This window comes from Pinus tabuliformis, chromosome 2_1 (genome assembly GCF_031772625.1).
Source record: "Pinus tabuliformis cultivar Carrire ecotype Pingquan chromosome 2_1, CPIR1, whole genome shotgun sequence".
NCBI classification, from domain to species: domain Eukaryota; kingdom Viridiplantae; phylum Streptophyta; class Pinopsida; order Pinales; family Pinaceae; genus Pinus; species Pinus tabuliformis.
Window position 1 is genome coordinate 572,934,989 of NC_142299.1, and position 277,140 is coordinate 573,212,128.

At 37.5% G+C, this 277,140-nt stretch overlaps 1 protein-coding gene across 4 annotated transcripts; it reads left to right on the plus strand.

The window, feature by feature from the left end:
* Nucleotides 1–89,293: 89,293 nt before the first annotated feature.
* Nucleotides 89,294–241,929, plus strand: LOC149201749 (E3 ubiquitin-protein ligase IPI1-like). Of its 4 annotated transcripts, none has more exons than XM_089403003.1 (7): nt 89,294–89,614; nt 183,578–183,747; nt 205,366–205,427; nt 240,156–240,181; nt 240,525–240,611; nt 240,696–240,915; nt 241,097–241,929. In XM_089403003.1, exons 1-7 carry the CDS (start codon nt 89,461–89,463, stop codon nt 241,575–241,577), a joined length of 1,200 nt encoding a protein of 399 aa, XP_089259129.1. In that variant the 5' UTR covers nt 89,294–89,460; the 3' UTR covers nt 241,578–241,929. The 4 variants fall into 4 exon arrangements, with proteins under 4 accessions (XP_089259129.1, XP_089259130.1, XP_089259128.1 ...); XM_089403004.1 differs by having other exon boundaries at nt 240,750–240,915; XM_089403005.1 differs by adding an exon at nt 93,383–93,469 and having other exon boundaries at nt 89,478–89,614; nt 240,525–240,915.
* Nucleotides 241,930–277,140: the final 35,211 nt, after the last annotated feature.

Here is a 277,140-nt window from a genome sequence, read left to right on the forward strand (position 1 = left end):
TGAGGCGTCCTTAGAAGACCCAGCATGTTCATTTCTTCACAGAATAGCGGCAAGACCCAAAATCCTACCATATACGGATATGATCAAGTGGATACTGGATGATGCAGATATGAACCACAGAAAATTCAAAGTTCAAGGACACGGGCTCATCGGATCGTTCGCTGCCCAAGACTTGAAGCTTATGTATCATTTTCCTGAACCACAAATGACCTATAATGCTCAATTAGTTAAGAAGTTTGCGGCGGAGAACCCAGACCTATCAGACACCACCAAAGATTGGTCTAGGAAAGAGGAGCCACTCAAGAAGGACAAAAACGGTATGTACAGCACTGGTTCCCTCACCTCTCCATATTGTTTTGCTGCGGCCATGCTCTGTAGGTTATTTGGCATGCCGGATATCAACAAGTTTTCGTCTGAATGGCTACCATTAATTGATGCTGCCACAAGCGCCGATATTGTAGACTGGGCCAAAATTCTTTCTGATAATCTTTATACGGCTGTTATCAATTACCGGTCTAAAAGATCCTTGTCTCAAAGGGTCTATCCTCCTTTTTATCTGTCTGCATATGTTATGGATTCTGCTTGCCTTGTGTCTAAATTCCCTATTATGGGTTGGAAATGGACTACCCAAGACCCATTGCCTATCCATGTCTATCATAAGGTGTTATGGGATTCTCAGTTTGCCCCTCACTTCTATCAGATTTGCCACGGGCTCATTTTGCCCTTGTATAGAATAATGTATGATAAAGACCCCCCTAGGTGCTCTCCTGAGGCACAAATCGACATCATCCCCATCGCGAGATGGTTCGGGGAAGAATGGTTTACTTATGTTAGAGTTTTTGGAAGCACTGTACCTCCACATGTCCTACCTTTATATATCCCTGATAAACTTTTGGCTCGGGAAATTGCTTATCAAACTTGTTCAGAAGGCGGTCTGACCAAAGACCTAAAAGACAAAAAGAAGGCCATATGGCCTCAATTTCCTGTAGCTTGTGGGGCCTTCTCATTGTTCGATGTAGGACACGCTTTCGGCGAAGTAGAGAATGTGACGTGTCTTCAATTATTTAAATTCCCAGCAAGGCCATTTGACCCAAATGATATCACCCAAGAGTTCACCACGAACTTCAAAATAAGAGTGTTCTCCGGGAAGAAAGATTTGTTTGATGATCTATTTCAGAATAGAAGTTCGCTCCAAGAAATTTTGCGAGAAGCTCAGTCGAGGTTGTCTCCAGATGACCTCCAAAGATTCATGTTATACAGGGAAAGAAGGTTGGCCAGTATTCCGCTAGAGAAGCTGCGACTGCCCGCTAGAGAACCAACTCCGAGCGTTAGCCTCAGCGAAAACTCTAGCACTTCCAAATCTAAATCCAACACTGCACAAGGAGCGCCTAAGCATCCTAAAGAGTCTGGATACGACCAAGGAAAAAGCGAAGAAACAACTAAGGATACAGCTCAGTCAAGTGCAATGTCTCAGCAACAAGTTATCGCCTCCCCGCCAAGAGATGTCCCCCCTCCTGTCATCGAAGCACCGCTCGTCACAACAGAATTGGACAAAGAATGGGAAACCTTCAATGAATTGATCAATCTTGAAGGGCAAGCCCCGAAAACACCTGTAAACAATATACAGGTAGTGCAAGAAGTGGTCCCGACCATAATTAGCAGTGTCACAGAAACAGAGCATTCTCCCATCGCTCCACCTTCTGAGCTTCTACTTAATGTAGAAGAAATTCCCCCACTGGATGTATTCTATAGTCCCCAACACAAAGCAGTTGTAAGAAGGCAGAGGAAGAAAAGAAAACTAGAAAATACACTGCCACAAGATGCCGAACAGTTGGATGTCTTATGGAAAGACCCCAATAATAACCCAACTGAAAACCTCACTAAGTTGTCTCAGATCGCAGGAGCATATGCTTCTGCAACTATTGATAAAGCATCAGAAGTTCAACAGTTATTGAAAGAACAAGAAGACCAGATACAGCTGCTACAACAACAGTTGCAACAAGCCAATGCTAACACTGAAGCTTCCAAACAGCTCGAGAAGCTGCAGGAAGATTTTCAACAGATGCAGATAGGCTATCAAAGAAGTCTCGATGAAAAAGGAAAACAATTGCAGACTTTACAAGAAATACATAAAGATGAGCCTAAGTTGGCAGAATTTGTTTCAGAAACTATTGGCTTAAATGAGCAACTACTGCAGCAACAGGAAGAGTTGGGACGTAAAATAGTACAGTGGAGTCACTATTGCGAGCTGAGCGATAAAATCACCAATCAGGTGGTAGATTTGCGGAGTGACTATGATCAAAGTGACAGAAGGGTGACGGAATATTTAACATGGCAGGATGATGATGAAGGAAGAAGAGCAAGCGCACCTAGGATAAACGAAAACCATAAAGAACTGCTCTTTAAAAGATGGGACGATCAAATCAGGTAGGCGGAGCAGGCAGCAGAGACAGCGGCTACACAGGCAAGCATTCTCATCGACTGTGTAAATGAAAATTTACACAGGGCCAATTTAATCGCAAAGACCACCCCGGGGTATCTACCAAAGAGGTTACAACTGGAAGTAGAATGGAAGCAGAAAGCGCAGGCAAAGGAGAAAGCAATCCACGCATTAGCCAGGTTGAATTGGGAATGTTACTGGACGTACTTAGTCAAGCCGCACAGCCAATGGATGACGGTGAAATGCATCACAAACGCGGCCGAAAAAATAGCGCCAGCTCTCATAGATGTTGTCTTCGCAGCACAGCTCAGCACCGAAATCAGTCAACCGACTCTTCTTAAGCATATGCTGGATACTTGCAACTTTAAGGACCAAGTTCAGAAGTAGCCTTACTTAGAATGTTGTTTTTTCTTTTTAACTAGATTACAAAAAGGACGGTCATTTGAAACCCGCATCCTAAATTTTGTAATAATACTATTATTAGAATTAGGAAGTAGTATTTTAACCCTTCTCATGCATTTAGAGAAGAGTCCAGAAATTTGTCAAAAACTTGTCCTCAGAACATGCACTTCTGCACCCTCAAAGGAGGTTTTGATGAATGGATGGATCGAGATTTATTAATGTTTGCATTTAATGTCTGCTACTGATGTTGCACTTTTGTACTCTTAGTAGATGTTAGAACAAGTAGAGGTAAATCGTCATTGCTTGAAGCTTATGAGTGGAACCAGTCATAAATGGTACTTTTATCTCTTGGCATGTTTCTGTTCATATTCTTAAAGTGATATGCAGTTTTCAGTTGTTTATATGTTAATGCATGAATGTGTGGGTTACCATTTGGCACTTTTGTACGGTGGAGTCATTTATTTGTGCTTGATATATGAATAACTTATTATGCGATATGATGTTCACAACTGTTTTGCCTAACTTTTTATGCAGAATGGTTTATCTTAATTGGTTTCTATTCTTATGATAGCTGAATGATCTTTATTACCAGTTATTGTTCGAAATCTTTTTAGATCGCATAATAGAAGAAATACACCCGGGTTAGTGTAGATTAGATGTGTTGTTTTTCCTTTATTAGATTACAATAGCATAGAGTTAGCTTAGAAGTTTGAATTAAATTAGCTTAAAACACTCCTAGATCAGCATCACTCAACTCTACACACACACACACATCCCTTAGATTGGGAAACTGGTCCCATTATCCCCAGTCGGACCCGCTATACCAAACGGATAAGGAGCTGCCAACCAAGGTCCGGACCGGGTGGCTATCCCCCTTGTTTTCGACCCGATTTTCGGGGCTTCAACATATTTGGCGCTAGAAGGAGGGCTTGAACATAGTGTCTGTTGGAATGATTTTCAATTATAAGATGTGAATCAGGATGGCTGCTCGTAAAATTCCTATTTGGAGTTGCATCTGCGTTCCTACCTCTTCCAACACACCACCAGAAGTGGTAAGACTCTTGTCTCAGGTAAAATTCAATGGTAAGAATGATTCTTCTGCTTTTAATCATGCTCTTCAATTTATTCAAAGAGTTTCAAGTTCTGATATTCAGAGGATTGATGAAGGCGTTTTATGCAGAATTTTCACTCTTACATTCACAGCGGAAGCTAGAAAATGGTGCAGAAACCTCCCAGTTGCATCAATTCACAGCTGGGACCAATTTGTCAAGGCTTTCATTTTTGAATTTGACTGTTATGACTATGACCAGGTATATGATAAAATTGATTATTTACGGAAACAAGATGAATCTGTTAGGGATTTTAATATGTGATTTCATCTTAATTGTCTAAAGTATGATCTTGAAAGTGAATTCACCGATGAAGAATCTTCAGATTATGCTGAATATTCCCTACCTCCTGTGACTAATCAAGAAGAAATTAGTTCAACCTTTGTCTCATTTTCTTCTAACATGAATGATGATCCCAAGTTGACTATACAAACCAGCCATGATGAAGAAAGTCCCCAGAGCCTGGGAGTCATGCATGCTCTAATGCAAGAAGACAAAAGCGAGAATGCTGGAGGAAAGTCTACCTCAGAACCAGAAGACGACTTTGATACAAGGTCAGATAATATCATTGCAAATCAACAAATGTAGGTGCCAAGGTTAGAACAACAAACTACTTCTCTTTCAAAAAGTATCAGTACACAAAGGTATGATCTAAAGCCCGATGTCTATGATGAATCTGATGAACAAAGGTTTTTCCATGATGTTTTCAAATGCATTGTTCCAGAATCGCATTTTTCTCTTTATCCTGATGTTTTTAGTGATGATAATTTCTCCCCTCTCAATATTAAAGATATCTCAAGAAACACAGAGGATTATTCAAACAAGCCATCATTAGGTTTTCAGGATAATGAGACAGTTATAGAACATCCTTTGGCCATTTTCAAACAAGAACCACTTCACCTTCCTTGTCTGAAAAGATATAAAGAAAAAGAGAAATCTAGGGAAACCTGTAAAATCATTTACGATAGCTACTTTGACAACAATGAGGCTGTTGAGTTACCCCAGGTAACTCAACTAAGCTCAGATAATGAGAGATATCCTAATTCAAAAATTATATCAGTCAACCCTCATTTCAAAGTAAAAGACCATTTGCATGATTTTACTATCCAAGACAATGTCCCGATCTATGATTCATACTATGATGAAACCTCTAGGCCGGCTCATAATCATAACTTATCTTTTGATTCACAAGACGGAATTTGAAGTTACTCGGATCCCATAATTCTGACCAGTGCTTGTAAAATAAATCCCAGTTGTGCTGTAACACCATTTGTACAGATAATCATCCCTTTCTTTCTCATTTGCACCCATTTTGTACAAAATCGGATTTTGTTTTAAATTTTCAGACTTTTGATAGCTTATTGCAGCATGTTGAGCACCTTGTCAAAGAACATTCGAAAGACATGCCACCGTTTTGGAAAGATAAGCTGTGTCAAGGAAGTCTAAAACTTTCTCAATTTCAACATCAATCAATGTCAGACTTTCTTAAGAAACTTCTTTGGCATCCAGAACACCATCAACCAAGGAAAGTACCTTTCGAAACTTATTGGCCATTCCCGCCAATCGATAAAGATCTTTCCGGGAATTTCCATCTATTTTGCATCGAACCATTTAGTGATTTATATATGGAAAATTTCCTTTTAAACCAGATCGCTAAAAGCTCAGCTTTAACAAACAGTGTGTTACAAGCCATTGAAATTAAAAAATCATATTCACAACCTGGCTTATCATCCTTCCTATTACGAGGTCATCAATCCATAACAGAAGTACATCCTAATTTTGATGATCCTATAGGTATCCAGTTGGAAAGAAGTTTTCGTAAGAAAGAAATATCAGACAGAATTCCAACTGAGGTCATGCATTCTTATCCCACATCCAACATTAATAGTCCAAGGAAAATTAGGATCCTAATACTGATGTTTGGAGGTTACAAACGGCTGGGAATAAAAATGAAGAGATGGTTCCATTGGAAATATCATTTCACCTAGCTAATTTTCTGTATATAGCTAGAATAGGAGTAGGAGTAATTTAGCTAGGTTGTTAGTTTTGATTTTGATAATTGATAGGCAAAATAAGAGAAGGGATTATCCTATTCTGTACATAACCCAAGAAAATGTCTATCTCTCATAATAGCTAAATATTTGTCTCCATAATAAGGTTTGCTATGGTAAATAGCATTTGACATTTACTAAGGATACCTTTTCTCTGTCAAAAACATCAAACTTCTGCTTCTATGAACAGCAAATCTTTTGAAAGCTTAATCTTTATTATCATTAGAACTTTAACCCGGATATGATGCTAGTTTCAACTCCAAGAAATCTGAAGAAAGCTACCTCGGTAAAGAAATTGTTTTATGTCAGTACAATGAAAGGTATCAATAATGAAATAAAGATTCTCTGTAGAAACAGCCATTCCCAAACAACTCCATCATTGTCGTCCAGAACTTTCTTAAGGAAAGGAAATTTGACTTCCTCCCTGCTAAAGGAGATCGCAGCATTCAAAGGAACAACCCAAAAAGAAACACTATATCTCAAAGAATAAGAGGTCTCATCACGAGCCGGCTTATCATGATCACAGATATTATAACTTGCTGACTTTGCCAATACTGTCTACCAAAACAGGGCAACGACTCGAGATTGTTGCAATCAAAAGGCAAGGGGTCTCATCACGAGCCAGCTTGTTCAGCAAAAGTGTAAATCAAGTGAATGACTGTGTCATAATTTGGCCACCAAACCAAGACATTGTTCTTTAGAGAATAAAAAGGAAAGAGTGTCAAAATGGGTTTTTCTCTAAAAAGTTGTACATAACCTTAAGCAGGATAAAGGATCATTACTAGGTAATAGGTAACCCTGTCGAGGCTATGGATGCCTGCTGGCAGCAGAGGCTCTACCTGCGACAAAGGAGCATATTTAAAAAAGGCTGCTACACAGGGGAAACTTTATTTTATGTTTTACAAGACCAAGTAATGGCTGATGTAAATGCAAGGACAAAGCTGAGGATGCAAGTAATCAAAATAGAAAAAGGTTGAAACAAAACATCATTAACAGGTTGAGGTATGATATGCTTTATCTTTTTATAATAAAGTTTAAGTTCTCTGAGAAATTTTTTTCAGGAGTTTGGAAGCGTCAATAAAAGACCAGAGATAGCTGGTTCTCCCAAGTGAATCGCCAATTGTTGTGGCCAACAACAACCCTCCCCTAGTTCGTTTAAGTGTGACCAAGATACTTAAATGAATGGGGACCCTTAGTTAATTTTTAGAAAAAACAAGAGTTTCCTTCCCTCAAGATAAGGTTACCATCATGGGCTTAGGTAAGTCTTTTGAACATTTTAAAACCTAAGTCTATGATAAAGAGAAAATCTTTAAAGTTGCGTTGCAAAAGATAGGAAATACCTCCATTTCTCTTCAAATATCAATATGCGCAAAATCCTCGTGTTAAGAATGTCATCGCGTCGCAACAAAGTAATCCTCATAAAGAAAAACTTAAAGATTCGCCGATCTGCGATAACGCCGATCGCAAGATCGCATATCGCAGAAATGAACCGACAGGATTTGGCAAACATCAAAGTTCTGCGATCTGCGATGTTGCGATCGCTGCGATTTGCAACCGTGCGATTTGCGATGGTGCGATTTGCGATCGCGCGCTATGCGAGCTTACGTAAGCAAATCATAAATCACTTCAGTACGAATCCTTCGGGCGTGCCATTCAAAGAAAAAGCCACTTACCATAATCTGACTTGAAATCATGCGCTTTTAATGATAGTAAATGAATTAGTTGTCAGTTATTAAGTGAATTAAAGACGCGTGCCTTTGTAGAGATTTACTTCACGTAAGGTGGCATATTTGATATATCTGTTGCATTTAAAACTCTCCCATCACCCTTCCGAATCAGTCATTTCCATTTCACTCGTAATCTGCAGGAATGAAGAGCTAAGACGATTCAAACACAGACGCAGGAAGAAATGGGAAAGAAACACAAAGCTCAAAGCTCCGAAGCAAAGGAAAAGACAAAGGAGATGGCGCCTTTGTATACAGACACGGCCTGTAACAAAGACGCAGGAATATCAACATGGGAAAGCATGTACAGGCTGCTGGAAGAGGAAAATCCCAGAATAATGAAAGTTGTTGCTTCCGCGGGCTCGCACCGCTCTTCTGAGGCGTCCTTAGAAGACCCAGCATGTTCATTTCTTCACAGAATAGCGGCAAGACCCAAAATCATACCATATACGGATATGATCAAGTGGATACTGGATGATGCAGATATGAACCACAGACAATTCAAAGTTCAAGGACACGGGCTTATCGGATCGTTCGCTGCCCAAGACTTGAAGCTTATGTATCATCTTCCTGAACCACAAATGACCTATAATGCTCAATTAGTTAAGAAGTTCGCAGCGGAGAACCCAGACCTATCAGACACCACCAAAGATTGGTCTAGGAAAGAGGAGCCACTCAAGAAGGACAAAAACGGTATGTACAGCACTGGTTCCCTCACCTCTCCATATTGTTTTGCTGCGGCCATGCTCTGTAGGTTATTTGGCATGCCGGATATCAACAAGTTTTCGTCTGAATGGCTACCATTAATTGATGCTGCCACAAGCGCCGATATTGTAGACTGGGCCAAAATTCTTTTTGATAATCTTTACACGGCTGTTATCAATTACCGGTCTAAAACATCCTTGTCTCAAAGGGTCTATCCTCCTTTTTATCTGTCTGCATATGTTATGGATTCTATTTGCCTTGTGTCTAAATTCCATATTATGGGTTGGAAATGGACTACCCAAGACCCATTGCCTATCCATGTCTATCATAAGGTGTTATGGGATTCTCAGTTTGCCCCTCACTTCTATCAGATTTGCCACGGGCTCATTTTGCCCTTGTATAGAATAATGTATGATAAAGACCCCCCTAGGTGCTCTCCTGAGGCACAAATCGACATCATCCCCATCGCGAGATGGTTCGGGGAAGAATGGTTTACTTATGTTAGAGTTTTTGGAAGCACTGTACCTCCACATGTCCTACCTCTATATATCCCTGATAAACTTTTGGCTCGGGAAATTGCTTATCAAACTTGTTCAGAAGGCGGTCCGACCAAAGACCTAAAAGACAAAAAGAAGGCCATATGGCCTCAATTTCCTGTAGCTTGTGGGGCCTTCTCATTGTTCAATGTAGGACACGCTTTCGACGAAGTAGAGAATGTGACGTGTCTTCAATTATTTAAATTCCTAGCAAGGCCATTTGACCCAAATGATATCGCCCAAGAGTTCACCACGAACGTCAAAATAAGAGTGTTCTCCGGGAAGAAAGATTTGTTTGATGATCTATTTCAGAATAGAAGTTCGCTCCAAGAAATTTTGCGAGAAGCTCAGTCGAGGTTGTCTCCAGATGACCTCCAAAGATTCATGTTATACAGGGAAAGAAGGCTGGCCAGTATTCCGCTAGAGAAGCTGCGACTGCCCGCTAGAGAACCAACTCCGAGCGTTAGCCTTAGCGAAAACTCTAGCACTTCCAAATCTAAATCCAACACTGCACAAGGAGCGCCTAAGCATCCTAAAGAGTCTGGATACGACCAAGGAAAAAGCGAAGAAACAACTAAGGATACAGCTCAGTCAAGTGCAATGTCTCAGCAACAAGTTATCGCCTCCCCGCCAAGAGATGTCCCCCCTCCTGTCATCGAAGCACCACTCATCACAACAGAATTGGACAAAGAATGGGAAACCTTCAATGAATTGATCAATCTTGAAGGGCAAGCCCCGAAAACACCTGTAAACAATATACAGGTAGTGCAAGAAGTGGTCCCGACCATAATCAGCAGTGTCACAGAAATAGAGCATTCTCCCATCGCTCCACCTTCTGAGCTTCTACTTAATGTAGAAGAAATTCCCCCATTGGATGTATTCTATAGTCCCCAACACAAAGCAGTTGTAAGAAGGCAGAGGAAGAAAAGAAAACTAGAAAATACACTGCCACAAGATGTCGAACAGTTGGATATCTTATGGAAAGACCCCAATAATAACCCAACTGAAAACCTCACTAAGCTGTCTCAGATCGCAGGAGCATATGCTTCTGCAACTATTGATAAAGCATCAGAAGTTCAACAGCTATTGAAAGAACAAGAAGACCAGATACAGCTGCTACAACAACAGTTGCAACAAGCCAATGCTAACACTGAAGCTTCCAAACAGCTCGAGAAGCTGCAGGAAGATTTTCAACAGATGCAGATAGGCTATCAAAGAAGTCTCGACGAAAAAGGAAAACAATTGCAGACTTTACAAGAAATGCATAAAGATGAGCCTAAGCTGGCAGAATTTGTTTCAGAAACTATTGGCTTAAATGAGCAACTACTGCAGCAACAAGAAGAGTTGGGACGTAAAATAGTACAGTGGAGTCACTATTGCGAGCTGAGCGATAAAATCACCAATCAGGTGGTAGATTTGCGGAGTGACTATGATCAAAGTGACAGAAGGGTGACGGAATATTTAACATGGCAGGATGATGATGAAGGAAGAAGAGCAGGCGCACCCAGGATAAACGAAAACCATAAAGAACTGCTCTTTAAAATATGGGACGATCAAATCAGGTAGGCGGAGCAGGCAGCAGAGACAGCGGCTACACAGGCAAGCATTCTCATCGACTGTGTAAATGAAAATTTACACAGGGCCAATTTAATCGCAGAGACCACCCCGGGGTATCTACCAAAGAGGTTACAACTGGAAGCAGAATGGAAGCAGAAAGCGCAGGCAAAGGAGAAAGCAATCCACGCATTAGCCAGTTTGAATTGGGAATGTTACTGGATGTACTTAGTCAAGCCGCACAGCCAATGGATGACGGTGAAATGCATCACAAACGCGGCCGAAAAAATAGCGCCAGCTCTCATAGATGTTGTTTTCGCAGCACAGCTCAGCGCCGAAATCAGTCAACCGACTCTTCTTAAGCCTATGCTGGATACTTGCAACTTTAAGGACCAAGTTCAGAAGTAGCCTTACTTAGAATGTTGTTTTTTCTTTTTAACTAGATTAGAAAAAGGACGGTCATTTGAAAACCGCATCCTAAATTTTGTAATAATACTATTATTAGAATTAGGAAGTAGTATTTTAACCCTTCTCATGCATTTAGAGAAGGGTCCAGAAATTTGTCAAAAACTTGTCCTCAGAACATGCACTTCTGCACCCTCAGAGGAGGTTTTGATGAATGGATGGATCGAGATTTATTAATGTTTGCATTTAATGTATGCTACTGATGTTGCACTTTTGTACTCTTAGTAGATGTTAGAACAAGTAGAGGTAAATCGTTATTGCTTGAAGCTTATGAGTGGAACCAGTCATAAATGGTACTTTTATCTCTTGGCATGTTTCTGTTCATATTCTTAAAGTGATATGCAGTTTTCAGTTGTTTATACGTTAATGCATGAATGTGTGGGTTACCATTTGGCACTTCTGTACGGTGGAGTCATTTATTTGTGCTTGATATATGAATAACTTATTATGCGATATGTTGTTCACAACTGTTTTGCCTAACTTTTTATGCATAATGGTTTATCTTAATTGGTTTCTATTCTTATGATAGATGAATGATTTTTATTACCAGTTATTGTTCGAAATCTTTTTAGATCGCATAATAGAAGAAATACACCCGGGTTAGTGTAGATTAGATGTGTTGTTTTTCCTTTATTAGATTACAATAGCATAGAGTTAGCTTAGAAGTTTGAATTAAATTATCTTAAAACACTCCTAGATCAGCATCACTCAACTCTACACACACACACACCCCTTAGATTGGGAAACTGGTCCCATTATCCCCAGTCGGACCCGCTATACCAAACGGATAAGGAGTTGTCAACCAAGGTCCGGACCGGGTGGGTATCCCCCTTGTTGTCGACCCGATTTTCGGGGCTTCAACAAAATGGAACTTGAAATGCAGGTTATAAAGAAGAATCTAAATCCAACACAAGACTGGCAGAAGATTTGTGCATACCAGCATAGGGCATTTAAGGTGTTTCGGGTTGGGGAGCATGTGTATTTCCACATCAAGCCTAAGAAGAGCACCTTGAGGATTGGATCACGTGCCAAGTTGGCACCACAGTATTGCAGGCCTTTCGCGATCCTTGAGAGGATTGGAACAGTGCCCTACAAACTTGCACTGTCTCTGATAGTGAAAGTCCATGATGTTTTCCATGTTTCATTACTTAAAAGATATGTAAAGGATGTTGATCGTGTTATTGATTAGCTTGTATTACAGGTGGAACCAGAAGGAGAATTCTAGCCGGAACCTTAGTGCATATTGCAGCGAAAACAACTCATGCTCTGAAACAGAGCAATCAAGCAGTTTAAAGTGCAATGGAAGCACTTTAGTCCCGACGAAGCTGCATGGGAGATCGTTGATCATATGCGAGTTATGTATCCTTCATTATTTGGTGGTGGAGGCAAATGATATTTTGGTATTTGTAAATATTTATGTATGGTTTCTATTGTAAATACCGCAATGAGTTGTGTTATAAAGCACCAATAGGCAGTATGGTTGTCATGTTTTCATGTTTGTCATGATGGTTTTTCTTTTGAGTGGGTTGTTCATTGTAAATACTGCAACGAGTTGGGTTACAAAGCTCCATAGGTAGTATTCTTTCGGTTTTCAGCGGTTTTGTTGGTTGTATGTGTCATAGAACACCGAGGATGGTGTTCCCCTAAGGGGGGGGGGTCTGTAATATACTTGGGTTAAATTTTCATTTAATAAAGTTAATAAAGACAAAATAAGACGAATGTCATGGGACACTTATTCCAAGCTGAACGTTGGGTAAAATATCCTAGTGGGCATCACTTACTGTGTATTATGGCTAAGGCATTAGCAAATGGCTTGGAAAAGGCAAAAAGGCATTATTAGTATATTATTTATGAAAATAATGAAAATTTGGAGAAAAGGAAGGTGAAAGGTCAAAGGTTACATGTGAGAAGGAAATTGAAGGGAAAATACAGGAAATTGAAGAAAATAGAGGCCTCAATGATAAAAAGGATTCTGAGGATCAATTCACAGCCTTTTGCCAGTTCAGTTTCCGAATTGGTTTTAGAGAGGAGAAGAGAACCAAGAGGAGAAAGCAAGCAAGCAAGCAAAGGAAGGACAAGGAACGAAATGGTCAAGCAAGGAAAGGTTGGATCAAGTGACTTCAATGACTATACTTGTAGGCAACAGGTTGCATGTATGATTTCCTAGCTGGTTTTGGCATGCATGGCTTATGCATGTGTGTATTTGGTTTCTTTGTTGTCATTTGCATGGGTTTTATCGGGTTTAAACAGTGGTTTTATCCTTGCCTTTCCATTTTTGGATAGTCATGGTGTGATGGGATTCTTTCTTGGTTGAGCTTTGGATTGCCAAAAGGTTTTGGATCTGGGTGAGGTGGTCTCAGGAAAAATCCCAAGGGTTGGGGGTTGAGATAGTTTTCTCTGGGAAACCCTCAATAGGTGGGTGGAGACAGGAAAATTCCTCAAGGGATGGTGAAGGAATTCTGAGGAAACCAAGCTCGATTTGGTTTTGTGATCTCGAGACTAGTTTAGGTGAGATCACGACATGGTGAGGGGTGAGGCAGTTTAACCTCTGGATTCCCTTGGTTGTTTATGGATTGGTTTATCCTATGACATCCCACATTTATGCTTGGAATATGGAACGGGGGTGATTGGCTGAAAGAAATATTTGGTTCAGCCAATATATGGTCGTGTGATACATGGAAGTCCTTGACTTGGTTTCCTTTTGCAAATGGTTAATAAGAGCTAAGTTTTTCTTATCTTTGATGAGTAATTATACTTGTTATTATGTGGATTTAATGGTTGTTCTATCATTGTTATCTATCTGATTATATGTTAGTTATAAGCATGGTTATATGACATATCTAACTATGGCTCTTATCACATTTTACTTAATGAATGTCTGGTTAATGAATGCATGACCTAATTGGTGTTATGATAGCTATTGTGAGAATGTATTGGTTCTTTTTGTTAAACCTCATATAAGTTTCAGATCCCTATGTTCATATATGCATTCATGACTGGTAGATTGCATGTTTACCATGTGTTTGACAGAATGCATGTCTTGGTTGGGAGGGTTCAGGTAAAGTTCTTGTTCAAGTTCTTGGTTTAGAAGCTTTGTTTCTATGTTATATATCATTTATGGAAGTTTCACTGAGTTCTGGGCGGAGCCCTGAGTCCTAGCCCTGGAAAATTGGCCCAAAATTCAAGGTCATTGGCACAAAACTGACTGGAAAAGTCCATAGTCGTTGGGAAGTAGGCCTATGGGAGTGACTAGAAGCTTACAGTCACTTGGAGGCCTTTTCAAGGGAGTGACTGAGGCTCTAGGTCAGTAAAAAAGATAGTTATATCAGGGGTTGGACACCTAGAGGGGTTGGGTACCTGGAGGTCCTATAACACCTAAGGGAAGTAGGTAAGGTTTTAAGTTGTCGACTCCATATCCTTAAGGTCATATAGGAGGTTGAGTCTTATCATAGTGACCCTCAGCTTATTTTTACCCCCGGAAAACCGGTGAAAGTGGGTAAATGTGGGAGGAGGCAGTTACACTATCCAACTTATGATAAAGAGTTGTATGCTTTGGTACAAAGCGTGAAGAAATGGAAGCATTATTTGATAGGTAAAGAAACGATTATTCATATTGACCATCAACCTTTGAAATATTTCAGATATACATTTCAAGTGGATGAGATTCCTACAACAATTTCATTTGGTAATCAGGTATAAGAAAGGTATATACAACAAAGTTGCAAATATGTTGTCAAGGCCTATTATTAATGCATCTATTATTCTTAATCATAACTCAATCATGCATGAAAGTTATATTGAACAATATTCTTAAGATGAATATTTTAAATATGTTTATGCAACGTTGAGTCAAGGCAATCATTTTGAAGAGTTGGATTATCATGTTCATAACAAGTTGTTGTATCGTCTTGTCAAGTTATGTGTTCCACGGGGTGAAAGAGTCAATGTCATAAGGGAAGCTCACACTTCTCTTACTACTGGCCACTTTGGTGTAGGAAAAATAGTTTCTCAAATTCATAAGTATTGTTATTGGCCTTGCGTGAATGAAATTGTATCAAGATATGTGAAAGGATGTTCCATGTGTGCTACTAGCAAGCCAAGTAATAGGAAATTGGCTTTGTACACTACACTTCTTATACCTTCTCGTCCTTGGGAAAGTATTTAAATGTATTTTGTTGGGGGGATACCAATGTTTAGGAAAGGTCATGATTATCTATACATTGTTGTGGGTCGTTTCAAGAAAATGTGTGTGTTGATGCCATTTAAGAAACATGTTACAACTAAAAAAATTGCAAAGATGTTCTTCCAAATTGTATGGGTTCACCTTGGGTTACCCGCTTTCATTATTCCTGATCAAGATTCTCGATTTGTCGAGAAGTTGTGGTCAAGTTTATGGGAACTCATGGACATAAAGTTGAAGAACACCACCTTTCATCCACTAATAGACGACCATATAGAAATAGTGAATAAAACAGTAGTGCATCTCCTCCGAGGATATTGTGGTAAGCATCCTAAACTTTGGGACGAGCATTTGCAATACATCTTACATGCTTACAATAATACAAAGCATTCATCTACATAAGTATCTCCATTTAAATCTTGTTTGGGTTATTTGCCAAAGTCTCCTTTGGATTTAATCTTTGGTAAAGACATTGCAGTAGATGGACATAGTGATGTGGACAAATCCAAGCATTTCATTGATCAAATTCAGCTAGTACATCAAAGGGTACAAGAACAACTAAAGAAAAGAAAATCCAAGTACAAAGTAAGACATGATAAGCATTGAGTCGATCATGATTTCCAAGCAGGAGATCAAGTTTGGTTGTATATAAACAAGGAAAGACTACAAGGTGAAGGTAAAAATCTCAAGTCAATCAGACATGGTCCTTTCAAAATATTAGAGAAAATTGGTAACAATGCTTTCCGATTGTATTTTCCACCTTACATGCAAATTTATTCTATTATGAATGTGGAAAACTTGAGATTGTATGAGCCTCCAATGATTGATTATCAAGAAGAGAATGTTCAGATTCCATCTATAGAAGATTTTGCTCTTGAATATTTAAATGAATTGTGAGAAGACTCGATTCTTGATGGGAGGATAAGAACTTCACATAGAGGCAAAGTGGAGTATCTTCAACTGGGCTCAAAGGTACTAATCCAAGTAAAGCAAGGTGGATTGAGATCGGGAAAGTGAGGGAGTTGTACCCTCACTTACTTGCTAAGTAAAAACAGAATTTTGGTGGTCCAAAAGATTCGAGTGGGGAGGAATGATCTAGGGGGTCAAAAATATTCTCAAAATGAAAGTGCTCAAATTCTTTCGAAGCTAGTTCCAAATTATAGATCTCTTCGTTATTATTCCAACGATGCTTGAATCGCCTCAATCTGTCATCGTATGAGGAAGTTATCGCATTCTGAAGTTTTTGACAACAAAAAAGTTAACTTCCAGGGTTGACCAGGCAATGTATGACTACCACGTGGCAGTCTGTATGATGACATCATGTTGACATCATCAGCTGACTAGGATGTACGACTAATAGGTTGGACCAATGACAGAAGCGCACGTGGCACACAGTGGTTGGTTGAAAGGTTGTTGCAATGGACTAATCATAAGTCGCCATATGGGCCAACCAGAGGGCTCCATGTGGCCCTATGAGAGGTTTCCACGTGTCTTGGTTTTTCGTGCCAAAACTTTGGTTATGGGCCCGATGGACATGCCCAAGATTTGAACTGCCAACCGCATACAAACAAACAAATTGTTCTACTAGCACACCACTTGTGTTCCTTGGTAAACAGAGGTGGCAGGCTTATATTTAAGTCTTAATGTATTGGAGGTTGGGGGGGAGTTTGGGCAGCCCAGCCCTAGAAAATATGGCGGTTATGTGACAATAGGTAGTGAACAAGAGGGGCAGGGTGTGTGGCACTTTGCCCATGGCCCAGCCCCTGGTTTCATTATATAACACGACCTACTACGGGAGTTCAAGACAGGCGGGGCACATGGAACCTTGCCCACACCCCTTCCCACGATTACATTAATTGTCGGATGACCAGGAGCAGGGCTCAGAGGCGTGTGGTCTATGGCCCATGCCCTAAGGTCATATATGTGCCATGTGACCGACTAAAAAAATCGCACCTGACGCTGCAGGAATCATGGGTTGAACTTGCGATGGCTAAAATTTCGCCTTACTTGTCCGCCAAAGAGCAGATTGGTTGACAATTTTGCAAGGAGGATGAATTTGCAGAACAGTTAACAGGAAAATGGAGAAAGAGGCCTAACTTGGCCATTTTTCAACTTTTTGAGCCCAAGAAGAGCCTACGCGAGGGTTTTTGGGTGTTCTGGACAAAACGACAGTGTTATTTTTGCAATTTGAGCATTGTATATTGATGTAATTTAAAATTTGAGAATATATTATAAAGGGCCACCATTAAAAGTTGGACCCAAAGACATGGCCCAAGAGGGGTGAACTTCGTCGTCAAATTGTTTTTTTGCGATGTTGCTTATTGTACATTTTTAACTGTTAAAATATGCAAAATTTAACTAGTTTGTGTGTTTTTGCAATATCGATCCATTGTCCATAACGCATAAACTAGCTTGTAAAACTTTACAAAAAACCTTCAATTTTAATTTCAGATCAACTAAGGATATATAACAATGATATATAGTGACAGGATTCAAAAAGCCTTCTAGTTTTGATGATTCTCATGGTGGATTCCTAGGAAAGTCGATTCTCTTTAATGGTCATCTATAGAAAACTGGCTATATTGAAGAGACTTGTTCATTTCTGGTACATGGTGCTTCCATAAGTTGCTTCTTACCTTTGAAGGTATTGATATTTTGAATTGATTTCCCATTGTTTTTAACATCATGAAATCAAAACGTAGCTCCAAGATAATTCAAACTCTAATTTCTTGTTCTCTTGATTCATGAGAATGGCAGACATACACCAAAAGTATATTTGCAATAAGCATTAAGACCTTAGCAGTGTAGTAGCTAAATTGTTTTATTTGTTTGTAAAAATTAAGTGATAATGAATTTCAAAATCAGTTAAGGAGGTCATTTTGTAAGTCTAACTCTAGATATATTCCATATCTAGACGACTTTTCTATACATTCAGCGAGTATAATGGTTGACACCTATGTATTTCGATAGATGGGAGCTCATCCATAGAATGAATAGTAGTTCAGTTATTTAACTGTTGTTGACCATTTTTTCATAAAACTATGTTATCATGTACCAATAGATTATTAGCAATTTGATTCGCCCTCCACCAAGGTTGTGGCGTTTAAACCATGCACTTAATATAACTAAGTTATATGTTCACATTCACACAAGAAGGTTTCTCTATTTTTTGCATAAGAGGCAGCTACTAAGTAACAACGCTACATATTACACACTTGTTTTTTTAATTGAAATATTATACTTCATTATGATTGTTTATAAATATATAAATTTATATAATTTTAGTGTGTAGAGAATAAATAAAAAAACTAACACATATATTTAAAAATAATAAAAATAAATAACAAAAAATTTAAAACATTTTTTGTAATATATATTATTGAAATATTGTACTTATAAATATATAAATTTATATAATTTAATTATGTATGGTATAAATAAAAAAATTATCATATATCTATTCAAAATATTAAAAGGTAACAAAATTTTAAAATATATATATTTTTAAAATTTACATAAGTTTCTTTTATATTTAACTTTTATATTTTATTTTTTTCCCAAGGAAAACCCGTAATTTTCGTTGAAAAGTTTGAAAATTACATTTTGTAGATGCATTGGAGTGCATTCAAAAAATGCTTTTTTTGCCCCATCCATCCATCAAAGTTAAATACAGAAAACATGCCTAAGAAGCCCTTTTCATATTAGCATCAATGTTTTTAATCAACATAAAAACATATAAATGTAGCCTATTGTCATCTAGGAGAGAAGATCTAACAAAAAGTGCCATAAAGAACTGCGAGTAGAGAGATGTGGTCCTCAATCCTATGCATATTCCACCTGCAGACCTTCTATGAAAGGCCTGTGATAGAACTCATAAAATGTGTCGCTGACCTATTACGAGATCTTCCATATGCCTAGTGTTTGTTGTGCATCTGCTTCGGAAATGTCATCAACAATCGAATTCCTCTTCCTGTAAATATGATAATAAGAAATTTGATCAAAACTTCTCTTCAACTACAAGACCTCCTCAAGGATGGAAATGAGTGTGTGCATGTGACACCTAGAAACTTCATTAAACTAATTAATACTTATTAAATAATCACAAAAGATATGAATAGCAAATAATAATATAAGCTTTAGACTGAACAATTTTGCATAATTATTTGAGCCACGACCCAAGCCACTTTGAAGCTTGAAAAATGATTTTCATTTAAGTAAATAATTTCTCCTCCCTCGCACTCGCCCCAGCCTGAAGCACCATCAAAATAAGCCCAGGGATGAGATTAATCCATTCTTCAGAAGAGATGTTTTGAGGCCTGTGACCAATGTCTTCATCCTAGATCAAATCATATATGGCCATGGAATGAGTTGTCACTCTTTCGGGTTTTGTTACGTTTTCCTGGAAAATGACATTATTTTGAGCTATCCATATCCCCCAATAGAAAATGGGTGGGAGATTTTGTTGGAAATAATACTGAGAAGGGGGGTGAATCAGTATTAGCAAGTCAATAATTTTTCATTTCCATAATCAGATTCATATACGCTACTTCAGTTAATGGAACTTGCGTGTATACGCAACTATGTTTAAGGCAACTAGCATATATCCAACAAACTTATGATTCAGTTAATTCATCATATGTTGATCTTTAATCAGTGCATCATAACCATATAAACAGTAACCAGGTGCAGTAAAAACAGAACATACAATCACACACATGAACACAAGATATAAGGTGGAAACCCAATGTGGGTGAAAACCACCTGCTGCAATCGTCTCTATCTTCTTTTTAATAATAAGAAACTTCTTTTTACAATTTTTGTACTGGTGCAGTCTTATACCAGTACGCAGGCTTCTACTTGCAGAAGGCTACAACCTTCTCTCGTTCTCCAGCTTCTCCTGGAAGGGAGCTACAACCCCCTAACTGTTGTACTAGCTTATATGTTTACTAGTACGTAGGTGCCGGCCTACAGAAGGCTACAACCTTCTCTTTTCTTCCAGGGACCACGTTTCATAAATTTTCAGACTGGATCCATCAACAACATCATTCAATCATCAAATATATTTGCATCAACCAATCTCCCTTTTGAACCAACCACAACCGAATCAATCAATCACTCTGATCATACAGAATGTTGTAACCAGAACCCAAGCCAAAACCTAGAACACTACAACAGCAAATAGAAGCAGCTAAAACATATTTTATAAGGTATACGCTACTTCCATGTGTCGAACTTGCGTGCATACGCTCTTTTCTCAAGGCGAACCTGCATACAGATCTGCAAATCAAATTTAAGGTGTATATGTTGTTTTGATATGCAGAATCAGCGTGTATACGCGCCTTTTCTAAAGTGAACCTGCGTACAGATCTGTAAATGATGATTTAAACATTACAACAATTCCAGACTTTAGTTATACCCAAATCATCATATTTACAGACTACAACATGCGCCAGTTATTCAGATAAATGATCAAACCACATAAAGATAATTCACTTTAAGCCTTAAGATCTTGACCCAACATTAGATCTTATCCTTCATCAAGCGCTAAGGTTCATCCTCGGTTCAGATCCAGCTATGCACCATAACCCAATAACCTATATACTAGATCTTGCTCTTCATCAGATATTCAATTCTTGAGTGCCTTTGCCTAATGATCTTCTCATCCTTTTATAGTCTTAGGCCTTACTCAATACCATGGACCAAAACCACTTAGGACCAATACCTTGGACCAAATACTTAGGGTCAATACCTCGAACCATATATCTTGGACCAATACCATGGATCAAAATACCATGGACCAAATACCTTGGACCAAAACTTAGTTTTCCAAGATATACGCGCCTTTCATTCTGTGAAAGTGCGTGTGTACGTATATGCTCCTTTTGGTTTGTTAACTCGCGTGTATACGCTACTTTTTCAAGGTGAACCTGTGTATACCTCTCTTTCCTCATTCTGTGAAGTCTGATCTGTAACTTTGTGCTGTTAACCTGCTGAACTGTGATTTTTCATCTAAGTGAGTTGCCATCAAGGACAACACCTGTGTCATAGTGCCAAATCTGAGTCATAATGCCAACATTCTTCCCCTTTGGACTTTATGGCAACCCCAAGTCACTCTCCCCCTTTTCATCAAGGGCAAAGGGTCATGCTCCCCCTGAGTACATGCTGAATTGAGTTGATTGAGATTCATGAATGAGTTGTTGGAAATAATACTGAGAGGAGGGGGGTGAATCAGTATTATCAGATCATTAAAACTTTTTCAATGCTCAAAAACATATACGCTACTTCAGTTAAGTGAACCCGCGTGTACACGCTGCTGTGTCTAAAGAAACTAGCGTATATCCAGAAATCTTATGATTCAGTTAGCTTATCTTCAGTAAATGCATCAGAACATTATTAACCATATTAATAGTAAACAGGTGCAGTATAACAGAACAGATCATCACACAAAAGCCACACACATGAACACAAAGATATAAGGTGGAAACCCAATGTGGGTGAAAACCACCTGCTGCAAGTCATCTCAATCTTCTTCTTAATAAGAAAATCCTTTTACAATATTTGTACTGGTGCAATCTTATACCAGTACGGGAGCTACAACCCCCTTTGCTCTTGTACTAGCCGATCCATTTACTAGTACACAGGCTACTACCTGCTACAATGCTCCAAAGATCTCCCTTAGCTTTTGTACTAGCTTAGATACTAGTACGTAGGTGCTTGCCTACAATCTTCTCTCCTCCAGGTACCACGTTTCATCAATTTTCAGACTGGATACACTGAAGCACAACATATAATCTGAAAGGCCACTTTTCATCCAATTTTCATACTGGACCCATAACTATCATTAAAGCTCAAAACAATCATCAAACTCTGAATCACTGAAACCCTGTTAACAACACCGTCACCAGAACACAGAGCAGACACAGAACTCTGTAATAACCATCAGACCCATCTGCAACTTCAAATATCAAGCTTTACAATGTATACGCTACTTCGATGAATCAAACCCGCGTGTATACGCGCTTTTGCCAAAGACAACCCGCGTACAGATCTAAAAATAAATTTTCATAACTTGCAGCTGTACCAGACATCAGTCATACTCATAACACTTATAGAACCATACATGCGTCAGTATGTAGATCTAGAATAAGCATCATAAAGGTAGTTCATTTCAAACCATTTGATCCCGATCTCTCCTTAGATCTTGTTCTCAATCAGCCGGTGAGATCCCTCCTTAGCTCAAATCAAGCAATGCATCATCAACCCATAACCTGCATACTGGATCTCATACTTCTTCAGATATTCAAGACATTTCAGATACACTTGCCTAATGATTTCCTTCTCCTTATATAGCCTTAGGCCTTGTTCAATACCAAGAGCCAAAACCATAGAAATCCAATACCATCAACTTCAAAACTAGGGATCAACACGTCCGTCGAGACACCAAGGTCCAAAACCATAGGCACAACTTCCAAGGAATAACCGCCGTGGACCAAAGATAAGTTTTCCACATACACGCGCTTTTACTGAAGCCAACCTGCGTGTACACGCGACTTGGTATATAGCGAACCTGCGTATACGCGACTTGGTATATAGTGAACCTGCTTGTATACGCGACTTGGGCTTAATGAACCTGCGTGTATGAACTTTCTCTTCTTCTTATAGTCTGATCATCAATTCCTTGCTGCTGACCTTCTGTACTATGATTTGTCATCAGTGTGGTTTGCCATCAAGGACAACACTTATCTCATAATGCCAACAATCTCCCCCTTTGGACTTGATGGCAAAGCTAACTTGTCACACTTAGAACTATCATCTAATTCCTTTGAGTTGTCCTCCATCAGTCACATCTGATATCTCTTCTGAAGATTCATCCAGTTATACATAAGTGAGATATTCTTCTATGAGAGGGTTGCCATCAAGTACAACACATGCATCATAATGCCAACAATCTCCCCCTTTGGACTTGATGGCAACAACACCAAATCACTCTCCCCCTTTGACATCAAGGGCAAAGGGTGGACCAAGATATTCTCTTCCTTTGCTGAATCATTCCACTGTCCATACTCCCCCTGAGTACCTGCTGAAATCTCTGAATAATCTCCCCCTTTGTATATGCCAAGGTGTACCAATCTGTCCATGCTCCCTCTGAGTACATGCTGAATCTCTGTACCGCTGAAGTGTGCTGTTCATGCTCTTCCTGACTGTAGGCAAGATCTGCAAAAGATGTTCTTCAAGAAGAACATGACTCTATACATCATAAAAGACCTTCCTATCACCAAAGACTCATACATACATCCATCTCTCAACTAAGTGAGGATATACAAAAATTTACATATGACAACCAATCATATTGCATCAATCATCCCAGGCATAGTGGGGAAACCAAAATAGGCCATTACATGACCTTGACACCATGAAAGAGATACCACAAAAGAGATATATGACATAGAGACATAAGAACTAGACCAAGACTTATGAAAGTCACCAGCAGCATCTGATAATCACCATTCAGATCAGCAACCAAGAGATCCTTCTGTTCTCCTTTCGCCTTTGTTCCACCTGAAACCAACAACAAATGTGAACCAGAACCAAAAGCTTTAAGATAATGCCAACAATGCATCATTGGAAGATTATCTGCTCCCCCTGAACCTGTGCCAGATGATCTCTGTCAGACCCATATCAGACTTTCTGCAACCAACATCTGTCCCTGCTGATTTCCTTCAAAAATCAATATACGCGTCTGCATCCATATAAACAAGCGTATATACGCGGATAGGCCTTATGAAACTCGCGTACAACCATTTTCATATCAGCAACCTGTAAATGTCCTGCAGCAAGGTATGTCTGAACATAGATGTCAACTCCTCCTTTTAAACATCATCATGAAATCATTCACATTACATGTGAAACCACCATAGCCATTTCATCAACGTCAAGATCTACATGATCCAAGTATCATTACTTGGGAACATCTACATCAATCATATGTAAGTATAAACCTATCATCATATAGACACGAACTCATCATCATGTCTCCAACAAAGTGACTTTGAGGAGTCATCCATGTATCAGCACTATGTATCTTGAGTTCAAACTCTTTTGACAAAGCTTCTTGATATCATCATCAGCAACAATCCTTATCCACATGAGTGCCTGCATCATAACTGTATGATCTTTATGCATATGACAACAGCAGTATATAAGTGACTCATCATCAAGTGAGGAAGATGTGTATTCAAGCTTTGTACTTCTCCTTGTCCTTATGAAGATCACCATGTAAGCACCATATATGCATCATCAAAGAATCAACCATAAATCTGATCTGAACATCTTCTATGTAACTTCAAGAATTATATGAGAGTTTATCATAGACAACTCACAACCACATCATAGCAAGATATATCATTTAGCCATATAAGAATCATCACCAAGGATTATTAACCATAATGCCAACAATGGATTACTAAAGGAATATGCTCCCCCTCAACCAGTGCCATATGTTAGATCTGATCATGCATATATCAGCAATAAGCATCAAAACATCATCATCCTCAAGTTAGGATCAAAACACTTCTAGACATCATACAAGTAACAAAACATTTCCACACATCCTCAGCAGACTATAACTAATAGAGCAAATAATAGACTGAATCATATCAGATCCTTTTTCTGATCCTGTCCCCACTGCTTTTCCTAAGACTGACATATACGCAACTTTGCAGTGTCTAACTCGCGTATGTACGCGACTTCCCTTTAAGGAACTTGCGTATGAGATTCAGAACGCTGGAGTTTTACACTTTCAGCTCCCCCTGAGTCTGATATGTCTGTGCTGTGCTGTGTCTCAGTACATTGTGCTGACTGTACTTCCTTCTTCCTCCATATCTTCAAGTGTGATGAGGTTTTCTCCTTTTGGTGTGATGTCCATCCTTTGTTCCTGCATTCCTTTGCTATATGTCCAAGCTTGTTACATGCATAACATCTTACATGTTTCATATTCCTCCTGTAGCAATCAGCAGCTTTGTGACCAAACATATTGCAAGCAAAGCAATATCCATTAAAGTACCTTGAGTGTGATGATCTTTCTGCATGATGGTCTTGAACCCTTCTTCTTCTACATCTAGCTGCAACATGTCCAAGATTATGACATACATAACATTCAACATTATTCATAGGAGGAGTAAAAGATTTTCTTTGAGGAGTCTCTTTCCTTGATCGTTGATGGGGTTGACCTTTCATCTCCTTGTTGATCATTTTAGATTTCTCTTTAGAGTTCCTTGCCTCACCTTGTGAACTAGATTCACCTTCAACAGATTCATGAAAACCAAGACCAGTCTTGATAGCAGGAGACCTTTGACTACTAAGAATATCATCCAAGACTTTAGAACTATCTTGAAATCGTAAAAGCTTATCCTTTTCTTCTAGTTTACCTTTCAAGATATTTACCTCAACCTGAAGCTGTTCTTCCTTTTCAAGAGATTGCTTTTTCAAATCTTCTTCATCTTTCCTTCCTTCTTCCATTTGTTCCCTTAGTTTGAGAATCTCCTTTTCTTGTTCTTCATTCAGATCCTGCTGCATTTGACGAACTCGGAAGGCACATTCTAGTTGAGATTTTAAGCTGGTGGCTTCGTTTTCTTGTATTGCAATAGCTTGGAGTAGATCTGTATTCTGCTTCTTTGATTCTTCAAGATCTCCTTTTAGTGCGAGGATTGTAGCTTCAAGATTTTCATAGTAGTTGGATCTATCTTTGAGTTTCTTAATGGTTGTGCTTCTTTCGTTGACTTCTTTTCTTAATGATGTCACTTCATGCTGCAATTTTTGACATTGGTCTTCCTTGTCCTTGAGAAGCTTTCTTACCTTGTTTCCTTCTTCTAGTTGGGCCTTTAGTTTGGTAACTTCTTCTTTGAAAGCACATTCCCTTTTGTTCAATAGATCTTGTTGATCTTTAACTTTGTCTGCAAGCCTTCTAAATACTGCCTCTATTTGATACTTTTCTTGCTCACCCATAAAACCATGTTCAGTAGTTTCACTATCACTTCCATCACTTTCACAAGGAAATATAGCAGGAACATCAGAGGATAATACATTCATACCTGATAATGATTCTGAATCTGAAGAGCTTCTTATACCTAATCCCCAATCGATTCTCCCACTGTCATAGTCCTTCTGAGATGTCTTCTTCTTCTTATGAGCTTTCTTCTTAAGCTTCTTTCCCATTGTTCCACGGATCTCCTTCAAGCGATCAAGCTTCTACCAAAGGACCTGCTCTGATACCAATTGTTGGAAATAATACTGAGAGGGGGGGGGGGGGGGGGGGTGAATTAGTATTATCAGATCATTAAAACTTTTTCAATGCTCAAAAACATATACGCTACTTCAGTTAAGTGAACCCGCGTGTACACGCTGCTGTGTCTAAAGAAACTAGCGTATATCCAGAAATCTTATGATTCAGTTAGCTTATCTTCAGTAAATGCATCAGAACATTATTAACCATATTAATAGTAAACAGGTGCAGTATAACAGAACAGATCATCACACAAAAGCCACACACATGAACACAAAGATATAAGGTGGAAACCCAATGTGGGTGAAAACCACCTGCTGCAAGTCATCTCAATCTTCTTCTTAATAAGAAAATCCTTTTACAATATTTGTACTGGTGCAGTCTTATACCAGTACGGGAGCTACAACCCCCTTTGCTCTTGTACTAGCCGATCCATTTACTAGTACACAGGCTACTACCTGCTACAATGCTCCAAAGATCTCCCTTAGCTTTTGTACTAGCTTAGATACTAGTACGTAGGTGCTTGCCTACAATCTTCTCTTCTCCAGGTACCACGTTTCATCAATTTTCAGACTGGATACACTGAAGCACAACATATAATATGAAAGGCCACTTTTCATCCAATTTTCGTACTGGACCCATAACTATCATTAAAGCTCAAAACAATCATCAAACTCTGAATCACTGAAACCCTGTTAACAACACTGTCACCAGAACACAGAGCAGACACAGAACTCTGTAATAACCATCAGACCCATCTGCAACTTCAAATATCAAGCTTTACAATGTATACGCTACTTCGATGAATCAAACCCGCGTGTATACACGCTTTTGCCAAAGACAACCCGCGTACAGATCTAAAAATAATTTTTCATAACTTGCAGCTGTACCAGACATCAGTCATACTCATAACACTTATAGAACCATACATGCGTTAGTATGTAGATCTAGAATAAGCATCATAAAGGTAGTTCATTTCAAACCATTTGATCCCGATCTCTCCTTAGATCTTGTTCTCAATCAACCGGTGAGATCCCTTCTTAGCTCAAATCAAGAAATGCATCATCAACCCATAACCTGCATACTGGATCTCATACTTCTTCATATATTCAAGACATTTCAGATACACTTGCCTAATGATTTCCTTCTCCTTATATAGCCTTAGGCCTTGTTCAATACCAAGAGCCAAAACCATAGAAATCCAATACCATCAACTTCAAAACTAGGGATCAACACGTCCGTCGAGACACCAAGGTCCAAAACCATAGGCACAACTTCCAAGGAATAACCGCCGTGGACCAAAGATAAGTTTTCCACATACACGCGCTTTTACTGAAGCCAACCTGCGTGTACACGCGACTTGGTATATAGCGAACCTGCGTATACGCGACTTGGTATATAGTGAACCTGCTTGTATACGCGACTTGGGCTTAATGAACCTGCGTGTATGAACTTTCTCTTCTTCTTATAGTCTGATCATCAATTCCTTGCTGCTGACCTTCTATACTATGATTTGTCATCAGTGTGGTTTGCCATCAAGGACAACACTTATCTCATAATGCCAACAATCTCCCCCTTTGGACTTGATGGCAAAGCTAACTTGTCACACTTAGAACTATCATCTGATTCCTTTGAGCTGTCCTCCATCAGTCACATCTGATATCTCTTCTGAAGATTCATCCAGTTATACATAAGTGAGATATTCTTCTATGAGAGGGTTGCCATCAAGTACAACACATGCATCATAATGCCAACATGAGTCCATGCTCTCCCTGAATATAAGCAAGGTCTGCAAAAAGATGTTCTAAAAGAAGAACATGACTCTATACATACATCATAAATGACCTTCCTATCACCAATGACTCATACATACATCCATCTCCCAACCAAGTGAGGATATACCAATTGTTTATACATGTCAAAACAAAAACATTACATCATCCATCCCATGCATAGTAGGGTAACAAAATGGGTCGTTTCATGACCTTTACATTAAAAGATATGACATATATAACAGATACCAAATATCTTAAACAAGACCATGACAGTCATCAGCAACTATCATCAGCAGCATTTGTCAATCAGCATCCAGTCCAACAACCATGTTCTCCCCCTGAACCTGTGCCAAATGATCACTGTCAGATCTGATCATTTCATATAATAGAAGAGTTATCAAGGCATCATCATCAATCAGATATACATCAAGTTATCAACAACTTATGAGAGCCAACATATTTCCACATGTCATCCACAGACTGTAACCATCATCAAGCAGAGTAGATAATTCACTAAACCATATCAGACCCCTTTCTTCCTGAGTCTGGCCCACTACTTTTCCTTAAACCAACATATACGTAACTGTATCCACAGAAACTAGCGTATGTATGCGACTACGCTTCATGAAACTCGCGTATAACCACCTTTCTCTAAAACAGGTAGGTTTTAACAGCAGGATGATGCATCAACTACTCCCAGCTTCTGTCTGAGATATTCAAATGTCTCTCTGGGTAGTGGTTTGGTGAATATATCAGCAACCTGTTCTTTGGAGGGAACATACTCCAATTTGACCTTTTGTTCAAGCACTTGTTCACGTAGAAAATGATATTTGATGGGTATGTGCTTGGTCTTGGAATGCATGACTGGATTCTTTGAAATACTGATGGCACTTGTATTATCACATAGAATGGAGATGGGTGGAGTACATGTGATCTGAATGTCTTGTAATGTTTGCATCATCCAAAGGAGTTGTGTGTAGCAAGATGCAACAGCCACATATTCTTCTTCAGCTATAGATAATGCAATTGAACTTTGTTTCTTGTTGAACCAAGACACTAATCTGGAACCCATATAGAATGCACCACCACTAGTGCTTTTTCTGTCATCAACGCTTCCTGCCCAATCTACATTTGTATATGCATGAAGTGTAAGATTTGTATCTCTAGGATACCATAAACAAAAATTTTGTGTTCCTTGAAGATATTTGAAAATCCTTTTGATTGCCTGAAGGTGTGATTCCTTTGGATTTGCTTGGAATCTTCCAACTATTCCTACTGCATGCATGATGTCTGGTTGGGTACCTGTTAGATAAAGCAGACTGCCAATCATGGATCTATAAGTTGGTTGATGTACTGTTGTTGATTCATCATTTGAGCTGAGACTGCATCCTGTTACCATTGGGGTACATACTGGTTTAGAATCTTCCATGCCGTATTTTTTCAAGATCTGTTTGAGATATTTGGTTTGTGACAGAAAAATACCATCTTTATTTTGTTGAACTTGTAGACCAAGAAAATATGTAAGCTCACCAAGCAGGGACATTTCAAATTCTTGCTGCATTACCGAAGCAAAATTCTGACTCATGGCTTCTTCATTGCTTCCAAAAATCATATCATCAACATACACAACAAGTATTAGCAATTTATTATTCTTAATATTTGTATATAGATTGTTGTCAGCAGATCCCTTTGAAAAACCTTGTTGATGGAGACATTTGTCAAGACGGTAATACCAGGCCCTTAGAGCTTGTTTTAGACCATAAAGAGCCTTTCTGAGTCTGCATACAAGTTTTGCATCATTTCCAAGAATGAATCCGTTTGGTTGCTCAATATAAACTTCTTCTTCCAAGTCTCCATTAAGAAAGGCATATTTTACATCCATTTGGTATACTTTGGATTTTTGAAAACTAGAAAGAGCAAGGAACATTCTTATGGCTTCAAGTCTAGCAACAGGTGCAAAAGTTTCTTCAAAATCTATATCTTCTTGTTGAGCATATCATTTACAAACAAGTCTAGCCTTGTTTCTAATAATTTCTCCATTTTCATTCAGTTTGTTTTTGAATATCCATTTAGTTCTTATGATATTCTTATCATGAGGTCTAGGAACTAATTCCCAAGTATTATTCTTTTCAATTTGCTCAAGTTCTTCATTCATGACCTTGACCCAACATTCATCTTTGCATGCTTCATTTACATTTTGAGGTTCAATGGAGGATAGCAATGCTAGATAGCTTGAAGCTTCTGTAATAGTTCTTATTATTTGCACACCTGCCTCTTTCTATTCCAAAATTTGAGTCTCTGGATGATTTTTATGAACATACCTGTACGGAGTCTTTTCTTCTACCGTTATCTCTTCTTCTGGTGCTTCATTGGTTTCTTCTTCAGAATTAGTGTGATTTGATGTGGAAGGATAATCCTAATCTTCTTCATAATCTTCGGTTTTTATTTATTTTGGATTTTTGCATGCTTCATCAACCACAACATTAATACTTTCAATAATTTTCCCAAGTCTTTTATTATAGCATTTATATCCTTTACTTCAGGAAGAGTAACCAAGGAGAATACCTTCATCTACTCTGGGTTCAAACTTACCAAGTTTTTCATCAGTCCTTTTGATGTAACATTTGCTTCCAAAAACATTGAAGTATTTTACAGTAGGAGTCTTACCATACCAAAGTTCATGTGGAGTTTGAGTGTTGTTTACCCGAACATTTGCTTGGTTGAGAATAGTGACGACAACGAATGTAGCTTCACCCCAGAAGGTTGCAGGAGTTCCAGACTCATCTAGCATAGCACGAGCCATTTGTTGAACAGTTATGTTCATCCTTTCTACCACTCAATTTTGTTGAGGAGTCCTTGCGGTGGATAATTGCCTTTTTATTCCATGTTATTCACAAAAGTCAAAGAATTCATCCGAAGTAAATTCCCCTCCTCGATTAGATCTGAGGCATTTGATTTTGCGATCTAATTCATTTTTAACCAAAGCTTTGAAGGCTTTGAACTTTTCAAATGCTTCATCTTTATGCTTTAGAAGTCCTATCCAACACATTCTGGAAAAATCATCAATGAACAATATAAAGTATTCTTCTCCACGAGGTGACCTTTTCCTTGATGGTCCACATAAATCAGTATGAACAAGTTCAAGAGGCTTACTAGCTGATCCTTCCTTTTCAGGGAAGTGTGATCTAGTTTGCTTACCAAATTGACATGATTTGCATATTGTATTTTCTGGAATGTTGATATCAAGAAGATCATGAACAACGTGGAATCTGCATGCATTTCTTATTTGAGAAAAACTTAGATTCCCCAATCTTCTATACCATAGCCAGTGTTTATCATTTTTGCTTAGATAGCACTATTGTTGTCCTCCCTTGAGTATGTATAAGTTGTTTGGAGTTCTTATACCTTTGATCACGGTTTCTCCTGTATCAAGCTCACGAACAACACATCCATTTGATCGAAATACTACTTCATTTCCTTGATCACACATTTGATTGACACTCAACAGGTTATGCTTTAGACCATCAACATACATAACATTCCCAACTTTAACTTTTTCTTTTAAGAGAACAGAGCTTTTACCTTTTATGACAGCAGGAGTGTGATTTCCAAATGAGACCTTCTTTTCCTTTTCTAACGAATTATATGAGTGAAGTTTTTCTTTGTCACCTGTCATGTGTTTTAAGCATCCACTGTTGATGTACCATTCATTTTCTTGTCCTTCTGAATACAAGGCTATGCCACATTTTTTTGTTTGTGGTTCTTTCTTTCTCCACATTTTGGGTATTAATGGAGTTTTCTCCTTCTGAGATGTTTGCCAAAATTTACTCCTACATTCAGATTCTTCATGACCGAAGTTGTTGCAGATAGAGCATTCTATTTCATTTTCAAGAAAAGAAAAGTTACTGTAGGACCTTTTCATGATCCCTATCACATTCCTTTGATTTCGTGCTTCTCTAGCCATGATGGTCTTGTAAGCAACACATTGAGCAGCTTTGTGTCCAAAGTTGTGACATGGAAAACATTGGCCATTAAAGAAGTTCCTGCGATTATCGAATCTACTGACCTGGTGATTGTAGTTTCTATTAATATTCATTCTTGAAGCAGATTGAGTATGATTTATCTGAGGTTGGTTGTAGCTTCTGTTCATCCTTGAAGTAAATTGAGCCTGATTTACCTAGTGATCTGCTTTATGCCTTTGCTGATGATTGTCAAGTTGTTCACTGCTCTTTGTTGCATCAAGATAGCTTTTAGTGGAGGTTGACGGCTTTTGTGCTTGAGATGCTTCTTCATTATATCCAAGACCTGTCTTTATCAGAGGATAACGCTGCACTTTGATAATTTCATTTAAGGTTTCTAATCCTTTAGCAAATCTAAGATTGAGAGCTCTTGTTTTCTCAATATCCTTTCTTAGACCCACAATTTCACATTCTAGTTTTTCATTATGTTTTTCTCAATCAGCAAGTTGGAATGTCAAAGTATCTATAATCATATTCTTTTCTTCTAAATAGATTTTGAGTTTAGATATTTCTTCATAAAGGCCATCTTCATCTAAAGTATCCAAGAAACCATCATCTTCAAAATCCATCAGAAGTCTATAGTCATTACTATTTTCATCTTCATCACTAATTGATAAAACATCGCTATCTTCATGCATATAGTAGCTCTTCTTACCTACATTGTGTTTTCTATTCCATTTTGCAGATTCCTTACCTTTATCAAACTTATCTTTATGAGGACATTTGGCAGCATAATGACCGACTCTTCCACAAGCAAAACATTTGAAAGGTAGTTTACCTTTGAATCTTCTGGAACCCCGTTGAAGGTTCTTGACAAAGTTTGCTTCTTCTTCTCCTTCTGAAATATGTCCTAATTCATTGAGTTCTTCTTTTCCTGAAGCTTTAAATGTGGCTTCTCTCATATCTGATGGACCTCCTTTTCTCATCTCGAAAGCAGTTAAGATTCCATGCAGTTGTGTCATAGTAATAGTCTGAAGATCCTGCTTTTCTTCTATGGCAGATACTTTTGATTCAAACTTAGCAGACAAGGATCTTAAAACCTTTTCAACTAAAGTAACTTCTTTTATCTCTTCACCCAAATTCTTCATGCAATTAACAATCTCATCTATACGTAAGAATTAACTAGCTATACTTTCATCATTGTACATTTTGAGAGTTTCATATTGAATTCTGAGAGTTTGCAGTTTTGCACGTTTTACCTAAGAGTCTCCTTTATAGCTTAGAACGATTGTGTCCCATATTTCTTTGGCAGATTTGAGCTACATAACTTTGACAAACTCTGATTGTGACAGACTTCCCAATAATGTATTGACCGCCTTGGCATTGGTTTCATATTGCCTTTTACCTGCCGCATCTGTAGGAATTGTTGATGGAAATGTATATCCTCCTTCCACAATTTCCCAGACATCTGTTCGAAGAGATTGAAGATAGGTTTTGGTTCTTACCTTCCAATAACCAAAGTTTCTTCCATCAAAGATTGGAGGTCTGATGGATCTCTATCTTTCTTGATTACTCATGATGATAGATCTTCCTTCAAGCGATCAAGCTTCTTCTCAAGGACCTGCTCTGATATCAATTGTTGGAAATAATACTGAGAGGGGGGGTGAATTAGTATTAGCAAGTCAATAATTTTTCATTTCCATAATCAGATTCATATACGCTACTTCAGTTAATGGAACTTGCGTGTATACGCAACTATGTTTAAGGAAACTAGCGTATATCCAACAAACTTATGATTCAGTTAATTCATCATATGTTGATCTTTAATCAGTGCATCAGAACCATATAAACAGTAACCAGGTGCAGTAAAAACAGAACAGACAATCACACACACGAACACAAGATAGAAGGTGGAAACCCAATGTAGGTGAAAACCACCTGCTACAATCATCTCTATCTTCTTTTTAAATATAAGAAACTTCTTTTTACAATTTTTGTACGGGTGCAATCTTATACCAGTACGTAGGCTTCTACCTGCAGAAGGCTACAACCTTCACTCGTTCTCCAGCTTCTCCTGGAAGGGAGCTACAACCCCCTAGCTCTTGTACTAGATAGTATGTTTACTAGTACGTAGGTGCCGGCCTACAGAAGGCTACAACCATCTCTTTTCTTCCAGGGACCACGTTTCATAAATTTTCAGACTGGATCCATCAAAAACATCATTCAATCATCAAATATATCTGCATCAACCAATCTCCCTTTTGAACCAACCACAACTGAATCAATCAATCACTCTGATCATATAGAATGTTGTAACCAGAACCCAAGCCAGAACCTAGAACACTACAACAGCAAACAGAAGTAGCTAAAACATATTTTTTAAGGTATACGCTACTTCCATGTGTCGAACCTGTGTGCATACGCTCTTTTCTCAAGGCGAACCTGCGTACAGATCTGCAAATCAAATTTAACGTATATACGTTGTTTTGATATGCAAAACCAGCGTGTATATGCACCTTTTCTAAAGTGAACCTGCATACAGATCTATAAATGATGATTTAAACATTACAACAATTCCAGACTTCAGTTATACCCAGATCATCATATTTACAGACTACAACATGTGCCAGTTATTCAGATAAATGATCAAACCACATAAAGATAATTCACTTCAAGCCTTAAGATCTTGACCCAACATTAGATCTTATCCTTCATCAAGCGCTAAGGTTCATCCTCGGTTCAGATCTAGCTATGCACCATAACCCAATAACCTGTATACTAGATCTTGCTCTTCATCAGATATTCAATTCTTGAGTGCCTTTGCCTAATGATCTTCTCATCCTTTTATAGTCTTAGGCCTTACTCAATACCATGGACCAAAACCACTTAGGACCAATACCTTGGACCAAATACTTAGGGTCAATACCTTGGACCATATATCTTGGACCAATACCATGGATCAAAATACCATGGACCAAATACCTTGGACCAAAACTTATTTTTCCAAGATATACACGCCTTTCATTCTGTGAAAGTGTGTGTGTACGTATACGCTCCTTTTGGTCTGTTAACCCGCGTGTATACGCTACTTTGTCAAGGTGAACCTACGTATACCTCTCTTTCCTCATTCTGTGAAGTCTGATCTGTAACTCTGTGTTGTTAACCTTCTGAACTGTGATCTGTCATCTGAGTGAGTTGCCATCAAGGACAACACCTGTGTCATAGTGCCAAATCTAAGTCATAATGCGAACATATTTTTAAGCTTCTTTAAATGTGCATATTCCCACCAAGATTGCTAGGCTTCTATGTAAGATATTCCCTGCCATAAGAAATCCACTGATATAGAAATGCGAACAATATTCCAAATAACACTAGTAAAATGGCATACAAAAAATAGATGTTCAATTGTTTCCTCGACGACTTTACAAAGAGGGCACCAACTCAACCTTGAGAAACTTTTTTTTTTAAATACTCACCCGTATGAAGCTTATTTTCCAGGACACATCATTGAAAAAGTTTGGATTTCACTGGAAATTTTAGCCTCCGCAACTTCTTGCACACCAATGTAATACTCCTAGCTCTTTGTCTATCATGATAAATAAACAACTTGTCTTAACAATGTATTCCCATTGAGAAGTGTGAACCCATCACAAAATGTTAGCCTTCTCCCTCAACCTGACATGAGAAATGTTGAGCGAAGTGGTATAATTTTGAACTCTTATATTTTATTGAAATATTACACTTCTATTATTAACTATTTATAAATATATAAATTTATATAATTGAAGTGTGTATAGTACAAATAAAAAATTAACACACACACAAAGATATATATATATATATATAAGAGTTCAAAATAATACTATTTCACTTAACATTTGCAAAATTTAAAGATTATTATTATCTTTATTATTCACACAGCAAAAAGTCATAGTTTCTATTAATGATATAAAAATTCAATTTTGTAGACACACAAAGTGTGTATGCATGTTAGAGAAAAAAGCAAAGGAAGTAACATAAGAAGTTTCACAAAAATATTGTGAACCCTAGAGCATAAGCCATGAAATAAAAACCAAAAAGGAAAGAAAGCTATGACTGAGAACAAGCATTTGTCTTTTCTTTTTTTCCTTTCATTTTTTGTACTCTATGCCACCCATCAGAATTTGGTTCAACAAGAACCAAATCCAAATATTGTTCCATTTGAGGGGCATATTTGCCTGAATCTGAACTCTTTGATACATTACCTCTTTTTGTGCCTCCTTTCCTATCCGATGTTTGTGAGGCCTCTGGATCCATTCCCTACTGAAGAGGGGTGACTGTACTTGGCCAAACCTCAACAACCCAATCTGTTTATCTTCCTATTGGGTCGTAACATTCACCTCTTCTTTTTTATGTTGACTTTCCATGCTATCCTCTTCTACATCCTCAAAAGGATGATGTTTTAGAAGCTGCCATCCTTTTGGTCTAATAGATTGCCTCTTCTTCTTCTTTAGCTTTTACTTTGCTTGTGGACATGAATTATGTAAATGTCAAGTTTGAAAACATACGCGGCATCAGAATTTGTGTTCTTGTAATCGATGACTTGATACCAATGGAAGTTGCAGTATTTGAAATTTATATGCTCTGGGAGCCCTTTGCTAAGATCAATCTCCGCACATATTTTAGAAAATGTAAAGAGTCTCTTATTTGTTCTTCCCATATCTATTTTTTTGAATTTGCTCGAAGTGTTTTCTATTTATTCAAGGACTTTATGATGCCAAAAAGGGAGGGGGAGGTTTGGGAGCCTCACCCAAATCGACGTAATTGAGACCACCATGGTGGTGGCATTAAACTCAGGGAACCATGGAGTGATGAAAAACCTAACTCTACCCTAGAACCAAGGTCTTTCATTTAGAACAAAATCTGGATCCTTTTGTGTTTCAAATTCAACTATAAAAAAGTCCTTTAAGCAAATGTGTATGTCATAGTTCAAATTCCATGTGGAGAAGACCCACATAAATAAAGCTTCAGGTTTAGGCCATAAGCTATTAAGTCTGCAAATGATTTCTTTAGATTGTAGAGCAGAGAAAAGAGAAGATACCATAGGGAGATTTATTTCCATGGAAGGTGCTTTCTCCATTTTTTCAACAATGTAGGGGCATGGAATGCTTTGGTTCTGATCTACAGGTGGGAGATATTCCCTTGAACTACTTCTTTGAAGGATACAGAGGGTCCATTTGAAGCCCTGGCTCCATTAGCACCCCCTCTCAAGCTTGTGTTCAAAATGATGGTTGAGTTTTTAGAAATACAATAATCTTTTAGTTGTAGAGTGTCATGTAGAACCTTGCCTTCAAATTGCAAACATTGAAAGTATGAGGGAATTCCCTCTTTGCCATGAATAATTTGTTTGAGGGAAGAGACAAAAAATGAATCTCTTGCCTAAACCACTGAGGACTTCCCATTGGGAATTTTAATAAAAATATGGAACATTGCCTTCATATTATTCTCAATCTGAAAAAATGGAGTCTCAAATTGTGGCTGAAAAAAAGGAGCCTCGTATTTGGAGACAACCAAGGAGTGCCAAGAAGGCAACGCCTACCCAATCGCAATAGTTTTGAAGTCGAAAGAAACAAACAGAAATAAAAATAAGGGAACGAGGGTCAGAAGGAGGCCCACTATTAGAAGCTCCTAGACCTTTGAACACGACCACCTTGCATTTATATTGAAAGCAGAAGATATAGACACTGCAGATGAAAGGATTGTTTCAGATACCAACACATGAAGTCAATACCAATAGCTAATCCTCCCATTAACGCCTTCAACGGTCCATCGAACAACATAGTCTGTGAAGGAAAACCACCCTTTTATCAGTGAAAACGAGAAAAGCCAATCTTTGGGATTTGGAGAGCCTTGTATCCTTTCACCTTTCCATGGCAATAACATTGGGATTGATTCAATGACCTAAAACTTGCCAACGACACAAGGAAATCCAAAAACTTGAAAAACCCTAACCATCGCCATCTTTGTCATCCACCTTGTGGTTATTATTGTTCGATGAATTACAACATTCTATTTATTATTATTATTATTATTATTTTACACATGTTTCTTTTATGTATTAAATTATTACACTTCTATTGTAAATGTTTATAAATTTATATAATTAAAGTGTGTCTTATATAAATAAATAAAAAAATTAGCATATAAAAACTGTGAATATAACTAGCCTGGATCCATTTTAACTCTGAATCTACCAAGTGATGAGAGGGATCAAATCTCTTTTCACTCTAAAATAGGTTTACATCTCAGGGGATTTGATCCCTCTCAATGCTTGGTAGATCCAAAGTTAAGATGGATCTAGGTTGTTTTAATCCCCCCCTTTAAATAGGTTATATTCCACATGAATATTGTTATTGCTCAAACTAGCAAGGGTCCTAAGAGGGGATCCTAAATAGCAACTACTAGGTCAAGGGGCAACAATGGAGCACTAACCCACTGTCACCTCAGCTAAGACTCCTTGCTCTTTACGAACTTTCATCGATGGGAGGAGTCCCATATGAGAGGAATCACAATAAATGATGGGTCAATGACAAGATATGGTGATTCTAAAGCCTATTCACAAGAAAGACTCAATTAAATTTCTTTCTTTGCTTAAAAATCAAGGTGATGTGCTCTCTAGGAAGGGCTAAGAGGATACTTGAGCCTAGGTTTGGAGGATATACCTCGATAAGGGGCTTCCTAGACCTAATAATCCTTGTCAAGAAATGGATTCTATGTAATCCTTGAGAAATTTGAGTTCTAGAGTTGTGGGAACACAAAGAACCCAAGTGGACCCTGACTAGGTCAAGGGTATGGAATTTATCAACCAAAGAGGGGCTTGACCTAATTAGGGAAGAGAATAGGATCAAAGGACGAATTTGATTTTGAGATTTGAACACAATGATCCAAGTGAGGACACTAACCCAAACCAACTTAGGGGAAGAATCAGTCTTATGGCTAAGGCTTGCTCTATCTTGAGATTCCAATGTCGGATTTGCCTCAAACTTAGACGACCTCTAAAGAAGACCCTAGCGTAGTAGTGGACCAAAAATTGAGGGTTTTGGATGACTACAATGAAATTTTCTTGATGCCTTAGGTGACCTACTAGGGTTAGGCCTTGAAGGAGAAGAAAAAGGTTGTAGCACCCTCCTCTCACATCTACCCAAGCAATCAGCTAACTAGGGTGAACATGCGACGAGAGGCCACTATGATATGATTCAGCCTCATAAGTTACGTTAAGGAAGTGGAACCGACAAAACACACCATACATACATTCAACATCATCATTAGGACCCCCAGGAACCAACTCAATCTTTCTTCCAAGCAGCCCTTCGGTCCCACTGACATTTTGGACCACTTGACCCCCAGACGCTCCCATGCTATAAGATTGCCAGAGTCCAAGAGGCTCTGGACACTCCCATGCTATATGCATAATAGCAAAAGAAATACCAAGGAAATAACAACCATATAATCCACATATAGACTAGTATAATACTCATAGAAATACAAGGAGAAATAACCTCATATTGATGATGCAAAATCCAAACCCGGAATGGGACTTCCACATTCCACCTGACCATAGAATGGCTGAGCCAACTCTCTCTTCAATCATTCACCATCATGCCATATTCCAATCATGAATGTGGGATTTCATAGAACACATCAATCCAAAACCATCTAGGGCTTCCATAGGCCATCCACCTCAACCCATCAAAACAGTGATTCCACCTCATGGTTGGACATCAAAAACCATCATCAAATTGGTTTTTATCCAAGACTTCCAAGGCTCCAGATAATTTGTTCCAACTGAAGCTCCAGGACTAATAACTAAACCCATAGTTGTCATTGGGCTCCAAAGCGTTTGTCCAACCAAGGCTCCAAGACTAATAACTCAACCCACCAAGGGCTCCAAAGTGTTTGTCCAACCAAGGCTACGGGACTAGTAACTCAACCTAAGTTGTTACAGGGCTCTAGAGAAATTTTCCAACCAACACTCCAGGAACTAGTAACTCAACCCATGCTAAGGAAACATGAGAACCAACCAAAACAAAACAAGGAAATAAACCCACAATCTCCATGACTATCCAGGAAATGGCAAGGATAGGCAATCCACTATAAATCCAAGCAATCCTCCATGCGAGTGACATATCATGACCAATAAACCACATGCATATTCCATGTATGCCAAAACTAGTGAGGAAAACAAACATGCAACTCATGACCTGCAAGCCAAATCTGTTGTAGCTACTGATCCCAACGTCCTCTTACGCTTTCCTGCTCTTCCTTTGCCTTCTTACTCCAAATATCCAAGTATGCCATAGCCTCCAAGAGTTCTCCAAGAAAACTCTAACTATCTAAGGGTATGAGAGAGAGAGAATAATGAGAGAGCTCCAAAACTAAAATGACAAAAGGTTACCAATTGATCCTCAGAAGCCTTTTTAAGAATGAGGCCTCTATTTTCTTCATTTTCCATTATTTTCCTTCAATTTCCTCCTCACATGCAACATGTGACCTTTCACCTCCCTTTTCTCCTAATTTCCATTATTTTCATAAATAAATGTGTCAAAAATTCCATTTTGCCTTTCCAAAGCCTTATCCATTGCCTTTGCTAATTTACTTAGCCATATTAACTGAAATGAACACCCACACTAGGATGTCTTGCCCAACATTCAGCTTGGAATAAGTGTCCAATCAACCGTGGTTATTATTTTTCCTTTATTAATTTTATTACATGGAAATTTCACCAGGGTTATTACAAAACCCTCCCCCTTGGGGGAACACCGTCCTCCTTGTTCAACAACACCTATAACCACAAGATTGTTTTCAACAAAACATATTGCCGATGGAGCTTTATAACTTAGCTCGTTGCAGTGTTTACAATGCTCACCCTGCTGAGAAGCAAACCAACCTGAAAACATAACAAGTATAACATCATAATGACATGACGCCCATGCCGCTTATTAGAGCTTTATAACATAGCTCATGGCAGTATTTACATCCATATACATATGTACATATACCAAACATGTACCAAAAAATATACCAAGACATATACCAAAACTACTTTGCCTCAACCAGCAAACAAGGAAGGATACATAGCCTGCATTTGATCCGCCATCTCCCACATAGCTTCATCCAATCCAAAGTGCTTTCATTGTACTTTAACTTGCTCGATTGCTCGGTTCAGAAGCATAAGCGCCTTTTTCTTCAATATACATTAAGGCTCTAGCTGGAATTCTCCATATGGTTCCACCTGCAATACAGACCAATCAATCACATGATCAACATATTTAACTTATTTCTTAAGCAATGACACAAGGAAAACATCATGGACTTTCATTGTGGGAGGCAGTGCAAGTTGATAGGCTATTGGCCCAAATCCTCTCAACAATATTGAAGAGTCCACAAAACCGGGGTGCCATCTTGGCACATTATCTAATCCGTAAGGAGATCTTCTTTGGTTTGATGCATAGGCACACTTGTTCCCCAATCTGGAACTCCTTGAACAACCTGTTCTGATCTACATAACTCTTTTGCCTATCTTGTGTTGCCTTTAGATTCTTCTTGATTACTTACATTTCGTGTTCCATGTCTGCCAACATGTCCGGTCCAATCAATGCCCTGTTAACTAGATCACTCCAACTGATGGGAGTATTGCAACTCCGCCCATACAATGCCTCAAATAGACTCATCTTCAAATATTCTTGATACCCATTGTTATAAGCGAACTCTACCAATGGAAAGTACTCTTCCCACTTTCCCTATTGATGCATCACATACATCCTTAACATGTCCTTCAATATCCTATTGACCCTCTTTGTCTGTCCATCTGTTTATGGATGATAAGTTGTACTAAAGACCAAATATGTGCCCAAACCTACAAATAACTCCTTCCAAAACTTGGAAGTGAACTTAGCATCCCTATCTGACACAATCTTATTTGGAACACCATGCAGTCTGACCGCATCTATAATGAATACTTGTGTTATATCGCTAGTTGAGAATGTAGACTTCAATAGAATGAAGTGCACAACCTTTGTCAACTTGTCCACAATAACCATGATGGAATCATGTTATCTCACTGTCCTCAGCAAACTTGTGATAAATTCCATGGAAATGACCTCCCATTTCCATTCTAGAATTGCAATTGGTTGTAGCAGTCCACCTGGGTGCTTACACTTTGCGTTCACACACTGACAATCAAAACACCTAACCACAAACTTTGTTATATCCCTCTTCAAGTTCGACCAATAATAAAATGTCTTCACTGCGGTCAATGTCTTCTGGTAGCCTGGGTGTCCTGAATATGGTTTCGCATGAAACTCTCTCAAGGTCACCTTCTTGAGCTCACTACTATCTAGCACATATATCTTGTCTCTATATCTAACCGATCCATCCACTATAAGGCAATAGTCCACATCCTATGCACCTGTACCTGTACATGTACTACCACATGTACCTATACCATTACCACGTACATGTACATCTACCTGTACATGTAACTGTACCTTGTACCTGTACTACCACATGTACATGTACCAGTACTCTATTGCAACCTGTGCATAATCTCCATATACCTGACATCTTGCTGACCTACCTGCAAGATCCTATCTTATAAGTTTGTCCCATAGGAGGTCATGGATGCTAAGTGATTTACCTATACCCGCTTGCTAAGAGAATCTGCCACCTTGTTCTCTTTACCTTTGATATATATGATCCAAAATAGAACTCACTAAACGTAGCCAACAACCGAACATGCCTACCATTCAGATTCGGTTGGTCAAATAGATATCACTAACGACTCTGATCACTCATCAACACAAACCTCCTGCTTAGAAGACAGTGTCTCCACATCTTCAATGCATGTATGATCACTGTCAACTCAAGATCATGTGTGGGGTAGTTATGCTCGTGCTCTTTTAGTTTTTGTGACTCATAGCATACCACTTGTCCATCTTACATAATGACTCCACCAAGTCCTTCCTTGTAAGCATCTATTCATACTACAAACTCTTTATCCAAATCTGTAATATTTAACACTAATGCATGTGTCAACAACTACTTAAGCTACTCAAAACTAGCCTCACACTCCTCTGTCCATGTGATAGGATAAGCAAATTGTGAGAAGTTCCTGATGAACCTCCTGTAATAACACGCCAAACGCATGAAAGATCTCACCTCATCTACATTTCTAGGAATTTCCCACTCCATGATGGCCCTTATCTTTTTTGGATCTACTGCAATTCCCTCCTTGGAGACAACATGTCCCAAGTAGTGTACCTCAGTCTGAAAGAAACTACACTTGATGAGCTTAGCATACAATTGATGCTCTCTCAATAACCTCAACACTGTTGCTAAATTCTCAGCATGTTCTTCCTTATTTTTAGAATATACCAATATGTCATCAATGAAAATAATAACAAAATTATTCAAATATGGATGTAACATACTATTCATCAAGCACATAAATGTATTCGGAGCATTAGTTAAACTGAATGTAACTACAACAAACTTATAATTCCCATACCTGGTCCAAAAAGTTGTCTTGTAAATATCCTCCTCATTGATGCGTACCTGGTGATATCTGGATCTCAAATCAATCTTTGAGAACACTACTACTCCCTTCAATTGATTGAACAAGTCATCAATCCTCAACAACGAATACCTATTCTTGATGATCACTTTGTTCAATTGCCTGTAGTCAATGCATAATATGAGAGTACCATCTTTCTTCTTCATAAACAAGACCAGTGTGCCCCATGATGATACACTTGGACTAATGTATCCCTTGTCCAACATTTCCTTCAATTGTAGCTTCAACTCTACCAACTCAGGTGTATTCATCTTGTAAGGTGCTTTTGATGTCGGAGTTTCCCTTGGCACCAACTCAATCGAAAAGTCTACCTCTCTGTGAGGTGGAAACTCTGAAGTATCCTCGGGACATACATCCTTGAACTATTGTAGAACTGGGTACCTGCTCAAAACATCTGCATCCTCAAATTCCTTACAGTTGTCACTAGAAATGTGTACTACAAATAACACACACCATTTCCTACTACTACACTTGGCATGCATAGTTGTTACCATCCTAACTCATGTTGCTTTCTTCTCTCCCTATAAGACTCTTGGTTCCCCATTGTCATCCACACACTCAATGGCTTTGTCATAACAATCCACCTTGGTTCTGTGAAGATACAACTAATCCATGCCCAACAACATACTATATTATCCCAATGGTAATACATTCAAATGTGTTGCAATAGGCATACCATTCAAATAAAATGCACAAGCTCTTACCCAATGGTGAACTTGCTTCTTTGTACCTATAACCAACTGCACTAACCAAGATTCTACATGCAATTCCTTACTCAAGCCACATGTATCCACCAAGTCAGGACTAACATAGCTATAATTAGATCTAGGGTCAATCAAAATAGAAATAGCGCGAACACAAAGCTTACCGTCCATCTCAATGATAGATGACTAATGGTTTGCTTGTTTGTTATCCAATACTGCATAAATACGAGGAATATTCTGACCAACATCCCCAACAGTCTGTGCATCATGTGTACTATATATCTGAGGCCTACCACCCTGATACTGTGGGCAATCTCTCTTGCGATGATCCCCTCCACAAGTCCAACACCGCACGAGATCCTTATTCTTCTCCTTAGATCGATGTCCATGTCCTCTATCTAATGCATTTAACTTCTTAGATGGTGTTATGTTCTCTTTATTTCATGTACCATAAGGTTCTTCTCACTTCTTGTCCCATTTTCCTTTGTTCCTTTCATTGCCTTTCCAGTCTGGCTTAGTCTCAGATCTGCGCTTCGATTTCTCATAGCAATGCCTTAGCTTTCAGATGGTTTCCTCCAATGATTTAGGCTCATCGAACTCAATCATGTCTTTGAATGCAACCAATAATCCACTAATGAACCTCTGAATCTTGGCCTTCTCCTCCGTGAGATAAGGCACATACCTCAATAGCTCCAATAACCTACTAGTGTACTCCTCATCTGTCATCGATCCCATCTTTACATCTTCCCACCAAATGTATGCCTTACCTTTGAGATTTAATTTAGCTACTCTGGCTTACATGTTCTCTAAATAGTCATGCAACTTGAAGAACTTCCTCATGCCAAAGAACCATGCCTCTACATCCTGTGGTTTCTTCATCTTTCCATCAAAAGTAGGTGGCTTTGCTTTCTTAAACTCATCCGACAAGTATCCCCTATCACTCCTCCTGTAAGGATAATAATGATGACGATCATAGTGCTTATTTGAATCAAAACTAGAATAATACCTATGTCTATCCCCTCTCCTATCCAGAGTGTCCAACAATCTTCCATCTCTAATCATGTCATCTTTATCTGACTTATGACCACCATGTGATCTAGTACCATATGCCCCATTAGTTTTGTCCTCCTGCTCATAATTGATCCGATGTGGTCCTTGTCGTTGTAAATTTGGCAAACTCTAAAGTATCACTGCATTTACGTCTGCTTGTTTCTCTTGTACTTGCATGATTATGTCATTATCTGCCTTACAACTTCTTATTTCTTCCTTTAATATTCTCAATGTATCTACCAAATTGGAAGAGTTCCCAACACCATACTACTCATTTGATTCATAGGGAGAGTCCTTGTAGTCTACAATATTGCTAGACATTTGATATTTCTTCTTGCAAGGTATATCATGTCAGATAAACCAAATCACAATAAACTAGCATACCTTAGTATAGTTCGAGGAGGATACCTTGTCTGCAAGATCAACAAATCGGCATGATACATGTATAACATAGTCATGACAATGTATAGAACATAACACGCAAGCATATAACCATGCAAACATCATTCTAGCTAGGGTCAAGTCATAAATGCATGACTTATCAACAACACATACCACGACCTCGTGCATGACAACCACCATTACATCATTGTACACTTGACCACATGCAAACATTGGCATGCATAAGAAACATGTAATCCACCGCGCACACACATAAACACATATAATAAAGCATAAACAAACAATACTTGTAACCAATCCTACAAGAATGATACATGTAAGTGACATATAACAACATGCAACCAGTCATACACTCCTGACGATGCACTCCACAATAACAACATCAACTTCCACATGGCGACATCACGACAACCATGTTCAACATCATGCAAATGAAACAAGCACATGGAATGGAAGAATAATAGACACACATGCAACTGACATGAATGTACGAACAACACACACAACCCATCCAGTCTGAGGGGTGAACCATGCTCTTATACCACTCTGCAACACCCTCCTCCCACATCTACCCAAACAACCAGCCAACCGGGGTAAACATGTGACGAGAGGCCACTATGATATGATTCTACCTCCTAAGTTACGTTAAGGAAGAGGAACTGATGGAAACACACCATATAGACATTCAACATCAGCATTAGGACCCTCAGGAACTAACCCAATCTTTTTGCCAACTAGCCCCTGGGTCCCACTGATATTTTGGACCACTTGACCCCCGGACACTCCCATACTATAAGCCTGCCAACATCCACGAGGCTCTGGATGCTTCCATGTTATAAGCCTGCCAACTTCCATGAGGCTCTGGACACTCCCATGCTATAGGCATGCCAGCGTCTAGGGATTATTTTGCTTAGTGTTTTGTTAGCATCCCCAGGATTTGAGCCACTTTTTTAGGCCCAGAGCCCAGGTCACTACCCATAATTGAATAACATCTTTAGAATAGTAAGATAACAGGGAAATGACAATGCAAATGCAATTCCTTAAACAAGACATTGATTGGACCCGTACTAGCCATGATAGGAATTTCGTTAAACATATCACGAATATGTAATCTACATGTCTAAATAATAGATCTAAGCATAGGGGTCTCATACTTAGCTGAGAATCGCTAAGAGACATTGATGCCTCAACACATTAGTTTCCATTTCATCCATTAGGTCATAGATACATTGTTCATTCATTTACAAGTAAAAACATGATGAGAGCCATACATAGCTACTGTCATAAAACATATACATAACCAGCATAATAGCAATATACGTACCAAGGAAATCACAACCATATAATCCACATATAGACCAGTATAATACTCATAGAAATACAAGGAGAAATAACTCATATTGATGATGTAAAATCCAAACCGGGATGGGACTTCCACATTCCACCTGACCATAGAATGGTTGAGCCAAATCTCTCTTCAACCATTCACCCTCGTGCCATATTCCAAGCATGAATGTGCGATCTCATAGAACACATCGATCCAAAACCATCTAGAGCTTCTAAAGGCCATCCACCTAAACCCATTAAAACAGTGATTCCACCTCACGGTCAGACATCACAAACCATCATCAGATTGGTCTCTATCCAAGACTTCTAAGGCTCCAGAGGATTTTTCCAACGAAGGCTCTAGGACTAGTAACTCAACCCACCAAGGGCTCCAGAGCGTTTTTCCAACCAAGGCTACAAGACTAGTAACTCAACCCAAGCTAAGGAAACATGAGAACCAACCAAAACAAACCAAGGAAATAAACCCACAATCTCCATGGCTATCCAGGAAATGGCAAGCCTAGGCAATCCACTGTCAATCCAGGCAATCCTCCATGCTAGTGACAGATCATGACCAATAAACCACATGCATATGCCATGCATGTCAAAACTAGTGAGGAAAAGAAACATGCAACTCGGTACCTGCATGCCAAATATATTGTAGTTGTTGATCCTGATGTCCTCTTGTGCTTTCTTGCTCTTCCTTTGCCTTATTGCTCCAAAAATCCAAGTATGCCACACCCTCCAAGAGTGATCCAAGAAAACTCTAACTATCCAAGAGTATGAGAGAGAGAGAATAATGAGAGAGCTCCAAAATTGAAATGACAAAAGGTTACCAAGTGACCCTCATAATCCTTTTTATAAATGAGGCCTCTAATTTCTTCATTTTCCATCAATTTCCTCCTCACATGCAACATGTGACCTTTCACCTCCTTTTTCTCCTAATCTCCATTGTTTTCATAAATAAATGTGCCAAAAATGCCATTTTGCCTTTCCAAAGCCTTAGCCATTGCCTTTGCCAATTTCCTTAGCCATATTAACTGAAAATGAACGCCCACACTAGGATGTCTTGCCCAACATTCAGCTTTGAATAAGTGTCCCATCAACCGTGGTTATTATTTTGCCTTTATTACTTTATTACATGGAATTTTCACCAGGGTTGTTACAAAGGCGAGAAGAATATTCTTTAAGGTGACTACCAATGGTTAGATCAGTGCCCTACCTTTGGGAGAGATGGAGTTAAGGTGATTTTGTGATTTGGAGAGAATTTACCCAATCAAAGATAACTTTAGGCAACTCCACATGGCAAATTAGGGCATATAAGTAGCTACTAAGGAATATATACCTCGATCTACATGAATTGATGACTTATCAAGGTCTATTAAATGAAATCAAAACTTTAGGAACATTTACTCATCATACATGACACATGTAACATATACAATGCTTCAAGAGATTTAAAAAAAAAAATCCCAATTGAATAGATTAAAGACAATTTCAGACCTAAAGAGTGAAAATTCCATACATTAATCATGTGACAAGAGAAACATAGAGATAAACAAGAAAAATAGCACTTACATGTAAAATGAGTATATCTAATCATGAAAACAGCACAATTTTGAAGCTCCAAGATAAATGGTATTCAAACATCAAAATTCATCCATGAAACCCAACTCGTCCTCCAAAAGGGAATGTGAAGTTCTCCAAAGAGCTATTAATCTAATCAAGTGATGATGAAAGGAATGAATTAGCCTCTCATCAATTTATCTTCTCTCTTAAATAGTTTGATTTGCCTAATTAGGACTAATTAAGCCCTAAATAATAAATGTGCAATAATAACATCCCTTGGTGATAAGCCCACCAAAATAGCTCAAAATAGAAAGATAAGCCTCTCAAGAAGGAAAAATAGTAAACATAATGAGTCATTGGGCCATTGGGAAGGCCTAGTGGAGTCCAAAGTGTTCCAGGGTGATAGAATAAACTCCAAAAATAGTGAATAAGGGGTTGGCCCCTTGATATCCAAGCATGTCACATGTGGTGTCCCTAAGTGAGAGTGGGGGCACGATGACATCCTCACGGGTCTCCAAGTGATCTGAAATGGAGTAGATTAGTAATGTTGTGCTAATTCCCCATTCAGAATAACACCCAAGATGCTTATCATTTGCTTATCAAGTGCTTAAGGATTCACCATGTTTGCTTAAGTAACTGATTTCCATGAAAGTTTCTTATGTAAATGTTATAAACAATTTAACATAAAACATATGCTGGACAAAAACAAAATAACAACAAAGAACATCAAAATACAACACACAACACAGAGATTTGATGAGGAGTTCACCCTCCTGGGCTACTCCTCCTTGGCCCAGCTTCTAATGCTTGGGCCTCTCTACTATGTTCAAAATTACAACAAAAGTGTGTTTACAATGCTCAAATGCCTTTGAAACCTATCTCAATGAGTTCAGAATGCTAAAAAATGGCTATCTAGCCTATTTTTGCATCCAATTTGGATAATAACTGAAGAAGTTGTGACTTCTCCTAGTTTTCCCACTATTTGTTCCACAAATTGCTCCAAAACTAACAAAAACTTACAACTTCGCTCCAAAATCTACTAATTGAGTGATTATTTCACCATGTCACGGGCCATAACCTGTCGTTCGTATCTCAAATCGCAATCAGCAAGTGTTGCGGGCTCTTATGGTCTGTGAATAGAAATGGGCGATTTGTGATTGCGATATCACGGACCCGGCATGATATTAAATCGCAACCTATAGTGGCATTGCATCCGAGAACTATCGCATTTCGCAATCGGTGAAGTTTGGCGAGCTGAGGGTCTTGTTAATGGTGGAATGTTGTGCGATGCGATATCGACAAACCCAATGGAAACTTAAACTGTGACATATAAAATATCACGCCCGAGGTCTTATTGCTACCGGAACTCGTCGCTCATCGCAATCAGCGTTAATCCATATATATATATATATATATAGATATATATATATATATATATATATATATATATATATATATATATATATATATATATATATAGATATATATATAGATATAGATATATATATATATATGTATGTATATATATATCTATATCTATATATATACATACATACATATATATATATATATATATATATATATATATATATATATTGGTGGGTACTGGGTGTGATATGCGATTGTGATATATCGCATCGCAACCCTGACTGTGTCGGGGGCTGATTCTATAACCCCTCCTTTCCTACAATTGCAATATGGGGGATCACAAATCGCAATTGGCACTGCCTGGGGGTTGATTCTTAACCCGATCCACCTACGACCTGTGATATGCGAGGGTCAATGGAGGCTTGCCACTTGGCACCTCCTCATTCACTAGGACCTTTGCCACATCATCCAATCCTACCATGTAGTCAAGTCAAACTTGAACTTTGACTTGCTCTAACTTTTGCATACGAGCTTAGATTTGAGTGTCGTTCACACCGTTGGATTCAGAATGACGAGCTCTTCGATCTGAAGCTGAGTTTGAAAAAATTATGACACTTTGATTTTTGAGCATAAACTTGAGCACCTGATCACTCCTCCCCACTGGAAGCCTTTTGGACCCCAAAAGATTATATTTAGTTATTGAACAAATGAGGGTATTGTTCCCTCACCTTCCCCTCTTCAATCCATTTGATCTTTCATGGATTTTTACCTTTGAGACCCACTCAAAGATAATCAAGATTTCCCCTTTTTGATGACCTCGTTCTTCTGTCAAGTATGGTGTCTTGTTGAAACTCATCAAGAAATTCTGGAGAAAAATCTTCAATTGATGGAATCTGTACACTTTATCCTTGATCTTCAATCAAAGGAGGCTCATACAATCTCAAATTTTCAACATTAACAGTGGAGTAAATTTGCATATATGAAGGCAACTCAAGTTTAAAAGCATTATTACCAATCTTTTCCAGAATTTTAAATGGACCATAACGGATTGGTTTCAAATTTTTACCTTCACCTTGAAGCCTTTCCTTGCTAATGTGAAGCCAAACTTCATCACCTACTTGAAATTTATGATCCACACGATGCTTATCATGCCTTGCCTTATACTTGCCTTGACTCTTTTCTAGTTGTTCTTGAACTGTTTGGTGAATCAACTGAATTTGCTCAATAAATTTCTTTGCTATGTCTATGTCGTTATGTCCATCTACAATTACATCTTTCTCAAAGATGAAATCCAAAGGCGATTTAGGCAAATAACCAAGACATGCCTCAAAAGGCAAAGTTAGAGTAGAAGAGTGTTTTGCTCGGTTGTAAGCATGCTGAATATAATGCAACTGTTCATCCCACAACTTAGGATGTTTGCTGCAATATCCTCTTAGCAAATGAATAATTGTCCTGTTAACCACTTTAGTTTGACCATCTATTTGTGGATGGAAGGTTGTACTTTTCTTTAACTGGGTGTCCATCAAGTTCCATAAACTTGACCATAAATTCCCAACAAATCGGGAATCACAATCACTTACAATAGAAGTAGGTAATCCAAAATTAACCCATACATTTTGAAAGAAAAGTTGAGTTGTTTGTTCGGTTGTAATTTGTTTTTTACAAGGTATTAATATGCACATCTTACTGAACCTATCCATAACTATGTATAAATAATCGTGACATTTTCTTGATAAAGGAAGACCTCCTACAAAATCCATGGAAACACTCTCCCATGGACGTGAAGGCACTGGAAGTGGTGTGTACAATTCTAGTTTCCTATTACTAGGCTTACTAATTGCATACAATGAACAACCTCTGATAAAATGTGACACACTTTCAAGCATACGAGGCCAGTAAAAATACCTCTGAAGATTTGCCACTGTTTTACTTACACCGAAATTTCCAGCAATAAGAGAAGTGTGCGCTTCCCTTGTGACATTTACTCTCTCTCCCTATGGAACACAAGTTTTCCCAAATGATACAACAGATTATCATGTACATGGTTGTCTAATTCCTTAACTTGGTGGCCTTGACTCAAGTTTGAATATACCTCTTGAAAGTCAGCATCATGTGCGTATTGTTCAACATAACTTTCAGGCAAAACAGAATTATTCTTGAGTAAAATGGCTACATTAACAACCAGTCTAGAAAGCATATCAACAACTCTGTTATAAATACATTTCTTATACCTAATTACCAAGTGGAATTGCTATAAAAATCTCATCCAATGAAAGTGCCTTGATTGCTGCAATTTTGTTTGAGATTGCAGATATGAAAAAGTTGATGATCGGTGTGAATAATGGTTTCTTTACCCATCAAGTAATGCTTTCATTTCTTCACACTTTGCACCAATGCGTAAAAGCTCTTTATCATATGTAGGATATTTAATAACATCACATTAAAAATCTCAGAATGAAATGAAATGGGCTTACCATGTTGCAAAAGAACTGCACCCATGGCGTAGTCACTTGCGTCTGTTTGTATTACAAATCCAATAATGCTAAAACTGGGGTTGAACTGATCTTTCGTTTTAAAGCATCAAATGCTTTTTGTTGTTTGGTTCCCCATTGGAAGACAACCTTCACGTTGGTCAAAGCATGTAGTGGAGCTACTATGGAAGAGAAATTGGCAGTGAACTTCCTCCAGTACTGCGCTGCTCCCAGAAAACTCCTTACTTCTATGACTGATTTGGGTATTGGCCAATTCACAATGACCGAAACTTTAGAGGGGTCAATCTTTAGCTCACCTCCTCCAACTATGTGGCCCAAATACACTAAGGAAGTTTTCCAGAATTCAAATTTAGACATCTTCAGAAATAATTGCTCTTTTTTCAAGACATCCAACACTTTCCTCACGTGTTTGACATGCTCTTCTCATGATTTGTTGAATATCAAAATATCATCTAAATAGACAATTATAAACTCATCAAGAAAGGATCTTAAAACATCATTCATAACTCTCATGAATGTAGTTGGAGCATTGCAAAGATCAAAAGGCATAACCAACCACTCAAACAATCCCCGTTTGGTTTTAAAATCAGTCTTCCGAATATACTCCTCATCTATTCTAACTTGATGATATCCACTTCTTAAGTCTAATTTAGTGAAATATTTTGCATTCTTCAATTGATCTAGAAAATCATCTATTCTAGGCAGTGGGTATTGATTCTTTAGGGTAATTTTATTCAAATCTCGATAATCTACACACATGCACCAGGTTCCATATTTCTTGGGTACCAAAACAATTTGTGAACCACATGGCGAAGTAGAGGGATGAATTACACCTTTATCTAACAATTCTTGGACTTGTTTCTTAATTTCTAAACTTTCCAGAATTGACATTCGATACATACCGATGTTTGGGAGTGTACAATCTTGTTGTAACTCAATTTCATGTTGAATTCCCCTTTTTGGTGGCAATTCCTTTGGTTCTTGAAACATGTCTCCATATTGATTGACCACATCAACCAATTCGTCTTTCAGCTTCACGTCATAGCCTGCAAAGGACTCATGCTCTGTGTCATTCTTTTGCTTGATCATAAGGAGCACAGGATTCTTGTTGGAATTGACTAGTCACTTCATTTGCCCTGCGCTTGCCAAAGACAGATTAAGCTTCCTGCGATGGGCTATCACAATATACTCCACTCTACCTTTGAACAAATAACATTTGTTCTCAAATCTATGGAAAACAACTTTCCTGTCATACAGATACGGGCTTCCCAACATAACTCTAGAAATATCTAGCGACACTACATTGAATTCAACTTCATCAACGGAATTAGCAGTAATAGCAAACCTGAAAACTCATTTCCTTGTGAGCTAAAGATTTGCATCCTTGGTTCTCCAACCCAACGGATACGATTTATGATGAGGCATGGTTCCCAGATTCAATTTCTTGACCATGTTTGTAGAAATTAATTTTTCCTAAGATCCACTATCAAACAACATATCAATCTTGGTGTGTTTGGAAATAACTTGGATATGGAACAACTCAATTTTTTTTTCCTCATTTGAAGCGTTATTAGAGTTAGTTGCTACGCTGGTGCTTGCCACGACTTCCTCTTTGCTTGATTTTGACATGACTTTTCCCTTAGTGACTATGGCTGCAATCTTTGATTCATCACCCAAGTCATAACCCAAGTCATGTTGTAAAACATTGTTTGTCTTTTGTTTCCCTTTATTGTTAGATTTCTTCGGTCTTAATTCAGGATGAATCTTCCAGCAATGCGCTTCATCAAGACCCTCTTTGGAATAATTCTTGCACACGGGTTTCTCCCCTTCTTTCTTAACAGAAGCATCTTTCTTCTAATTTCCTTTAAAATTATTTCCTTTTTCACCACTTTGGAATGGCTTCTTCTTACATTCTTCTTGTACATTTTTCCCTCTTACTTCGAGGTGTGTAGCTTGAACACAAACCTCATCAAGATCCATGGGATCACACATAAGAATGGTATGCCGAAGATAGTTATGCAAACCTCCTATATATTTCAGCAAAGTATCTTGTGACTATAAGTCTACTCCTAGCATAAGAGCTCTTCTCCTAAACTCTTGAGTATACTCTTGCACATTTTGACCTTTTAACTATCTAAAATTTTGCCAATTCATGATAGCTTTTTACATATGGGCTAAAGGGTAGAATTGTCGTTTTATAGCAGCAATGAAATCAAACCAAGTAATAAAGATTTTACCATGTTTTTTAATCTCCTCTTAAGACCTTTCTTCCCACCAAATGAGTGTTGCACTCTCCATTCTCAATGAAGCCAACTGAATTTTGATATCATCCTCTTGAAGGTTCTGAATTCTACGATACACCTCTAACTGACGAATCCAATTATCCAACTTTTCTGCATTAACTTCCCCATTGTACATAGAACACTCGAATTTAACATCAAGTTTTAGAAAATGTGATTTACCAGTTCCTTTTGCAGAACGATGATGAGTATGAGTAAGGATTGTATTAGTGGAAGAGTGTGAAGATGCTTGTGAAGTAGAAGATGAAGAAGATGGTGGAGAGGGTGGAGGCTTGTATCCATTCCCATTACCTCTTCCCAAAGATCCTTCTCCTTTTGGAGGTTTGGAACTTTCTCTTTACAATCTGCTATTCCTCTCTTCATAGAAGACCTTCACCATCTCTGTCATATCAAAGAAAGCCTTTCCGAAGGTCTTCTCATCTTCTATCATGATAGGTTCTCCTTCATGAGACATGGTCTCTAAAGACTCCGCTACAACTTCTGCAACTTGAGGATGCATTGGTGTATAAGACTTTCGCAACCTTGCTCTTCTTCCACTTCAGCCAACTTCAGGGCTTCCAACCAACTTTCCTTTTCCTCTTTTGAGTTTTAACCTTGTTAGCATGATACAAAATTGCAAATAATTAAATCGTTTTTTCACAAAGCAAATCTAGTAAGTAGAAACTAGTGCTCTGATACCAACTTGATCTGAAATGGAGCAGATTAGTAATGTTGTGCTAATTCCCCATTCAAAATAAAACCCAAGATGCTTATCATTTTCTTATAAAGTGCTTAAGGATTCACCATGTTTGCTTAATTAACTGATTCCCATGAGAGTTTCTTATGTAAATGTTATAAACAATTTAACATAAAAAATATGTTGAACAACAACAAAATAATAGCAATAAACATCAAAATACAACACACAACACAAAGATTTGATGAGGAGTTCACCCCTCCTGGGCTACGTCTCCTTGGTCCAGCTTCCAATGCTTGGGCCTCTCTATTATGCTCAAAATTAAAACAAAAGTGTGTTTACAATGCTCACATGTCTCTGAAACCTATCTCAATGAGTTCAAAATGCTAAAAAATTTCTATCTAGCCTCTTTTTACATCCAATTTGAATAAGAACTGAAGAAGTTATGACTTCTCATAGTTCTCCCACTATTTGTTCCACAAATTGCTCCAAAATCGACAGAAACCCACAAATTTGCTCCAAATCCACTAACTAAGCGAATATTTCGCCACGCCGTGGGCCATAACCTGTCGGCCGTATTGCAAATTGTAATCGAAAAGTGTTGCGGGTCCTTATGGTCTGTGAATAGAAACGGGCGATTTGCAATTGCGATATTGCGAACCCGACGGGATATTAAATCGCAACCTATAGTGCCATCGCATCCGAGAACTATCACATTTTGCAATTGGTGAAGTTTGGCGGGTTGAGGGTCTTGTTAAGGGCGGAATGTTGTGTGATGTGATATCGACGGACCCGACAGGAACTTAAATTGTGACATATAAAATATCGCGTCCTGGGTCTTTATCACTATTGAAACTCATTGTTCATCGCCATCAGCGTTAATATATATATATATATATATATATATATATATATATATATATATATATATATATATATATATATATATATATATAGATATATATATATATATATATATATATATATATATATATATATATATATATATATATATATATATATATATATATATATATATATATATAGCGGCGGGTACTGGGTGAAATATGCGATTGCGATATATCGCATCACGACCTTGACTGTGTCGGGGGCTGATTTTATAACTCCTCCTTTCCTGCGATTGCGATATCGCAAATCGCAGTTAGCACTACCTGGGAATCGATTCTTAACCCGATCCAACTGCGCCCTGCGATATGTGAGGGCTAATGGAGGCCTTCGACTTGGCGCCTCCTCATTCGCTAGGACCTTTGCACGTCATCCAAACCTGCCATGTAGTAAAGTCAAACTTGAACTTTGACTTGCTCTAACTTTTGCATACGAGCTTAGATTTGAGTGTTGTTCACACTGTTGGATTCAGAATGACGAGCTCTTTGATCTGATGCCGAGTTTGAGAAAATTTTGACACTTTGATTTTTTAGAATAAACTTGAGCACCTGATGATGACATAAGCCCTCCCTTTATCTCTTGTGGTGAGACACATCCTCATCAAGACCCTAGAACCTTTTCCAAGTGTGTGGTACAAGTGTGAAGTTGGTTGGGCATGGTGATCCAGGTGCATCATCCTCATCCAAAAATGTGGAACAAGAGCAATCAATGAATGGCGTTAGGCATGGAAAATTTTAGGGGTGAAATTAAGGGGTTTTAAATTTTTATTGGGTGAATATTTTGTATCATAGTACATTGTTACAAAATGTCTCAAATTTATTTAAAAAAAGGGGTATGGAGGTTAGTCACCTTGTTTTAAGGGAGAGGGTAAAAAAAAGTAAATTTAGCCCTTGAAATTAGGAGTTACAACCTTACATTCGCCCTAATTTTCAAGAATAGGTATTTATGATAGTTATGTCGCCCTCCCCATTCGATGTGAAAAAAAAAAAAAAAAATCTTTCATTTGCCCGTATTTCATGGTATTGGGATTAATTTTGAGAAAATGACCTTCAATTTTTGGAACAAGTGGTCACAAAAGAATAATTCATTTTTATTTAAAAATTCAAGTCTCTTATTTTCATGTCTATTTAAATATTAAATAGTGCTCTTGCCATTTTCCAAGTTTGGATCCGTATAGTCATAATCATATACGAGGGTTGTTCACAAAGTTGTAGAAGTTGAATTAAGAAGTCAAGATTGAGAATAGTGGTACAGGGTTGTTCGCAAAGTAGTGAAATTTGAATTAATAAGTCAAGAATCAACATACAGTGGTACAAGTAAGTCTGTGTTTTAATGGATTTTTGGTATATATAATTATTAATTACTTGCCATTTTCAAATATTATTTAGATAATAGATTTTTTGAATTTTCAATCCCGTTAAAATAATTGATGTTTGATTCTTGCTTTTCAGCTTCCACCCATCGTTAAGTCAACATCTATGAAAAAAATTTAAAATCTCTATTCCAAAAAAGTAATCCCTTACGTTCCAAAATCAATACAACCCAAATTCCATCGTTTATTTTGTTACTTACCCTTTATCTTCAATGTACACTCTATGTAAATTATATTTCTACGAAGAAATGATAAAGTAGTTGTTACTATTTGAATACTAAGGTGCTAACAATTTGAAAAACTCTACTAGAAGATTGTTTGTTGGAAGACACTCTATTAAAAATCAAATTTCTCTAAAATTGTTTAAATTTTATCGATTACGTTTCTACTAGGAATTGATAAAGTAGTTGTTGTTATTCTTGGAATAGTAAGGTGCTCGCCGTTTGAAAAATTCAGTTGTAACACAATTGAATGGATGTCTGAAGACATCTTATTAAAAAAAAATTAACCAGATATATTTAAAATAGATGTATTATCAAAACAAGGACTGTTGAATGGATGTCTAAAGACATCTTATTAAAAAAAATCAGATATATTTAAAATAGATGTATTATCAAAACAAGGATTGTCATCAAAACTTTCAAGATTGAAACGAAAAAGGTTATATTAAAATGAGAATTTAAGAAAATGAATAATAAATTTGAAACTATTCACTTCAAATAAATGTCATTAGCAAGATGAAAATGGAGATATTTTGAGCAATTTTATATGCATAGATGCAATGCAATTTTTATTTACTGGGTTCACATAGACATCAACAATCATTGACATCCTATTCATATATATGGTAGCCATGAAGAGGAGGGAGATTTACAATTTTCAAGATATTAAAAAAAAATTGAAGACATTTTTTTCACTTTAAATGTTGAAGACATTGAATCCATTTTATTCATTCAAAAATAATATATATATATATATATATATTAGGCTTCTAAAGGGATTAAATCTATTGTGTGCAATTTTTTAGTCAAAATTTTCACTGTAAATAAAAAAATGTGGGTTGTAAAAAAAATGAATATACATGTTATACTCTTACTCTCAACCATAAATAAAATATTTCAATGTCCATATGAATTATCATAATCTTATACCAATTTTATATAGAAATAAAGTAACTAAAAACAAGCACTACATAGTAGCTACTCCTACCGCTGAGTTTAAATATAGCTAAATTACATTAAAAATACTAAATTCAAATTAGTGTTAAGGTTTATAATTTCATCAATTTGAATTTTATTGATTGGTAAAGTTCTCATTTGTGCAATGAAAGAGCAAGACCCTAATTTCAATGCTTATGCAAACATAGCTTTAAAAAACTATAATATGTTATGCGTGCATTTACATTAAATTAGTGTTAAGGTTTATAATTCCATCAATTTGAATTTCACTTATTGGTAAAACCCTCATTTGTGCAATGAAAGAGAAAGACCATATTTTCAATGCTTATGCAAACATAGCTTTAAAAAACTATAATATGTTATGCATGCATTTACATTTGAACTACATTAGTCGTCCAAATCAAGGTTGTCTATCCAAGTCCGAAATTACATATTTTATTTCTTAAAATTTGAACTAAAATATTCAATAAAAATTCCTTTTAGTATAATTATTATCTTATAGAATTACATAGATTTCATTTTAAAATTTTAATTTATATTTGGCAAAAATAATAATAACACTGATTTATTATTTAGTTTATAAAAATGCATATGTTTTATTTTATTAAAATTTGAATTTAGATTTTAACCCAAAAAAAGTGATTTATATATATAATCTTGTATTTGTTAAAATTAAAATTAAAGCATTCAATTAAATTTTTTAATATAATTATTAGTGTATAAAAAATATTGATATGACAAGAATGGAATACATTGCATTAATAAAAGGTAATAATTGCAAAATCACAAATTACGATGTATTTTGCAATAAGATGTTCAACTTCTTAACCAATAATAACATAAACAACTACTAATTTATATATATATATATATATATATAGTTCAACTTTATTAAATAAAAAAATATGAAATATGTTGACTAAATTAATTAGGTCAACCCAATTAGCTATTGCAATATCTTGTTGCACAGTAGGATAATAATAAAAAGAAGGTTATACTTTTGAGTACAACAAATTGTATAATTCTTATACTTTCAAGAACTATTTCAGTACCTCACTTAAAAATCTTTATAAAGATATTTTAGTACATAACTCAAATAATGTTTTTAAATATGCATGTCGAATAATTATGTCGTAAGGCGTTTCCCTTTGAAATGAATTCTCCTTTGATCCTCGTTGTGGTTGTTATGCACCATCAAATTAGGTGTTAGATGATTGAAATGTTGCCCTCAGTTGATCTCATAACCGACTCCTTATCGCTCAATTGACTGGCTCATTAAGTTTTCAGTTGCGTCCTGACTACCCTTGCTTCATTATTATTGCTCATTCTCCCTTCATTTCTGTGAGTTCGAATCGAATCTGAAGCAGCCATGACTGACAACAAGTTTTCATCACCACCCATAGGCTACCCTCAACCAATTCCTCCGCCAGGTTCGGCTCTCTTGTGCTCCTCTTTTTTTTCATCTAGTCAATTATTTTCTTGAATGATGATCACAAATAATTTGTATTTACATTAAAAGAATTTTGATGGTGTTATCAAGGTATCCAACCCAAGCTCCTCCTCTCCAGTACGTTGAATCTTCCCTGCTTGTAAAAACGCAGCAGAGAGGAGAGAGTTTTTATTGAAGGATGGTATGAATTCAATTGCAATTTTTTGTTATTATGCAAGTATATATGGCTTATTATTTTGCGTTATTGATTTCTATTCTTTTATGGATTTGCAGCCTCGCGACTCTGTGATGTTGTTGGTTGTGCGAGACATGTTGCTGATGGGTATGGTTGTAGAACATGGTTCTTCCATAAACGATGGAAGATATGCACGACTATCTCATTTCTTCGCATGTAAACATGGGTTTGTATTTTCTGGATTTTTAAATTATTCATGAGTATGTGTATAAGCTTAGGTTTATATTCTCAGTTTTTTTTAATTATTCAAGAGTACGCCATATAGCGGTTCTGTTTATGGAAGGTACGCGGGATTATTAAGTTTTTATTCTCTGTGAGTGTATTATTTAAGGCTATCTCGATATAACGATTTAGTAATGGAAGATATGCGGGATTATTACTGTATTCTCTTTTCTTTTAACAATAGTTAGTTTAATGTAAAGTGAACGCAGATGGTCTCTTCTCAATCCTGCCTATGGTTTATTTTCACACTTGTGTATATTCTCACACTTTGCATATTATATATAAATATTATTTCTCTCGTTTACTAATACTTTTGATAGGTATAATAAACGGTATTTCATTAAAGTGACTTTAATTGTTTATTTTTAGGCGTGGAATATAAATATGTGAATTTATAGTGATTTATTTAATTTTATATATTATTATTATTATTATTATTTTGAATATAGTAAATTTTTTGTATTAAAATAAATTTTGCAAGCAGCCATGACTGACAACAAGTTTTCATCACCACCCATAGGCTACCCTCAACCAATTCCTCCTCCAGGTTTGGCTCTCTTCTACTCCTCTCTTTTTTTCATCTCGTCAATTATTTTCTTGAATGACTATCACAAATAATTTGTATTTACATTAAAAGAATTTTGATGGTGTTATCATGGTATCCAACCCAAGCTCCTCCTCTCCAACACGCTGAATCTTCCCCGCCTGTAAAAATACAACAGAGAAGAGAGAGAGTTTTTATTGAAGGATGGTATGGATTCAATTGCAATTTTTTGTTATTATGCAAGTATATATGGCTTATTATTTTGCGTTATTGATTTCTGTTCTTTTGTGGATTTACAACCTCGTTGCTCTGTGCTTTTGTCGGTTGTGCAAGACATGTTGTTGATGGGTGAGCACTGGATTGGATTTATATTGAGAAAAAATAAACAAGGTTCTATGGTTGTAGAATATGGTTTTTATTTAATCAAAGAGATATAGAACAGTCGGTGAGGGAGCACGTTGTTAAGGCGCTTCGTAAGCAAAGGTCACTGGTTCTAGTCTCGCCGATACCAAAAATCCAGCATGGTTTCCGTTGGTGCAGCTCAGGCCGGGTGCGATCCCCGGTGACTTTGACGACTTAGACGCCCCTAAGTCGTGGCCTCTCAGCCATAGGGTAAGAGTGATTTTCAGGATTCACCCACTTATCAACCAAAAAAAAGAATATGGTTTTTATTTAATTGTGAGCTATGATTGTTGTAAATAGATGAAATCACCAACTGGTGAACAAGGGTTTTTCGTATGTAATATTGTAATATTTGGCAGTAGTCTACCATTTATTTACAGGCCTTAATAATACATTGGCAATTGGCAAAGATTTATAGATGCAAACTTAGATTTAGGATGCGAGCATAAGATGAATCCATCTTGTAAGGGTGCTCAAGTTATTTTTATGTGTTTTCTCATTATTTTTATTCTATTGAATTTTTTACTCTTAATTTTTATTAGAGTGTTTTAATATAAATAGAACATATTAGAATTGGAATAATCTCAAATACTTGGGAAATTAACTATTGCAACATGAAGTATAAAAAAATTATGGGTCAATTTTAACTTGAGAAGCAAAATACACATCTTATTGTAAAATGAACCATTTTGCTCAATAAAATTTGCTTATATATTGATTTCCCCATCTAAATATAATATGAACATATTGGAATTGGAATAATCTCAAATACTTGGGAAATTAACTATTGCAACATGAAGTATAAAAAAATTATGGGTCAATTTTAACTTGAGAAGCAAAATACACATCTTATTGTAAAATGAACCATTTTGCTCAATAAAATTTGCTTATATATTAATTTCCCCATCTAAATATAATATGAACATATTAGAATCGGAATAATCTCAAATCCTTAGGAAATTAATTATTGCAACACAAAGAATGCCATATCAATCCACACATTTAACTTTTTAACTATGTATAAAAAAATTATGAGTCAACTTTAATTTGAAAAGCAAAATGAATTACACATCTTATTGTAAAATGGACCATTTTGCCAAATAAAATTTGCTTATATATTAATTTCCCCATCTAATTAGAATATGAACTTATTACAATTGGAATAATCTAAAATCCCATGAATCTAAAGGAATTACACATCTTATTGTAAATGAACCATTTTGCTCAATAAATTTTTCTTATATATCAATGCCATATCAACCGAAGAATGGCTTACTTGTGTTTGCATCTCGATTATTCTTATGGTGCATGATGACTCGACAAGGATGTTCATTAGATTTTTCGTGTGGAGATGAATAAGCTCGGGGTATAAGAATTGTTGCAGTGGAAGCTCTTGAGACCTAATTGGATGGCACCAGAGCAGGTGCTTTTGTTGAAAGAGTTGAATACAACACCACATCTTTAGAGGTGGAATGGTTGTTAGAATATAGGTAACACAAGATTTTGTATTGACTACCATGTCTATGTTGTAATTTCTTGTTGTAGCCTTCATATCGTGAAGATTCCAGTATATTTATATGAGGTGTTTGACATTTCCTTCTTTTAGGAAGATATGTTTATGTAAATAAAGAGCTAAGATGGCTCCATCAGTTGTATGGTTGCACCTACCTCTTATACTTTTTCATGTTACAGTAGGTGGAAGAATAAGCTCTCTAGCATGAAGCCTATTTCACAAGTCTTTATATTGTTCTTTGTCATGGTAATAAATGTTGATTGAATGATCTTTGACATTATAAATATATAATTTTGAAACATTACATTATAATGTTGTGCAGAGATTGCATCTATTTTACAAGACACTTCAAGCTTCTAGTTCTTTTTCTACTGCCTTACAACATTTTCTTTGCAACATCTGGTGCAAATGCTAGTTTATTTCAATCTCAACTTCATGCATATGTAAATGGAGAGTGTGTAAATGACTAATTATTTTAATGTTGATCATAATAAAATATTTCAATGTTGTAAGAGGAGTAATTAAAAGTAAAAAAGTTAAAGGAAATATGTATTTTATTTAGTTATTAATATCAGATTAAAATGCAACATTTAAAAATATATAATTAATAATAAAATATTCAATGTGTTGAAAAGAGCACAATATTAGTGTGTATTTTTTTAGATTTTCCTGAGTGAATTTGGAGAGCGATGGAGGCGTTTCTGGCAATTAGGGTTTCAGAGAAGGTTTTCTGCGCCGTCGCGGCCCTAAAAGACCTGACTGGCTATGGATCGGCTAGTCGCATGGCCGATGGATACCCTGAATTCGTTGTCCCTCTTCGGTCCTGGGCCGGATCTGCTGAGGAGAAGATTTTTTATGGGTTGAACCAAAATAACATGCAACCGGTGTGCTTTCCCTCTTTCAGGATGCAGGTAGTATACGTCAGGGCGGCACCAGAAAACGTTTGCTTGGAGCTTTTCACTCCAAAACAACAGGTTCTTACCTTGTACCTTAATGATACGCCCTCCTTAGTGAATGCTATACATTGGTATGGCAAATATGTTTACGATCATGGAGAAAAGAGGCGTCCGGCAGTTCCCATGCCTCAGTTCAAGGCGTTGTGGATTCGATCTGCCGACTTAGGGCGGTCTTTGATTGGTAGAGCCGTAGATCAAGTAGGGGATCCACGATGTGTGGAGTTTCTTTTGCTCTTGGCAGCGCAGATCTGGGCACATATCCTCCCGACGCTGCGTCTTAACAAAGGGCTCGAAGAGCATATCATGCAAAAGAGCAACAGCCCAAATAGGAGCCCCGATCCGGCAAATAGCACATCAGATCGGGCAAAAACTTGCAGATCCGGGGTGGATCTTCCTGATTTGGTCAAATCATTAGCAGATCCAGATAAGTTCAAGGAAAAACAATCAAAATCTGGGTCAAATCTGGAGGCCGGCTTACAGCCAGAGCAGGTAAAAATTTCTTGTTTTCAGATTCTGATTAAACCCCCTCAGGGAAAATCTTGTTTAGTTTGGGTTCATGTAGGAAGCACCTCCCTACAGCTGAAACAACAGATTTGGGCTGAAATGGGTTACCCAGTTCAGATCCAACATCTGATCAGTGGCAGGCGGACTCTCCAGGATCTCAGATCGATTGATAGCTATGAGATTGGGCCTGGATCAACCATTACATTAAACTTCAGATTGAGAGGAGGGGCTCTGCCTCAGGGACAGCCAAGCTCCTTGGGGGGGGAAAAGGGGAAAAAATCTACACCCCAGCAGCAACCCAAAGGAGGTGTATCCTACAAAAACATTCTTCAGGGCAGCAGAGACATAGGGCCTTCTTCAGATCAAGGCGGAAACATACCCAGGCCATACATAGTAGATCAGTCAGAGCAAACACCAGCCTTAAATTTAGATTCTTCAGGGCTTGACGATTTCGTAAATTCCTACGAAACGCAAGCCCTAATATGCCGTTTCAACAGCTTTTGGCCAAAACCTTTGGATCTATTCCATTGGATCTTCACCAGCTGGACCATGGAATGTGATATTCACCTATGCTCAAAGGGGTTCTTTATAGTCAAATTTACATCCAAGGAGGTCAGAGACACAGTCATCAGTACAGGGCCATGGTTTTGGGGAACATCGGGGCTTTTTATGACCCCATGGTTTCCTGATTTTGACCCAAACAAAATGACTGTCACCAAAATGCCGGTCTGGGTCAGACTATACAATCTTCCTCTGCACTTTTGGAATGAACAAGTCTTGGAAGGCATTGGAAACAGGTTAGGGAAATATATCAAAACGGATCTGGAAAGGATTGATGAAAGGATCTACACATTCGCACGTATCTGTGTGGAAGTAGATTTAAGCAAAGGGCTGCCGGACAACATAAGGCTGATCTACAAACAACAAAACTTGTTGCAAGTACTAGATTATGAAAACACGGCATTCAGATGCAGGCTCTGTAGACAGACAGGACACCTGCAAAGTTAATGTCCAGAAGACAAGAAAGTAAACAATAAAAAGAAGCAGAAAGGGAAGCAGAAGAAAGGATGGAAATTTTCACCCCCAGACTCAGAGGAAGAAGAATCAGAAGCAGAGGTGGAAGAGGCCCCTGCGAAGAAGACTGAGACACCTCAAGAAATGGAGAATCAGAAGGAAGCCACACCGAATTACAAGACAGAGACGACAAGAGTGGATCCAAGCATGGGAGGCATCAAACGACAGCACCACTCTGACACTTCAGATTCAGACAAAGAAACTGGCCCACAGAATGCAGAAACCCAGATAGTTATTGCTTCGATCGAGCCCACTCAAGGAGAGTGGCGTAAGGTCGAAAAGAAAAAGGGGAGGAAAACTTGAAGTGAGGTTTTTACTTAATTTCAGTTTCCTGCCTCTTCCTTTCTCTTCTCTTCTTATCTCTTTTTTTTCTTTTTTCTTTGTGCTCGTTAGATTTCTAACGATGCGTTGGGTGCAAAAGCACTCGGGCCTTTGTGGCGGTTTACAGAATATTTCAGTGCATATGCAGTTGTAACTTTTCATTATCTTTTTAATAAAAAGTTACTGTTTTTTCCTTTGGAAAAAATAAAATATTCAATGTGACTAATAAATACAATATTTTAATATGAAGGGTTAATTAATATTGAAATGTATTAAAAAATATATTAATAACAAAAAACTCATTTTAATGTGGAAAATGTATTCCATAGATAAAATATTTCACAAAAAATATTTAAATGTCTATATATTATATATGATTAAAAAAACTATATATTTATTATATAAAACAATTTTTTTGGTCAATTTTGTTTCAAATCAAGCAAAGATGTGTTGGAATTGCAAGTTAAAGCTATGTAGTTTACACAATCCAAGTTCTCAAGTAATTTTTGAAGACATTGAACTCATTTTTTACATTCAAAAATATCATTAGGTTTCCATATCTGTTGCGTGTAAATTTTTTAGTCAAAATGTTCACTGTAAAAGAGATTTTCCTTGGAGCTACAAGATTGTCTTGCTCCCCCAAAAAATCCTATATACTCTCTCTCCAAGATTGAAATCCAATCTAAACCAACACAAACATGTAAAAGAGGTTTTTCTTGGTGCTACAAGATTGTCTTGCTCCCCCGAAAAAATCTTATATACTCTCTCTCCAGGATTGAAATCCAATCTAAACCAACACAAACATGTACGTGTACACTGATTTGATCACATGTGCACAAATTTGTTGTTAATTCCAAGTACTGCAGTTAAGTTTCTAATTAAAGAGTTGATCCTCATATCCCACGCATGAAAGCATACATGCAAACAAAACAATCACCGCGATCACTCTCAATAAGAATTTGAAGCATTGTACATGTGGTTTTTTTTAATCTAAAATGCTCAGGAAGCACTTGGAGAAAGCAAAATCTTCGTGGATAGGCTCGTGTTCAAAACCCTGGGGCATAGAGGAACCATGTCTTTTGGAATTTTCCCTTACACAATTATATTTTATATCTAAATTTTTGTTACATTAATTTTAATCAAAAAAATGATTGAAAATGGTATATATCTGTTTTACCTCTAGTTTGGTGCATAACAAGTGAGTTCTTACTTAAATAAAAAAAAAACTACAAGGTAAATGAGTATGATTAAGTAGTTGAGGCAAAATATATACCTCTAGTTTCATGCATAACATTAGCAAAGAAAGCATATGTTCCATCCACAGTTCGTTATTCCCTAATGGTATCCTATAACCAAAATATCAATTCACATAACATGTTCATCACAAGCTATAACATTATGGATGTTTATTGGCACACTCACATCCAAAAATAAATAGAGATAATGATACTTACTAAAAATTTTGTACCATCATATAAAATTCCATGTACAAAAATTACATTGGTACATATAACATTGATTTCCCATGGAATGTACCCATTGCTAGGTTGAACTAAGAATTATGTCAATGTATTTATCTAACATAGACATAAACAATGACATTGTTGAAGCAACTTTCGAGTTCTGATGGCGCACAACAGCTGCACTCGCCCAAGCCCTAAACGTAATGCGGATTACGGTTAGCCGCAGTCACCATAACCCCCGAACTGCAGCTGCAACTTGTCGTTTCTCTCCTGCACCTGTATCCATCTGTTGACAATAACGGTTGGTCTATCGTTCCAAGGTATAGCATGGAGGGTATGGAGCTAGACGTCGTAGATTACTCGCCGGATCCCTTCCCAGAATAAGCCATATTCTGTAACCCTAACCCTAGATAGGTTCCTGCCTTCTCAACTCCATCCAGCTCGCATCTAGCGTCAATTGTCTCCCTACCCGGCTTACGGGCTCCACCCTACACATTGGGACCCTCTCCATAGAATCACCTACTCTAGACTGCCCACCGTTGTCCCCTGGTACCCTCAACCTCTTGGCTACCTGTCTGTCTCCTCTTTTTGACCCTGCGCCTGATGCAGACCTCTGCTTCTCCAAGAACCCTTCATCTCGCCCGAGATCCAACCCTGAAGCGGCCGTAGAGACACGAAAGTCTACCATCTATCCTGGAGGTTGCGAGGTGTCTCAGAGCACAGCTCCTCCTTCTAGTTGTTTCGATACCCCTGTAATTCGAGCTAGGTCAGTGGAGCCACACCCTGAAGTTAATAGCCACTCGAATCCGTTACAGGACCACCCTACTGCTCCGCGTACAGGGAAGAGGAAAACAAGGTGCATCAAGGCATCTAGTAAGGATTACACCATAAAGTTTGGCGAAGGACTCACCATGGGGGAGGTCACCGACAAAGAAGGGAAAGTTCTGGTGGGCAGGGTTCGCGGAATATCCTATACAGTGGAGCGATTGGGGTTGTGGGTTAAAGAGATCTGGGGACAAATTTTCATACAACTCCCGGAGGTCCAGATACTGCCTCGAGGATGGTTTGCACTTCATTTTGCCCTTGAAGAATACACGAACCTGGTTCTTGCACGATATTGGCATATCGAAATGGCACCGGTGTTGCTTAGAAGATGGAGCCCTCTCTTTGATCCAGAAAGGGAGCAGATAGGAGCTGGACCTCTATGGGTACGGTTACCAGGGTTACCTCTCCAATACTAGTCCGAAGAAGTGTTCGTGCGGATTGGGAATACCCTAGGCACCTTCCTGGATTACGACAAATCCATTGTTCAGTCCAAAAATCGAACCCTAGCCCGCATTCTGGTGCATCTGGACACTCGAGAGGGCTTGGAAGAAAAAATAACCCTACAATGGCGAAATTTTACTAGGGTACAAATCCTGGATTACGAGGGGGTGCCTTTCAGATGCCGACGCTGTCACAAGGTCGGGCATTTGTATAAGGAATGCCCACTGGTTTCAAAACCTCAGGAAGCATCAATGGAAAAGGAGGCAAGTAGTGGTAAGGATACCCTCGACACCCCTAGGAAGGCTCCATCTTCAGTACCTGCAACAGCTCGGAAGGCGACTCCACCCCAACCAGTCCAACATCCTACGACAACTCTTCGAGACCTCCATCTCCACCTCTAACTCGAGCCAGGGCAGCAACTGAAGCGGCTCAAACATCGGGTACTCCTCTTCCCTCTTCCCTACTCTATCTTCTGTTCATACATCTTCTGTACAGCATCTGCATAATGCACTGCCTCAGATTTGCACTACCTCTCCATCATCAATTCCTTGCCCCCTTCTCCCCCATCACCTGGTTTACTCCACCACTGCCCCTTCCATTCAACAGGTCTCCACCTCTCCCCCTTCATCTCCTTCCTGGTTCCCCCTCATCCTTATAATCTGAGATCTCAACCTCCCTCTGGGGATTCCCTTTCAACACTTTCTGGTCTTGGGGTGTCCCTCCCCTCATCGACCATCAAACCCCTTCGAGGGTGCAAATCTTACCTCTCACATGCAATTCTCCAGGCTGGTGCTGAGGTGGTCTCAGGTAGGCAAACCTCATTAGATCGGGTACTTAGAGCAAAGAATACCCTTGATATGGTTCCACCATGAAATGCCTATCTTTCAATTGCAGGGGTATGGCTAGCTCGCCCAAAAAGCTAGCCCTTCGCAGGCTATTTACTGCTGAGCCTGTAGACATTATTCTTCTACAAGAAACCCTCGGTGAAGCCCAACACATCACTCAGATTTTGCAGAATTTAAGCCCGGGATGGGAATTCCTTGCTCTTGATGCTACAGGCTGATCAGGTGGATTGGCATTGGGATTCAATCCCCGAACCATAAACCTAATTTCGGCCTGGGGAGGAAAGGGGTTCATCGGTATCGATTTTTTTCTGTTGAGCTGGGGATGGACCTCCGAGTCATGAATGTTTATGGGCCATGTCAAGGACGTGAGGCATTCTGGAATCAGCTCCTAAATCTTTCTCTTACCTCCCCAGACAATCTCATCTTAGGCAGGGACCTAAACTTCTCCATTGGATATAGTGAGTCTTGGGGATCCTCGGCACAGATTGACCCACTATCTGATATCATGGAAAACCTCCTTGATCAAGCTCATTTCATTGATATCCCTATGAATAGACCCCTACCAACATGGAGGAATAGAAGAGTTGGAGAGGCTGCCCTCGCAAGAAGATTGGATCGTTTCATGCTTAAAAATCTGATGATGCAGCAATTATCTCATTATAGGCAGTGGGTTGGAACTGGTAGCATCTCTAACCACTCGCCAATCTACCTCGAAATATCAGGTCCTCCTATCAAGCCCAAAGCCCCATTCAAGTTCAATTCATCTTGGCTTCAGGATCCCACCTATATTAAGCTGGTTACAGACTTCTGGAGGCAAAATCCTCCCTCCCAAGGACATACTTGGGCAGAGGGCTTCTGTCACAATCTATTGCATCTTAAGAAGCTCACTATTAAATGGGCAAAGGAAAAACTCCAAAAGGATTCCCTCACTCTCATCTCAGTTGAATCATCCTTGGCACACCTTATGGATGAACACAATAGGGGATTCTTAAGTGTTGAAGCCAAGTCAAATCTGATTGAGCTAGAAAATCAAAGAGCCAGAATTCTGAAGGAAAGAGAGGAAACCTGGAGACTCAAGAGCCATGCGATCTGGCTCAAAGCAGGGGATGAGAACACAAGGTACTTCCAAAACTTTGCCAAGGGAAGGAAAGCCTCCAACACCATCTGGCAAATTCCCTCACCAGATGGAAGCATTGCAAAACCTTTAATCAAATAGCACAACTAGGTATCTCACATTTCAAACAGCTCTACAAGGAGCCACCTACCTCAAATCTAGCTGATATCATTCAAGTAGCAGGGCACTTCCCAAGCTTTGTCGATCCGGAAGAGGCAGTTGAGCTAACCTCTCCTGTCACCAGAGATGAACTTGAAGGGACTCTAAAATGGTTTCAGAAAGACAAAAGCCCTGGTCCTCATGGGTGGCCCATTGAATTCTACTTAGCTTTTTTCGACCTCATTGGGAATGACCTCCTCAACGTGGTAGAAGAGTGTTGGATCTCTGGAAAAATGTATGAGGCTATCAATGCCACCTTTATTGCCCTCATCCTTAAAACTGACTCTCCTGTATCCTTCAATGATTTCTGACCCATCTCTCTTTGCAACGTCCTCTACAAAATCATTGCAAAGATCATTGCAAATCGGCTCCGCCCTATTCTCTCCCATCACATATCACCTGAGCAATTTGCTTTTCTCCAAAATAGGCAGATCCATGAGGCCATTGGCACAGCCCAGGAAGCCATCCACTCTATCAAAGCTAAAAACCTGAAAAGCATTATCCTCAAGATAGATCTTGCGAAGGCATTTGATCGTGTCAGTTAGCTCTTCATTAAGATGATCCTGATCCACCTTGGATTCCCTCTGGCCTTCACAGACTGGATTATCTGTTGTATAAACTCGGCTTCCTTCAGTGTACTTATTAATGGCTCTGCTTCCCATTTCTTTCATGCCAAATGTGGACTCCAGCAAGGATGTCCCCTGTCTCCCCTTTTGTTTCTATTAGTGATGGAAGGTCTCAACAGGCTCATTGGCACCACAAAAAGGGAAGGCAGACTTAAAGGATTGAAAATGAATGATCTATGTCATCTCACACATCTCCTTTTCATTGATGATGTAATGATCTTCCTGGATGGCAACATCAGGGACTCTACCTCCTTCCATGACATTCTTATCCTCTTTGAAAAAGCCACGGGTATGGCTGCAAATCAAGTCAAATCCACCATAACTCTGTCGCATACCACCCCACAGGAGGATCGAGCTGCCCTCCACTTCTTTCACTATCATCTGCATAATCTCTTGGACGATCTAAAATACCTAGGCTTTAGAATCAAACCCCACAGTTACCGGATTGTTGACTGGATCTGGTTAGTGATCAAAATTGAGAAGAGATTGAAAGCTTGGAATCATAGATTTCTATCGAGAGTTGGGCGCCTTGTACTGATAAAATCAGTCGTGGAAGCCACCCCTATATATTGGATGTCACTTGCCTGGATCCCCCGGGGAATACTTGGATGCATCCAACAGATATGTTGTCGATATCTATGGAATGGACAAAAGGAAGGTAAAACTTTTGCTTGGGTAAGATGGAAGAACATTGCATTGCCAAAAAAATGGGGGGGATGGGGACTAAAAGACCTGCCGATTTTTGCCCAAGCGCTTGCAGCCAAGATGAGTTGGTCCCTTCTCACATCTCAGAATATTTGGACGACTGTGGCATACCACAAATATATATGGCCGCAGTAATTATTGGACTGGGTAAGATTACTAGACTGGCCTCGGGTGGGCATTTCCATGGTATGTAAAGCAATTCTACAATCGATGCCTTTCATCATATCAGGCTTGGCATGGCACATCAATAATGGTGCATTTATTTGCATAGGCATTGACCATTGGATAGGAGGGGGTAACAAATATCATTTACCTCTTGAGCTCATACAATTCCTACAACACAGGAATACCTCGACGATTGCACACATTGCTGATCCCGATCACAGCTCTATATTCAGGAAAAAATGGAGGACAACTCTTGAATTGAACATCCCTACATAATGGCAACATACCTGGGATTCATATCTTTCAACTCTGTCTGAAGCTCATATACACCTTAATCATGACCCTGATGTTCTAGTCTGGAACCCAGCTGATCATGGGAAATACACCCCAAAACAGGGATACACTCAACTGTTGTTGGACCGCAAGCCTACTCACTCCAATGCATGGTGGCAACAGATCTGGAAATTGAAAGCCCCTCCTAGGGCACGTCTCTTCATGTGGAGTGTGTTATGTAACAAAATTCCTACAGGCGAGGCCCTTATGCACAGATCTATCCATGGCCCGAACTGGTGCGTTCTATGTAAACATGAATCAGAAAACAATGATCACTTGTTCCTCCTCTGTCCGGCTGTCATACATTTCTGGCAAGTTATAACACATCATCTCTCCTTGTTGAACGCATGGCAAGGCACATCTATTCTCCAAGCATGGAACAGCTGGATTGTAGCACACCAGGGAGCTAAGGCACAATGCTTACCTCTCATCATCTGTTGGACCATATGGCTCACTCAGAATAAGATTATATTCAAGAATGAAACTATCCGCTGGCCACTACTCTTAGCAAAGGCTGTAGCATCTTATCAGGACATCCCAGAAGAGGCAAACCCACACAATCGTAGAACCTCGGCACCAGGCCAAATCGACAAATCTAAGCCATGGGCTTTTTTCGATGGAGCTGCTCAACCGCATGGTTGCGGGGGGGCTTCATGCTATTCATCTCTGAACAACATTCCTTTAAGGTCCAATTAGGTCTAGGGGAAGGAACAAACAATTTTTCCGAGCTTATTACCCTCAGACACCTGCTCCATTTTGCATTAGCACATAATTGCACTTCTATTCAGATTTATGGGGATTCCAAAATTATCATCAACTGGTTCAACAACAAAAATCATTGTCATGCTATTTCTCTACAAAATATTTTGGATGAAGTCTACAATTACAAAGCAGAGTTTAACTCAGTCTCTTGTCATCACATATACAAGGAATATAATCAAGATGCTGACAGACTTTCCAAGGAGGGCTCGCTACTTCCCCGAGGCTTGTGGATAATCTCTGAACAGATGGGAACAAACTTCTACCAATATCACCATAGGCCATACATTGACCAGGATCACAATAGGGTCGAAAGGCCCTAATTATATATAGTTTTTTGTTGTTTTACCAGACTTTCATCCAAATATGTAAATATTTATATATGCTGATATACAGACATTCAGTTTGAATATGTACAGGAAATGGTAAGGCCATTCATTTTTTGCTACAGTTTGATATGTAGTGGTCATTTTGACCAACTAAACTCGCATATGCCACAGGCATCTACTACTTGTAATTTTTCTATTTAATGAAAGATTACGATTTTTCCATTGGAAAAAAAAAAACATTGATTTCCCATTATGAAGAAATAGTAAAACTATAGCAATATTCAACATTCAACATTTAAATACTAAAATACTCCATCAAAGTGCATTGTATTAATCAATTGAATAAACAAACTAAAAGAAAAACTTGTTTATTTGAAAGTTGAAGGCCAACATTAACTTAGGTAGATAAATGTTCCACCCAACCATACACTCTATTGCATTTATCCTTTTTATACTAGGCCACCCCAATTGAGGCTATGATACCACTAAGGAAAATTAGAACATTTTCATGGAAATCATTCTCCCTTTATGTGTGCATAGAGAGTCTAGATACTATCCATTAACTCCAACAACATTTACTTAGTTCTTGACCTTTTTCAAGTTTTAAAGGCTTCCTTACTTGGTCGTTCAACCCACACTATGCTTTCCTCCTTAGATTCTATCCATGGTTTCTCCATCACATAGCTTGATATATTTCTTGGATCCCTTTCCAACCTAATTTTTTAATCTCTCTATGTTCTCCCTCTCTAGAATTCGCTTCTTTTCCAAGGAATTAGAATCTAACCATTTGATTATCTTCCTTATCTATTTTCATAGTCTATACATATTTTTGTAGTTCTCGTCACATGAATTCAAAATGGTCTCTAACATTCCTTGATCAACCTCCTAGTATGAATCAATACCTCTAAAACTACTTTCATGGATGCTAGCATCAACCAAGAGAGAATGAATTTACCTCTCCCTCTATTTATTTATCTCTTATAACCTACTTCTCTTCCATATGATTTTCCTTCTATATTGTGTCTAGCCCCATGCATCTCTCTTCAATATTCTTTGCATGAGTTCATAATGGTCCCACACCATTCATGTGAATGTGAAATGGGCTCCACCATTCGCCTTAGAACCAAAATTAATTATGTAATTTAGGTGATTATTGTAGTGTACTATGTTTCTTGTCTTAGTTTAATAATGACCAATAACGAATCATTCCTTCTTCCCTACAACTATTCACATACATGCCTCTAAGACTGCATGAATCATTACCTCTCTACAATTAATTTTCTACATCCAATTGTGATTTTTTTCCCTCCCCATCAACCACATGTGTGGGGGGTATAATGATGAATGAATGAATAAAAAAATCACCTCGTCCCCAACACCCCACGAGACCTCATTTTACCCCTTATCGTGGGGACATGATATTTTTCAAAGAAAATGTGAGAAAATCTAGGTTTTACCACTGCCCTCACAATTCCCATGATGAAGGTACTTATCGCCTCGATTTCGTAATTGTGGAAGGTATACATCTCCACAACCACCACATGCATTCCATGATTGGTAGTTAAGGTTTCTAGATTTTTAGTAAGGAACATGGTGATGAAGGAAACAAAGTAAAGTTTGGAAAAGTGGAAATCTAAGGATTATTCGGCATGCAGAACCCATTAGTACCCTCTCACCTTTCCCATCTCGTGCTATCATAACCCCTTTTTTATGTGTTCTTATCTCAGGTAGCTCTATTATTTTGTTAAATCCAAGAAGGATAATACTTACATTATTCAATGTACCATAAAATTTCTTCCTCGTGGTGTAAATAAAGCATGGTAATTAAAATATACATGCTAAGCAAAATTGAACATTTAATCATAATTAAGTATAGTTAATCAATGGGATCCAATACTAGAACATTCCATGATATCCCCCTTCGAATAACACAATCATAAATATTCTCTTCTCATTAACAATACTTCTTTTCCTCATTCTTCAGTTGTATTTGTAGTGCCATCCCATTCACTATCTTGGTATACCACTAGACTTCAACATTCCAACATATTCCTACATTAGTAATCAAGTAAGCATACATATTATAGCAATTATCAAGAAACACTTATCTTATGCACAAGATTTCTCAATTCCATGATGTAAGCATCTATTCAAATATATGTATGTATTTTTTATTTAATACTTATCTATATGGATATGCATCTATCCCATATAATGGCTTCCATAGGAAATAATTAATTTCATTATCCTTTCTAACTCACCCACAAGATTCTAGCCACCATCCCACATGAAAATTTAAGTTTCCTCCTCCTTGATACACTCACCCTCTAGGCTTATATGTCCCCTTCTCTACTAAACAATCCCTTAGGTGATCCATCTTGTCATGGATTTCTCATGTAAGGAGAGCACTAACTTACTACTAGATATCCACTAGTAGTGTATAACGTGTGGCAATCACAAGGTTTCTTTGTCCTAACAATGACCTTTCTTCGAGGGTTTCCATCCTCAATAGCCATCATCTACCATGTATCACACACATACAATTACCATAGATATACTTATAATAATACAACTTATAAATTCCAAGTCTAATTCATAAAGAATGTCATATTTCATAAGTATGAGATTCCTTCTCATAATGTTTGGCTCTTGTGTGTTGTAACACCAAATCTTTCTTACAAAATTACACTCATTTTCATATTTGAGACCATTCTACCTACAACCTAAACTTTTCAACCAACCAAATAAAAGTGAATATCTATGCATATAATCCTTTCTTTCAGTATTTACTGCCATCCATGAGGTGTTCTCAGAATAATATTAAAAAACTAATAATTCAATCATTTTTAGTTGTTAATCATACTCAATGAAATGGAACTATGATTCAATGTACATGGGTTACTGAACATGTCTACTATTACAAGATGAAACTAAATATTTATTCCAATAAACCAATGTGCCAAGACTCATGATCACATCTACTCAATCTATCTTTGTTGCTCGATATCAAAATACTACATTTCTATACCATGTATTCCACCACCATCGGTTAGAAGGTCTAGCCAACACCTCAACACATCATCTAGTCACCTCCCATCTATACCTTAGGAATATTACAAGGAACTTTGCTTCTCTACTCTATATTACCTTAGGAGCCCTCTCCTCTATAGGTGCTCCTCACTATTTGCAAGAAGGTTAAAGTTTACAACGCCAATATAAGCAGGGAGACAATTAGACACTTGTGCAGTATTATATCATTCCATATACATCAACAATATGGTCTCACACATTAGCTCTATTGGCATTCACTTTGATGTGTTATACAAATTCATAACATGATTATGTTACCCATTCACTGATTGTCATGTGACTAAAACATGAGATACTAATTCATGGTTGAATCAAAAGGATTATAACAATCTTGCCATATGAAAAGCTTCTTCCTTCATTGTATCCCACCTAATATCATTATCATACATTCATTCCATCATAAACAAATAAATGAATATATAAAGTATGCTTAAAGGAATCCTTCAATCATTTCAAGTCATATATGTTGGCATGATTAATTTTCATACTTGGATAGTTTCCTTCAGCATTCCTGGCATTACTTGATCAGTTGATGTCTCGTGGGGACTCACATGATCCCTTAATCATCCTATTAACAAGAATCCTATCATATTTATCCTTTTTACAAGGTTTTCTATCATAGACCACTTCATCATCAACGTTTTAAACCATTGTTGATATATTTTTTGGAATAAATTGTGTGTTAATATTTGAAATGTCCAATATTCGAGTGGACACTCCACCCATCATCAAGGAAAAAGAAAGAAATAAAATATGAAGTGAGTTTAGTAATGAAAAGAGAATATAAAGGTAACAAAAAGGAGTTAACCATGAAAGAAGAAAATGGGTTCCAAGGAATGGAAAAGATCTTTAAATCATATAAAGAATATTGTAGACATTATGAGAAATTTGAGCCATAAAAGATAAATTATTTTCTTATATATTTGATTATTTAAGGAAAGTTTTTTTTTTTCCTTTCACTTTATGGTGTCACAAAAGAATCTTCTCCTTTTAGAATCTACTATGTTTATTTCATATGTTCTTTGAAAATACTTATTGTTTGTTAAGAAAAGAAAATGAGTTTTGCTTAGTCAATTGAAGAGAAAAAATGCTTTATGCACTAAGATCCTATGTGTTCATCATAAGAGTCTTATTATCATGAGACTAACATTCATCTAATGCAATTATACTTTGATACCAATACAAAAAAAAGCATCACATATTATTAGATGAGAACAATAGATTGTCTAGTGCACTACCATTCTTGAAGTGAAAAAGCCCTTGATGATGATTGTTTTGGGACATATTTTTCCAAGTAATGAACATGCATAGACTATTGTTTATATTTTTTAAACTCACAAACTGCAGTCTTTTAATGAGTTTGTGTTATTACCTTCTTTTTTTTATCATCGTGTAGGAAATTAAGTTTCAATACATATTTATCTTCCATTCATTTTCATTTTTTATTTTGTACGATTTCAAATAATTGTTTATCAATTCAACATTATTAAAGTTGTCAACTGTAGAATAAAGTGCAACAATTACTACAGTTTTTATGATCCTAAAATTAGGTGAAAAACGTACATATGATGAGGAAACACCATATTTTAAAGTTGTTGGTTTATTTGAACTCGAGGAATTGGAGAAGTATCTACCTTTTAGAAAAGCGATGTATGAGAAAACAAAAGAATTTGATGTAAATATTCATGAGCTTGATATAGCTATTCATAGACCTTATTTTCATGTGAAGCCTACACAATATGAATTACATTAAATATGATGGAGTTATCTAGATGCATCAAGACCAAGTTTGAGCAAAATAATTTCTTTAGTTCAACATCACACGCCTTTGGGGTTACATTTCCAACTAGTTTACCCTTGGGATGTGATAAGACCTTTGTGGTAAAACATCCTAGAAACATGCAAAAAGATTTGCAATAGTGTATAATAAGAACCTAGAGCAACATTACTCATGATTTTTCTTTTCCAAGACAAGGAAAATTAGTATATTATTATTTAACTAAATATTTTTCTTATTTTATATTTATATATATATATATATATATATATATATATATAGATATATACATGATCAAGGAATCACCAATATTTTACAATGTTTTCTATTTTTTTAGAAGATTAGCCAAGACTTGTGATACCATATAACCTATTGAAAAATTCGCCAAGATTTAACAAAATTTTATAAATTAGTGACAGATTCGCCAAATAATTATATATGTATATTATATCAATGAAAAAATAGCGAATACATTTTTCTACATACCATGGGGATTCACCCTTTTATTATACATATAAATTTGGGGGGTTTCTTAAAATTTCCCCTGATCCATGAAGTGCTCTTCGCTATGGTGGAGGCCCATGGATCTCTATGCTCACCCTACTAGTGCCAATGTGGCCCTCTGGAGGGCATGGACCCCGTATAGGGAGACCAAACCCCAAATGGAGACCCACCTACAATCTTGCATAAGATCCAATCCGTCCCCTTGTCCTCTAGTACAACAAATCATCAGGATAATTAAGTAAAAGAGTTTACAAATCATGGAATCAAATCGACACTTTATGGTGGCATGCCCTTCCATAGTGGGCTTTAGCATCTAGAGGTGTTTCGAAGCTCAACTAGAGGTGTCTCCAAGCTCAATAAGGGGGTTAACCAAGGAACCTATTAGGTGGTTTCAACCTTTAAAGCGGATGACATATCCATGGTACATCCATCAAGTGGCAGATGGCATGTGATATAATGATGGAATGGAGTGGGGATCAGGGGAAGGCTCCATGCCACATGCCATGGTATAAGGGTAGTTATTATAGGGGAAGTTCACACTTGGGTATATGAGTGTGGGAGGGAGAAATCATGGTACATGAGTTACCCCGACCTTTGTTTTTCCACCCTTCTTCATATGCCTTTTATCTTTGATTGATTTTTCTTCATAACTGCTCGGGGCTCCAAGGAATGAGAGCATGATGTGTAGGATGCAGTAGTAGATACTCCCTTTAAGGTGGCACAGTTCACTGCCCACCAGGGGTTGGGACAATCATGGGTTCCTTAATGTGGAGGGGACTCATCTGGAGACCATAAGAATCGGAGTGATGACCATAGATAAGTGGTAGAGCTCATGTTTGAATTTTTCCCATGTGTTAAATTTGTATGTCCTGACCGTATTTTGCAATTTGTGGTACATTTCCTGTTGAGAGTGACCAAACTATGCCTTTTATTTTTCTTTTAGTTGCATTAACCTTTGGGGCATCGTTCCAGGCCTGACCCAAAGTGTGGATAAGGGGAGGGGAAGGCTAACCCTTTGTGGACACAATGGAAAAATGTGCACCTAGACGGGAAAATGATGAATGGGGTTAAAATGAGCGGAGGGGAGTGATGTATATGATGTCGAGAAGTAGAACCACACAACCAAAATCGGGACTTCCCATGCAGTGCCATCCCTAAAGATAATGGTCAGTAAAGGAGATCCCACGAGACTAGTATACAAGGATAACCACCAAATCAGGTAGACGAAACAAGAGTACAAACCTATCCCATTATTTCCGTCGAATCCCCCCACCAATCCATTCCCAAAAGTATCCATGATAAGTAAACAAAATTACTCAACTACACCAATGAAAAACCATACCTTTGGGGTTGAGAGATCCACCTTCAAACACACAATCATAACAGATGGGTGAGGGACGACATGACTGGCTCAGGTGGTGAAGATGGTGGCACATCGAGCTATCTGGTGGTTGCATGGGGCTATTGGCTGAGGACCATCTAGGAGAAAAAATTATCCCATGATACCACCCACAGATGGTGGGTAACATTTGGCTCCAAATAGGACATGAGCTCTCTGAATAGTGAACGAACATACTCGAATGAGGAGGTCATGAGAACACCAACAATCTCTTGGGACCAAAAATATGTTACCTGCACATGTCAAAGATCAAGCACACGAGGATGTTTTTGTGGTGTCTTATGATCACCCATACTTAATATTAGGCCATAAAATCAACAAGAAAATAAATTTATGTAATTTTAATCTAAATGCATATAATATATCATGATAATATCATATGATGTTAGTTATAATGCGAGAAACAAAATGTAATGCATCCTACCCTAACATGCATATTATCTCAAACAAATACTAAGTGTAATCATAAAGCTAGTGCAACCAACATATCATCAGATGAATATAAATATGCATGCTTGTATGATTACTCATGTGGTAGACCCCAAAACGGATGTGGATACAATTATGTGGAGGATGATGTGGGTGAGAGGTGGGAAAATATGATATCCATTATACATAAAAAGAAGTCCTAGAAGAAGAATGAGTCAATCTAGAAGTGCAGAGCTTCTCTTCTAAGCACAAGATGGAAAAATGAATGATCATACTCGAGAACTCCCTATCACAACCATTCTTCATAATTTTATGCCTCATGGATGCCACAGGGTTATGATGGGAAGGAAAAGGGGACTTGGGACATAGAAGGGCACAACATATTGGTTGCTCAATGGAATAATCGTATTCACAACCCCAAGGGTATGAGGGGGAAGGAGGGATATACCTAATGGATGATTCTTCCTCGACATCATACCTAGGAGGGGGGAGTGAATCATCAATAATGGTGAGAATGTGAGAATGAGCAAGGCGAGGGCTTGTGGATAATGTAGCTATACTATTGGGATCCTAGAGAAGGCATGGGAAAGCAAGGCCTTTGTCAGTGTTGTCATTGATGTCATAAATAGGGCCTGCTATTTTCAGTAAGACTTCTTCATGCATGTGAAAACAATGATCCCCCCTTTGAATGGTGTGAGTGGTCATATCATTACGAATAGTGTCCTAGAGAAAAAGATAATCAACTTCAACCTCATTTTCCATGTCAGTATCATAAATGGGGTCACTCCCAAAATGATGGTTGCCCATATCCCATTTTCCTTCATTAATGCATAAAAAATTAGAAATGTCATCCCCCCGAGGGGCTATAATATCCATAGCTTCAAGAACCCTTTCTAGGATGAGAGATGCTACTTCATTATGTTCATCTTTATGGACTTCAATGGGGCTTTACTTTATGCCATGCTTATCCCCAACCCTCAAGCTTTCAGTCTGAAGGTCCTCCATAGGATTACAGTCTCCCTTTGGATCATGCCATCCTTCCTCATATCCATCATCCTTATGAGGGTCCCCCATATTCGAATTTCTTTCAGGTTCACCCTGATCATCTAGTTGATTACATTATATGGGGCTTTGTGGTTGATTATAATATTTTTCATTGACAAGATCAATCGAGATATCAAATGTACAAGTATGGTAAGCAATCTGAAAGAGACAGCCAGGACGCCACTCATAGGCACATTGCACATTATATAACTCATTTCTCTTCCAATTACAATATTGAGACATGAAATCCCTATCCTTGTGCTTGATCAAACATTCATAATGCTGAACACATTAGTCCACACTTTCCTGCAGATTTTCAAGATCTTCATGATTGAGTTTATTGAAAGGAAAGATAAGAGGGATATCTTTGTTAGAAAAAGCCATTTTTCATGATTTTGAATCTTAGCATTAAAATGGAGTCGGCGGGGTGAATCAAAATGCCTTGATAGATGTTTGTTTCACCATACAAGCATTAATTTTGAGGTTCAATGAAGAACTAGGGCTTCGTTGTTCTAATGGAGTCGCCAAAATATATATCAATATTGTTGTATGGGACACAAGACACATGTTTCATTCCCCGACAATGGCGCCAAAAGTTACCGCTCAAACTAGCAGGGGTCATAGGGGGGGATCCTAAAGAGAAACTACTAGGTCAAGGGGCAACAATGGAGTGATAACCCACAATCACCTCAGTTAAGGCTCCCTACTATTTACAGACTTTCACAAATGGGAGGAGACCCGATATGAGAGGAATCACAACAAATGATGGATCAATGACAATATATGGTGATTCCTAAAGCCTATTCACAAGAGAGACTCAGTTAAATGGCTGGCTTGCTTAAGAAGCAAGGCGATGGGCTCTCTAAGAAGGGCTAAGAGGACACTTGAGCCTAGCTTTGGAGGATAGACCTTGACAAGGGGCTTCCTAGACCTAAGAATCCTTGTGGAGAAATTGATTTTATGTCATCCTCGTGGAATTTAAGTTCTAGAGTTGTGGGACCACAAAGAACCCAAGTGGACCCTAACTAGGTCAAGAGTATGGAATTGATCGACCAAATAGGGGCTTGACCTAATTAGGGAAGAGAATAGGATCAAAGGATGAATTTTCTTTTGATATTTGAATGCAATGATCCAAGTGAGGACACTAACCCAAACCAACCTAGAGAAAGAATCAGTCTTATGGCTAGGGCTTGCTCTATCTCAAGATTCCACTGTCGGATTTGCCTCAAACTTGGAGGACCTCTAGAGAAGACCCCAACCCAATAATGGACCAAAAATCGAGGGTTTTGGATGGCTACAGTGAAATTCGCTTGATGCCCTAGATGACCTACTAGGGTTAGGCCTAGAAAGAGAAGAAAAAGGCGAGAAGAATATTCTTTTAGGTGGCCACCAATGGTTAGATCAATGCCTTGCCTTTGGGAGAGATGGAGTCAAGTTGATTTTGTGATTCAGAAAGGCTTTACCCAATCAAGGAGATCTTTAGGCAACTTCACATGGCAAATTAGGGTATGCAAGAAACTACCAAGGAATTTATACCTTGATGTGCATGAATTGATGACTTATCAAGGTTTATTCAATGAAATCAAATCTCTAGGAACATTCACTCATCATGACACATGTAACATATGCAACGTTTCAAGAGATAAAAAAATTCTACAATCTCACATAAATTAAAGGAAATTTTAGACTTAGAGAGCAAAAATCCCATGCATTAATCATGTGACAAGAGAAACATAGAGATAGACATGAAAAATAACACTTACATGTACAATGAGTATATCCAATCATCAAATCAACACAATTTTGAAGCTCCAAGGTCAAGAGAATAGTATCCAAACATCAAAATTCATCCATGAAATCCAACTCGTCCTCCAAGAGGGAATGTGAAGTTCCCCAAAGAGCTATTAATCCAAACAAGCGATGATGAGAGGAATGAATGAGCCTCTCATCAATTTATATCCTCTCTTAAAGAGTTTGATTAACCTAATTAGGGCTAATTAAGCCCCAAATAATAAAATACTGTGTAATAATGACATCCATTGGTGACAAGCCTGCCAAGACAGCTCAAATAGAAAGATAAGCTTCTCAAGAGGGAAAAATAGTAGACATAATGAGTTGCTAGGCCATTGAGAAGGCATAGTGGAGTCCAAAGTGTGGCAAGGTGAGAGAATAGACTCCAGACATAGTGAATAATGGGTTGACCCCTTGATATCTAAGCAAGTCACATGTGGTGTCCCCAAGTGGGTGTGGGGGCACAATGACATCCTCATGGGTCTCCAAGTGGATCGATGATGCCCGTAAACCATCTATAAGGGTTGGGATGATGACATAAGCCCTCCCTTTGTCTCTCGCAGTGAGACACATCCTTATCTAGACCTTGGAATCTCTGCCAAGTGTGTGGTACAAGTGTGAAGTCGGTTGGGCATGGTGATCTAAGTGCATCATCCTCATCCAAAAAGGTGGAACACAAGCAATCACTGAATGGCGTTGGGGATCCATGAAGTGCTCTATGTTATGGTGGAGGCCCATGAGTCTTTACGCTCACTTTACAAGTGTCAATGTGGCCCTCTGGAAGGTTTGGACCCCGTATAGAGAGACCAAACCCCAAATGGAGACCCACCTGCAATCCTGCATAAGATCCAATGCATCCCCTTGTCTTCTAGTACAACAAATCATTAGGATAATCAAGAGTTTACACATTGTGGAATCAAATGGGAACTTTATGGTGGGATGCCTTTCCATAAGGGGATTTAGCATGTAGAGGTGTCTCCAAATTCAATAAGGGGGTTAACCAAGGACCCTAATAGGTGGTTTCAAGCTTTAAAGGGGGTTAAATGTCCATGACACATCCATCAAGTGGTAGGTGGCATGTGATATAATGATGGAATGGAGTGGGGATCAAGGGAAGGCTCCATGTCACATGCCATGGTATAAGGGTAACTATAATATGGGAAGCCCACACTTGGGTACATGAGTTACCCCGACCTTTGTTTTTCCACCCTTCTTCATATGCCTTTGGCCTTTGATTGATTTTCTTCATAACTGCTCAAGGCTTTAGGGAATGAGAGCATGGTGTGTAGGATGCAACAATAGATACCCCCTTTAAGTTGGGGCAGTTCATTGCCCACCAGAGGTTGGGAAAGTCATGGGTTCCTTAATGTGGAGGGGGCTCATCTAGGGTCCACAGGAACCAAGGAGATGGCCATAGATAAGGGGTAGAGCTCATGTTTGGTTTTTTCCCATGTGCTAAATTTGTATGTCCCGGTCATCTTTTGCATTTTGTGGTACATTTCCTATTGAGAGTGGCCAAACCATGCTTTTTCTTTTTTCTTTTAGCTGCATCAACCTCTGGAGCGTCGTTCCAGGCCCGACTCAAAGTGTGGAGAAGGGGAGGGGAAGGCTAACCCTTTGTGGTTCTAGTGGACAAATGTGGACCTGAATGGGAAAATGATGAATGGGGTTAAAATGAGCGGAAGGGAGTGATGTATATGATGTTGGGAACATTACCACGCAACCAATATCGAGATTTCCCATGTAGTGCCAGCTCTAATGCTAATGGCCAGTAAAGGAGATCCCATGGGACTAGGATACAAGGCTAACCACCAAATCGGGTAGACGAGACAAGAGTAAAGACCTAGCCTATTCTTTTAGCTGAATCCCCCCACCAATCCATGCTTAAAAGTTTCCATGATAAGTAAACAAAATTACTCAACTACACAAATGAAAAGCCATACCTTCGGGGTTGGGAGGCCCACCTTCAAACATATGATCATAACAAATGGGCGAGGGACCACATGGCTGGCTCAAGTGGCGGAGATGGTGGCACATCGAGCTATTTGGTGGCTGCTGGCTGTCGGTTGAGGACCATATAGGAGAAAAAATTTCTCCCATGATACCACCCACGGATGGTGGGTAACAAATAGCATGGGTGATTACCATGAAATTATTTTTATTTTAATGTTATTTTTTATTATTTCTATTTTATTTTTACCGAGTAAAAAGGTTTTCACATTATTAATTGTGCCGAGACTCTCTAACCTAGTATGGAAGATATGTTGTAATGTCCTCTCTTGTCATGTAAACATTTTGATTCGGTCAAATTACATAAAAATAAAAATAGAAATAAAATTCAAAATAAAAGTAATAACGTGAAAACATTTTTACTCGGTCAAAATAAAATGAAAATAATAAAAAAATGTTAAAATAAAAATAGCTTCATGGTTCTCCGATGCGAGTGAGAAACATAGTAATAAACCCAATGCGTGGAGGATGATGACAGACACTTGGCCGATGATGCGGGGGCTAGCAAACCCAACCTCTCACAGTGATCTTCATACAGGGGATGTTAATGCTGGGCGTGTGAACCATCCATCAACCTTGAAGGGAGAGGAAGCAAATGAGCGATGTGGGTATTTGGAAGGTGGCGAACATATGCTTTTGCAAATGTTGTGGCTATTGCGGCTGGTTGATGGTCGAAAATGGAGCTCAGGTTGCAGAGAACACTCCCCTGTTTGGAATCTTGAATGGGACTGGTGGCGATTCTACCATCGATGCCTTCTCCTTAGCATTGGGATATTGCATTGTCTACTTTCTTTTCTTGTGGGTGGTTGCTGGCTTCTTGGAGAAGGCTAAGGGTTCAACTCCTTGCAACTGAGGTGACTAGTGAGCTTAGAAATGGGTGGTTAGGTATTCAAGCTTTTCGCTCTCTTCTGGCTTTTTAGGGTTGCTGGTTTTATCCCTTGAGTATCCATATAGGTCTCTTGTGGTGGGGAGGGGGCAACTCACAGGGTGTCTAGTTAGATTTTCATCTGCGAGGTGTTGGTGTCTGTAATTCGCTAGCTAATAATCTCCTTGTCGGTCTAGGTTCTTTGCGTTCGGTAGTTACCAGAGTCAGAGCTAATAGTCTCCTCGTTGGTTTAGGGCCTTAGCGTCCGGTAGTTACCATTGTCGGACCATGTATTTCTCTTACTGTGGGGTTGGGAGGCCACCCTAGAGTAATAATTCTGGTGTGGGATAGTCTCTGTGTGCTTGCTTCATCTTTTCCTAAAGAAGGAAGTACTGTTGCGATGTGTTCGGAGCCACGAAACGCTTGCTTCCTCCCTTCATCCAGACAAATTTCTGCTAGTCCAGGAGGGCGGGGCTCTTATTTGCAGGTGGTAATGGCAGCGGACGCATCTCCATCCTCAAGTCGGGGTGATCACACCATTGGTAGAGTAGGTCGGGAAACTTCTGGTGGTCGTGGGGGACGTGGTGGTTCGATGGTTGGTCACGGTGGTTCTTCGACTGGTCGTGGAGGGAGAAACCTGTGAACTCCAAAGCGGGGTGGGGGGTCACGACGAAGGGGAACTGGTAGCTGAGGGACAATGAGACAACTTGGGTGTGGAGGCATGGAAGAACAGCATTGTTGTCTGGATACTCGTCGGGGTTTGATTCAATCTCTGTAGGAACGTTTGGAAACTTCCGAGAGGGTGCGACGTGAAGAACATTCCACACTCATTGCCACTTTAAACAAGATGCATTACTTCCAGTGTCATGTTCGGGAATGGATCATGGTGGTCTGGCGTGGCCAGAATTTGATATCAAAGAAGGTGGAGAAGCTGGAGTCATGGATGACGCACTTTGAGGAGCATGCCCAATGTTCCTTTCGCCCTCCTTCTCTTCCAGGGATTGCTCCGGACAATCCTGCCTCAATTACTTCAGATGAATGATCATGGTTACAAGTGTTTTACATGTTTTCTGGTGCTTTTGGCCTCCTAAGTTGTGGAATGTGTCTCTAACTGTTATTTTGTTTCTTTGTCATATGCTGATCGCAATAGTCAACAAACCTTGTCGGGGTGAGACTACCAACATTTTGAAATTGATGTACTCCTTTTTTGCTGAATGAATAGAACTTTGACTTACAAAATAAAATAAAATTTCATGGTATTCACCAATGTTATTCATGTGGAATATAACATATTTAAAGGGGGAAATCAAACCAACCCAGATCCATGTTAACTCCAGATCTACCAAGCGCTGAGAGGGATCAAATATCTTGAGATGCAAACCTCTTTTAAAGTTAAGAGAGATATGATCCCTCTTAGTGCTTGGTAGATCCGGAGTTAAGATGGATTTAGGCTGGTTTTATTTTCATTTTTATGTAATATGATCTTGTCAAAATGTTTACAAGATAGGATAAGACAAGACATTACAACATCTCTTCCATACTAGGCTGAAGAACACCTCTTAAAGTATGAGAAATGAAAAACATTATTAAAAAAAAGTTTGTCAACTTCTTAAAGTTAATTAAATTTGTATTCTCTCCCTTGTTGTCAAGTTTGACATTTATCTTTACTTCATTTACTACTCTAAAGGTGTACTGCCCTGATAGGACTTAGAAAACCCTAAACATAAGTTTTTTGAGGTAAAAAAAAACATACCAATAGTAGCCTTGCTGTTACATTGATACCCAAAATTGATCCCAAATATAATAAAGAAATAGAATGCTTTTGCATATATATATATATTTAAATAAATTTTAGTCTTTAAATTATATATATATATATATATAAATCTTTTTAAATTTCTAGTAATTTCATAATTAAGCTGTAACAAATTTCAATAAAATTTTAGACAAATTTCTTTCATATTTGGCTTAGTAACTTGATATTTGTTAACCCCACAAATAAATTTGCCCAAATTTAATCAACTTCATTAGCCAACCCTAGTGACGTGGACCCTTCATATCACAAAATTCTAAACCACTATATTATATAAAACATATACATTATAAAATTCTACATCGTTCTTTCAAACAATACCTTAAGAGGCCTACCATATCCAAAAACAAGTTTTCCCAATATGGCTTGCGTGAATGACACTCATCCTTTACCTAAAAACATAGCTAAAGGAAACGATATTTATTCTTTTCCCAAAAATGTCCTATCGTTTTAAGAGCTATAAATATGTTTAACTAGCATTCGGCTCAGAAATGCATGGAAGAGGGTTACATATTTTGTCCAAGGAACCAGTGGCCGGTTTTGTATGTTTGATAGCATAGTTCCAGGAAAATTGCAAGTTTTATTTTGGCGAGAGCGGTGGGTAAGAATTTGTAAACAATGGAGTCATGCAGTAGAGGGCCGAAACGGGGCCCGGGGTCGGCGTTACAATGCTCCGGAGGGTCCGTTTCCTGTTCCGTTTGTTTGGAGGCGGTTACAGACAAGGGCGACAGGTCAATTGCCAAGCTCAAGTGTAGCCACCAATTTCATCTAGGTAAGCTTTCGTTTCCCTGGTTCTCTTCTTTATTTTATTTGCTCTTTTTGTGACCCTGGCAGGAAGTGTGTTTTAACTTCTCAGCAGCTGCCGAATATCTTTTACACTCTGTTAATGTTATTCCCAGGAGTGTCCAATGTCTATCCTGCTCCGGCCAAAAATTGGGCGGTTTTTGTCCCAGAAATAAATTCCGCAACAACTTTTATTAAGATTGGAACTCTTCCCAACCTAGTCCGGATCCTTGACTTTCGCCCCTTGACTGCAATTTGTAGGCTTTTTATGTTAAAGATTTTGAAATGCTTGCTTTATGATGGCTATTTATTTATTATTCTGGGAACTAACGGCGAACAGAAGTAATGAAATTCTGGCAGAAATTCGAGGCATGAGAAGAGTTTCATTATGATTCAATATTTGTTTATTGTGGAATAATGCCCTCGAGGGGTTTTGCCCCATTCTGAATCGACCCAGAGGGTCAAAAATTCGATCAGAGTTTGAGATTGATTGGGAACCATAACCCAGCAGCGGAAGGGAAGTTTGCTCAAAGATGTAGAGCGTTCAAAAGGAGACTGTGTGATTAGGTTGGGTGCTGGGTTAGTTTAAGTTTTGGATTTATTTTCCCATGTCTTTTTGTGACTTATATTGAAATGATATGATTTGATGGGGTATCGAATTCTGAGCTAATGAGTATGGAAATTTTGGGAGTGGCTTTCCCGTATGTTGAACTTTAAATTGCCTTTGGAGGCTTATAACAATGTTTTTTTTAAATACATAATTATGTCGCTTATTTTTTAGATAAAAAACTAAATTTTTTCTAACTAGTTGCCATGTTGCTAGGAACTTCACAACCCAAGTGGGCTTATTGTCCCAGAGATCAGACTTCTAGGTGATGATGGTAGGGAATAATTGGCTACAATGATTTGAAGCCCTCTTTTAGGATGACTTGGGAAAAGGGAGAAGCCAAAGGAAATGTTTAACATTCTCTTCCTTATGACGAATTGGGCATTTAGGATGGGTCACTTATAGATATTGAAACCATTAGCTAAGAGGAAGGCCACCCAATGTCAAAGACCATGCAAAATATGCCTTCTTCGATTTGATATATGGTTTATTGATATTTTGGAGATGAATTGATCATGTTATTTGCTCGAAAGGCAACTTTTATGTTTTGTTGAGTTGAACACTTAAAATGCCCTTTGTTCTCCCATCAGCAACTGTCTATTGGATGATATTTTTTGAATCCTTTGGAGTAGTTCCACTCTGTGTTTGCCATCAAGTGGTTAGGGCTTGTAGGTCATGCTTGAGAAATAAGTCATTTTGAAATGAGTTATTGAACACACTCTGATCATTTTGTTCGTGTTATTCAAATTGAATTCATCCTTGAATACATGCAAACACTTCTAGCCCTTAGCTTAAACGTCAAAAGGATCACCAAGCCTGGTGATACCTTGCTTATATATGCACTTAGTTGAAAATTAGGGGGTTTCCACCGAAGATTTACCATTATGCTAAATAATAGGCAACTGCTAGTTGTAGTGTTTATTGGAAGCCTTGATTAGCCACTCTTCCAAGTAAGTTGATTTTTAATTGCTTCTTAAACCTTCGAGATACTCTACATGACAAATTATCGTTTGATCTTCACCCAAGCTTGTGAGAGGGGGTTTGTAAGCTCATATTTCTCTAGCTTTGTTTAGCTAATGGGGTGCCTTGAGAGATGCAATTCTACGACAATACAATTTCGCAACAATAACTTCCATCCTTTTGCCCTCCATAATTGTAACAATCCATTTGGTACACAAGGTTTGAGCCTACTTCATAAGTACTTCATTCACCTCCAGTCCTTTGAAGAACCACATCCCCCAACACTTTCAACGAGACTTGAAAAGAAAGGGGACACCCATGAATTAAAAACCTAACCTTGTTGTAACATCATCCATCCCACGCTAGCTAGCCAAATTCGGGGGCTCAGCCTGGTTTAGCATATAGCATTTTGTCTTTTGCCAACTGTAGCGTGGAACTCTGTGATATTAAAGATTTGGATGCAATCCATTAGGGTTATCCACAATGAAATTCTCTTCTAGAATAGTGGGGAGGTAACCATTTACAAAGTTGATGCTAACTCACTAGTCAAAATATTTCTCGTGCAAAGGAAGACCTTTCATAAGTCCTTTACGCGACCATGTGGTGAAGCAAATAACCCAAGGCCTTCACAACCATAACATACAACCAATGTTGCGAACATCGACATCGGGATAAAATCGGCAAGGGTTCGAAAAACCAAAAAATCGTAAAAATCAGTAAAAATTAGCAAACATCGACAAAATTAAGATACCATCAAAATATTTGTAAAAATCGGAAAACATCGACTAGGCCAAAAAATCGTGGTTTCGAGATAAAATTGGGATGTTATCGAGATGTTCGCAACACTGCGTACAACACGACTCTAATGGGCAACCTTGCCTGATTGAATCGAGTAGGCCAATATCCTTTGACTTAGTCTGATTTATACAAAGGTAGGTTGTGACATTTGCAAACATATCCTCTCCTCGCAAGAAGAATTGCTTGAACTCTCATGTTTTGATCTAGCTAGGATGAATAATTGCTCAAGTCGATCATGGACTCCCTAGGTATTTTGATGAACAAGAGTGTTTTAAGCTCATTCTAGCCCTTCGAAGACAACAATAATATTGTCCAAGATGAAGTGGCCTTTAATATATGTGTCATCTTAGGCCTAATGATCTTGGATAAGATATAGTTGCCCAAAGAGCAAGAGCTTTGACCTCAAGCTTGTAAGACACATTCAAATAGGCAATAGGCTGCTTATTAATAACAAGTTTTAGGTCACCTATTTTGGGAGCTAACTTAAATCAATTTTATGTTGATTAGTTCTCCCAAGAATTCTTCTTGACTACTTGTACACAGTTGGATGGGCCCAACAAATTCTCATTTGGCTTTATAAAACCCACAAGGGTATCCATCAAGCCCTAGGGGCTTGTCATCGATCATTGCTATTAAGGTCTTTGTGTGCTTCGCTAAGGTCAACTTTTGATGATGCAATCCTTCTTGCTTAGGAGATAGCCTTTTGGCATAGTGCCAATACACATCTGTATGTTGATGTTATGTTGCTTCATAAATGCTTGCAACTGAAAAACAATGTGATAGTAGCCAATTGAATTCTTGCTCATTATACTCTTGTTTTGTAACTTGACAAACAAGTCTTTAAGGATAAGTAACATATGATATAAAACTTGAGTTTGTCAATATCAAGCACAAAAGAAACTTGATATAGAACTCATGAATCTATCATTTGTTATTGTGGTTTGGTAGTGGTTCTAAGGCATTTCTTGTATCTAAATTGTTTGGAATTTAGAATGGTCATTGGTCTCCATGTACATATGTCTAAATATTAAGAATAGAAGAATAATTCGAGTTCAAGAGAATGTCACCAGTTATTGTTTGTAAATACTCTTGCTCGTTTAGGCACAAGGGCATAATGCATGTATTTCTTTACTATTCCTACATCGGGTATTTAATCTTTTTAATCAAGCTTTGTTGTGTAATACCACAAGTAAAGATAATAAACTATGGTATATTTTTTTCATTTTAAATTAAGTATGAATTCTCCATCACTTAATGTTTGAAAACCTTAGGTGCGTTATCTAGATGCTTATGTTCTTTGTTTAACATTATTATGCAATTTGTAATGAGTTGAAATGCATATCGTTGAAGTATTCACAACCAAAGTTTGACTTACATAGTAAATATGAACAGAGGTGAAAAATTCGTCCATATTGGAGATTGAATATGAAGTCTGGGGATAGTTGATCAAGTTTACGTCCTCACAATTACTAATTTCTGGTAAGTGATACATTTATACCTTCAACATATTGAACTTTCATGCTTGAATAGGTTGGGCATTTAATTTTTGCTAAGGTTGTTCATGCATTGGCATATGATGTGGGAGACTAGTAGCCAGTGGCACTCAATGAATGCTATACTAGAAAATACTTACATGCTTGTTAGCACCCGTTATCATGGAGTAATATGTCTCTTGATACCTATAGTGGGACGATTGAGGCGATTCATCCATTCATTGCAAATCCTCCTCATTCTTTCACTGTGATAGTATTGAATCACAACTCTCTGTACCTTTGCTAGGTTTGTTCATCCTTTTATGTATCTTGGTTCTAATAACAACAATTTAAAAAGCATTTGCATCCTTTGCTAAAGTAGAATTGCTCTACTAGAACCAACAAACCATTAAATTCGATCCTTATCTAGAGCCTAGTAAGATAGTAATTGGTCATTGATTGGTTATAAGTTATATTGGCATGTCTTTTACAAAGGTAGACAATGTGAGAGAATTGAAAAATCATATCTTTGGTTTTGAAGGAAAGTAAATAAAATTAGAATTTCTTAATGTTTAATAACCATTTTAGGTTTCCATTAAAGTATAGAAATGAAATGTTAAGCTAACATATGCATTTATTTAGTTTTGGTTCTTGGTTTCATAAAATTTGAATTAAATTAAACATCCTAGGAAATAAGAGTTATTAATCCTACTTTAACTTACCATCTCAAAAGAACTTCAAATTTATTAGCCTATTTTTAAAGTGAACACAACTTTCTTCGTATTAGACAATGTTCAAACTATGCTTAGACATGCCCTGGGAAAGATATGAATATATTAGCTCAAAAAGTGATTTGTAAGAGGTTCATCTCAAAACAAAGTAATAACCTTTGAACACATTTACATATAAAATTTTAGGGATCTATGGTAGGCTAGTTTTAGCCTTGGGATCTATCATGGTCCATCACAAATTACTATTCCAATGGTTATGGGTGGACACCTTGAAAATCTTTGTAATAATTTCTAACTTTGCTTAAAGGTTGTGTAATATTTATGATTTCCTGGACACTGGTCTATTTGTATTTGTGTGGGTGCAAGTGTTGAAAAATAAGCAAGCAAGGTCTTCTGGCTTGTGCCTTAGCTAGTGAACACCTGGAATTGTCCTCATGAGTTAGACTTCAGTTATGATGAGTTATTTCCAGTTTACTAGAATAACCATCAAGTTAACATGCGTAGAGTTGGAGCTTTAGTTAAGTGGAAGTCTTCATTAGTTTGACTATAGGATCGAGTGGCAGTTACAAGTTCATATAGAATGAGTTGGGACTTAGGTTATTGATTGAAAAAGGACGAGTTATAACTCTAGTGATGATTGGAGAGAGAACCAATTCGACTCAGTTAACTTGTCAATCACAACTCGAGTTCTAAATTTGTACTTGCCTAATTTAGCATGGATTGAATCTATAAAAGAAGGATGAAGGCACAAGGATTACACAGTTGTTTTGTGCATGAAGGTTTGTGACATGGTAGAGGTCACGAGTTAGTGAGAGAGAGCCTTGATTGTGAAGCGAAAGAATTGTGTCCTAAAGAATAGGATGCTGAAGTGCGCTAAGAAATAGGTCACAAATGTGCTAGGATTTAGGAATTAGATGTGCGCAGGGAAGAGGAGTTGGGTCCTAAAAATAGAGCTCATGTGCGTTAAGAAATAGGGCTTGGAAGTGCACTAGGAAATAGGAGATTAGCGCAAGGGATAAGGAGGCCAAGGAGGAGTAGAATTGAGGCAAGACAACATGGTTTGTAGAGCATGTCAAGGAGGTCGCAGAAGGATCAATTGTGTGCAGGAACCAAGATCAAGGTGTGATCAAGGAAGGCCAAGATCAATTGTATTAGTTGAGATTTGTGTGAGAAGCAAAACACTTTCTCAAGAGAGATAGATTACTTTGTAATAGATTCAACTACTCCAAGAACAATCAATAAAATAGCCACATCAAGTGAGCAGGTTTTCCCTATTGGGTTTCCTGAGAAAAATAAGTGTCAATTTGTGTGATGTGTTTTTATCTCTGTGTTTTTATTCCACTACTTATAAGTTTGTTAAGAGGCTCTGTATCTTGGTGAAAGTTAACTAGCTTCAGTTTTCAATTATTCATCTAAGTAGTTGTAGAGTTTCATGGAAATTTAACATGGTATTAGAGCAGAGATCAGTATAAAGACCAACACCAGGTTGATCAGTTAGTGAAGAGCGCAAATTAGTTAGGAAGGCTAGCGCTAGAGTTTGAAGTGCAGAGCAAAGTAGTTCTTTGCATGGAAGCATGGCGTTCCTAAGTCTAAGGTCAAATCACAGTTTAGAGGGAGCCTTGAATTTCTGTGCATGGAAGGAGCAGATATCAGTGGTGTTGGAAGATAACGGGGTGCTAGAGTTTGTGAAGAAGCAAATAGTGCCATCCATAAATGCCCAACAGTTATCTAACATAATAAGAATGACACCAAGGCAAGGAGGATCATTCTTGAGGAGATCAAAGACCATATTATTCCTCATATCCATGAGAAGACAACATATGAGATGTTGAAAGCCATCTTAGATCTGTATATCTCCATGAGAAGACAACGTATGAGATGTTGAAATCCATCTTAGATCTGTATCAGGAATCCAGTGATGCTAGGAAGCTTTCTCTCAAAGAGAAGCTTGAGAAGTATTGGGATGAGCAAAGGCAAGCCCATCATCACATCTTTCAAAGTTCATTTAGGTTTAGGATGAGCTAGGTGGTGTGGGCGAGACAGTAGCAAAAAATGACCTTGTGAGTCCTGCGCTTCTGGGATTCCATAAGTCTTGGTATAGTTTCCAAGATGCAATAAGTGGCAGAGAGAATTTTCCTAGTTGGGAAAGGCTCCAACAGAGGACGAGTGCTGGTAGAGAAGCTCTAATAGAGGACGAGGAGAACTTTGCCCTGGCAAGCAAAGGTAATAGAGCTAAGGGGAAGAAGGGCCAAGGAGAGGCCGAGTATCTCCAAACAATCATCTAAGAATGCCTCTAAGTTTTTTGTAATAACAATGTTAATGATTTCACTATTTATTTGGCAATTAGTTTGGAGAAACATTTGAATATTTTTTCTATCACTTCATCAATTACTTCTTCAATTCTTCACTCTCCCCATTGTTTTTTTTTTGAAATTTGACATCCTCAGTCATACGCTTATGATGTTTCCCAAGACTGCTCTCCTCATATTCTTAATTGACCATGTTTCATCCATTCGTTGATCCGGATTTAAATGGGAACGCAACAAAATACAGAGATAACCATATACATAGAGATGCAGCGGAAATAATACTTCATTTCATTAATGTAAAATACTGAAATATGCTTACAAACAGAAATGGAAATAAACTAGCTAGGGCGATGGTAGCTTATCTCTGAGAAGAGATGCGGTGGCTACATGCCTCTGAACTGTGTTACAATGAGGCTTGAAGGCCTATTTATTATTGAGAAACAATGGAAAACCCTTAACATCCCAAAACCTAATCCTAGAAGATGAAACGCCAAATTGTGGGCTCCGTTTTGGGTAAGTTGGTACATCAACTTTCCGGGGTCGTAACTTTGGCACCCGATCTTCGTTTGACACATACAATAGCTTGTTAGAAAGATCTATCCAAGCACTACAACTTTGGGAAGAGCAACATCGGTCCATCGACCCATGTTGCTCCCAGATTTCCCCAAAAATGTCGTTTAGGGCCTCAAAATGGCTCTGGAAGTTTAGGACCTAAAAAACTGCTAAAAATAGTAAATTGTGCTACAAAACGGAAACTGAAAAACTGAAAGAGACATTTGTGGGGGTCCAAATGGGATAGGTGGGTGGCCACCAACATCCCACCTGGATCATTCGTAGGGTTCCTAAACTATGAACAAATTGTTTAATGGTGACTTCAAAGCTATGCCTATCCCTAACCATAACTACCCATTGGGAGTATTGATGCTTTCTTAGATGGAATAAGCATAGCTTTTTAGCTATTAAGAGAAGGGTTCTTCTGACTCTCCTTGACTTTTTGGTGCACTCTCTGCCCTTATCATCAATTGCCGATCATCATTAACCCCCATACTTGGTGCACTTTTGCCTCCTCTCTACAATGTGTTCATTCAACCACCCATCTATGTATCCTTTCCCCATTCTTGTTGTCAGTTCTATTCAAAGTGCTATCCATAAGCTTAATACTAGCCAATTTATTGACTTTAATGGCATAGACTTTGACTTCCTTAAATACTAAATTGGACTTTTGCATCACCCATTAGTGTTGATCAAAGAATTCTCTTTTGTTTTTATAGAGGTGGTACTTCCCTTTGGAGAATGATATTTTTTTTTGCTTATGCTTATTAAATGAAATGGAATGATAATAGATAATAAACCATCACATAATATTTAGCTCCAACAAACAAACAAATTCTCAATATCACTAGATAATCTTTTAAGCATTCGTTGCTACTTGAGAATGGATTAGGTTGTTTTAGTCATTTGCACATTGAATTGCCCAACCACAATGATCTTTGCCTCCTTTATATGATGTAAGCAAGAGAAACAATCAAGGTATTTTTTAGAAGAATATAAACAAAATATGAAACATGTTTTACAAAGAACCTCAAAGGAACATTTCCCTATAATTCATAAGGGTTTGGACAAGATCACATGCTTAAAGTTCAACTCAACATTCACTTAAGATAACCATAAAACAATGCTTAAAGTTCAACTCAACATTCACTTAAGATAACCATAAAACAATGTGATGCTTGGATAGTTCTCTGTGGAGCTTTTAGAACAATGGGTCACAAATAATTATTATTTAAGATTTTAGAAATGGTTGAATGCTAAGGCCTTTACAAATCTTCATGAGAATAATTAAATGAGAAAGGGAAGTGTTCACTCTTGTGCTTTGGCATGAGGCTCTCGTGGGAAATCTTGGATGCAAAGAGAAAAGGGAAGGCTAATAAGTGTCTTGTTCTTATAGTTGTAACATTTAGAAAGACAAAATAGCAAAATAGAAGAGTGATGAAGCAAGGATAAATCTTGGATGGTTTTGCTTACAAAACCGTGGAGGCAAAAAATATCCTATGATCTAAACTTTTTTCGTGTTGAAGAAGAGTCCTTATATCCTTTATTTTAATCAAACCAAGGGTGACACCAATAACCTAACTGCCCCAATTGTTTTTGGTTTCACAATGACTTAGTAGTAGCATGATTGCTTAGTACATCCAACTTTTAATATACTCATGAAGTGGGGCCACTATGATCTCTTATTTAACCTTTAGTCCAAGTAACTCAATCTTGAATACTACATAGGCAACTAGAATGGTCTCAACGAAATGTGTTGTTTTCCACGTGATCAACTAGGAAATCTTGCAAGCATTTTGTAACTTCGGCATAAGAAAAACTAGTAAATCTATCAAACTTTCCACCTAAAGCAACTTTAGTCACCAAGTTAGCCTTGATCTCTTCTCTTGCAATTATCTTATTGATTTGGATAGGGGTTGTTGCTTGTAGTTTTTCTTAATGAATATAAGTATTTTAAATAAAATCTAAGCTCTCTTATGTTTAAGCCCATCATAGGGCATGGTCAATTGCTTTCAATTCTGCTATCCCAACCTTTTTGTATTTATGTGAATGTGCTATTAGAAGGGATACTGTTCATTTGTCTCAAGTGACAATTTGTAGTTTTCATTTTCTTAATGAAGGTGTCTACGTAAGTTTCATAGGAACTTCTATCTTTCTAATGTTAAACTTTGAGTATTTCTTTGAGTATATGGTTCCTCTTTACTAGAACAAAGTGACTATTTATGGCATGCCAAAGATCTAGGAACAAGGCTGTCCTCTCCTCTACATTAGTTGACATAACTTTTTTTCTCGATGGACAACAACTCTTGAGTTGCTTTACTTGTGTTGAGCCTTCCTAGATGGTCTCCTTGAACATCCTTAGGTGCTTGGGTAGTAAGGGGTTCCACAGATGAGGGTTAAAGGCTCAATACTTTTTCTATCTCTACCACTTTTGCATCTCTTCTTCCTATTAATCAACAACATACTCCGACTCCTTAACAATGGCTTTATGTTTCTCAAATCACTAGAAACTCCAATACCTCGAACATAAATAATAACATCATTCTTTTCAACTATCTTTTCCCTTTTAGTCTGCACTTTAGACAAGTGCATCTTCTTAGTTTGTTTATTACATTGACAAAAACATCGTCAAAAGTGGAAATCACTTGTTTCATCATCTCATTTCACACTACCTTAATGTTGTCTACTTGGGCTATCACCCCATGAAAGTTCCATCCAAGTCCTTCAAATCCTTTATGTTTTCGGTAGGATCAATTCTTCTTTAACATTTCCCTAGAATACTACTTGTTCATTATTCACTGACCTCATTCTTCGAGGATGTATAGGGGTGCTATGTTCTCTCCCCTCTTTGACTTTTTAGATTTTTCTCCATCATTACTATTCCCACAATGTCCATTGGTCTTTTTCTTAACCTCTACTTCTAGATGAAGTAGAAACAATCTTCTAGGGTGGCGGTGAAACCTTTCTTAGGAAACTTGCCACATTTGCTTTTGTCTATGCTTGCTATGTAGGTGCTATTTAGTGGAAACTTTATATTTTTCCCTACAAGATTTACTGCCATCAATTTTTCATCTTGGTGTTGGTGTTTAACTTATTTGGCAGAGGAATGAATTGTCCCATTAAGATAATAAACATTGTCCCACTAAGATAATTAACTAAGAAATTTAATAAACATTGTTCCACTAAGATAATTAACTATGAAATTTAGAATAAGCATGTTAGTGGGAATATTGTTTATCTTAGTGGGATAATGTGTGACTTATTTCATCAATGTTAAAATTTGGCAGAGTAATGAATTTCTCCTAGAAGAAGTCATATCTTTCAACTCTGTTTGAATCACATATAATAAAATTTTATTTCTGACAATTCTAATATGACTTTCCAAAAATTGTAAGTCACATCTCAATTTGGAAGTGACTTTCCAAAAATAGGAAGTCATGTCTAAATGATCAAGGGTGATCTCGACCTATGGAATCCACTTTAAAATCAAATCAATCATGATTATACGAGTCAAGGATTAAATTTTTTATCCTTATTAATATTATTATTATTATTATGATACGATTATTTATAAAATAATCTAAAGTCATTCACTTTTAATGGATTAATAAAAACGAATTCTCTCATGGAATAAGTAAATTAAATTGAGAATCTCTTACTTGGAAAATCAAACCTCTCTCTTGGAATAAAATAGTAACTCCACACTTAAGAGAATGTAACTCTCCCTCACTAATTCAATGTATGGAAAAAATGTAATTCCTCCTCAACACTTGTAACTCCCTCATTCAATTCAATTTGTAACTCTCACCAAATATTCTCTCATGTCTAAGTGTAACTCTCTCTCTCCCTAATTCGAATTGTAACTCCTCAAGACAAGTGTACCTCTCTCTCTATTCTTGGGATGAGTTACACTTCTCCTCAAGTAACTCCTCCTTCATGGAATTCGATTTTCCTATTATTGGCTCAAGGCATGAATTCATTTTGTAACTCCTCTCCTTTCTCATCTATTTAAACAAGAGCAAGTGAAAGTTGAGAGTAGCATGTTCATTGTGAAGAAGGAGAGCTAGTGTTGAGTGTGTGCAAGAAAAGTGTGAGAGCAAGTGAAAAGTAAGAGCAAGTGTGAAGGACAAGATCTGAGCAAGAGAAGGAGATCTTCAAGCAAAGAGCAAGAGCACTTAAATTGCAAGTTGATCAGACATTGGTGACTTTATTCATTCTCATTCTCTCCCCCTCTTTCTGTACTCTGCTGAACAATTGAAGAAATCTAATAGAAGAAGAATCATTTGGGTTTTCCGCTTGTGGGTTTTTCCTTTGTCATTGAACCTAACTCTCAGTGTCTTAAATTTGTGCTTGGCTGTCTTCATATGATCCTTAAGTTTATGTTCTATTTACAATTGCTGATCTGAAAAGTTTTGAAGGAAAAATCTGCATTCTAATTTATTGCAACATAGAACATTTAATTTTATGCAAAGTGAATTCAACTTTCTGGAAAGTACATTCAATTTTCTGCTTAGAACTTTCAAGTTTCTGCAAAGAATTTTTAAATCTCTGCATAGAAATTTCAGATTTTAGCAATTAGTTCATAGGCCCTCAAAGCACCAAAGGGACCTGTTCCAGAGTAGGTTGTCCCCAGCCTGTCTGATTACCGCCCAGTTCCATAGAGCAGTGAGATACCTATTTAGAGTTTCTTTCTTTTGACCATGGATGCTAGGTGTATTTCTCACTACTACATCCACCTGGTATCATACAGTCGCACCCACCATTGGTTCCAGGGGGCTTTAACGGCTAGCCAATGCTTAGTTTGACTCCCTCATCATTGACCATCAGACTCATGAGCCCTTGACATCTTTAACTCGATCGCTAGACCTTCCTATCCCACTGATTCATTTTTGACAGGTTATTGATTATTTTGTGTTGTATCACGTTCTCTATGTGTGTTGCGACCGGACAATAGTTTCTTTCTTTGTGTTATTTGCAGCATTTTCTAGAGCTGCACTTGCACTCCCACATTGGATTCATACTTACTGTACTTTTCTTCAGTCCCATTGACCTACTTTTGTGGTCATTTGTTGGAAATTAATAAATATCTCTTATCTTATCTTGATATCTCTCGCCACATCCCACCTCCCAAAGGAGGAATTTAATTTTAAGATAAAAGGGATATTTGTAGGAGCTTCACCTAGGTTTTTTAGACTAAACCATTGAGCATTTCAGTCCCAATTTGGCTGTTTACTTCAAGCACTTTCTCCAGATCTTTGGTGGGCTTGCTTTTTGTTTGGCCAACTTCGTGAATCATGGCATGGTCAAGATTTGACACAGCAGATCCATAGTTTCCTTGGGCATATTGGCTCTACAATCATTGGTTTTTGCTGGAAGTAGAGATTGAGGAGCACTTTATCTTTAGATGTCCTATATGTTAGGAGATCAAAGAGAGAGGTTCATTGCCTTTGTAGGGACTCGGATAAATCTTTATTGACATTCTTTCCTGATGTCTAAACTGTTATGTGACAACCATCTTGATTACCTCCTTTCATCCAATTTGAGGCATTGGGGTAGTAGAGCACCCCACAACCATGTAGATGGACATCACTAGGACCAATTGGCATTGCTCCTTGACCTACACCACTTGAGCTCTAGATTGTGCCACCTTGATGGCTCCTAGGGGCAGAGCCACTGAAGAGTGTGCTGCCGCGACATGTCAACTTCTTAAGGATGGATTACTAATTTTTTTCCTTATGTTAGGTGTTCTTCGACTTGGGATTTATGAGTGCTTTTACTTTTTCATGCTCTGCTCCGGCCACCATCATGAACATGTCAATATTTCCCTAGGCTTACTTACTGAGGGGGGGGGGAGGGCTATCAGTCTAGGGTACACTCCAGTAGATGTTATGTGTTAGGCGCCTGGAGCTGGCATCTGCGCTATTCCTCTGGATAAAGAGGAAGGCTAAGTTCCTCCTCTCCTTGTGGCTGCTTCATTTTAGTCCAGGGTATATCTCTTGATGGGTTCTCCTTCACATTTTGGGCTTTTCCTGCATGGGATAACCTATCTTTATGCCTATGTTTATTTCATTTCATTTCATGTTGCTGTTGGACTCAATTTTCACTTATATCATTTTATGAGTGCTTTTGGCAAATTTGCGCCTGTATTTACTTGTCTGTTGTCATTGGTTTTAGCCACCAGTCCCTTTGACCGATTGTCCTTTAGTGGACATCAATACGGATTTCAATTTCAATTCCAAAAAGGTTGCTTTACTTTTATTTTTATTTGTATATAGTCTGCTTTCTTTGGCATCCCCTCAATTAAAATACCACATGAATAATTACTTTACTTTCCGTCCATTGGTTAGTTGAAATAAATGATACAATTTGATTATTATAAATAATTTTAGTCATTCTGAGCAAAATTCTCTGATTTCTCCTGTTTTTGTCCCTTTTAATGGTTTTTGCCAGGTCACAGTTTTCTGAGCTAACAGTTGCAAGATTTTGGCGAATAGTTTCCTGATTTCCCATTTTTCTGAGTTAAAGAGCCCTGTTGACTTTTTTCCGATGCTGAGTTTTGCTACATTGTTCTAAGGGATGTCAGGGATATGCTTGTGAGAAAGTATATGCACACTCGAAGTCCTGTTACCACATGAAATTGACCATTGGAAATTTATTTCCAATGGGTTTGAATGAATACTTGGGAAAATTGCGTGTGTCGCTTCACACAGTACCTCTTGCTTTGGGCTGGTGCTTATTAGCCTCAAGATGGCATTCCCTAGTGAGCTGAAGTAAAATGCTTGTGCACTACAAAATACTTCAAATCTGCAAGATATACTCCCATAAATCTCCATCAGCTTTGATTTTATGCAATTAACTGCGTGATTGTAACAAGTACAATTGAGATTTACAGTAAGAATATAAACTCAACGTTATTCTCACGTAAATATGCAGTTATTGAGTTCAGATATGCAAGGCTGAGTTACAGATCTGCAAGTTTAAATCTGAAAAATTGGCAAACAAAAGTCAGCAAACAAACTTCTTCTATTTACTTGTTTTTTACCTGTGCCTTAAATCAAATGAGCATGGAGTCAAATAAGAAGAGAAAATTGATCAGGTAAGAGATATACCTGAGGCCAATTGATTCAGAAAATTCCATATCAAATCAATTGGATTCATTCTTAAACAAGAATTGGTAGCGAAAAAAGTTTACCTTTTTTCCAGAGCCTGTCAATACAAATGATGAAGATATCGACATCACACCATTAACACTTCAGGGGATGAATTATCACTCTTCAAGTACTTTACCCACATCATGCTTTCGGACACAATCACGTGAACGCCATGAAAGTGACTTCCAATACTTACTCACAAATTCACTTATTCAATTTGACATGGAAGCAGTCAGAAGTATGGAATTGAATAGCAATTGGACTCAAGAAATAGTCAATGATTGTCTCAATCAACTATTCATCTCTAGAAACTGCAAAGCAAGTGACCAACAATAGACTGACAGAAAGTAAGCCATGGATAGAGGAAAGGAAGAGTAAAAGTACAATTAACTGCGTGATTGTAACAAGTACAATTGAGATTTACAGTAAGGATATAAACTCAACGTTATTCTCACGTAAATATGCAGTTATTCAGTTCAGATATGCAAGGCTAAGTTACAGATCTGCAAGTTTAAATCTGAAAAATTGGCAAACAAAAGTCAGCAAACAAACTTCTTCTATTTACTTGTTTGTAACAAGTACAATTGAGATTTACAGTAACAAGTACAATTGAGATTTACAGTAAGGATATGAACTCAACGTTATTCTCACGTAAATATGCAGTTATTGAGTTCAGATATGCAAGGCTGAGTTACAGATCTGCAAGTTTAAATCTGAAAAATTGGCAAACAAAAGTCAGCAAACAAACTTCTTCTATTTACTTGTTTTTTACCTGTGCCTTAAATCAAATGAGCATGGAGTCAAATAAGAAGAGAAAATTGATCAGGTAAGAGATATACCTGAGGCCAATTGATTCAGAAAATTCCATATCAAATCAATTGGATTCATTCTTAAACAAGAATTGGTAGCGAAAAAAGTTTACCTTTTTTCCAGAGCCTGTCAATACAAATGATGAAGATATCGACATCACACCATTAACACTTCAGGGGATGAATTATCACTCTTCAAGTACTTTACCCACATCATGCTTTCGGACACAATCACGTGAACGCCATGAAAGTGACTTCCAATACTTACTCACAAATTCACTTATTCAATTTGACATGGAAGCAGTCAGAAGTATGGAATTGAATAGCAATTGGACTCAAGAAATAGTCAATGATTGTCTCAATCAACTATTCATCTCTTATAGGCTGAGAATGGGAGTCTAGAAACTGCAAAGCAAGTGACCAACAAGAGACTGACAGAAAGTATGCCATGGATAGAGGAAAGGAAGAGTAAAAGCGTGTTCTATGAATGGATAAGGGAATTTCCGAGGAAAGCATGCCCTGAGAGTAAAGTTCCCAGAGGAAACTTCATGGAATAAAAGATTTCTATAATCGCAACTCAACTTCAAAATAGCTTGCTTAGAGTGCAGGTTGAATCAAAAATACCCTCTCAAGTGTGGATGCACTAGCCATGAGTAGATGCTGCATATCAACAAGCTAGTTCATCCCTCATGATTCCTCTCAAGTGCGGCAAAGTCTTCCATCACCTCCAAGTGGATGACACATGTCTACAAGTTGATTGCACCACATTTGTTGTCCTTGGGAAAAGCAAAACACATGAGCTAATTTTTGATACTAGAAACGTGATCTTGAGTACCTGCTATTTTTAGAAAAAGAGAAACAAGAAACAGCCCTGATTTCCATGCCCTTCGATCATCACCAAATTGAACCATATGCATATTTGCATAAAAGGTTTCTAGGAATATGATTGGATTCCAGAAGTATCAGCCTTCTAAAATATAAAGTTCCCAAACTAGCAAGTATCAGAAGCAAGTATCAGAATCTGAAGTTACTCTGCTGAGGCATTCTCCTCCCTATGCATGTGTTAGGTATTGCATGTCACATGTGCATGATAAATTTGTTGAACTCAAGAAGAATGTTGCACTGTTTATTGGTGTAAATGTGAACTGATGCACTGAATATGATGGGCTTCTGTTCAGCTGTAACAAATTTTGGAAAAAGATCTTGGACTGATTTGAACACTGAAACCAAGAAGATGTACTCACAAAAGTGCTGGTTTTAACAATTGAACTTATATGAGAAACTTATGTGTTAACAAGTCCAAATACATACTTTTTCCAAAATATCATTCAACTTTATCTTCATGGCATGAAAATTGTGCTGATCTTCAGTGCTATAGCACTGATGGGGATGTAATACTCTGGATTTGAATACCACCTCATACGGCTCCTCCTTCCTTTATAATGGGTAATATGGGGAGTAATTGGGATTAAAAAAAAAGATCCTGACCCATATTATGAATTAACTAGGTTATATTTGATTAGATTGTGTGAATAGATAATGATGCAATTCTTTTTCAAGTGTTTGGCCATGCCCGTTGAGTTTGTAATACACCATAAATTAAATGATGTAAATATCTTGTTCAAATTCCTAGCTCAGAGCCAAAGGGGAAGGCTAGGGAATGAGACGTCTAAACTTAGTGGCATTTTCTAGTTTCCATAGGTTGACATGTTAGGTCCGTAATCTGAGATGTCAAGTTCTTATATTGCGTGTATATATGTGTGTGTGTGTGTGTGCGCGCGTGCATGTACATGGTAAAGACTACAAGGCATATGGGGATGCTATGAACCAACAAGAGGGGAAAGTGGGGGTGGAAAATATGAAAGAGTTACTTATGATGCCTATCATACTCCACTTTTGGGGTTAGGCCTCTCATGTTATCCACTTGTGTAAGATAGTTGGTAAGTAAAGATGGAGTTATGCGTGTCATGTTCTCCACTTGGTTGTAGTAGTGGGCATGTGTGACATAGGAATCAATGTCTTTCTCTGCCATGATAGTTGAGTTAGTGGAGCACACCCAATATTTCTCCCACTTGTATTTGTTAGTAAATCATTAGAGTACTTATATTATGCTCCGATATTGTTTTTCAGCCAGTGTAGAGTGTGCTAATGGGTTGACGTACTTTTTGAACTATTGAGACATGATTCCTTTAGCAAGTGGAATGTCAGATGTTATTCTCCAACTTGAATAATCTCCCATGTAAGTCCTTACCCAACTATTTCCTATAACAAGAGAAGTTTTTTCTTCATTCCTTCACCCAAATTTTCCAGTGTTACATAGTTGTTATGTTTATGTTTTCATTGTGTTCACGATGCTGTCCTTGTGACAACATTATGTTATAACCATGTGCCTTGTGCTGAGAGAAGGTGCTGTAGATTGAGTTATAGTCCAACCATGCTGAGTTGTGAGAGAGCCAAACCTATAGAACTTGTTGATGGTTTTCCTTGGTTTATAAACTGAAAGGGCTGCGTTACTATTCACCAAATTCCAACCACTACTTCGTGTTTTATATCCTTATTACCTAATCAACTAGGTAGTAAAGGAATTTCACAAGCTATAGAGGTAGTTAGAATTACTTAAACCTGAGATTGAGTGAGCCCAAGAGGAAAGAGGGTAAGCGATATGAAGTGTGAGATAAATCTTGATTCCAAAATAGTTACTAATGACGAAGTATACATATGTCAAAGTTAAGTGCACTTTGAGGACAAAGCATCCCTTAAGGGTGTGGCAATGTAACAAACATAATAATAAGTAATAATTAATTAAAATGTGTAAAGGTGTTTCTTATCAAAGAGACACCTCTTCATATGAAAGGGTACCCTGCCTAGTATTTATAACGGGTCCTCTCATTGTAACAATCATCGAATCCTATTCATTCTATTCATTTTATCAGCATATATTATTTAGAGTACTTTGTTACACAGGTGTTGGGACATACCTAGTCAATTTATAGTACTGGCTGTTCTCTGTAGTGCTGCAATGGGTTAAGGCTGAGATATATAATATAAGATATACGATAATATTATTTAATCTCAAATGAATGACTGCAATATCTGCAATAGTGGGAGTGGAAAACTAGCTCCTAGTGCTACTCTATCAATAGCAGAGAAAGAATCAAGTCCAAAGCTGAAAGAAGTACAAAATAATTGCAGAAAACAAAACAAATCCATGACACATAATTTGCCCTTGAAAGAGGCTTTTTGGCAGCTTTTGCCCTTTCTGTTTCATAACTGGGCTTGGTGGTTGTATCTTCAATGGATACTCAGAGTAGGATGGTGAGTTGCTCCTCTGCAGTCAATTCTGTGTACTACTGTTACAGATAAATATCTTCATCCTCTTGCCATGATGTATAAACATTTTGTTGTAATTTTCTTTGCAAATGTCTTGAGTACTGTTATTAAATTTAGGGAGCAGTCCAGTGAGGTGACTTTTTGGCTTCTTTTGGCGGAATCTGATGACTCAATTCTTGGTGAGATCATAATGTTGAATTGTTTAAATTGCATTTTTGAATGAAGAAATAGATTCGGTGTCTTGGAAAGCATCCGGGGCACTAGGATTGTGCAGACTCAACGACTTAAAACTACAATTTCCCCAATTTATGACTGGATTTTGGTCAAAATTGAGCAGAAAATTTACCTGGTAAAGTGCCAAAAAGTCGCCTCATTAGACTACTGCTTAAATTTAGTGGAAAGTTTTTTCGATGTTTAGGAAATTCACATCTGCCTATGATTGTATAAATCAATGTTAAAGAGTGTTAGAAACTCCAAATTGATCTGTAGGCTGGATTTTCACTGTAGATGATTGTATCACAGTCAATATTAAATATTCTTGGTTACTAGAATGCCTAGGCTGGTTTGTAATCGATAGATTACTGCCATCTGTTCTGAGATCTCCTATTCCAGATGAATTTGATTCTCCCCATCTGTAGATGAAATGGACTTTGAAGTACATAACAGTATCTTCAAAACTTGTTAATATGTCTTCCCCCATTTGCATCAAGTTGTCAATGGAATAGAGTGTGGAATACAATCAGCTCTAATTTCCTGGGATCTTTACAAGTTCATCAGTATCCTTCCCTTTCACTTATATAAGGAAAAAATAATTAAGAAGTGAGATAATTGATGATGAAGTGATAGCAAAACTTACGCGACACTTGACATTAAAATTATACCTCGATCCTAGAAGGTAGGGTATGGGTATTTTTGTTTTGAAACTTATGCAGATATGTGCATATAAAGAAATATTTGTTCCAAAATAACATTCTGCTTTATTTTCATGATATCAAATTTGTGTTGATCTTCATGGCATTGATGATGTGATAAGATCCCTGGTTTCAAGTTTATTTAAAAAATTACCAATATGCATATATTAAGTCTAAAATTTAAATTAATCTCTTCTTGTAAACATCTTTATACTTGATTTTCATGATATCAAATTGAGTCTATGTCCATATCAGCAATGGTGATAAGAAGTTTAACTAAGATATCATTTCCAACCTTACACTTCTTTCCACTAACTAATTCCAATTTGTATCTGTTGTCAGTAGCTTTTATAGGCTTTGCTTGTGCGGTGTACAACAGTGCTTGAGGTGTGAAGTTATGCAAACTATTATTGCCTCTTAGGAAGGTGGCTTTTATTTTGTTTATGTTGGCCCTAATCAAGGAAAATTCAGTAATATAGAACTTTTTAAAATTCTGTTTTACAAAATTTATTCAAAATGACTTTGTGAGATTTCTCCATGAATACAACATATGCTCCCCCCCACTCCCCCCTTTCCCACCCCATCTTTCCTGTTATACAACTGTAGTCAATAACTACTTTGCAAGTCCGCTGATAAATGCACTCAAATTTATGGCAAGTTTTACACTTTCAATTTGTATGTGGCTTAATTGGTGCCTACCCCTTGTTCATCCTCCTTGTGTATAGTTGGAAATATAAATGAGATGCAGACAACCACATATGTAGCATGTATTTAATCAAGCACCATTAGGAACTTTGATAATGTTTAAGTTTCCACGTATATATATTGCAAGAATATGTATTGGTCCATCAAAAAAATGCACCGTAGGCCCACAAAATTTGAACACTGCAACATTTTTTGTAAACCCTTGGGCTCCAAAAAGTCAATGGTTTGTGACTGTGTATTAGAGATGAAGTTTCATGGAGCTTATTGAGTGGTTGGAGAATGTAGGCAAGCTGGGAATCCAATTTGGACAGATCTTCAAAATTTTTGGCATCCTCCATGCCTTTTAGGCTACATCCCAAGAGATTTAGCAATTGGTAATTTAATGGCATGAACAAAAGTTGATGAAGTGGATTACAAAGTCTATGTCATGAGCAGTCAGATATCAAATTTGTATCGAAGTACTGGATACTACGCATATCTACCATTTATCACATTCACTCTTGGTGGTTGCATCTTATGGTAATTTCCAAAAGATCATTAGATCTTTTCTCTATGCCAACTTTGAAGGCGAGAGAAGCATTTACTGAGTTAATTAGGGACTTTGTTGCACCCAAGGACTGGTGGGGCTTGGGAATTGTTAATTTCCAAACTCGAGCCTATGCTGTCTATGCATAATGTATTTAATATTATACAATCTTTGTAAGCTGCCAAGGTCTGGAAAATTCTGTAGAGCAATTGGATCAATTCTTGGACGTTGAATGGAAAAAAGGATGAAGGGGGCTTAGTATGCAAGATCTGATCAACAACCACACTCATAGTAAAATTAGAGGCTCTTTAATGACCTGCAGCATTTCGAAGGTGTGAATGTTGTGAAACCATTTATTTGATGGAAAGGAGATTATTCTAGTTTCATCGTCTGAATAAATAAACATTTCGTACAGTGGTTATCAATAATCAGCAGCAATAAGAGGCCTTTAGCAAACATTGCTGGCTTTCGTCCTGGAGCATTTATAAAAGAGGAATTAAAATGATGAAGATATTTTTCCTCTTCGGAAAGAGAGTGGGTCCTCTTTGGAAAGAGAGTGGGTCAATCTAGATCTTAACAAGTTGTGGAAGCTCAGGGAGAAGATTTCAATCTGGCCTTTTAGAATTGGAACCATATCGCCTGCCTGTGACTTTTGTGGATGGTTGAAGACATTGAAACACATTTTCTGGTTTTTTCTAGTGGCCAAAGTTCGGATTGGGCTGCTGACTTGTCCCAACACCCCAGCCTTGTTCTCTTGGATATTTGATCATCCTTGGGGATAAATCACCTGGATTGTAAATTGAACACTACATGGCACATCCAACAAGCCCGTCACTGCTGGGGAGTTTAGAAGGAATCACTTCCCTACAAGCCTCCCTAACAGTGGCAACCTAATCTGTGATAGGGTACTCTGCAAAGATATTCAGAAAATGTATACTGGATGGAGGAGGACATTCGCCAAGCCTTTAATCGAATGGGAATTTGGAAATCTCCAGGGATGTATGGTCTCCCATGTGAATTTTTTAAGCTAATGTGGCCTGTTGTTGGGAAAGACATGCTCAATATGGCTATATAAGTGTTCTGGAATGGAAGATTGGGTAAGCTACAGAACCAGGGTTTCATTAGATTGATCCCAAGGAATACCGTGAAAGATTCCATGAATGCCTGTTGCAAATCACACTAATGTATCTCGTAAGATTTTGGCTAGGGTGTTGGCTATGCAGATTCGGAAAGTTGTCTTGGATCATCTGACGAGATTAAACAGGTTCTCCACTAAGTGATTTAGTTTGGATACTGTCCTTATGGCATTGGAGAATTTAGAAGGAGGCCAAGGGTAATAGGGAAAGAGGTTTTCTTACTTGAGATTCACTCTGATAAAGCCGGCAACAGAGTTGATTTTATTCTTTGATGTGATTGCTTTGCTTGGTCTCGGCTCATGGTTGTGGCCATGGTTAAGACCTTGTTCTCCAATGCCTTGAATTTTGTATCAGTGTATGGTGTATTTTCTAACAGAACTGTTCTGCATAAGTCTACTGGACAGGGGTGACATTTTGCCCCATATCTCTTTCTGGTAGCTTCCAATGCACTTGGCTGCCTCCTTGGATGGTGCCAGACTTCAGGGGCAAGTGAGAGGCATACATATTCCAGCAGGGGAAGTTTAAATGATCATTGGCTGATGATTCTCTTCTCTCTATCCAGCTGTTTTCTGGCTCTTTCTTCTCTGCCTTTTGGATGTTTGTTTTGCACAAGTTTATTGGACAAGGGTGCCCTTTCGCCCTTATCTTTTCTACAAGCTGGCAATGCACTTGGCGACCACCTTGATGCTGCCAGACTGCAGGGACAAATGAAAGGAATAACTATTCCAGGAGGGAAAGTTTTAAATGATCATTGGCTGATGATTATCGTCTCTCTATCCTGCTGTTTTTGGATTCCATTTTCTCTGCCTTTGGGTTACTTGTTTTGCATAAGTCTATTGGACAGTGTTGCCCTTTTGCCCTTATCTTTTTCTGTTAACTGCTGATGTGCTTGGCTACCTCTCTGATGCTGCCAGACTGCAGGGGCAAGTGAGGGATAAGTATTCCACGAAGGGAAATTATAAATGTTCATTTGCTGATGATTCTCCTCTCTGTCTGTCTGTTTTCTCTGCCTTTTGGATACATGTTGTACTGCTGCAAGTGTAATTATCAGGGACCACTAGTCCGATTTCTGTCTCTTTGGGATGGATGTGGTTCCCGCATGGTGTAATTGCACTCGGAGGCATGCTTGTGACAGACAAATTGCCGAATATTTTGGAGTTCCTTTTGGTGTTAATATTTCCTTTTCTGATATGTGGGACTGGTGCCTTAAAAAGTTACAATGTAAGTTCTTGGGTTGATATTTGCAGGATCTGTCATGCTGGTAAACTTACTGCGGTGAGTGAGATTCTTCACAGGAGTCATGTTTATTATGCCACTTGTCTGTTCCTTCTATGCAATTTGGCAAGTTGAAAGAAATTGCTAAATTTTTTTTCTCATCCAAAGTTTGGTGGGGAAAGTGTATGTGGGAGTTCCTTTGGTGTTAATATTTCTGTTTCTGATATGTAATTTTGGTGCCTCCAAAATATACGATGTAAGTTCGAGAATTGGTATTTGCAGGATCTGCTGCTTGCTTGTAAGCTCACCACAGTCAGGAATATTATTCAGCTAGTGATGTTGATTATGCTTTGTGTTTTTCTGATATACCCAATTTGGCTATTTGGAAAAACTGCTAAGAAATTCCCCTCGTCTGAGTTTGGTGGTGAATGGGGGATCCCAATGTTAACTTATATGATATGTGAGACCAGTGCCTCAAAAGTAATAATGTAAATTCGAGAGTTAGTATTTGCAGGATCTTCAACGAGCTCACTATGGTTGATAAATATTCTTCAGGTGAGTCATGTTTATTATGCTTCTTGTTGGTTACCCTCTATTACCCAGTTTGGCAAGCTGGAAAAATTGCTAAGAAATCTTCTACCCATGTTTGGTGTGAAAGAGGTCTCCCAATTGTTCTATGGCAATTTACACAATGCCCTAATAGGATAGGGGTTTGGTTTGATTGACATTGGTCTTCAGGATATACTGTTTTGTCCGCTAGATGGGTTGTTCATAGTCATTTTGGTGAAGAACTGTGGAAGAGGCTTTTCAGTTCAAATTTATTCATGGTAAGGTTTAAGAATACTGATGGCTTGCAGCATTCATTTCAGGTGAGTGATGTCTTAGACACCCCTACAGATTTCAAAATTTCCTACCACCTATTCCAAAGTGACTATAGATTTCAAAATTTCCTATCCACCTATTTGAAAGTGAATGTGGGAAGTTTGGAAAAGATTGCTATGCGCCTTTCATGGCAGGCTTTTGGATGTTAAAGAGGCTATGATTGGTCAGTCAAACCATATGGTCCTAGAAGCCCAAGAAAAGCACCTCCATGTTGGATAGAGACTCCTACCTAAGAGGTTGAATGGGGAGGGGCTGTTTTCATGGGATGATCTTTGGGACAATTCGGCAAGAAACTGGAAGGCTTGGCACCACTACATGGAGAAACGGATCTCCTCAGGTCCATCTGTTTTGCAACACTTGAATTTATAAAGCATTATCCCTGAAGCAGATGCTGACGAATTATATAACAATACTCCTGGTCCCAACCGACAAGATTGGCTTTGGTATGATAACAATCCAATCTGGATTTACAGGCCACATGATATATATTAGATTCTTCATACAAGATACTTTGTTTAAAGAGATTCCTAACAGGAAATTAGGGCACCAAAGATGTAGAAAGGAATTGGATTATTATTATGCCGTTGATTACTGTCTGGGAGCACATGATCCCCTACTGTTAGAGTCTTTGCTTGTTTGGTGATTTATCACAGGCTACCATCAAAACCTAGAACAGCTAAATACAGCTTCGCAGATGCATTATTTCCACGCTTGAATCAGAGACTTTGTCACATTTTTTGGAACTGCACATGTGCCAAAACTTGTTGGAATCTCTTTTGGACTTGGAATCATATCCTGTACATAAATGTCTTGTGGAAGGATTTGTTGTGGGATGGTTATTGTGCAGTTGCTTCTCTACACTTCCAAGGAGTTTGCATTGTATTAGTCTGTTTATACTTCATCTGGAGGTTGAGATGTGATGCTATGTTTGATAATTATCAAAATCTTTTAGACTCGTTTCATGGAATGATTTTTGCTGATCTTCAGGTCCAGTTGATATCTAGATGTGGTCTAATTAAGAATGATGCTAGAGTCTGTGTTCCTAGAGCCTTTTCATTCTTAAGGACTTTCTTGTTGTCCCTTCGATAGATGTGAGGTTATTTGTACATCGTATCTTTACTGTTATTTTAATGTCATTTTTTCAAACATGCGCTCTACATGGCAGGTATTTAGAATTGAGAGTTTAATTTGTGTATAGAAATATCACCATGACATTTTGTTTAATGATAACGAAGCTGTAAAGATTTATATGGATGACAAAGTGGCAGTGGTAACTGGTTTGCCATTATCCATGCCCAAGATAATTTGTTGTTGCTACTAAATTTTGACCCCTGCACATTTTAAGAACCTGGGACATCAAAGTTCACACAGATTGCAAAGCCTCTATAAATTCTGAATTGATGATTGGACTTGATGGCATTATATTTGATAACATACCAAGTAGTGACCGTTTTGCACAGAATTAATAAATTTCCCATGGCAGCCTCAGGAACTATGCTTATTCGAGGACTGTGACAATGATCAGTGACTCAGTTACATGATTTATTGCCTATGGCACGATAAGGGATGACCTTGGATGGCCATGTTGAATGAAGAATGGGTGTGACTGCAAGTATATTGCTTAGTTGATTTTCAATGCAGTTGTGAAATGGATGCATGCTTATCTTTTGGCTGAACATTCTGTGGCAATATAAATATTGGAATATGAATGTGTTGATTGGTCTTTTACAATATGCACGTTATATTTTCTACCTTCTACTTTGTGGCTGAAGGAGTAACGAGTAGTTATCTTTTGTGGCCTTTTTGTTGAATTGGAAGGGTGTATTGGGATCTATGTGAATCACACAGGTTGTGATTGGATGTATAATTGCTATTTGAGAATCCAAAATGTATATATACGTGTACGTAACATGCAATGTGGACTTATTGGTTGGAATTATAGTAGATTATAATGTTGAGGGTAAGTGTAAGCTTTCAAACTTTATAAGGTGTGAAAATATTTCTCGAGGGTGATGTGTGATCATAGCTTGACGTGATGGAGGTTCGTTACTTATTTCTTTCTGATAGTCCTGATTCTTATACAGTCTAAGGTGCATTTAGGCAAAAGTATACAAGGCTTTGTGGTGATGTTGAGTGTGGTGGCAATAAGCTTACCTAAATAGTATTTTAACTATGTAAAGGGGATGTGGGCTTGTATGGATAGTCATGCCTTGAACTCTTTTAATTTGGCGAAAACATGGTAATATACATAAACATGTTTTGATGGCACGATTGTATGGTATTTTTACCCATGTTTATGACGATAATAGACTATATTGGCTTTCCGTTAATTTGGAAAGTGACACCTCAATGCAGCTTTCTTGATTGGGCATTGACCTGGGGATATTTAATAAATATTCATATCTGTTTGTGGCACTCGACACTGTCCTTGAATCAGATGGCATTAACCTGTATGCAGAGTGGGTGTTAAGGTTGGAGTTGGAGGTTACTTTATTGAGCATGACTTGGAGTGTTGAGCTGGCATACTTTGTATTTTGCAGGCTTGCTTTTGACCTTTCTCTGTCCGCTGCTTTTGAAATCTTTCCTGATCTTTTTCTTGCGTGTGTTTTTAATGCCCTTGCATTTATGCATATTATTTTGGTGGCTATAATGTTGTGTGTAGTGTGGTGGAAGTCTTTTGTTTTATATCTAATTGTCAAGTCTTTTTGTTTGCTGTTAGTTGGTGGTTCTTTTGAAGCTTAATATGTCAGCGTTTAGGCCAGAAATGTTTGTTTAAGCCTTTGAGACTTGTAATCACTACTTAGTGTTTTTCGTTTGGCATTTACTCTGCTACAGTCATTGCTCTAAGTGCCCTGAACTTCCTGGCACAGTGCACGTTATATTCGGAGAAATTTTTGGTGAATGGGTCATTGGTCTTGTCTGTTGTAGTCAAAGTAAGTTTTTGTTAACATTAAATTCCCACTTGGGAGCAATTTTGTTGAGTGTTGTATCAAAGTTTTGGATGCTGTTTGAAATGTACTCGGCATGCACTGTCTGTTGTGAGGCAAGTAATGTTTTGGCTGTAACCTCCTATACTGTGTTGCTTTATTTTTTGTGCTTTACTGAATGTATGGAAGGCAGAGGGGGAAGGACAGTTAAAGGTAGAGGATGTTATGGTCGAGCCTTTGAGGACATGACGATACACTAGAATGGCTGTATATTTATCTACAAATGGGAGATTCTGGAATAGTGTGATGACTGGCTTATTTACAGTTTCTATTTGTTAGTTGTGGCCCTGTGGGTATATTGTGGCTGGTGGAGGCTTCTTTCTGTAAATTCTACCAATAATAACGATGGATGGGGTGATTTTCCCCATGTTAAGGTTGTTGTAGAGCCACAACTAAAGCAAAATGTTGGAAACACCACCTAAAGTGAGTCAGACTCCATGCCCACAGAGATAAACTTACAAACTCACATCTTAAGAATCCACCGTTTGATATTGTTGCAAATATAGGGAACAGTCCACCTCCTGGTTGTTTTGCTTGTTTGGTTTGTGGTGTAAATTGGTATTTGAAAAGGGAAAAGGTTGAATTGAAGTAAATACTTTTGTAACGAGAGCATAACTTTTTCCATTTAAAGTTGGAAAGTAATTTCAAATAGCAGTGCCCCAGCCATACTTGTGTGGCAAATAAGCTAAGGCCACTGCTAATTACTTAAAAAAGGGACTGGGTACTAATAAGATTTCTGTGATCTAAATTCCTTAGATTTTCCAGAGTTCTTTCATTGCAGAGTACAATCCTTAATTATTTTGTTACAGTTTTCAATCCCTGTGGACGAATTGATTACCTCAGGGCCTGAAGATGAAGATTTCCCTTACAATTTGAGATGTAATTCCACCACCAAGAGGTGCTCTACAGCGTAGTATGGGAAAGACGATGTTGCTGCATTAGCGTTGGATAATGTTATATTAAAATAAAATAAAATTGAAGCTAGCTTAAGAAGAAAAAGTAATAATAAAAATACAAGTTGGTTCATGTGGTCAAATATTATCCCCATTTGTTTGGGAGAGCTTTATCTTGCAGGGACTCTGAAGGCTTTTGGATAGAGCTCGGTGATTTCTGAAGTGAGCTGATGAAATGGAAAGCTATCGAGTGCAGAGGAATGAAATATACCTCTGTATATATATTATATATACATGAGTGCCTTAATACTATAGCATTTCTGAATATGTATCTTACATCTACGTTACACACACTATCTCTTTTCAGGCTTCTTTCCAAGTTGTGAATTGTTGCCTTATTTGCAACTAGGAAAGTGGTTGAAATGCCGTCTCTTTTAGTGCTAATCTTACATCTACAATACATGCGTTAATTATTGTAAAGTTTTTTGTTTGTTTGTTTTTTTTTAAAATTTGTTTGCTAGATTATGCATTGTGGGGCAGGGATATTCAAATATTAAAAAACTATTGGTGTTAGAATATCAGTAGATATCATTCCCAAGGTAGTCTTTGTATTTTGATCAATTAATCACTCAATGGAGAACAATGAAAGGGTTGAATTCTTACTATCACTAAGAAGATATGTCTTCAAGAATTTATTTGCTGTAATCATGAGATTTGTAATAATGGGATTTGAGATTAGGTAGATAAACAATGAAACATTAAAATCTATTTTACACCAACAGTATTCTAATTAGGAATTACTACAACTAAAAGTAGTAACTGAAATTTCAAGAATACAATACTACAATATTATAATTTATTTATTACGTGGTTCTAATTGAAAAAAAAAAAAAGGAAACAAATATTATTTGTTAAACATTGAAAGAATATTATATCAACCTATAGTTTAATGTAAACCAGCTCGAATCCAATCCTCAAATCCATTTTAACCTTACAAGTATCAAGTGTTAAGAGGGATTGAATCTGTGGAGGTGTGAACCCTTCCATAGTTTTGCACTCAAAGAGATTTGCATCACGAGAGATTTGGTCCGTTTTGATGCTTGATAGATCTATTATTAAGATGGATCTAGATTGATTAATTTGAAATGAGATTTTGTCTTCACCCTATTTCTTCTTTGTCTTTCGATCCTTATTGGAGGGAACAAGTTCCACACATCCCTCGTTCATGTTACATATAATGGTCATGATTAGACTTAGGTGTTTGTGGACACTAAATGCATGTTTTTCGTGTAATATAAACATAATAAATCGCGAGTCAAATATTTCTCATGGCCCAGTCCCAACAATAGTTGGTCCACCAAAGCATTTCTCCTACTTAGCCACCTGAGCTAGACCCAATTGACATGTGTGTCCTTGTTGACATTCTTTGTTCAAACTTGGCAATTTGAGTGAAACGTACCTATGTAGGAGATTCTTGCTTTCACATAGAAGGCATGCTTTTCGAATACGCATAATATTGATAGACTTTAACACAACTTTGTTCCCTTCTAAAGGGACAATATCCAATACAATATTAAAATCTTCATTAGAAGTTTTTTCAGGTGTGGTTCTACTCATTGTTGAGACTCGTAAGCGAGAGAAAGGTTTGTATGTAACCAATCAATGAACCCTAAATCATCACAAAGAGAAGATAAACCTACTATAGGGAAAAATATAAATTTGCAGTACGGTGTAATATAAGAAATTAACAAGTGTGCCTTTACAAAGAAATTACCCAACAACACTAAAGCATAACATTTTAGAGTGCACCCTTGAACAATTGATCACATTGTGAAAAAGAGTGTGATGCTATATGTTGTGTTGTGTAATATTCATTATTGGAAAATAATAGTAAATATAGAGCTATGAGCTAGGAACAACAAGCAAAATATAAAATCAAACACCCAAATTAGAACACCAGTAGACATGAGAAGAAAATATGAGCCATTTTATTAATATTGGGAAATTTGAGTACATAATGAGAGAACAATGGAACCTGAGCTTGCCAAGCAAGCTTTGCAAACCCCAGGTGACATATCGTTGACCCAACTGCTGAAATGGCTCCAAACTGATATTACATTCTGCCTCGAAATTCTCCTACGGACTGCCAAATGGAATTGGACGTTCTGCTTAAAATAATGCTCCAAATGTTCTAAAATTGCAGCTGTGATCTCCTCTCCTCAAACCCAAAAATGCCCAGAAAGGGTTTGGCCTATCTCCAAGACAAAATCGAACCCACAAAATGATGCAAATTCCCCAGATAATTAGCAATTTTACTTGCCACAAACCTAAATATTGCCCTGAAAATTCTATAAAATTAACCAAAGGCTCCTCTCAATAAACCCACAAAAACCTAGAAAGGGTTTGCGTTGAATCCAACGACCCTCGATGCCCCCAACAAGTGTAAATTGCTCAATTTGGCCAAAAAATGCCCCACAATTCATACACTGCTGAATTATGCACAAATATCCCTCCAAGAAATCCTCCCTAACTCCTGCAAATTTCTCCCCCCAATCACCAAGCAAATCCAAGCTCGAATGCTCCCCAAATTTTGAATCTTTGCAAATGCACAAAAGCCGCCAGTAAATCCCTGTGCAGGCCCTGGAATAGGCAAAATCGGCCCTCTAAAATGCAACGCTCTTACCCTTGCAAATCACCAAGGAAAACTCGTTCCCTCTTAGGATAATTCTCTACCAATTCTCCGGCCAATACTCCACTGTTTGCTAGCTAGCTTCTCTCAGCCCCCACGAAATTCTTTGTGCCCATTAGAGTTGCAAATACCAGCTGAAAGAAACTTGTAAAATAGCTACTCAATGATCTGGAATCAACTCCTCAACTTCTCTTCCTAGGTTGACACTCGAAGTTCACTGAAGGAAGAGTTGGAATTTCCGTCTGGAAATTCGTTATGCTAAGCAACATAGTTGTCTTGGCTAAGCAGCTGTGGAAAACTAGTGTTAAATTGTCAAATAATCAAAGATACCAAATGGAGGACCCCAAACTCTATTTATAATTGCTAGCCCTCTCCCTTGGTGGTCCTCACCTTCCACTAATAAAGTATTACTTCGCTGCATTCTTCATTAAAATAATAGTCTCCACTTTTCTCCACAAAATAATATTTTCTCTTTTATATTTAATATCACCAAAAATTGGCAAAACTTGTTAGTGAATTTTGCACTCACAAAATTTGGGAACATTACATGTTGATAGGCTAAAAGCATAAGACACTTGTATAAAACAACAATAAGATGATATTACAAATGAATCTTGAATGTGTATATATACACAACTCAAGATGGGTGGTTGGTCTTAACCATCTAGGAATATAATAAATTATTCTTGACTAGGTAGGCTTTAAGCAGAAGATTAGAAACATATCAATACTTAACAATAATGATTACAAAATAAGTTCGATGATTGTCACATGTCAAGTTTGCATTATTTCAATACTCCCCTTAAGTTGAGCAACAGGCCATAAGAATGATAAAATATAAATGTGAGAGTTTGTTTAAAAGACCTAAATCAATACAAGGTTATCATTTATTGAAATGAAAAAGAGAATGGGTTTATGTATAGACAACTTGAATACAATCCGAGAGAGCTCAAATATAGTGTGAGAGTGGGTTTAAAAAAATATGTAAATTGACACAATTAAGAGAGTTCGGATATAATTGAGAAAAACTCGAATGCAGTATGAGAGTGGGTTTATGGACACCCAGCTCAAGTATCTTAAACAGAGCTCGATTATAGTTTTTGAGAGTGGGTGTATAGATACTCAACTTAAATACAACTAAGGGAGTTTGATTGGGTTTCATAGATGCCCGACTTGCATACAACTAGGAGTGAGCACTGATTGAATATAACTGAGAATGGGTGTGTGGATAACCAACTCAAATATAGGGTTGTTTGTGGCGGATATACAAAGTGACAGGGTTTATTGATACTCGTGCAAATTAGGGTTGGCACTATTCACAATATCCCCATTTATTCTGAAGAAGAGGCTTTGGAGAGAGAACATTATATCATAATTTCCACATTTAATGGTAAATATGGTCATATAGTGAAAGTTATAACCCCCCTTGAATGCCATATCTCCCACACTAACATGGTTTGACAACTTTGTGAGGGTGGCCTTTTGTAGAGGTATAGGATTAATTGGAGCATGTTGGTTCGTTGAAGTTACAAAGGATGGTATGAGCTATTGATGCTTTGAAAATAGTACTTCCAAAAAGGATCAACAGTATCACTGCCCTAATATAGGAGCAAGGTCACAACCATCAACAACGTTACTGCCATACATGTAGATCACTGTCTTGTCATTCATCAAGGTCTCCGCCATACATGTAGATCACTGTTCTTTCATTTATCAAGGTCTCTGCCATACGAGGTAACTGCCATTCATATAGATCATTGCCCTGCTCTACATAGTCCACTGTCTTTCTATACATAATATAGGTCACTGTCTTATGTATCATAAGAGCAGGGTCAGTCTCATGTATCATAGCAAGATCACTATCTCATGTCACATATCTCTGATGGACTTATACATCACTGTTAATGAGATCACTGCCATCATTCTCTATTATCATAGACACAAATGTCATGGAAGCACAAGTTACTGAACAAGGATCATAACCAAACATTTCACTGTATCATTCTTAAGGCTCATATGTACAGCTGTTCCAAAATATTAATGGGAGTTACATATTACGACTCACACACAGAAATATCAATGCAATCTCAGGAATAGAAATACGTGCCACAAAATTATAATACTAACCACGTATAATTGTGTGCCACTGATGCGAATCACTAGAATAATGCAAGTCCCATAAATAACATAGCGAGCCACACTGTAATTAATAAGCCAGAGTGACAGTATCAATGCAAGCCATGAAACTGTGTATCAAATGGGAGCCATGCAATCCATAGAAGAATTGTATAAGACATAATGAAGATGCGAGGGCCACAATAAATCATATACGCCACAGTGAATAAATATGCGAGCCACAAAGTCAATGTGCGGGCCACAGAAGTAGTATACGAGTCACAGATAATTGCTGCGGGTTACAGAACTGAACCATTGTATTGAGGAGCGAGTTAGAAAACTGAACCACTGTATTGTTGAGCGAGTTACAGAACCGAATCACTGTATTACAGAACCAAATTGAGCTACATAACAAAATCGCTGTTGAAGAATATCAAACCACTGTTTATTAGAACCAAGCCACATTATAAAAGTTATTTGAGACAAATCTTTGAAATATCTTGATTCTATAGGTTCATCCATAAAATCATTTATAAAAGTTATTGAGACAAATCTTGCGACTTGTGAGTAAAATCTGCATCAAAGAAGGTGGGGAAGCACTTGGCTTCCTCTTGAAAGTAGGATGTCATATCCTTGTAAATACCGTTATTAACCAACTCCAGTTTACAAATATGCCTCATATCACAATAAACAAAAGCATCACTGTAAAATCAGAGACTTCTGGAACCTAAAGAATATCTCCAAATGTGCTGGGTTAAAAAATGATATCATCACATTTGAAATCGATAGGCTTCATAAGCAAGGTGCGCCTTTAGATGTGCATCATATAAAAATCCATTAGATCTAAGATCCATTGAAAAACCCAGGGAAAAAATTGATCTGAAGAAAGGTTTTGAACTCTAGACAACAGATGGTCTGAAACATTGGCTTCGTGGTCACAAAATTTTTGTGATTCCACCTGCAAATTTTCTTAGGTATGTTGATAATATCTAGAGAAAATGTTGAGAAAGAAATGGATGATCCAAAAAGTGGAGTCGCTAAGAAATTCTCTGTATCAAATGCTTGAAGTGGGCCTTCGAAGGGAGCCCTAAACAAAGTGAAGAATGTAAAAACCCTAGATTTGCAATTGTTAGGGCAGTGCATCTAGTCAATAATCCTTGGATCCTTTGTAAAGAAAGGTGATCAAAACATTGGATCCACAATTACAACAATGATGCCATCAACCAAAAGTCTCGAATCTGCTGTTGAGAAATTCACGAAATAATTTAGTGGGGCAACCAGAATGTAGGGCACTTCAGTACCATGCAGAAGATGCTCAAATAAGTGTGTGAAATATGCTTATAAAAGAGTTAAATGAGGCACCCTACTTTAACCAATGAAAACTACTGAATACCCCGTTAAACACCATAAAATCAAGTTCTTCTGGAAAATCACCATAATAATAACCTCTTCCAGAAAAATTACCATAATATCAATTTTTCTAGAAAAAACACAATAAATTAGACTGCAACAAGAAATCTACAATATACTTAAGTGGAAAATTAAAAAAAATAGAGGAGTGTTTTGACCTTAGAAGAGTGTTTAAACCCTAGAAAGAGCGTTGTCCTTTAGAGAAAGGCTGCCTTCGAAAAATGGAGGACAATGCTTGGGTGGCTGGTTCACAATGACATAGATACCTACTACCATGTTGAGATCCATAAGAAAGACAGGAGTTTGACTGGAACCGAGAAACAAACACTAAATTTGCATGAAGAGAAAATAAACAGACACTAAGGAAAAGATAAATCTGTACTATTGTGGAATAGATGAAATTGGTGAGTGTGCCTTTAGAGAGATCATTGAAGAACGTTCTTAATTTAGTGGGGAAACCAGAATGTAGGGCACTTCAGTACCATGCAGAAGATGCTCAAATAAGTGTGTGAAATATGCTTATAAAAGAGTTAAATGAGGCACCCTACTTTAACCAATGAAAACTACTGAATACTCCGTTAAACACCATAAAATCAAGTTCTTCTGGAAAATCACCATAATAATAACCTCTTCCAGAAAAATTACCATAATATCAATTTTTCTAGAAAAAACACAATAAATTAGACTGCAACAAGAAATCTACAATATACTTAAGTGGAAAATTCAAAAAAATAGAGGAGTGTTTTGACCTTAGAAGAGTGTTTAAACCCTAGAAAGAGCGTTGTCCTTTAAAGAAAGGCTGCCTTCGAAAAATGGAGGACAATGCTTGGGTGGCTAGTTCACAATGATATAGATACCTACTACCATGTTGAGATCCATAAGAAAGACAAGAGTTTGACTGGAACCGAGAAACAAACACTAAATTTGCATGAAGAGAAAATAAACAGACACTAAGGAAAAGATAAATCTGCACTATTGTGGAATAGATGAAATTGGTGAGTGTGCCTTTAGAGAGATCATTGAAGAACGTTCGAGTGCAACACTTGAGAGAGAACCCTTGATGAATAGATCACACCATAATAAAAGAGTGCACAATGCTAATGGTGGTCCCCGAAGGCTAAAAGAATAAGACGCTTGTATAAGAGAGAAATAGCTCAAGCTCTTATTATAGTTAACTCTGTAGACTGTAGCATGTTTTTATGCAACTCAAGAGGTAGGGCATGCTCCCTAAGAGGGATTATGGGCTGACATAATGACTAGGTTGATCTTAACCATCTAGGAATATCATAAATGAGTGTTGAGCAGGTTGGTTTTAAGTCAAACCCTAGAAACACCCTCATACACAATATTAATGATTACAATGTGAGGCCAATGATGGTCATATGTGAAGTTTAGACCATCATTTCAACACTCAACAGTCGTTGAGTTGGAGCCCTTCCACCAAGTGGGTTTGGAGGGTTCTACACTTATTTGTTTGAGAGGTAAATCACCCATCATCTTTTGGATTGTACAAAGAAAAGGTATTTGTTTATAGTCCATCTCTTGAGAACCATTGTGACCGCTGCAATTAAAGGTGATTTCTTTAGTGGAGCTTTCTCAAAGAAAACACTGATGTAGATTCAAATAAAATAAGCTGAAACATCCATTTGCTATGATGGTAAGGGTGTTGGAATGTCAATGTCCCATATGCAAACCAGGGCTTTGCACACAAGCATTGAGTGAACAGAGATTTTTAGTTCCAGGGTTGAAGCTTTGGTGCCAAGGTTTCATAAAAAGGCCAACTCTATGATTGGGCCTTGATTGGACCAAGGCCCATTACAATGATCTCTCTCTCTCTCTCTCTGACTAAGGGTTAAATTCTAGAATGTGAAACTCGTTGAAGAAATGATGAATCACCGCAATTTCTTTCAATAAGGAACCCTAAATCTTAAATATATAAGCATGGAGCTTAGCTAGCTTCAACTATACATTCCTAAATCTTCAGATTAGCTTGTGGGAAAGAAGATGGTCTTGCTTCTCTTTAATTCAATGAGGATCAAGCTTTAGGAGTTGAGATAGATTTGCAGATGTAGAAGGATTGAAAGGAGGGTTTTGAGTTCACCAACTTATCTTTGAAGGAGAGACCGATTCTCTTGTGATGCTGATGCATGGGTCAATCAAATGGAAGCAAGGAAACAAGGATTACCTTCCCCTATATCTTTCCATGTAGACTGACACAATCTTCCAACTACTAGGATTTTCTGAGATGGGTAGTTCTAATTAGTGAATGGGGCATCTGTGCACTGGGTGGTGCATATGCGCCCAACCAGAGGGGATGGGAAGCGGAAAAATTATGTGCAACAGGTAGTAGTAGAAGGCAGGGGCCATGTTGCCGAGGGAAAGACCTTTCACAGACACAGGGAGCTTGATGAGCTTAGTGACCCCATTTTTCGAAATGTGGATAAAGGGAAAATAATTGGAGAATTTTTTGAAGGGTGTTAAAACCTTTCAGGGCATAGTTTTAATTGATAGATCTAATGAGGAGCCAGTTGATAAACCGGTTGAAAGAGAGACTTGGCCTTTAATTTTGCTTTAAAATTTTGAAGTTATTGATAGTGAACTACATCAAATTCTGCTTTGAAGCTTTAAAGTGGATGTAAAGTTTTGAATATTTGAAGTTGGTTGGGAAATTTTACTCTTTTTGGTGTATGGTTTGCCTTCAAAGTTTATGATGATGCTTCACTGGAGATATGATCTAGTGGAATTTTAAAAACTACAAATGGTCGTTTCTATATGAGCTTGATGTTGTTGGGATGTGCATGGCTTATTTGATGATGGTTTCTTGGTTTTGCACTTGGTTCTTTACCCTTGATCTGTGTGGAATGTTTCTTTGAAATGAAGAATGAAGAGAAATGATATGCATGACAAAGAAAGATCAAACTTAATAATGAAATGATAAATGAATTAAAGGGAAAGGCTCAGACTTGATTATGACAACCAAATTGGAGGAAAAATAGGTTATGCCACTTGGCAGAAGGAGACGAGTAGTCAAAATTAAATAAATAAAAGTTGTCCCAACTTTACCAAGTCAGTTTGATGACTATACCCATTTTCAGCGAAAATCTGGTTTAGACTTGACTTAAATCTGAATTTCTTGACTATAAATTAGAATCATTAATATTTAGAAAATGATTCTCAACAATTAAGCAAATGTACCTGGCTATTATTATTCTGTTTTTATTTTTCAAAGTTGAATTTAAGGCACTGCAGGTCTGATATTGAATGCTGGTGCTAAGATAAACTGATAATCTTAATCTTCGTTTGTGAGGTTTCTGTTTCTGTTTAAAGTGATATTCCAGACATTTAAATGCTTCAGTGTACTTATGTTAGAATGCCTTGCAAAATCAGCCAAGGAACGGTGTGGCATGTTTCACTTATTGTTGATTTGTAATTCTTCGCAGATGGATAAGGTGCCTATCCCACCTATTAGTTCAATGTACTTCATTCCTGTTCATCTCAGGAGTTCACTGAACATGTATATGCATTTTTTAAAATTGTTAGTAATAAAAATGAAGAAACTCCTGACCAGATTCCAGGTTTTGGAATTTGGTTTAGTTTTCTTTAATTGCAATGGTGCAATCCATACCACAAGGTTTTCACATTAGTAATTATTTGAAACAAATTAATAAAATCTCCGCAAATTCAATAAAAAAAAAGAGAATAAAAAAAGACAAATTTGAAGTAAATAAAAATAATTTTAATTTAAATGAAACTTTATATTAAATTCAAGAGAATAAATCTGGGAGGTCGATTTTACTTTTATAACCCTCGCTCTTGTTTTTTTTTTCGTAATTTTTGTGTATATTTAAACAACAGAAATAATTGTCAAATACCAGAAAATTGTCTACAATGGCTTGGTGGTTGGTGAAATTGGGGCGCTGCTCTTGTTCGTAGTAAAGTTGAACTCCCCATCAACAGGTTTGCCCCTTATGGGTGGATTATGCTTGTGCCTCTGATTGTCACCGGGGCCATGTGCAAGTGTTTGGTGACTTCAGTGAAATTAAAACACCTCGCTTGTGGCTTCTTATCCAAAGGATTTCAGTTGGAGTGTTCTAAGCTGACCTGAATAATTGTATAATGCTCCTAAATTGGGGAAGTCACAAATTTGCTGCATTGCTACGTGGAAGCTACTAACAAAAAAATCAAAAAATTTGAATTCTTTCCCACTTTTACAATTAAAAATGTTTAACAAAGGATGAAAATTCTTGTCACAGGATTGAATATGCTTCAATTCAAGCAACAAGGATTATGAATAATTACAGAAGACATTGTAATTTGCTCCCCCAAAATGGATATAATAATCTTTTATCATCTATTGACTCAAAAGGGTTTGATTTTAGGTGATATTTGAACACCTTTGTCTTGAAACAATTGTTGTTTTAGGCCATTGTTCCCAACTTCCTTTCACCTTGAGGAGGTTTGAGATGTTCATCGACTATTGACAAACTTACCAATGGACAAGCGGCAATGGGCTGTTAGTTTTTGTAGCATCGGTTTTGTTCTAGCCACAAATATTTGGTGGAGAGGATAGAATACATGAGATCTCCAAAACCCATAGATCATTTCTGGAAATTCCGCCTAGAAGTGTCTCAATTAGATTATTAACAATTTTTTAAATATTTCTTAAGTCTAAAGTTAGGGAATATGGTTAATTAATCATTATTAATTGAGATAAGGTGAGAATCATCTAGAAACTCACACGGATCGATCCATAGACGATCCTAGCCATTGATTAAGTTTTAATTTTGGATGTTGGAGCAAGGATTGTAAGAGAAGGTTGATGTGGTGATGGAGAGTACACTAGTGCAGATACTTAGTTGCTCAGGTAGTTTGATTTTCTCAGTGGCAGTAGCTCAGCAGAGAAGATAGAGCCATAGGGTGAGTAGCAGGTGGAAGAGGAGGGTAGCAACATTTCAGAAGGAAGGTTACCAGTTCCTGGAAGAGGCGAATGAATGTAGGCCAAAATTCTTATAGGGTTAGTGTAAGCTCTGCGTAGAGGGCGACGCAGGAGGCTTAGCACAAAGGCCTGGTAGGTAATTTCGGAGGCAAAAAATAACTGGGGTGAGAGAAAATTCTCACAATAATTTTGCCAGTATTTTCCTCAAATTAGATTGCTAGTTGGGCATCTAAATTATTTTATTCAAAATTGCTGTTGAAAAATAAAAATAAAATCCGCATTTGCTGCACCAATTTTCCCACATTGGGTTTTTCCGGGGACAATTGTCCAAAAACAATTGTGTCAAAATTCTTGTGTGTGTGCTAGAATTTCTCAGTTTTCAGTATTTTATTTTCTGCAATATTTTTATGGTGAAAATTGCAGTTGTGATTTTATTCGTTGTTTGCCGTAGCAAATAAACTGCATAATTAAATTTTTAGTTAGAAGAATAATGTCCAGTTACTGCAATAGATAAAAATTTCACATGGACCTCATGCACCTTTTTGGGTTATTGGACTGTTGGATAAACGCGTCATGCACTGGAAGCGAGGTTGCGTTTGACCTTTCGCTAGCTTAAGTTTGAGCTTGTTCCCTACAATTAAGGTAAGGTCCATGATATCACACAAGCAACAAGCAATAAGAGCCATCAAGGATTACATGGGTATAAGACAATTTATTACATGGTGATTATTAAGGGATGTAATGTGACTCAACTAATAACGAGACCCCTTTTATGTAAGAAAGTGTTGATGATGGTTGGGACCATATGGCTACAATGGAGCTAGCGAAAGGATTGGGATGGACCTCAAATCACAATGATAATGAGCTATAGCCAATTATTGACATGGTGGTTCTCAATGCATAATTGGACAAGTGGTTATTTGTTAGATAATTGCACCTATATGATACATTACTTTTAAAAGAATGACATATAGAGGTAGAGAATACTTTCTTATGCTTAATAATATGACCAATATGAAATATAAACTCTATCATCCTCTCTTAATTTTCACGTGTGGAAAATTACACCATGCTTATCTCTAAAATTTACAAATTTATCCAGATTGAGAGGCTTTATGAATATGTCTACAATTTGTGCTTGAGTTGTGTGATATTGCAATGCTTTATTTCTATCCTCGATAGGTTGTTGAATATATTGACATTTTATCTCCACATGCTTATTGCTTTGTACCTACACATATCACCATATATATTTCTAACTTTATTACACTTTTATTGTTATATAAAAGTGCAGTTCTAAGTCGTTCTACTTTCATTTCAGATCGCCAAGTATCCTCTCAAATCATATTACCTCACTTGGTGTAGTGATTCCTACCCTATTTAAAAGATGTGAGTGGCATTGCAAGCTAATTTTACACAACCAACTCAACCCTTGTAGAAAGAGAGAAAACATATCTTGTAGTGAATTTCCTATCATCAATTCAACTTGGTGAATTTGAATATATGCAACATGGCAAGTGGAAATCCCCTCTACCTCGCATGATGCCATACTTTAAGGTATTCTATTCATACTCAAAATTGTCTGGGATGTTGTTCAATTTGTAGTGTTAAGAGTGGTCATAAACTTGAAAATATAACTAACAATAAAATTGAAATCCAATTGTGTGCTTGTTAGATGTATCGTCTTGCTCGTCCACTATTTGTTTATTGATCCATTAGCTGGTTTTGAGTTAGTTTTCTCTAATGTGTTTAGCTTAATGATGTTATCTATAGAAATTGCCTTATAATTTCCCACGCGAAACTTCTTTAACAAACTTTTAGTGTGGTTGGTTTGTCACACAAGCATATCATCATCAACTTGTTAGAATTTATGCCTAAGCATAATGTAGGAGGCCTAAATCAATGATGTCAAAAAATGAACATAAATATGCCATACCTTTTAAATTATGTTAATCCTAGTGCCTATGTTGATTATGCCATAAACATAGATTGCCAAGATTATTATATCATCATGTTTGTGCTTCACATAGAGATTTGGTTTAGGAGTCCTTTTGAATCCAAACACTATAAGATATTTTATGATTTTGATGTAATAGGAGACTCTCAAGGCTTGCTTGCAAAGAGATTTCATCAACTTGGATAACAAATGCTTATTATATACCAACCATAATCCCTGCCACTGAAACATATATGACACGTCTTTGAAATCTTCATGGGGGGAATCATTGTTTAAATCTAATTGGCCTAATATGAAACCAAAGTGTGTTGCCATTGCTGTAAGTAAGCTAATAGCTACAAACTTCACTATAGGGTTGATTGTCTCTTTGTTGTGAACTCCCTATAGCCATGCAAGTCTGTTTGCAGTTAGCCTCACCTTATGGTTATCTAACAAATGATATGCTTTTTATGGAGTTATGTAAACACATTTGAGTTTCTTAGCTAGAGGCAACTTTTCGAATGCCCAAGTATAATTCTTCATGAGTGCATCATTTTCAACCTTGATGTCTCTTTCTCACTTGTCCTTTCCTTTTGCTTTATCATAACTTTGTGGTTTATAAGAATCTAGAGTAGTAAATAATAAAGATAAACTTGCTTGTTCAACTTGCATACCTATACACATGGTTTTGACATTTGGCAAAGTATTGTAGGACCACTTTCGACTTCCATTTTTTGTTCTTCCCTCCAAATTAACACTTGTCTTCTTGCCTTGAAAAAATCTGCCCACCAACCCTCAAGCATTGCAATTCATATTTTAGTGATGTCTACCGTGAATGTACACCATCTTTTGCAGCCTCAAACCAAAAACTTTCATTACATTAAGATTTGTGTTAGACTAAAATGTAATTGCTTTAAAAACATATAAAATAACATTCCTATCTCATTGATGCTTTGTCTATAACATTGTATAATACCTTGTAATCCTTATATTGATAACAATGTTGATGGACATCTCTATTCTTTGTCTAATTCCATCCTCATCTAGTATCAAACCACTTAACCAAAGATTCTCATGTGACTCACCTATGGTTGTAATGAACATAAACATATAATAAATAAATATAAACCTACATACACACAATGTGCACCCAATATTTCCTTAGAGAACATCTCTTGAATGTATGTTACTAATGAGCAACAAAATGACCTTAGATATTAGGAAAATTTTGTATAATTTTTTTTAAATATCATATAGCAATAATGATTCTTTTTAACAATAATGAGAATTTTTGTATTAGATCAAAATCAACGGTTGGTTTGTGCGAAATGCATATCTTTCCTATTAAAAATCAAAACTATCCTCTCGAGAGGTACAATATTCACACAAATAAAAGGGGGGTTTTGGAGGTGAATACCTTCCAATAATAATGTAATATTTATAGTACATACACTCCTAGTTTATGATGTAACTTGATGCTGCATGACTTATCATTGGAACTATTACTAAGGAATGAAGGATGACCTTAATTGGTCATTAACCATCAATTCACAAACTTTTAGATTGCATCCCAAATTGTCACATGCATCCTCTTCCTTATTATTATGGTTATCTCTTGTTGCCTTCTTGACACATTTTAAGAGATTATCCAAAAAATTATCGCTTGGAGATGAATCTTTTTTTTTTTGCTAAAGCAAGCATAGGTCCTTCTATTTCAAATAAAATAAAAGACACATAATATACAAAAATGGTGTAATTGCCCAAGCAAAAGCCAAGTCCAAGCCTCGGGCCCAAACAAGGCCGTTCGATCACGCGCTACAGATCTAAAGAACTAGTTGAATATCGGGTGAGCAACATGCTCACACTATAATGCCAAAAACGGACCCGAAAATATAATAAACCGTCATTAAAATCCATATCGGGTCCGAATGGAATGATAACCTTCGGGCATTTTATCCGCCCGAAATGCACCAGATGCAAGCGGACACAAAAATCGTCTCCAACTAGTGCGGAACTTAATTGCGCCTTCAGACCCGAAGTCTTATAGAGTCCAATCTGAAATAAATTTCGGGTCCGAATGGAGGGTTAACCACCGAGTAGTTTGCTGCACGAAATGCATTATATTTCTGCGATTATGCTGACTTGTCCTCTCTTTAGTGAAGTTCTCGGCACTAAACATTAAAAGGCTTTGAAGACTTGTTCTGTTAATAGTTTCCCCCTGTTAAACTATAGACTTGTTCTATAGATAGTTTTCCACCTGTTAAACTGATAACTGTAGAATTCCAATAAACAGAGTAAACCCCTGTGTTCACTTTTGACCTCCTGCTCAAGTTTTTCCTCATGCTGACTAAAAGTCCTCTGAACATGCAGAACACCCTGCTTATACATCATCCTACTTTTTTCCTCTGTTCTGGCAGATCTCCCTGTTTGCTGATGCCTGTTTGTGGCACTCATCCCTCAAATGGCCCTGAGGAGTCTCTGTCCATTCATATATTTTATTGCTTTTGGCACATAGAATGCCCTCATTAGCCATAATATCCGCTAACTTGTTGGCAGTTCTTCGCACATGAGTGAACCTAAGGGTTCTCATGTGTGCAGGTGGGATTGAATAAGATGATAAACTTGCAGTAATCTGCAGTGTTTCAAAACTTTGTCTGGCACTGAGCCATTGCATATTTTTTTGACTGAGTTGATTATTAGTTCAGAATCAGCGTCAATTATGGTATTATGTAAGTTTGTGTCCTTTAAGATTTCTAGGCATTTCTCTAGGGCTATGAGCTTTGCCATATTGTTAGTGGCTTCACCCAGATGGCTATGGAAGATGGTTTTTATTAATCCCTGGTCATCTCTTATTACTCCTCCATATCCAACAATGCCAGGGTTTCCTTTTGAGGCCCCATCAATATTGCACTTCATATATCCCCCGGGGGGGGGGGGGTGCCAGAGATCCTTATCAGTTGATATATGACTTACATTCTTGGTTGTTCCCTGGGGGAAGAGCCCTTGAAGGCCCAACTGGATCAGAATCTGCTATCTTGTTCATGAGGTTGGTTCTCAGGGGAGGTTTTTATAAGGCTACCAATAGTCTCTTTAATCTGTCCTATGATCTGATCCATAATGCTCTGGGCAGAACCACTCCTGTTCTTGAAGATTCTATTGTTGCGTTCTTTCCATACATCCCAAATCAGAAAGCCAGGAACTAGTTCCCAAGCTTTGTTGATAATCTCATTAGCAGAGAAATTACTCCTCCAATTCCTCAATGTGCTTTTGATGCTGCTAATGTCCCTGTCAGACTGTTTGAAGATTGAAGCTACCCAATTCCACAAGATAGAAGTGAATGGGCATAGGTTGAGAAGGTGTTCCATAGTTTCTTCTTGTAATTCGCAAAGCTGGCATCTTGATGGCCCAATTACCTCTCTTTTCCTCAGGTTTCCCAAGTTAAAATCTTTTTGTGTTGCACCAACCACATGAACAGTTTGATTTTCATCCAAATTTGATTCTTCCATAGGTCCTTTCAGACCATATCAGGGTTTGGAAAGTCAAGCCCAAGGGCTATTCGCTTGGCCTCTTTAAGGTTAAAGTTCCCTTCATTGTTTCTGCCCCATCTCAGTTGGTCAAGAGAAGTTGAAATCATAATCTTTCTTTGTTCCAAGATAGCTGTGAGAGCTTCTGCCTAGGCCTTCAATGGAGAGTCCTCACTATACAATAGATTCTTCCATACTCTCCATTTTCCTTCGTTTCTGTTCTGCTCCCAGAAGTCATTAACCCTATGTAACCCTTTGTCATCGGTATCATTCTTAAGATTGTCAAACTCTTCTCTCAGCAGTTTTGGTTCCTGTTGCCAATTATCTTCCCAAAACCAAGCAAGGTTTCCATCTCTGATTTCCCAGAAACTGTGTTTCTGAACAATAGCTCTGTTCTCCCAAGCTTTGTTCCATATGTGGGAGCCTTTGATTATTCCAGACATTCTGATGAGCTCCCTTTCTTGCCAATTGTTTGCATATTTTTGTTTCCAAACCTTGGCCCAAGGGGCATCTGATTCCTTTAGCCATCTCCACCAAAGTTTAGCCCCTAGAACTTTGTTTAGGATTTCAGGGTCATCTAGTCCCAAACCTCCATGTGTCTTAGGTTTATAGATCTTTTCCCAGGCTACCAGAGCCCATTTCTTTTTCTCTTCCCCTCTGCCCCAAAGAAAATCTCTTTGAATATTTATAATGCGTTGGATCACTTCTTTAGGATTTGGAAGTGCTGAAAACATGAAAATAGGAACATTCTGTAGGATGGCTTTTGTAAGCACTAATTTCCCTGCCAAATTCAAAGCCCTGTTTGTCCATTTCCGAATTTTGTCCTGAAGTTTATTAATAACGGGCTCCCAAACTATCTTGCTTAGAGGTATGTCTATTAGAGGAACTCCCAAATATTTGGAGGGTAATAATTCTCTTTGAAAACCTAGAATTTTGGTGAGGTTTCTCTGTATAGCATTATCAATATTAAAAAAGAAAATCTTTGATTTGGTAAGGCTTACCTCAGTACCTGTAGCCAAAGCAAAGTCTTTTAGAATTTGTTTGAAGGCAAGAGCTTCTTTGACCGTAGGTTTACCCTGTAGCATGGTGTTGTCCACAAATTTTTGGTGAGTCAAAGCATCCCCGTTCATGTTGAGTTTGAGTCACTGAATTTTGCCTTCTACTTTGGCAACTTTGATTGCATTTCCCAGCCCTTCCATCATGAGAATAAAGAGGAAGGGTGAGAGCGGATCTCTTTGTCTAAGACCTCTTGTAGGCTTGAAGGTTTTGGATGGTGAGCCATTTAGCAGAATTGAAAAGCTTGAGGAGGAGACGCGGGCCTTTACCCATCTTATCCAATTATGGTCAAAGCCATATGCCTTTAGAACTTCCTTGATGTAAGCCCAACTAAGCTTGTCATAAGCCTTTTCAAGATCAAGTTGTATTATCATGCCTGGTTGCTTATTAGTCTTCAAAGAGTGGATCACTTCGTGAGCTTGAATGATATTATTTAGAATTTGTCTACCTTCCACATATCCCGTTTGCTCCTCAGACACTAGAGTTGGAAGAAGGGGCTTAAGCCTATTTGCGATTATTTTGGAAATGATTTTGTACACCACATTGCATAATGCTATGGGTCTGAATCTATCTGGTGTCATAGCATTTTCCTGCTTTGGGATCAAGGCTATGAAAGAGGTGTTGAGCGCTTTCAAAACAATTTTGTTTTTCCTTGAGTCCTCTACCACCTCCAAAATGTCTTTCTTGACTATGTTCCAGCATGCTTTGAAGAAGTCAACATTAAAACCATCTGGGCTAGGAGCTTTCCCATTTTGCATTTCTTTGATGACTTCACTGACCTCCTGTTCATTCACTGGCCTGTTAAGATTATAATTATCTTCTCTTGTCACAAGCCTAGGAATGTGTTTAGTGAAGTCATTGATAAAATGTGATCTATCTATGAGGGGCTCCTCTGTTATGCCTTGGAAATGTTGAACCAGAGCAGATTCTATTTCTTTGTGGGTATTGAGCTGTTTTCCTTACGTATCTTTCAGTTTCAGAATCCTGTTATGAGATCGGTGATCCATTGTGGATTTGTGAAAAGACCTTCTATTCCTGTCTCCTTCCTTTAACCATTGAACTCTAGATTTCTGTTTTCAGAAGATTTCCTTTTGCTTACATAAGCCTTCCCATTCTTGATGAAGCGAATAAGCTTGCTTCTTACCCTCCTCGGTGAATCCCTTTGTGATGAGCTCCTGGTTAATTTCCTGAAGCTTTCCTTCAACTATTTCTTTTGCTTCGAAGATATTGCCAAACTCATTCTCGTTCCAATCTTTGAGCCTGAGTTTGATGTGTTTCAACCTCCACTGCAGAAGGAACATTTTAGTACCCTGAACATTCAAATCTTCTGTCCACCATTTTTCAATATTGCTGTTGAAGTTCGGGTGGGTAAGCCAAATATTTTCAAATCTGAAAGGTCTATTTCTTGGCGTTCCTATAAAGGATGCTTCTAATTGAATGGGCCAGTGGTCCAAGCCTCCAAAAGGGAGAATCATAGCTGACAAGTCAAGGCCTGAGAGGATAAGGTCCTCAGAGATAATGAATCTATCAAGTTTAGAGGCCACTTGAGCAGCCCCTCCCCTTTTATTGTTCTAGGTGAAGATACCATTGGAGGTTTCTGTATCTACTAGCCTCATGTTGGTAATGAAGTTCTGAAAAGCTATGGAATCTCTGCCTAGAGATCTAGTCCCTCATTTTTTTTCGAAAGAGATTTGATCATATTAAAATCCCCTCCCAGAATCCATGGGATGCCCATGTGTCTTTCTCTTAGCTCCTCCAGAGATGTTAGAAGCTTGAATTTATCTTCAAGCTTTTGTGGACCATAGACATTCGTGATCAGATAAACTTCCTTGTCCCCCAAAGGTTGGATGACCACTGAAAGGTAGTTTCTGGATGCTTCAGCATCTAGGATTCCAAGTTTTTGAGGGTTCCACATTGTAAGAATTCCTCCTGCTGCGTTGTCTGCTTTAACTTCTAGATATTCATACTTAATAAGCCACTTGCTGTGTATCTCTCTTATTTTATCTACAAAACATTTTGTTTCCTGGATAAAAACCAAATCTAGTTTTTCTTCCTTCATTCTATTGCTGAGATTTCGTTGTTTCCTTTTACTTCCTAGACCCCTAATATTCCATGTTGTAAGCTTCATTAAGAAAGATTTGTAAATGAGTAACTAGTTAGGTCTTTCATCTTACCTGAGTTTATCATGAGTTTTCCACATTCAATCAACAACTCATTTTGTCTTTTTCTTCCTCTTTTTCTTCCTAGGTTTTTGGGAGCTTGTCCCTCTGTTGCCTCCATAGTTTTCACCCCTCTGTTATCCTGACTATCATGGTTTCTTTTTACCCCAGAACCCTTTGCCTGAGTTCTCCAGAGGAAGAGCTGTTGTACTCTGTTAAATTCCTCTTGAGGTAGTGAGTCCACTCCTCTGGTAGTTCCTTCCTCCAGGAACTTTTCTAAATCGAGATGTTCCCTTTCTAGTATGTCCTGCAGTTCATGTTCCTCTGTTCCCACTTCGCTTGAGGTCATTTCTTGGTCCCTATCAAGTTCCATCGTGCTGGGCTGATCCTCCTTTTGTTGATTTTGGTCGGATCTATCCTCCATGCTGTCCTCCTTTTCCTTCTCTACTGGATTGTCCTTCAAAACTTGTTTCGCTTTCTCCTCCCCTTCTTCTTCTTCTAATATCTTGAACTTATTATGACTAGGCTGTTTTTCCTCATAGATTTTTTTTTGGTTCTTTCTTCCTCCTTTTCCTTTGCCTCCCGCTTTGGTAAAGCTTTCAGTCTCTTTACCTGAGGTTGCTTTGAAACTGCTCTCCATCTTATTTAAAGGACAGTCTTTGAAGAGGTGCCCGTGTTCATGGCATTTGTGACATCTGAAGGGTATATGCTCGTAATCCACTGCTTGCACCCAATCTTCATCAAAAACTTCTAGAATTATTTCATTTGGCAAAGCCCCAAAAAGGTCCATTTCCACGCATATTCTGGCAAAGGAGGTATATTTCCTGCGCAGTGTGGCCTTTGATATTTTTATAAAATGCCCTAGCTTATCACCTATGGCTTTTAGTGATTCCGGCAGCCAATAATCTAGAGGTAGGGAATAAAGTCTTATCCATACCAGCACCGAAGTAAATGTTTCTCACTCCGAGACGAAGTTCATCACCCAAGGGACTTGCAGCCGCATAGAAATAGGGTCCTCCTTCAAATATTCTGTCCTTATCCTCGAGGTTAGTAAACACAACTGTGAAGAAACCCTTGGATCCAAGGTGCAGATCTATATCTCCCTTAGGTTTCCAATGGTTCTTTATCCACGTGTGTAGGGTCTTCTCCGTAGGCCATAACCCCATGAATTTGCAAATCACTGCATAACTCGCCATGTGCTCCCTGTGCACCTGTAGGGCTGGGTCACTTAACACCACTCGGGGTGTGATGGAAGCCTTGGGTTTACATGGTCCTGTCTGAATTCTGGGGTCAGCTTTCTGACTGTCTACTTCTGTACGTTTCTCCCTTCTGACTTCCTCCTGCGTTTCTGCCATACTCTGTGCTCTGTTGTTTACCTGTTTTCCTCTTTCTGTATACCCGGTTTCCACTTCCATGGGCTTCTTGAAACGATTAGAGACTACATGACTGTAGGAGGGAGTAGAACTCCCCCCTTCTCGCCCCTCCATGGTACCCAACTCCAGTATTCTACTCCAAACCCTAGTTCTGCGCGTTTTCCTTCCTGCTCCGCCCCTCGTCAGAAACGATTTTTTTTTTTTGGAGATGAATTTTTAACCATGTGCTGAATGATAATAGGATAGTCCCCCGACACAATGAGAGAGAAAACCTATTTTTCCTTGGCAATGAGGATGCCTTGTAGTAAGATGTAAGCTTTTGCTTGATTATTTGTCATCTTTCTTAAGCCCCATGAGTACTGGGGCCATAGATAAACCCTCCCCCTCTTGCCACCCTTGGATTTATTTTTGATGCACCATCGAAGTTGAGTATGAAATTAGAAGAAGCTTGCCTCTAGCTTTTGAATTCCAACCATGAAGAAGTTTCGATGCCTCTCTATTTGGCGTTTTAGTGATCCTCGAGATCTGAGTGCTAACAAAATTGAAAGAAAATTTTGAAAGCCAAGCTATTTCCATAGGATCCATTGTAGAGTATGCTCTTTACTGAGTTATTGGGACCAAAAATTAGAACACAAAAGCAAAGCTTTCATTGCTACCGATTGAGGAAGTGCTTGAGAATTAGTAAAAGTATAATTATTTCTAGCAAGCCAATCTTTTGAATAGATAAATTTCAGCAAAGCTTTCCAAAATTGAAATCCATACTTCCTTGACAAAGGGGCACTCAAAAAAATATGGTAAATTGACTCTTCGCTTTGCTTACACAACTAGCATTGAGAAGGTCCTCGAATACCACGCTTCCTTAAATTTTCTATCGTGAAAATTTTCTTGTGAACCAGTAGCCAACAAAGGAGTTAATTATCGGGAGGCTGGTAGAAAGCCATACTTTCAGCCAATAATGCGATTCAGGGGGAGCGCCTTGAGGAAAAAGAAGGGCAACATACCCCTCTCGAACCATATAAGTCGAAGATTTCCAACCTCTCTGATAAGCTCCATTGCGATTCCATGGGGCGCAACCAACTAGATGACCACAAAGTCTTGGGATTTGATGGTTCAGGTTATGGGGAATGAATTCTAATTTCCAACTCTCCCAATTACATTCACAGTCCCAACCTAAGATATGAACTAGTGTAAATTCTCCATTTGCTGCAAACACCTCCCTGAGTGGCTAGAGTTCTCCGTCTCTCTCAAGTGGGTGTTTATTCATTATCCTATCAAACCATAAATGATACTGATTCCATTATTAGGGTTCCAAAAAAGTTTTGAATTAACGAGGAAGGCAAAGGCCGTGAAAAGTTTCCAAACAGATGAGACTCCTTGATGTGCTTGAAGCATGTCCAAGAAAAGAGCGCTCCCAAAGAGATATTTTGAATGCCAGGACCTCCTTCCACCATTCTTCATTTGGAGATAAAACCTCCAAACCAATTTCGCTCCAATGGCTTTTTCCATAAGCAATGGGTCTCTAATACCAATTCCACTGTGAACTTTGGGCTGGTGAACTGTGGCCCATTTGACTAAATGGACTTTCCTTGTGTTGGATTTAGCCTCTTCCCATAGAAATTTACAAATTTCCTTTGCCATTCTCGATAGGATACCATGTGGAGCGAGCAAAGCAGAGAACTAGTAGAGAGGGAGGGCTGAAAGAACAACCTTTATCAAAACTAGTCGCCTTGGTAGATTGAGCCAATGGGCGCCCCAACGAGAACTTTTTCTTGAATTTATTGATGATACCAACCTAGGCTAGAGAGAAATGATTTTTTAAATAGATATGAATACCAAGATATTTGAATTCCTTTTGGGATTCCACCAAGTGATATCCTAAGATTCTTACTATTGATTTTGCTTTTTGAAGCTAATATTCCAAGAATAGATCTTATGACTTCTCAGAGTTTATTAGACCACCAAAGGCCTCAAGAAAGTGATCAAGAATTGTCTTGAATCTCCTAGCAATAATAGTTGAAGCACCTCCCAAAAGAAGAGTATCATCTGCAAATTGAGAATGGTTGATGTTCTTAATTTCTATTGTATACCAAATGCTAGGGGGCCTTTCACCTTGCCTCTCAAAATCTAGACGCCTACTGAGAGTGTCTACCATTAAAATATAAGGGAAAGGAGAGAGGGGGCAACCTTGACACAAACCCTTTGAGGCTTTGAAGAAGATTGCAGATCCAAGGGGCAGAGACACAAAGAGAGACACAAAGTATAGAGTTATAAACTTGCTATCAAATCCAAATTTTGATATTACGTTGAAAACAAATCCATGTTGGACTCGGTCAAAAGCATTTGGTATGTATAACTTTATCACCATTCCTTTATCACTTCTTGCCTAGCTGGAATGTATAGCTTCCTAAACCAAGATGATGTTGTCAAATATCTTCCTTTGACTAACAAAGTGTCCTTGATTTTCAAAGATGATTTTTGGAAGAAGAAGCTTGAGCCTTGTTGCCAAAATCTTGGAAATAACATTGTAGGAAACATTGCAAAGTGAAATAGGCCAAAACCGAGGAAAAGACAAGGGATTTGATTCCTTAGGGACTAAAGCCAAAAAGGAAGAGTTGATACTACCTCCAATGCAATTGTGCTTAAATGAATAATCTACCATTCTACAGAAGTCAAATCTAATAACTTTTAAGTAATGTTGATAAAAATGTATTGAGAATCAATTAGGGCTTAGAGCTTTGCCAGGGATGAATGAAAATAATGTGCTTTTGATCTCTTTTAATAGAGAGAGATTATCCTCTTGAGATATCAATTATGGGATATGCTCCACCATGTCGGGCTCTGCTTCTTCTTTTGCAGGGTCCACAATGCTATAAAGCTCACTATAGTGTTGGATCACTTTGGTCTGGATTTGTGCAAAGTCATTTGTTTTGCTTCCTCTAGCTGTGATTTGTCTAATATTTATTTTCAAATTCAATTTTTTGCTTGATTATAAAAAAATTTAGATTTTTTGTCCCCTCCTTGAAGCCAAAGACTTAGGGCTTCAAGCTCCACCATTCTTCGTTTAGCGCATTATGGTATAGCTCAATTTTTTTTCTTGCATGAAAAGCTCTTGGGAGATTGGGCTTATGCTCTAGCTCTGTCTGAATAACTTCTAAATTGCTTTGGAGAAATGAAACCAAAGCAAGTGAATTCTTCTTTTGATCCTTATCCCAATTTTTCATTGCTTCTTTGAGAAGTTTATTTTTCTTCTCCCATTTAGTTATTGGACTGCCTACAATCCAATACGTCCATGATGAAAATGTAGTGAAGGAAGGTCTTGTGCCTTAGCCAGTAAAGACCTCAAATTGTCTTTCTTTAGGATGAATGTGAATTCATAAGTTAGACTTCAGTTGTGATGAGTTGATTTCCAGTTCACTAGAATGGTCATCAATTCGCATGTGGTCAATGGTGTTGTCATTGATGCCAACATCTGTTATGGAATGCTCTTAATATTTGTCTAGAATCTGGATTGCATCAAGTTGGAAGCTCTAATGGAAGGATGGTTGGAAACCCTAGCTCTAACGTTGGATTCCCTGGATGATGGACATACCTCGCACTTGTTGAAGGTTTTTGAAGAAGCAAATCACAGAATTCACCTTGGAAACCTTTGCCATTGGATTCTTTTGTCAAACCAATTCCGGTGGTATGTGGCACGCCACGAGAGCCTTCACGGTTTGGGAGATATCCTTGTTTGAAGGTGAAGGACCTAGTTCCAAGGTAAAAACCCCAAAGGGTGTTGAGGTGACAACATCTCCTTGGTCAAGACACTTGCACAAGCAACAAAGCTCTTCTCCAAAGATTAAAATAATCTTATTTATGTCAAAAGTCTATTTTGGAAGGTTTTCAAATCTATTCTGAAAATTAAAAATCAAAAAGAGGGTTTTTAGGGTTTTAAAGGCATTAAATTTCAAAATTAAAAAAACCCTAAAGTAGTTTCTCCCTCCACAATTGAATTTAAATAAAAATTTTCCCTCCAATAGGAGAATTCAGTTGTTTCCTAGAAGCCCATCCAAAGTCTTTATAAAGACACTTAATCTATCCTTTCAGCCCTGTGAAGTAACACTAGATCAAGCGAGAAGGTCTTGGAGAAGGTTTGCATTGGGTTTTTGTTTTTGCACTGAAGGGATTCGTTGCTTGTTTTGCCGAAGGGTTTTGGTCTTCTAAGGTTCATCATTATGAGCATAAGTGCCAGCGAAATACATCTTGTTGACACAAGATTATTCAAACCTCCTTCAAGAGGATCAAGGGCTTATCTCAGATCAAATTGAAAGGACAACAAAAGTTGCTTGTCTACTAGGTCTCTCAGTTTTGATTCTGATAAAGACCAAGCTCTGAAGGATTTGATGAAAGGTTCAAGGTTTCAGCCTACTTTTGAGCACCATTCTGAAGCAATTTGCAAACAATTGTTTGGCTCTAATACCTAATCTCTGAGGTTAAAGTGTTCGGTCTCTCCTTCAGACCAACGAAGGGTCTCTTTTGACAAAAAGAGTGCTCAACCTCTCTCATAAAGACTGCATGCACCACATCCTTAAAGAGAGATCTGTATAATCTCTGTTAGGGCAAGAAGATGCTAGAAGATCCAGACCTATCTCAGACCTTTGGATAAATCCTTGAAGCAGTGATTTCTTGCAACTTTAAAGTCTGTAATGTCTAGTAGACTTGAATGACCTCATCCAATGTTGAGATCTAAACTATTACAATGCAGAGGTTTTGAAGATACATTTATATTGATTACAGTGAAGCTAATCTAGTTGAAACCGACCTTATCATCATTTAAGCAACACTCCAAAATTTGGCTCATTACAGTATGATCAAGAATTTTGAATGAGCAAAGGCATTTAAAAATATATGATCCTGTGCTATTTAATCCTTGTAGTCACTGTGCAATTGTCTAAAATTTGAAGGCACAATATTTCTCAATTAGACAGGTTTGAAGGTGGATGGTTGAAGATGTCATTGAATAAGGACTATATAGATATTGATATCTGTTGATAACCATAAGTGACCCTATGTTTGAAGTTATCTTTGCTACTTAGTACTCAACAATTTGAAGTTGAAATAACACAGTTACTGTTGGCAGTTATCCCTTCTCAAGTCACTTTTTGTCAGTGTGTTATCATTCTGAAAAGGCTGTAAGGGTTTCACTGTGATATGGTAACACGGCTCATCATTAAAGGGTCTGCATTTACTGTAAGGATTTTTGGCACAATAATTTATCTCTTCACTGATATCACTTATGACATTATGGTAGCGATGAAAAGCATATGACTATGACAATTGAAGCATAACCTGTGAAAGATTGATCTTTTGTTATGACATGATAGTTGACTTATATGAAAGTTGACCTATATCAGTGGCATCTATGCAATGACCTTGTTCGTAGTAATAAATGATGACTTGATGTGTGATGAGAGTGATGTATATATGGCTTCAGACATGTGACAGTGACCCTGCTCTATGATACATGTGATTGATATCATGATCTTGATAGCAACATTAGTGACATTGAAAGTGTAGCAGTGTTGTAATGTGACAGTGTTGTGAATGGCTAATAGTAAGCTAAGGTTTGATTATCTATTGTTGTACAGTAACATGATATGACCTAACATGTATTGATACCATACTGCTAGTGTTTGTAGAAAGTCTACAGTGCTGTGACTTGTATTGCCACTGTTGCTAGGGTTTTAGTAATCATACAACATTGATATTAATGACAACTTTGACAACAATATTGTACCAAGTGAACAGTGTAGTTGAATACGAACAAGGCAACATTATTATAGTTAGGGATTGATTCTTTATTCAGTGGCAGTAAGACAATTATCAACATGACAATACAACTTGATGTTTGAGCACATGACAACGTGTGACAATGAAAGCGACAGTGATAGGTTCAGAAGTAGAAGTTGAAGTACAACATTTGCATTAACAACTAGGGTTTGATGTGCAGATTGAGTAGAGGCACATTTGATTGACAAAGTGTGTGTTATAATTCTCTTGTATTACAATTTCCTATATTAATTTTAAGCACAGGTGGATCCAATATGAAAATTGTGAAATGTGGCCCGCTAGCGGATCAGGGTGGCAAGGTGGTGCAAGGCAGGAGAGTGGAGTTTCCTTTAGGAGCGTAGTGTTGGAGCTTCAGTTCGTTGGAGTCTTATTAGTTAGACTACAACATGAGGTGGCAGAGACAAGTCCAGTTACAACGAGTTAAGAGTGTAGAGACATGTTTAGTTAGGATGAGTTCAGAGTTCAGAGACAAGTGAAGAGAGGACGAGTTAAGTCCTTAGTTAACTCGGTTCACAACTTGAGGAAATCAAGGAGCAACTCGAGCTAGTTAACTGAGAGCTACTCCAAGTGTAACTAAGACTTGCTCTAGTTAACTAGCAAAAGAAACTCGTTGCACTTATGTGAACAACCATTCGAAATTAGCCTCCTTGCATGCATCAAAGATCTACTTAGCAGAGAAGGACGAAGACACAATGTTAGATAATTCATTGTTGTTGGTAGAGTGCATTGGTTAAGGAGTGAAGATCATAATTCGAAGAGCAGAAGTCGGGCATGGTTTTAGTAGGAAACAGTTGTGTGCAAGTCGGGATCAAGAGGCAGGGTTGAGAGCATCTTCTCAAGGTCGAGAGCAATGATCAAGGAGCAGGCCAAGAGCAATTATGGAGCTGAGATTAGTTTCTAATAGGCTATTTGCTTGCTGCAGTATCATGATACTGAATTTGTAAAAATTCTATTTGCTCAAGGAACAATCAACAAAAAGTTGACAACAATGAATGCAGGTTTTTCCATTTGGGTTTCTTGGGTAAAACACTGGTGCCAATTTTATGCGTGCATGTGTTTTTATCTCAACTATATAATGTTGCATGTTGAATGTTAAGAAACTCTGTATCTTGGTGAAAGTTAACTTGGTTTCAGTTTTAGTTGCCTTGATTTTCAACGGATTCATCTAAGCAGTTGCGGATTCATCTAAGCAGTTGCAGAGTGTCAAGAAAATTAATAGGAAGATCGCTGAAGCCCACAGATCTAATCCAAATTGTGCGGAACCGAAAGGGCACATGACTGTAATTGCGATTCTCAACAATTTCCAATGATATGGGTCTATGATCCGAGTTGTAGCAAGGAAGAATTTGGAAGCAAACAAGAAATCTTGGTTCAAAAAGGAACTAGCCACTAGAAAATGATCTGAAGTGGTAGCGATATGGCGAAGGCCCATTCTTCTATTGTTCCAAGTGTACTTGTTGGAAGTGGGTTTGACATCAAGCAGATTTAATTTCCTGGTAAGATCCTCTATATTTTCTTGAAATTGGTCCTTAATTATAGAGCCTCCATTTTTCTCCCATGAATACTAGGTGGTATTAAAGTCTCCACAAAATATACAATCAAGGCCATAGTCTGTGTCTCCTAGTTCCAAAAGAGAAGCCCAACATTTTGATTTTTCTTGAAATTGGATAGGCATATATAAATTGACTACAACACATACTTTTTGAGAGTGAAGGTGCATGAATCTCGTCACCAACCAATGAGGAGAGGATCATTGATCCAAAAGCGTGAGAAACGAGGATGCCTAGTGAGTACAAAGACCACCTGAAGCACCCCTAGAGCTTACCACAAATACCATTACCATTCCATAATTTATACTGTTTGTGGCGACTCTCTTGATTCCCCATTTTGGACTCCTAGAGCAAGAGAAGAAGGGGTTTTTCTTCTTTGAGTCGGGATTTAACCTTTGACATTCTTTTTTTTAGACCCTAACCCCCTACAGTTCGAAGAGATTATCCTCGTCATTTACTGTTGGATTTTAGGGGCCCCATGATGAGGCGCTGAGTTGCCTTGTCTTCTTGAGTTTTGATTTCATTTTATGGTGTTTTGTCCAAGATTTTTTGTCTGCCCAACTCTACCCTTTTTTGCTTTCTTGGTTTGGAGTTCTCTGTTTATTTTCCGTCCCACCTTGTGATGGATTCGTTCTTGCTCTATTTACTTTTTTGTTTTTGATTTTTCATTCATGAAACTGGCATGAGAGGGACCAATTCGAGTTGCCCCGGGGAGTGATACTCTTCCTCCTAGATGAAGAATCCATCTCTCCAAGCTCAGGGATGGAGGTGTCTTCTAATGGAGCAATGGCTTCCTATTGGGACCCTAGAGAGATTTTGGAGCCTTGTCTTGGAGATACTGGAGCATTGCTCAAAGGGATTTTGCATTTCTCTTTTCTTGGAGATAATGGTCAATTGCTCAAAGGGATCTTGCATTCTCTTCTACCAAATTTAGGCCTTCAAAACTTTGCCATTTGGCTTTTGCCGCATCCAGAGTGCTGGGAAATTCTCGAGGAGTTGATTTTGCTTTTGTTGGAGAGGTTGGTCCCTTACACTTTTTTCCATTTGGAACTATCAGACTTAGTTGGTTACTGGTTTATTGTGGAGGATCCCTTCTTCTTTTTGGCTACTACCATTGATCTCCTCCTTCCGCTTGCTTTTGTTGCTCCTAGAATTTCTTTCTGCAGTTTCTTTCAAAGTGACCATACTCATCACAGTGCTTGCATTTCAATGGAAACTGGTCATTATCGACCTCTTGGATGTGAAACCAGTTAAGCAGGCTAACATTTATTGCTGTTGGTAGTCCTTTGTCCAAATATATAGCCACAAAAATTCTTGCACAAGAAAACAGACCCTTTTGTGGTTTGACATGATCAATGTACTTACCTAGAGCATTGTCAGTGTTCCTGAAGGTGGCGTCATTCCAACAGTGAGGAGGAAGGAAGGGGAGTTTAACACAAACTAGGACAACCAATGGACCATCACATTCAGGGTAAAAGTCCAGGCTCCAACAATCTGCCCATGTGCACCCATAAAATAAGGACTACTCCTGAAGATCAAGTCTCGATCCTCCTTGCTTTCAAATAAGAGGGAATAAAAAGCCCTCCCGCATAAAGAAGACGAAACCTGGCCTTGGTCAATGACTGCCAAGTTTTATCACCCACAACTTCAAGGAGCACAGGGAGGGCTAGATCCCCATGAACTGGCCAAATAATCCACGTTCAACTAGCTGCAATGCCCTGAATTTGGACTGAGATGTGTGGATGTCCACTTTGGGGATGTCTTGAAGTTTTTTGATGAAGCGAGGTGACTTGGGCTTCTAAAACCTTTGTCCATTGGCCACCAAATTGTTGAAAGCATCTATTTTTGACGCTGACTGAGAGAGTGGAAGGGCAGTGCTTCCCGAGTGTGTAGCCATCTAGTTGTTGGAGATCCGTTGAGCATGTTAGAAACCCTTAGAAAGTTGCACTTCCAATAATCTAAATACATATCACATTTCAAAGCATAAGTCAAACATGTGATAATGGTTAAAATGACCTCTTATATACTAGTTCTCGCTAATTGACCATGTAGGTCCACTATAAAGGCAATCTACCTTTCACATTTAAATTTAACCCCTGTAGAGTCTATTGAGGTTATTACATATGCTACTCTACATAGAGCTTTGTCCTCAGAGCTATTTCATTAAGAGTTTTACACATGTTGAAACCAAGTAATGGGATTTTCTCAAGTTTTTGCTCTCCATTTGCTATTGTTGATTATTAATCCATTGATAATTTGACATTGCATGGTTTGTCTTTCTTTGTTCCAATGCATTATTGTAACTTCTCTAATTTTCTCTTCTTGCTTTTCTTTGATAATATCTTGTTGCATTTTCTTGATTCCATATTTAGTGTGTGTCGTTGATTCTTCTATTTATTCTCTTAGTATTGTTAATGTACTCTTTCTTGTCTTTCTTATTGACTTTCCTGATATTGAGGTTGTTGATGTGGTTACACTTTCAAAGGTTCTTTTATTATCCACACCTTCACCTTTGTTTGTTCTTCAATTACATTTTCATTAGAAAGAGCACATTCAATCATTTTTATTGATTTTTCTAATTTGGATTTTACCATTTCGAATTGGGTCTCATCATTTTTATGTACCTCTTGATAATCTTCTTGTACTTTCTCATAATTTTCGTTCTAACACTAAAGGGTGAAGCACTATCCAACAACACAATTTTCCCTCCCCCAGTTCTTGCTTGTGTTTCTATCCTTACATGTTTAGTACTTGAGGCCTCTTTAAACTTATTGCAAATTTCCTCTCAAGTCAATTTTTTCATAATTGAGATATTGCTTCTTGAAGTTGTGTTCGTACCATTAGCATGACGTGGAAACCATTAGCACCATTCAATTCGGTTGAGTTTGGCTTAGAAGTCGCAAGTTGGGGATATTTATTTTACCAAGGTTTCCTAGGACTTGCCCATGGTTGTGACCATTAGGAAAAAGAGTTGACATATCACTTGGTAGGAGTTGAAAATCCTTATCTATTGTGTTAGGTATCATAATAAAATTATAATAGATATCTCTAGCACTAGGGTGCTCATATCATCAAACATAACATCATCATCCGTCATCCATGAGTCAAATGACCTAAGCCATGTGAAAAATAACCCTTGAACAATAATACACATCATGGAATGATGACAATTGAGGCATACTTATCATGTAACAAAACATAGTGTCAAGGAGCATTGCACATTCGTCCACCAAAGCAGGTGAAATTGTGAAGGGATAACCAAGCCATGACAATGAACGAAGAAAAAAATCGATCTCCTCCACCAAGACACCATTTGATCAACAGAAAGTACTATCTCCAAAATTGATCCTTAGTCCATGACGCAACATTGAAGACGCTGCTACCTAAATTCGAACATTTGGAAGGCTAGAATCATCATGCCACCCTGCAAATCCCATGTGATGAAAATCACATAGGCAATCCTCATGCAATATGAGGGATAACAATACCTATTAACCTTCTAGTAAGAGTCAAGCGTATAATTTACTGCTTGGCATTTTTTTAAAATAAAAAATCTCTCCTCAGAGTATCAAAAGACAATTTTAAAAACTTACCTCCTAGCTATCCACTCTTCTCTACTAAACACTTTATTTGTTGCCAATAATTTATCAAATTTCTAGTGTATTTTCAGCGCTTTTATTCATGTATTAAAAACCAACAAACTACTACATTGCCAACACTTCTCTTGGACTCCCAACTTGCCAACTGCCAATTGTCTATTGCAAATAGTTCATCCTAGACTTCTCTACCACCTGAAAATTCCATCTAAAAATTATTTTTAACCTTAGAATTAATTCTCCTGGATTGTCATATTTGTGCATGCTGCATGTGCTATTAAAGGTTGTCTATAAAAAATTGTTGCATATCATTGTACTCTGCAAAGATGTCAAAATGTTTCTGATTTCTTGTCAGGGTATGCCTGTCACTATTAGCAAGATATTATTCACCAAAGTCATTGCTTAGACCAGATGATCAATACGTTTGTCTTTGTTGTGAACTCGTGACAACATTGCACGTCCGACAATAGGAAATTTGTGCCCTCCTAGCTAATGTATTAATTGCTGCTCGTTGTTTTTTCCCAAAGCTTCTTTGCATGTTTACTTCCATCCAGAATGTTACCTTTTTGCCAATTGTTGAACTTAATTTGTATTTTTTTCTTGATTGTATAGGTATCGTAAATATAATCTAATAAACTCAAAAATAAGTAAGGCTACACAATAGTTAATAGGTTGAGCCATTGAGGGGCTACTTAGTGACTTGGAGAGGGAAAACTAGTGGGAAACCTCACTTGGCTTTCTTGTTTTGTAGGTGGATTAGTGCAAGCAACTGGATCATTTTGAAGGAGACATTCAAATCGTGCAGGGGTTTGTATTCATCACGCATTCAATTTGAAGACCAAAGATGCCACACCATGTTGAGTTTACTAGTGCAAGCAAGACTAGTGCAATTTTCAAACTGATAACTACTTCCAATGATACAATATTACTTCTTTAGACCATTCCAATCATCAAGCAATGATACATGAAAAATTTCAACCATTAACAATAGAGCAACAATAGAGATTACAGTAAACAATAAGACAAGAGACACCAATATTTAGGCCATCGGCTGGAGCAAAACCCACAAGGGGAAAACCCGGTAATGTTTCCTTATGCGAGAGAGATCAAATTCAATCCAATTTGTACATAAGTCAGAATAACATATCTTTAGCAAGACATATAGAGAAAATGAATCAACATGATGACCTCCCACAAAGATCCTTCAATTTTGTCCACAATGAGGTCTATTATAGGTTTCCAAGAGGGTCAAATTTTAGCCTTTCCCTCAGCCTCTTAATAAGGATGATGCTATAGAAACATAATGCCTCAGTCCTTTGCATAACACATAGAAGATAGTGCTACAAACAACAAAGATATAAGCCTCAGAGCTCACATCATTCCACAAATATATATTCTAGCCACAAAAATTGCACATATTATAGAGATGTGATGCCTTAGAACTCACACATATTACAGGGATGTATTGCCTCAGAACTCGAACATATTACAGGGATGTGTTGCCTCAGAACTTGCCTATATTACAAAGACGTATTGCCTTATAACTCGCACATAACACGGAGAAATAGTGCCATAAACCAATGCATATCCTAGATAAATAATGTCTTAGACCAACGTATATCCACAGAGAAATAATCCCTTAGGATGCGAGTTTTCTTGTCTCCTTGCCTTAGATGAGCGTGTTGCCTTCGTCAGAGAAGAGATCCGAATTTTGTCTTGGAGGAGAGCAAATAGGCTATATTTATATTTATTTGTCCACGCGAAAAGACATGTCTCTTGGGAAGGACAACTTGATCTTGGAGTGCCTGAGTTGAGCAAATGAGGCCAACTTGAACAACATAAAATTATATAATTTCTCCTTCACTTCGCTAATAAAAATACCGATCAATGGTACCAAATTTTTCAACACTTCCTCTTAGCTAGGGAGGTACTTTTCATTCTCTTTGTCAAGATCAATCTCCCGACCAATCCATAGGTATCTTAGCAACATCCCAACAGAGAGATCAAATGCACAAATCTCATCATAAGGAAAGAGACATAACATCAAAACACATCCCATAAGCCAAACCCCATTGGCATCAAAGTCAATGCCCAACTGACCATGGGATCAATCAATATCATTCATGAGGTTAAACTCTCCAACCATATGTAATGGTTTCTCAATCAAGCTTAATGACCTAAGAGAGTATACATAGGGTACATCTCCCCAACCTTAAACAAAGATCTCTCGGACCACAACCCAAGGGAGGAATCCATATCTCGACATCAATCTCCTCGATTATACAATCTCGTGGTCCATGACCCAAGGGAGAGAACTCATCCTTTCGGACCAAACTCATTAGCCTCAATAACCCAAGGAAGGGAACTCAAGATCAATCTCCTTAACCAATTCATTGGTCTCTCGGTAATTACCTAACAGAGAGATACAAAATTAGTGTCCTTGACCAAACTCATTGGTTTCTTAGTCATTATTGACCTAAGGGATCACTTCATGCCTCAGAACCAAGCTCCCCAACTAGACTCATTGGCATCTCGGTCAACTGACATAAGGGAGTGATAATGTTCACGACCATAAACTATGGCCTCTCAACTACAACCAAGGAAGATTCATGATGCTATATAATCAATGCTTTCTCTATTCAAGAAGAATTCTCAACCACTCTAAGCTTCTCACAAAAGAAAGCAAACATCATCTGAGATAGTGGCTTTGCAAAACATCAACAACATGCTCATCAATAGAAATGTGTTTGAGCCTCACAACTCTTCTTTGGACAACATCCCGGATATAATGCTTCGATAGAAAGCTTCGCACAACTTTGATTGTCACAATACATTACGGTCAATTTCAACACTTGATCAAACATACCAACAAACAACTTTTGAAGCCAAACTGTTTCACAATAGGCTAAACATGTAGTTATACACTCAACTTCAGCCATGTTAATAGAAGTTTGTATGAAATCATAATGGAGCCCAAGCCAAACACAGAAACCAAAAGTACTCTTTCTATCACCAATGCATCCAACCCAATCAACATTAGTAAGAACATGCCACTGCCATATCTCAGACCAAGATCACTGGTGCTATGCAAACATCTTGATATTCGCTACAACCCAATGCACATGTCAGGGCTCAACCAAGAATTAGCTCAACGTGTTCACAACATAGCAGATATCAGGTTTGGTGTTGACCAGATAGTTCAATGAGCCAATCAATTTGCAATGCATAGAGGGATCAACCAGATTAGAGTCACTATCTCACAACTTTTTCAAATTTATCATCATGCGAGTTTTCATGCACAGACTCACAGTTCACCATGCCAAACTTATGAATGATCTCAACAAAGATTTCGTCAATCTTTTGTCACACTTCTAATCCTAGGTAGTCATGCGTTAGACCAAGATCCTTTAATCAACTCCCTCTTACATTAGACAAAGAGGTTGTGAAAATTCCTTCATTGCAATTACTGGAAATTTATCTCCTAAATGTTCTGCAATTTATTTGTTATTATGACAAATATCGATAAACTCACAGTTGCAATCTTCACCAAAAATAAAATATGTTGCAGAAACTAAACTAGATGCTAAGAAAATTATGCGCACACAATATGAGGGTTTATTTTATTATTATGCAGCAACAAAAAAATCCGAGTATAATAATCTAGATGCCCAACTGGTAATCCTTTGGAAATAATCTGGCAAAATAATATGGAGAAAAAATTTCCCTCTGCAGATAAGCTCGACCTCCCTTTGGCCTGCTTGTTCTCTCTCCTCGGGAACATGGCTTGCCTGGAACTCGCACTACTGGCTTGAGAGATTCGTACAATCTGCAATTTGACTCCCACTGAGCCGTCTAGCCTCCCTCTCCCTCTGGAAATGACTTGCTCTGCCTTCTGGGTGATCTCTTGACCTCCAACAACTGAAACGACCCCCTTTTTGGGACACACACTACGATTTTTGGCTGCTCGCACTGGCTATTCAGCCTCCCTCTTCTTGGCTCTTTGGTACTGGAAAAATGCAAGCAAATTCCTCTAGAATTCTCTCTGCTGTTCCCTCAATCACGAATGCTCTTCTTTTCTGGCCCAAAATCACTTCCTCGTTGAATCTCTGCAGTTGGATAGCTCGATTTGCTAAGGAACTCACTCCCCTCTTGTGTAAACTGTGTCTATCTCCATCCCCATCAAATTGCTCTAATAATCTTTCGCTGGAGCTTCAACCACCATGATTAGGTCCTCACCAACGACTAATGATCCAACCCTTGCACTGCCTACTACACCTCAACTGGGCAACTCACTCAACCTTCTAGAAGTCCTTCTCCAGAATCTGACTAGTGATCTATTGTTCTTGAAGCTCACACTGGTTGATTGGAAAAATTCCTATTACCTACTGCTTATAGAAATTATGGATTTCATCTTGGATCTAGATTTGGAAACCCTTTGAGAAATTCTGGAAATTTTCGTTCAGTGTGCTTTTTCTCTTCCTATCCTTGCAAAGATCTGCAACTGAAACCCTTGTTGCAAATCACTGCGCACAGATCTGCAATGACTTGACTAATCTTCTCACCAAAACCCTCTATTAAGATATTCTGCTTTTGAGGATATTTGAATTTTCCTCCACCTAGAACTAGAAATCGAACTCCATTGCGTCTGCAATTCACACCTCTAGTTGGCCTGTGAAAATTTGGAGAAATTTGTGCCCAAATATCCCTCTGAAGCTGCACAAATTTTCTCCTCTTGCTTCTAAGCCTTTGATCTGATCTTCAACCCTTCGATACCATGTGAAAATTCCTTGATTGCAATTACTAGAAATTTATCTCATAATTGTTCTGCAATTTATTTGTTGTTACCGCAAATATCGATAAACACACAATTGCAATCTTCAACAAAAATAAAATATGCTGCAGAAAATAAACTTGAAGCTGAGAAAATTATGCACACACAATAAAATAGACACCAATATTTTTGGACTATAGTGCTTGGAAAAACCCCAAAGAGAAAATCATTCTAGCAGATGAGGGTTTATTTTATTATTATGCAACAATAAAAAAATCTGAGTCCAATACTATGGATGCCCAACTGGAAATCCTCTAGAAATAATCTTGCAAAAATAATATGGAGAAAAATTTTCGCTCTGCACACAAACTCCACCTCCCTCTGGCCTATTCTTTCTCTCTCCCCAGCAACACGACCTGCCTGGAACTTACACCACTGGCTTGGGGAATTTGTACAACCTGGAATTCTCCAACTGAGCTGTCCAACCTCCCTTTGCTTTTGGATATGAGTCACTCTGTGATCCGGGTGATCTCTTGGCCTCCAACAATTGAAACGACTCCCTTTCTAGGACACACACTAGGGTTTTTGGTTGCTCGCACGAGCTATTCAGCCTCTTTGCAGAATAATTTCGGCCTCCCTCTTCTTGCCACTCCGACACTTGAAAATTGCCGGGAAATTCCTCCATAATTTTCTCTGCTACTCCCTCAATAACTGATGCTCTCCTTTTCTGGCTCGAACTCACTTCCTTGTTGAATTTCTGCAACTGGATAGCTCGATTTGCCAAGGAACTCGCTCCCCTCTTGTGTAAACTGTGTCTGTCTCCATCCCATCGACTTGCTCTTATAATCTCTCGCTCGAGCTTCAATGGCCATGATTAGATCCTCATCAATGGCTAAGATTTTCTTAGACTCGATCCATGTGAGTCTCTAGAGCATTCTTGATCTTCCTTAATTAATTCCCATTAATGAATCGATTTTCCTAAGTTAGGCATTTTTTATTTATTGATCAATTAATTTAATTAAGGCGTTTCAAAAGCTTATTTTTCTGGAGATCTCGTGTTCCGTAGCCTTTTAAATACAAATCGAGACTAGAACACCTATCCAATGCTACCAAAATATAACAAAGTTCCTCAACCCTAATCAGGAATCAAAACCACAGGCTCATCTTCAATAATGGATCAATATCGTTCTTTGTAGAACCAATTAGCTATCAACATGCATGAGGTGTCTTTCTTCATATTCTTCACCCTCTTACCGAGGTAATCTTCACTAGCCATCTTTGATCTTGGAAGTTACAACTGACTTCTTTTTAGCATTGATCAAAACAAGCTTTAATTTGGTTAATTTGTCAGCTCCCTCTGAGTCCGAGGCTCAGCCAATACAATATCTTTCAACGAGAGTCTTCTTGTCACGATATTTGTTCTTCAAATCTTCTATTGCCACAACCTTGGCAAGCTTCATCATGTACTTGCAATCCTCACTAGGCGGCCAAGGAAGAACAATTACAAACAAGCAAGATATACAAGAGCAAGAATAATATCAATAATAGTAATGATTTAAAATGAGAGAAATACAAGATACTTACCTTTAGAGAATATGTCAACTCCCTCTTGATTTTTAGCCTTCTTGCAAATCAATCTTGTCCACATCATCATCATGATGTCATTCCTTCTTTGCTGGAGCTAGGGTTTCTTCTATTAGCGGATGTAGACAATCCTAGGGTTTGTCCATAAATCCTAGGGCTTTCTAAGTCTGTTGCTTCCAAGGGTTTACAAACAACATCAAATTATGATAATTGTTGATCAAATCAAGAACCCCTTCTTTTGTAGAATCATTGTGACAACAAATTCTGCTTCTTAAAAAAAAATTGCAATAAATTTCATCATCCAAGCCTTAGCCTTATACTCAAACTTTCATGCAACCACTTAATATGACTTTATCAAGACTTTGTTCTTCAAGACATCTTTAGATTTAGCAAGATTTTCAAAGAAGGAAAATAAGGTGACTTTGCTTTTAATGATATATCATGATAGCTAATCATCTTTCAAGCCTTCTTCAAGACTTCAAAGTAAGGACGCACATTCATGCAATTTTGCAATAAAAGTCACATGATTCCTTCTATTTTAGCATTCATGTATTCTAGCTTAGACAAGTTCCTTAATCAATTTGACTTAGCTCCAATTGTACATCAATCTTGAAGAGGCACTCGACCTCCCCTTTTGTATCATCGAAAGGTGTTATGATAAGACTGATCATCCAAAAATATCATTCTCCAGGCAATCCTGCATTTCTTAAGACACAAGGGACACTTCTTTCATGACTCGAATCAAAGTGATGTGTAAGACCATTTTTCATGTCATATACAAACAATATTTCCAAGAGGATTATGCAACGAAGATGAAAATATTTCCTAAAGTTCAACACTTCAACCTTCGATCTTGAATGGAAATAGTTGATGGTAATCTTCAATTTCAGAATTAGTGACATCAATATTTTATACACAAGATCAACTCATATCATGATTGAATGTATTATACCATTCATTTTAAATGTGAGCACATTGCCCTTTAGGTTGAGATATATTAAATCCAAATTATGATGCAAAACTCAGACCCTTATTTCGTCCTATCTGACAGAGCTCCTCTAATGGTGATAAGAGATCAAATATTTCAAACAAGGGTTATCCATACCTCACATCAAAGAGTTCAGGGAGGCATCAATCTACGGATTATTTTCCAGATATCTATCCTTGTAATGTGCTTTGTATGAAGACTTATGATCCAAGCAATATCTTCTTCAACATTATCAAATTTTTCTAGAGACATTATCCAAAAGAGTCATAGGTACATCTTCAATGGTCAACAGTTTAGCCCATAGCATTGCAAAAAAAACTCCACTGTCTTCAGTCATACATAATTAAGGATTCAACATCCTTGAGCATCAGTTTGTCATTCATCTTTTGTTTTGATTGGGATTGTTATAAATTGTTGGTGTTAGTCCTTCAAATCATTCGTAAGAGAATCAAGACAATCTTCACAAGTATTTACTGGGTACACACAAGAATGACTCCCAATTGTTCATTCTAGTGGAAGAAGTCCAAACCCCCTTGAGATCACATGTATATTACAAGGAAAGATTTGTAATATATATATATATATATATATATATATATATATCCAATTTTAAGGTCACGACCAAGCCAGACATCAAATTAGCGTATGAGAGCCCCTTGTTTGTGGGACAAGGGACCCACCTCCGCGCAACGATTTGACTGCTAAGTCTACGAAGGCATACATACTCTACCCCCTTTTGGTTTTGAACCTGTGATCTCTTAGGAGGAAACACATGCTCTTAACCATTAGGCCCACTCAAGCTGTGGCCCATCACTATGTTGGTTAGTAGTAGGAAACAAAAAAACTCAGATGGTCCGAATTTCACTATGGCCTTCAAAGAATAATAAGCAAGATAAGGATACCACGTTGAAATTTTATGACAAGTGTAGTAATATACAATTTTTTGCAATATAAATACTTCCAAATGATTTTTCACACATTATTTTATGCCATTGCTATCATTGAATAATTACACTCGGAAAATCTCAATAGTAAATGCAGCGAAAACAGTAATAATTGTAGAAAAACAACCATGCACAATAGAGACAATAATTTTACGTTGGGAAACACAACCTTGGGTGAAAACCCAACAACTTTTCTTAGGATAAATTATTCTTTAGCAAGGTTTACATATCAACGATTTGTCTAGAAATCTATGCTAATAATCCAAGTCAAGACACCAGTCAAACTTGGTCAAATAATAGCAAGTCAACACTAGTCAAACAAGCCAAAGTAACCATAAGTCAACAATGGTCAAACAATCAATTCTGTGGTCAAATCGACTTGGTCATCTTCAGCTCTGCGGTTAATGGCCTGTGGTTAATCCCGCACGTGCGATTGGTCAAACTGTGGTCAAATCTGCATGTGCGACCTCCAAAAATTAGTTAAACACTAGGTCAACAACTTAGCCAACTTGGTTTTCAACTCGGTCAATTTTAGTAATGCATCGTGGTCAAACACGTCTTTCTTCTTCACATGTGCGGCTATCCAAGAGAGGTAAAATGGTGAAAGAGAAGAGAGAATAAACTCCAAAATCCGACTTCTCCTTTTTGCTCAGACTTGCTCTTGGTTGGTGATTAAATGAGATGTCACATCCATCTTATTTATACAAGCTAAAGGGGTGTGACAACCCAAGGGACACGTCCCTTCACTCGTTGGCTGACTTGACTTTTTCTTAAGCTAACTTGTCTTAGTAAAATAAAAATTTACATGATGTTTCTAGGGTCAACTTGAAGAACCTTTAGTGATGTGTGAATACCTCCCCATGTGCTACACAAAAATCAACACTCCCTCTTAGTGAAGGAGGTATTCTCATTCGCCGAAATAGATTTCTTGTTCGTTGCAATTTCTCCTCCAATAGAAAAGTTCATGAGCTTGCTATGTTGATGTAGTGTTCCCTCACGTGCACGTCTATAGATATAGATCACTCCATCTTGGAGTAGGCAATGTGAGTATCTTGGGCCATTTATCCCTAGCCAAATTAGCATGGTTCCATGGGTGAATGTATTAATCTCCCCAAGTCAAATCAACATGACCCAACCAAATCAACATGGCTTCTTAGGAGAAACTTTGCTCCTAGGCCATTCACCCCCGGCTTAATCAGCATGGCCCAACCAAATCAACATTGGTTCTTAGGTGAATATATCAAGCCAATGGAAAAATGCTTTCCCTATGCTGCAGTTGCCCTAGGCCATTCACCCCTAGTCAAACCATCGTGGCTGCATGGGTGAATGTATCATTCCCCCACTAGTCAAATTAACATGACCCGTGTGAGAATGTCTGCCCAATCCAACACAAACATAGATACTCCTCTGAGAGGGAAACATTTTGCATTGTTGATTTTTCACGGGAGGTATTCCCTAGCTACACAAGCTGGCTAAGAAAGGAAATTAAATTTATTTCTAAAGTGCTCAAGTCAGCCCCAATTGGTCAAGTCGGCCCCGCGATGTGAATGGGTGTGACCCTTGGTCAAAACCAACCTCTTTTCTACCTCTTTAAATACCAATGCAACCTCCCACATTTGGACAATTCGGATCATCAACACATCTTCTGATCTTTTGTTCACATGTGCGAGATAGAGAAGAATATTTCTAAAGTTTGACCAACTTTGACGAAGTTTTGTTGAGGTTTATTTGACCTGCATTGACCAAATTTTCTGGGCAGTGTTTGACCGAGTTTCTAGGCAGTTTGATTGAGTTTTCTTGGCTTGTAGGAAGCTGAATTTCAGCTTGTTTGACTCAGTTTGACAAAGTTTCTAGGTAGTTGCAGGAGGTTGAATTTCGACTTGTTTGACTCAAGTTGACCAAATTTTTGGGCAGTTGCAAAAAGCTGAATTTGGCCTATTTGACCAATTTGACCAATATTGTGAGTTTGGTTTGGGTTGACCAAGTTTGACTTGAAAATATCATATTGTACTTTTGCTGAGCTGAACAATTTCTCCTAGAAAAGATTGTTGGGTTTTCTCCAGAGTTTGGATTTCCCTGTGAAATGTTTTGGTGTCTATTGTGCATGGCTATTCTGTTGTGATCTTTATTGTTTCAATTGCACTTACAGTTGGATTTTTTGAGTGTAATTGCTTAATGATAGTTTGGAATGTGCTAAAGTAATACCATATATCGCTGGAAGTTATTGTCAGTTGCAGAAAATTGTGCTTGTCTAATTAGCACTAGAAAATCAACATTCGTCACGCCAAGCTTATCTCTAAAGTATACAAACTTCACTCTAGACAAAGGCTTGATGAGAATGCCTGCAAAATTCTCGTCTGTGGATATATATTGGAGCTTCACTGCTCCATTCTGCACCATGTCTCGGATGAAGTAATATTTGATCTCAATGTGCTTTGAATTGTCACGAAATACTAGATTCTCCGAAAGCTTAACTCAACTTTGATTATCACAATGTATCAAGGTCTTCTCTAGCTCCTGATCAAATAGCCCTTAAAGTAGCTTTTGAAGCCATACTACTTCCTGACTTGTAGCAGACTGCGATATACTTTGCCTCTACTGTACTAAGGCGACAAAGTTAGCTTCTTGCTAAACCGAGATATCATAGTTGATCTCAAGCTAAAGCAACACCCCAAGGTGCTTGTTCTATCCTTTGCACTCCCAGCGAAGTCCCGACAGTATATCCTATAGCCTCACTTCAAAATCTGAGACGTATCTCAAACCATATTCAATTGTACCACACAGGTACCTCAACACATGCTTTGTTACAACCCAATGTACCTTCCTTAACTCAACCATATACTGGTTCAGGGTGTTTACTGCAAAGCAAATATCTGGCTTGGTGTTAACTAGGTACATCATGGATCCTATCGATTGCCTGTACATAGTGTAATGCACCAAATCTGAATATGAAACAAATTCACTCAACTTCTTTAGAGTTGTCACCATAGATGTAGCCATGGACTTGCAATCCATGATAACGAGTCTCCTTAAAATATGAATAATGTACTTCCCTTGTTTGAGGAAGGTCTCATTAGGTCTTTTCCACACCTTCAATCTCAAGAAATAATGCATTAGGCCAAGATTCTTCATCTTGAACTTTAAGGCCAACTCCTCTTGCACTCGACGAGGAGCCTCTTTGCCCCTATAAGGAACAAATCATCAACATACAACACCAAGATCGAAGGATTTCCATCAACAACCATGAAGTAAAGGGCATAATCCGCATCACTCTTGGTGAAGATTAAACTCATCAAGTATCCATTAATCTTGGAATACCCTGTCCTAGGTGCCTATTTGAGTCCGTATAAATCCTTCTTTGGTCTGCAAACATGGGATTCCCATGTGCCTCAAAGTATTGAGGTTGCTCTATCTATACTTCTTCCTCATTCACACCATTGAAGGACGCGGTCTTTACATCATGATGTAATCTCCAACCCATAACAAAAGCAATAGAAACAATAGTCTTGACAGAAATGTACCTAGCGACTGGAGCGAATGTCTCATCATAGCCCACTACCTCTTTCTGGTAGGACCCTCTTGCCATGAACCTCGACTTGTACTTCTCGATGCTGCCATTCGCTGCATGCTTAATCTTATAGATCCACTTGGAAGTCACCATTGACTTCCCTTGAGGTCCCGGTAGTATCTCCCACACATCATTCTTCATGATGGATTGATACTCCTCCATCATGGCATCTTTCCAAACATGTTGGTTTGATGCCTTCTCATAAATATGAGTCTCGGAATCAATAATGTGGTTCATCAATGCCATATAGCTCAAGTACCTTTGTGGTTGTCTGCTCTCCTTGAAGTTACCACAGGGAGCTACATGCCCTTTTGCATCTTGCAAAGTGTCATGAAGCCATGTTGTTCTCTTCTTGGTCACTGGAACATCTCTAGGTGGGTCCATTGGCTTCGTTAGCTCCTCTCTAATATTGTCATGTGTCATTGCATGGGATGGACATCTTAACAATTTATGTAGTCCTCCCTCTCGAACACCAATCACTCTTGCTAAGTCTATGTTCAAGCCTTTAGGCCATAAAAGAACCTAACCATCGACAAATGCAACTCTGTAGCCTCTATCCTCCAGTGTTGAGATAGAGAGTAGGTTCTTCTTCAATACTGGTACAAATAAAACATCTCTTATGGGTAAAGAATCTTTGGACTCTAGTTGAAACACTGCTGATCCAACTCCTTTCATTGCATACTTTGTTTTATCCCCAAGTTCCACCTGCAATGCTAAATCCCTCTCTGTTAAATCGGTGAGAGAATCTCTAAAACTTTTCATGTGCCTAGAAGCACCACTATCCACCAACCAGATATTACTACTATTAGTAATAGTGCCTAAAAGAGCAGAGACGAAGAAATATTCCTTCGACTTCTTCTGTGGTGGATGCTCATCATCATCATCATCAACATCTATTAATGCATGCTGCTTTCCCTTCCTTTTCTTTTGAGGATGTTGGGAGGCATAGTGTCCAAAATTATGACAATTGAAATGCTTGATCTTTGAAATATCCTTTTTCTTCTAATTTGTAATTGAAGCTGGTCTTCTACTTGTATTCTTTTTATCAAACTTTCAAAAATTTCTTCTTCCTTTTGCTTTCTCTGCATGAGCTGCAAGTGGTTGAGCTTCTTCATCTTGAGGTCTCCGCAAGTTGTTCTTGGACAAAAATCTGGCCTCCTCTTGAACACAATCAATCCGTGGCTTATCAAACTTGGGTAGCTTGCCTCGTGCACAAATTCCGTGAACAAATGGATCCCATTATGAAGGTAATCCATTGACAGTCAGGGTAACAAGCTCTGCATCATCAATGGTATCTCCAATGGCTCTAAGTTCATCTCTCAACTGAGAGACTCTAATAAGATAAGAGACAACAAAATCTAATCTAGTAATCATGACACTACGAAGTTGATGCCTCAAGGTTAGTGTCCTGCTAGTGTTGCTACTCTCTTACAATCCCACCAAAGCATCATATACTTCTTTGGCAGTCTTCAACTTGACAACATGTGGAGTCAAGTGGTTCTTTATGGAATATATCAATATTCTCTTAGCTTTGACTTCATTTTTCTTATACTTGGATTTCTCCTCAGCTTCCTCTGGCTCTGGAATAACTTCCTTCACATGATCCTGAAGACCATTTTCTTCCAAGATGAGTATCTTGGTCTTCCAAGATATGAAATTGGTGGCACTATCCAACTTGTCTTCTACTTTGAGACTTGGCACCATTTTGATAAGAGATAAAAAAATCCAATCAAACTGCTAAATACTGTCTCTTAGGTTGACTTTAATTGCTAATCTTTCATCAAAGTTTTGATACCATGTTGAAATTCGATGACAAGTGCAATTGAATATAGTTTTCTGCCATATAATTACTTCCTAATGTTTTTTCACGCAATAGTTTATGCTACTACTATCATTGAATAGTTACACTAAAAAAATATCAACAATAAATGCGGTGGAAACAATAAATATCGTAAAAAGACATCCATGCCTAGTAGAAACAATAATTTTACCTTGGGAGAAAACCCAATAACTTTTATTAGAAGAAATTATTCTTTAGCAAGGTTTACAAATTAGTGATTTGTCTAGAAATTTGTGCTAATAATCCAAGTCAAAACACCAGCCAAACTTGGTCAAACAACAAGAATTCAACGTTGGTCAAACCAACCAAAATAACCAGAAGTCAACATTGGTCAAACAATCAATTTTGCAAACAATTCAACATGGACAACTTCGACCTTGCAGTCAATGGCCTGCGGTCAAACCTATACGTGCATCTTGTGGCTAGTCAAACTACGGTCAAATCTGCATAGCCTCCAAAAATTAGTCAAACACTTGGTCAACTTTGTATGCAGCTTGGTCAATTTTAGTTAATGCGGCCTAGTCAAAATCGTCTTTCTTCATCATAGTTGAACGTGCAATTGTCCAAGAGAGATAAAATGATGAAGAGAAGAAAGAATAAACTCCAAAATCGGACTTCCCCTTTTTGTTTAGGCTTGCTCTTGCTTAGTGATCAAATGAGATGTCGCATCATCTTATTTATACATGTTAAAGGGGTGTTACAACCCAAGGGACACATCCCTTCATTGGCTGACTGAATTGACTTTTCCCTAGGCTGACTTGTCTTAGTAAAATAAAATTTACATGATGCATCTAGGCCGAATTGAAGACCCTTTAGTCATGCGGGAATACTTTCTGATGCTACACAAAAATCAACATACCAACCCCTACCAGCCACCGAGTTAGTAAATCTCCAGAGACATTGCACCAACTCTACTAATTTGAAGATGGTCTTGATCCGCAAGGGGTGTGCCACAAACATTGCTTACATAATATTTTGAGGAAACGTCTTGTTGTGTCTGATAATGTGGTGGAACAAAAGTGTTTGAAATCTCTTTATGCGGGTCCAATTCAAATTTGGGAGGCTAGTTCCCCATACCTTTAAATTGTATAAAATTGCGGGTCTGAAGATGGCTTTCATGAGGTCAAGCTTGAACAAGGTGTCCTAAAAGTGGTGTTTGAAACTCACTCTCTCTATAAGAGTGAGAGGCCCCACCCTTTATTAACCTGAGGTTGGAGAGCTCGTGTGAACCCAAATCTAGGCCTTGATATTTAAACCCCTAGATAGGTGTACGTAGTGGTACTCTTAACCTCATCTATTGTGAAGTATAAATGAAAACATAATAGGGTCTTCTTTGAACAATTAAAAATCATTATTTTAGTTTCCCTGTGGTTGATTGTCAACTCCTGATGATCACAATATTGTAAGAGCATCCAACTATCTCCATAGATCCTGAGGTGTGGAGAAAAGAAGGACCGCATTGTTAGCAGAAAGGAGTATGGAGATTAGGATATGGTGGAGACACTTTTTGCCTAGTTGGATGTTCTTATGGAAGAATGACAACAATTCATTTATGTACATCTTGAATAAAGTGTCAGTACAGAGGTCAAAAGGACCACATCATCAACAAAAAGGAGTATGAAGATTAGGACATGGTGGAGACAACTGTTGCATCGCTAGATGTGCTTGTGCAAGAATGATTCTAGTTCATCTATGTAGATTCCAAGTAAAGTGGTAACAGGGGTCACCCTTCTTTTCATAAATATATTGAAAAAAAGTAGAACTAGGTTCTTAACAAAATATTCAACGGAAACACGATTACACAACTAATCTCAATCACATATGATACACAACTTTTGCCCAATCAAATCAGGTTGCCTATCCTGGGATGATGGCACAATTGAGGAAAATACATATACAACAACCCTGGATCTGATTCAGCTGATCAAGTCCTAGATCTATCTTTGATCTCCTTGGATGATCTGGATCCCCTATGCTACACCCCCACACCTTTCTAAGAACTGGCACACTTGAGTATCTCATTCCTCATTTGAGAATATCTCTTTCTCAATCTCTTTTATAACTTCTCATTGAGCAAAGTCCCTAACTGTAATCTCCAAAGTGATTGACAATTGAGATTAGATCTTGCCTCACTTGAAATTGACGATTGAGTTTAAAACATAATCACTAAAGTAAATAAGTTACTTTTCCTAAGTTTTTTTTCGCTCAATAGCCAAAATACTTATGTGCTTTTCCTAAGTTAGACTGAGATTAAATTACAAAAGCAAGCTACTCAATACATAAGAAAGTATCCTAAAGAGACTTTGGGCGATTTATGCACACCTAGACACTTAGGCTTGTGCAAAACCATCTGCCCAACCTAGAATCATCAACATGTTTTGCCTAGATGGTGCTTTTGATGAGTCTAAGAATTCATGTATTGTACGGAGGCAACTAAAGGATGATATCATAGAGTCACCTAATCGAAATGATTTGAATATCAAAGACACTAATGTTTTTAAGTTACTATAATGTGGCCTCCTGTGGGACCGAGTCAAATTCTTTTCGAAGGTTTACAAAGTAGAAAGCTTTCCAAGAGATGTCTTTCCTTCTCGACAATAGGTTGCAAGGTGAATAGGAAGATATGACCCATCATCTAATACGTTGGTCTGAAACATGCCTATTCTTGACCCTAAAGTTTGCTCCTCTTGGGCTCCTTAAACAATTGTAAATGGAGGGAAGTGGTGTAAAGCTTTGAGAATATATGTCCCACAATGATCATCTTGCTGTTATTTAGATCTGCATTACAACTCTATCTATGAATTTGGCGGATTGTATTGAGTGTACAACATGGTGAAGTAAATCAACGTAGTGACACACTAATGATTGTATACCATGTTATAATACTGGTGCTTAGAGCCTCTCTTCAATGGCAACTGTGCTATTGTTCAACTCTCAAATTGCTTGCTTGATCCTTCAACATTTTTGCACAAAGTTCTTAAGTTTATGTTTGTAAAGTTTTCTCCACTTGAGCTCCTTAGATAGTTGTAAATGAAGGGAAGTGGTGTAAAGCTTTAAGGATGTATGTCCCACCATGATCATCTTGTCGTTTTTTAGATCTCCCTTAGTGGCTAATCTTTCCATTTTAAGCACTAATTTTCTTGCACTAGGTAGATTTGCCCTAGATAAACCCTAGTTTTCAAAGCTTCAACTTGAGGACTCTTTGAAGGTTTCTTGCACCATTTGCTTGTCAATAATAATTTTTGGAAACCTTTTATTGGCTTATTGACTCTAGGGTATCCCATTTGTCTTGCTATACCTCTATCCCTAAGTCAATTGTACCTTAATTTGGTCTTTCTAGGGGGTGCGAGTTGCGTCCTCATTTATCGAGTGTTGTACTTAAGAGTCATCCTCTATAAGCCTCTAGTGTCAACTTGAACCTTGAACCTAGCACAACTTTCATAGGTGACCTCTATAATGGGAAGCCTCCCATTGGTGAAATTCCATAAACAACAAGGGGTATTGAGTGTGGTGACAGTGGTCGACACGTCATTGTTATCATTTAGTCTAGTGCTTGTTTTGTAGGGTACCCTTCTACAAGGCATACTAGATTTTGAGGCAACATTTCTAGTGCCATTGCTTGGGAAGATTTGAGTCAACCTCCTCGTTATCTAAAGTCTGAGCTTGATTTCATTGATTGAGCTTGTCCCCTAGACAAGGATAAATTTGCTCATCTATCTACTCCATTGGAAGAACGAACCCCTAGTTCTTCTTTGAGCTTCACAATTTCAGTGCTTCTATGGTGAAGCAATTCACCCCGGGGTCTCCCCATTTTGTTGCTAAGTGTGACTCAAGTCAATGGCTCTTTGGGATCTGCATGAGATGTTCCTTGCTTCAGATGTCAAGAATATTCCTTGATAACCAAATTGATGGGACACAAATTCTATGACAAATGTTCCAAAATTTGATGTGATCCTTCTTTAGCTGTGAATCATGTTGCCAAGTTTATCAAGTATACTTCAGAGATCAAGATGGTTCATGAGGATGCTCTCATGAGGTCCTTCATTAATTCCTTAAGGGATGATAAAGAGATTGGCTTAAACGTTCTTAGAAACGTAAAAGCATCCCTTTCATTAAGGTATTCATTGAAAAATTTCTCAAGTATTGGGGATTGTTGTGTCATTTCGAAGTTGTTCTTCAAGATTTGACCGTAGCTCTCCCATAGGAGCACCTCCTCAATTATGTTGAGGAAGTTGAAAAGGATCATTGCCATCATAAAGAAGGTATCACCCTTGATCATCTTGTTCCTTTTATCAATCAAAGAGATCAGGGTTGTGATGAAGAAGAATACCATGAGGAAGACTCTTTTTTGGATCATCAAGACATTGAATGTAATCTTGGAGGTGACCCATAAAATGAGCATGGTGAGAATCATGCTGAAAATGACGCCTTGGTAAATGAAGTTGAGGGGAGCTCCACATTTTTCATGGATGTTAAGTTTGGAAATGAACTTTCTGAAGAGCTTGAAAAGGGTGATCCCACTATATCCCAGGAGGTTAACATTGATTTTCTGCATATAGAAGAAGTGAAATGGCATATGGGCAGCCATATTTTTGACAAGGATCCGATTTATGATATTGATGACGATGTTAGCAATGAATTGGTCTTACTTTACACCCCATATAATTAGGAAGGTATGATTGTTGATGTATTTGAGCCATCCTTAGATCATATTTTTGCCCTCCTTCCATCATATTCATATTCGATGACTTGTGAACATGATGAGCGGACTTCGGTTGCCCCTTTTGAATCTTTTATTCCTATGATAAGTACTCTGTTTTCAAGACCTTTCCCTCTAGTCTTCTTCTTCTTTGTATAACTCACAACATGTATTAATTGTCGTTCATGAGAGTTTTACACAATAGATAGTTCTTGAGTAAGAATTCTTGAAATTGATTATTGATTACTGTTAAATTATGGTATGTTCTATGCTTAGAGCAATTTACTTCTTTTCTTCTTATTAGCCACAGATTAGCAATCATATATACATTAAGTAAAGTGCAGATAGACCATTAAACGATCGACAGAAACAAACCAAGACAAGAGACACAAGATGTGGCAGCTAGCGAGGGACAAACCCCAATTTGGGGAAACCCTTTGATCAAATCTTCTTTTATCTTCAATAGTTCAGCAGAGAGAAATAATACAAAATCAGAATTCTGTAATTTTATATCAACAACAAACCCTAGATCAACAAAGTCAAACTTGGTTAAACAACCCCAGATTGACTTCTAGTCAAATTGAAGAACTCGGTCTTCAACAACAATAAGTAGCAGCGCAAAACAGTCCTCAAAACATGGTCTAAACAATAGTCAATATATCAGCTCCTGCAGTCAGCCCTAACTAGTGAACGCTGCCCCAAACTAGTGGTTAAAGAGAGGTCAGCAAGGCTGATCTGAATTGCGGCTAGCAAGAGAGAGACTCCCCACACAAGTCCGCAGTCAAGGGAGCCTATACGTTGGTCAACGCAGTCCTCTAGCACCCAAAACGTGTTGTTGTACCTTCCTCCTGTGTCCTCCTCCTTCCACATCACAGCTTATTGCCCTAACTGCGTCCTCTTTCTTATTCCCACGTGAGAGAGTCTTCTTCCTCCAATGCATACCCAAGAGACTAGGAGAGAGAAGAGATGTGGAGATGAGATGACGAGTAAATGAATCAACCTCTCTTGTATTTATATGATTCACTAGGCATGTGTGCCACACATTTCACTGTTGGCCGACCTTGACAATTTGTCAAGTAAATACAAACAAATTCATATCTCCATAAATAATTGTCGGAATCGAACGGTGTTTAGATCAATCCTACACCTCTCGACAAGAGGAATCTAGGAAAAATAACAGCTGCCATAAATGAGGTGACCCACATGGAGTTTGGCTCTAGTTGCCAATTTTAACACTCCCTCTCAACTAGGGAGAACTCCATCTGCAATCCGTCTGACTGTCGCTACTATCCCAACCATCAAATGCACTGCCTTGCACAGCTTGGCCCTGCTCTGCTCTGCTCGAACTATGAAGAAGAAGAAATGATCAAGGATGTATCATACCATCCTCCATTGACTCGAAGTCAGTCTCAGAGTGTGTCATACCACTCTCACTGATCCCAGATCAGTATCATTGATCCCAGATCAATGGAGGTCATCCTAGCATAGGGAGTACGGTAGATACAACGATGCTTCTATCGATAGTACTACTAATGGTCCCTAACCCCATTTCTCTACTCATTGATCAGATGAGAGGTACTTCCCATGAGTCCTAGACTGCATGGGTAGGATGCCTCGACAAGAAAACTAATCATCCTGTCAATAGGGGAACGAATCATCCTGTCCAATAGTTGCCACAGGGGAACTAATCACCCTGTTCCACAGTCGCCACGGAGAACTAATCATCCTGGCCCACAGGAGAACTAATCATCTTGTCCTACAGTCGCCACGGAGAACTAATCATCCTGGCCCATAGGGGAACTAATCATCCTGTTCCACAGTCGCCACAGAACTAATCATCCTGTCCTACAGTCGCCACAGAGAACTAATCATCCCGGCCCACAGGAGAACTAATCATCCTATCCTAAAGTCACCACCGGGTGTCACAGGGGAAGGTTGAACCTTTCACCCTATACGTAGTGCACCACCAGGGGATGGTGAGTTGCCTTGTGGTCACATGTCACTCCAAGAAGTACCCCGTGCCCCCTGGAGCTCCCAGAGCTCAATACATCATACTCGACCCTCATAAGAGGGTCTTTGAATGACACCAAGTCGTTCTCGGAAAGTCAAGAATTTGACCTTCCCTAGGGCTTTGTCAAAATGTCGGCGACCTGTTCATTTGTACCGATATGTTGGAGCCTTATTGCTCCCTACTGCACCATATCCCGAATATAGTGGTACCTGATATTGATATGCTTGGAGCGATCATGAAATACGAGATTCTCTGATAAACGAATCCCGCTCTGGTTGTTACATAGGATCACGGTGGTATCCAATGTAAATCCAAACAGCTCACTGAAGAGCTTTAGCAACCAGATCGCCTCACAAGAGGCCATACTAGCAACAATGTACTCTGCCTCGATGGTGCTCAAAGCCACCGACTTCTGCTTCCTACTCATCCAGGATATCGAGGCAGATCCCAAAAAGGAACAACACCCAGAAGTGCTCTTTCGGTCCACCACACTGCCTGCCCAATCAACATTGGTATATCCAAGTAGTCTCACATCTCCGACAGTGTATCTCAACCCATGAGTGATTGTGCCACGAAGATATCTGAACAGATTCTTGGCACCAATCCAATGTGTGTGGTAAGGCTCAACCATATGTTGACTCAATGTGTTGACTGCAAAGCATATATCCGAACGTGAGTTCACCAAGAACATCAATGCTTCAACGAGTTGACGATACTTGGTAGCATTTCGTAAAACAGGTCTGACAACACTACCACTTAACTTCTTGAAGTCAAGCTCCATCGGGGTAGTTACGGGCTTGCAGTGCACCATACCGAATCTCTCCAATATCTTCACCACATATTTTCCTTGAGATAGGAAAATCTGCCCTGGCTTCTACCAGACTTCTAGTCCTAGGAAATAGTGCATCAGTCCTAGGTCCTTCATCTCAAACTCAGAAGCCAAATCCCTCTTACATTTGTGAATGAGAGGGTCTGCCCCTATTAGAAAGAGGTCGTCAACGTACAACACCAGTATGAGAGGATTGTCATCTTCAACCTTAAAGTAAAGGTTAGGGTCGACTTCACTCCTAGTGAATCCCAGCTTCATCAAGTAGCTATCGATCCTCTCATACCATGCTCGGGGTGCTTGCTTCAGCCCATAGAGGGCCTTCTTCAACCTGCACGCATGAGATTCTCGATCATTTATCTCAAATCCTTCGGGTTGCTCCACATAGACCTCCTCTTTGATCGAACCATGCAAGAACACAGTCTTGACATCCATCTGATGTAGGTTCCATCCTTGCGAAGCAGCAAGGGCTATGATCGAGCGGATGGTGGTATATCGGGCAACAGGTGCAAATATCTCGTCATAGTCTATACCTTCCTTCTGAGAGAAGCCACGAGCAACAAAACGAGCCTTATATTTTTCCGCACTTCCATCAACTGCATGCTTTATCTTGTAAAGCCATTTCGAAGTGACAACTGCTTTTTCCTGGGGTCTGGGGACCACATCCTAGACATCGTTTTTCATGATGGACTCATATTCCTCAGTCATAGCATCCTTCCATACTTGATGCTTGACAACTTTTGCGAATGACGAAGGCTCATTTTGGATGATCGTGCTCATGATGGTCAAGTATCCCTGATACTTGGTTGACTTCTTACTCTCCGGAAGGTTCCCCTGGGTGCAATGTGCCCTTCAGCATCATCAAGTGTCCCACTAAGCCATGAAGGTCTCTTCCTAGAAGAGGAGGGCTCTTGCAGAGGGGGATCAATAGGATCCATAGGTTCTTCCACATCGAGCATCGTCTCATCTTCCTTTGCCTTCGGTTCCCTGGTGTCAGCTTCTTTAGATCCCATTAGGGTAGGAAGATTGTCAACTTTGCTAAGAGCCATATCTTCGTCAAAGGTGACATCATGGCTAATCTCGACTTCCCTTTGCCCAGCCACATATATTTTATAGCCCTTAGTATTTTCGCTATAGCCCACAAAGATTCCTTTCTTTTTAGATGCACACAATTTATTCCTTTTCTACTTTGGCACATGAAAATATACAGGACTTCCCAAAATTCTAAAATGAGATACGTTAGGTTTCTTACCAGTGAACATCTCTTCGGGAGTCTTGGAACCCAATTTTTGATGAGGGCTTCGCTTTTGTACATATACGGCGGTATTTGCAGCTTCGGCCCATAAACTCTAGAAGTCTTTGATCATGGAGCATAACACGGACAACTTCCACAATCGTACAATTCTTCCTTTTCGCCACACCATTCTGCTCAAGAGTATATGGTGTAGTAGTCTCCCTCTTAATGCCAACCTCTTTGAAAAAGTCATGAAGCTCATTGGATTCATACTTGGTCCCATTATCAGTCTTTAAGATCTTCATCTTCTTTTTGGTTTGATTCGCGATCAAGGCTTTGAAGTGACGAAACTAGGAGAACACTTCATCCTTCTTTTTCAAGAAGTATGTCCAAGCCTTGCGAGAATAATCATCTGTAAAACTGAGGTAATATAAATATCCTCCCAAGGAGTTCACAGGCATCATACCGGATATGTTTGATTGAACCAACTGCAATATATCAGAGGTCTTGCTTTGGCTTGAGGGGAATGTTCCCCTTTTGAACTTTCCTTTGGCACGTCCCAGACATACACCTTCTTGCTCTAATCTGAACTCAGGCATCCCGGTCACCATTTTTCTCACATCAGGTAGATCTTTATAATGAAGGTGAGCAAACCTCCGATGCCATAGTTCAGACTGAAGAGATGTGTCACAAGACATGACACCCAACGGACTTCCTCCGACCTGATATAATGAATCAACTCGAAGCCCAAGAGTGAAAGCATCTTTAAAGTTCTTTTTCCATACACGTACCTTGCCATCAATGAAGGCCACCTTCTCGCCTTTGTCTTACATTTTCCGAAATGGACACTAGGTTCTTTTTGAGATCAGGTACATATAATACTTCTTGTAAATGAATTGTATTTCCCTAATTCAATTGAAGAGTGACATTCCCTATGCCTTTGACGGGATATTTTGAGTTGTCCCCAAGAACAATTTCCAGGTTGGTCTCCTTCTCTATTAGATGAGAGAGAGCTTCTTTGTAACCAGTGAAGTGCCTTGAGGCACCACTATCAATAAGCCAATTTCCCAGCAAGTTCAGGGGAGCAGTTTTAGAGAGGGCCGCTGGTAGATAATATTCATCTTGCTTATTGTTAACAACGTTAAATTCATACCTGGAGTTTCTTGCCTTCTTGAAGGGTTTTCCTCTTCCTTGATTTTCGACATTTCTTTTACCTCTGCCATTGGACCTACCATTCCTTTTATTGCCTTGAGAGTGATTTTGATTATCGTCATGGTGTGAGTCCCTTTTATCAGGGCACTCCCTCGCATAGTGGCCCATTTTGTTGCAATTGTAACATCGACCTTTTCTTCCACCTTTTGGTCCAGCCTTTCCTTTGGATTTAGCCCCATAATTGTTTCTTCTTTTAGCATGAGAAGAAAAGGCAGAGGGATGGCCTTTAAGTGCGGGCATTTCTTGCTCTTCCATCCTTGTTTCTTCTTGAATGCATCTTGCCATCAATTCCTCAAATCCAGGAATTACATTATTGTTGAGAAGAGTAGTCCTGAATATATACCATTTAGGTGGCAGTCCTCCAAGAGTTGTGAGTGTCATTTCCCTGTCAGGAACTACTTCCCCAATAGATAGGAGATCATTCTTGATCTCGGTGATCCTTAAGAAATATGCTTGCATACTCTCATCTTTGCCCTTCTTAATTTTCTTCAACTTATTTCTAAGGAATAGAACTTGATTTGCATCATTAACTTTAAATAAACTCACCAGTCTATCGTAGATTTCCTTGGAGGTGGTCATCTTGGAAACATAGGCCACGAGGCGCTTGTCGATAGAGTCCTGGATGATCTTCCTTGCTTTGACTTCTCCCTTGGTCCACTTGCTTCTACTAGCAGCGGATGCATTTGATGGAGGCACAACAATATTGCCTCTCACATTATCCAACACTTCCCGTTCTTCCAATATTAGATCGAGAGACATCTTCTATCCGTGATAGTCAGACTTCTCACAAAGTTCGTCTTCAGCGGGGAAGTGTGTTGAGGACCCCACTACTTCTTTAAGATTGCTTCAACAACCTTCGGTGATTGCTCTTGCTCTTGCTCTTGCTTGGTCTTTGTCTTCACCTCACCTCTGATACCATGTTAAATTATTGTATGTTCTATGCTTAGAGCAATTTACTTCTTTTCTTCTTATTAGCCACAGATTAGCAATCATATATACATTAAGTAAAGTGTAGATAGAACATTAAACGATTGATAGAAAACAAGCCAAGACGAGACACAAGATGTGGTGGCTAGCCAGGGACAAACTCCAATGCGGGGAAACCCTTTGATGAAATCTTCTTTTATCTTCAATAGTTCAGTAGAGAGAAATAGTACAAAATCAGAATTCTATAATTTTATATCAGCAACAGCTAACCCTAGATCAACAAAGTCAAACTTGGTCAAATAGACCCCGATTGACTTCGTCAAATTGAAGAACTTGGTCTTCAACAACAATAAGTAGCAACCCAAAACAGTCCCTAAAACATGGTCAAAACATCAGTCAATATATCAGCTCCTGCAGTCAACCCTAACCAGTCAATGCTGCCCAAACCAGTGGTCAAACAGAGGTCAACAAGGTTGATCTGAATTGCGGCTAGCAAGGGAGAGACTCCCCACACAAATTCGCAGTCAAGGGAGGCTATACATTGGTCAACGCAGTCCTCTAGCACCCAAAACGTGTTGCTGTACCTTCCTACGTCCTCCTTCCACGTCACAGCTTGCTGCCCTAACTGCCTCCTCTTTCTTCTTCCCATGTGAGAGAGTCTTCTTCCTCTTATGCATACCCAAGAGACTAGGAGAGAGAAGAGATGTGGAGATGAGATGATGAGAAAATGAATCAACCTCTATTGTATTTATATGATTCACTGGGCATGTGTGCCACACATTTAACCGCTGGTCGACCTTGACAATTTGTCAAGTAAATACAAATAAATTCATATCTCCATAAATACTTGTCGGAATCGGATGATGTTTAGATCAATCCTACACCTCTCGACAAGAGGAATCTAGGAAAAATATCAGCTGCCATAAATGAGGTGACCCACATGGAGTTTGACCCTAGTTTCCAATTTTAACAATTACTACATATTTAGGTTGCAAGAGTGAACCCATAGGTGTAAGCAGGATTCATCATTCCCCTCTTCATTCTTGAACCCTCTCCATTATCCATGTCCTATTTAGTTTCCCACCTCCCACCCCTATGATCTAACATGTAAGTATTATGATTATATTATGATTATTGTGATGCTTCTTGGTTTTGCCCCATGATTAGCCATAGGGGCAAGAGGTGTGACATTGATCTAATGATATGTTGGCTACATTGGTTGTATGATTATACTTAGGTCATGCATTCCATGCTAGCATTGCATATTAGAGTAGTTAGTCACATTGCATATTGTGTGAGCATTCTAATATCATTCATATCATGTTCATGATGAATAGAATGCATTAAGAACATATTTTATACCCTGTATAGATTTTATCATCTTCATATAAAACATTTGTGATACCTTACACCTAGTGCGCATGCTCCCAAAGAAGTTGATTGCAATGTGCAGGTTACAGGATTGTAAGTGCAGGGATTGCTAATGTTCTCATGAACTCCTCGTTTGAGCAGATGGATAATTCACTCTACAGTGAGCTCATGTCCCTCAGTTGGAGCCATTGTTACCCACCAAAATTGGTATAACCCTATAGGAGAAAAAATTTCACCTATGCTTGAGACCTAGCCAGTCAACTAGATAGTTAACAACACTTGACTGCCACCACTAGCTAATGATATGCCATTATATCTCCGCCACTTGCATTAGCCAATTTCTTCTTAGTCATCCAACATGAGCGCATGGACAAATGTGGGCCTCCACTCAAAAGGTACTTTGGTCATTTTGCAATCGGGTGCTTATACATGTTTGTTTTTGGGTATTTGATATGGATTATGGGGTGATCTAGAAGAATGAGGGATTTTGACTGTGATCTTGTTCTCTCACCTTAAATCGAGGGTTAATCTTTGATCCTCTTCTAGTGAGACCTCCCTTAATGGCCTAATGGGTATAGGAGGGGCACTACTTGGGAAGCCCTGAGTGAGATAGTGTAGTTCCATCTTCCCCTATGTTATAATTAACACTTTCCATCATGAGTTCTTTGGGATTTTGCACCCATATACTATATCGTTGGGTAGGGCCCAAAAAATTTGCCATAGGAGGTGGATGCAGCGAAAATAAACAGAAAGAGCATATCATGGCCACACCAAAACAAAACAAAATGAAAATCAAAATGCAGAGGAAGGCCAGGGACATACAGACTAGCACGTGGGAAAAAGCGTAACATGAGCTCTACCTCACTCATTATGAGCATTAGCCGGTTCCTGAGCACTTGATGCTCAATTACATCAAACGAAGGAACCCTTGCATGTGCCAAAGCCGATGAGCAATGAACTGACTCATCGTTAAGGGGTAATACAATTGCCACATCATTCAAACCAAGCTCTAAATCTTGAGCTATGAGCAACAATACAAATAAAAATCAATAATAAGTAAAAGGCGCACAAGAGGGGTGGAAAAATGGCCGAGTTGGTAACTCATGCATCCATTAATGCTCCCTCCTCACATCTATAAACTCAGTATGTGGGCGGCACCCCCATCAGCTGATCGCTTTGACCATGGCACTTAGCCATGAAGTCTTATCCCCTTCGTTATCAACATTATTATTCACTAACATCCTATCATTTGAAGGTTTTTCCAAGGAAGTGTTACTTCCCCTTAGGGGTTGGGAACACCTAATAAGATTGACCTTTAGTCACTCCTAACTAGGGAGACAACACCTTTGCGAGTTTAGGGTCTTGATTTTGGATGGGGATCCTTGTTTGAAGTATTAAATAGCCCATGACATTGAAGTTTGGTTCATTTAGATGTAATACCGATCTTTGTGCCTAATGACTGGTTGCTTTCACTAGAATATTTATTGTGATTGTTAAGTGGTTTAGTAGCCCAGGTCTTGAGCACCTCCTCCACAAGTACCCAAGCCCTTAGAGAAGCATATTGGAATGAACAAGTGAAGCATTGAGACCCTTGGGCCTCCTCGTAGTAGCATACTAGCAATAGATGACACATGTTCCAGGGCAAATCCGACACCTAGGAGATTGGATTACTTTGTACTAGATTTGATGATTCATTAGGTTGACATAGTTGGACCCAACATGCCCCCAGGCTGACCTTGACACTAATTTATGGATGACAACTAATGATTCAACCCAGATGAAGAGACTAGGGAGGGCTAGTTGCACTTGAGAAGCCCTCAATGCTAAAGCAGAGGAGGCCACTTTGAGTGGTTGGAGATCCATGGAGACCCCTTTGTGGTGCCCCAGCTAGATATTGGTTCCACACAGGAGCCATTGAAGTGGATTTGAGGAGGAACCCTCAATTTTTGACTCTTAAATGCTTCTACACCATCTTGGACACCTAATCTCTCTTGGACATGCCATTTTGAGCTCATTTACTACATGACATTAGCCCTAGAGAGCTAGTGGCTCACATGTTTGGGCTAATTAGAACAATTTATGTTTAAGCTAGTGGGTTGGTTTGTAACCCATAGGTATGTTGTGATCAAACTTGTTTTCTTGGGGCCTTTAGGCTAATTAGCACTTGTACTCATATGAATAGAGGAGAGGATCATACATTTCTATCATCACCACTTGTGACATAAATTCGGCCTTCTTGAGAATTTCGACCTTCTTATTTCTCGGAGAGATGTGATTCTATGGAGAAATTGTCTATTGGAGCTTTTTCTTAGCATTGGAGAAGTTATCTTGGATCAATAAAGGATTATACATTTATTTTGTTTTGTAATTGAACTTTGTACTTGATAAATTTATGATCTTATGTCTAATGTATGGAATGCATTGATTATCTAGGGTTTTCTTTATTTTACCATTTATTGTTGAAGATCAATTGTATAAAATCTAGATATCATCATTGTATGCATTACTCATGGATGAAATGTGAATGTTAATCCCTTTGGTGAACCTTTAAAATAGATCTCACAAGTGACCCTGATTCCTCACAAAGATAATACTTAGTGTTTTGTGCTAGGGCATTCAAATATCCTTATTGCTTTGCAAGATTTAGCCAATCTATCACACCCATAGACTCCATCTTCCAAAGGACTAGACATTGGCCTTGTCTATTTGGTGATCACACAATTTCACCCCAAAACTAAATTTGTTCTCTTTCCTACTTCAAACGTCTTGAGGAAAAACAACCAAGGTAGGGCTTGATGTGAATTGCATAAGAAGGGGAATTTAAGCTTGTGTAAGGATTCAACATTGAGGGAAGATCTAGTTGCCTCAAAATCAACCTCCCTTAGTGGCTAATCTTTCCATTTAAGCACTAATTTTCTTGCTTGTTATCGTTCAAACTAGTAGGGGTCCCGGAAGGGGATCCTATAGAGAAACTGCTAGGTCAAGGGGCAACAATAGAGCAATAGCCCATTGTCACCTTATCTATGGTTCCCTTCTCTTTATGGACTTTCACCGATGGGAGGAGACTCGATATAAGAGGAAACACAAGGATTAATAAGTCAATGATGGGATGAAGAGTGATTCCTAAAGCCTATTCACAAGAGAGGCTTAAGTAATTTGCTTGCTTGCTTTGAAAGCAAGGTAATTGGCTCTCTAAGAAGGGCTATGAGGATACCTAGACCTAGGGTTGGAGGATATGCCTTGACAAGGGGCTTCCTAGGCTTAAGGATCCTTGTGAAGAAATGAATTCTATGTAATCCTTGTGGAATTTGAGTTGTAGAGTTGCAGGACCACAAAGAACTCGAGTGGACCTTGACTAAGTCAAGGGTATGGAGTTGATCAACCAAGGAGGGGCATGAACTAATTAGGGGAAAGAATAGGATCAAAGGACAAGTTTTCTTTTGAGATTTGAATGCAATGATCCAAGTAAGGACACTAACCCACATCAACCTAGGGCAAAAATTGGTCTTATGACTAGGGCCTGCTATATCTTGGGATTCCACTGTCAGATATGCTTGAAATTTGGAGGACCTTTAGAGAAAAGCCCAGTGCAATAGTGGACCAAAAATCGAGGGATTTGAATGGCTACAATAAAATTCGTTGGATGCCCTAGGTGACCCTCTAGGGTTAGGCCTAGAATTTGGAAAAGTGAAGAAAGAGAGGTAAATTTGACCACCAAAGGGATACGAGGATCAATGCCTTATTTCTTGGGCTTAATGGAGTCAAGATACACAGATTGAGAATTTTCGTGAGCTAAGGAGCCCTAATTGATCTTTGCTAGCCTCTCCAAGGGAAACAACTAGATCAATAGGGATTTATACTTCAAATTTGCGAAGGAGACAAAGTTTCGAGGTCTTCAACGTAAGAGGTGCCTCTAGGAACATTCACCCGATCCCTCAAAGCTCAACACATGCATTTAATCACCTTTTCAAGGTCCCAGATGAATTTCACATTACATAACCCATACAAGAACAATGATAACAAGTTACATGCATTTGACAAGTAAGGTAACAAAATAACATCAAAGTTTCAACTTACATGAGAAAAAGAGTATATCTATTCATCAATTTGACATTATAAAGAAGCTCCAAAGACAATAGTGGAAATCCAAACATCATAGTGCATCAAGAAAGCTCCAAAAGTTATCCCAACAAAAAGTACAAAAATCTCTTAAGAGATACCAATCCAATCCAAGTGATGATGAGAGAAATGAATCACCTCACATCAATTTATACGATCTCTATAGAGTTCGATTTGCTTAATCAGGCCTAATTAAGCCCCAAGTAATATAATGTGCAATAATAACATCCCTTGGTGACAAGCCCACCAAGATAGCTCAATAACATAAAATAAGCCTCTCAAGAGGGTAGAATAATCAATTTAATGAGTTGTTGGGCCATTGAGAAGGCCTAATGAAGTCCAAAGTGTGCCATGGTGAGAGAATGGACTCCAATAATAGTGGACAAGGGGTTGGTCCCTTGTTTCCCAAGTAGGTCACATGTGGTGCTCCAAAGTGGGTGTGGGGGCATCATGATCCTCTTTAGCAAACTCGTCCAATGTTTATGGGTGAAACTGGGCCTTAAATGAGTGACAAACTCGACCTCTTTTTTGTTTTTGTTTTATGGAAAAGCTTAGACCCTTGGCCAACAAGAATTGGCCCAAAAAGTAGAGTATGAACTCAGCCTTATGCTCAGAACGCAATAGAGATTTGACCTCCCACAAAACCCTTAACTCAACCCATTCTTTAGTAGGCTCAACCCACTTATATATGGTAGACTTGGCCCTGAAATGAAGCTTGGAAACTTGGCCTGTATAAAGAGATATAGAATATTCATGGTTAGAAGATAAAATCAATTGATAACACCATGAGAACTTATTTCCTCTGCTATTATCGTCTTCTGTTGAAGCACAATGACAAAATCTAATTGATGTCGCTTCCAAACTAGCTAGGGTGTATAGTTTCAATATCGAAACTAGCAATCAAAATGAGGGTTTCCAAAAACCCTAGAATCTTTGTTAAGAGCTTTCCAAGTTTTTTTTTTCAAGTGAGAAAATGGGGGAATGAAGAGAGACTCCTCATTTTCCCTCTTTTATAAGTCATTTGCCATTTTTGCCACCTTTTTACCCCTTTATTTTAATAAAGTCACTTTAATGGGTTTTTTCACTTGATAATTTAAAAATGCCTTTTCATTAGCCTAGGACGCACCCCTTTCACCAATTCAACTTTTGTAATGTTTTCTCCTCGATGAACTGTGTTCCCTTGATTAATTTTTCCTGTCCTAGCCTACGGGAACCTTATTAGGTTAGCGGATTCCCTTATGTCTCCTAAGTGAATGGGGACATTACAAAGAAGAATACCCTGAGGAAGACTCTTTTTTGGATCACCAGGACATTGAAAGTAACTTAGGATATGACCCAGAAAAGGAGCATGGTGAGAATCATGTTGAAAAAGACACCTTGGTATATGAAGTTGAGGGAAGCTCCATCCTTTTTATGGATGTTAAGTTTGGTAATGCACTTTCTGAAGACCTTGAAAAGGGTGATCCCATTAATTCTCGAGAGTTTAACATTTGTGATTTTTTGCATATAGAAGGGAAATGGGATATGAGCAGCCATTTTGACAAGGATCCGACTTATGATATTGATAATGATGTTAACAATGACCTTGTCTTGCCTTACACCCCATATAATCAGGAAGATATGATTGTTGATGTATTTGAGCCATCCTTAGATCTTCTTTTTGCCTTCCTTCCATCATATTCAGATTCCATGGCTTGTGAAGATGATGAGCCAATTTCGATTGCCCCTTTTGAATCTTATTCTTATGGTAAGTAGTCTGTTTGTCGAGACCTTGCCCTTGAGTCATCTCCTTCCTTATAACTCACTGGATGTCTTAAATGACATCAATGAGAGTTGTACAACGGAGATAGTTCTTGAGCAAGAATTCCTGAGATTGATTATTGATTACTCCAAATTTAGGTTGCAAGAGAGAACCCAAAGGTGTAAGCAAAATTCTCCATTCTCCTTTTCATGCTTGACCTTATCTCCATAATCCATGGTATATTTAGTTTCCCACCTCCCACCCCTATGATCCGGAATCTAAGTATTATGATTATTGTGATGCTTCTTGATTTTACCCCATCATTAGCCATAGGAGCAAGAGGTGTGACATTGATTTAATGATATGTTGGTTGCATTGGTTGTATGATTATACTTAGGTTATGCATTGCATGCTAGCATTGCTTATTAGAGTAGTTAGTCACATTGCATATTGTGTGAGCATTCTAAAATCATTCATATCATGTTTCATGCAAGAATAGAATGCATTGAGAATAGATTTTATTTGCTGTACAGATTTTATTATCTTCATATGAAACATGGGTGATACTTTACACCTATTGCACATGCTCCCAAAAAAGTTGATTGCAATGTGAATGTTACATGTTTGCGAGCCCAAGGATTGCTAGAGTTCTCATGAACTCCCGTTCGAGCATATGGATCATGCGTTCTACGGTGAGCTCATGTCCCCATGTTGGAACCAGATATTACCCACCAAAATGGGTAATCCTATAGGAGAACTTTTCTCCTATTCTCGACAGCCAGTTGTTCAACTTCATTGCCAACAACCCCTAGCAACCACCACTAGCTAATGATATTGCATTATATTTCCGCCACTTACATCAGCCAGTTGCCCTTGAGTCCTCACCCATTCGACATGAGCACATGGATGAAGGTGACCCTCCACTCAAAATGTAATTTGGTTATTTTGCAATCGGGTGCTTATCCCTAGTGTTGGGGGACATGTTTTCCCCAAAACTGGGGCATCTGGGTTTGCCACACCCCCTCGCTCCTAATCCTTCCTCCAATAAGATAGAACAAAGATATGGGATTGAGGTTTGGGCAGTTTGTGACCTTGGTAAACTTAAATTTTTAACATTACCATAATTGTTTTAGGATGTTTGAGTGTGGTTCCAATCTCATTGGATTTTATATGGAGAAAGTAGGATTTCATGTCCCATTCAGAATTCACGTGACTTCACAGTTTTCAGGGTTTTAGGATTGACAGGATTATAGTGCTTCCATTGGATTGCATAATGATGAATTTCCTTGGAATGAATTGTTATCATTGGGATATTATGACTATTATTTTTATTTTTGTAATTTTAGAGACAGGGTCCCAGCCAGCTTGAATGTCCCTAAAATTTGGTAGTGCTCGCACATGTCCCCCATGTGTATCTCGACAGTCTGTGTTCTCCCATCCTAGAAACTTGGTGGAACATTGTCTTTATGTGGCAATGTGATTATTTGATGTTGCTGTCGGTTTATTATTAAAGAAACTGAAAAAAATGAATATGTTTCTAGTTTTTAAAGCTTGCTGATTTTTCCGATTAAATCCCAATTAATCTTTTTGGGACCTTTGCTGATTAATGTCTGATTATGATTATTTCATCTATGACTTCGACAGCCGCTGCACAGGCTGACTGAATTTTTTATCACCTATGTTGGTAAATTCTAATCAACGATGTAGCTTGCGTGAAACGATTTGTATGACATATATTAAACTTTTGTTGGAGTCTTGTAAGTTATAGATTATCCTGTAGGTGCAGGGTTCTGTCTTTTTTCTTTTTTGTTTTCTTTGGGAAGTGGATGTGAATCTTCACTTTTATGTATAAGTTACATGTCAACATGCTATCAAAGCTTATGGTTCAGGTATACATGGGTTTCTTGGATGCTGTCCTACTTTAGTTTCTATCATCAAGGACTTGATCTCGTTATTTGTTCATGTTGCAGATTGTATTGGTTCAGCATTTAATGCCAAAGGAGCAATGCAATGTCCAAATTGTAGGAATATTGAGAATGGCCAATGGCTTTACGCAAATGGTTGTAATCCTTATGAAGACATTATTCTTGAGAATTTCACAAATAATGAAGACTTGTATGATGTAAATCATACTGAAATGGTAAGATGTTCCTGAGGTTATTTTATTCATCCAAAGATTCTGCTGCATGAACTGGAAACTACGGAATTTACACAAGTATTACCAACATGTTATAATTTTTCCATAAATAAGGTTATTTTTTTTGAAGACCTTATTGCTTTCAAATTAATAATAATTATGCATGATTACCATATTCAATTTATTGAACAGAAGCAGAAGACATGCTTCAGTTGAATTTTCGGATGTATCCAATTGACCTTTGTTAGTAATTAATTATACAGATATAGTTGAGCCTTTCATATGAAAATTATAAAGGACAGTACAGATCAAATTTTTATGATTTGATGCTTAGATTATCTATTAGATCCCTTAAATTTGTTTCAGCGAGAATCCAGCATTGCACATATACTTGTACAGTCTCCTGGGTCTATCATTCAGCTTGAGGATATTAATTATTTTTATTGGTCCAGTGATGCACATCGTATTCCAAGAATCTTAACTTTTAGACTCTAGTACACTTTATTTGCTCATGCAGATATCTTCAATTCTCGTGTACCAATCTAAAAATTTTGTAGGCACAAAATAAGTTCATATTTCCCATTCTTTTAAAGTGTATTCTGTAGGTATTTCTTTGTACAATTTTCTTTTATCTATATAGATATTTGTGCTGCACATTTAAGCCAGGTAGAATAAATTCCATCTCTTTTACAAACTCTGCAATTTTGTTTGTTAATATGCATTAGTTGGCTTCTTTGTTTTAGAAGATCCTTGAAAGTATGATTTTATGGTAGCCAGAACATCCTTTAGAGTACAAATATGTTCATTTTTGTGATTCCTCTATTTTGTATTGTAAACTCCGTAATATAAGAAGATGGAAAGCACAATCCTTCATTGACTGCTAGTGTTCTCGTTTGAGTTTCCAGGGTAAATATTAGTGTTCCATTGTGTGACTTTGCTTCTGTAGTCTATTTCATATGCTGTAATAGTTAAGGTATTCAAATGGTATGTTTTTATTTTTTAATTTTGGAAGTGTTAGAAATAATAAAAGAAGGTTTTGTAGTCTGTTTCATATGTTGTATTAGTTAAGATATTCAAATGGCATGTTTTTATTTTTTATTTTTTGAAGCATTAGAAATACTAAAACAAAGTTTCACAGCTGAGCATAGGCTTATTATGGTTGTTTTAAGTTTAGATTTATTTTGATGAGCTGCCAGTGGAATATCAATGGTGGTTTATAGATCAATGATTTTGTTTATTTCTCTATAATTAGGACACATCAACCTAAAATAGTCCGACTTTTTTAACATCACCACTAGAGTTGAAAAATAACTTTTGTTTGGTCATTAATACTTACATCCAACATCTCTTTTACTATTTTTTCATTCTCAGTCTTTCCTTGATATGGATATCCATAAGGTCTTATGTTGGGAGGTGTTGTACCTAGTAAGAGACCAATTTAGTGCTCATGATTGCTAGAGGGAGGTAGACCTTTGAAAGGCTTGCTATGTTTGTTCAAAGTATGTTGTAGTTCTAGAGGAATAATATTGTCTTCTTCTTGAATTTCCATAGAATAGACATTGGCAATAATTCCTTGAGCAACTTTGTTTAGTAACTTTTCCATTTTGCATGAGTTAATCTCCTAAGATGTTGGGTCTTGTTATCTCATAAATTTGCCCCTGGCAAATTTAAATGGTTAAAGACCAGTGCATTTCATCAGGCTAGGGGGTTCAGAAACAAATATAGACACAGGCTGAGTATTGGTTCCCAGGGAGACAACTTACATGATTGATCCAATGATGATTTAGACACAATTTTATGTAGATTAGAGAAACTTGCTGTTTTTGGTAGGTCCCCTACTTTCTAAGAGGCAGAGTTCCAAGGATGGTACAATAGTATTGATCACACATTTATATCCCTTTATGAACTCAGGATTTCAATAAGGCTTCTCCATGTGACAAGCATGGCACATACCATTTTTTAGCAGATTTTGTCCTGAGATTCGCATGTTAGAGATAATGGCATATGTTGAAATTCTAAGGCTGGTATGGTAGAATACAATTTTTTACCAGGTTTTCATTTCCTAATGATTTTCAACCAATATTTATGCCACTAATATCATTGAATAATTACACTTCAGAAAATCTCAACAGTAAATGCAGCAGAAACAATAAAGATCATAGAAAGACAACCATGCACAATAGAGACAATATTTTTACCTTGGGAAACCCAACCTTGGGAGAAAACCCAACAACTTTTCTTAGGAGAAATTATTCTTTAGCAAGGTTTACAAATCAACAATTTGTCTAGAAATCTGTGCCAATAATCCAAGTCAAATACCAGTCAAACCTAGTCAAAACATCTGCTGGTCAATGCTGGTCAAACAAGCCAAAATATAAAAATTCAACGTTGGTCAATTCGGCCCGGTGAAGCAGGCCTGCTGTCAAACTTTGGCCATGTGGTCAACTAGAGTCAACCTTGTGGTTTTTGGTCAATAGTTCGCACATGCAGCCCTCCCGCGGTCAACAATCTGTGGTCAACCCTCTATTAAAACAACTCGTTCAACTCTAGTCAACTTGGTCAAATAGAGATCAAACTTGGCTTGGTTAATGCTGGTCAAAGATTCGATCAACTTTAGTCAAAGTGGCTAGATGAATTTGTCCTTCTCCACACATGTAGCGTGTCCAAGAGATATACAAATGATGAAGAGAGAGAAAAGATTTTCTCTTGCTTGGTGGATAAATGAGACATCACATCCTCTTATTTATACATGTTGGATGGGGTGTGATAACCCAAGGGATACATCTGTTCACAGGTTGGTCAACTTGATTTTTCCCAGGCTGACTTGCCTTAGTAAAATAAATATTTACATGATGCATCTAGTGTCGACTTGAAGACCCGTTAGTCATGCGGGAATACCTTCTGACGTACTAGACAAAAATCAACAATCACTCTTAGCAAGGGAGGTGTTCTCCTTAGCTAAAAATAAGTTTCTCGTTAGCTGCAATTTCTCCTACACTAGAAAAGTTCATCAACTTGCTATGTTGATGTAGTGTCTCCTCACATGCACATCTACAAATATAGATCACTTCATCTCGAAGCAGGCAATGTGAGTATCCTGGCCATTTATGCCCAGCCAGATCAACATGGCTCCATGGGTGAATATATCAATCTCCCCTTGTCAAATCAGCATGACCTAGCCAAATCAACATGGCTTCTTACGTGAATGTATCATTCTTCCATAGTTATATCAACATGACCCTATGAATGCCAAATTAGCATGGCTTCGATGGAAGAATGTTTTCCTTATGTTGTAGTTTCCTTGCACCATTCACCCCTAGCCAAATCATCATAGCTTCATGGGTAAATTTATCAATCTCCTCTATTCAAATCGACACGACCTTAGCCAAATTAGCATGGCTATATGGGAGAAAATATGCCCAATCTTGCATGCGTCAATACTCTGGGTCATTCACCCCTAGCCAAATTAGCATGGTTGAATGGGTGAATGTATCACTCTCTCATAGTCAAATCAACATGATCTCGTGGGAGAATGTCTTCCCTGTTATGCAAGCTGTAGAAACATCAACACTCCCTCTCTAAGAGGGAGGCATTCTACATCACACCAAGCTTGTTTCTAAAGTATACAAACTTCACTATCGATAGAGGCTTGGTGAGAATATCCACAATTTGCTCGTCTGTCGATATGTACTAGAGCACCGTTGCTCCCTTTTGCACCATGTTTCATACCATGTCCAATTGTACCACATAGGTACCTCAATACTGTGAAAAATTGATGACCCAATTCCCTACCGCAGTAATTGATTAAATTTCTCCTACTTGTTAATTTCTAAATCAAGTTATTTACAATGTTACACAGTAAATATCGAAATAAAATCTACTTTAGCCTTCACAACATAAAATACTGCGGAAACAAGCACTGAGCAAGAAGGAAATAGCACACACATAATTGACACATAAAATATTGCGGAAACAAGTACTGAGCAAGAAGGAAATAACACACACATAATTGACACTGTTGGTTTTGGACAATGTCCCCAGAAAAACCAACATGGGAAACCGACGCAGCGGTTGAGGGTTTTAATTATTATGCAGGAGTTTTTGAATACAATCTTTGGATGCCTTACTGGCTATCTGATACAGAGAATCTGACTGGCATAGAAATTAGTGAGAAATAGCTCACACTATCGTTGGCGATTCGACACTGACCCAGCCACTGAATGGCTAGCCCCAAGTTGCCTCTGGGCAGCCTCTGCACAGTCACTGCGCTGCTCTGTGTCACAACTGACGGGGACTGCGTCACTTCCTCCGGCTGATCGATTTGCTGGCTGGATGCTCGATCCTTTGGCCCTCTGGCCTCACACCCTGGTTCCTGGCACTGGATATGATCTGCTCCTTAACAAATTTGCGAATCTCCTCAAGGGCTCTGCGCTGCCTCAGCATGGCTTTACGCTGCCCAGTGTGGCTCTACACTACATCTTTTGGATCTCTCTCTGCCTCCTTTGCAATGTATCCTCGAATCAAGAAACTCTCCAACCGGAAAACTATCCTTGCCCCTCAATGCAAGAAGTCTCCTTGATGACTTCTCCTGCAACTGCTGCGCTGCTCTCTTGATCTCACTCAAGTGTCTTTCCAAATGCCTATCAAGCCTCTTCTTATAATCTTCTCGGTGATCAATCAACGACCTAGATTAGATTCTAATCAATGGCTTAGATAATCTTGGCTTGATCCTCGTCTTCTTTTTGAAGATTTACACCCAGTTTAATTAATACATTTTAATTATTTTAATTTCCTAAGTTTAGATTTAGGCATCCATTAAAGATAATTAATAATTTTAATTAAACCTCTTTCGGGTGGAATTTCCCAAAACGATTTTTGGGTATTGTGGAATGTATGTATCCTAGCCTCCTTGCAAAATCTTGAGGCTAGAGCATATCCGATGCTAACAAAAATCAACAATCCCTCTTAGCGAGGAATGTGCTCTAGTGCTGCAACCAACTGGAGCATCACTCTGATTATGCAACACCTCTTGCTGCGCTGCTGATGTATGGCTCTACTACCCACCAACTATTGCGCAACTCTAATTTGTGCTGCTGCTAACTCTGCTGAACTGTTGTCAATTATGGCATTTTCATTGCAACTGTGTTGTTGCTGCAACTGGAACATTTGCAATGAAAAAACATCCAAAATACTGAACTAACTGTGTTCAGTATGATGCATCTTTCGTTTGAGTTTCGACTGTTGCTAGCCTTTGCATTGCCATTGGAGCCTGCGCTGCCGCTGATTCTTCTCTGTGCTAATTGTACCGCTGTCAACACAAGCTCTGCGCTGCTCTGTATCTGACTGCTACTAGCCACTACATCTGTCACTCTAGCACCTGACTGCACCACCTGCCACTACATCTGTCGCTCTAACACCTGACTGCACCACCTGCCACTGGTCCATCCTGGGACAACTGACTATGGTCTCCCATAGCAAGGTCTTGATCCAAGAGGTGGACTCCTCAAGGATCCTGCCCATCTTGTAGCTCTCTTGGGCTACAATTCAGATCACCCCACCTCACCCTTGGAGGCATATCGATCATCATGGCAAACTCTTCCTCTAGTCTGGAGGACAACCTGTCGATCTTAGCAGATGCTGCTTGCTGATCTTGCTTCTCCTCCTTGTCCCTCTTTTTGAGTGGACACTGAGTGTTGTAGTGGCCCATCTCGCCACACTTGAAGCACTTGATCTTCGAAATGTCATTTTTCTTCCTTCGCTGCTCTTGCTGCTCCTTTGATGCAAGGGCCACATCCTCCTCTTTCTTCACGACCTTCGTCCCACTGCTGCTACTGCCATTGATTATGGCCTTCACCAGGTCACGCCTCCTCTCCTCTTGCTATAGATCAATCCATACATGTTCCCAATCTGGTAGGTGTTCTCTGCATAGGATGCTTTGGACAAACACTTGCCAATCTCCAGAAACACTATTTAGCGCTAATCAAACAAACTCTGTAGGTTGAGGCCCTGACCCTATTGAAGCCAGTTGATCTCGGACTTCTTGAAGCCAGTTGATCTCGGACTTCTTGAAGCCTCTTAAGGAAGGAGTTTATACACTCCCCTTTCTGCATCCTCGTGGATCTCAACTTCTCCTCCAAGTACATCTTTCGTTGCTCAGAAGAGCCTTTGTATAGCGCGTGGCTAAGGCTTCCCACATCTGTCGAGCAGTGTCCTTGCCGGCTATATGGGACACTACATGATCCCGAACTTTGTTGAGAATGATCCTCTTAGTCTTCGCCATATCAACCTTGTACTTCTTGATTGGATCTGCATCGGCGGGCACAATTACCACACTATTGACATACATCTTGAGATCATGCTCATCTAGAAGGCAGGATATCCTAGCCTTCTAGATCACATAGTTGGAGGCACCGTCTAATCGATCTTGATTTCTCAATCTTGCTGCTGCCATTTCTTCATTAAAAAGTCAAATTGCTCCCTCTTCTCCTTTGCGCAATTGCTGCCCAGCTATTCGCACTCCCTTCTGGAGTGAGAAATCCCGCACACAACTACTGCTGCTCTGCTTGGAAAATTTGGACTTCTTGGCTAGAAGTCCTCTGAGGAAGAAATTCCCTCAGTGTGCCTTCTTCTTTTTCTAATGCTTTTCTGCCCCAACAATTGTTGCAGAGAAAAAACTGCGTCCCACCTGAACACTGCTCTTCGCTGAAGCTGCTGTTGTACTACTCCCTCTGCTGCTGACAAATCTCGATCTTGAAAATCTTTCTTTCTGTCAACTCACTCAGAGAGAGATTTTTCCTTGAGAATCTTGCCCTCCTCGCACTGTGTTATGAACATAAATTATGTAAAAATAAATAAAAAATAGATAATAAATAATAATCACAATAATATAAATATAATAATAAATAATAAGTAAATTAACTAATGGTTAGTTAGTTAATAATGAAAAGGCATGTCTTAGAGACATGCTTGTTCGTGAAAGGTTACTTACCTGGCTATATATACAGGACCCTCATTCTCATTCGTATTATCCTATATGAACTCTTTATACAATATACAATTTACAATCACTATCCTATGATGGATGTCTTTGTCTACGAAGTATTTTAAATATTTCCACTGCGTATATGACTAGTAGTTGTTACACATTGGATTGCACAATCCTTTTGGGGATTCGATCTGCTGCCTCCGCAGCTCTCTGATCTCCCTCTTTAGCTCAGCACCGGACTATTCTGGCTCTGTTCTATTACTTCACCTGCCCTCTAATACCATGTGAAAAACCGGTTACCCGATTCCCTATTGCAATAACTGAGTAAAATTCTCCTACTTGTTAATTTCTAAATCAAGTTATTTACTATGTTACTTAGTAAACATCGAAATAAAATCTACTACAACCTTCACAACATAAAACACTGCGGAAACAAGTACTGAGCAAGAAGGAAATAACACACCCACAATCGACACTGTTGTTTTTGGATAATGTCCCCGGAAAAGCCCAACTTGGGAAAACCGGTGCAACAACTGAGGGTTTTAATTATTATGTAGTAGTCTATGAATACAATCTTTGGATGCCTTATTGGCTATCCGATACAGAGAATCTGACTGGCAGAGAAATTAGTGAGAAATACGTCACACTATCACTGGGGATTTGACATTGATCCAACCACTGAATGCTAGCCCCACGCTGCCTCTGGGCAGCCTTTGTGCTGCTCTGTGTCACAACTGATAGGGACTACGTCACTTCCTTTGGCTGATTGATCTGCTGGTTGGATGCACGATCCTCTGGCCCTCCGGCCTCACACCCTGGTTCCTGGCACTGGATCTGATTTTCTCCTCAACAAATTTGCGAATCTCCTCAAGGGCTCTGCGTTGCCTCAACATGGCTCTACGCTGCCTCTTTTGGATCTCTCTCTACCTCCTCTACAATGTATCCCTGGATTAGGAAACTCTTTAACTGAAAAACTATCCCCGCCCCTCATTGCAAGAAATCTCCTCGATGACTTCTCCTGCAACTGCTGCGCTGCTCTCTTGAGAAATCGATCTCTTGATATCTCTCAAATATGTCTTTCCAAATGCCCATGAAGCCTCTTCTTATAATCTTCTCGTTGATCAATCAACGACCCAGATTAGATTCTAATCAATGGCTTAGATCATCTTGGCTTGATCCTTGCCTTCTTCTAGTAAATTCACACCCAGTTTAATTAATACACTTCAATTATTTTAATTTCCTAAGTTTAGACTTAGGCATCCATTATAAATAATTAATAATTTTAATTAAACCTCTTCCGGGTGGAATATCCCAAAATTAGGTATTGTGGAAATGTGTCAGCCTCCTTGCAAAATCTTGAGGCTAGAGCACATCCGATGCTACCAGAAGTCAACCAATACATGCTTCGCCACATGCCTTGGCTCAACCATAAACTAGCCAACTTCCTTCATTGGGCTCATCACCACAACTGCTTTCTAGTTAGCCTGATTGGGTGCTCCGTCTGACACTAAAGCAGATCTTCTTGTGGCAATCCTAGTTGCTCCCTTTCTCATAGATGCAAATCCTCCTACCACTACTGCTCCCTTTGTTATTGAAATATACCTTGCTATTTGGCATGGTTCCCTCATGGAAGACATACTACTAGAGACCTCTCAACTTTGAGCATTGAGTCTGACAATCCTAACCCATAAGAAGGCTGCTCTTTCCATTTTGCCTGACTATCTACTCCCTTTGAACTAGAAACTCTTCTAATCATCTAGCACAGTCCTAGAAATCTTAACAATCTGTACAATCCTTCCTTTTGAACACCAATCAATCTTGCTGAGTCAATGCTCGAGCCCTTAGGCGATACAAGAACCTAGCCATATAGTGACTAGAGCAAAAGTCTCCTTGTAGTCCACTCCCTCTTTTTGGGAGAACCCTCTTGTTGTAAACCTCACTTTGTACTTCTCAATGATACCATTTGCTGCATGAATCATCGCCTTGGCAACCTTCGCAATGGACTTTTCTTCTTTTCTGCAAACCCCATTTAGGAGGCCATGGATGAAAGAAGAATCATAACATAACAATCATTTTCTGATATCTAAAGTAAACAAAATGAAAGAACAATAGGCTAACAAAAAAAATAAAAAAGGAGAGAAAAAAATTATTGAAAGTACTTTTCTCTTGATCAAGGAGGAAATTGTTGAGGGTTGTAAGGAACTGCCAAACCCCTCTTGATCTTGGCATCCTTGTGGAAGATCATTGAAGTCCTTGGAAGTATACTCTCCTCCTATCTCTGTCCTCAAAGCCTTGATCTTCTTCCTTGTCAAGTTTTCTACTTGAGCCTTGAACTCCTGGATTCTATTGAAGACCACATCCTTGGCCTTCATGGAAAAAATCATTAATGTATGTCAAAAGAAGCATTCTTTATGAAGTCCATTAGCAATCTCATCAAGCTTAGATTCCTTTGTCTTCTTTTGAGGTTGATGTTCATCATCATCATCAACATCGGTTGTTGATGCATTCTGTTCTTGCTTCCTTTTCTTCTGAAGATACTTGGAGGTATGGTGTCCAAAGGCATGACAATTGAAGCACCTGATCTTTTACATATCCTTCTTCTTCCAATCTTGAACTTGAGCGGATAATCTTCTTATCTAACTTTCCAAATGTTGTTCCTCCTTTTCCTTTCTTTGCGTGAGTTGGAAGTGCTTGAATTTCTTTATCCTGAGGCCTTTGCAAGCTGTCCTTGGACAACAATATGGCCTCCTCTTGGACACAATTAGTCCAAAGTTTATCAAACTTGGGAAGCTTTTCTCATGCACAAATTCCTTGAACAAATGGATTCCATGAGGAAGAAAATCCATTAAGAGTCACTATAACAAGCTCGACATCATCAATGGTATCTTCTATGGCTCCAAGTTCGTCTCTCAACGAAGAGACTCTCATAAGATAAGAGATAACATAATTTGATATAGTCAACATGAAACTACGAAGTTGATGCCTCAAGGTTAGTTTCCTACTAATGTTTGTTGAAATTTCTAAGTATTAACCGTTAGAAATTTTATCTGTATTCTCTGGTTTATTTCGCCTACTTGTTAATTATGAACAAGTTATTTAACCATATAAACACTGAAATAAACACAATACAGTCTCAACCATCTACAGATCAACAACTGAAAGAAATAGATAAACACACAAGTGACATCGTTATTTTTGGACAACTTGTCCTCGGAAAAACTGAACTTGGGAAAATCGGTGCAACAATTCTGAGGGTTATTTTATTATGCAGTCTTTCTGAGTACAATTGGGTACCAAACCGGCTTACTCGACAGAGAAAATAATTCGACAGTAATACCTCTCTATTTGGAAGCAGATATTTGGAAAGTCTGCCCCACGGAACCCTCTCCAGCACAATCTGAAGCTCAGCGTCAACCCTCCTGGTCTTTGCGTCAGCCCGAAACTCACTGCGTCAGCCCTTTAAGGCTCTGCGTGGCTGCTACGGCCATTTGTGTCACTCTTGCAACCTTTGCGTGGATGACGTAGGCCCTTCTAGCCTCTGCGCAGTCCCTTCTGCCTCTGCGTGGCTCCCTCTGGCTCAACGTCTGCTTCTGCGCTGGTCTCTCAGCACTATCTCTGCCTCTCTGCCCGTACTCACTGCCCCTCGCTGCTTTTGATCACTGTTTCGACTTCTCTTGGCAAACCCCGCTCTAGAAAATCGAATGACTGATCACTCTGGTGTGTTCTCCAACTGACCCTCAAGCATCCTTTTATACTTTTCCTGTTGGTCCTTCAACGACCGAGATTACATCTCTAATCAACAAATAAGATTAGATTTGGCTTGATCCATATCATTTGGAACCTTCTAACCCAGTTTTATATTAATACCCATTAATATTTTATTTTTCCTAAGTTTAGACTTAGGAACTCCATTAAAAATATTAATTATTTTAGTATCTCCTTAACTGGGTAGAATTTTGCCAAACTATTTCTGGGTCTTGGAGATCTCATGTGCTTTAGCGTCTCCACCAATTTTCATGGCTAGAGCACACTTGATGCTACCCCAAATCAACACTCCCTCTTAGCGAGGACTATGCTATAGTAATACTCCACACTGAGCATCACTCTGATTATACGGCATCAGTACATGTGCTGATGCTAGGCCTCCTTGCCCAACATCCTCTACACTACTGCATCCTGTACTGCTGCCCATGGCTCTACCACTGCCACTGCTGCATCCGTATGACAACTCCCTCTACATCCGTGTTGTTGTTGGTCCTTTCTCCCAACACTGCATCTACACTGCAACCCCCTCTCATCATGTTGAATCATGCTACTACCAATTGCTACTGCATTGCAACTCAGTTACTATTAAGTAAGTTACTGATCCACCCAACTACTGACATCCTTGTTAGGCTAGAAACACTCCCGATGTTGAAGCTCTCTCTACCGCTATCTCGTGCTCCCTCTATTGCCTCTACGTTGCTGCAACAACTCCCTACCTCTCGCACCGCTGCAAACTTCTTTGTGCCATCCTGCACTGCTGCAACCTCCTCTGTGCCTCTCGCACCGCTGCAACCCTCTCTGCGCTGCTTGGGACTACTGCACTGTATCACTCTTTGCTGCTTCATCCACATTTGTCTCTACCGACATCTGCCATCCTGCGACTTCTCACTTCGGGGCTCCTGTAGCAAGGTATGATCCAAGAGTTTGGGTACCTCAAGGATCCTGCCCCTCATCGCCTGTAGTCTTCTTGACTATAGCTCGATGTCTCCCCACCTCTTCTCTAGAGGTACATGAGCACTCATGGCACAATTGTCATCCTCCTCTACCTCCTTTTCCACCTTTGCTGGCATTGCCTTGGAGTTAGACACCTCTCCTTTATTCTTCTTCCTCGGACACTGGTTCCCATAATGCCCCAATTACCCACAGTTGAAGCACTTTATCTTGGAGAGGTCCTTTTTCTTCCTCTTCTCCTGCTTCCCCGCAGATGCCAAAGTTGCATCCTCTTCCTCTTCTTTCTTGACCCAGACTCCTTTGTTGCTACTTCCCGTCTTGGACATCCATCTGATCTCTTCTTGGCAAAGAGTTGCCCACAATTCTTCCCAATCTGGAAGATTCACCCTGTCCAGAATGCTCTGGACAAATGTCTCCCACTCCTCGGAGATTGTGTTTAGGGCGGTCCTCACCATCAACTCTTGATCCGGTGTGGCCCCTATGGAAGTCAGTTGTTCCCAGATCTCCTTCAATGTACTGAGGAAATGATTTATCTACTCCCCCTTCTGCATCTGGTATGACCACCACTGATTCTCCACTAGCATCTTCCTCTGCACGAAAGTGCGTTGATACAATTTCTTCAAGGTATCCCACATTTCCTTTGTCACCTCCTTCTCGGCAATATGCTGGACCAAATGATCCTTGACCCCATCAAGGATTATGCATTTCGCCTTGGCCATCGCATCCTCATACCTTTCATTGTCAGCTGGGTCCACCGGGATAGCTATGGTTCCCAAGGCGAAGGCCTTGATGCGATGCCTATCTAGAACAGACGGGATCCTGACCTTCCAGATGACAAAGTTGGACGCCTCGTTCAACCTGTCCTGATCCTTTAGTCCATTCATGGCCATCTCTTTGCTCTTCTTTTCGACTCATCTGAGTCTCTACTTCCCTCCTGAAGTTCTCTCATCAACTCCTTCTGAGTCTCTACTTCCCTCTTGGAAGTTCTCTGCTGGACTCCCTCTGAGTCTCGATTTCCCTCCTGGAAATCCTCCTGCCAATCGTCGAATCGTACCTCTCCGATCTCCTATGATCCTGCAACACTGATCTGGATTCCTTGGCTAGAAATCCGCCTAGGTAGCGACTCCCTCTACCTTGGTTTTGCCCCATTAGGTACTGTTCTATCTCGGTAGCAACAACACCCCAACAACTTCACTCTTCGCAATTTTCCCATAGCTTCCTATGCCCCAGCAACTGAAGGATTGAGCCTCTAGGCTCTGCACAATCCTGGCACTAGCTGAAATGCTTCCCTAGCCAATTGCGTCAACTCTCCTGGCCTCTGCGTGGCTCTTTGTGAGCCTTTTCTACCCTCCTCAGCCTCTGCGTTGACCTTTCTCTGGCCCGAACTGATGATACAGTCCCTCTGCGTCAACCCTTCTCTATCGCTTTCTGCAAGGAACACCTTCTGTCACACGGGACAATTGTTTCTGCTGCAAATTCTCTGCTTCGGTTGGTGCTTTTAGCTCTCATGTGATCTGCAACGCTCTGATACTATGTTGAAATTTCTAAGTATTATTGTTAGAACTTTTATTTGTATTCTCTGGTTTATTTCGCCTACTGGTTAATTACGAACAAGTTTTTAACCATATAAATACTAAAATAAACACAATACAATCTCAACCATCTACAGATCAACAAGTGAAAGAAATAGACAAACACACAAGTGACACCGTTATTTTTGGACAACTTGTCTCCGAAAAAACCCAACTTGGGAAAACCGGTGCAACAATTCTGAGGGTTATTTTATTATGAATTCTTTTTGAGTACAACTGGGTGCCAAACCGGCTCACTGGACAGAGAAAATAATCCGACAGTAATACCTCTCTATTCGGAAGCAAATATTCGGAAAGTCTGCCCCCCGGAATCCTCTCCAGCACAATCTGAAGCTCAATGTCAGCCTTCCTGCCCTCTGCGTCAACCTGAAACTCACTGCGTCAGCCCTTTGAGGCTCTGCGCAGCCTCTACAACCCTCTGCGTCACTCCTGCAGCCTCTGTATGGATGACGCAGACACTTCTGGCCTCTGCGTGGCTCCCTCTCGCTCAACGTTTGCCTCTCTCATATGGCCATATTTTATAGCTAGACAACTTTTAGAAGTGAATGCCTCCAATTTAGGTGACTCCATATAAAGCACCGATCTTATTTTTGTGTTATTTGGGGTTTTATTAAGGACTTGTCTCTTGGCCCTTTAGGGGGTGTTGGCCCTAAATAGCAGGGACTTGGGCCAAGTTGACAATGGGTCCTTACTCCGTTTGTGCTCATCCGGTAGGTTGCTAGTATGAAAATTTCCAAGTCTGACACACCATAAATCCCTATTGCATTATCTGGTTTATTATCTCTTACTTGTTCTTTCCATTAACAAGTTATTTATTAATATAATACTGAAATAAACACAAATGCAACCTTCACACATATACAAATCAACAACTGAAATAACTGAGACAACACAAGGGACACCATTATTTTTGGACAATTGTCATTGGAAAAACCCAATGCGGGAAAACCGGTGCAACATATATGAGGGTTTTAATATTATGCAGTTTTCTGAATACAACTAGGGTGCCAGAAATGGCTCACCCTTCTGAGATTTTCCTTGGCAGAAGTACCTTTCTTCGCAGATAGATATTTCGGCTAATTAGCAACTGGATGAATAGCTTCATAGTGACTTCGACTACTCCCTTAGCTGGACAGTGAAAGCTGTTCCAAGCTACCCTTAGGAATTGCGTCACCCTCTAGAGACTGCATTACCATGTACGGCTCACCGTCAGCTAACCAACTTTCTGTCTGCCCCACGAAAATTCCTCAAAGCCGCCTCTTCAGCCCAACGTCAGCTTTGCAACCCTCTGCGCCGCCTGCATCAGCCTGTGCTGCCTTTGCGTCAACCTCTTGGCCCTCTGCATCTTCTGCGCTGGCCTCCTTAGCCTCTGCGTCAGTCTTGGCTGCCTTTGTGTCAGCCTGCCAAGGCTCTGCCCTGTCTCTCCGACACTCTCTTTGCCTCTCTGCTATGTATTCTCGGCTTTCTGCTGCACTGCCCCTCGTTGCAACAGATCACTAACTCGATTTCTCAGTAAACCCTGCCCCAGAAAATCGAATTTTTGATCAACTTGGTGTATCTCCAACTGACTCTCAAGCCTCCTCTTATACTTTTCCTGTTGACGATTCAACGGCTGAGATTAAGTCCCTAATCAACGACTAAGATTAGATTTGGCTTGATCCTTGTTATTTAGAACTTTCTCACCCATATTATATTAATACACATTGAGATTTTAATTTTCCTATGTTTAGACTTAGGAACCCATTAAAAATATTAATTATTTTAATATCTCTCCATTCGGGTGGAATTTCCCCAAACGATTTCTGGGTCTTGGAGAGATCACGTGCCTTAGCCTCTCCATCAATTTTCATGGCTAGAGCACATCCGATGCTACCAAAAATCAACACTCCGTCTTAGTGAGGAATGTGCTTTAGTAATGCTTCATCATAGAAACATCACATTGATCTTCCGCAATGGTACTTGTGCTGATGCTTGGCCTACTGCCTCACATCCCCTGCACTGTTGCTTCCTGTACTGCCGCCCATGACACTGCCACTTCCACTGCTACATCTGTACTGCAACTCCCTCTTAATATGCTGCCCATGCTGCCCCTAGCACTGCCACTGCTAATTGGTGCACTGCAACCTAGTTAACGAGAAGTAGGTAAATGAATTTCCCAAAAATTGACATCCCGGTCAATGTGGAAGCCTCGTGATGCTGAAGCTGCTTCTGCTACTAACCCGTGCTCCTTCTGCTGCCACTGCGTTGCTGCAACCTCTACTGCGCTGCTACAAAACTCTGCACTCTAGCCCTGCCTTGTTGCTCCACCTAACACCTGTCATCATGTTACTGTCGTTAAGGGCTCCCGTAGCTAGATGTGATCCAAGAGTTTGGGTACCTCAAGAATCCTGCCCCTAGTATGTAGTCCTCCTGACTACAACTCTATGTCACCCCACCTCTTCTTTAGAGGTGCATGAGCACTCATGGCACATTCGTCATCAGTCTCGAGTTCCTTCTCCGCCTTTGCTGGAGCTGCCTTTGAATCGGAAGCCTCTCCCTTATTTTTCTTCTTGGGACACTAGGATGCATAATGTCCTAGCTCCCATGTCCTTTTTTTTCCTTTTCCCTTGCTGTCTCGCAGATGCTAGAGCCGCATCCTCCTCCTCTTTCTTGATTCGACCTCCCTTGCCACTACTCCCCGCCTTGGTCATTCTCCTAATCTCTTCCTGGTGAAGAGCTGCGCACATCTCCTCCCAACTGTGAAGAGTATCCCTGCCCAAAATACTTTGGACAAATGTCTCCCACTCCTCGGAGACTGCATTCAGGGCAGTCCTGACCATAAACTCTGGATCTGGTGTACACCTCACGAAAGTAAGCTGATCGCGAATTTCCTGCAACCTAAGAAGGAATGGAGGAATGGATCTATCTGCTCTCCCTTTTGCATTTGATATGACCACAACTGATTCTCCAATAGCATCTTTCACTGCACAAAGTAGCCCTGGTATAGGGTGGTCAGCGTCTCCCACATGTCCCTTGCTGTGTTCTTCTCAGCAATATGTGGTATGACATTATCTTTGACCCTGTCTAGGCTCAAGCATTTTTCCTTCACCTCGACCTCCTCATACTTCTCATTAGCATTCGAGTCAACTGGGACAACTATGGTTTTCAAGGCATAGTCCTTGATGCGATGTCTGTCCAGGATTGCTAGGATCCTGGCCTTCTAGATGACAAAATTGGAAGCTCCGTCCAATCTGTCCTGATCCCTCAATCTATTGACTGCCATCTCTGCTCCTCTTGTAGACTCCCTCTGAGTCTCGACTTCCCTCCTGGAAATCCTCCTGCCAATTGTCAAACTACTCCTCTTCAATCCTCCTTTGCTGCTGCAACACGGATTTGGATTCCTTGGCTAGAAATCCGTTGAGGTAGTGATTCCCTCTACCTTGGTTCTGTCTCCTTAGACACTGTTTTGTTTCGACAGAAACAATATCCCACCAGCTCCACAAATAACAATTTGCACACAGCTCCCCAAGCCCTGGCAACTGAAGAAACTGAACCTTTTAGGCTCTGCGCAATCCCGACAAAGGGTGAATTTGCTCCTTCGGCCAACTTCTTTAGTCCTACCTGGTTGAGCAGGATGACGTGGCTCTTCGTGATCCTCTTCTGCCTCTCTCTGTCTTTGCGCTTGCCCTTCCCTTGGCTCGAAATGATGACGCAAGCTCTACATCACTTTTCTCTTACTGCTTCTGCTCTGGAACAATGCTCTCTATGGACAATTGCTACCTCTGCAAATTTCAGATTTCTGCTGGTGTTTTCAGTCCTCCTGTGATCTGCAATCCCTCTGATACCATGTGAAAATTTCTAAGTCTGACATCAAAAATCCCTACTGAATTATCTAGTTTATTATCTCCTACTTGTTCTTTCCACTAAAAAGTTATTTATTAATATAAATACCGAAATAAACACAACTGTAGCCTTCACACATATACAGATCAACAAATGAAATAACTGAGACAACACAAGGGACACCGTTATTTTTGGACAATCGTCCCTAGAAAAACCCAATGTGGAAAAACTGGTGCAATAGATATGAGGGTTTTATTATCATGCAGTTTTCTGAATACAACTAGGTGCCAGAAATGGCTCGCCCTTCAGAGATTTTCCTTGGCAGAAGTACCTTTTTTCGAAGACAAATATTCTGGCTAATCATCAACTGCATGAATAGCCTCATAGTGACTTCGACTACTCCCTTAGCTGGACAGCGAAAGCTGCTCCAAGCTACCCTCAAGAATTGCGTCACCCTCTATGGCTCTGCGTCAGCTAACCAACTCTCAGTTTGTCCCACGGAAATTCCTCACCGCTGCCTCTTCAACCCAACGTCAACTCTGCAGCCCTTTGCGCTGCCTGCGTTAGCCCCTTGGCCCTCTACGTCTTCTGCGCTGGCCTCCTTAGCCTCTACGTCAATCCTGGCTGCCTCTACGTTAGCCTTCCAAGGCTCTGTGCTGTCTCTCTGACACTCTCTGCCACTCTGCTATGTATTCTCGACCTTTTGCCAAACTACCCCTCGCTGCAACAGATCACTAACTCGATATCTCAACAAACCCCGCCCCAGAAAATCGAATTCTTGATCAACTTGGTTTATCTCCAATTGACCTTGAAGCCTCTTCTTATACTTTTCCTGTTGACGATTCAACGGCCGAGATTAAGTCCCTAATCAACTGCTAAGATTAGATTTGGCTTGATTCTCGTTATTTAGAACTTTCTCACCCATATTATATTAATACACATTAATATTTTAATTTTCCCAAGTTTAGACTTAGAAACCCATTAAAAATATTAATTATTTTAATATCTCTCCATTTGGGTGGAATTTCCCCAAGCGATTTCTGGGTCTTGAAAATCTCATGTGCCTTAGCCTCTCCACCAATTTTCATGGCTAAAACACATCCGATGCTACCAAAAATCAACAGTCAAGACCTTAACAACATTGCTAATTGGATTTGTAATAGGATGATCACTAGCTACCCCTAAAGTATGAGTGGGTTGCTTTGCATGCTGACTTGCTGGTTGTCTAAATGTATATGTTGTATGAAGTTCTGGTTGTAGGGTGGTTGGGAGATTAATTAGTAGTGCGTTAAAAATAGAAATTTGGTCATGATAAAGCGAAATTTTAGGTGACAATTTTCATAGGGAGATTGAGAATAAAAAATAGTTCTTCTGAGAAAAATGATTTATTTTCGTAGATCCTTAAAGGTTCACTTGCAAAAGATTAGAAGCCAAATTTACAATTGAAAAATTCAAGGAAATTCAATTTCAACCCTTATAACAACCACTATGGTAATCTTTTCAATTGTATTTCTTCAGTGAGTTAAGGAATAGTTCTTTTTAAACTGCTAATTATATTGTGCAAATATATAATACATGAGATAAGTATAAACAATAATGTCTACCTGAAGGTTATAAAAGAATCTTCAGGAGGCGTCTCAAGGGAACAACCACACATAACTTGCAAGGGGAATGTGGCAATGTGCTAAAATCCCCAATTTGCAGCTTAAGATCATACAAAGACTTATCTTTGGATGCTGAAAAAGAGGAGAGTGTTACTAAAGATCACCTTACATCAACACTTAAGTAAAACCCACAGAGAAGTAACTGAGATATAATACCAAACACCTCTAAAGCACAATAGCGCAATAGAGTCGATCATCCGCTGATAAAGCAGCTTTCCTGTGAATCTTGCTGAAGAAGATACATGGCCAGGTATTCCAAACATACTCTCAACAATTGCAGGCTATCATGTAGCTCCAAAAAGGTAATGAATAGTCTTAGGCATATCTTGGTACACACACAATGCATCTGATATTAGCGAGGAATCCCTGAAATAAAATGAGCCATAAACGACTCGAGGAGAGTCAGACCACATTGTGTCAAATTGATTCACCCATTTATCTTCTACATCTGAAAGATTCATTGCTGATTTATTTCTCTTGGAATGAGAATGGTGGCCTGAGGTATTGATACAACGAATGGGGCTTGGAAACCCTTCTGGATTCATCATACTTCCATAACCAATCTCTTGAAATTGGACCTAGAGTGTGCAAATTAAACTTGTAAATCTCATTCTCCAGAATTTTATCCTGACATTCCTGAATTGCAGACCTGTTAGAACCCAACAAGGCAATTTGCCTTAACATATGATGGCAATTTTCCTGAGACCTGGAATGCCTGGGCCGTGTCCTACATATCTTCCCATTGAAAAATCCATTTCTTTGCTTAGCTCTTTCACAACAATCTCAGAGAGTTTACCAGGGTAAAAACTGATCCTCATCATCCAAATGGAGTGACCTGCTAAATAAGAGCCTCTTGTATATGCATTCAACTTCCAGTCAACAGCTGGTGCAACTCTTTGCCAGTCCTTCCATATTCTATGCATCACAAGGGAATTGACGATCTTGAAGTTCTGCAGAGCAGCAATGATATCTCTGATGAGAAAATGTTCCCTTATCCTGTGTAAATACTGACTAGAAGTTATTCTGAAATGCTGCAGACATTTTCAAGGCTCATCTCCAAATAAGCAATGCACAATCGACTTGGCTGATAATATTGCTCCATGTAACTTGGTATCAATCAGACCTAGCCCCTCTTGATCCTTGCAAAGAACACATATCTCCCAAAGGTAGTAGAGGGAGGGTTCTAGCACCTCCAAATTTAGACCAAAAGAACCCTCTAATAAATATTGCCAAATGGGAAAAATGGGAAGAAGGAAAGAAAAAGAAAAGATATAGTAAAGATGCAGGGCCTGCAAGATGATGGTTAAGTACTGCCAACTTTTCTGTAAATGAATGATATCTCTACCACCAACCTCCGAATTTTCTTCTGCATATTTAGATGACACCATTACCAGATATCTGAAAGGGATTCACTCCTAATGGAATGCCCAAGTAGTGAACAATATCACCATCCCTCATGTATCACCAAGGATGAGTTAACAAGACAGGTTTCTCCTCAGCCCCAATCAACCAAAAACTAGTTTTGTCATTACTAATGACCACCATTGAAGTAGCATAAAAAAATTGCTCATAGATTTTTCAACATAACCTTGAATATGTTGGATGGAAAGTAGGGAGTCATCAGCAAAGTGTCTATTAATCACCTCATCACCTCCCTGGAATTGAGTTAACCAAGGAGGTTTCTTCTCAGCCCTGATGAAGCAAAAATTAGTTTTGTTGTCTTTAATAACCTCCCTTGATGCAGTTAAAAGGATTTGCAACCAGTGCATAGCTCTTTCAGTGTAACCTTGAAAAAGGTGGTTGGAGAGCAGGGAGTCATCAGAAAATTGATTATTAATCATCTCATGATCTCCCGAAATTTAAATAGCCCTGAACAGCCCCTGGATTCTGGCATCATCAAAAGGGTAACCCAAAGCATCTACAGCAAGAATGTTTTCAAGAAAATGCGGAAAGTGGTTCATCATGACATGGCTTGCATGGTGAGAGAGGTCTTTCATACAGGGAGAATGGGGGATAAAAGCTTGATAAAAGTGGAATCAAGGTTTGATAAAAGCTAATTTTGAGGAATGGAGCTAGGACAGCATTGGGTCAGTGAAATCAATTACTCTTCTCAGTGTTTCCTATACAATTCTAGTCAAGGGTCTTTCAGTTAAAATAAAAGGGTGGTGGCTCGTATAGCTAGAGCAGAGTAGACAGGATGTATACAGGGCAGGTATATTCTGGACACAGTGCTGATAGCATGGGAAAAGGTGAATGTTCGACAGGTTCTTTTGCTAATTGATTTCAGCAAGCCCTATGACATGGTGGATTGGTCCTCTAATTTGCTGTTTTGGTTTGGGTTCATCTGGCAGCTTGTGTTCATGGTCAATACTTTTTTTTCCAATTCCTCTCCTTTTGTTTATGTTGATATAGTGCTTACTGTTAGGATTATTCTGCATAAATCAATAAGGTAAGCTGAAGCAATATTTTTAATTGCATAATAAATATACTTCCCAATTTCCTTGTACTTGAAATGTGGTTGCCATACTTTCACTGTTTTCTTATGTCATTTATCTCCATTATCTCCTGTACCTCCCACAAATGATACAAATGAGGAGCCTCCTAGGAAACTCAAATTGTTCCATCATGGCATTTATTCAGATGTTCACTCCAATGAATTTCCTGTTTGCTTTAGCATTCAACCCATCATCTTCATGAAACATTTAGTGTATTTTTAAAATAATTTTATTGTCAATAATAATACCAATATTCAAACTAGGTACTATACGCTGTTATATTTTCTACTATAAGAATGAATGCTGCTATTTTATTGATTTCTCAATTGTTTGATGTTATTTTACAGCCCTTTGGATTTCGATGGCATCCATATCAAGGTTCATTATCACAGTTACCTGTATCTCTGGAGTAAGTATGAATCATTGGATGATCAAAAAGATATGCAATAGGGTAATTTTGTCATTGATTTTGCATGGCTTAATTTTCATAGACCTGCAAATCAGGTTTATTAGATTGCAATTTTTGTTACTGTTTTTGCATGACTTGATTTCCATAGCCTTGATTAATATTCTTATAGCTTCCCAAAAGTTTTGCATGTAATTATAATATTGAAGTAAAATTTGCATATAAAGTTGTCAGGATGTAACTCCAAGCTTGATTGATTTTCATTAGCTCGAATCGTTCTTTTATATGTTAGGAAGATGGCTCTTTGCCTTCATCTTGTTGCAGTTTAGCAATGGACAGACACTTGTGCATAGGCTAAGTGTCAGGCATGTAGGCATTGTCAAATGTCTCACTTAGGAAATTGCTTAATTTATTAAGTTGTTTGTTATGATTTTCCTGCATCCAACTTAAGAATAGCACATTAATTAAGTTAATTAAGTAATGCTGGCTATTGAGCTAGGAAAATCTACGGAAATGTAATTTAATTACATTAGTGACTAAGATTTAATTTCAACCATTGATCTCAAATGGTTCAGCATAAGTGTTTTGCATGAGATCACATTCATCAAACAATGTCCTTCATAAGGGTTTTGCATAAACCTGGAAAGAATCCCAAGAACAAATGAAATATTTCGTCTAGTGGTGGTAAGATATACAAGACTTCCCACAAACTGTTTGTACTTTAGTTGCATCCTCAAATTTGTTACCTTCTTTTGATGTGATCTTCAAATTCTGTTCCATTGGAGTGGAAAGAGGGTTACATTCAGCGATGCCAAACCTATTCAACAGTTCTCCAATGTATTTCTTTTGGGAGATGAATATGTACTTTGGATGTTTGGTCACTTTAATGCCCAATTAGTGGTGAAGAGGTCCCAAACCTGTCATCTCAGACCACCTTCAACTCTTTCTTTGTTGATGCAATATAACTCTCATTGTTCTTTGTCATGAACAAATTATCTACATGCACAACAAGATATACAACAATTTTTCCGACTTTATTAATATTTTGTATGTATATATATATATATATATATATATATTTTTTTTTTTTTTTTTTGTTATTTTTTTTGTTTATATATATATATTTTTTAAAATATTTTTTTTTTTAAATAACTTTGAACTCGTTTTTTTGTTTTTTTTTAAATATATATGTTTTGACTTCTTTTTTTTCTTAATTCTTTTTGTTGTTCTCTCTTTCGATATATATATATATATATATATCTTTTCCTTTTAATGGCTTGTTGATCACTCCATGTCAACTACCCTATAACAAAACACCATTTTTTTTTGCAAAAGGGATTTCATCATGTTCCAGTGTTCAGATAATCTAGGATTCATCATCAGTCTACAGTTTGTCAAATTTATAAATCCATTCTGCATGTTTGTAATGTAAATGATCTTAATAAGACCATATGCATGTAACAACCTATGTAAGCCTATTATTTTGGTGACGATTTCCAACCTAGGAGGTTTTTCGTCCCATTGATTCAAATGATCAACAGAGTTTTTCCCTTCAACCTCACCCTAAAGTTAGGGTGGATTTTGTCGTCAAGGTTTTAGGTAAGTCCTAGTGATCTAGTCGAGTTTTTTGTAAAGTGATTTGTGAATAATTTTAGTTAATTGACTAAGTTATTTTATTACAATTCGCTTGGTCTACTAGATCATATTGAGTCACAGAATTGGGTAAAATAATTGAGGGTCTATAACGAATGAGTTTTTTCCCTTTGAAGGTTGAAATGTAATTATCTAATATAAATAATATTTTAGCCATGATGCTAAAATATTAAAGGGTTGGAAAAAATTATTAATTCCTTCGTGTCAATTAATTAAATTTTCTAGCAAAAATAAAGTAAAAATGCTAAGTCAGAAATTTTAGGTAAGTCCTAGTGATTTAGTCGAGTTTTTTGTAAAGTGATTTGTGAATAATTTTAGCTAATTGGCTAAATTATTTTATTACAATTCACTTGGTCTATTAGATTATATTGAGTTGCAAAATTGGGTAAAATAATTGAGGGTCTATAACGAATGAGTTTTTCCCCTTTGAAGGTTGAAATGTAATTATCTAATGTAAATAATATTTTAACCATGATGCTAGAATATTAGAGGGTTGGAAAAGATTATTAATTCCCTTGTGTGTTAATTAGTTAAATTTTCTGGCAAAAATAAAGTAAAAATCTTAAGCCATAAATTTACTTAATTAGAGTCAAATTTAAGTCCTAGGAAAAATAAATTCTTCAAAATAAAAAGTGCGTGGGTTCTAAAGAAATTAATTTTTGAAAGTCCTACACCAAGGGAATATTGAAAATTTCAAGAAATTTTGGACCCTTGGGCCTTGGTGGTTAAGTCAAAATCAAATTTTGAGGAAATTCGCTAAAAATAATTAATTTTGAGCTAACTAAAAATGAATTAAAAGAGAAATTCGAAAATTCTTCAAAAAATAAATATTTCGATGGTGGAGATTAAAAGATATTAAAATCTTTATCAACGGTCGAGATTACTTTGACAGAGATCAAACCAACTAGCCATTTGGAGAATTTATCCATAAATTAGAGGTCATTTGTCTCACAAAGGATCCGATCATTGAATCATGTACTTGCTTTTGAAACTCTCTTGTAATTTTTTCTGGAATAATAAAAACGCAAAGTTTTTGGGGTTTTCATTGATGGTGTTGTTCCTCTCCTGCATCTTATGGTAATATTGTTCTTAATGTTATGATGAATATTTTTTTTATAAGTTGTTAGTTAATAGCCTTTATAGAATAATCTATTGCACATATATCTTGTATAGGCTATTGGATTTAAAATAACATTTTAATATTAATTGAATTAGCATGTATCTCTAATTATTGAAGATTACATTGTTTTTTATTTCTATATTGATCTGACAATTTGATCTCAAGTGTGCAGAAATCATTTATATTTGAAAAATTGGGCATTTGGGGAAGTCCTTCGTTTGACCCAACCAACTCCCAGGGCATAAGATTTGAAGAGCCTTCTTGATTTAAATCCCAAGATTTATTTGATGAATTTCCTCTTGCAGGGTTTTCTGGGCTAATACCTCATTTAAAATTATCCTTTATCTTTTATAAACTATACTTTTGATAGATCTGGCTATGAAGAGATTATATCTATAGATCTGGGAGCGGAGTTGGACTCATACTCCTCAGATTTAGTAGATTTGTATTTTATTTGTATAGATCTGATGTCTTTGTAGAATAATTCTGAATTTCTAACATCTGGGTTCTGAGTTTTAGTTTTAGTTTTGTACATATTTGAGATCTGGGGTTTTATTTTTATTTTGTGCAAAGGTAGATCTTGAGATTATTCAAGGAGATTTTTGGAATTTGGGACATAATTAGGCTTTGGAAGGCAAGATCTAGTCTCAAATCTTTGTTTGCAGGGCTAAATAATTTGAGATCATTCAGTGAAAAATTCAGATTTGGGGTTTCATAAATTTCTGAAGATTGATTGAGAACAAAAATACATCAGCCTGATTTAATTGTTGGGCAAAGGTTTTTGAGATAATTTTTATTTTTAGGGCACGAAGCAACCCTCAAAGCCTCTTGGCACCCTTGTCTAGGTCCGCAACCCTCACTCTGCCATATTTATCCTCTGCTAGCTTCCCCATCTCCCCTGCCGTTGCTCTTTCCAAGTTGTCGCAACCTCCAAGCAACCTTCCTCCGTCATTTATCCTCTTCCCTCACGCCCAGATTTCCTTTTAGACCTACGCCAAGCCTTTCTCCCTTTGCTGCAACTCTCTTATCTCCTTTTCCGCTACCCAGTATCCCTCCGTTCAACCTTGTTCGAGCTTCCTTTTCAGCTTCCTTCTCTTCCCTTTCTGAGCCTCCTTCTCCTCCGGCTTCCTATCGACTTTTTCCTCAAAACCTCACGTTGCCACCTCCCACCCTTAACGCAACTCTTTTTTCCTTCACGTAGGTTTGATTTGCCTCTTAAATTCTTTATGTTGCCCTTCTTTTCTCAATATCACCATACAACAATATTGGTCCCTCTCTTGGTGTGACCTCTTGGTCTTCAAACCTTAAAAAATTCTTCACCTTAATCACTGTCATAAATTTTGTTTTCTTCACTGTGGTAAAAATTTGGAAATTTTTCTTGAGTTTAGTCAAGGTTTTGACATTCAAAATCCAAAGTGACTAGTTGATTTTCTGGGTTGATCTATTGTTGGATTTTGCGGAAAGATTTGTGTTTTTAGGTAGTGTATTATTATAGAAGTTTGGCAAATAGTTTCAATGCCTAAGGCCTCAGGTTTTGATTCCTAAACCTTAGATTATCTCACTGTTTACTACAACAGGCTAATCATTTCAAAACTGTGGCATTAAACACATCTAAAACACTGAAGAATCATTAAAGAACAGTTGGGCATTTAATTGATTAATTCTATCCTAAATATGGGTAACTGTCATAAGATTTTAGAGGGCTGATCCAGCTGTTTGCAGTGGGTATTCTTTGCTGTCATAAGTACTTTTTGCTGCTCTTATTATCTATAAAACATAACTGCTGTCACGAAATCAAAATTATGAAATTTCAAGTGATTTGAATTCATTCGTAAAAGAGAATTTTTTGTATTAGCAGTAAGGTTGAAAGCAATTTATTAGCACTGGTGTTTAGACATTTTTACATAAGTTGACCTCACACACACATAAGCTCACATCATAAAAACACTTATTTTTGGCATCTGATCTCTACTTGCTCACTGTGATTAGAAGTAAGATAAGGAGGAAAATTTGTGTAAATTATTTTCCGGATTCATAACGCATTAAGCTTGTTGTTGTGATTGACGTTTCGTGGTTCGAAACGTCGATCACAACAACAAGCTTAATGCGTTATGAATCCGGAAAATGATTTACACAAATATGAAGATCGCAGAAACTTGAAATCCGAGGAGGAGGAAAATTTCTGGGTTTGTCTTTTTCGCATTTAATTTCTCATTGCTATTTTGATGGTGCATCTTCTAGGCATGGTAAAGGTGCTGAAATTGTGTTAAAAGTCTCCACTTGGTCATATTTTCAAATTTGCCTATAGATTGGAATTTGAAGCGACCAACAATGTTGTCAAGTATGAAGCTTTATTGTTGGGTCTTGAATTGACAAAAGATGTGAAAGTTAAGTTTCTTAGTATCAAGGGAGACTCTGATTCGATTTTCATGCAAATTAAGAACAAATTTATTTGTAAGAATCAAAGATTTAGAAACAATCAAAATGCAGTATTAGATACTATAGAATGTTTTGATGCTCTTGATCTAGAAGCTATCCCTAGAGAAAAGAATTACTTGGCAGATGAATTTGATATAACAACATCTACTTTGCAGTTATATGATGAATTGTTGAAGGATAAGGTTAAAATGGAAATTATTTTTAGACCTTCTGTACCTGCAATATGGAGCATTGGCAGGTTTTTGATTTTGGAAGACAGGGGATTCACTTTCTTAATAAGTTGGATGAATTTGAAAATTTTGAGGTTAGTTATAAAGAGGAAGGTTCTGATAATCATGAAGATATAATTAATCTTACTCCTAGGAACATTGTAGCTTTGGAGTAGCATTTTGATCGTCATAATGCTACAAAGAAAAAGGATGAAATTAAAGTGGATCTGGGGGAGTTCATTGAAGTAAAAATGTTAGTACCTCTAGTGACCCTAAAATTGTGAAAATTGGTAAATGTACTAGTGATGATGAAAGAAAGAAATTGATTAATTTACTTTATGAATATAGATATGTTCTAGCATTTTTTTATGATGAGTTAAAAGGTTATAGGGAAGATGTCATGGAACACACTGTTGGCCACTCTGTGTCAATGACCCCATAGCAGTATACCCCTTTTTCGCAGAAGGGATCTATCATGTTCGAGTGTTCGCGCCCTTTAAATTTCATCATCAATCAACAATTTTGTTAAAGATGTAAATCCATTCTGTATGGTTATAATGTAAGTGATCTTAGTAAGACCATCATGTATGTAACAACCTAGGTAAACATAATATTTTGATGATGATTTCTACCTTAGGAGGTTTTTTGTCTCACTGATTCATCTATATTTCTAGACACAAATGATCGGCAAAGTTTTTCCCTCCAACCTCACTCCAAAGTTAGGGTGGATTTTGTCAACAAGCTATTAAGTAAGTCCTAGTGTTTTTTATCGAGTCTTTGTAAAAGTAATTTGAGAATAACCCTAGCTAATTGGCTAGATTATTTTATTACATATTACTTGGTCTACTGGATTATATTTTGTGTCACAAAAATGGGTAAATATTGAGCGTATATAACGAACAGGTATTCCCCCTTTATGTATTAAATTGTAAAATTTTGATGTAAAAAATATTCAGTGCATGATCCCTCATAGTTAGACACCATGACTAAATATTAGAGTGTTGGAAAAAATATTAATCCCCTCACAAATCAATTAATTAAATTTTCTGACAAAATTAAATTAAACTCTAAGCGATAAATTTAACTAATTTTGTGTCTTAGGTAAAATTAATTTCTTCAAAGGTGAAATTTGTGGGTTTTAAAGAAGTTAATTTTTGGAGGTACCCGACCAAGGGAATATTGAGGAAATCAAGAAATTTTGGATCCTTGGGCCTGGGTGGTTAAGTCAAAGTCAAAATTTTGAGGAAATTAATTCAAAATAATTAATTTTGAGTTAATTAAAAATCAATTAAATGATAAATTCGATTTTTCCTCAAAAAATTAAATAACTTCGACCGTGATGATTAAAGATTAGTTAAATCTTTATGAACGATCAGGATTAATTTGACAGGGATCGAGCCAACTAGCCATTGGAGATTTTACCTATAAATTAGATGTCAGTGTTAGTCTGTCTTTACATACAATCTTTGAATCGTGTACTAAGCTTTCAAGCTCTCTTGTATACTTTTTTGAATTAATGCAAAAGTCTTTAGAGTTTCAACGTGCAATGGTGTTCCTCTTCATGAATTTATGGTAACATTGTTTTAATTTATGCTTAATGTTATGTGAAAACTATCAATCAATAACTGTTTTAGAATAAATTGAATACATGTATCTTATTCAGTTTGTTGGATTTAGGGTAACATTTTTAATTTTGATCGAAGTATATCTCTATTTCTTCAGAATTTTATTGTTGTTTATTTTTTTACTTGGTTTGATGGTTTATCTAGTGTTTGCAGGATATCTTTCAAGTTTTCGTTGAGCGTTTGGGGATTGTTCTTGGTTAGACCAACCAACTTTTAGCGTATATTATCTGAAGAGCCTACTTCACATAAGCCCCGAGACTTATCTTAAGATTAAATTATTTTTCCCTTAGGGTGTTTTTAGCATTTTTAATTTTGATCGAAATAGCAAGTATCTCTATTTCTTCAGAATTTCATTGTTGTTTTATTTCTTTACTTGGTTTGATGGTTGATCTAGTGTTTGCGGGAGATCTTTCAAGTTTTCGTTGAGTGTTTGAGATAGTTCTCGATTGGACTAGCCAACTCTTAGTGTATATTTTCTGAAGAGCCTACTTCACATAAGCCCCGGGACTTACTTAAGATTAAATTATTTTTCCTGTAGGGTGTTTTTGGGCTAGTATCTCTCCAAAATTTTCAAAACTTAATTTTTAAATATTTTGTGGAAAACTGATACATCTGGCTATTGAGAGCCTTAGATTATCAAATCTAGGAGCGGAGTTGGACTCATATTCCTCAGATCTGATAGATTTACCATCTTTGTACATAGATCTGTAACTTTTTTAGTTTTTCTGAGTTGGGTTTCTGTGGTTTTATTTATTTTTGTATATCTGGGTTTTGTGTGTTTTGTTTTCGTTTTTGCAGATGCAGATCTGAAGATTTTTTTTTATTTGAAGCCAAATCTAGGCCCTGGAGGGTATAAGATCTAGCCTCAATATCACTTTGCAGGGACATTATTTAAAAAAGATTTTATAGTCTGAAGGGTTTCAAATTTTCTGAGGATTTCATAAGTTTTGTGAAAGGAAATTTGAAGTAGGAATATATCATTTAAAAAAAATATAAATTTTTGGGTTTATATTGAGGTTTTTGGGCTATCATTTTTTTCCTGTCTGTTGCCTTATTGAACCTTTCTTTTTTGCTGCATTTTTCTCCTCTCTGGAAAAGTCTGATTTTTTTTGTTTCCTAGTTCTGTTGTTGCATTTTTTTGCTGCCTGTATTTTGTTTTCCTTCTCTTCATCTCTGCGCCCTCATCTCCTTGCTGCCCAAATTCTCCTTCTCCATTTGCCATACACTGCTTGTTCCTTCTCCTCCCATAGATCTCCCTTTCCTCTACGCTGCCATTCTTCCTTGCATTCCTTGAATCTTCTCCTTTACGCCGTCGCCACATCCTGCGTCCTCATTGCTTCATTGCCCAAGCTCCCTCTCCCGCTACCTTCTCCTGCATATCTCCATTCCCCTTGGCCCTGTAGTCCATTGGCTTACTCCTCGAGCTCCATTTCCTTGTTGTCGCAGGTTTAAACTCGCAAAAAATAAAAACAATTCGATTCCTTCGTTTTGTTTCTTTTACATTATCTTGATATAAGTTACGGTTAGATTCTTAGATACAATTCGATTTTCGTTTTGTTTTGTTTTGTTGCTTTTCATTTTAATTTTTGTTTTTAATTTTTTTTTATTAAAAAGGGAAAACTTAAAACATTTTGATTTTAGTTTTTTTGTATGAGTTTGATTTCTTTTAGAAATTGAATTTCAATTTTTTAATTTTTGCTTTGCCTTTTGATTTTGATATTTTTTGACATTTGGCTTTTGCTTAAAATAAAAGCAAAAACTTAAAAAAAAATTCATTTCCATTTTATGTTGACTTGGATCAAAAGAGGAATTTGCGCTTTCACATATTTTTTTTTTTAAATTTTTATGTGGCCCTAGGCCCGTTAAAAATTTAAGTTATTATACCCTTTTGATTTTTCACTTTTGTCACATTAAGAAAATTAATTATTTGCCACATTAAATTTTTCTCATAAAACTTAACACATTAAAAATTGCCTAAGGAATAATTAAATTTTTAATCTAAAGTTCTTTCTTGGGTTTTTTATTTGTGTTAAGGGTTTTCTGACTTTAAAATTTAAAGGGAAAATTTTGTGGTGTTAAAACTTTTAATTTCTCTATAGTCAAAACTCTTAATATTTTTTAAATCGTCTCTAAAGATTGACTATAGAAAAGCGACAATTTTTTTCTAGATTTGGGTCATTAAAGAAAAATCATTTTAATTCTAGGATTGTGAATTGCTTAGCATTTGAATTTCATGGTTCTTTATGGTATTTAAATTTTCAAAATTTAATTGCTAGAATATTTTGCATCCTAAGGTTTTGAGCATTTTCTTATGTTTTGAACATCTATTTAGATTGCTCATCGTTTTAATTAGCTCTAAGCGTGATCTAATTACTTGAATTATTTAATGATTATTGCATGTTAAATATTTTGTGAATATTTCGAGTAATTCTTAAAGCACTGTGTCATGGAATTGTGATAAATTGCGTATATTTTGTTTCCTAAGCTGAGTATTTTTTTAAGCATCTGTTGGCATTGATAGTAAGTTGTACAAAAATTTTTGTTCTCTTTGAGCTATAGTTGTATCAAAAGGATTTGAAGTAAGATTGTGGTTTAATTGTGATATTTTAAGGGGTTTATCTTTCAATCTTTGTCTAGTAAAGTGAGCATTTCATTTTGGTGATTAAGGGATTTTCTGACATAAACACTTCTAATCCTCGAATCAAACTTCATCTCATCATCTCGTGCATTTGCGTATAATTTAGTTTTGCATAAATAAAATTTGCTTCCAAGCATAAGCTTGGTTGATAGAGAGATAGGTACCTATCGATCTTTGCTTGAGAAGCTTGCTTTTAATAGTACTTAAAACAGTGACCTTGCAGTTGTCAGAGGCACAACTCTCTGTAGTGCCGGAGGCATTGGGTACGTTAGACTTTTAGTAGAGGAATCATTAATCACACCTTAGTGTGCTTGGTTCCCAACTAGTTCTTCTTCATTCTATTTCCGTAGGGTCTACCCACCATAGCCTGTTGTAGGGAGACAATTTAAACAAAGAGATTGGGGATCAGGGTGACAACCCCCAATCTGGGTTGTTGTTGTGGTGCCTAGACATTCTGTGCGACAACATACACTATCCCTTTAAAAGATGAAAATGCCAAACCCTTTTGTCAAAAGCTTAGGCAGATAAATCCTAAGTTGGCCCCCTTAGTTCAAAAGGAGGTTTCAAAGATGCTTGCAGCGGGAATTATTACTTAAACTAGGCATTCAACATGGAGTTCTAACTTGGTGATTGTTAGGAAAAAGAATGGGACAATTAGACTTTCTGTCGATTTTAGAAACCTTAATCTAGCATGTAAAAAACATGGAGACTGTTGCAAACAATGACGGGTTCAGGAATGATGTCATTGCTAGATGGTTTTTTTGGATATAATCAAGTATGGGTTAAGATAAGAAAGAAGACCGACACAAAACTACTTTCACCACACCATGGTGTACATTCAAATACATTAGAATGCCGTTTGGATGAACTAATACTGGAGCTACCTTTCAGAGGGCCACGGATTATGCTTTTAAGGGTTTAATTGGTAAAATAATTGAGATATATCAAGATGATCTTACGGATTTTTTCTAACGATGGTATCAGTCATATAGGTTATTTTAGGCAAGTTTTTGATAGATGTAAAGAGTTTGGAATCTCCTTGAATCCTACAAAGTCTGTGTTTGGAGTAACTAAAGGGAAGTTACTTGGTCACATCATCTCGAAAGATGGGATCATGCTAGATCCGAAAGGGTTGAGGCAATCCAAAAGATTCCTCTTCCTCATAATCTCAAATCCCTTCAGTCTTTCCTTGGAAAGACCAACTTTCTTAGGAGATTTATTCCAAATTATGTGGAGATAGCCAAACCTATTCAAATTCTTCTCAAGAAAGATGCTAAATTTTTGTGGAAAGAAGACAGTAAAAGGGGTTTTCAGGAAATCAAAGGTGCTATTGCAAAAGCTCCCATTCTAGCTAGCCCTGATTATTCTAAAGATTTCATGTTCTTTTCTTTTGCTTCAGAGGATACAATTGCCGGTGTTTTGTTACAAAAGAATAAGGAAGGTCACAAACGACCTATTGCTTTCATGAGTAGAGCTCTTCAAAATTCTGAATTAAACTATACTACCATGAAAAAACAAGCATATGCTTTGGTCAAGTCTCTTATGCATTTTAGGACTTAAGTGGGTTACTCTAAAATCATTGCTTTTGTACCACATTGTTAAAGATATATTAACTCAAACTAATTGCTTAGGGATTCGTGCTAGGTGGGTTACTAAGATCCAAGAGTATGACTTGGAGATTAGGCCCACTAAGTTGGTCAAAGGTCAAGGATTGGCTGAAATGTTGACTGAAGGTAATGAAAAATCTTTTGGTTTGATTTGTCTGAATGATTTATCTTCACCTGAGCTGCAAAGATTAGGAGAGCATGATTGGTACAAGGACATCATTCATTATTTGTTAAATCTTACATGTCTTGACCATTTAGTTGCTCATAAAAGAAGGGCTCTTAGATTGAAAGCAACTAAGTATTGCCTTATGAAAGATGGCCTCGAATGGAGAAATCTGGAGGGTATTATACTTAGATGTGTTGATGAAATTGAGTCTAAGAAGTTAATTTCCGAGTTTCATTCAGGATTTTGCGGTGGTCATTATGTTGCAAGAACTATCACCCACAAAATTCTTAGAGTTGGCTATTATTGGCCTTCAATCTTTTTTGGTGTGCTTAAGTTTGTTAGAAGTTGCCAAGCCTATCAACTATTCACTGGGAAATAGGGTTGCCTGCCTTGCCTTTACAACCTGTAGTTGTTGAGACACCTTTTTGGCATTGGGGTCTGGATTTCATTGAGAAATTTCACGACAATTCTAGCAATGGCTACTCATGGATTTTAACTGCTACAAATTATTTCACTAAATGGGTTGAAGCCATTCCCTCTAAGAATGCCACTGAAAAGGTTATTATGGATTTCATTGAAAGTCACATCATTACTAGATTTGGTGTCCCAGCTAAAATCACCACTAGTAATGCCAAAAATTTTAGTTCTGTCGAGTTTTCATCTTTTTTTCTTCAAATATGACATTGTATTATCTCATTCATCTAACTACTATCCTAAGGGTAATGGCCTTGCTAAATCAAGTAATAAAAATCTTATAACCATTATCAAGAAGATAGTAGGAGATAATAAGCGGTCCTGGGATAACAAAATCAAGTATGCATTATGGGCATATAGAATTACAAAGAAAAAAGCTACTGGTAAAAGTCCCTTTGAATTAGTTTATGGCTCGAATGTAACTCTGCTCGTGCACCTTAAATTGCCATCTTATCAACTCCTTCAACATTTTTCCATTGATAAAGATGTTGTCCAAAATAGAATTGATCAAATTGTGGAGTTAGATGAAACTCGAAGAAAAGCTTTTGATAATATGTGCAAAAATCAATCTAATGTTAAGAAAAGTTTTGATAAATCTTCTCGAGCTAGATCTTTGCAGGTTGGAGATATGGTACTACTTTGGGATCGCAGAAATGAGAAACCGGGAAATCACAAGAAGTTTGACAGTTTGTGGCTAGGTCCTTACATTATCAGAGGCATCGCTAGACCAAATTCATTCCACTTGAGCACATTGGATGGTGAACCACTTGACTTACTTGCAAATGGCCAAATGCTCAAAGATAACATCAAATGGCATAGGTCACCCTTTGTGTTGTATTTCTAACCCTACTCATTTATTATTTCCATTTTCATTTTAGTATTATATTTCATAGATTATATTTTGTTTTCAGTAGAACTTCTATTTCATGTGGTTAATGTTATATGGTGATTTTTGGATTATATTTGGATGGACGCTACTTATACAATTTTGTGTGTTGCTTGGGTGCAGATTCTGGATTCTCACATTCTTTCGATGAAGCAACGTTTCCCCAAGTAGAGCCAGATGTTGACCACTTCATGTTAACTACCCTAAAACAGTACACCCCTTTTTTCACGAAAGGGATTTCATTATGTTCTAGTGTTCAGATCATCCATAATTCATCATCAGTGGACAGTCTATCAAATTTGTAAACCCATTCTGCATGTTTGTAATGTAAATTATCTTAGTAAGACCATATGTTTGTAACAACCTAGGTAAGCCTATTAATTTGGTGACGATTTCCAACCGAGGAGGTTTTTCGTCTCACTGATTCATCTGTGTTTGTAAACACAAATGATCAACAAATTTTTTCCCTCTAACCTCACCCCAAAGTTAGGGTGGATTTTGTCCTCAAGATCTTAGGTAAGTCCTAATGTTCTAGCCGAGTCTTCTGGAAAGTGATTTGAGAATAATTTTAGCTAATTGGCTAAATTATTTTATTACAAATCACTTGGTCTACTAGATCATATTGAGTCACTGAATTGAGGAAAATAATTGAGGGTTTATAAAGAATGGGTTTTCCCCTTTCGAGTGTTGAAATGTGATTATTAAATAATATTAGCCATGATGCTAAAATATTAGAGGATTGGAAAAAATTATTAATCCCCTTATATGTCAGTTAATTAAATTTTTTGGCAAAAATAAATTAAAAATCTTAAGCTATAAATTTAATTAATTAGAGTCAAATTTAAGTGTTAGGAAAAATAAATTCTCCAAAATAAAAATTTCGTGGGTTTTAGAGATTAATTTTTGGAGGTCCCCCACCAAGAGAATATTGAAAATTTCAAGAAATTTTTGACCCTAGGGCCTTGGTGGTTAAGTCAAAGTCAAATTTTTGAAGAAATTAGCTCAAAATAATTGATTTTGAGCTAATTGAACATGAATTAAGAGAGAAATTCAAAAATTCTTCATAAAATAAATATTTCGACAGTGGAGATTAAAAGATAATTAAATCTTTATCAACGGTTGAGATTACTTTGATATGGATAAAACCAACTAGGCGTTTGGAGAATTTATTTATAAATTAGAGGTCATTTGTTTCACAAAGTATCCGATCATTGAATCGTGTACTTGCTCTTGAAGCTCTCTTGTAATATTTTCTGGAATAATAAAAACGCACAGTCTTTGGGGTTTTCATTGATGGCATTGTTTCTTTTTTGCATCTTATGATAATATTGTTTTTAATGCTCTGATGATTAATATTTTTATAAATCGCTGGTTAATATCCTTTATGGAATAATCTATTGCACAAGTATCTTGCATAGACTATTGGATTTAATATAACATTTTAATTTAATTGAATTGGCAGGTATCTCTAATTCTTGAAGACTACATTGTTATTTTACATATCTATTGATTTGAGAGTTTGATTTTAAGTGTGTATAAATCATTTATATTTGAAAAATTGGGCATTTGGGGAAGTCCTCGGTTGGACCAGCCAACTCCCAGGGCATAAGATCTGAAGAGTATTCCTGATTTAAATTTTAAGACTTGATGAATTTCCTCTTGCAGGGTTTTCTGGGCTAGTTACCTCATTTAAAATTATCGTTTATTCTTTATAAACTATACTTAATTGATAGATCTGGTTAGGAAGAACTTACGTCTATAGATCTGAGAGCGGAGTTGGATTCATACTCCTCAAATCTAGTAGATTTTATTTTATTTGTATATATCTAAAGTCTTCGTAGAATAATTTTGAATTTCTACTATCTGAGTTCTGGGTTTTAGTTTTATTTTTGTACATATTTGGGATCTGGGGTTTTATTTTTATTTTGTGCAGGTGTTGATCTAAGATTATTGTAGGAATTTACAGGGTAAGTTCCTCAGACAGAACACCAAAGGACACCACTCACAAACAGATCACAGATCAATACACCAGTATTTTGACGTGGTTAAAACCCTCAAAGAGGGAAACAGTCCACGGCCTGAGCCAACGCGGCCACTTCAGGCAATTTATTAATAAAAGAATGAAAATTTACATAAGCTTCTCTCATGGACGGTTAACCTACAAATGACCCTCCATGCTCTTTAAATAGAGATCATGGACCAATCGGGTGTTAAGCCACGGATCAAGTGTCGGTAATACCGAGGAGAGAATGAACCGTCAAATCACTACATATCGTGACCGTCGGATTTTAAGTTACAAAATGTACATAGTAAAGAAACACACTTTACCTAACTCTATACTAGACCAAGTTATACTTAACTATTTCCTATGTGTCGGAATATCCTAACATCCCCCCTTAAGAACAACTTGGGATAGGATTGAAGGATTTACAAATATGACACAATAGGAGAAGGAAGGAGGCACTAGAGCCTATCCCCCCTTAGTGACAACTTCCTGAACTCCAACCATAAATCGAAGTTTAGTGAACTTCGCCTCTGTGAGAGCCTTTGTAAAGATGTCTGCAACTTGATCATCTGTTGAACAATATTTCACTTCAAGAACATGGTCGTGGATGAGCTTTTTGATGAAGTGCATGTGCAGTTCAATGTGTTTGTTGCGCTGATGTTGGACTGGATCTTTGCATAGTTGAATGGCACTTTGATTATCACACCAAAGTGTAGTCGGATGTTGCTGCTGAAATCCAAACTTTGACAGGATCTGACGAAGCCACAAGGCTTCCTTACTAGCTTCTACGGCACCACGATACTCTGCTTCTGCTGAAGAAAGAGAAATGGCACCTTGTTTCTTGCAAGCCCATGTAATAGGTTCTGAACCAAGAGTGAACACATAACCTGCAGTAGACTTCCGATCATCAGGGTCACCAGCCCAATCGGAATCAGTGAAACCAACCAATAGAGGAGCTGCTTCGGCACTGTAATGAATCCCAAACTGAACTGTACCTCGAACATAACGAAGTATTCTTTTCGCTGCTTTCCAATGACTTTCATGTGGGTTTTGCATAAACCGAGCAACAAGGCCAACAACAAAGGAAAGGTCAGGACGAGTATGGGTTAGATACAAAAGTTTTCCTACAAGTTGACGGTATAAGGTAGCATCAACTTCAGGAGAAGTATAAGTGACTGAAAGTTTGACTCCAGACTGAAAGGGAGAAGGGGCTGACTTACAGTCTTCCATGTGAAAGTGGCGTAGAATATCACAAGCATACTTGGACTGGGAATGGGAAATACCTTCCTTGGATTGCAAGACTTGAAGACCAAGAAAATAATGTAAGTGTCCTAAGTTTGTCATTTCAAACTTCTTTTTAAGGCTGGACTTCACATGGTTGATAAGGTTGGGATCACTACCAGTGAGGATAAGATCATCAACATAAAGAACAAGAATGATAAGAGACTTGCCCACTTTCTTGGTGTAGACAGTATTGTCAGAATGACACCTAGAAAAGCTAGATTCTAAAAGAAAGCTATCCATTTTGGCATACCAAGCCCGAGGAGCTTGCTTGAGACCATAAAGGGATTTCTTAAGCCGACATACAAGACTGGAGTCTGTTTGTATAAAGCCAATAGGTTGTTCCATATAGATTTCTTCATGCAAGTCCCCATGCAAGAAGGCGGATTTAACATCCATCTGATGGACTTCCCATTTGAAAGAGGCAGCAAGGGAAAGAACAAGGCGGATAGAGTTCATTTTGGCAACAGGGGAGAAGGTTTCAGTGTAGTCAATGCCTTCAACTTGTGAAAAACCCTTAGCAACAAGACGAGCTTTATGTTTATCAACTTTCCCATTTGGTCCATACTTGGTTTTGTAAACCCATTTGCATCTAACAAGTTTTCGTCCCTTTGGTAGAGGAACAAGATCCCATGTATCATTTGCCAATAATGAATGATATTCTTCATTCATAGCTGCTTCCCAATCTGGATGGCCTGAAGCTTCTGCAAAGGTGTCAGGATCATAATTCACTGAAGCTTGAGCCAGTAAAGAAGAGGCTCTATCAAACTGAGAACGTGTACTTCGCTGATCTGTAGGATCACCGGCAAGATCACCTGCTGCATCCCAGTAGCACGGACCCATTTTGGAAGCTGAGGAGCTGAAGGAGGATCCTGAGAAGGTGGGGGAGGATTTTCATCCTCGCTTTCATCATCTGAAGAAGAAATATTTTCAAAAGTAGAAGAGATAGGGAGAGGTGGCACATCCGCCGAACTAGGCTCGTAGGCCGATATATTTTCAACAAACTTTACATCTCTTCTAATGATAACATTTTTGGACTTAAGTGGAATAAGTCTATACCCTTTGACATCTTCAGAATATCCAACAAAAATACATTTTTCACTCTTAGGTTCTAAAGCTTTATGTTTCTCATCTGGATTATGGGCCCATGCTTCACTTCCAAAAACACGAAAGTGACTTACATCTGGTTTAATTGAGCTCCATGCTTCTTCTGGAGTGATATTCTTTAAAACCTTAGTAGGAGTGCGATTTATTATGTAATTTGCACAGTTAATTGCTTCTGCCCAATAATTAAGACTAAGTCCTTTAGATTGAAGCATACAATTAGCCATTTCCTTTAAGGTGCGATTCTTCCTTTCAGCTACACCATTTTGTTGTGGAGTATATGGAACAGTATGTTGCATTTGAATTCCATTCTCAGTGTAAAAGTTGATGAATTTGTTATTAACATATTCTCCGCCATTATCAGATCTTAGCTTAAGAATTTGATGTCCAGATTGTTTTTCAACAAAGGCCTTAAAGGCCAAGAACATGTTAAATACTTCACTCTTGAGTTTTAAGAAGTATACCCAAGTGCGTCTGGAGAAATCATCAATGAAAGTTAAGAAATACTTGTAGCCAGAGAATGAAACAACTGGAAGTGGACCACATAAATCACTATGCACAAGCTGTAAAGGGGCTGAGGCGTGCCAATAGGCACGTTTTTCAAAACTGTCCCGATGATGTTTTCCGAGTACACATCCGGAACAAACACCATCTCTGCAAGATACCATTGGAAGACCTGTCACCATATTTTCTTTACATAGATTCTGAAGGGAGCGATAGTTTAAGTGACCAAATCGCTCATGCCAAAGTTTGCTCACTTCATCGTTATGAGCAACAAATACTGAGGGAAGATTTGATGACCCAAAGTTGTGAAACTTATATAACCTTGTAGAATCATCAGCAATGCCAGTAGCTAAAATCTGTCTAGGATCTCTTAGGTCCTTAATTACAACATCGTGAGGTGAAAATTCAACGATTTTACCTGCCCCTGAATGAGTTATCTGATATACAGATAGAAGGTTGCAGGATAAGGCTGGAACACATAATACATCATTAAATTGACCATTGTCTATATGAACAATTCCAGTCCCTACAACACTAAGAGATCTATCATCACCAACATATATATTTTTGGTGTTACAATCATTTAAAGAAGAAAACATGGCTTTGTTTTTGGCCATGTGATAAGAAGCTCCAGAATCAATGAGCCACTCATGAGAATGAGAAGAAGAAGATACATTTAATGCATAGCCAGACCGAGATGCTTGACAACCACATGCAGAAAGTGCCATTCCTGAAGATGAAGTTGAAGTTGAAGAGTGCTCCAAATGGATGTTATGCTTCTTCATTGCTGCTTCCAAGGCTTCCATCTTCTTAAAGCATTTGGATTCTAAGTGGCCATCTCGATTACAAAAGTTGCAATGTCTATCAGTCTTCTTCCCTTTGTTTTTATTTGTCTTATCATTTTGTTGAAATGATTTTTCATTTTGAGGCTGAAATTGCTTAGGACCCTTGTTTGGTTTAGGACTATTCCTTTTAGGATACAACTTCTTAGGATTCTTTGAATTTGGTTGCTGCTGGGCGGTTAATGCTTTCTTAGAAGAGTTTCCAAGATTAAGAAGACCAAGGTGTAAGAGTTTTTCTTGTTCTCTTATTAAAGAATCACAAAAAGAATCAAAGGAAGGGGACTTGTAGTCTTGTCCTTGAGAAATGAAGGCTTCTCTTGTAGAATGGAAGGTGGAAACAAACACAGAGTAGGCTGGTCCCAACTTAGTAAGAATGGAATAGATAAGGTTACTATCTTCTTTCTTAACCTTAATACCTTCCAAGAGAAGTCTAAGGGTCTTGAACTTGGACAAAAAATCTTCAATGCAAGAAAAATTATTGGGGTCCAATGTAAGCAACTCATTTTCAAGTTGATGGGCTTTAAGTTCATTTTTGATTCCAAAAACTTTAGTAATCTGTTTCAATGCTTCATTAGGAGTTTCAAGTTATGCAATATGGAATCTAAGATCTGGAGAAATAGACATCCCTATCAACCCACGTGCTTGATCTTGCCTATTTTCCCATTTAGCTGCTTTATTTTCATCTTTCGGTTTGGTCTCTTGGCCTGAGGCTATTCTGTAAAGACCTTTACTTCTAAGTAAATCCACAATGTAGAACCACCATTGGAAGTAGTTGGTGCTGTCAAGAATAACTTGGCATGGACTTTCCATTTTAACAAAAACTGAAGCTATAGATGCTGAAACTAAGTGTTCCAATGGAAAGAGCTCGAAAAATTAGGCCGGTTAAAAAAAAACGGCTCTAAAAACGGCTTCTGGATGAAGAAGTTATGGCTTTTTGAAAAAAATTTGATGAAGATGCTGACGAAGTGCGGGAATGTGCGGAAATGAAAAATCCGCCCCCACAAAAATGAGACTTGAACTCAAGACCTCTACTCTCATAAATTAGCTTTGGACCAAGTGAGCTATACAAAAAGTTTGAGAGAGAGAGAGAGAGGGGGGTTGAAGCTTTGGGTTGCGTGCTTGCTTTGAGAAAGCTCTTTTTTTTCCTACAAAACAGAAAACAGAAAACCCAACACGGACATACAAAAAAAAACGAACCTTGCGGCTCGAAGTTAGCTTTAGCCGGAAACTAAATATTTTCCTTAATGTTTCTGATTTTCCGAGATCATACTAAGGCGCAGCGAAAAAGAGCATACGCATGAGAAAAATCTTTCCTTTCTGTTTCTGATTTGCCCAGATCGCGCAGAGTCGCGGGGCAAAGAGCATACGCAGAAATGAAAGGTATAGATCCGGTAATAAAAAGGCTAAATAAACCGAAACCGAAATAAACAGAGAGAAAATAACTGTAACTGCAAATAAACACTGTATACCTCCAGATCTTAAAAGTGACGCAGCTAGGGCTACCGAAAACCTTTTCGCGTGAAACGAAAGGGGTTCCTCACTGGAACAAATGCTCCCAACACAACAGAGCAGTGTTCTCGGCCCGAAAGTAGTCAGAAACAGTAGATCTAGGAAACGGTAGTCAGATGCAGTTCTACCGGCTTCAGATTTGGATTACCAACGGACGCGGCCCTCAAATAGCTTTGATACCATGTAGGAATTTACAGGGTAAGTTCCTCAGACAGAACACCAAAGGACACCGCTCACAAACAGATCACAGATAATACACCAGTATTTTGATGTGGTTAAAACCATAGTTTTAAAATTCGGCCGAATCGAATCCGAAACGGCCGAGTTGATCCGAGTCATTGAAGAATTTTATGACTCGGCAGAAAAACCAGTTCGGGAGGCCGAGTCATGACTGACTCGACCGAGTTATTGCATGACTCGGCCGAGTCAATCATGACTCGGTCAACCCGGCCGTTTCCACATCTACTCGGCCGAGTCATTAAATCTAGCCAGTCCCCACAAAAAACAACGATTTTTCTAATTTTTTTTTGAACTTTTTAACATTTCGCTGATTGTTGGGGACTCCAAGGTGTTTTCTAAATTGGTTAAGTGCTATTTGGGGTCCATTCACCTCTCCTAGTATTGATATGCTACTCAAATTTCATGGTAATGTTAAATTCTTAAAGTAAAAGTGACATTCTCCTTAATCTTCATTTTCATCCTTTTACTTAAATTTTTAACATTACCATGAAATGACTCAGGATGTTTGAGAGTGGTTCCGGCCTCATTGGATTTCATATGGAGAAAGTAGAATTTTAGATTTCATTCAAAATTCAGCAGACTTATCAGATTTTCAGGATTTCAGGATTGGAGGATTGCAATGTTTCCATTGAATTTTGTCCTGTATTAGGGTATGGAACTCGTATTTAACCAAGAGCACCAATCCCTCTTTGTACCTTGATGTTAGTGACATTGGTTGTCGAACTTCTCCAGGATTCGCTCCCAAACCAGGAGCTTCTGAAAATGTCGCTCCAGCTCCCATTTTCGCTCTTGCTCCCCACTTTCGCTCCCGCTCCCAAGTAACACTGAGCCAGATGATGTTGGCAACTCTAGCAGTAGCCAGTAGTACTGGTCACAGAGTTTTGTTGTAGAGGCCATTTATAGCCTCCTTGGTTATTTGTTTTTGTTTTGATCTCAATATCATCATCGTGTATGTATTGGACAATGCACTGGGTGCCATTTTGATATAATGGATATATTCATGAGCCTACTTTGATAATATGTTGTCTTCTATCTATATTCTAATGCTGTGTGTTTGGAAACATGAATGAAAATCTTTAAAATTATGTGTTTTTATAAAAAATAAATATTTAATGTATTTTTTACAACGACCGAGTCATTGAAATCGAGCCGGCCGAGTCGATACCGAGTCGGAGTCGGAGTCGGAGTCGACCCTCGGCCGAGTCGGAGTCGGAGTCGGAGTTTTAAAACATTGGTTAAAACCCTCAAAGAGGGAAACAGTCCACAGCCTGAGCCAACGCGGCCACTTCAGGCAATTTATTAATAAAAGAATGAAAATTTACATAAACTTCTCTCATGGACGGTCAACCTACAAATGACCCTCCATGCTCTTTAAATAGAGATCATGGACCCGATCGGGTGTTAAGCCACGGATCAAGGGTTGGTAATACCGAGGAGAGAATGAACCGTCGGATCACTACATATCGTGACCATCGGATTGTAAGTTACAAAATGTACATAGTAAAGAAACACACTTTACCTAACTCTATACTAGACCAAGTTATACTTAACTATTTCCTATGTGTCGGAATATCCTAACAATTATTCAAGGATATTTTTGGAATTTGAGACAGCTCTAGGCCCTGGAGGGCAAGATCTAGTCTCAAATCTTTGTTTGCAAGGCTAAATAATTTGAGATCATTCAGTAAAATTTCAGATCTAGGGTTTCATAAATTTCTGAAGATCGATTGATGACAAAATTACATCAGTCTGATTTAACTGTTGGGTAGAGGTTTCTGAGATATTTTATTTTATTTTTAAGGCCAGAAGCAACCTTCAAAGCCTCCTTGGCACCCCTGTCCAGGTCTGCAGCCCTCATGTTGCCATATTTCTCTTCCGCTGCCTTCCCCATCTCCCCTGTCACTGCTCTTTCCAAGCTGCTGCAACCTCCAGGCAACCTTCCTCTGCTGTTTCTCCTCTTCCCTCTTGCCCAGGTTTCCTTTCAGACCTGCGACAAGCCTTTCTCCCTCTGCGGCAACTCTTTTATCTCCTTTTCCACTGCCTGTTATCCCTCTGTTCAACCCCTGTCCAAGCTCCCTTTTCAGCTCCCTCATCTCTTCCCTTTTCGAGCCTCCTCCTCCTTCGCCTTCCCTGTCGACTTTTTCCTCAAAACCTCACGCTGCCACCTCGCACCCTTGAAGCAACTCTTTTTTCCTTCACATAGGCCTGATTTGCCTCTTAAATTCTCAACGCTGTCCTTATTTTCTCACTGTCACCTTACAACAATATTGGTCTCTCTCTTGGCGCGGCCTCTTGGTCTTCAAACCTTAAAAAATTCTTCACCTTAATTGCTGTCATAAATTTTGTTTTCCTCACTGGTGAAAATTGGAATTTTTTTTCTGAGTTTGGTCAAGGTTTTGACATTCAGAATTCAAAGTGACTAGTTGATTTTCTGGGCTGATCTATTGTTGGATTTTGCAGAAAAGATTGGACAAAGACTTCTGTTTCCAGGTAGCGAATTAGTGGAGAAGTTTGGCAAATAGTTTCAAGGCCTATGGCCTTAGGTTTTGACTCCTAAACCTTTGATTATATCACTGTTTACTACAACAGTCCAATCATTTCAAAACAGTGGCATTAAACACATTTAAAACACTGAAGAACCATTAAAGAACAATTGGGCATTTAATTGATTAATTCCATCCTAAATTTGGGTGACTGTCATAAGATTTCAGAGCGCTGATCTAGCTGTTTGCAGTGGGTATTCTTCGCTGTCATAAGTACTTTTTGCTGCTCTTATTATCTCTGAAACATAACTTTTGTCACAAAATCAAAATTATGAAATTTCAAGTGATTTGAATTCATTGGTAAAAGAGAACTGTTTGCATCAGCAGTAAGGCTGAAAACAATTTGTTAGCATTGGTGTTTCGATAGTTTTACATAATTTGACTTCACACACACATAAGCTCACATCATAAAAACACTTATTTTTGGTATCTTATCTCTACTTGCTCACTGTCATCAGAAGTAAGATGAGGAGGGAAATTTATGGGTTTGTCTTCTTTGCATTTAGTTTCTCATTGCTATCCTAAATGCTCTTTTATGTCATTTGAAATCCGAACAATACAGTCAAATTGCTTCCAAAAGGAAATTGAATAATTTGGGCTTGTTTTTTGTGGCATTTGGCATAGAGGTAGCTCTCTGTTGAGAAATTAAAACTTTCAAAACTTTTTTGGCACTCGGAATTAATTAGCTCTTTTGCTTAAAGAACATTTGTTTTACACACTTGGTCTCATCAGATTGGCTATGTTTTACACAAAGACTTAATGGCCAAAGGCCGGATTAGATTGGCTATGTGCGACAGGTGATCTACTAGAGGATCAAACAACTCTGATACCAATCTAATGAACAAAGTTCGTATACACAACATAAATACTCAAAAAATCTGTTATATGTAAATATCCATGATAGGATAATAATATATTTATATAAATATGTATAGAAGATATGAGATACGAGATGAAGTCACAAATGAGGGTTTGCTTTATATACCTAGGTAGGTACCCTTTTTAATGAATGGTCATGTCCTTAGGGACATACCTCTTCAGTAAATAATCATTGTTTATTTAACTATTATTATCATTACTCTTTATATACATATATATATATATATATATATATATATATATATTATTCATAACAGAGGAGATCCGGGGTCACTTGGAGAGCACGAAGGAGACAAGAATCACAGTGAGAGCAAGGGCGCAAAGGAAGAGCAGGAACACTAGCATAAGGTTTTCAGCAGGGGAATTTGGGAGAAGATTTCCAGAGGAGATTTCTGTAGAGATTTCCAGTATTCTCAGAGTCAAATAAAGGGCAAATTTATTTGTTGAAAGAGAGCCGAGCAAGCAGTGCGAATAGCCAGTTTACCTAGTGCGAATTGTTGGAGCAGTAAATTCCATTTCCAGTTGTCAGAATAATTCGTGGAGGAGGCGCGAGTAGCTTTAGAGGACAGAGGGAGGCAATGTATTCACCGAAACGAATTTTAGGAAGCATTCCTAGTTGCCATTGTGAGTTGCTGGAAGAGCATGCAAATTTGCTAGAGGAGGCCGAGTTGATTTTTGTAGAGGAAACTTTGTGTTTCTAGTTCAATTTGCTAGTTGGAGTAGTGGAGAAAATTTTTCTGGAGCTTTACTAGCTTCAGAAAAGCAGATTGATGTACTCTCAAATTGCTGAAGAATTTTAATAATCAAACCCTCATTTGTAGATTGGTTTCCCTTCAAAGTTTTTCCAGGGATATTTGTCCGAAAATACTGGTGTTCTATATTTGCATGTGTGTGCATATTTTCTCACTTCCTGTGGTATTTATTTTTTGTGAAATTGCAGTTGTGTTTTATTCAGTATTTGCTGCAAGTTAATTGCAATTGACAAATAATCAAAATTTCACACCCCCTTCACTACCCATGTCCTTGGGATGGGGGTGCGCCTAGCGAAAAGTTTTCCAGGCCCCTCTTTTTGAAGAACTTTGTAAAACACATCTTGAAACATTTTGTTGAGTTGTGTGAGACATTTTGCAAGAAGGGGGGCTTGTGGGTTCCCCCGCCCCAAATTCCTAAATGCATAAAAAATTAATAAAAGCATAAACAAGGTTAAGAAGACAAACAACTTAGTAAATTACTAAACTTAATTCACCTCTACATGTACATCTCTCTTGTTTGACATTTACAAGTTGTTTAGTATTGGACTTTAAGATGTGAGTGAGCCATGATTTTCCTTGGTTACCCATGAGTGACTTTGACGCAGATAGTGACACTCCCTTGATGGTCTTGATGCCTTCTTGCAACAAATGGATGTAGAGGACCATTTAATGGCATTGATTCTTTGATGCTTATTTGATTTGATTTCTTTTAGCTACTTGTAGTTTTCATTGTCCATCATTAGTTTTCAATTGATGACCAAGTCTTTGACTTGTCACTCTTTACTATTTTTGACTAGCTTTAATTTACTATTTCAGAGTTTAGTATCTGCTATTTATTATTTACTTTGTACAATTTGGAATTTGAATCAATGTATTTCATTCTGTTAGAAGTTATAATTTTTAGCTTTTGACGTGCATGTGTCATTGATTCAATGTGAAATATGATTATTAGTAATCATAATTGATGAATTATGTTTCTACACACTAGAAATGACTTGATGACAAAGTAAGGTAAGTGATACCTTTGAACCTTGGGGATGAAATGTTGCATTGGGTTTTTGACATTATGAAGGAGATGTTATAATTTTGTGTTAATGTATGAGGGAAAACTATGGAAAGTCAAAGCACTATGTTGGCAATGCAATCATGTGAAGATTATAAAGGAAATGTTGGTTCCAAATGCTTGGAAGTCGAATTGTAATGGGAGGTAAATCCTACCTTACAAGCATCATCAACAGAGCACTATTTGCTCAAGCACCTTTTGGGCATATTCCAATACCATTCCTTGCTCCTATTAAAGTGACAACCTTTTTATAGGCTTGCAACTATGATGCATGTAGGCCTTAAGTTTGCAATAAAGGGCATTAAAATTTTACATGGACACTAATTGACAATCCTCCAAGAAGAGATGAAAGATACTCAATACATTATCATTGATGAGATGAGCTTTATAGGATCTAAACTTTTTGTGCAAATTGATAGACACACGTGTGAGGGGTTTTCAGAAAATAACAATTACATAGTGGGTTATTGATCAACACTTCTTATTGGACACCGAGGTCAACTAACTCTAGTAATGGACAAACCAATGTACACAAGACAACTCCTAGAAGGTCTTTATGGTCAACCCTTACATTGTCATAAAATTGGGAACAACATTACATCAAAAGGGCAATGATGGCACCCAGGTCCTCTTTCACTAGATGTCGACAAACATTTAGAATGCCACTCCAATAATAGAATATTGGAACATCCTTCTATGTAGGGTTAATTTGTCAAAAGGGCAATGATGACACCTAAGTCAATTTTCACCAAATGTTAACAAACATTCAAAATGGTACTTCAACAATGGAGGATTGGAACATCATTCTGTGTAGGACTACCATTTTTTAATCCATGGTAGAGCTTAAAGCTTTGACACATCAATACATGTCTTCCCAACAAGCATTCTTGCCAACAAACATAATAACTACATTCTCTAGTCATTGAATCACGTGTAATATTGCTGAAATCCTTAGTCATGTATAAGCACAGCAGGAGGAAAACCACTAATTGGAAAACCAAATAGTAATACATGTAGGGAAGTGAGTTATGTTGTCTTGCAGTTTGTGGATCAAAGCGTGATTGGTAAATGGAGCTCTCAGAGTGGTCGTGCAAATTGCATACACATGGATCTAGGCCTCCAATTTTGCTACCATATGTTGTTGCATTTGATACTTACATGGGTCATCCATGGAGTCAAACCCAACCAACATGGTCCTATTCCACCCATAAAATGTGATGAAAAGAAATAACCCCCCTTAAGGGTATTTGACTATATATAAATCCCAAGGTTGAAACTATCAATGTCAACCATTAACATTGGAAACACTGAATGTCAAGGAAATCCCAAGCTTGAAACTATCAATGTCAACCATTGACATTGGAAACACTGGATGTCAAGGCTTGACATTCATGACAATGAAACATTTTTGCCGCATAGAAGCAATGCACTCAATCAAGAAGACAAACACAACTACAATAATCCATTTTGATCCGTTCAACACAAGCACAAATTGGAATTTTGTCCCTTTCATTTCACAACACTGTCAACAAATCTTAGCAAAAAGATACAATGGCTTCCATTTCAAGAATTGAAAAATATCCAATGCATGGCAACATCCAAAACAAATATCTAGAGCTTCCCTTTCCGTAATTGCACTGAGAGGTGTATTCTACAACCCACTATGAGGGAGATGTGTAGTTCCTTTCGTGCTTAACTTGGAGTTGACATATGTCCCTTTAAAAATAAAAATAAAATATTCACTAAATAAAAAACAATGTTGGCTATTATGAAAAAACAAAAATAAATATACATATTTGGTTAGTTTTAATTAAAAGCGTTATACAACATCAATAATGTCACTCTCATTTTGTTCGCTTGGTTTATTGATTGTTAATATTACAACCCAGTATGAAAGAGAGTAATTTTTTAGTGCTTAACATAGAGTTGACATGTGGTATTTAAGAAAAATATATTAATAACAAAAAATATTTCATTCTCAACCATAAATAAAATATTTCAATGTGCATATGGAGTAACATAGTTTTATATCAACTTTATATAGAGAGCGATAAAGTAATTGAAATTAAAAAAAATCTTATATTTTCACTGTAGAGTGTGAAGAAGATGTGTAATTCTTTTACTTTATTTTTAAATATAGGCCTTAAAGTAAAATATTTGAATTTCCATCTTAGTAATATATTTCAATATCAACTTCATATATATCTATATATAGAGAAAGTAAAAAACAAATAAAGATAATATTGACTTTTTATTGTTGACCTTTCTTCGAGTTTCACTCCAGAAAAGCTTTTCACCTCAAGATATTTGTTCCCTCTTGGTGCTTGATAGATCTAGGGTTAAAATGGATCTACATTGGTGTATCCTTCCCCAATTCCCTTGGATGTTCTATTTTCCAATTTTGGGGATATGCTAGGTGAATAAATTATTAGTTAAAAATTAGAAGGAAAAACAATTGAGCCTTTGATCCTTACATCTAAAATAATTATAGTTAGGTTCCTAGTTTGCTTGCTCTGAGTGTTTTGAATAAATGATGAGTTAAAATTAGAAGGAGAAACAAAATTGAGTCTTTGACCCTTGTTCCTTGATACCCCTCATGTCAACAAGGGTACATTCATAATTTTGCAATAGAATTCACCACCACTATAAGCCCAAGGTCACACATCAAAAACATTGTAACAACCATGTGTGGCTTCATTTTAGGCATCCTATAATTGTGTCTTACTATCTATATCTTGTTTTGTTGGTCGGACCATGGCCAATCCCTTGGAGTTCATCTCAGGTTCCTTTCGCCCTTTATAGAATTGGAGGGCCTTAAGTGGGCTTACTTGAGGGCTCAAGGTTTCATGGGAGCTTCCGTTTGTAGGGGCTGTCACTGGTGTATGGGCTAGTCCAACGTACATTAAGGTGCACCTATGTCTTACCACATGGTTAGAGTCTCTAGAGTTTGTAGTTGGCCTTGGCTTTGTTGCATTAACCCTCAAACTATTCTCATGTATGGCAACCATTAACAACCTTCATAGTTCATGAGGTAGTTCATAGTTTCTAATGCAAAGTGGTCTCGATGGTAAAAAAGTCTAGCTTGATCTCACATTGTTTAGCTTGATGAGAGGAGTCCATGCTATGTAAAATTTTTCCAAACAGTGAAGATATTGGCTAGTTACAACTTGGTCAATGTTAGTCAAACATGCCATACAAGTTTTCAAGTGGTAGAACAAGGTCAACGTTAGGAAGTTTGGTATATGCATTATGTCAAAGGTCATTTCTAGAACGCTCAGAACAAAATCCAAGTGTCAGAGAATTTCCAGATTCCTACAACATAAGAGAATCAACACATTGGATGGATTAGGTGGCAGGGGAAGAGATGATGTGGCAATGCTAGGCAAGATATGGAGATTTGGAGGCATACCCAGTTTAGATCAGGGTACATTTCAACATACCCAAGTTTCAAACTAGCTAAATTCATTAGAGTGTTGAAGATCCAGAGCACATGTGGCTAAGTCAACTTTACTATGGAGTAAAATGCCAAATGAACTAGCCATGGGGGAGTCAACTAGCCGTTGGAGGTACTTTGGACCGGGAAGCTAAGGAATGAATTGCTACTATTCTTCATCTTTGACCATTCCGGGTCATTAGCAAAGGTAATCTTGGACCAAATTGAGCTTTGTGAACCAATTTAAGCCCTTGGTGAGAAAATTAATTTTTGTAATGTAATATTTTGTGAAAAATACTAAGTCTCCAACATGTGGATGACTAATAATTTTTATTTTTTTTCGTTGTCTAGAGGAGTCCAACTAGCCATTAACTAGCCGCTATTTTTTTTAATAAAAGGCTAGCCTCCCCTCTAGCAAAGATTGTTGTTATCTTATGAGATAAGCTCCATCAATAAAGAGCTCATTTTGCAAACCATTGTTCAATTTATTTTTATTTTGTTCATTGTATGGGGTGGATTTTACTAGTTCTTTTCTTCTCGATTTGTTGTTGTATCCAGGCTATAATCTAATAAGTTTTCCAATAATTAAAGATCACACAAAAGCTAACAGTTTGAGCCACCCAAGGGCTGCAGACTCACATGGAGAAAACAAACTAGGGGGAAACCCTGCTTTGATTTTCTTGTTTGCAGGTGGATCACTTCAACGTTTTTCGAGGAAGATTCAACTAGAAGAACCAAGTTCATTTTTCAGCTCTAAATCAAGTTGGAGGCCAAAGAACACCACATCAAGGGGCCACAAGTGGAGGCGAATTCTCTAAGAGGCCAAGTCTGCTTCCTCAACCAATTACAAGATCGACTTAGGAAGGCACTGGTTTCACATTCTAGTGAGGTAAGCATTCCTTGGTACAAGGTATAATCCTCAACAACCACTTTAGCTTCAAAAAACTCTGGAACTTCATTTTCCACACCAGAATAGGAATCATACTTGCTGACTTTAATGTTGTTTTATCTTAATAGCAAGTTTAACTTTGTAGAAATTAATAAATAATGTTAGATTTGAAGCCAAGGTTAGATACATTGTTTTTAGATATTATTGGGCATATCTTACACTACGTATCTACTAAATTGAATGCAAATTTGAACCTTTCACTGGCTGTACCATACAAAATCTGCACCAAACTCGAAGATTTCAACCTCCCAACAAACAAGTAACCTTCAAAAATCTTGTTTACTGACTTGATACTCTTCTTCCTTCCCGATTCTACTATTTTAGAGTAAAAAAATTAAATTCTAGCCATAATGAAAATATATGTTAGATCTAGAAAATTTATGGGCACTTTTCCTAGATGGATTTAATTCCATTCTTCAGAAAATATAATTTTCAGCTTGCTAGAAATTGCTTCTTTTTACTGTTACACGTTGGCAAGTGGGCTTAAAGGATTCATTTAACATTCACCAACCTCCCCACTCCTAGATCTGTAATCTAGGAGTGTTTTGAGACTTATTGGGTGGCCAAATTAGGCAAAATACATTGTTGTCCTTGTTAGTTTTGCAGTTTGATATAACTGAACAGAAAGTTAATTTGTTCCATAAATCCTCAAACCATCAATCTAAACTGAAAAATGAGATCACGTTTGGAAAGGATTTTTCTTGTCCATCAAATTTGAGTGGTTATATGTGATAATTTGAAATCATATGGTGTTATTTTTTATTTTAGTTATTTGCTGGATAATGATACACAAAAATAGCGGGATGACCCAAAGAATTAACTTCACCTTTCCTTGACCCCATTTAGGGAACTAGTCCTATTTGGAGTTTGGTTGGGGTATGGATTGCGACTCCTTCCTTGACCTTTTGGGAGGAAGTTGGATCTAAATAGTGGGGGCTTGGGAAGATGGTAGTGGGTCTCTGCCTTGTGTGTGCCAACTCCAGTAGGTTTTTGGAACTTAGCAACCTTGCTAATCAGATCAGTAACATCCACAAAGGACGTCTTGTTGGGCTTCTAGTTTGCTTGCTCTGAGCGTTTTGTTTGAACTTTGATACTCTTGCCTTAATAACATCTTTGTTGGATCACTATTTGCATCAACATGCTCTTCTTTGCCACTGTCGTTGTCTTTTCTTGGAGTTATTTTTGTGACAACATTGTGGAATTAAACATTCCAATTGTGATTGCTCGTGCATAAGCTCATTTGTGGGAACTGCTGATTTCTTTGCTTCTTTTGAGGAAGTTTTTGTGGAGCTTAATTTTGGTTTTCTTGGAGGTACAATTTTGAAAAACTCTCCATTGGGAGCTTGTTTGCGCCTTTTTATGGTCCTTATCTTGTTTTCATAGGCCATTACTATATTACCTATGGAATTAAACAAGAAGTGGAGATCATTATAAAGCTTATTTGGCCAATAATGGCCATATCTTTCCTGTGTATATTAAGGGGGGATGTTGGGATATAATATATATTTGGTCAGATGTCTTGAGTGTTTTTTTGTGGATACTTCTAGCGACCACCTTGTGGTCTCAAGGGTTGTCATATTTCACTACCTTTCTTTTTCTATGTTTGCAAGGGGATGTTAGTGTTAGGTTGGAGTCTTTTCTTGGTGATGTGACCCTTTAAGTGGTGCTTTGTGGTCCCATCGAGTTTTGATTGCAAATCTTTATTGGGTGGCTTATGGTCACATGAGTATTTACTTTTAGCAAGGCGACCTAGTGGTCCCACACCTAAGGTTAGGGGTTTAGTCTAGCTTGCACTAACACCTATATAAGAGTTATCTAATCCTCATTTGTAATCATCCAACCATTGTAAAATATACATTGCTATTCATAGCATAGTTTTAAAACCCAGTTGAGTGGAGCTGGAAATCGGCCAAACTAGCCGGTTACCCTCTTGCATGCTAACCAGGCCGAAAAGTTCGATGCAAGGGCTGATTAGGACCAATTAGGTACTAAACCAGCCGGTTTGTTACCTAACCGGTCCTAACTGGTTCGGCCTATAAAAAACGGCCCGGTTAGGTAAACAAGTGGCTCGACGAGGCAATGGGTTTCGCGGGCGGTTTTAGAAGTGGGTTTTTTGCAAACCATGGGCAAGTTCCCTCCTAAATATGCTCCCTTAAGCTTATAAAACCATGCCGAAGCTCCTATTTGCCTCCCACATCTGATTTGTAGTGTTTGTGAGCATATGAGAGCTTGGACAATTCTACAACAACATTGAGTTTTGGAGCAACAAGAAGAAGTTGGAGGTTTTTGGTCATCTTGGAGTTGGTTTGGAGCTGTCTAGTGGAGTTGGCATCTTTGGGAGGAGGCTTTAGCAGCTGGTTTTCATTCCTAGGTATGATTTCTCTCTTGAAAATTTCCAGATTTGATTGCTGTCCTTGTTTTTAATTTTCCCCCTATTTCAAGTAAGAAACAACCCTTGTTTGTAGGTTAAATATGTTTATTTTTTGGTTTCGAAATTTATCATAGGTTTTGCATTTTACTTAGATGCATTTTTCTTTTCTATTTGCAGATTTCTTTCAATTCAAATCTGAAATTTCATCATCCACCATGGCACCAAAAGCCAAAGATGCTGCATGGGTTCATTATGATGTTGTTGATGGAAAAATGTTGTGCAAAATTCAAATATTGCAAGCACCCAATGGCAGGGGGAGGCATCTATAGGTTGAAGCAACACTTGGCTGGTATAAGAGGCAACATAATCCTGTCTGATGCACCAGATGAGGTCATAGGGCCTATTAGGGCAGAATACCTTGAAAAGTTTGACAAGTTTGAGGAGGTGAAGGATGGGGAAAAAGCTATACAAGCAGAAGTTTGAGGAATGGTTGATTCGTGTTGACCAATGATTTGAATTTTGTAGTAGGCCTGTGGCCTAGTACCTTGAAAAGTTTGATAAGTTTGAGGAGGTGAAGGATGGGGAAAAAGCTATACAAGCAGAAGTTTGAGGAATGTTTGATTCATGTTGACCAATGATTTGAATTTTGTAGTAGGCCAGTGGCCTAGTAGCTTGAGTTGTAGCATTGTTTTTGGACTCTAGAGGCCATTTAGAAGTTAGAACTTCATTGATTATGTATTTTGTTGATGATATGTCTTGCACTTTGTGCCTTATTGATATCTGCACCCTTACATGGTATATAGATGATCATAGTTTGTATATTTTGTCTCTAATTGTTTGGAATCATGGTTTGTAACCTTAAAAGTAATTTTTTTCCATTAAAAATTAATTGTTTGATGTATTTTTTTTCAATGCCAGTTTAGTGAATCCGGTTCGATTCTGTTTGATCCAGTTCTGGTTTGAATCCTGGTTAGACGTGTGGCCGGTTCGAAACCCAGATCTGGTTTTTAAAAGTATGTCTGTGGCCTATCTCGAGGATAAATTTTTACCGGTGCAAATCTTGTGTTCTATCGCATGTTGGGTTTCTCTCTTTACGAATAGTATATAATGGGTTGAATGATATTCTTGATTTGATTACCCTAATTCGAAGAACCTGTAATGTCAACAACTCAAACATTAAAGTTCACTAACATAATGTGATCACATATTACAGTGCTACATTTAATAGTATTCAATGTCGAAGCTTGCTGTTCTCCTATCCAACATGAAATCTCTCGAGAACAACAGAAAGGAAAAGCAAAGCCATTTGTCCATCCTGATAATGCATCCCAGTTTTGTAATATTCTTAGCGTGAAGTTCCTGAGAGGGTTTTCGGTGTTGGGAACTTAATTCACAACTATTACCGTATTAGTGGGTAATTTTGATTGTTAAGCTAACCATTGCCCGGATAAGTATATGCAAATGTTAGCTGTTGACATGATAATGCTTTAGTGATTAAGTCATCTTATTTTCTGGTGGCCATGTCTACTTATGTTTTGAGAGGAACCGTATAAACATGAAGGTTGATAATAATTCTATAGTTTGTATCTCTGGACTACGGAAATATCTTGATTCCTGACTTCAGAGAAACTGTGAACTGTGCCAGAAGCACTTTTTTAGCCTTTCTGATGTTTATACCTTGTCCTGTTCTTTTTCATCTGTCTCTGTTACCTGGTTATCAAATGCCATAAAGCTAAAGTTGTCATTCTCTGAAGTGCTATGGAAACATGGGAAGTGCTGTATATAAGTACAAACAAATTGTTACCTGATTTAGACTTTGAACCTGAAGTGTCATCGGATATAGTGGCTTAACAGGGTCTAGATATTCAATGAATCAATTGTAGTGTATTCGTCAGTCAGGAAGCTTCACTGTATCAGAGTCATTTGCTTCTGAGATCCATTAGAGGTTGTTATTAGGTATCATAATAGGCCACTTACATCTGATTTCCAGGTCAACCTAGGGTCCCGTCAGATGGTTCTCTACACATTTTAATTGTGGAACTGTATAAATATAAATGGGAGTAACTGTTTTGGGTGCTTTTTGTAGGATGATCCAAAACAATTGGGGTAATAATTATGTTAGTTGGCCAACTGTTTTGCTTTTGTCTAAAAGTGAATGATGCTTGTCATATTCTGGTGCTTTTCACTGTTTATAGATTCAATTCAGTTACGTATATTTTCATGACTCATTTTTTGCAGATAGACCTCCTAATTTAATTCTGAATAATTAAATGCATACTGATGGGAGGAGCACGTGGTTCATTCGGAACCTTTTTATTTTTTAATTGTTTTTTGAGAGTATCAGCCGTAATGTCCTATGAAGGAAACTGTTGTCCTTGGATTGGCTTTTTATTGCTACGATGCTATTACTGAATATTATTTGGCTGCTTGCTTTTGCAGGGAGATTGAGCCTCCAGCAGGGACGTGTAAGTTCCCGTTTTCTGTTTTGCAATATTCTTAATTTCTTAGCATGCTCTGTAGGTCAGGATCAGTGATTACTGATTTAGTATTGTGGAAGATAAGTAGCAACTCAGGCAGCTCTTCTTCTATGACTTTTGATGTTTCATAGTTATTTCATTCTTCTTCTCTTTGGTCTCAGAACCTTTTGTAGGGCCAATTGTATCCTAGCTACAGAAAATAGTCGCATTTTAGATGCATATTGTTTGTGCTTGGGAATGAAAATCTTTATGTGGATGAAATAATGTGGTAATTTACAGCAATAGAAATCAGGCTTAGTTTGATCTGAAAATCCTTCTCTTTTACCTGCAGATTCAGATATGACAGGGAATGCTCTATATGGTGAACATTCAAATGGTTCAACTGGTAGCCATTTGTATCCATATCGTGCTATTCATGGTAATTCTCAAGCCAGACAGCTCCCAATTTCTGTCAATAGTCCTCTGGCATCTACTAACCCGGCTGATATTGATCACAATGAAGTGTCGGGATTGGGTGACCTATTTGGCTCACATACCCTTCCTGCAATTGAAACAGATCATCGTAATTGGCACACAACTGCAACATTTCCTACACAGAATGGGCCTCAAAATGTTGGTGATCCAGCTACACGTTCACATGAGAGGTTAAGGTTACCTAGGACAGAACCTGAGGGGCTACAAAGGAATGGATCACTTGTGCATTTTGGTTACTCTTCCCAGGGGTGGGTAGGCTTCTTACGGCTGTTGTGTAATGAATAAATATTATTTTGCTAGTTTGTATTTATACTTCTCTTCCTTTCAATTGGATATCTGGTAGGTTTACTAATTAATATTCTAGTTAATTATTCATAGAAACATTACTCGTCTTTTCAGCAATGGTAGCAACTGATTTTACTTGCGCAGGTCTTATCTAAGAACAATGCATGGCAATGCTCCTCCAACAGTGACAACCAATTTTAGTCATTCTCATAACCTTATTCAAGGTCCTCATGGAGGTCATGTTTATAATCACCCACAGTCTGTTGCCCCTCCCTTGAATGGTGGCTTCATTGCCCCCAGTAGAACGTCCAGACCAATGGGCATATCGTTGGTTTCATCAGGAGCTGTGCAGCATGCCCCTCCGGAACAAGGACAAATACATATACCCTCTATATATGGAACTGTGAGGAGACAAGATGGAGACAGTATGAGGTGGCGTCAGGACCACAGGATTTATGGACAGGAAAGAGAAGGATTTCCTCGTTCACACTGGCATCCTGTTGATCGTGATTCACATTGGCGGGCCTCACATTACATGGGTCAGAATAATCAGAATATGCATGCTGAACCTGTCAATAGAAACTACCATCCTCTCGGTTATATTGGTGAAGAAAGAGGCATATAAGGATCAGGCATGTAAGTGGAAAATCTTTATCAATGCCATTGTTTACCCAAAGGTTCCCCCGTCTTTCAGATGAAAAAGAATTTGAGGTTAAAATATATGGTTTCTAATAAACCACCAATGCATCTCAATGCTCATTTTCAGTGTTTTTTCTTTTAATTGTTGATATTTGTACATGGTTCTATCTTTTGTGTGGATTTGTTCCGAGGATTCTAATGTGGTGAATTAAAGTGCCTGGAAATTTCCATGCACTAATGTAATTCTATATAACCAATCTCTAAATACATTTTCGTGTAAGTGGTTTACTTTTGATTTGCTTTATGCTTGAAACACCGAAATTAGGTGTTAGGATTTACATTCTTTGCTTTCTCTGCCTGTAACGAGTTGCATGATCTCAAGTTAGTAAATCGTCATAAGTTTAAGATGGATTATCTGATCAAACTTGGAGGGCACCATATGTTAGGATTTACATTCTTTGCTTTGTCTGCCTGTAATGATTTACATGATCCAAGTTAGTAAATCGTCATAAGATTGAGATGGACTATCTGATCAAACTTGGAGGGCAGCATGGCTTAGGATTTACATTCTTTGCTTTGTCTGCCTGTCATAAGATTAAGATGGATTATCTGATGAAACTTGGAGGGCAGCACGCGTTAGATTTACATTCTTTGCTTTGTCTGCCTGTAACGAGTTGCATGATCCGAAGTTGGTAAATCCTGCTAAGATTAACATGGACTATCTGATAAAACTTGGAGGGCAGCAGATTATATTGTAAACTATTTTATTTCAAATATAACTCGCTAAATTGCAAGGTCAATACTAATACATCCCATATTAAAAGCAGTCAAATGTTTAATTTCTTCATTTAAGACCGAAATACTCTTTTAGGCTGTTCTTGACTGATCTGTGGGCAAAAAGGGTTCAATTCAAGAGCTACATGGAATCAGACGATTGAAATAGCATATAATTTGTACCTGACTTGTCACTTTATATATATATGAAATTTTGATTTAATTTCAATACTTAGCAATATATATTTCTAAACAAAAAAAAATGTAATTTAAAATTTTAATATAAAAAGTTTAACTGAATCGTTTCTATTCATTTAAATTTAAGAGTTAGGCAATATATATTTGTAATAAAAGGAAATAATTTAACATTTTAATTTAAAAAGTTTAACTAGGTGTTTTTAGTCTTTTATGATAATGTAATTGAATAAATTTAAGAGTTAGGCAATATATATTTGTAATAAAAGGAAATAATTTAACATTTTAATTTAAAAAGTTTAACTAGGTGTTTTTAGTCTTTTATGATAATGTAATTTGTTGTTTTTTTTTTTGTTTTTCTTCCTTCCTTTGGTTTAATTAAATAAATTTATGATTAGTTTGTTTCTAATTTTGTTTTGGCATTAATGAGATAAATTAAAATCGAAGGAAACTGAGTTGAAATTTTTTGAATACCTGACCATTTATTGATGTAACTTAACAAGTTTAAATTGCTATTATCTTTTTATTATTATGAAAAATTTAACACTATTTTTAAGAAATATATGAGGTTAAATAAAATTCAGAACTTGTTTTTTCTCGCCTTTGCATAGCATTCTCTTTAAGAGCTCAATTGGGGTTGAAGTCAAATAAGAGAAACTAAAATATGTGACAATTTTATGAGGTTTGCATAATGCTTTGATTGATCACTTAATGAAAATAGTATGATGCACTTTCATAGTCAACACAAAATACTTAATATAACAATATTGATAGAAATGTAAATGTGGAAAGTAAATAAAATATAACCAAACTATTGAAACAATAACAATAAACAAACCTTTATTGATATTTTGATTATGGAGTCATGTTTACTTGCTTCTTCAAGGGGGCAACCTCAATTAAGCACTTAATTAAGTAGGTTCCAATGCAATATTAAGCACTTGATGTCTAACTAGAAGGTTTTTACTGTTGTAAATAAATTGTATGTAATCTAAACTTCAACCACCTAGTGGGTCTTTATTAATAGAGCCACATTAATAAACTAGTTGATTTTATTTAACAAGGCCACCTCACATTTATTATGCCTTGTGAACCTTATTTAATAAATATGACAATAATATATTAAGTGACAACCTATACCCCAAAATAGGGTAGAGCATGTGAGGGCTAGACCCTAATATGCCCTACCTCTTCAAAATTAGTTTTGTATGTAAGGTTGGAGAATTGGAAATTGTTATAGGTCCATTGCAAGCGATTCCCATATGGTATATTTGGGTTGCATACCATTCTACTAGATCAAGACTTTTTGGATAATGTGTTAGTGTAGATAATACTATTTTTGGTCTAAAACTGCCTTTAGTTGTAGCCAAATGGAATGCTCTTTATGCAGAGTGGGAGGATGGTTTGAACTTGGTAATTCAACGCTACTATTTCTTCAAACATGACACATTAAATATTGGGTAGAATTCAAGCTAGGCTAAAAGAGTCAAGATGTAAACAACATTCCCAAGGACTGGATAGTGTCCCATAAATCTTAAGTGTGTATTTCCAATGGCTTTTCTCCATGAGTAATGTTTACTTATAGCATTGGAGAAGACAAAATCCTTGATCCCCTTTTCCAAAGTGCAAACAAATCATCGACGATAATTCCCATAATTCCCATTGATCATTAACAAGAGTGCACTCTATAGAACCTTTTGTGAAGGGTTAAATAAATGTCAAGAGAGTGATATATCTTGATGTAAAAAATCATAAGGTAACTAGAAAGCGGGTGCATATGAAGAAGAGAAAAAAAACAAATTAGGCATGGGAATGCACAACATTGAGCTCATTATAAAAATAAATGATGAATGCATTTAACTTGTCTTCTTATTATATGGAAGAAAACAATTTTTTTTCATAAGTGAATGAATCCATCTATTTTACTAGTTGCTTTTGAAGTAATGTTTCTAAATGATTTTGTCAATTCATGTATGTAATAATTGAATGTTGTTCATTGGAGTCTTGGATAGAAAATCAAACTTGAAGCCTTGCCATCATGTTTGCATGTGGATATAATGCATAATTAAGTAGTAATACTTACTGTGAAGAAATGCAAGTATGATTTTGGGCATATAGATATGGTGAATGATTATCTACATGGATTATTATATATGACTTGGAATGGATTAGAGTATTGCAATAAACTTGACATATATGTTGTATTCTTACTGTTAAAGATGCATGTAGGTATGAAAATTTGAAATAGTTTAATGCTAAAGTTGATTGTACTAATTATAAATGGTATGGAAAATGTACACATTTGGTTTGTTCTTGCTTGTTGTGGTTAGTGGGCATTATTAAATGTTGTGACAAAAAAGTGTTTGAAACAATGCTCAAAGTCTTTTACAAAAATACATAGCTTCATAATTCAAGAGCTATTTATGTGGTAAACAATAATTATGTTTAAAATAAGATAATATTTCAATTAATCATATTCTAAAGGGTGTTGGAGACACATAATTATGCAAACTTTAGTTCGAGTTTCTTTTATTACCAATTGGCTTGATATTATATCATCAGACCATTGTTCGCCATCCATGCTTGAAGTCATAGAAGTAATAACATCATAATATAAACTCTTATTCAGGTGTTATTTGCATCATTATAAAGCTCTCAATGAATAGAACACTGGCGATGATGTATGTAAAGTTCTGACCCAAAAAGGACCTAAAGGTTTGGGCAACCCAAATCACTAAAATGTGACTTGCCCCTAAAGTGAATTCTACAAGTCCATGGCTTTAATTTTTCTACTTAGAAAGAACAACATAGATGAAAAATTATATAAGAATTTACTTTGAATCATTAAGGTATAGTGGTACAACTTCCACTTTTTAAAATTGATCGCATAGTTGCTACAACAATTAGTATAGTTGAGATGGAGTGCCTCATTAAGAAATCATACAATAATAGTGTGTTAGGCCCCTATACTACTAGTGTAACCCATTATTGTTATTAGTACAACTCCCTTATTATGTTGTTGTACCCATGTAGCCCCATATTGTTATTATTGTGCCCCATAAGAGCCGACTATTGTTATTATTATGCCCTTACATTATTATTGTTATGTCAGCTCTGATTATATTATGACCCCTTAGACTCCTATATATAGAAATGAGGTTTTGTCATTTGTATCATCCAAGAATTGTTCATTTGCGTAATGTAGAGGAGGTTGCCCCCTCGAAGAGGCTGAATTCTAAGGCGTTGATTTATCTTTTTGTGATCTAGTTTCATAACATTTGGTATCAGAGCTTTGGATTCTAGGGTTTTGCTGCTCCAAATAAGTCATCGTGGCATTTTCGTTATAACTTTTTTCTACGACGTTTCAGAAGCAAAAAAAAGACCCATTTGAGACGAAATCGCATTGAACCTCGAGTTCGAATTTCAGAGCTTATCTCGCTATATTTTCGGAGATATGATTTGAGGAAGTTAGGCTTTTTGCAAGTTCTAGAATTTAAGCTAAAACAAGTCATCGTGGAATTTTCACTATAATTCTTTCGTTACAAAGTTTCAGAAGCTAAAACAAAAACTCATTTGAGATGAAATTGGTTTGAACCTCGGCTCCAAATTTCAGATCCTGTCTCACTATATTTTCGAAGATATAGTCTGGGGAAGTTAGGGTTTTTGCAGACTCCTGAATTACATCCTAAACAGGTGACCTTGGGAAAATTGTCATAACTTTCTCTCTGAGCAACAAATTGAAAGTTCGTAAGAAGTTACATAAAGAGGACGAAATTTAGTTTTCTATGCATAGTTTGCAGATCCGAAGGTCGAAACAGTGACACGTGGCATGTCATACAAGTTCACTCTACTGAAACATTATATAATTAGGTCATCTTAGGAGATTGGACATTACTCTTTCTTGGAGAATGAAATTCTGATCAGACTTGCGGGGTTAGAAAGAGGACTCAGAGGGCTATTGCAGGAGACAATTTCAGGACTTTGAGATCTGAAAGTACAGAGTTACAATCATTTCAAGATTGAGCTCTTGAAATCAAGAAAAGGCGATATGAGGAAGTTTGATGGAAAAGATCCAGTAAATTGGATACTACAGATGGATCAATATTTTGATCTACATGACGTGCAACTATTACAAAAGGTACATATTGCATCTTCATATTTAGAACATTATCAATTTTTATGGTATAAAGGGCTTTGTTTTCGTAAACCACTTGTTACGTGGTCAATTTTCACGGAGGAAATGATAGCACATTATAAGGATACAAAGAGAAACACCTTTTTTAGCCAATTGATAAATCTCAAACAAAAGTGTTCAATGGTAGAGCACATTGAGGACTTTCAAAAATTGAATATAAGGGTAAATGATATTCCAGAGAAGCAAAGGATTGATGTCTTCATAGGTACTTTAAAGGATAACATTTAACATGAGGTTCATCTTTGGGAACCTGAGTCATTGGAGAAGACATTCAGGTGGGCAAGAAAAAATGAAAGTGAAATTATGGAAATAAGAAATCCCACCACTCACGACTATAATTATGGAAGTGTTTTTTCTCTTAGGCTTCCATAACCTACAAGGATTACACCGCAATGATTGGAAGAAAAAAGAGAAAAAGGGCTTTGTTACAATTGTGATAGCAAATGCACTGAAGGTCATAAGTGTGCTGAGAAGAAATGATTTTACATAGATTCTGAAGAGGAGGAAGAAAATGATCAAGAAACATCAAAAGAAGAGGATATACACAGGAACCAACCCAAGAGAAAGAAGAAATGGATCCGACCGTATCTTATAAAGCATTAAAATAATTACCACTCCTCAAACTCTTAAGATCACATCGAGAAAGAAGAAATGAATCCAACCATTTCTTGTAATGCATTGGCCGGAATTACCACTCCTTAAACTATCAAGATAGAAGGATATATTTAGAATAAAAATGTTCAAGAGGTGAAAGATCACATCGAGCATCAAGAAATGAATCCAACCATATCTTGTAAAGCATTGGAAGAAATTACCACTCCTCAAACTCTCAAGATAGAAGGGCATATCAAGAAGAAAAAGGTTCAAGTAGTGAAAGATCACATCGAGCATCAACAACAAGTTCTCCAACTTTTAAATATAACGCCACTTTGGTGCAGAATCGAATGAAACAACAGGTAGATCAACATCACAGTGAAAAAAGTTTTGATGTAGGTGATTGGGTATTTTTACGACTATATTTCAAGCAAGCTATTTATGAGAAGGAAATGGTGGCAATGCTACATGGACTTAAGAAACGATGACCTTACCCAATGAGAAGACACTTCAAGGTAAAAATGGGTCATGATAGTCTTAAATACTTTTTAGGACAAATATTATCTTTAGAAGAACATAAAAAATGGGTCACAAATATGTTGGGTTATGTCTTTGACATCATCTATAGAAAATGGAAGAAAAAGTTTGTTGCAGATGCACTCTCAAGAAAGGATGAGGATGTGGAAGCATTGTTTGTGCTATTTCTATTATCCAACTAGATTGGATAAACGAAGCAATGGATGAATGGAAGAAGGATGAAGAAGTGTGGCCACTCATTCAAAAGTTGTAGAAGATCCCAATTCAAACAATATTGACAGAACATGAAGAGGAAGGAAAAATCATATTGGAACCTGGAGCAGTCACAGAAACAAGAACCTGACAGCTACGAAATCGATCAATTTCAGAGTATCTCATCAAGTGGAAGAACTTACCGGCTGAATATTCCACATGGGAGGACAAGAATTTTATACAGAAGCATCAAGAACTACTCAAGCGTTGAGGACAACACTTTTTGAAGGAGGGGCATGTTAGGCCCCTATACTACTAGTGTAACCCCTTATTGTTATTAGTACAACCCCCTTATTATATTGTTGTACCCATGTAGTCCTCATATTGTTATTATTGTGCCCTTACATTATTATTGTTATGTCGGCTTTGATTATATTATGACCCCTTAGACTCCTATATATAGAAAGGAGGTCTTGTCATTTGTATCATCCAAGAATTGTTCATTTGTGTAATATAAAGGAGGTTGCCCCCTCGAAGAGGCTGAATTCTAAGGTGTTGATTTATCTTTTTATCTTTTTGTGAGATGGTTTCATAACATAGTGGCACAATTTATTTATGCAAATTTATGTGAAATATCAATGACATATTAAACTTGTTGCCTCCTTAAAAACACCTTCAACACATTCCTCTGTTATGGAGGAAAATGGAAGATAGATATTCCTTCCTCATAGTCATACCTTATTATTGGCCTTGATACATTTCACTACAAGCAAAATTGCATATGAAAGAAAAAAAAACATTGATCAGATTACCAACAAGTGAGTTCATTAGGTGCTAGTGTTCTAATACCATGTGTAGTGCTCTTGATGCTCACTATATTAACTAAATTCACTAGTTAAGAGATGTACTTACTTGAAATGGTATTATATTTTTATAAATATCAAATAGGTGGAAATTATACTATATTTTTCATTCCTTTCCATTTTTAAGATGAACACATGCTAATTATCAAAAAATTACATGCACAATATGTTTTCCACCTCAACAACATTCTTAATAAAGCGTAAGGGAACTTACAATTCTTTTAAAGTAACCACATTTAGAAATATAGAAGACTTAACCCTTGTACTATTCATTTCGTGCGAGTCTTATTACTCAAAGAATCCATCCCTCATGTATGATGTAAGTCTTCACAAATGATTCCTTAGTCCTTATGGATGCAAACCTAAAGAAAATGATAAAACATAAATAACTTGCCCATAGGGGTCCCATACACCAATTTGGTACTTGATTGTGACCTTAAAATTAGATTATATATATGATGATATGATAATTTTACAATTAGAGTTCATTTTGTTTAACATGATCATGTTGTAGAATACATATATGGATGACAATTCTATAATTATTGTTCATTCTAGGCTTATTTGAAATATTGTTAATTAATATGATTTGTTGGAACAATATAAATTATTTCATGGGTATTACAATTGCTCATCCCGTGAAATGATTTATATTGTTGGAACTACAAGAAATTGATTCATAATCTTGATTAGTTGTTAATATATATACTATTGGAATAGACATATTACAATTATGAGTAAACTAACGTACAAAATATAATGCAAATTCAGATATTTAAGATGATTCAACTAATGGTATCCATAATCATCATATATGCATAAATGAATCTATTTTTAAATTCAATTGGAATGTTATTGTTGTTCACTTCCTATAATCGATATACTATGCTTTATACACATCTTCAAACACTTAGTGATCACATCAACAAAGACAAATTATAGTTGAAGGTATTTTAATCACTTTTTCCACCAATATATCCCAATCACATAGTACATATTACGGTCATATTTGAAATATATCTATAATCAACATGGATATAAAAATGCAACATTCAAATCATTTCTAGATTTACTAAGTGAATCTCTCTCTAAAATCACAAGAAAAGATTGTAGGGTTGAAATATAATTTTGAAATAAAGGGTACAATTTACAATCTAATACTTCTAGAAAGGTTTCATACATATCTAGAATGCGCCTACAAAGTTACTACTTATCTACAACATTGCTATCATTTTCCCAAAAATTCCCCAAATTTCTTATGTACATCTGCTAGATGAGTCACTCATGGGCCATGGACCTAATAATAGCATTAACCTAGGGCTTTTATCAAGGAAAACTACAAGCATGATCTCCTTTACACTTATCAAATATTAGATTGAGAACCTTGCATGCATCTATCTAGGTTTTTGCTTTCTCTTTAGAAATAAAACTATCTTTCTCTAGGCCTAGGTAATGCTTGTAGCTAAGGGTTTCAAATTCTTCCATTCTTAGAAATAAATATTTAACTAATATATTTTTGTAGTCAATGGAAATCAAAGAAAAAGTTTCATAAATTTAGAAAGAAAATATCTTTTATCTAAACGCTAAAGAAGCTCATCTTATTTCCAATATCATGCTCCAACGTTTTGCTCCAAGTTCCCTCCTTTCCAAAAAAATCTAGCATACAGAAATTTCCATTGGACCATCTATAAATGGTACTCTTCTTACCTTGGAACTTCCAAGTTGCAAAATATATTATAGAGTAGTGTACAATAGAAAATGTGTGAAAGACATGAAGATCTCCACAAAAGATCGCACTACTCTAAAATAGTCAATGTATCCCCACCATAAACAAGAACAAGTTCTCGATCCAGGCTTGACACAATCTAGATCTCTTTGTACCAACTATACATGGAATTCAACAACCTCTCAACCAAAGCCATATGTTACCTCTCATGGCCAGTTCCCACTTTATCTTATAATGCTTATTCATAGTGCTACATGTTGCTAATGATAATTCAATAATTTCTTAATTATCTAATATTCCTAGTGCTTACTTCCAAACTACTTTTCCCTTCTTTCCTTTAAGTTAAACTCACATGTGTTTGTGCACATCATAATGTCCTTTCTAACTAAATGAAAACATTTAAATAAGAAGCTTGTGCTTCCTTTTAATTTAGATATTTCTAATTATATATTACTTCTTTGGTTTTCATTTTTGCACATTAAAACAAAATCTTTCTCAAAGTGAGAAAACTAACTCAGTTGTCAAACCAACAATGGAGACAACCATCACTGGTTGGTATCCATCAATTCAGGGTAACTCATCATTGTTATTCAAGGAAAACCCCAACACATGGAATTACTCATTGGTGGTCTATAAGGGGGCAAACTTTCACTCCTACCAGATGCCTTTGGGTCTTGGGCCATTAACCTATTTCCTTACGTCAGAGGAAGATGAGCTCTTAGCCAAGCAGAAGCAGTTTTAGGGCATACTCCGGACCCACATTAAAACCAAGTCTATTTTCTCATAAATACCATTTCCATTTAAATTGATGCATTTTTGTTTATATGAATAATATTTCTACTTAAAGGAATGGTTTTTATCATCATAAACATGATTTCTAAATGACATCTATAGAATGTATATTTTTATTTTAGTAAGAATTGAAGAAAAATAGAAGAAATTGGACAAAAGCACTATTTATATTATAAATGAGAAGTGAGAAAAAGGTACAAGAAGATACAAGAAGGTGATGGAGATATACTTAGATAAGCTAAGATCTATCTATAGAAGGTAAAAGTGAAATTGAAAATAACCCAAGGAGTTGGTTCTATTGGTTATTGCCAATTTTGTTGGAAACTTGACTAATTTAATGCTAGCAGGTGTACTACTCAAATCCCTCTAGGAGACACACACTAATCTACACTAATGTATTTATAATTAAAGATGCCATCTAAGAATGTGGAGAAGTATCCCTTAAGTTTTCTCATAAGGTTTTCCTCAGAGAAAATGAAATTACAACTTAAAAAGGTATTTGATGACATTCCCCCTCATGTGAAAACAATTAAAGGCTAATCATGTAAGATGGAATATTTTAATCATCAGGAAAGAAGATGGATGCAAAGTTTGTGGAAAGTGAAAGAGAACCATAAAAGGTGGAATCAAATTGATATTTCACTACTAGAAAAATATGTAAGAAAGAAAATAAAGTATATAATTCCATTCTCATTTAAAATGTGTAAATGGAAGAATGAATGACATGTGGGCTAAGAAGCCAAGGAAAATGACACAACAATACTCAAAGTTGAAAAAATATTAAATTTATATTAATGCATTGAATAAAGTAAAAATGTGACATTAATCTATCAACAATCCACACTAATACAATTCAAAAATATATCATGTATAATTGAGAATGGCACCAAGTGAGAATATGTAACACATTGTCATTGTCTCCAACTCATCAAGAGATTTTCGATGATATGAATTTTATCAAATTTTTTGTTTTGATACCAAGATATTGTTGGAGAATGTAACTAAGTTCGGTCTTCATAATTGTGTCAAAATGAATTTTGTAAATACAAAAAGAAGAAAATGAAATTTCTTATTATTATTTTTCAATACAAGGCATAAGGCTTATTGAGTCAATTTGAGTCAAAGTACATTTGGATCCTTTGAAAGAAAAACATTAAAATTGTCCCCCCAAAAGTCCAAGTCGACCCTCCTTGAGATCATGTCGGCCTCCTAAAAGGACATGTCCATTCGTTTTTGGAAACAAGTATATATTGGCATCTATTGGAAATAAAATTCAATGGTCTTCTGAAGCGATACAATTAAGAGTTGTAAAGTGACACAGTTCGAAGTATTTAGGTGAGACAATCCAAAGTTCTGGGGTAGAAGAAGCCTGATCTATGCGAGCTCTATGATACACACTATGTAGAAACTTTGAGGAAAACAATATAAAAATATGAATACACACAAAACCGAGACATTATCGCACACAAGATGGAAGTTTGAGGCTAATATATCATAATATCCGAGGTTCTATTGATAAGAAAAAGATGATGGTTTTATCTCTGTATGAGGATGAAAACAATGGACAGAGTTCAAGCTTATGTTGAAGGCATATATATGGCTTCTTGAGGAAAATTTGAGGAATTTATAAATGAACAATATCATGACTTCTGATTAGGAGAATGGAGGGCCACATTTGTGGAGGATTGTCTTGGTTATTAAGGTCTTGGATTTCTCATTTGATTTGATTTTGTAGGAAGATAATATTTTTCTGGGTTTTCTCCTTGGAAGGGTTTTTCCATGGCTTGGATCCTATATATTGTGTTTCTTGTGTACCTTGATATTCATGTTTTATATTTGATATTTTTTTGATGAATAAGAACATAAATAAATTTATAAGAAGTCAATAAATTTCACAAGAAATTATCAATAGAAGGAGAAATCACATTAACCTTGTAACCTTCCTATTTCTCCAACATGGTATCAAAGCTAAGGTATGAAGAAGGAGGCTGAAGATCACTTCTCTGCGGCTTATTTCAGTGGCTCTCATTAAGAGTTTAGAAGATCTTGTGATGACTATGGCAACTTTTCATATCATCCCTAGCTCGTTTTTGAACCCGAGGCTACTTTCTTCAAGAGAGATGCAAATCTTCTGTGGAGATATACCGCTGGACTAATATGAATTTCTATGGAATAAAATGTTTGGGTAAAAGGTGAGTTATTGTGAAAACCTTTGAAATAATACAAGTTTCCCCTAATGATGGTACAATTTGATTGAGTATGGCATTGACACGTTGAATTGGATATAATACAGTAAGACAATAATAATGGCAAGGCCTAACGGATGGTCTCACAATGATTATGCTATACTCACACACCTTATACTCTGTGGCACAATCTTGCTCTGTGACATCTCAATAGTCTCGCTAAACTATGCAATGGAAATAATATAGTGGCATTGAATTCGTTAAATTATAGTGGCATGATCTCATATGGTAGATAGGTGACCCTATTTCTACAGTGAATATCCATGGGACAACACAATTGTAGTTAGCCTTGATGATGGTTTGTGAAAGACAATTCAACTTTAACTAATTGTAATATGTGGCTTAGTGGCCCAGTCTCCAACAATGACAAAACATATGCAATTTATATTTGGTGACTTTCAGGGGTTGTCTCACATACATATAGACCTCACTCTATGGATAATACTAATCGTGGAAAAGATTACAATATTCGAACATGGCTTAATCAATCAAAAGAAAGTGACTAAGGATTTCATAAGTTGTCTTTGTATTAGCTAAACCTTGATAAACCTACTATCAAAGGATTGAAACTTGACCAAGAAACTATGATAAAGGCATCGATATTATTTATTGAAGACAAAAATTGTATAGCAAAGTCTGAGAATTGAAATCACAAGCTCTTTACAATGATCTCAAAGCTCGTATCAAAAGTGGAAGTGATAGTAATATTAAAATACTTCTACAGTGCTTTGAATTATGAGACCAAGACTTTGTGAAACATATCTTTGGAAGAACAATCTTCTTCGATTGAAGTCAATATATGACAATTGAAGAAATAAGATAAAACATTTGCAAAATGGGACAAAATGTATCTTTGTGGGTTAGACTTGAAAGTTGGACTTGGAAGGATGTCTATGATCCTATATGGCTTATGGTAGTAACATGATACTTAGTGGAAAGTATATGCATCATCTATGAAAAGATGAGAATACTAAGGTACATGGAAAAAGAAGTTTGAGACATCTTGTTGTGGCAGAAATAAGGGACTATAACTTTGATCTTGGGAACCCCATGAAGAAACAAGGAATTTGCAGAACATCTAAGGTTTGTACCCTAGTGTGAAGGGAAAAACCTGAAGCACTTCTATTGAAGAATGACTGACACTTGAAAATCATAAAGACTAAATCTTTGGAAGGCATGGTAAGAGGTGTTTACACTTTTTATCTACATTTCATATTATGGGTCAAGATTATGGTAATGGTCATTAGATAGGGTCTACATAGAAGGGTTTCTTGGGTTTGTAGGTCTTGCAAACTTGTGAAGTATTATGGTTTTTGAACCCTAGATTGGATTAACCCTATCTAATCGTTCCCTCTTAGAAAATCACAGCTCTTGGAAAACTTCATCTAGGATTTGTAGGGCTAAATGATACCTAAACCCTAGTTTTGAAAGAATATACTAGGGTATGTATTAAAACCCTTGCAAGGGCCGAATTGAATAAAACCTGGGTTGGATGTTCATGCTAAAGTAAAATCCATAGTAAGGGATGGATCAAGGAATGCCTAGGGTTTATGACTAGAACCATAGAAATACACATTTGAGAAATCATAAAACCCTAGATTGTTTGAATAAACATTATTCTATTGTCTTTGTATATATTGCTTAGTTGTAATTGCTAGTGAAGAATTGCAGGCACATAATGAAGGTTGTCAAAATTATGAAAGCAAGATGAGAAGGAGGGAAAAGAAAGACTTGTGCTTAATGACGACTCCTTGATAATACTTAGCATTATGGAAAGAGGTAGCTATAAGGACCCTGGTGATATTGAAGATTCCAGCTGATGAGTTCATTCCAGGAACACATTGAAAGTTGTAGCAGAATCTTGTTGCAATATGGATACAAAAAATGCAAAGGAATGTTGAATTTAAAGGGAGAAAGTAATAAGAAGTTGACACAATGCCTTGACTAAGAGGTTATTATGATCTGGTAACTATGATATTAATGATCTACTTGGGGTATGACTTAGCTCCCTGGTAGGACATATTGCAAAAGAATGTGAAGAGGCTGGAAGGAGAGGTTGCTTGATGATATTGTACCTACAACATCATTATTTGACCACAAAACACATGGACTTTGTTGATAACATTGTTGATAGCTTGGAAAAGCATGAGAATAGAATTGATATTGGAAAACTAATATGATTCTTTGAAAAATAAGAGGCGAAATGCTATTGAAGGCATGTGCTAGCAGTTGTGAGAAATTTTGGCTCCTTAGAAGAAGAACAGATAAACCAATTGATCATAATGTTGGTTGATGATTGAAAAGATATAGAAAGATGGAAGTTTGATATAAAATGACACTATAACGAGCTGAAAACTCCTATCTTGAAGATAGAGTGTAGAATATTTTGATGTTTGACACTCAACATAATGAAGCCTTGCAACTATAACGATATCTCCATGAAAGAAGAAGTAACTGATGTATTGGTAAAGTATGAAACAAGCTTAGACTTGTGGATGTATCTCCCTTGTTGAGAAGGAGCAAGGATCTACTCCCTAATCAAGAGGGAATGAGGATTATCTCCCTAGTTTAGAGTAAATGATGATGAACACCATATTCTCCATGTGGCATGCACTAGGCCAAGACTAACACCTGTACATCTAGTGAAGGCATTGGGAGGGAGAATGGAGGATTGAATAAGAATCTGGAACTGGTACTCCTTGAGGATTGGGAATCCAAGATAGGAAGTAGTCCCATATATTGACATTCTCTAAGGATAAGATAAGGTATCCAATATAAGAGTGGTCGAAGAGGACTGATATTATTTGAGGATTGGGAATCCAAGATAAGAATAGTCTTAGGACATACCCGGTGAACATCCAAATGGGGTATGTGCCTTGAGAGGTAGTGTGGTGTCTCACATAAAAACTCCCAACATTGTGCTCTGATCTAGTGGAGAGATAGAGCTTGTTAGTCAAGGTCTTGCTATGTTTGACAATGTTGGTTATGATGTTGATACTTGAGAATGGCTTATCAATCCGACTCTTCTTATGAGAATATTTTAGTTTGAGAGTATCCTTGTGTTGAAGAAAGTGTAACTCGGTTTGGTCTTCATAAATGTACTTTTGATATTTGTATTTATTCAAGAATATATATATATATATATATATTTTAATATTTATCAATGAGTTTCTTGCTCATTGAAATAGGTCTAGCACATGTCAAAGTGCTATATGTAAGTCAAAGAGTCAAAATAAAATTTTGAAGACCCTTAAGGGTATGTTACACCATGTATATATTTGTATAAGAGTCAAAATATATCCCTCCAAACAAAGTCAAGTCCTCCGCATGCATTGACATCATGAAAGAAGCAATTCCGAAGCAAGAAAAGTCAATTTGGTCTACAGTCTTCAAGTTGGCCTAAAGGAGAGACAATCCTCTATATATAGAGGTTGTCCACTCCTCCAATGGAAAGGAATTCTACCTCTGAAATCAGTGAAGAAGAAAGACCGATAAAGGGTGAAGAAAGTCGATGTACAAGGAACCTCTAGTGCAACGAATAAGGAGAGACACAAACTGAAGTTTATAGGGTTGTTCTAAGGAAGAAACACAGTCACACGTGCAAGAAAAGAAGGGAAGTCTGCAGATATAACAACAAAAAGATAATAGTTACGTATTCCTCCTTTTTTGGGCTAGTAAATTAGGCCTATAAGGCCTCCTACTCAAGTGAAGAAGAGGGTATTTCAAGTGAAGGAGAAAGGAGCTAAAATCATAAGGGAAACCTCCCACACGTGCGAGAAACTAGGGCTGCAGTACTACTATATCAAGTTTGCACTATACATGAAGAAGAAGCTCGATTGAGTCAAGAGAAAGAAGGTATCCTCTTGGTGAAGGATCTCACTAAGGATCAAAGATTTGAGTCTCTTCTAGAGCTAGTAACAAAGTGAAAGTAGAATGAAGTGTCGAAAGGATGAGGACGAAGTGACAAAGAAACAAAGTGAAAGAAGGAGGAAGGACTTGAATTATTCTTGGAGGATATTCTTGTCAAGGGCCTAGGGTTTGGCATTGATCAATAGAAGCTTCAATAAGATAAATTTATGAAAGGGTTTTCCTCTCTAAGAGAGAGAGGTTTTGCTGGCAGAGGTTCAACATCTTGTGTTCTTGTGTTTTTGGTAGCAGTTTGATGAAGTAAAGACACATGCACTAATAAGAAGAGAAGAATATTAAGCTAACATGATAAATTTTAAAAGTGCTTCACAAATTGTTGTCAAGTCTAGAAGAATCCTACTATATCTAATTTCCCTAGATTTTTCAACATGGTTTCAAAGTTAAGGTGACACATCAAGGAAAGGGCATCTCAAGAACACTCATTAGGTGACTCATCAAGGAATAACATCTCAAAAGAAACTACAAGGTTGAAGCATCAAGCCGAGAATTCTCAATCACATCAAGGACAAGAAGTTATACCATCTACTATTCATAAAGGAAAAGCACTACAAGTCAAGTCATCAAGAAAATCTCATCATCAAGAAAGTACATTTGGAGAAAGCAACTTGAAGAGCATAAATATCTAAGGAAGGAAAGCCATCAAGTCTTCAAGAGGAAAGCAAGTCTACTACATCACAAACTCTATCAAGTAAGTATATATGTTCCCTCCTAAACATAAACTAATGTATTTTTGCAATGAAAGCAACAAATAGGTTGGGAATACTAACTTCCTTGCATGGAAGAAGAGGACTGATTTACTTCTCAATGAGAATGAAATTCCATACCTCACCAAAGGGAATATCACTATCCCTGATAAGGAACAAACTCAAGCCTTAGCCAAGTACAATAAGGATGAGACAAGAGGTGAAAGGATTCTAATGGAATCTATCAAGGACTCTCTCATTCCTTATGTATCCAAATTTGAAACATCAAAAGAAATCTATGATAAACTAATAGAGCTATTCCCGGTAAGCACAATTAGAGAAGTGATATTTCTATGAAATTGTTTGTACAAAATTAAGATATCAAAGGAAGGAATAACTCCATACTTCATGAAGATCTCTGAGATGAGAAATGAACTTCAAGAACTAGGAGAAGTTATGTCTGACAGAGAAATGACAACTATAGTACTCAATGCTCTACCTGAGGATTGGGGAAACTTCACATCAAGCATACATGCCAAGAAGGAAGCTACCCCACTAAGTGAACTATCATCTCTATGCAAGAATAGATGAAACTAGACCCAAAGAAAAGGATGATGTGGGATCAAAGGAGCAAGCATTTGCTACCATGGCCAAGAGAAAGGGAAAATTTGGCAAATTTGGTCCACAAAGAACAAACAATAGAGATATGTCCAAAGTCCAATGCTTCGGATGCCAAGAATATGGACAGGATTGTCCCAAACTTAAGAAGGACAATAACAATAAGAGAAAAAGGAAAGGATCTCACATAACTCAAGAACTGAAAGAAGAATACAAGAAGCAGAAGAAGGAACATCCTCCAGATCTCTACTATGACTAAGTCAACCTCTTTACTTAAGTCTTATTTCAAAGTTTTGAGTAACATAGGAACATATAAAGATAGGATAGAATGCATGGTTAAGTAGTATCTTCTAGAATATATGAGCATGGTGTAGATATAGATCAAGATATTCATATAGAAGGAGCATACCTATTATAGGACCTCATCCATAATAAACGAATAATTGATCATGATTGAGAATCTTAGAAGGCCTTTATCATCAAAAGGAGGAAACATTTGCAGGAGAAGGGTCTTCAAGATCCTCTAATAGAATATTCAAAAGAAGGTTGATAAATAAGAGCAAATGTCTCATTGGGAGTCTCATTCATGGGATTTGTTGTCACCTTCTGAAAAGAGGGTCCTAAGTGCACAAAGAGGGCAAAGGAGTAGAGAGGAGGTTGTTGTGCCTTGCAAATTGGAGATTAAAAGGGGGAAGAATAGGTCCAGCTTAAATCATTTTGGAGAAATTTCCATATTCTCTAAAAATCATTTCTTTCACAAACCCCATTTTTCCTTTGTCTTTTAAACTCTAGCCGCATTGACCCATTTTCAAACTCTAGCCTTAATCCCTTGTATATCCAAATCTCACCATGTTTTCTATTCCCCTTTGAAATGTTTTAAAACATTCAGAGATCATGCCAAAACCCTTTTTAAGTGTTGGGACCATAAACCATAATTGCTATCGACCCTTTCCCTTTTTGTGATATATATCCTCCCGTCACCACTCCTCACCGATTGCGATGGAATCCCTCCTTAGCCAATATCGCATATCGCAATGTTACCCCGCTGATGTAATAAATAAGCATCTATGTGATAAATATTTCAAAGCATAATCAGATGACAAAGGAGTATCCAGATGACAAAAGAACTTGACATGTATCAATAAGGCAAATTTCCACGAAGGAAGAAATGACATGACAAGCCAGGAAGGAAAGTGATCAATGGCAGGTGCCCTACCAAGAAGAAGGTCAAACAAAGACTTCATGACATCAAAAGAAAGAAGGAGATAAAGTAGCTAAAGGACCCACGAAGAAGAAGTTGCTGATGAATGACCAAGTCCCTAGCTAAGAGGGAGTTCTAATAAGTTCCCAATCACAAAGGAGCTTGATCGTACTTTTGATATTTGTATTTATTCAAGAAAATAAATATTATTTTTGTTATATTTATCAATGAGTTTCTTGCTCATTGAAATAGGTATAACACATGTCAAAGTGCTATAGGTAAGTCAAAGAGTCAAAAGAAAATGTTGAATACCCTTAAGGGCATGTTACACCATGTATATATTTGTATAAGAGTCAAAAGATATCCCTCCAAACAAAGTCGAGTCCTCTCTGTGCAACGACATCATCAAAGAACCAATTCCGAAGCAAGAAAAGTCAAGTCATCCTACACTCCTCAAGTCGGCCTAAAGGAGGAAAAATTCTCTATATATAGAGGTTGTCTAGTCCTCCAAATAAAAGGAAATCTAGCTATGAAATCAATGAAGAATAAAGACCAAGAAAGGGTGAATAAAGTCAAAGTACAAGGAGCCTCTAGTGCAGTGAAGAAGGAGAGACACAAACCGAAGTTTATAGGGCTGTTCTAAGGAAGAAACACAGTCACACGTGCGAGAAAAGAAGGGAATTCTGTGGATATAACAACAACAAGATCATAGTTACATATTCCTCCTTGTTTGGGTTAGTAACTTAGGCCTATAATGCCTCCTGCTCAAGTGAATAAGAGGGTATTTCAAGAAAAGGAGAAAGGAGCTAAAAGCATAAGGGAAACCTCCCACACATGTGAGAAACTAGGGCTGCAGTACTACTATATCAAGTCTACACTATACATCAAGAAGAAGCTTGATTGGGTCAAGAGAAAGAAAGTATTATCTTGGCGAAGGATCTCACTAAGGATAAACGATTGGAGTCTCTTCTAGAGCTAGTGTACTAAGGACTATCAAAAAGTTGAAAGAATAACGAAGTGCTAGAAGGAGGAGGACAAAGTGTTGGAGAAATGAAGTGAAGGGAGGAGGAAGGACTTGACTTATGCTTGAAGGATATTCTTGTCAAAGGTATATGGTTTGGCATTGATCAATAGAAATAATAGAAATTTATGAAAGAGTTTTCCTCTCTAAGAGAGAGAGGTTTTTCTTTGGCGGAGAGCCAACATCTTGTGTTCTTGTTTCTTGTGTTTTTGGTAGCAGTTTTATGAAGTAAACACACATGCATTAATAAGAAGAGAAGAAGGTTAAGCTAACAAGATAAATTGTAAAAGTGCTTTAAATTTTTTTATCAAGTCTAGAAGAATCCTACTATATCTAATTGCCCTAGATTCTTGAACACCTTGTACTAGTTGTCAAAATTATGAATACCTCCCTAGTTAAGAGCGAGTGTTGGAGAATGTAACTAAGTTCGGTCTTCATAATTGTGTCAAAATTAATTTTGTAAATACAAAAAGAAGAAAAAGAAATTTGTTATTATTATTTTTCAACACAAGGCATGCATTTCATGCTCGTAGGTTTCTTGAGTCAAAGTACATTTGGATCCTTTGAAAGAAAAAGTTAAAATTGTCCACCAAAAGTCCAAGTCGAGTCTCTTGGAGATCATGTCAACCTCCTAAAAGGGATGTCCATTCCTTTGTGGAAACAAGTGTATATTTGCAACTAGTGGTAATGGAATTTAGTTTTGAAGCGATATAGTTAAGAGTTCTGAAGTGACATAGTTCAAAGTCTTTAGATGAGACAATCCGAAGTTCTCAGGAAAAAGAATCCTGATCTATGTGAGCTCTATGATATACGTTCTGTGGAAACTTTGAGGCACACAATCCGAAAATATGAAAACACATAAGACCGAGACATTGTGGCACATAGGCCAAAGTTTGAAGCTGATATATCATAATATCTAAGGTTTTATTGGTAAGAAAAATACTATGGACTTATCTCTGTATTAGGATGAAAAATAATGGACAAAGTTCAAGCTTATGTTGAAGGTGTATATTTGGCTTCCTGAGGACAATTTAAGGACTTTCTAAATGAAAAATATCATGAATTCTAATGAGGAGAATGGAGGACCGACTTGGGACATTTGTGGAGGATTGTATTGGTTATTAAGGTCTTGGATTTCTCATTTGATCTGATTCTATGAGAAGAGAAGATTTTTCTGGGTTTTCCCCTTGGAGGGGTTTTTCCCTGGCTTGGAGCATATGTCTTGTGTTTCTTATGTATCATGATCCTCATGTTTTATATTGGATAACTGTTTTATGAATAAGAACATAAATAAATTAATAAGGAGCCAATTAATTTCACAAGCAATTATCAATTGAAGGAGAAATCACATTAATACTGTAGCCTCCCTATTTCTTCAACAAATATGATCCTCAAAAGATTTTGGACAAGTGCCACATTAGCATTTCCATATTGAAGACACGTGGCTAGTGACATGGCACTCCTAGGTCCATGTGTCACCCCAAAGTGATGCCTTGACAACACTACGCCCATTCGACCTTCCTAAATCATTTGTCGGTCTCAACATAAATTACTTTTATATTATCCATTTTCTCACGAGTGTAATCATTTAACTCATTATAATGGTAATACAATTAATCATAGATTAAATAATTATTAAAGTGATTATTATTTTTTTGATATTACATTATTATTAATTAGGTTTAAATTGTAAAACCCCCTTTTTTGGGAAAATTTTACCATTTTCCTCAGAGTTATTTTAGGCCTTTACAAAACCTTTATTATTTACCAATTAGTCCAAGTCAAGTCATTGGTCCAATTCCTAAAACAAATAATATTTTATTATCTACCTTTTGGGCTCCTTTTATACATGATGTAATTTATCCTCTACCTTGCTCTTGTTACCCTTTCGCATCTCTCATTCCCAAATGGTAATTCAACTAGCACAACCATATAAACTAAATGGAGCATCTCATTCCCAAATGGTAATACAACTAGCACAACCATATAAACTAAATGGATGGTAAACATCGATACACATCATCAATCCATAATAAGCATCAAAATACTTCATAATACAAAATTAAAAAAAGTTTAAAAAGTAACTAAATTATGTTTTTAAATTGTTATTATTATTTTTAATTATAATAAGAATTAATATGTTAAACAAATATACATTTAAGAAAACATGTTATGTAGGAGCATCGATGACAACCAAACTCCATTTCCACTCTTTTAATTTCTTTTAATTACCTTGTAAATTTCTCAGTTATGACATGCAAAATATATCTATAGTGTTAAGGTGTTTACACTAAGTTTTCCTCATGGAAAAAACACACCTATTTTATTTTATGCAGTGGAATCTAATCTTCTAGAATATTGACACCTATTCGAATCTCCAAGAGTTATTGGTTACAACCCCATTATGTTCCGGGAGATATTTCATAAGCTTGAGTTCTATAAATATAAGAGAGCCTTGACATTAAAAGCTCTCCCTCTTTTAGGATTGTAAAACTAGCATGCCTAATGTATGTAATTATTGAGAATATGAATCTCAATTGTGATATGTGTTAATTACATTACCCATTTCCTATGTTATTGTCTATGTCTAGAATAGAATGAAATGTTTGAAACACATGTTACATATCCCGTGTAATATGTTTCTAGATGCATGATTACGTGCCACACCATTTACATAGGAATTCATTTGTTTCCAGTTTTAATATCCCCAATTTGAATCTCATTTATATTTTTATAAGGATGCGTTAAGTAAAACCATAGCATTCCATAAACTATGGTTGAATCCCCTTGTAATTAACGAACTATGCCGAAATTTTAATGGGTGCGAGATCACTAGGGATCGTGAGTTTGCAGGGTCAGGGGTTGGCCATAATGAACCTCATATGCCAAGTCTACCATGAGGATGTAGATCCGAGAAGAGGATAAGAAGTTGATCTACACAAGAAACACTATTGGAACAAGAGTAGGCATGGAACTAGGAGGAGGAACCCCACATTATTTGGGAATAATTAGATTGTGTGACAAATGGGAATTTGGAGGGTGGAACTGTGAGTGTGAACTTCCTCCCCTCCTTTCTCGTAAGGCACTTGCCTCCCCGCAAGTCATGGAATTGGTTTGTGGAGCCTCAACTGTCACTTGGTTTGAGGGAACCACGAGTGTTGATCCCCCCACATCCCCCTTAGCTAATGTAAGGGGTATGATCCCTAGTAAATTTGTCGATCCAAGTTGGTTAATCTCAGTCATTGAGACATGGCTCACAAGATAATAACGCTTGCCACCAAATTGACTTAGTCTATGGACTGAGAGTGTTTTTTCGCAACATTGAGTCGATTTGGGAATGGCAATAAGAATTTGGCATCGAGGCTTTGGTTATGTGGTAAATTAGTAGAGTGTGGACTAGTCGAGGGCTTAGATCCCTAAGGAAATAACACAGAAGAGTGCCCACAACGGGTTTCAATGTGTTAAGTGGTATTAGAGTAGGAAGATTTGTAGATTTGAAGCTTGATAAGGTGATTTTTGAAAGGATCCACCAAGCAACTGCTGCAAGCATGCCGCCCAGGAGAGGGGGCTGAGAAAGAAGTACAATAGGTGAGGAATTAAGACTAGAATTGAGGTGTATCAACACAAGAATGGAGGCCATGGAGACAATCCAAAGAAGAGAACTTGATGTGGGAGACATCAACGAGAGTGAAGACATGAGCTCAAAAGAGGAAATGGAAGGATCTCTAGGAAGAGAGCTAGTAGAGGAACATTTGATAAAACTGGTTACCAAAGTAGGGTCCAAGCCAAAGATGGAAGTTCCACTATATGATGACAACCTAAATGTGGAAGAGCTGCTCGATTATAATAGCACATTGTAAAAATAATTTGATTATGAAGATGTAGATGATGAACAAAAGGTCAAATATGCTGTGACCAGGTTAAGTGGACACATAGCATTATGGTGGGACAAGTTGTAAGAAGGTCGAAGAAGGAAAGAAAAGGAAAATATTAAGAGCTGGGATAGAATGGTGGCCAAGTTTAAGAGAAAATTCACACCCAAGGATTACCAACTAAATTTGTTTATAAAATTGCAAAATATAAGGTAGAAAGACATGACCATGAAATAATACACTTACAAATTCTATAAGATGAACACCATAGTAGGCCACATAGAGGAAGATGTGGAAAATGTGGCCATATATATAAATGGCATAAGGTATGAGATCCAAGATGAGATTGGCCTCGACCTCTTTCCCTTGAAGACTGTGGAGGATGCCTACCAGGAAACATTAAGAGCAGAAGAGAAATTTCATAGAAAACAAAGCCAAAGGTGTATAGGAAGGAGTATAGAAAAAGGAAAAGGATCTTGTAATATAGGAAGAGTCTAGACTCTAAGAGAGGAAGCAGGAAGCTCTAGTAGCAAATTTGCTAGAGGAGGAGAAAAAGGGGTAGGATATTTTCCTTAAGAGGAAGAGGCAGAGAAAGAGAATTCATGTGTTATATATGTGGAAAAACAAAACATATTTCATGGAACTATTGTGAGAATAAGTAAGAAAATAAAAGGGGAGTACACATTGCAAAAGCTAAAGATGAGACAACAAAGACAAAGATAAAAGAAGAAACACCTAATATGGGTTAGTCATTAATGTTGAAGAGGATTTTGATTAAAGTAGAGAAGGAGAATCAAGAACCAACACAATGAAAGAAATTTGTTTAGAACAATGTGCAAATCCAAACTAAAATGTTGTAAGGTAATCATTGATAGTTGAAATACAAACATTATGGTTTCTACATAGATGATGGAAATGTCGGGATTGCAAAAGATGGCACATCCTACTCCATATTGAGTGTCCTAGTTGCAGAAAGGACATAAAATACTGGAAAGAAAACAAAGTAAAGTAGAATTTTAGATTGGTAGTTATAAAGATGAAGTGATGACATCATGCATATGGATGTCTATCACATCTTGCTAGGGAGACCCTGGCATTATGACAGGAGAGATGTTCATGATGGAAGGATAAACACTTACTCTTTCACAAAGGACAACTACAAACATGTGTTGCTACCCCTTGAAGATAAAGGAGTCAAAGAGGAAGTAGGTCCAAGCATGTTGATGATGAGTGGTAAGGAACTACTGTAAGAAATCAAGAAAGAAAAGAGGTACACTTTTCTTTAATTGGAAAACCGATATTAGTTCTTGCTAACACTACTTTATGTGATTTACTTATTGAAATACAAGCATTATTAGATGAATTTTCTGACATTATTGTGTACGAGTTTCCAAATGCCTTACCACCTATAAGGAGCATCAACCACGACATAGATATGATCCTAGGAGCTAGTATACCCAATAAGGAATCTTACAAGATGACACCCAAGGAGAATGATGAAATCAAAACGCAGGTCTAGGTGTTGTTGGACAAAGGATTGATTATAGAAAGTTTGATCCCTTGCATTATACCAACAATTTTGAGCCCAAAGAAAGATGGAGGTTAGAGAATGTGCACCAATTACAAGGAAATAAATAAGAGAACAATTAGGTACAAATTTCAATTACCTTGTATGGATGATATAATGTATTTCTTGAGTGGCGTAAGATTAATTCAAAAAAAGACTTGAAAATTAGATATCACGAGATTAAAATGAGAGAGGTAGATGAATGGAAAACAACCTTAAAAAATAAAAATGGGCTATATGAATGGTTGGTTGGTTATGCCTTTTTGCTTGACCAACACACCCAACACCTTCATGAGGCTCATGAATGAGGCCCTTAAAGACTTTATTGGAAAATTTGTAATTGTTTATTTAGATGTTATCCTTGTGTACAACAAGACCAAAGAAGAACATTTCAGGTTTTTAAAACTGGTGTTGAGAAAGTAACAATAGAAAAATATTTTAATAAATTAAAAAAATGTTCTTTTCTCAAGACAACTAGTTTATTTTGGTGTTTGTAATTTCTCTTGAAGGGATGAAAATGGACCCATAGAAGATAATAGCCATTAAATATTGGCCTTCCCAAAATAATATTCAAGAGGTGTGAGGCTTCCATGGACTGAACAACTTTTACCGAAAATTTATTTGAAAATTTTAGCCATATTTGTGCATTGTTAGTGGAGACCATTAAAATGGAACATCAACCTTTTAAATGGAAAACAATCGTTGAGGAAGCATTCAAGCTGTTAAAGGAGAAAATAATAGAACAATCAATTCTAATATTGCCTGATTTTCAAAAAACGTTTTAGGTAAAATGTCATGCTAGTGGAATGGCCATTAGTGTTGTTCTCAACTAAGATGACAAGCACATTACTTATTTTAGTGAAAAACTAAATGAGACCAAGAAGAAATATTCTACCAATGAAAAATAATTTTATGTAGTGATTCAATCTTTAAAGAAGTGGAGGAGTTATCTTATGCCCAAATAATTTATTTTGTATACTGATAATTATGCATTACAATTCATAACTAGATAGGAGAAGCTAAATCAAAGACATGCCAAATGGGTAAAATATATGCAAAATTTTTCTTTCTTTCTGAAACATATTAGTGGGAATGCTAATAAAGTTGTAGATTCTTTGAGCACGAGATGTTTGGTTTTTTAGTAGCTCCAGATCAACACTTTGGGGTATGGACACCTCCAAGAAATGTACAAGGAAGATTCATAATTCAAAGAAATTTATGATGCATGTGAAAATCCCATAATCAGGGCCTGAAGTATTTGGCTTGAATATATGATTAAGGAAGGGTCATTGTTCAAGGGTAGCAATTTGTGCATTCTAGAGGGATCGATGAGGGACAATTTGCTGAAGGAAAAGAACAATGGAGGTCTAGCTGCTCATTTTGGACATGACAAAACATGTCCAATTGAGTTCTTTTTATTAGTGGTTGGGTATGAGGATTGACGTCAAGAAGTTTGTGGAAAAATGTAGAATTTATATGCCAAGGAAAAAATGCAGAATGTTGGGTTATATGAATATCATCCACTTCCCATACCTACCAGGCCATGGGAGGCCATTAGTATGGACTTTCTACTAGGTTTTCCAAAAACTCAGATGAAAAATGACTCAATGTTTGTAGTCCTAGACATATTCTCCAAGATGGCACACTTTATACCATATTTGAAATTGAATGATGCAACTCACTTTGCAAATTTATTTTTCAAAGAAGTCACGAGTCTTCATGGGCTACCTATGAGCATAGTCTCAGATTAAGGTATAAAATTTGTTGGGCACTTTTGGAGGAATTTTTGGAAGAAGATTGGAGCAAAACTTACATACAACTTAGCCTATCATCCCAAAATAGATGGGAAAATTGAAGTAGTTAATATGAGTTTGGGAAATCTTCTAAGATGTTTGGTAAATGAGCACACCAGGCAATAGGATCAATTCCTCCCAAAAGCTAAATTTTACTACAATGATTCTCCTAATAGGATCATAGGAAAAATTCCATTTCAAATTATGTATGGTATGCACCTAGGAGGCATATTTGAGCTTAGAAATTTGGGAAAATAACAAATTAGAGGTGTTGATAGAGAGGAGTTTGCTACAACCATGCAAATGATACATGAAAAAGTTAAAGAAAGCTACAAGAAAGCAATCAAAAATACAAGCAGAGAATATACCTCAAGAAAAGAGAAGTAGATTTTGAAGTGAGGACCTCGTTTTGGCACACTTAAGAAAAGAGATATTTCTAAAACATGAGTACAATAAGCTAAAACTAAAGAATATTGTCAACCTTGCAAACTATTGAGGAAGTTCTCAGCAAATCCTTATGAAATTTAATTTCCATATGATATTGGAATATCACTTATTATTAATGTTGTAGACTTGTACCCCTATAGGGAACTTGAAGACGAGAAGCAGAATGAGCAATAGAAGATTTAATGGGAAGCTTAGTTGCCTACATCCCAGAAGCTATAGTTGGAAAAATTCTTGATCAACGAGTTCCCAAGAAGATCAAGAAGGACTATTATGCATATTTGGTTAGATAGAAGAGCCATCCGGCTAAAGGTACAATTTGGATGAATGCTACATAAATCTAGATACATGGTGAATCAGTTGTAGGCCTCATGGATAGGAGTCCATGGAAATTTTGTGATGAGGGAGTCTAATGCAGGAGCATCAATGACAACCAATCTTCATTTCCACTCATTTAATATCTTCTATTTACCATGTAAATTTATCAGTTATGATACGTAAAAAAACATACATTGTTAAGGTTGTTACACTGAGTTGTCCTCATGGGATAGATGCACCTATTTTATTTTATAAGGTGGCATCTAATCTTCTAGAATAATGACACCCGTTCAAATCTCCAAGAGTTTTTGGTTGCAGCTCCAATTTGGTCTTCGCGATATTTCGTAAGGGAGAGTGTTATACTAATAAGAGAGCCCTACCATTAAAGGTTCTCTCTTAGGCTTGTAAAACTAGCACACCCAGTGCACGTAATTATCGACAATATGAATCTTAGTTGCAATATGTGTCAATTACATTGTCCATTTCCTATGTCATTAGATAAATTTTGATGTATAAAAGGGGCCTCCTAAAGAAAATTATAAAATAATAGTGAAAATAATAAAATAAGATTAGATTACCTCATCAAGTTTTGGATGGAAAAAAGAAAAAAATATTTTTTCAACTCGTATTTTCAACTTATCTCCCTAGGATTTTACTCAATTTTCGAGTGAGAGCATTTGTTAGATGCAGAACTTATTTTTTCATCTAAGGAGTACCCATGTTGCTTACTTTATGTGGACACTACAACATGAAAAAACATGATTGCAATAACATTTTTCCATATATTTCACATTTTTCGTGTAGTAGCGTTCATCAAAAGTATGCAACATGGGTACTCATTAAATGCAAAATTAAATTCCTCATCCAATGAGTGCTATTGCTCAAAATCGAGCAAAATTGTAGGGAGATAAGTTGAAAATACATTTTTTTTTTTGTTTTTTAATCTTTTTACTCCAAAAATGGTGAATCTTCCCCCATGGTTGACATCATCATATTGAATCCTATTGGTTCTTATAAAATTGTTTTTTGTTGTACTTTTTTTTTGAGGCCCATTTTAGACCTCATAATTTCTCTAATGTCTTGTCGATGTATGTAGTAAAATGAAATGGTTGAAACCTATGCTAAATATCCCATGTAATATCTTTTTATATGCATGATTATGTACCATACCATTCATGTAGGAATTCAACTCTTTCCAATTTCAATAGCCCCACTTTTAATCTCACTTATATTTGTAAAGTTAGGCATTGGGTAAAACCCCAACATTCGATAACATGTGGTTGAATCCCCTCATAATTCATAAAATATGCCAAAATTTTAATGGGTGTGAGGATCACTAGGGATCGTGAGCTCACAAGGACAAGGGTTGGATGAAATGAATTCCATATTCCAAGTCTGCCATGAGGATGTAGATTTGCGAAGAGGACAAGAAGTTGATTTAGACAAGAAAAACTATTGGAATGAGAGCAAGCATGGAAATGAGAGGAGGAACCCCACATTCTTTGGACATAATTAGATATATGTGACGAACACAAATTTTGAGGGTGGAATCATGAGTGCAGAGCCCCCCCCCCCTTCCCCCCACATTGACATAAGACACCTGAACTACCCTTGCAACTTGTGGATTTGTTTCGTGGAGTCTCAACCGTCTATTGGTTTGAAGGAACTGTGAGAGGGAACTGCGAATGTGGAAACTCCGCGCCCCCCCCATCTAACACAAGGGGTATACCACTATTACAATCTGTCGATATGAGTTGGCTAATTTCAGCTGTTGAGATTGGGCTCATAAGATAATAACGTTTTCCACCACACTGATTGGGTAATTGACTTAATCTGTGGACCAAGATTTATTCATCGTGACGTTAATTTGATTTCACCAATAAGGATTAGGCATCAAGGCTTTGGTTCTACGGTAAACCAATAAAGTGTGGATTAGTCGAGGGCTTAACCCCCTAAGGAAATAACATAGGAGATCTCTCATAACAAGTTTCGCTGTGTCAACATGAAACACAATTTTTAACCATGGAGATTTACCCCCACTTTACCATGGAAATTCTTAATATGTAAAGAGGATATGTTACAATACCATGACTTATCAATACAACAAGTGTAAAAAACCATACTGTTGATATGATTTTTTTTTAATTAATATATTTAATTAAAAAAACAAAATGACATAACTACTTTCGAGATAAATCTCAACTTTTGATTTACATATACTACTATGAATATTCTAGAATATTCTATGAAAGTTAAATCCATACTATCCATCTAATACTTATTGATAATTAAATCAAAATTTTGGAAACTCTATTCCAAAATAGACATGTTATTGGCATATTTTTTATTTGTTTGTCAATTGGTTTGAGTTCTCCAAAGATTACATTAGGCTTGACTCGTGGCTTGAGAAACTGCGACCTAGGGGAATCTAAGCCATCAAAATCAGCTAGGGATCGCACCCAGCTTGGGCCACACTATCACTTAACATGGCTAGATTTTTGCCCACGAAGTTTTGAACTGGTGACCTTCACATCACGATGTGACTTAGTAGTACACCCCATCACTGTTTATTCTACGTCCCATGGGCTATTTTATTGGCATAATTAATCATATATTAAATTATTATTAAGTATTACATTATTATTATTATTAATTAATTAATTAAATTGATAAGCATGTTTATTTCATAACATGTCTTCCACAATTTTAATTTAATTAGGCAGATGGTAGAGATTTAACCTCCATAGAATATGCTAGAATATTCATAGTAGTATTCATAGATCAAGAGTTAAGATTTATTTCCAAGTTAGCTATGCTCTTTTAATTAATTTATCTCAAATTAATTAATTAAATAAAATGTCATATCAACACGTCATATTGAGCATGTAATATTGATAAGCCATGGTATTGTAACAATAACTATATACAAGTTAATAAGCCATGGTATTGTAACAATAACTATATACAAGTTAATAAGCCATGGTATTGCCCAATGATATTGTAACAATAACTATATACAAGTTAATAATTTCTAGACTAAATTTAGGGTTAATCTCCATGGTTAAGAATATTGTTACATGTTTTTAAAAATGTATATATGGTTAACTCACATATATATATATATATATATATATTTTAATTATTAATAATGATAATAATTTAAAATAAAGTCATAATTTAGTTATTTCATGGTTTTTAAATTTGGGCAATGTGAGATGAAGTAAGTCCTTTGATGCTTTATCATGGATTGATGCCTATCTGTGTTTATTGGCCATTTTGTTAGTAAATGCCTATAGATATCAATCTATAATAAACATGAAAACACTTCATTATACATCTCAAGCACTAACTAAATTATAAATTTATTAATATTATTTATAAACAAATTAATATATAGGTTAAATATATGTACATTTAAAAAATCACGGAACAAGATTTTTAACTATGGAGATTTACCCCCACTTTATCATGGAGAGTCTTAATCCGTAAATATGTTTTGTTACAATGCAATGGACCAATACCATGACTTATCAATATCACATGCCCAAAAAACCATAACTCATTTCATATGACAATTGTTCATATGTTATTTTTTTAATTAATCAATTTAATTAAAAGAACAAAATAAATCTTTGATGTGTATATACTATTTCATATGCTATTTCTTAATTAATCAATTTAATTAAAAGAACACAAAAAAACATAACTAGTTTGGGGAATCTCAACCTTTAATTTGTGTATACTACTATGAATATTCTAAAATATTTTATGGAGATTAAATCACCACCATCCACCTAATAATTATTAACAATTAAATTTAAAATTTTAAAAACCTTATTTTAAATAAACATACTTATTTACATAATTATTTCCAAATCACATAATTAACCCATCCAAAAATAAATAATATTTATCTATCTTTTGAGTTCCTTTTATAATACACCAAAACTTACCCTTTATCATGCTCTTATTACCTTTTTGCATCCCTCATTTCGAAAACCTTCTGCAAAGCTCATTTGACATGGGCTCAAATCTCCACATTACACATGGATTTGTTCCTTACACTCCACATCATCGTACTTCTCTTCGTTGTTTTATTCTTGCATTAACATTTTAAAGTGAAGCAAGGAATAACATGAATGTAAATATATTTATTTTTTCATGAATGATATAGTATGTAAAGATATAGCCCTTGAACCGTCCTCCCTCATAAATTTAGTCTCCCACAAACATAATAATAGATTTATAATAAATAATTTATATGATGAAAATAAATATATTTATATTTTTTGTAAATGGAATACAAATTGGGTAGTCCTCTCACAAATGTATTTTTCTCATTTTGTATGGCGACACAAATATAATATAAACTTATTATACTTATCTTAGGAATGGTATTACACATTTCATTTTTCTTTTAATGGAGTATTACATCAAAAAACTGTGTAGCCTTTCCACATTTTAACATTATGGATTGTATTTTATTATTTTATTATTAATATTTAAAATTATTTATTTGTAATATGATTGGTTCAGGTCATATTTTGTAATGATTGTTTTGGGTGCTTTGGTCACAACTACACACATTATTCGCCTATCATTGTGTGACTACTGCAAAAAACCAGGAGCTTATGGTGTATGTCTTCGATGGCTTTGTTTGTGAACTGAATCTTTTAAATTCGTCGCAGGAGCCGACAAACAAGTAGTTTCAATAGCCTGTTGTCATCAGATAATGGATTCAACGTGGGCATGTGACCATAACTTAGCACCAAATTGTGATGACATGTAGTGATCACAATCTTATTTTAGCCGGACAAGGTTAATCTAGTCTTTTCTAAAACATAATCCTCCCACACACTATCAATAGAAAATAAACAAGGTTTGCCTTCTAAATGTTTTTCAATATCTTTTTTGAGCTCACTTTCATCTAATTTCCTTCTAGAATCTTGATTGGGAAGTTTGAACTTCTTGCATATTTCCAAGAACAATGATCGATATTCAAATTTATGAGATACTGGAAACCAAATTTGATAAAAGAACCCAACTTAACTAACCTTTTTGTTGTTTAAAACATATTTTAGTAGAAAATTTTTTCCTGACCCTCCCATGCCCACAATGGCAATTCTTTAAGGATTGCCTTTTTACAATATAAGATAAGTAATTTCATTAATATATTTTTTCATCCGCACTGTTTATGTTTATGTAACATGATCCTTGGATGGTTCCTTATCTTCTTAAGATGATCATTCATAGCAAGCACATACTCAAGATTCTTGAATTACCGACAAATCCATTCCATGTTACTTATTTTCTCTTGCAATCCCCTAATCTTGTTGCCCATCATATATCGGAAGGTCGGGTTATGAAATTTGCAATTTGTAGCGACAACTCATTCCTCCACAATGTACTAAGCTTCAATTAGAATATCCTCGACTCTGTGTATTTAATTTGACATTGAACTGGATATCCTCCCCTCTTGGACGTCCTTTAACAACTTAGTTACCATCAATAATTTTTTAAGGGAATTAAACTCATCACAAAGAGATTGAAAATCCTCTCCAAAAGTAGTAGCCAATGATACTTCTTGGAAGATTTTCTCAATGAGGATACAAGTGAATTTGTCCATAAGAACACCAACAACAGATTCTTGTGCTATGTTTCCTTTCTTTTCTTCTTTTACTACCATTACACTATTGTCATTTTACTCCAGAGTTCTTCCAAAATCCAACAAGCTCCCAAGGAATGTTTCTTCCTTGAGTATGAGTTGTACACCAAGCTGACAAAGTAATATAACCTTCATTGCTTAGTGAGAAGACAAGGAATGTTGCTTACCCAAGTTGAAAGTAATATAACCTTCATTGCTTAGTGAGAAGGTAATGAATGTTCCTTACCCTAGTAGGAAGATGAAAGAAAAAATATATTATTTGCTGAAGGTTCCAAGAAAGTATAGGTTTCTCTCTTATTTCATAAGATAAGATTTTGTCTTTCATATTTTCACGTGTTTATTATTGTAATTGATGTACTGTCAGTCAATCATGTTTCGATAGTATATCTTATGTTTCTGTAAGAAATGTTTCTTACCCCCACATTAACATTATCTGTGGAAGGGTAGAGGAGAGCATAACTTTTTGTCTAATCATTACATGAAAGTCTTTGATCTTTTTGTGTGTGGTGGGATTATTATTTTATGGAATATTGTAATTACTTTGTTTTGATTATTATACAATTTTATAACAAAATACCTCAATTTACCAATCAATAAAACCTAAATTGATTGGATTCTAAGCCTTAATACTAACTTGAATTCAATATTTTTACTTTAATTTAGCTATATTTAAACTAAGCTATAGGTATTCGCTACTAGGTAGCACTTATTTATATCTATGTGGAATGAGTAAATCTTATTATTATTATTCCCTACTTATCCATGCAATCGAGACAAAAATAGAAACTATGGAATTAACATACGAACATGAGAACTAATTATCATTTTGTGATTTATCATTATGTATTCGATGGAAGCCAAAAAAATATTAACTACTTCCAATATTTTGACCATGCTTTGAAAAATTTCAACCCAATAAAATTTGGGATTCTCTTTGTGTAAAAGGGAATACAAGATAGGCCAACTCAAAATATCCAAAAACATTTAGGGCATTAAATTACACGCTAATGTTTGCATAAAGGCCACCATAATGAGTTACCATAGAATAAGCACTAACAAGGCCATAAAATCAATTTGATACTTGGTTAGCAAATTCTAAGTAAGAATTGTGTAATGCCCCATTTTACCTTAACTATGAGATCAACACTTCTATCTTACTTGGACTTTTGAGACAAATTCTATGGCTTCTACTTTATTTTGAGGACATTAGGGTTGATGATCTAATGCTTATTTTTCATATTATAAACCCATGTGATGATGAAAATGATGTATATTTGCATTGCATTGATTCTTATGTTACATAGGTTTGTTGATGAATTCGATGATGTTCTATCATGCTTATATACTTGAATGACTATTTTTGGGACCATATATTACTGACAGTTGTTTGAGTGTGGTAGGAGATCACCTTGGCACGCTTGCACATGATGAGGTAGAAAATTAATGGTTTGGTCATTTGAGTAGAATAATGCTAGAATTTGATTTGTAATAATATGTTGAAATAATTATTGAAAACATATTAGTTGTTGCAGGCACAAGTCATTGCTTGGCTGAATGACTCACACATGGGTGATGGGGCTGTACAGATAGATGGAAATCCATGGAAGGGGTGGGACAACATCCCTGATTTCACTTGTTAGCACTCCCAATATGACTTGTGATGAAAGGTGTTGGGATACCTTCACCTTGATGATCACGATGCCATGGATGTAAACCTTGTATTGGGTCGCTCATGAAGATTTTATTGGGGGGTGTGCATTAAGGTGGATTCCTTGATCCCCAACACTATGTGGGGAAGAAAAGTACTCAAGGAGTAGGTTGGGAGGTCAACCTGTGAGTCAACAATGTTCGATACAGACCCATCATCCTTCACATGTGAATGTGGACAATGACAAGGGAGCACAAGTAGAAACAAAGCTGAGATCGAATCTCCACTCCTTGGTGAAAGATACATAGTGATTTCAGAAATTTCTTTTACATTATTATTGTTGTATATATAGTTACCAAATTATAAAAGTGAATGATATGATGGTGAATTGTAAATTTATGGACAATTAACGCATGTAGCTTAAAATTTATGTGTTTCCAATGTTGATGTATTTTTAATTAATATGTGACTTTCGTAATGGATGTGGCTAACGAATGACTATTTTAAAATGAAAATATTTATTGCTTATTATTTGCAACATCAGAAGTTAAATCACATCACTTATTGTTTAATTAAATACGAGCTTGGTTTCCTGCAATTAATAACTTGTTGCTATTATCTTGAGTTTGGTTTGTAAGTAAACAAATAATAATAATCAATATGTACATGTGTAAATGG

Bases quoted from the DNA above. Each gene is read 5' to 3' on its own strand.
- LOC149201749 (XM_089403002.1), top strand. From the start codon at position 89,461: ATGGAGTCATGCAGTAGAGGGCCGAAACGGGGCCCGGGGTCGGCGTTA. The intron at 205,428-240,155 runs GTAAGTATGAAT...TTGCTTTTGCAG, and splicing joins CAGTTACCTGTATCTCTGGA to GGAGATTGAGCCTCCAGCAG. The intron at 240,182-240,524 runs GTAAGTTCCCGT...TTTTACCTGCAG, and splicing joins TGAGCCTCCAGCAGGGACGT to ATTCAGATATGACAGGGAAT.